Below are 288,358 nucleotides of genomic sequence, written 5' to 3'. Positions count from 1 at the left end.
CCCTAACCTGCTCCTCTAATGTTAAAATAGTGATATCATGTAGAAATTTTTCTAGATATATGCTTGGAGGATGGGTGAAAAGGAAATCAAAACTTCTCGACAGCCCAAAGAAAAATATCTTCCCACCAGAGCAGCTGTTGCTAAGTTTAGTTAATGTGTGTCCTGTCAGTGAGAAAATAGGAGCTTTCCTTTAAATGTCTTTTTGTTGTTGTTTGATTGCTTGCCCATTCGAGTACTGATTAGCTTGTTTTATAAGTGCATAATTTGCAAGGTGTGTGTATGTGTGTGTCCATGTGTGTGTCCAGGTGTGTGTGCATGTGTGTGTGCACATGTGCTTGGGAGGGGGGAATGGGGAAAGACATTGTTATTCTCATAGTTGTGACTCTAGCTAAGCTCCTTCAGTGTCCTTACTGCATTTCTCCACTGGTATTGAAATCATGTTACGGATAGTAATAAAATAGATTGTAGAGAGAATCTAGCCTCTTGTCTGTCCTGTCTTTTGCCCTGTCTTTTAAGAATCAAGTGTCTTTTTGTGATTCCCCGAGAGAAGAAAATGTAAATCCTGAGACCACTCCATGACAGTCTCTCAAAGGTCAAACTCAGGTTCAGTAAAGACATCCTAGAGAGGGGCACTAACTTCAAAATGAAGGATCCAGGTACATAGCTGCATTTCTCTCTTCAGGGAGCAAGGAACATATTTTATTTATTTTTGTATTTCCAAGGTACCCACTGCAGTGATTTTCACACAAAAAAATTGGTAAACAAATTCGAATAATGATAGAGAACTAGACAGATTGTCATCTGCCTTGGATGGTTGGGATTTGACCCTGGCCAGAAGGAGGGGAAGGTATCATGTGAGCTCTCTGGACACTTTTCAGCCCTGGAAGAGATAAGTGAGACACCCAAATTCCCTTTCAGACTTCATCTATCTTTCCCCTACTTAATTCTGTATATTTCCAGTTCTCTGTAGATTGACACCAACAACCATATTCCAGACTAATGATTACCAATGATTGCAACTATAAGGCTCATTTTTCATGACAAAAATATTCCTCTTGGGCATACACGTTGTTAGCTGGACTCTTAAAATCCACAGATTGAGAAAACACATGACAAAATCAACTATGAATCTAGTATCACATTTTTAAGATATATAAACCAAAGTTTCATCTGCACATATTTAAAAATTAGCATAAATATCTGTTTGTGACATTATATATTAAGTCTACAGACAATATTTGATGTATAAATGGATTTTCAGATCCCTTGAAATAACTCCCATCTTTTGTTCCTTATTCTCTCCCTCCATCCCCTTTGCTCACACTTCCTTTGTCCTGTGGCACTCTTCCTCAAGGACTTCATCTCCCTTGCGTTTGAACCTCATTCTCTTCTGCCTCTAAAAAATATCAGGCCTCTTCTCGCTTTTTTGCCTGGCCTGCCCTTCCTGCTCCTTTCCAATAGCCATTGCTTAGCCATCTCTCCCTTTGAAATCAGATTGTTCCCTGTGTCCTTTCAGAGGCCTCTCAGACTTCCTTAGCCTTGTGCAACCTTTGTCTGACACCTGGCTATGAGCATCTCTCACTCACCTTGAGTCCACCGAGCATAAGAAGAGGTTTTCTTAAACTATCCTTGTTTGATTGCCTGTTCTGGCCCCAATTAGTTCTGTTTTACAAGTTCTAATTTTGTAGGAATTCATCAGTGAATACATGGACACCTCTAGTTATAACTACGTGTGTCCTTTGTGAGCAACTCAGGTCCAGGCCCTGCATCTTGAGAGGTTTCCATAAATATTTACTGGGAGGGATAACATTATGAAGTGAGTGACATTTGTATTCTCAGATAACCACTATTTACAGAACCTAATGAATCTATGCAAATTAGATGAGCATGAGAGCATTTTGTGGCCTTCCAGGGAAACTGCACTGGTTTTATTGTCTAGGCCAACCCCAGACCAAGCCAGACCACGAGTGTGATAGCAAAGGGCTGAACTTTGCCATCCTGTAACTTTCACTCCTATAGGTTTTATTTTGCCTTATGGACCCCACAGAACTAGCCTGTCTCCTCTTAACTTACCTTAAGATCTTACCTTACAGAACTTACCTTACCTCTTAGAAGATAGCCCTCCACAAATTAAACAACAATTTTTCCCCTTTGACTTCTCCCACTTCTGAGGTTGGCGATCAGATGGTCAGACCTTAGTGGTCTGACTGCTGACCTGATCGTTTCCTTGTGAACATCCCCTTGCTCACCCACATCCCTCTTAAAGTGCAGGGCCCAGAATGGAAAAGTACTGCTCAAGTTGCAAAGAGGTGATGCAGAGTGTGAAGAGCAATTGCCTCCCCAACACTGATCATTATGGCCTAAACCCACACCTCAGTTTACAAAAGCAATTTTGGCATAGCGTGTCATAAGAACCGCCATTTATAATTACCTACTGGTTGTACGTCTTTGGAGAGAACTTCAGCTTTTCTGAGCCACAAACTTCCAAGAAAAAAATATGCCCAACTCTATTGGTGACCAAGGAAATATTAATTTAAATCCATAGTGCAGGATACTAGAACTACTAGAAAGATTAAAACAACAGAGGCAACATCAAGTGATGGGGAAGATGTAGAGCAACTGGAATTCACAAACATCACTGGGAGAGTAAACTGGCCATCACTTTTGAAAAACTGACAGCATCTTCCATAGCTGACCCAGCAATGCCATTCTTAGGGATATGCTCAAGAGAAAAAACTTCACAGTTCCATGAAGGGACATATCCACGAATGTTCACAGAAGCACTATTCACATCATCCCTAAATGGGAAACAATCTGAATATCCTCCAACAATGAACATAGTGATGTAGTCACATGAGGAAATACTATAGGAAGTGAGAGTGAATGAACTCCATGTACACGACTTAGTATGAATGAACCTCATAAACAAATGCTGATTGAAAGAAGCCAGACGCAAAGGAGCATGTGGTACATGGTTATATTTACATACAGCCCAAAAACAAACAAATGTAATCTCTGCTGCTAGAAGTCAGAATAGTGGCTACTCGTAGGGTAGGAATTTTGATTATAAGAGAGCATTACTTCATTGTATCTTCCCTATAACTCTATAAGATGCATAATCTCCACTACCAATGAAGAAAGTAATACATAGAAAGATTAAGCTATTTGTGCAAAGGTTGAGATACTGAATTAGAACTTGTATTAGAGGAAGGACTGACTCATGCTCTTACCCACTAGACTCTTTGTCTTGAATCTGGTCCCAGAAGTGTTTGGATTGATGAAGTCTGACCCAACTTGCATACCTTGCAGGACTCCTGAACTTTGGTTTGCTTTTTTGCCCACATGTCTGCCCGTATACTGCCCATCTAATACTGATGCTCTGCCCTTTCCTGATCTCCAATGACAGCACAACTCTCGACTCCTGGCTGGAAACCCAGGTTGACTGTGTGCTGAATATTCTGCTCCTGTCATTCATCTAGTGGGCCCTGTTCGTGGGTCTGGCATTGACAAGATGCCAAGAAGAAAATGGATAAAAAGAAAAGGTCATCCCCTGAAAGGAAGCCTTTGTAAACTACAGGAAGCTCCAACTTTAAACTTGCAAATCTCTGTGGAGTTTTCAACCTTCATGGCTTAGTCCAGAGAAGAAATCTGGCTGAGAGCTTGAGACCACTCCTCGAAAAAAAAAAAATTAAATCAACTTCTCAAGTGTTCCTGAAGGTTTTGGCTTTCAGCTGTATGGTATTTCAGAGATTTCTGGCTCTTCTTAAAATCTGTTAGCAATCCCCAAATCTACAAACAGGCTTTAGAAGACAGGGATGGGGAGGGCAGTGACAAAGATTGTTTCAGGAGCCATCCGTCTGTGAGGAAAAGCTGAAACTTAAATTAGATGCAGCTGAAAATATCTCAATCCTACAAGACGAGTCTTGATACAAGTCCTGCAGTAGAAGCATTCTGTGTGCTGAAGCAATTAGTCTAAAATGCTTTTCCTTTCTTATTGCCTGCTTACTTGCTTGAAAAGCCCTTTTGAAACTCTGTGTTTTGTATCAGTGCAACACCTTTTTGGATTACCATCCTCGATGGATTCCAACAGGAGACTTCTTTTTTTCAGTTGGTTGGGGGGGGGCGTCCCTGGAATTTTGGCTGACTCGAGCCAGTGTGAATCACCAACACTCTGAGAAGACCCAGCCCCAGCCAAGGAGACCAGGGTGACCACAACAAGACTAAAAATCATCCAAATTAAAATTGAACAGGACCATTGAAGTCATTGGTTTTTCCCTCCAATAAACAGTCCAGATTTTCTGTTTTACCTCTCTGGGCTCATAATGATCAAATACTCGACTTCTCACCACCTCCTCTTTGAAGTTCCTACAAATTTCAGAGTTTTGCAGACAGGGATAATGTTTTCTGGGTACTGATCCACGTCAGTGAAATAACACATCCACTCTTATTCTCAAGAATCCCTGTTCTCATCTTTGGATTTCAGTTTTCCAGATTTGTAAAATGGCAGCTAACTAAAATGGGTTTGAGTTAAAAATGAAAGAAATGAAACTTCAGTTTATCGGGATGTTTTCTCTTATTTCAAAGAAGGTCTGGGTGATACCAGATGACTTAAAACCAAGTAGACCACAGGATATCAAGAAATTAAGGGACAGTGTTTGGGGATCCAGTCAAACTCCAACCCTCCCACACAGTTTAGTCACCCAAAATGCTGGTTCACTTCTTCCATATGCAAAAAAAATTTTAAAAATTCCATTCGCAAAATCAGCCAAATCTAATCTGAACTCTCCTGTTTGTCGCAGCTATCTAGAGTTATTGTGCTCCACCAACAGACTACTTCCTCAGACACATTCTCCAGGAAAATCATATAATTTATTGGCATAATGGTCCTTTTTCAAAAGAAGTATTTCATTTTAATAAAAATGTGCATCACCATATTTAATCAATCAGCCTGATTGACAACAGCAATAGTTGAGTCTTGCAGCAGATGCTGCTGCTACCTCATTCTTATTCTAGTTTCATTTCTCAATCAAATCCATGTGTAAAAAACATAATGTGCTGCCAACACAATGTAATAAAACCTCAACTGAAATGCACACCAGCACGTCAGAAACTGATAACTCAAAGTATGGGAAAAATTAACTTCAGAAAAATCACTTATGACACCCGGGTATTCAAGTTTTATGGACAAGAGATGCATCATCTCACTATAGCTAACATGAATAGGCCAAATTCATGGATTTGTCCTGAATCAGAAAATAATAATCTCTAAAGCAACATTTTCCAAAAGCTGGCAGTAGAAGCCTTTTTAAGCAGCCCAGAAATCATCCTTAAAATTGGCTGAGTTTGTAAGAGATGCACCATTTGTGTCGTGGAACAATAAATTAGGACTTAAGCAACATTTTTTTTTTATGGTGGTACAGACTGGTTAAAGATGATGTATCACTGGTTGTCACAGATAGAACCAGCAGTTTTCAAAGTTAATGATTCATAAAGGAATAAAGGTAACCTAATTATAGCAATACAAGGGACAGACCCAGTTACTCAAATTCTGAACTCCTCCAGATTTCAGGCTGGGGGACGTACTTCTGTAAGACTTTATTCTTGCAAAACCTGAGTTAGGGAGCAGAGATATGAGTCCCTACAAAAAGTAATAGATCCATAGTCCAGAGACCTGTAAGTGCACTCATTTGAATGATGCCCCTCCAAAATTCATGTCCACCCAGAACCTCAGCATGTGACCTTATTTCAAAATAGGATCATCACAAATGTAATTAGTTAAGACGAAGTCATCTGGAGTAGAGTGAGCCCTATATACAGTGACTGGTGCCCTTATAAGAAATCCACATGAACACATAAACATACATGAAGACAGACATGTGAAGACAGAAGCAGAAATTGCAGTGATGCAGCTTCAAGCCAAGGATTGCCAAGAATTGCCAGCCAGCAACCAGAAACTAGGAAGAGGCAAAAAAGGAATCCTAGAGGCTTAAGAGGGAACATGGCCCTTCAGACACCTTGACTTTGTACTTATGGCCTCCAGAACTGTGAAAGAATACTTTCCTGTTGTGTTAGGCAATCCAGTTTGTGATTGTTTGTTACAGCAGCCCTAGGCAACTAATACAGTAATAAGCAAAAACTAAGACCAACTATCTAGGACCAAGGCAGGGAGCAAAAGTCAGCCACAGGGATCAGAATGCCTTTTAAGGATAAGAAATGTAGGAAGCTGGATTCCAAGGATGGCTTTCCTCATGCTGTTTCCTCACTCAAAAACATGTCATGGCCCACATGACCTATGGAGAAACTCTTAATTCTTCATTTAAAAATTCAGACCTTTCACAAGGAAGGTTCTCAAACCACATGCCTCAGCATGATAAACAGATCATAACACAACATAATAATGTCAGCATTTGAACAATATCCACAGCTCAGCTAAGCAAACCGTCAGTTGGTTTGTTTGTTTTTCTTGTTTTTCTTTTTTTTTTTTTCATAAAGAACAGAATTTTATTTTCTCACAGTTCTAGGGACTGGGAAGTCCAAGATCAAGGCAACAAGGTCAAGGCGCCAGCATTTGGTGTCTGGCAAGGACTTTTTTGCTGTGTCCTTATATGGGGGACATCAGATGGTCAAGAGAGACTAACTCCCTTCATCAAGTCCTAGTTTGATGGCATTAATCTATTTATAAGGGCAGAGCCCTCATGACCTAAACACCTCCCAAAGGGACTCACCTTTCAGCACTGTTGCACTGGGGATTAAATTTTTAATACATGAATTTGGGGGAACAGATTCAGACCATAGCAGATAGTTACATTTGACATTGAGGATATTAAAGTTCAAAGAAGCTCACTTATTTACCCAAGGCCATAGGCTATGGGGCAAAGGTGTGATTTAAAGTTATCTGACAACTAAATCACATCCTCTTCCTTCCAAAGTACAGCTGCCTTTAACTTGCTAGTATATGAAACACCTCTGGGTTTAAAAAGAAAGAATGACTCTGACAAAAAAAAAAAAAATCTCATTGCCTACTTGACCCTTTTGCTTAAGATTCACTCCACTCTGTTACTTACCTATAGGGCAATTTCTTTATGTTTACATTTCTGCCATGAATAGGTTACAAAGTTAAGTCTTACCTAGAGAGGGTATCTGAGTTTCATGGAATGGATATTCAGAAGATTTGCTCTCAAATAAAGGGGATCTTTATCTTCTTTCCACTTGTGTTTCAATGATTGTGAAGAAGTGTAATCAGAAAGTAAGGTGGCATGCAGATCTAACTTGCCCATAACAAACTCTCAAGGACTGTCAGGCATATCATTCATTATGCCAGTCACACCCTAGCAAAAAGAAGCTGTCCACCCACTCCCCTCACTGAAGGGCAGTCTTCTTAATGAGCATCTTTAATTGGATTAGGAGTAAAGACCTGTCTGTTCCATCACCAGCCAATCCATAAACTAGAGATTGGGCTAAAATGTGACTTGGCCAATAAGTCTGTGCTCAAACAGGCCAGAATGCCGGTTTCAAGAGCCTGAATTGTGAAATACAGAAAACACAAGCCCTTTGGTGGACAGGGGAGCACAGAGAAGACAACAGATGCATAGTATCTTCACATTAACACTGGGTGCTTGGAGTGAAATTAATGGACTTCTACTTCTGAGGATCCCAAACTTGTCTTGGGTTCCAAATCACTTCCCCCAGAAATTGTTTGTTTTTCAAGATGGAGTCTCGCTCTGTCACCCAGGCTGGAGTGCAATGGCAACACCTCGGCTCACTGTAACCTCCACCTCCAATTCTCCTGCCTCAGCCTCCTGAGTATCTGGTATTACAGGCATGCACCATCACACCTGGCTAATTTTTGTATTTTCAATAGAGACAGGGTTTCACCATGTTGGTCAGGCTGGTCTTGAACTCCTGACTTCGTGATCCATCCGCCTCGGCCTCCCAAAGTGCTGGGATAAGCAAACCTTTTATAGAAAAATGAAGCCTGAGACCTTTCGCTGTGTTAGAAAACAGGGATGTGAGTGGATCCACAGTCCATCAGGGGAAACCACACATCTATGGCTGATCGTAGTCCCTTTATGCACGATCTGATCACACAGGAAGACATAGATATATTTCAATATTTATGCAGATGTATAATCTCCTGCCACAACTAGTTTCTGTGTGCAACAAACTCTTACTGAACACCTAGTCAGGCACTGCCTGGGACTTTCACAGACATTTGACAGTGCCGACTGGCTTTACCCCCTTTCTGTGACACCACTGGTGTTCACAATAAGCATCTATCTGAGGGCTGCCTACGCTCTCTTCTGGAACCAATGGGAATCAACTAGGGCAGTCTATAAAGAGCCTCAAGTTCACAAACTAGCTGTGTTTTGCAGTACGTTTTGGTTGACCTATGCCCAAGGGCTGAGGTTCCAGCATGCCCCTGCAGTAATATCAGGGGTAGCCAGGTCCTCCTGCTGTCATTTTCTTGGGTCGTCCAGACCTGTTATCCAGGGCACTGGCTACCCGTGGAAATCGGCATGACTTTTACACAACTAAGGACTTTGGTCAGCATTTATTTGCCAGTCTTAGTCCTCAGGTTCTGTAATTATTAAAGCTACCAGCACCCCTGATGCATGCACACACCCACACACAAAACATTCATATGTGCCTGGAATCATTTTTTTCTGGACCTTTGTCCCCTTCCTTATCAGATGTATCCCCTTGGGTGTCATCTTATGCCCAACTTTTCAGGAACCAGACTGGTCGAACCACAGTCCTTGGTGGGAGAAAGCTCTGCCTCCACATTCCACTTGTTTAAAGCTTTGACAGCCCCAACAGGATGAACAACCCTGGAAAAAAATATATATATATATATATATTTTTTTTTTTTTTTTTTTGAGACACGATCTTTCTTTGTCACCTGGGCTGCAGCACAGTGGCACAATCTCGGCTCACTGCAGCCTCAACCTCTCAGGCCCAAGCAATTCTCTTACTTCAGCCTCTTAAGTAACTAGGACCACAGGCATGCACCACTATGTCCAGGTGATTTTCTTACTTTTTTGTAGAGACGGAGGTCTCACTATATTGCCCAGGCTGGTCTTGAACCCTTGGGCTCAAGTGATTGTCCCATCTTGGCCCTCCAAGGTGCTGGGATTATAGGTGTGAGCTATCATGCCCAGTCCAGGTAAATTCTTTAGAAAATGTATGGGTGAGGTAAATATTTTGAACCCTTGATTGTCTGAAAATTATGTGTTTTTTCTTATTTTCTTTTTTTCTTTCTTTCTTTCTCTCTTTCTTTCTTTCTTTCTTTCTTTCTTTCTTTCTCTTTCTTTCTTTTCCTTCCTTCCTTCCTTCCTTCCTTTCCCTCCCTCTCTCCATCCCTCCCTCCCTCCTTCTCTCTCTCCTCTCTCTCTCTCTCTCTCTTTCTTTCGAGAACTCAGGACTAAGAAACTCAGTCATACTCCAAAAAGAGGAAAAGCCCAAGAGACTTTGTCCCATCTGGGCTTCAGTAGGAAGAAAGAAAGTCTAACTCAGAAGTGAAAGAGAAAATCTAGAGTCAGAGGCTTAAATGGAAAACTCATGTTAGAATAGGACCAAGAATTATAAGAACAAGGTAAAAGCCAGGACACAAGGACACCAAGGGCTCCCTGCACAAGCACAGCCCTGGTGCTCCTACTTCTTACCTTCCTGCCAGAGGCTGCATTGAGCAAGGGACGGGCACAGAGATGACTATGTATCCTCATCCAAGAACATGCATGAGAGCTGTGTCTGCCACACGTACAGACAGATAGGCATCATCTGTGGAGACCACCATGGCCTAGGAAGATTTTGTCAGACAAGAGGAAGGAGGAGAAAGTTTGGAGTAACAGTTGGGGACCAGAAAGCAGATCACTGAGTTTATCACCTTGGTCGATGACTTACCTTGCTGGAGCTCAGTTACCTCACAAATGAAAGGAAGTAGTACTTGTCCACAAAGGACTGTGCAGTGGAAAGAGCTCAGCATTGGGGTTTGATAGACCTGCTATTGCACCTAAGCTCTGCCAGTTCCTAGCTTAGTATCTTAGACATTTTACATACTTTCTGAGCTACAGTTTCTTCATCTAAAAGTGGAGGTTATAAGAAAACACAATAAATCATATATGTAAAGCTACTGGCTTTACAAAGTAGGTACTGTTAATGACAATTTTCATTATCTACCTCACAGTGATAATTTTTATAAACAGCAAAACAGGTAATGCCTGCTGGGTGATTATAAAACAGTGAGGCTCATTTTGTACATTAACTTGGAATGTCATCCCTTTTGTAATGCACACTTTGGGAAAGCAGACACTTCAAATGATGCTGCCATTATTAACCAGAAAAAAAAAAAGGAGATCCTTCACAAGAACAGAAAACCAAACATCACATGTTCCCACTCATAAGTGGGAGTTGAACAATGAGAACACTTGGATACAGGGAGGGAAACATCACACACCAGGGTCTGTCATGGGGTGGGGGCAAGGGGAGGGAGAGTATTAGGACAAATACCTAATGTATGCAGGGCTTAAAACCTAGATGACGGGTTGATAGGTGCAGCAAACCACCGTGGCACATGTATACCTATGTAACAAACCTGCACGTTCTGCACATGTATCCCAGAACTTAAAGTAAAACTTAAAAATAAAAAAAGAAGATCCTCTCTTGTGGTTTTTTTTTCACAGCCTACAACTTTTTGTGAGAGTTTCAATAGCTATTTCAGAGACATTCAGAAAGCAGTAAGAGAGAACTTAGGGAAGGAATTTAGCAAAGTAACAATTAACATAATTCCAGGGCCTGAAAAGAAACACAAATATTGATCAGAATTAATTAAAAGAAGACTAAGACCATAGCAAATCACCCAAGATAGCACCCCTGAGATACTGGGTGGCCATGGGGAAATAAACAGGTAACTGTAAAGAAATTTGAATCTAACTGGACCAGACTTTTCATCAGCAATGAAGGATGCTAGAAGTCACTAGAATACAGGCTTCAAAATATGAAAGTAAAATTATTGTGGACCTAGAGTTCTATGTCCAGCTTAAGAATGAGAAAAATACATCTTCAACATCTTATGGCTGCCAAAAAGAAAGAAAGAAAGAAGAAAGAAAGAAAGAAAGAAAGAAAGAAAGAAAGAAAGAAAGAAAGAAAGAAAGAAAGAAAGAAAGAAAGAAAGAGAGAGAGAGAGAGAGAGAGGGAGGGAGGGAGGGAGGGAGGGAGGGAGGGAGGGAGGGAAGGACAGAGGAAGGGAGGGTGGGAGGGAGGGAGGAAGGAAGGAAGGAAAGAAGGAAGGAAGGAAGGAAGGAAGAAAGAAAGAAGGAAGGAAAGGAAGGAAGGAAGGAAAGAAAGAAAGAAAGAAAGAAAGAAAGAAAGAAAGAAAGAAAGAAAGAAAGAAAGAAAGAAAGAAAGAAAGAAAGAAAGAAAGAAAGAAAGAAAATAAGGCACTTTGGGAGGCCGAGACAGGCGGATCAGGAGGTCAGGAGATAGAGACCATCCTGGCTAACACAGTGAAACCCTGTCTCTACTAAAAAAAAAAAAAAAAAAAAAAAAAGAAAATAAGAAAAAAACACAGAAATTTTCAGACAATCAAGGGTTCAGAATATTTACCTCACCCATACATTTTCTAAAGAATTTACCTGGGCTGCACATGATAGCTCACACCTATAATCCCAGCACCTTGGAGGGCCAAGATGAACAATCACTTGAGCCCAAGGGTTCAAGAGCAGCCTGGGCAATATAGTGAGACCCCCATCGCTACAAAAAAGTAAGAAAATCACCTGGACATAGTGGTGCATGCCTGTGGTCCTAGTTACTTAAGAGGCTGAAGTAGAAGGAATGCTTGGGCCTGAGAGATTGAGGCTGCAGTGAGCCGAGATTGTGCCACTGCACTGCAGCCCAGGTGACAAAGAAAGATCCTGTCTCAAAAAAAAAATATATATATATATATATGTGTGTGTGTGTGTGTATATATATGTGTGTGTATATATATATATATGTAAATTTACCTGAGGATATACTCCCTCAAAAGGAGGTAGGAGGGAAAAATGGGCAAAAACCAAGAAAGAGAGACCTATGAACTATAGAAAACTGTACAGTCGAAGATGGCCAAATAGGAACAGCTCCAGCCTCCAGCTCCCAGTGTGAGCGACACAGAAGACAGGTGATTTCTGCATTTTCAACTGAGGTACTGGGTTCATCTCACTGGGGTGTGTCAGTTGATGCCGGTCCACTGGTGCAGCCCGATGAGCGAGAGCTGAAGCAGGGCGAGGCATCGTCTCACCTGGGAAGCCAAGGGGGAAGGGAATTCCTTTTCCTAGCCAAGGGAAATTGAGACACACAACGCCTAGAAAATCGGGTAACTCCCACCCTAATACTGCACTTTACCAAGGGTCATAGCAAACAGCACACCATGAGATTATATCCCACACCTGACCCGGAGGGTCCCACGCCCAGGGAGCCTCCCTCATTGTTAGTACAGCAGTCTGAGATCTAACTGCAAGGTGGCAGTGAGGCTGGGGGAGGGGTGCCTGCCATTGCTGAGGCTTAAGTACATAAACAAAGCCACCAGGAAGCTCAAATTGGGTGGATCCCACTGCAGCTCAAGGAGGCCTGCCTGCCTCTGTAGACTCCACCTCTGGGAACAGGGCATAGCTAAACAAAAACCAACAGAAACCTCTGCAGATGTAAAAGTCCCTGTCTGACAGCTTTGAAGAGAGCAGTGGTTCTCCCAGCACGGAGGTTGAGATCTGAGAACGGACAGACTGCCTGCTCAAGTGGGTCCCTGACCCCTGAGTAGCCTAACCAGGAGACATCCCCCACTAGGAGCAGACCGACACATTACACCTCACACAGCTGGGTACACCCTGAGACAAAGCTTCCAGAGCAAGAATCAGACAGCAACACTCGCTGTTCAGCAATATTCTATCTTCTGCAACCTCCGCTGCTGATACCTAGGCAAGCAGGGTCTGGAGCGGACCTCAAGCAAACTCCAACAGACCTGCAGCTGAGGGTCCTGACTGTTAGAAGGAAAACTAACAAACAGAAAGGATACCACACCAAAACCCCATCAGTATATCACCATCATCAAAGACCAAAGGTAGATAAAACCACAAAGATGGGAAAAAGCAGTGCAGAAAAGTTGGAAATTCAAAAACTTAGAGTGCATCTCCCCCTCCAAAGGAATGCAGCTCATCACCAGCAACAGAACAAAGCTAGACAGAGAATGACTTTGACGAGTTGAGAGAAAAAGGCTTCAGTCGATCAAACTTCTCAGAGCTAAAGGAGGAACTATGTAACCAGCGCAAAGAAACTAAAAACCTTGAAAAAAGAATGGATGAATGGATAACTAGAATAATCAATGCAGAGAAGACCTTAAAAGAACTGCGATGAAAACCATGACACAAGAACTACATGACAAATGCACAAGCTTCAGTAACCGACTCGATCAACTGGAAGAAAGATTATCAGTGATTGAAGATCAAATGAATGAAATGAAGCGAGAAGAGAAATGTAGAGAAAAAGAGTAAAAAGAAATGAACAAAGCCTCCAAGAAATATGGGATTATGTGAAAAGACCAAATCTACATCTGATTGGTGTGCCTGAAAGTGAGGGGGAAAATGGAACCAAGTTGGAAAACACTCTGCAGGATATCATCCAGAACTTCCCCAACCTAGTAAGGTAGGACAACATTCAAATTCAGGAAATACAGAGAACGCCACAAAGATACTCCTCGAGAAGAGCAACTCCAAGACACATAATTATCAGATTCACCAAAGTTGAAATGAAGGAAAAAATGCTAAGAGTAGCCAGAGAGAAAGGTTGGCTTACACACAAAGGGAAGCCCATCAGACTAACAGCAGATCTCTCGGCAGAAACTCTACAAGCCAGAAGAGAGCGGGGGCCAATATTCAACATTCTTAAAGAAAAGAATTTTCAGTCCAGAATTTCATATCCAGCCAAACTAAGTTTCATAAGTGAAGGAGAAATAAAATCCTTTACAGACAAGCAAATGCTTAGAGATTTTGTCACCACCAGGCCTGCCCTACAAGAGATCCTGAAGGAAGCACTAAACATGGAAAGGAACAACCGGTACCAGCCATTGCAAAAACATGCCAAAATGTAAAGACCATCGGTGCTAGGAAGAAACTGCATCAACTAGCGAGCAAAATAACCAGCCAATATCATAATGACAGGATCAATTTCACACATAACAATATTAACCTTAGATATAAATGGACTAAATGGTCCAATTAAAAGACACAGACTGGCAAATTGGATAAAGAGTCAAGACCCATCAGTTTCCTGTATTCAGGAGAGCCATCTCACATGCAGAGACACACATAGGCTCAAAATAAAGGGATGGAGGAAGATCTACCAAGCAAATGGAAAACAAAAAAAAGCAGGGGTTGCAATCTTAGTCTCTGAAAAAACAGACTTTAAACCACCAAAGATCAAAAGAGACAAAGAAGGCCATTACATAATGGTAAAGGGATCAATTCAACAGGAAGGGCTAACTATCCTAAATATATATGCACCCAATACAGGAGCACCCAGATTCATAAAGCAAGTCCTTAGAGACCTACAAAGAGACTTAGACTCCCATACAATAATAACGGGAGACCTTAACACCCCACTGTCAACATTAGACAGATCAATGAGACAGAAAGTTAACAAGGATATCCATGAATTGAACTCAACTCTGCACCAAGCAGACCTAATAGACATCTACAGAACTCTCCAACCCAAATCAACAGAATCTACATTCTTCTCAGCACCACATCGCACTTATTTCAAAATTGACCACATAGTTGGAAGTAAAGCACACTTCAGCAAATGTAAGTAAGAGAAAAGAAATTATAACAAACTGTCTCTCAGACCACAGTGCAATCAAACTAGAACTCAGGACTAAGAAACTCAATCAAAACCGCTCAACTACATGGAAACTGAACAACCTGCGCCTGAATGACTACTGGGTACATAATGAAGGCAGAAATAAAGATGTTCTTTGAAACCAATGAGAACAAAGATACAACATACCAGAATCTCTGGGACACATTTAAAGCAGTGTGTAGAGGGAAATTTATAGCACTAAATGCCCACAAGAGAAAGCAGGAAAGATCTAAAATTGACACCCTAACATCACAATTAAAAGAACTAGAAAAGAAAGAGCAAACACATTCAAAAGCTACCAGAAGGCAAGAAATAACTAAGATCAGAGCAGAACTGAAGGAGATAGAGATACAAAAAACCCTCCAAAAAATCAATGAATCCAGGAGTTGGTTTTTTGAAAAGATCAACAAAATTGATAGACTGCTAGCAAGACTAATAAAGAAGAAAAGAGAGAAGAATCAAATAGACACAATAAAAATGATAAAGGGGATATCACCACTGACCCCAAAGAAATACAAACTACCATCAGAGAATACTATAAACACCTCTATGCAAATAAACTACAAAACCTACAAGAAATGGATAATTTTCTGGACACTTACACTGTCCCAAGTCTAAACCAGGAAGAAGTTGAATCCCTGAATAGACCAATAGCAGGCTCTGAAATTAAGGCAATAATTAATAGCCTACTAACCAAAAAAAGTCCAGGACCAGACGGATTCACAGCCAAATTCTACCAGAGGTACAAGGAAGAGCTGGTACCATTCCTTCTGAAACTATTCCAATCAATAGAAAAAGAGGGAATCCTCCCTAACTCATTTTATGAGGCCAACATCATCCTAATACCAAAGCCTGGCCGAGACACAACAAAAAAAGAGAATTTTAGACCAATATCCCTGAGGAACATCGATGCAAAAATCTTCAATAAAATACTGGCAAACCGAATCCAGCAGCACATTGAAAAGCTTTTTCACCATGATCAAGTGGGCTTCATCCCTGGGATGCAAGGCTGGTTCAACATACACAAATCAATAAATAAAATCCAGCATATAAACAGAACCAAAGACAAAAACCACATGATTATCTCAATAGATGCAGAAAAGGCCTTTGACAAAATTCAACAGCCCTTCATGCTAAAATCTCTCAATAAATTCGGTATTGATGGAACATATCTCAAAATAATAAGAGCTATTTATGACAAACCCACAGCCAATATCATACCGAATGGGCAAAAACTGGAAGCATTCCCTTTGAAAACTGGCACAAGACAGGGATGCCCTCTCTCACCACTCCTATTCAACATAGTGTTGGAAGTTCTGGCTAGGGCAATCAGGCAAGAGAAAGAAATAAAGGGTATTCAGTTAGGAAAAGAAGAAGTTAAATTGTCCCTGTTTGCAGATGACATGATTGTATATTTAGAAAACCCCATCATGTCAGCCCAAAATCTCCTTAAGCTGATAAGCAACTTCAGCAAAGTCTGAGGATACAAAATTAATGTGCAAAAACCACAAGCATTCTGATACACCAGTAACAGACAAACAGAGAGCCGAATCATGAATGAACTCCCATTCACAATAGCTTCAAAGAGAAAAATATACCTAGGAATCCAACTTACAAGGGATGTAAAGGACCTCTTCAAGGAGAACTACAAACCACTGCTCAGTGAAATCAAAGAGGACACAAACAAATGGAAGAACATACCATGCTCATGGATAGGAAGAATCAATATTGTGAAAATGACCATACTGCCCAAGGTAATTTATGGATTCAGTGCCATCCCCATTAAGCTACCAATGACTTTCTTCACAGAATTGGAAAAAACTGCTTTAAAGTTCATATGGAACCAAAAAAGAGCCCGCATTGCCAAGACAATCCTAAGCCAAAAGAACAAAGCTGGAGGCATCACGCTACCTGACTTCAAACTATACTACAAGGCTACAGTAACCAAAACAGCATGGTACTGGTACCAGAAGAGAGATATAGACCAATGGAACAGAACAGAGTCCTCAGAAATAATACCACACATCTATAGCCGTCTAATCTTTGACAACCCTGAGAAAAACAAGAAATGGGGAAAGGATTCCCTATTTAATAAATGGTGCTCAGAAAATTGGCTAGCCATAAGTAGAAAGCAGAAACTGGATCCTTTCCTTACTCCTTATATGAAAATTAATTCAAGATGGATTAGAGACTTAAATGTTAGACCTAAAACCATAAAAACTCTAGAAGAAAACCTAGGCAATACCATTCAGGACATAGGCATGGGCAAGGACTTCATGTCTAAAACACCAAAAGCAATGGCAACAAAAGCCAAAATTGTCAAATGGGATCTAATTAAACTAAAGAGCTTCTGCACAGAAAAAGAAACTACTATCAGAGTGAACAGGCAACCTACAGAATGGGAGAAAATTTTTGCAATCTACCCATCTGACAAAGGGCTAATATCTAGAACCTATAAAGAACTCAGTCAAATTTATAAGAAAAAAACAAACAACCCATCAAAAAGTGGACAAAGGATATGAACAGACACTTCTCAAAAGAAGACATTCATACAGCCAACAGACACATGAAAAAATCCTCATTATCACTGGCCATCAGAGAAATGCAAATCAAAACCACAATGAGATACCATCTCACACCAGTTAGAATGGCAATCATTCAAAAGTCAGGAAACAACAGGTGCTCGAGAGGATGTGGAGAAATAGGAACACTTTTACACTGTTGGTGGGATTGTAAACTAGTTCAACCATTGCGGAAAACAGTGTGGCGATTCCTCAAGGATCTAGAACAAGAAGTACCATTTGAACTAGCCATCCCATTACTGGGTATATACCCAAAGGATTATAAGTCATGCTGCTATCAAGACACATGCACACGTATGTTTATTGCGGCACTATTCACAATAGCAAAGACTTGGAATCAATCCAAATGTCCATCAGTGACAGACTGGATTAAGAAAATGTGGCATATATACACCATGGAATACTATGCAGCCATAAAAAAGGATGAGTTTGTGTCCTTTGTAGGGACATGGATGCAGCTGGAAACCATCATTCTCAGCAAACTATTGCAAAAACAGAAAACCAAACACCTCATGTTCTCACTCATAGGTGCGAATTGAACAATGAGATCACTTGGACACAGGAAGGGGAACATCACACACTGGGGCCTATTGTGGGGAGGGGGGAAGGGGGAGGGATTGCATTAGGAGATGTACCTAATGTAAATGCCAAGTTAATGGGTGCAGCACACCAACATGGCACATGTATACATATGTAACAAACCTGCACGTTGTGCACATGTACCCTAGAACTTAAAGTATAATAATAAAAAAAAAAAAAGGAAAAAAGAAAACTGTACAACCAACCAGAATGTGGATGAAAAGAATTCCCTGGATAGGAAGTATAGTAAAAGTCTTAGAATCAATTATAGAAAACTACTGAGTTTCAAGAAGATTATCTTAAGGAGAACAAGTCTAAGAAATTAAAATTTCTACAGAGCTGGATGATATTTGGAATATAGTCAGAAAGATGTATATTCTTTCTTCTACAAGAAAAAATGGAAAGAATCAAAATTCATGGAAATAAAATTTGTACAAGGGCATTATGATATAAATAGAATACCAAAGGAAGATAAATTGCTATATCAAAAAGACACCTGTACTCATGTTTATTGCAGCACTAGTCACAATAGCAAAACCATGGAATCAACCTAAGTGGCAACAGATAATTAAAGAAAATGTGGTGTATGTACACCATAGAATACTATGCAGCCACAAAAAGAATAAAATCATGACTTTTGCACCAATGTGGATGGAGCTGGGGGCCATTATTCTAAGTGAACAAACTCAGAAACAGAAAATCAGATACCGCATATTCTCATTTATAAGTGGGAGCTAAACAAAGGGTACACGAGGACATAAAGACTAAAATAATAGAGACTACCTGTAATACCGGCACTTTGCAAGGTTGAGGCAGGCACATCACTTGAGGTCAGGAGTTTGGGACCAGACTGGCCAACATGGTGAAACCCCATCTCTACTAAAAACATAAAAATTAGCCAGCCGTGGTGGTGGGTGCCTGTAATCCCAGCTACTCAGGAGGCTGAGGCAGGAGAATCACTTGAAGGTGGGAGGCGGAGGTTGCAGTGAGCTGAGATCGCACAACTGCATTACAGCCTCGCCAACAAAGCGAAACTCCATCTCAAAAAAAAAAAAAAAAAAAAAAAAAAATAGACACTGGGGACTCCAAAATGGAGGAGGGAGAGAGAGGGGTGATGGCTAAAAAATTACGTATTGGTTACAATGTTCACTGTTTGGGTGAAGTGTTCTTTAGAAGCCCAAATCTCACCATTACACAATATACTCATATAACAAACCTGCACATGTACCCTCATGAATCTAAAATTTAAAATAAATAAATAAATAGAAAGAACAAAAGAAAACTAAAATATGGTATAATTTTGAGCAATTAAAGGAGTGGGGGAAGTACATTTGACCCTGATGCTAGAAATGTTCTCTTTTACTAGCAAAGGGACTGTGATATTAGGCCTGGAGAAAAGAAAATGCATGCTTCTTAGTCCTGTACTAAACGATATCAACATAATATAGATGTTCATTTCTGGGACTCAATTTTCAGAAACTCTCACAAAGCATAGAAAACTCAGTGGCTACAAAACAAAATGTACATGTTCTCCACTCTCGCCATGTAAAAAATAAAGGTTTAGCTTGACAGAAACAGGAAAGTAAAAAGGGAAGAAAAAAAGGTTGGGAAGGAAATACCTTCGTTTTGCAAAACAGGGGATCAAGAGATGCAGTTGAAAGCAACAAAACAAGAAATAGTAGTTCCTATCTATTCTTTAAATGTATGTAGTAAGTAGTAGAGGAAGTTTAAAATACTAATAGAGCTATCAAAAATTGGGAGGAGAGAGGAAGGGAAGGTAGGGGTGGTGCAAATGAGGGAAATCCTCATCTAGCCCATCAGGAGAAATGGATAATGTCTCCAGTTGACATAGCACTAAACGTGGCCTTAGCCTATGTTTTTGAGGTATAGAGGTAACCATCAAAGGTAAAACTGAAGAGAATTAAAAGTTCTTGCCTCTAGGTATTGGGAGGAGGGACAGAGAGTGTTTAGGGAAAAAGATTGGTCATTCTCATCGTAAGTCCTTCCTGATGTTTTCACTATTACTAAATGGAAATATTTATTCAAAATTAAAAACAAGTTTTATTTCACTGCTTTAGACTAGGCAGGGTCCTGGTACGAGACAGATGATATTCTCAACCCAAGTAACTGAGCAACATTTTAACAGGACCATTCACAATTGTGTAAGTGGGATAGCGTAGGGAAACTCACAAAGCTGGCACAGTAGCCACCAGCATTAGGTTGCATTGACCATCCCTCAACCTCAAAGGCTAGGAGAAGGAAGTCTCTGCTGAACCTGGCAAGAGAGTGGTTGTATGGCGAGGGCTGTCTGACAAGAGCTGAGGCCTTTGCAGAGGACATGATGACCCAAGGTAACTACACAGGGAGAGGTCCCGGGGAAATAAATAACCTTCTTCACCCTCCTTCTCCTCCCCAGGCTTCTCTTGGTGCTTCTTACCGGCCAGACCCAACCAGAAACCAGAACTGTGCTGCCCAGTAAGAGAGCCACTAGCCCCATTTAGCTATTTAAGTTAATCAAAATTAAATAAGGTTAAAAATTTAGTTCCTCAGTGTTCAACAACTGGTGGCTAGTGGCTGCCATGCTGGACATGGTAGACAAAGGACATGTTCAACATCAGTAAAAGTTCTACTGGGCAAAGCTAATAAAGGGTAAAAGTGGGTTAAGACCTTGTTTATGAAGCTTATCCTCTGGGGCACAGAGGAAAAGGAGAAGGATGGTGAGTGGATCTGGAGAGAAAAACAGAAGACGCACAGCATGTACAGCACATTGAAATGCATCTTGCAAGATGTTCTTTAAAATATAATAAAAAGCTGGAGTTTGGGAGTGTGTGTCAATGGTCAAATAAATGTGACAAACTCTACATACTGTTTCATTCTCATGGAGACTCAAGATATACATCAGCCTAGAAACAGTTCTGGGAAATCCTGGAAATCTGTTTCACCTTTGTTTAAAAATAGGCGTTTCCCAAACATTTTTGGCTAAGAAACTTCTTTTCTTAATGGGAAGGGTTACAATATCAATTCACAAAGTTCTTTTGATAATGGACATTTATCATTTGTGGACTTCCAAGGTCCAGTCATTCTCCTTATTTGGGATGGGGGATCCCAAAGGAGACAGGAAGGTTGGATCTTCCTCCCCAGCACAGAAGCTGAATAGTAGCCAAGAAGCCTGCTACCAAGGGACCCGGGGTTGGGGGGGGGAGTGCATCAGATCCCCCTCAGCCATGCTGTGGTTATGAAAGGCACCACTCAGATCTCCTGCTCTGGGGGCATGATTGACAGCTCCAGCTGCTGCCTTCCTGATCCATCTTTGGGGTCACACCACCCTTGCCCTGCTGCTCCCAGCCAGCGACTGAGGGCAGCAGGAATATTAAGAGGCATGCCCCATCCCGCAGACATGGGCCCCTTTGAAGACATCTTTGACTTGAGGACTCCTCGATGGCCTGAGACCGTCTTGCAGCCTGAGATGCCCCTATGCACTCTCTCTTCCCCTGCCCCATTTCCCAGGTATTACACCTGTACCTCTATTTAAAAGTTCTCCCTGCCATTCTGGCTGCCTCTCCTTCTTCCTTCACAGGCATTTCCCCTAATAACTCTCCCACAAGTCTAATAATGTCTTAGGGTCTACTTTCTGGAAGTAACACAACTCAAGAACCAATGCAACTCAAGATCTGGATCTTAAGTACTGACTCCAATATGTGGGAACACACAGAAATAATCCAGGCCAGAGTCTAAGAACATGGAGTGGGGAGGTTCTTGGATGCAGCTTGTTTGGCGGGTCCAGTGCTTTCTTTTGGTTTGTTTTCACAGAATTTGAGTGTCTTTAAGTGTGGTATGTGTTCTGCCCCAACCCCCAGTACCCCCTATTACACCCATGCAAACTAGTTGTTCCTATTACCTGCCTGACACATGCAGGTATTTGAACTTGAAATCTCTAATTTAATGTGTACATCTGCCTAGGCAGTGAGGAAATCACACTAGAATGCTCACAGATTTTCTGAATCCTAGCCCAGTGACCCATGACTCCTACCTTCTGCTAAATCATTTTACCATGATTTACAGGCCATTATGTTTTAGGCAATGTCATTGCCCCAGTTATCTTTTGCCCTCTTCATTGGGCCTGGCTTCAGTTATTTTACTATGTTAGAGATTCTCTTTGAGATACCTCTAAGTACCCCCTTCCCCCTCAGAACCTAATTTCTGGTTTCCAAACCCTGGAGACATCATCCCTGAGTATCTCCTGTCTTCTTTTCTCATCAAGTCCATCCCTACTTCCTGCCTCATGTCTGCCCCCACGGTCTACCCCTTCAAGCAGCCCCTGCCAACGAATTTCACCTCACATGGGCAGCTCGTATGACTTTGGCCCTTAGCATGAATCCTAGCGGTCTGAGTACACTCTGATTACATGGTATGTGCCTTTATATAGGATGGATATAATTCACTTGCAGTGAAATTTAGGTAGAGCTTGGACATTATATTAAACATCATTGAATCCTATATTGAGAAAATAATTATTTTTTCAATTCTGATTATATCAAAGAGAAAGTCTTAGTTTGATGCTAGTTTGGTGGTTAAAAACACCACTCCAACTCTTTCTAATTTCTCTTTTCAATAAAGAATAAGCTGGCCTCAGACTCAGGGGCTTGGGCCAACAACATTGGTCAGAATTTGATCATTTTTATTGTACTTATTTTTGTCATTGTACTTATTTTGTCATTACCTCCTATGGCAGGGATATTTGTTTTCCTTTCGAGTATTGATTTAAAGTTTATTTTTAAAGTAAGTTTATTTAGGGAAACAGTAAATCACTTTAAGAAAACATTGCTAATAGCACTAGTGGTATTAAACTGTTGCAAAAATCCTGAAAGGGACAGATAGATAAATCAAACAGGAGGAATATCACCCTAATCAACCTGCATAGCCACAGTTCCACGCCTATGTGCCTTCCATCTGGGTGCCGCTGAGTAATCTTTATTGATCAAGCCTGTTTGAGTTGGGTTTCCTTTTCTTTCTTTCCTTTTTTTTTTTTTTTCCTCTTTTCTTTTTCTTTCTTTCTTTTTTTTTCCTTCAGTTTTTTTTGAGTTGGAGTCTCACTCTGTTGCTCAGACTGGACTGCAGTGGCACGATCTCAGCTCACTACAACCCCTGGGTTCAAGCAATTCTCCTGCCTCAGTCTCCCGAGTAGCTGGTATTACAGGTGTCTTCCACCATGCCCTGCTAATTTTTGTATTTTTAGTAGAGAAGGGGTTTTGCCATGTTGGCCAGGCTGGTCTAGAAAGCCTGACCTCAGGTGATCCACCCACCTCGGTCTCCCAAAGTGCTGGGATTACAGGCGTGAGCCACGGCACCCGGCTGAGGTTTTCTATAACTTATAACATAAACAGTCCTAATTAATTGAGGTTAAAGGAACATCAGTTAGAGTGCTTCTGGTCTCAGGGAGTAAGCAATCTAGCTGGGAAGCTCAGAGCAGAGACTGGGTCTATTTACTCTTCTAACCTTAATGCCTAGCACTAGGCATAGAACAGGTGCTCAACAAATATTGTCAAAAAATAAATGTAAATACAAGATGGAATGAATAATAGAAGACCTAATATCAGAACTGTTATGTGATAATACAGTCATCCCTCAGTATTCAGAGGAATTGGTTCCAGGACCCCCTGAGGCTACCCAAATAAAGAGATTCTCAAGTCCCTTATACAATATGATGTAATATTTGCATATAACATACACACAACCTCCCATATACTTTAAATCATTTCTAGAACACTTATAACACCTAATGCAATGCAAATGCTATGTAAAGATTTATTATATTGTATGTTTTATTATTGGGTTGTTATTTTCATTGTATTGTTTTCTCGAATATTTTTGATTCACAGTTGAAATCCTGGATGTGGAGTCTGAGATATGGAAGGCCAACTGGCTGCCACATAAATGGGAGAGACAACACGTGCAGTGGCTTCAAAGGAGGCGGGAGAGTTGAGTTTAAACTAATGAAATAAAGGCAGGAATACAACTTACAAGGGATGTAAAGGACCTCTTCAAGGAGAACTACAAACCACTGCTCAGTGAAATCAAAGAGGACACAAACAAATGGAAGAACATACCATGCTCATGGATAGGAAGAATCAATATTGTGAAAATGGCCATACTGCCCAAGGTAATTTGTAGATTCAATGCCATCCCCATCAGGCTACCAATGACTTTCTTCACAGAATTGGAAAAAACTGCTTTAAAGTTCATATGGAACCAAAAAAGAGCCTGCATTGCCAAGACAATCCTAAGTCAAAAGAACAAAGCTGGAGGCATCACGCTACCTGACTTCAAACTATACTACAAGGCCACAGTAACCAAAACAGCATGGTACTGGTACCAAAACAGAGATATAGACCAATGGAACAGAACAGACTCCTCAGAAATAATATCACACATCTACAACCATCTGATCTTTGACAACCCTGAGAAAAACAAGAAATGGGGAAAGGATTCCCTATTTAATAAATGGTGCTGGAAAAATTGGCTAGCCGTAAGTAGAAAGCTGAAACTGGATCCTTTCCTTACTCCTTGAAAATTAATTCAAGATGGATTAGAGACTTAAATGTTAGACCTAAAACCATAAAAACTCTAGAAGAAAACCTAGGCAATACCATTCAGGACATAGGCATGGGCAAGGACTTCATGTCTAAAACACCAAAAGCAATGGCAACAAAAGCCAAAATTGACAAATTGGATCTAATTAAACTAAAGAACTTCTGCACAGCAAAAGAAACTACTATCAGAGTGAACAGGCAACCTACAGAAAGGGAGAAAATTTTTGCAATCTACTCATCTGACAAAGGGCTAATATCCAGAACCTATAAAAAATTCAATCAAATTTACAAGAAAAAAACAAACAACCCTATCAAAAAGTGGGCAAAGGATATGAACAGACACTTCTCAAAAGAAGACATTCATACAGCCAACAGACACATGAAAAAATCCTCATCATCACTGGCCATCAGAGAAATGCAAATCAAAACCACAATGAGATACCATCTCACACCAGTTAGAATGGCAATCATTAAAAAGTCAGGAAACAACAGGTGCTCGAGAGGATGTGGAGAAATAGGAACACTTTTACACTGTTGGTGGGATTGTAAACTAGTTCAACCATTATGGAAAACAGTATGGCGATTCCTCAAGGATCTAGAACTAGAAGTACCATTTGAACTAGCCATCCCATTACTGGGTATATACCCAAAGGATTATAAATCATGCTGCTATCAAGACACATGCACACTTATGTTTATTATGGCACTATTCACAATAGCAAAGACTTGGAATCAATCCAAATGTCCATCAGTGACAGACTGGATTAAGAAAATGTGGCACATATACACCATGGAATACTATGCAGCCATAAAAAAGATGAGTTTGTGTCCTTTGTAGGGACATGGATGCAGCTGGAAACCATCATTCTCAGCAAACTATTGCAAGAACAGAAAACCAAACACCGCATGTTCTCACTCATAGGTGGGAACTGAACAATGAGATCACTTGGACTCGGGAAGGGGAACATCACACACTGGGGCCTATCATGGGGAGCGGGGAGGGATTGCATTGGGAGTTATACCTGATGTAAATGACGAGTTGATGGGTGCTGACGAGTTGATGGGTACAGCACAGCAACATGGCACAAGTATACATATGTAACAAACCTGCACGTTATGCACATGTATCCTAGAACTTAAAGTAAAATAATTAAATAAATAAATAAATCAAGGATGGGAGACCTAAAGGAAGGAAGACGCTAACACTTCTTCAGTGTGATTGTATGCCACACACTGTGCTGGGTGCTGTTAATACAACAACCCTTCTGGCTATGTGCTGTTTAACCCCATTAGAAATAAAGCAATAGGAGTTCAGAGAATTTAAGTTACTCGATTGAGGTCACTCAGCAACTAGCCAGGCCAGACATATACCTAGGCTGATGGATGGCCAAGCTCATTAAGTCAGGCAGCTAGAATTGAGATCAGTGGTGAAATAGAATGAGAGCATTGATATGAACATGGTTTATAAACTAAGGGCTACGAAGATCATTCCAGAGGAATGCAGGAACAAGGAAAGAATTGTGTCAACAAAGTCTGGCACATGGCAGGATTCCACTCACTCCCACAAACTTTGAAAGAAGAAGTAGCTAATTGAATCTGAAGTTTCATTGACTAGAAACTAATAGTCAGAGAATTTACAATAATTTCTCCTGGATGGAAAGTAAGATCCATTGTGTACATGTTAGACAAGAGAAGCATTTGATCCCTCATCTTCCTAGTTAACATTCTTCTTGAACACTGATTATGTGATAGTCTTCCTAATACAAATAGCAAGGGGGATGGGGTAGGGGAGCACACAGATAAGAAAAAAGTTCTGATGAGCTTTATGGAGACAGGAGATAATTTGTTGACATAAAAATACACCTGTAATCCCAGCACTTGGGGAGGCCGAGGCAGTGGATCACTTGAGGTCAGGAGTTTGAGACCAGCCTGGCCAACATGGTAAAACCCTGTCTCTACTAAAAACACAAAAATTAGCTGGGTTTGGTGGTGTGTGCTTGTAGTCCCAGCTACTCATGAGGTTGAAGCAGATAAATCTCTTGAACCTGGGAGGCAGAGGTTGCAGTGAGCTGAGATCATGACACTGCACTCCAGCCTGGGTGACAGAGCGAGATTCCGTCTCCAAAAAAAAAAAAAAAAAAAAGAAAGAAAAGAAAAAGAAAAAGAAAAGAAAAGAAACCCTTTTGCATGTACTTCCTTTCCACCACCATCTGTCACCTAGGAAAACCTTTACAGTCACAAAGCTTATCTGAAAATCTGACCATATTCAGGCAAGATTCAAGCCAAAAGAAGCCAAACCTACAGACACACAGTTATGAACTATAAACTGTTCATAAGGCCCTGGGGTTTTTTGGACCACTTGTGCCCTAACCAGCCTGTGGGCTCCCACGTTTATTATCCTCCCAAGTGTTAAGGCACATGGTATCAGACATCATGCAGTTTTTGTATTAGGAAGACTATCACATAATCAGTGTTAAAAATCAGTGTTAACTAGGAAGATAAGGGATCAAATGCTTCTCCTGTCTAACATGTATATGACGGATCTTACTTTCTATCCAGGAGAAGTTATTGTAAATTCTCTATTAGTTTCTAGTGAATGAAACTTCAGATTCAATTAGCTACTTCTTCCTTAGAAGTTTGTGAAGAGTGGAATCCTGCCATGTGCCAGACTTTGTTGACACAATTCTCTCCTTGTTCCTGCATTCCTTTGGAATGATCTTTATAGCCTTTAAAAGTTTGTAAACTGTGTTCATATCAATGCTCTCATTCTATTTCACCACTGATCTCAATTCAGGCAGTTTTTGTTGCACAAAACCTCAGAAGATAAACAATGTACATTATTTGGCATATGTCTGCAGGGCCCACCACTGCTCTATACTGGGTTTGACTGAACAGCTCTGCTGATCTCGGCTGGGAGCATTGAGGCATCTGGGGGTTGGCCATGTGTTAGCCAGTCTAGGCCAGCCTTGGCTGCAGTGACTCAGCTCTGCTCCGGGTGTCTCTCATCCACCTCTGGAATCAGCGGGCTACCTCAGACATGTCATTCTCACAACGATGAAAGCAGTGCAAGAGGAAAAGTGAAACATGCAGGAACTCTTGAGACCTAGTCTCCAGACTGGCACACCATCTTGTCTGCCTTATTCCACTGACCAACATAAGCCACGAACTTGAGTCCAGAGTCCGGGTAGGAAAGTACTGTACAGATGCATGGCAATGGACATGGATATAGTGAGGGTGAAGATGGGGACCATTACTGGCTCCAATCACACCTAGTCTGCAAAAGACTTGGCTCACTGGTTGGGCTACCAAGAGGTTCCCTGAGGACAATGACTATATCTATTTATATTATTTTATCTTTTCAATCACTCTGCAAAACAATATCATGGCCTCCAACTTATAAAAGAGGACATCAAGGCTACAAAACATTAAGAAATAAACTACTTAAAATCATCTGTCCTTTCACATTGGGTAGCCCTTGAAATTGAACTCTAGCACCATTATCAGTTGCTAAAGTTCCCTAACCATTCCGGGGAGGGACCTTAATTATGGTCCAAATCTCAGCCAGGCATTCTTCTTGTGATTTCAGGGAGTGTGCAGCTCTGGGCTGAGGCGACTAAGACTTGTATTCGATGGAGAACCAGGCTTTAAGGAGAAGGAAACAATATTTTGAATACAAGGCACTGCTCTTTCAATAGATAAAGTTTTGGGATATGCACCTTCCACTAAGGCTCACAAAGGATTGGCAGCATTTTGAAAGGGCATACTACGTTTTTCTTTCTTTTCCCTCTCTTTTAGGGTAAAGTAGTTGCATTGATGGCCACTCTTGGCTCCCTAAAGTGAAGACACCTCAGACCTTGAGGATTTTTCTACAGAGGTGGAGGTCAGAATGGGTCCTGGAAGATGAGAGGTGGGTGCTATGTCCAGCTCCCCAGCAGATGTACTGCTGTGACTGCCCTGGGGAAAGGCTGAGAACCTATGGGGAGAGTTGAGAAAAAATTTCCAGGAGCTTCATAGTGGCACCAGGCAGGAGGGAGTTCAGGGCCCCCCTCCACACACAGTGTGCTTCTGCCTACCATCCACATCATACTCTACCCTGTGTGCATATCACATACTGAAGGAACCAAGCTTCAGTTCAGTTTGGTTCCAGCACCTTCAGCTTCTAATGCCATGTTAGGCATGGGAGATACTGAGATGAACCATAAATGGTTCTTGCCTTTAAAGAGATTACAGGGTAGTGGGAACATCAGGAAAAGACAGAAAGGAAAAGAGAAATGCTGTTGGGTGAAACAGATTGAATAGCCGAGGCAGCATGTAAGAGGCAGCAAGACTCCTCTGGAATGATGACTTCAAAGCTGGGAATTGAAGTGCAAGTGGAAATTTACCAGACAGAATCTGGAAAAGAGACTTCCAGAGAAAGAGAAGATGCTAAGTCAGTCTTGGCTATTAAAACGTCCATATTCCAAAAGTATGAGTATTGAATTCAGATGGCTGTCTAGAATCCTCCAACATATTGGACTCATCCAGGGCTCTCTGAGTCTTAGTTGCTTCATCTGTGAAATGGGAATAACCTTAGGTACCTGACAGCAGTGTGCTGACAACTAAATGAAATACAGTATGTGAAAACATTTTATAGGCTATAAAGTGTAACCTCTGCAGATGTTCATTGCTCTTATCATCCTTAGTGCTATGACTATTAATCATTAATTTGATACCCGGGGCTTAGTTGGAAACTAAGGATTCAGAGATAGATAAAGCAGATCACCCTGCCTCAAGGTGATCACAGTCTAATAATAATATTACATTCTTATAGGGCTTATTGTGTGCACATCCTGTTCCCAGCACTCTATGGCTATTACCTCATTTCATCCTCATGCCCACCTGAGAAGCAGGTGCTATGACCATCTTCATTTTTCAGTTGGAGGAAACAGGAACACAGAGGGGTTAAGGAACTTGTAGAAGGCCACTCAGCTGATGGGTGGTAGTGTCCAGATGTGAACCCAGACAGGGTGGCTCCAGAGAATGCACCTTCACCACTACCCTACGCAAGTAGACAGTCAGCTAAGAGACAACCACAATATGATGTCATAAATGTTGTGAGCCTGTTACAATGCATTAAGTATGCCCGATGTCCTGGGAGAAAAGGGGGTATATGCTGAGTGAGGGGTTGGGGGAGTTATCTGCAAAGTCTTCTTAGAGGAGATGGTCCCTGAAATGAGTTCTGGCTAAGAGGTGGAGCAAATTGTGCCCTGCAAGAAGAGCAATATGAGCAAAGCTTCCCGGCTGCCCGCCCCAGGGCTGAGAACAGAACTGCTGTCCTCAGTGTGGGAGGGACAGAGAGAAGGGGCAGTGTATGGCTGAAGATGTGGCAGGAGCCAGGTCCTGAAGGGCTGGGGCACCATGCTGAGAAGCCCCAGCTGTCTTCTGAGGACAGCACAGTAGAGAGGCGCACTGTGTGTGGAGAGGAACCCTGGATGCCTCCCTCCTGCCTGGTACCACCATGAAGCTCCTGGGCATTTTTTGTCAAGCCTTCCCATAGGTTCTCAGCCTTTCCCCAGGGTGGCCCCATAGCACCTCTGCTGGGGAGCTAGACAAGTACCTACCTCCCACCTCCCAGTACTCATCCTGACCTCCACCTCTGTAGAAAAACCCTCTGAAGACAGTTGGGGTTCCTTAGCATGTGTTGGAAGCCTCACTCCAACTACAGTGTGGATGACGTATCAGGAGAGGGGTTATGGGCAACAGCTGGAAGCAGAGACAGTTCAAGGTCTGACACAAAAATCCAGCTGCTAGGACTGGGATCTGAAGGTGGAGTTGTGGCAGAGGGGAGAGAATGTTTGAGAACTGCTAAGATATAGCAATTGATGAAAGAGAAAGAGGAAGAGGAATCAAGAGTGACTACTGAAGCCCATAACGAGACTTTGTCTCTACTAAATATAAAAATAAATTAGCCAGGATTCACGGTGCATGCCTGTAGTCCCAGCTACTCAGGAGGCTAAGGTGGAAGGATCATTTGAGCCTGGGAAGAAGAGGCTGCAGTGAGCTATGATTGCACCACTGCATTCCAGCCTGGCTGACAGAGATCTTGTCTTTAAAAAAAAAAAAAAAAAAAAAAGAGGTCCCTATTCTGGGAGACTGGGTGGGTCAGGATGGCAGGCAGCAGGATCCAAAGGTGAAGACCTGAGAAATGCTGACATTCAAGGGAGGGCCAAGGAGGCAGAGTCCAGGGAAATCTGACACAAGCAAGCAGAAGAGAAGGAGGAAAACAAGCGAGGATCCTCCAAGAATTCAAAGGAAGTTGAAGGATGATGAATTTAGGTTAGACACCAAGACTTTACTTCCAACAAGAGTCCTGAGTCCTTAACCTAGAGGAGTGTTTTTCCTTGTGATAGAAAAAGTCCTTGTTTTTAGTCTTATTTTTTGTATTTGTCTTTGTCTTCCCAGACTTCACATTTCACTGCCTCACTCATTTAGTACTGATTAATTAATTTCTCAATATCTTTGTCTACTCATTACTGCTCTCTGCACACATAGACCTAATGGGATGGAGAAGGAGTTTCTGCTGATTGGTATTTGCAATGTGCTGAGACTGATGAATGAACCGCTAAACACACTGTCACCATCGCCAATAATAGTAGCAACTGACTCAGCCCCCATTTATTGAGCATCTATTACATACAAGGTGTTCTGTTATGAGTTGCAAAAACATGGCCAATAAACAAGGTGGACATGATGACATTTCTGTTTTGCAGAGGGAGAAACTAAGTCTTGGAGAAGTTAAGAGAGCAGCTGAATATCACACAGCAAATAATAAATAACAATGGAACGTATGCATATAGCCCTCAGGCAGCCCCCCAAAATTTTCACCAAAAGACTTCCTTGTCATCCTTGCTGATTTGTGAGCAGAGAATGAGTTATGTGTGGTACATGGAGAGAGGGGTGGGGGTGGAGCAAAGCAAAGAGGGATAAAAGGACCCAGGTTAGGGAATGACTCTTCTCGAGCCCAATATTCTAAGTCATTAGCTGTGCCTTCACACACTTAGCACAGGCTCTTTCAGAAAACTATAAGCACCTGAATGGCTTTTCATGCTTGCCACAAGAGAAACTGAACACACTGATGCAAAAATTCTGGCCAACTTTCCTTCAAGAACACAACTTATAAATCATTCATTCATGTAACAAATATTTACCAAGCACCTAGTAGATTCAAGCATTGAACTGGGCCCGGGGTACAAGGACAAACAACAAACCAACCAATCCCTGGGTTAGAAAAAAGAGGGTGTCTTCTTGGTTGTCTCTGAGGAGGGGACACTTGGAGAGTGACAATGGTTGGGAAGGGAGGTGCAGGCAGAGAGGTAGCTTGGCAAGGTCTCTCTTCTCACACTGGGTTTGCACCACTCCTCACCTCTTTATCTTACAAACTCCAACTTATCACTTAAAACTCTGGAAAGGTTTGCCTGACCTCCAGGGCTGGTTTTGCAGGTTTCCTGTGGGCTTCTTGTGCATCCTGTGTGCAGTTCTGTAGTAACAGGTATTTGCAGGTGACCCAGACTGTCTATCCCTAAGTCTGAGCTCTCTGGAGGAAGGGGGCATATCTTCTAGCTCTGTGTTGCCAGTACAGGCTCAGAGTAGATCCTCGATAAACACAGTGGAATTACTGCAGCATGCTGCAATACATGCCTAAGGATACATCAGGACCCTTTGGATGGTCTTGGGAAATACTGCCCAGTTAACCACTTTGCAGTTCCTTTTTGAGGAAAGCAATGGAAAGATTGGAGGTCCAGGCTCTGCCAGAAGGACTTGAGCAAATCACTTAAGGTTTTGTTTTCCTCTTTTATCCAATGCAAGCGTTAGACCAACAGTATGGGCTTGGGATGGCATATGGTTTATCAGAACCCATGCATAGGGCTGTTTGCACAAGAACGAGTCCAAGTTAGCCTGAAGTTATTGCTACTTTTTGACATTGTGATTTTCTTTGCAACGGTCTTTCTTTGCAAAGGATCAATTACCGTGGCTGTTCCATGGGCACTTGAAACTAAAATATATTGTCTGTAGTCCGCATGGAGCAAAGAGACCTTATAGAGGGAAATTAACAAGCACATTTGGTCTTTATTTAACTCTGATCTAAAATTCTGTGACATAATACTGCTCGTGTCTCTGATTCACTTGGAGTTTAATTTTGCAACAAGAACACAGCTCAGAGTGCCTGGTATGAGCTAAAATGGTAGCTAAAGTATTTAGCATTGGTTAGGAAATTTAATTTTTGAACAGATAAAATGATTACATGACTCAGAAAGGAAAATGTTATAAAAAGATGTACATTGAGAACCTTGACCCACTCATGCTTTTACCTGCCCCATTTCGTGCCCCCATGAATCACCAACATCATTAGTTTCTCATCTGTCCTTCCAGAGCTTCTTATGCAAATACAAGCTTGTGTGGGATTTTGTCAAATGCATCTTTAGTATCTATAGAGATTATTACACATTGCTGGGTTTTTTTTCTCTCCTTAGGTCTATTTTGATGAACTGTCTGCATTCTTAGAATAAGCTGACTTAGTTATGAAGTATTCTGCTTTAGCGACGCTGCTGAATTCTGATTGCTAATGTTTTAAGATTTATGAATCAATATTCATGTGTGAAATTCATTTATCATTTCCTTTTGTACAGCCTTTGTTATCAGTGTTATCCTTTCTTGATAAAAGAATCTGGAAGTCTTTTTTTCCTTTTGTCTAGGCTCAGAAATGGTTGAAATAAGGTTGGAGTCATGTCTTTATTTATTTATTATTATTATTATTATTATTTTATCATTTGAGATAGAGTCTTGCTCTGTCGCCCAAGCTGGAATGCAGTGGCGCGATCTCGGCTCACTGCAAGCTCCACCTCCCGGGTTCACGCCATTCTCCTGCTGCCTCAGCCTCCCGAGTAGCTGGGACTATAGGCGCCCGCCACCACGCCCCCCTAATTTTTTTGTATTTTTGGTGGAGACAAGGTTTCACTGTGTTAGCCAGGATGGTCTCGATCTCCTGACCTCGTGATCTGCCCACCTCGGCCTCCCAAAGTCCTGGGATTACAGGCGTGAGCCTCCCACCGTACCTGGCCCGGTCTTTAAAGATTTGGTTAAATTTGACTGAGAAACTTCTAGCCCTGGTGCTTTTGAATATTAGTTCCTTCTTAATTTTCTCCAACTTTTTCTATGAAAATCAGTCTATTTGCATGTTCTGGAGTTGGTTTCAGTGAATTATATTCACCTAGAAAAGTAGCCATATCTTTCAGATTCATAAGTTATGTACGTAAAATTGTGCAAAATAGTTTTATATTTCCTTGGTTTCTGCATTATCTTCTTCTTGTTACTTATTATGTTTGTGTTTGTTCTTTCGTTCTTGATTTTGGTAAGACTTACCTATTTTGCTGTTTTTATTTCCTCAATGACCCAGTTATTCACTTATCATTTAATTTGCTCTTTCCTCTGTTATTTAACTCATTTATCCTTTTATCTCTACTTTCTTCCTTCTAGTTTTCTTTGGTTTATTTTATTCCTCCTTTTTTCTAATTTTGAAGGTTCATTCTTAATTTCTTCAATTTCATTCCCCTTATAAAATTATTTTAGGCTATGGCATTTCCTATGAGTACTGCTTTAGTTCTATCCTTTTGATTCAGAACCTAATATGTAGTATTTTCAATATCATTGTCTTTTAGGAATCTGCAAATTGGATTTGTAGCCAACTTTGACCCAAAAGTTGTTTAAATAACAACTTTCATAAAATTCTCCAATTCTGAATTAATTTTAAATGTTACTGCATTGTGAACAGAAAATGATGTCTACATTATTGCTACTTTTTGACATCGTGATTTTCTTTGCAATGGTCAATGGTAGGATTAATTACTGTGGCTGTTCCATGGGCACCTGAAACTAAAATATATTCCCTACCTTCAGGGCACATAATATGACATCTATCCATCATATCTACATTTATGATTATGTCGCTTAGGTCTTTTTCTATCTTTATTTTCAGTCGAATCGATTTGAGAGGATGTGCTGCTTTTCCGAAACTGAGATGTGGAGAGGCTGAGGAGCCAGTTTCTGGAGGAAAGTCGAGTATGGAGAAATCACAGGGTCTGTAGATCATTTCCAATCAAACATCACTCTGGCCATAAAGAAAGGCCCCTGCCCCCAAATTCAACGAGGTCTCTATTTTCTCATTTTTATTGGTATTATTTGAAAGGAGGAGGAAGAATCAACTTTTTATTCAATCGGGTAATTTTTTATTGTTTTCTAACTTTCCTCTACTTAAATTTTGTTTCCCAAATCAAGTTGGAAAATTCAGTCCTCCTTTTATATCTCCATGGTGGGTAGGACAAGATCCTACTCATGGCTTGGTGGGGGGATTTTAAATGGTGATGTTGCTAATAATTACATGTAAGCACTTACTATGAGGCAAGTTCTCTTCTAGATATTTTGTATGTTTTAGATTATTTAATTCTTACATCAACTTATAATGCTGCCATTTTACCAGGAAAAAAAAAAAAAAAAAAAAAAAAAAAAGCAAGGCACGTGGATGTAAAATAACTTGCCCAGGTTCAAACTGCTAGTGAGCGGCAAAGCTAGGACCCCAGCCTGAGCCACCGTGCTCTGTTGCTGCTTTTAGAGACCAGCTCACCCACTGGCTTCACTACATGCGTGAAGAAACAGAGACTCAAGTCTGCTAGCAAGCTGCCGGCAGAGCTAAAAACTAGACCCCTGGTATTTGGACCTTTATCCAGAGCCTTCCTGCTGTGCATCACTGCCCCTCACGATGCACAGAAGCTGTATTTGTGGTAGCAAGAGGTTGTCATTTGCTGAATGACATGGGCTAATGGTTTAATAGCAACCCCTGCCCACCTCACTTCACAGGACTGCAGGGCCAGCACCATAGGAGAAATAAAGATGATGTAATCAAATGCTATCTAAGTAATGTATACTTTTTGAGTCCTGAATAAATCACTCAGCTGTGGAATACATTCACGTTTAATATTACTAGGAATTATAAAATGATTTAGGATTGGGGGGGATTGTAAGTAAAGAAAACTAAAATTCCACAGGGGCTAAATATTTCTAGGTGAGAAGACTTGTATTCTTTATAAGCACCTCCTCTCTCTCCAATTCCCATGCACATGACCTTCATTCTTTGTTTATAGACTGTGGGTGTCACCCTTGGAAACAGGCACTTTCCCAGAACAAGTAAGAACTAATGTTAGGCAATAGGAGAGAATACTAGTCAGCCCTCAGGGGAGAGGATGGCCATTAAAATACAGTACATAAAGGGATGAGCTGCTGGTATTTATCTCCAAGTCCAGCTCGCAGAGCCGTTCTCTGTTGCCAAAAGTGATCTAACGTCTCCCTGCATAGCTTGGCTTCAGATGGTGAGATTTTCTTTATTTTTTCGTTCCATTCCACATTCATTCCAGTAATTATGAAAAAAGAAAGGAGTTTATGACATGTTTGGGGAGACTGACCCAGTGTATCAACTTTACTAAGAAAGGACATAATGGTTTTGGCAAGATAAGAGAATTTCATTCGGAAATTCCAAAGACATCTTATCCCAATGGAATTACTTGACTTGCCAAAAATCAAAGTTGTTTGGCTGGCTGGGGCAGGGACCTAAGCCAGATGATTAAGGGTGACACTCCTGGACAATCCACACAAGAGGCTTTCAGAAAGGCATTCTGATGCTGCGGCTGGTGGTGTTCCACCTGCATTCAATCACGATGAGCCAGCAAGGTGAGATCAACAGCAAGCCCCAGAAAGCTGGCCCTCTAGTGACACAGAATCTCTGTGAGGTATGGAAACAGAAACAGTGGTCTTCATCTCAAATCATGACACTATAAAGTAGTCCCACTACCTGCCTACTTTGGGCCTTACAGCAGAAACTGAATAAAATGCATTCCTATTATCTTAAAGACCAAATTGACTCCCAAGCCCTCTAACCTAATATTAGTATGTGGTAAATACCAGATGAAGATGAAAGCAGCTAAAAATTTGGGATGAATTTCTTGGAGAGATTCTAGAATTTCCTTCCCTAGTTTTCCTAGTTTTCATTTCAAACAAGATTCGGAAATGGTTTCCTTGTGGTTCAGCTCAGATTCAAGAGAATTGCTTCAATGGTGTCTCCAACCCCCTTGGCCTAAATGTTCTCACTCACAAAGAAGATTCCACTTAAAAGGAAATCCAGCCAGTTTATGCTTAACCACAGCAACTCCTCCTTTACACCAAGTGAGAAAGTTGGGCTGGGTGGAAAAATGGCTGAAAAATGGTGAGTTTTGCATGAAACTGAGTGTAGGTATTGTTTGAAAACCAGAGAACCCCAGAACCTCAAATTTCATGGGCCTCCAAGATCATTTATTTCAAACCATATATCTAATTGCTCAAAAAAAAAAAAAAAAAAAAAAAAAAAAACCCTCTGATCTGTTTGGCAAGCAGGTTTCTCTTCCCACAGAGGGACACAGTTAACCGTAGGGCCTCTATAACTTACATGTCACATGGAATCCAGCCTTACTTGGTAAAGGGAACACTAACAAAACATCTTAGTCATGGTCATTTGGTTACAAAGAACAGAAAACCATTCAACTTTTAAATCATTTTTTGAAGAGCTTATGGAAGGAAAGCACAGGTTTCAGGGGAAGTACAGAGCGTCAGATGCTTTCTCCCTCCCTCCCTCCCGCTCTCCCCCATCCTCCCCTTTTCCTCATCTCCAGCTTCTGTTTCTCTTTGTAACTCACGCCTTTCTCTTGCTTTTGCAGCTTCCACTTCATTATGATTTTCTGGCTCTGATATAGGACAGTTTTTTTTTTTTGTTTGCTTGTTTTCTGTTTTTTACATTTACCCTCATTTTTGTCATCATATTTTATTCTTTTCTGTGGAGAACAAGCCATGGGAATTGGTTTTCAGCAATGGACACCTGACCTGACCAAAGCCAATAAATCATGAGACTTTTGCTGAGACTTCAGAGAGGTGGGATGTGGAGGGGAGAGGACACGAGGCTGGAGCTGCCAAAGCCATCCTGTCCCTGTGAAGTGCAAGACTAAGGCCAACACAGCAGAAAGGGCAAAGGGCTGGAAAGAAGCTAAGTCCTGATGGAGGCTTTCTGAAGTCTGAATCCCAGCTGTCCGTGAGAACAGTCCTGCTTTTCGTTTCATGAGCCAATCACTTTATTTCTTGCCTAAGTCATCCATTAACACAGCTGTCAGCCTTGGATTGCCATTGAGTCAACCCCATTCCTCCACCTGGCCTTGCGCTCCAGTTTCATGACTAGCCTAGTTAGGAAGGATGTGCTCAGTTAGAAGTGCAGTTTAATGTGGTTTCTAGGATATTCTTTCCAGGGTAAAAGGGGGCAGAGGAAAAAAAAAATCAACCTCTTCCATTTATATTCATTAATCAGAGTCCTTGAACTGACAATTAGCCTAATCATATTTTTACTATCCTGTCTTCACTAAGGTCATGAATGTCAAAATATAAAAGATCAAAGTATGCAGAAATCACTTCAGACTTCATAAATAATGCTTGTGATTTTTTTCATATGCAAGTCTAATGAAAATTGAGAAAATGATGTGTGCATTTCATAGTTATTTTCTTGTGGACATGCCAACTTCATCTTAAAATTGAAGACTATATTTAATGATTTAGAGGTTCAAATTTAAGTCATAAATGAAATTGCATCTGGTAAGGTGTACCTTACATTCTGCTTCAAAGACTATGTAACCCAAGTCTTTGATTTAGAAATATTTCCACTTTAATAAGTCATGACGCAAATCTTTCCCCACACCTCTTGTTTCAAGACATCCAACTTACTATACCACAAAATAGTAAATCTCAGGCTCAGAACTCCTTTCTTTGCCAAGAATTATACTAGTGAAGTTGTTCCTTGCCTCAATTAAAGCCTACATTTGTTTAGAAAGGGCGAGAGCATAACTTCTACATATATGTTTAAATTCCACATCTAACATTGTAGAGGAATAAACCAGATTCCACCAGCTTTCTGTGTTGACACCCACAGGCAGTGCAGATTGCATCCTGGGAAAAAGAACAAGGGCCTGGCTCTATCCCCAGCTGTACATACTAGCTGTGTGGCCTTAGCAGGTTGTGTGTAATCTAAGCCTCTGTTTCTTCACATATGAAGTACTGACCTTACACTCTATAGATAGTAATATCAACCTTATGGCTTTATTGGGGTCATGAAATGAGGTGGTATATGTAAAGCATATAATAGACATTCAGTGTTCGTTACCAGCTACTACTTAAGGTAATAATTGCCCTTCATAATAGAAACATTCATAATTCATAAATGCCCATTTTCTACCAGTTGTCAACATACATGCTACATTGCTGTAAACCTTGCATAGTTATAAAATTCAATTTCCATCTTTCATAAATTGAAATGTTAACATCCTGCTAAAGCTACTGAAATGTCTGATTCTGCCACTGACTGGTGGTATAACTTGGGACAAACATGTAATCAATCTGTGGCTTTACTTCTGCATTAGTAAAATGACAAGATTGGACTGTTCTAAATGAATTTTAGTGTCTCTTCCAACTTTACCATTCTTCTGAGTCTTATATGTCAGTTAAATGGCTGTTTAATATACACGAGTCATCATGGGATAATTGCATGTTTATCGTAAAGAAACCCATATTCCTCTCGGAGGAAGGCAAACTGTTGACATCTAAAATTAGTCTCTCAAATAATATTACCTCACAAAAGAAAAAGAGGTGATGGTAGTACAATTCATGCTCAGATTTTGTAATTTGGGAAATCTCTAAAAATTGAGAGATGTAAGAGGTGATGACAGAACAATTCATATGCTCACATTTCATAATTTTGGAAATCTCTAAAAATGATTCTCAAAGGTAGAAAGTGAAATAGAATTTAGGGACATAGAGATAGTCACAGAAAAGTATGTAGCAGAACACACCATTAGGCTTACAATCTGCAACTCCATATATAAATAAGCCTCCAAACCCAAGTTGCCTTAGTTATTGGAAACCCAAATGACTGACATATTTCTATTTTCCTGGAAATGCAAAACAGACTTGTGTAATTAACCATTCCTTTGGTATTTATTTTGAAACCAACTGTGCATTTCTTGGCCTCTTCACATACAAATAATGCCAATGCCTATGCAGTTCCACAGAATTCTTGTGCAGTTCTCACTCGCTCTACCCATTTTTTTTTTCTTGCCCTCCTCTCCATTACCTCATAAATGGTGAACATTTCAGAAATAACTATCCCATTAGAAGAAGGTCTCTACACGTCACCTATAAGGCATGAGAGGAAAAATTCAAAAGCTGCCTTTGCATAAAAGTGGGAAAAGGAGCAGAAATGAAATTTCTAATGGACATAGTAATGCAAGAAAGTGCTGTGCATGAAGAACCCAGCTTCTCTCTGACAGATGGTACGCTGTGCATGCAGCTAGACAAGCAGCGTTCAGGGGCTTGCTCCATTGCAAATACAGAAACAATAAAAATGCATATTGATTTTTAAAGAGATGTGTAATTAAGTATGACATTCTAACTGATAGAGATTTACCAAGGCAGAACAGCGAGATTTGAGGGGTCCTAATATGGGATACTGTTTAATTTATTTAAATGTTATTCCTAGGATGGCAAAACTTCAAGAACTTCAACTTGTCTGTGTATGTGTGCCTTTGTGTCTGTGGGTTTATGTCTGTGTGTGTGTGTGTGTGTGTGTGTGTGTGTGTGTGTGTGAGAATACAACTGGATCTATGGCTTAAGATGGTGCATACCCATTTGAAATTTTCTTGGAGGTTAGAAAAGCAAAGGTTGCAACCCTTATACTCAGTTGCCTTGGGCAAGCAAGAAAAATATCTGTCAAGACCCAGGTCTTGTTGTTAAGGCTGGAGTTGAGAAATGCCCTCCAAATGCCTTCAAGTCAACATTAGCTATGACAGAAGCAAGACTATTATTTAACAGTAGCAGCAAACGTCAAAAACAAACTGTGCCTGGCATTTTGACAAGACACTATTGAAAGAGAACCACTTTTTCAGCACTTGTGTAACCGTGGGAGAGAACTCGACAATTAATATCCTGAGGTCTGGTAAGAGGGTTTCCAGGCTGCTTGGTGGTTTCCTTCTGATACAAATGAAAGGAGCAGGCAAGTGGAGGACATGGGCAAAAATAATCTGAAACAATGAGGCCTGGAGAAAAGGACTGATACATCAGAAATCAGGTACCTTGTGGCTAATTAAAATGTAACTCCTCCCTCAGGAGACTGCACTCTCACCGTGGTGACACTATAAAGTCGGAGGACAAAGCCATCATCCCTAGGTGAAAATAAGATGCTGACAAAACCTATCTCTTCCCTCCCACCTCCTTTCCTTGCTCTCCAGCAGCCTCGTGCCATCCTGCGGCACCCTACCTGAGCTTCCCTCCATGGAAACAGCCCCTGCCTGAACTGGCCAAACCCTCAGCCCTGCAGTCAATCAATCAATTAATCAGTATAATAACAACCAGCCAGTTTCTGTCCTACGTCCTTAGGAACTTGCTCCCTGTTAACTAACCGACAAGTCGAGCTGTGGCAAGGTGTCAGCAGGCACAGTGATTCGTGTACTCTGCTTCCTCTTATTTTGACAGAAGCATTAGGGAAGCAACCTAATCCAAAGGAAATGCCAATGTCATGGCTCCATACTCATGCTTTGAAGTGAATGAGGAGAGAGGGAATGGAACTAATATTTCATTGGACGGCCCTTATGAGCTAAGCCTTTGAAACATTATCACATTTAATGTTAATAGCCCTCAAAGAAAGGTGGTATTGTGTCTCCATCTTACAGGTAGAAACCTGAAGTTTAGATAGCATGAGGAACATGCCCAGCGTCCCAGTCTGCAAGTAACCCAGAGTTAAAGCCTGCATTCTCTCTCTCCCACAGCTGACTCTTCCTTGGCTCTCTCTGCCACAGCCCAAGTTCACACCTTGATCAGACTCAGAATGTTCTTTTTATTTTTTCTTTTTATTTTTTTGAGACAGAGTTTCGCTCTTGTTACCCAGGCTGCAGTGCAATGGCATGATCTCGGCTCAATGCAACCTCTGCCTCCCAGGTTCAAGAGATTCTCCTGCCTCAGCCTCCCGAGTAGCTGGGATTACAGGCATGTGCCACCATGCCAGGCTAATTTTGTATTTTTAGTAGAGATGGGGTTTCTCCACGTTGGTCAGGCTGGTCTCAAACTCCCGACTCAGGGATCCGCCTGCCTTGGCCTCCCAAAGTGCTGGGATTACAGGCGTGAGCCACCGCACCCGGCCTTCGTTTTAAATAAGAGCCTGACAATGATGCTGCTTAATAAAGGGAACACCAGGAACTGTGGTGGGTGGGGCAGTCTTACTTGCAGGCCTCCTAAAAAGAACCCCCATGGGCAGATGTAGATCCTGCCTGAGCAGAAGCATGCCCTGCCTGAGAAGAAGCATGAGCGCAGTAGCCATTTAAATCCTCAAAGAGAAGCCAAGCCCTATGTTTTAAAAGCCCTCCCTTCTACCCACTTCCTCTACCTGCAACCTTTACTACCACCAGACCAGACTTTCTGTTCTTGAGAGTACATACACGTATCTGTGCACATGGGTTTCCTGTCCATACCATCCAAGGAGAAAGGCCTTGACCTCCTCCAGCTGGGTCTGCTCCTTCCTTCGAACCCCATTGGTACCTGTGCCCATACCTTTCAGAGCTTTCTTGACCAGTGTCAACACGCTGCTCTTCCTCTTAAAGAACGCACCATCAATACAGCCCAGGCACACGGCTCCCACAAAACTAGCCACTTATATAGTATGGGGTCACATAAAAAATGACACCATCCAACACAGTCATTCATACAGACTTCTCTCACACTAAACCTTTTTACAACGTGAGAAGTCAAAACCTGTGAAAACTGTTTCTTTTCAGCTGGGTGCAGTGGCTCACTCCTTAAATCTCAGCACTTTGGGAGGCTGAGGCAGGAGGATCATTTGATCCCAGGACTTTGAGACCAGCCTAGGCAACACAGTGAGACCCCGACTCTACAAAAAGTAAACAAAAGTACGCACCTCAGGTCCGCACCTCAGGTCCCAGCTACTAGGGAGGCCGAGGTGGGAGGACTGCTTGCCATGGCTGAAGGTTGAGGCTGTAGTGAGCCATAATCACACCACTGCACCACTGCACTCCAGCCTGGGTGTCAGAGGAAGACTCCATCTCTCAAAAATAAATAAATAAAAATTTAAAAACTCTCTCTTTCCTGTCTGTCAGATTTCCACATGGTTCTGGGTCTCTGGAAGCTGTGGCAGGGCAGAACAGCTGCTACGGAAAGGGGCTTGAGGTCCAAATCAAGGACATTCCCAGGCTTTCTAGAAATGCTTTTTATTAACTTTCTAACGAAACTTATGAATACGTCTACAAAGCCTTTCCCTTTTCTCCTAAAAAGCTAAGATTGCATTCCTATCAGCAATGCCTACAATGCCAAGTCACTTATTTCCGTGAGAAATGCATATGCAACATGAGGCAGGAGCAGCGAAGGGACTTTCAGGGACAGCAGACAGGTCTGTGGTGATGAGGAAAGTCTTTGGTCACCAGAGTGAAGTCAAACCAGGGTTTGAAACTGCTGTGCCACCCAGAAAAATGTGGGCGTTGGCAGCCGTAAAATGTGGTCAATTCCCACAGAAATGTGCTGGGGATATTCCCAGGAGGCACCAGAGAGACACCTGGTTCATTCCATCCCACACATTTCTCGTTTTAGGTGAGAGGAAAAGATGAAAGTGAACCCCTTCCTTCTTTCTCACCACTCCAAGACTTAGATACAAAGTTTACATTTTACGTTTTTTAAAGACCATAATTTTGTTTTAAACTTTGCCACCAAAAAATATTTTCTTATAGTCATGTTCACTATCAATCACTAAGGGAGAAAAGTATTCTGTTGTGAACAGAGTACCGCAAAACGTTTTACAACTGTGGCAGACATTGCCAGGGATCACCAACATTTGGTTCTCCTCTCCCTTTGGAGGACGGGTTACACATCCCAGCCCCCTTGCAGTTAGGGCCACAGGATTGGTTCTGGCCAATATGCAGAGCAGAAGTGCAGCACATTCCCTCTAGGCCCAAGCAGAGAAGAGTGAGTATGAGAACCCATGCCCATTCTTCCCCTGCCTTGGCAAGCGAGTGAGGCTGCCTGTCTGCAGTGGGGCACAGTCTCCCACAAACCGGAGTGTGTATGTCACGTAAGTGGGAAATAAACCTGGTTATGTAAAGCCAAGTTACGCATCAATGAAAACAAGCTGCCATTTCAAAATCAGATTATCCAACAATATTTAAGGATCACTCATTTATTCTTTCTGGGGAAAAAACTGAACCAAACTCAACTTTAGTATGAATTTTACACATATTCCGGTAAGATATGCTTCAACATGCCCTGACGTGCCTTGAGGACAGACATGATCTTGATATGTACTAGGATCTGGGACTTTGAAAATGCTACAAAGATTTGTCTTTATAAACATCTTTAAGTTTCATCTTAAATTTGTCAGTCTGCAAGCTTCCCAAGCCCAGGGTGTGAGACTACGCACCCCAGGTGCATCCAGCTGATCCTGAGGTGATGGGCCAGCGCTTTGCCTCTCTGTAATGTCCTGCTGGAAAATCTCAAGCTTCTTTATTAATATAAGCAGAAAGAATTGTTTCAAAACAGAACTGCCACTGTCATACTTTGGTGGAGCAGACATTCCCAAAAGATCTAGGAGTGACATGTGATGACTATAAAGGGAATAGAAATGAGTTTGATCCAATGGCAGAAATTCCCAGGGAATGCATTTTAGAAACTTTTCTTCTGAAACAGTTTCAGCACTTGAGTTATTTGCTTTGTCTACTCAACTGCTCATCACAATGAATTGGACCATGATCACATTCTGTGCAAGTTTCCCCAAAAAGTGTTTCTAAAAGAGAAGCAAATCTTGCAAATGAAACAGTCTCAGGGAAGCGCAGTAGCAGTAGGTGGATTTACGGTTTTCAGAATGGCAATCAAAAACGATTGTTTTTCAATGGCAATATGTTTCCCAAGTGCTTATTACTTTTAAAGCCAACCTTCGGGGAGGCCACAGAATGATTAGCAGTTACAAATGCTGCCATGTGAAAGCAGCAGAGGACACGGTCACTAGAGCACAATTTTGATTTGGAATCAAAACTGCCCTTGTTCATGAAAATCCTCACAGAAACTGAAACCAGGGAAACAGTGAAAAGGAAAAATCGCCCATATATGGCAATCAGTTTTGACACGAGGCTCATCAATAGCCCAGTCTTTCCAAGGCACATCATTATCTATCTGATCTGCCAAACCTGATACTTAACAACATTGTCTTCAGAACAGTTGACATAGCCTGGAAAAGTCTATCTTGTAAATCACAAAGAAAGATGACAGGTTTCACAGATCTCATCAGTGATAAAAAGAAGGGAGGCATAAAAGAGCAGATGCCAGTATACTTGCTGGCACAATGAACTGAATGAACTCTATGTATTTCAAGGAGGAAAAAACCCTTTACATCCCGATTTTTATTGAGGCCTAGTAAGAAACCACTGACTTAACCTATTTATCTCAGCTCCTAACTAAACCGAGTTTTTGAAAGGTAAAGACAGATGATCAGGGAGATGGCATGATTTTGTAGTATAAAAAAGTGGTGGGGAAAGCCAAATCAGGTGTCAGGTAGGCATGCTGCAGCTTCTTCCACCTATCCTAAATCCATAGAAATAACAAAAAGAAAGAGATTTTTAAAAAGAAAAGGAATCCACAACTATACTGCAAAATAAGTACATTCTGTGAACCAGAAACTACAAGGAATCCCTGAAAGCAACAGTGAGCAGCTGGATGGAGGGAAACCACAGCTTGAAATACTCAAGGAGAGGACTTGCTAAATATGAAACCAGAGGCATCCTAAGCTCAGAGGTAGCTGATGCTGGGAGCTGGAAATGCAGGGCAACTGACCTTATGGGTTCAACCAGGCTTCTGTGAAAGCAGCCAGTCTGGCCAACCCTTCTACACTTCTCCTACTTGCCAACCTTGGACCAGGCAGAGACAGCATGGTATCTACCCCATGATGTGAGTGGTTTAGTGCAGACAGTCTCAAGAAGCATGGCAATGTGCCCAAGGCAAACCAGGGGGCACTCACAACTGGAGATCGGCTGGTGGCAGGCTCATCCCACCCTTCCCTGCAATGGCTCTTTAGAAGTGCTTGGAACTTTAGAAGAGCAATTAATATTCTCAGAAAAAATACAAGAATGGCAATATACTTCCATTTCAAAGTACAGCAATCTTAGAAATTAAAATTGCTATCAATAAAATTAAAAACTCAACTGCTGGGCTGAATGGATGGATACAGCTGAAGAGCAACTTGCTGAGCTGGAACACCAGTTATGTAATTCTTCTAGAAGGTAGCACAACAGAGAAAAGCTAAGGGCTATATAAAAAACAGAAACAGAAGGTCAAATATATCTAGAATAGAGAACTTTTAGAAGAAAAGAATAGAGAAAGTGAAAAAAGGAACACTAACAGCAAATACAGAAGTAAATTTCCCAGAATTCAAAAGATGTATCTGACTGAAAGGACCAACAGGAAAAGACCCACTCCTAAACATATTGTAGTAAAATTTCAGAACACCTAGGGTGATAAATATCTAAAAAATAAATACTCAAGCCTGTAATCCCAACACTTTGGGAGGCCGAGGCAGGTGGATCACCTGAGGTCGGGAGTTCAAGACCAGCCTAGCCAACATGGTGAAACTCCGTCTTTACTAAAAATACAAAACTTAGCCGGGTGTGGTGGCGGGTGCCTGTAATCTCAGCTAGTAGGGAGGCTGAGGCAGGAGAATCACTTGGACCCGGGAGGCAGAGGTTGCAGTGAGCCGAGATCATGCCACTGCACTCCAGCCTGGGTGACAGAGTAAGACCTTGTCTCAAAAAAATAAGAAAATAAATAAAAATAATTAAATAAATAAAAGAGGGGGAAAGAGATTCTAATTAAAATCCCAATACAGTCAAGGCACTGAGATAAGTCCCTGCTCAAATCGTGAAAAAGAGTATAGATGACACCCTTCCTTCCCACCTGACCTTTGAGATCACTCCAGGTAACATCAATACCAACATTAACATCTGGTCACCCATGCATTGGACCTCCACTCCACGGCTGTTCATCTCTACCCACTTCAGTGAACTATGTAAATACAGTTGTTTAGATCACTCTTTGGACCTCATCAAGATCTGGAAATGTTCCACTATATTCCTCTTTGCTTACAAACTCCAAACTTACCACCCTTACCCTTAAACTGGATTTTTAATCTCAACACTTGCAGTCATTTGACTTCACCCCATTTCCTCACGCCATCAGGTCAGCACTGCTGATTCAACTTCCTTCTCCAATTTGCATGGATCCCATGATAACGTCTGTGGATATTTCACTGGGAGCCTCTATTAATTTTTCACATATCTTTGTGCCATGCCTACCAGTGAATTATCAGCTACAATCAATGTATTTCACATCACGATGGGTCTACACTCCTGGGCTGCTGAGCCCACTAAGACATTGCAGAACAATGTCAATTGGCTCTACTGCAAATATCTGACCTCTATCCTCACATGGATCCTTGATGGCCTCAAAACTGTCTGGCAATTCTTTCTTCATCTCTAGTCGGTTCCTATGTCCATTCTTCATAGATGTTGTCCAAACGTCCATCATTCTTTCAAAGTTCGCTAGTTGCCCCAGAACCCTTCACTCCCAATAAAAGATTCAGTATATAATCAGGCTTTTCTTTAAGATATTTTGTGAACTATTTTATTAGTATACAAGGAAGGATTTTATATGTTAAGATGCAGCAGGTTAGAAAAACATTTTCAATGTAAAACAACATCTTCTCCTTTATCATCAAGATTAATTCACCCTTCCAATTGTACTTCATTGTACCAGTTACTCTCTGCCTGAAACTTCCTCTTACCTTGGCTTCACCCCATCACTTTTCTGGTTTTCTTCCTACTTTTTTTTTTTTTTTTTTTTTTTTTTTTTTTTTTTTTTTTGAGACTAAGTCTCACTCTGTCTCCAGGTTGGAGTACAGTGGCACAATCTCGGCTCACTGAAACCTCCGCCTCCCAGGTTCAAGTGATTCTCCTGCCTCAGCCTCCCGAGTAGTTGGGACTACAGATGCCCACCACCACACCCAGCAATTTTTTGTATTTTTAGTAGAGACAAGGTTTCACCATGTTGGCCATGCTCTCGATCTCTTGACCTCGTGATCCGCCTGCCTCAGCCTCCCAAAGTGCTGCGATGACAGGTGTGAGCTTTCCTCCTACTCCTGATCGCTCTTCTCTTTTCACCATAGCATGCTCCCTATGTGATTTCATCCATTCCTAAGGCATCATTTATTACTCTCACATGCTGATGACTCCACATTTACATCCAACAGCCCAGACTCAAATATCTGAGTGCTTATGGCACCTTTATCAGATGTGCCCTACATAACTCAACCCCAACATATCAAACCAAACTTGTTAACTGTACCCATTCGCCTGCTTCTCTACATTCTCTTTTAGTTTATGGGAAACATCATCCACCTAGTTTCTCAAGATAAAAAAATGAACTTACCATTGACTCTTCCTTATCCTTAACCTTCACACCCAAGTCACCAAGTTCAGGTGATTTTATTCCAAAATGTGCCCCTCATTCTTCATTTCCAATGTCACTACCTATCTCATCTCTCTCACCTGGACTCTCCCCCTTATTTTATGCATAACTACACCAGTAAGTGGCAACCTGGGTGGCACATCAGAATCACCTGGGGAACTTTTAAAAATCCTAATGCTCAGGGCATACCCCAGACTAATTATATCAGAGTCTCTGGGGGTGGAACCCAGACACCAGCATTTTCTATAGGTCCCCATGTGATTCCAATATGCAGGCACATTTAAGAATTTTCCAGAATTGAAAACATGAGCTCACAGATTGAAAGTAAATACCAAGCAAAAACAAAAAACAAAAACAAAAACAAATCTACAACTAGTCAAATCATAATGAAGCTGAAAAATATTAGAGGATAGAGAGAAAGTCATGCAAATATCCTAGAGTGAAAAGACAGATTATCTACAAAGGAAAGAAAATTACGGTAATGGCAGACTTATCTGTAACATTAGGTGACAGAAGACAATGAGTTAAAAATCTTCAAAGTGCTGAGGGAGGGAAAAAAACTAAGAACCTATAATTCTACAGCCTGCCAAATTATTCTTCAAGAATGAAAAAGACCTTTTCAGACACACAAAGCTAAGACTCTACTATTCAGACCATCACTGGAAGAATTACAGAATATACCTCATTATAAAGGTAAGTGAGCCAATAGGAATACAGAAGTATTTATTGATATTAACCAAGTCTGGCTTCTGCCTGGAAAATACAAGATGTATAAAACATATGCATCATTGAGAGGTCCCAATGGTCTTAAAGAAGGTAAAACAGCTCAGTGCAAATAAATAAATTTTACATTAAAAGTTTTAGCAGGGCTCTGGCTAATTTGAATTGTTTTCTTGCACTTCTGTAGAATTTATCCCATTTTCAACTGTGCAAATTTCTATAACTTGAAATAATCAAAGAATGCACTACCAATCTAGCAATGTTTAAAAAATGTTTCCCACTTTCTTTCAATGAAAAAAATAGGTTTTATACATTTATATATTTATCAAAATATCAAAACAATTTTATTTTTTTGCTATAATTATCTTATTTTCTAGATGACCTGAAAATAATTTAAGAACACCAATGATAATCATTCAATCTCACCAATACTATATAGAGTTGACCCTTGAAAAACGTAGTCTTCAACTATGTGGGTCCACTAATAATGCAAATTTTCTTCCACCCCTGCAAAAGCAAGACCAACCCCTCCTCCGCCTCCTCCTCAGTCTACTACTCAAAGTGAAGACAGCATGAGTGAAGACCTTTATGATGGTCCACTTCCACTTAATGAAGAGTAAATACATTTTCTTTTCCTTAGCTTACATTATTGTAAGAATACAGTACATAATATATATACCATACACAATATGTTGTTAATCAACTGTTTCTTATTGGTAAGGCTTCCGATCAAGAGTAGGCTATTAGTAGTTAAGTTTCGGAGGAGTCAAAAGTTATACATGGGATTTTCAACTATCTTGGGGAGTGGTGCCCCTAACTCCTGTTGTTCCAGGGTCAACTGTATTTAGTTTCCTTTCATAATTTCTTGGTAACTTCAACCACACATGTTAATTTCATTAGATTAATCCACAGTACCATATTCTAAGACTTACCACAAAGAAGAAACAGACTCTTAACCCAGATGATAATTACGTATTTAATACATGTTGCTTTCAACAGCAATTTTTAAGGTAAACACATCATAGATCTTATAACTTATTAAAGATTTTATAGTGCTTACAAAGTTGATTCTAAAAAATATACCTTATTTGTTCTAAATGAATAACATTATCTGGAAGATATAATAATAAATTATAGTAGTATGTTTTCCACCACAATAGTTAAGATTGTGTACACATATTCAATATGAAATCCTCTTAGGATTTTCACACCTTCAGCCTGAAAACATAAAAGCAGATTAAAGTTTGGCATACAAGATCTCAGTCTGATAGCAATTGTTTTAAAACTCAAAATGTAAAAATATCTACTTGACATTCTAGGAAAGCATGGGCACATGCACAGACACATTCTCTCACTCACTCACTCCAACACACACATGCATGCACACATACACACACTCCAGAGTACTCAGAAGATCTTGCCCTTGTGGATCAGACAACTGCCATCAATTTCAAAAACTAATGGAAAAAATTTAGCTAAGAATATGTTTAAACCATACTTAAGAGGTGCTGGTTGCCATTAAGATCTTTAACATGCAGAGAATGCCATCTCAAAACATTCTTAAACAGACTTGAACTATTCACTAATGGACACACGAATACATAAGAAATTATGTACCCATCTACTCCCCAGACTGCATATAAGATGAAAAACTAGGCATTCCACTAACAGTGAGTCATATGACCGAACCCAGCTAAAGCTACAGTGGTTTGCTTCATAGAACCCAATAGATGACAGAATCCAACAGAATTGGAAACCTCATTTTGATCTGTTTGGAGTTTCCTATATGCTTCATGTGCAAAAGCAATGAGATTCTGTATTGCAGATGACAGCTAATACCACTCTGCACTTTTGTGGCACTGCAAGAGGTCATTGTATTTCCAAAACATGTATTTATTCTAATTAAATCCTCTAGTAGTCCTTACTTTTAATTATATATAGTGTTCCAAATTTAGAACCAAAACAATTTAATGCTGATAACCTCTTTTGCTTAGCATATTACTTCCAGTAAGATCTGTCAAAACAGAAAATTACTCTTTGGGCTGTCTCCAGTAATGCAGGTTTGAAACCAGAAGTCCATTCTCACCCTGTATCAAAACATTCCAAACTCTATGAAACAGCATTAAATTAGAAACTAACCACAAATTAGGGCACTCATAACTCATACTGCTGTGATTAGAAAAATAAAAAGGCACAACAGTAAGCTAAAGAGAAAATACCAGCTCCCCATATGCTTTTTGTTTGTTTGTTTTTGGCTTTCTTATTTTATTTCACTAAGTTTACAAATTGTTCAAAGCATTCTTAGACTCTGCATGACAGGAACAATATTTTGGCACGTTAACATTGTGAAACAATGTGTGGCATGTTTAAAAAATTAATTTAAAAATTTCATCTATTAATCAACACTTTTTAATGTAGTACATATATATCTTACAGTTATTTAAGTCAAATACATAAAGGTTTGCAACTGATTTACAGACGAAGCAATCACAGATTGCAGTAATATGTGTGTGTATATGTGTATATTTATCCATATATACACACATGCCAATCAAGGGAAAAACTGCATCCTGGCAATTTTACAGTCTGAAGTTTTGTTGGTATATCTACCACTTCACATCCTTTTCATCTTGTTTTTTTGTACAAAAGATATGTTTTGCCTTCTTCATTCCTGATGAGATTTTTCTGCGATAACTTTACATTCATACTGCAAAAATTAAAAGGTTAAAAGGTTAACAGATGAAAATTTCTTTTGAATAACAGCTTCCAAATAAACTGAAAAGCTCTAACAATGAACACTTTATTACTATGTGCCCATTTATTCCTCAAATAATCTGAGAGTTACATAATTACTATGATTAAATGACAAATGGGACAGGGAAAAAAATAATTCACCTTCTGGAAGTGAAAAAGCCACAGCCAAAAGCAGAAGAAAGATGAGATTTTTGCATTACAAGCAAATAGTGGCAGTATATAATTTAGAATTTAGATCAATCTTTTAATATGAAAGGAAGCAAAGTAGCTTTCTTTGAGTCCTCAATAAGGCAAGTTAGCAAAGAACAGTTCACGAACTTAAGGACAGGGCTGTTGTGGTGAACTCAGATCACTGTATTTTCAAATCATTATATGATATAAAAGAAAAAATCTATTACATTAACAAAAGCTTCTAGTCAAAACAATATTTTTAAAGTACAGCTATAAAAATGTACACCCACAATTCAAAATAAAGGAAACCAATAGGGTAAGATAATTGGTTGGCTATTTTACCAAAAATACAGCAAAGTAAATCACTCAATTCTCCTAACCTGGCTAAAAAGGTAAAAGTGACAGCATTTATTCATAAAACTGCTGTGGCCTCTGAATGTCACTCCCTAACCCTTGCCATCTATGACTGGAATCATCAACAATGTCCTTTTCCTTCATAACTAAAATGATCAAACGTCTTGATTTGTTAGAGATGGTCCTAATTTATACTTATTGTAGCAACATACTTATTAATAGTGACCTTTTTAACTTTCAAAACTGTCCCTTTTTGATATAGTGGAAACCTGTATATTAGTTTTTTAAAAACCACTAATATCCCCCATATGGTCAATAAATCATATTGCCCTATCCATAACACATTTTGAGCTTTTTTCTCCAGTGGCTTCTCAACTTTTAAAACACCTGTGATTAAATTCTTCCAAATGATTTATTTCAATGGAAGTGCAAAAAATCAATCAAAGAATGTTGTCTTCACAAATTGCTTTCCCTTAAAGGACTACCTTTTAGATAAAACTTGTCATACATCTCATTCAGAAAAGTGATTAATAAGCATCAGCTTACCATTGCCAGTTGTCGACCAATGTTTCCCATTGTTATGCCTCCAGCAAAAAATATACATGGTAACCAAGAACGAACATAGAGGAAATCTGGAGATGTATATCTAGAATAACAGACATGTCTTTAATACCCACAGAGGAACTGCAATGACACTTAAGATAATTACAATGAAAATAAACTACTCTGTAGATTAAACTGGCTAACCTCATTTCATAATCTCAATTCTGAAAGCAGTTAACATTTATTTATCTAGCAAACAAGCACCAAACTTTTAAGGATTAATACTTACTGATAAACACCATTATATACTAGTAATTGAGTGACCAGGGTTGCCAAGAAAGCGATTCCTACTCCAAGGCCAAAACCACTTCTAGATCTATCAAAAGTCCACCACAGTCCAATGGATAGTGCAGCCAGTGTGAGAGACAACTGTATGTTGTTATCAAAATCCACTTTCTGAGATCAGTGTTAAGAAGTCATCTTAAAACTTGTAACCAAATAATATCACCTGTTCATTTTCCTAAATAAGAGATGCATCTGTTGAGAAGGGAATTAATTGCTTCTACTCAAGTACTTCAGTCTCTTAGTACAATGTATGAAGCTAGGTGAGATTAAAACTATCTCCAGTATTTACCCAATACCAGATACATAAAAGACATTACCTACCAACCTGTAACCCCTCCAAAAAATAAAAAATAAACAGTCTACATACATTCCCAATTATAAGCCATTATTTAAGAAATGCTTTCTTTGCTAAAAATAATTAGAAGCCTCAGAACACAAGTATCACTAAAAGAACACACTTTTGCAAAAAAGGAAACCAATATTACTTCTCCAGTAGGTTTAGAATTACTTGAGAATCATACAGGAACTTGAAAATAGAAGAGTTGACAGCTATTTAACAGGGTACCACATTCTCTCTATGATTTACTGACAGACACATTTTATAATAATGCAGTTCAGAAACAAGAGTACCAAGGACACAGTATCCCTTTCTATTATGTCAACTGTTCTAGTTTTAATTTGTTGAGGATAAAGCCTTGAAGTGAACATTATCTTACAACCTGCCAAGCTATTTTGGTGCCTGAGACTTTCTGGTATAGGACAGTTTGTTCAAATGATATTTTATTTTCATCACCTACTTAAGCATCTATTCACAAAAGTATGGCCCTTTTCTACACCAAAATCTCTGGGTAAAATGAAGCTTTACAGATTCAGTTTTCTCATCTCTTTGCTAGAGGATTACACTAAAGGAATTAATTTCAAGTGCCATTAAAAGGGCATTATCTATGTCCCAAAGGCAATCTCTTGGCTCTATAACCAGCTACTGGGGAAGGCGGGGGAGGTTTTGGAGGAACACATATCACCAAACTGACCACGCTACAAGTACAGAGAAGTCAAAAAAAAAAAAAAAAAAAAAGCATACGAAGCCATTTCCCACTACCTTTAACACTCTGTTTTTCACCACTTCCCTACCCCTACCAAGCAACTATCCTAAACACCCAGTTTGCTTATTTCTCAGCATCTCAGGACTATTGTGGGCAACCCCTTCAAGGTCGTTTCTTGTTAAGGCTTGATTTAAAAAGAAACCTACAGTTCATATGGATATGCTTTCTGGAAAAGCTTTTCTTATTCTTTTGCTATCATTATACTTAAAGTTCAAAGAAAAGGTTTAGAGCTCTGATTTCCCTATGAAATAAACACTCATGTAAGGAGTGGAATTTGGTATTAAATGAGTTTCATGTTTGTTAACTAAACTCAATTAAAAGTCACAGCAAAGTAAGGAGGCTTCCAGAGTAAACAGATATATCAGTCTTAAAATAGTGCCATATGGGCCGGGCACGGTGGCTCACGTCTATAACCCCAGCACTTTGGGAGGCCGAGGCAGGCGGATCACGAGGTCAGGAGATCAAGACCATCCTGCTAACACGGTGAAACCCTGACTCTACTAAAAATACAAAAAAATTCGCCGGGTGTGGTGGCGGGCGCCTGTAGTCCCAGCTACTCGGGAGGCTGCCAGTTACTCGGGAGGATGAGGCAGGAGAATGGTGTGAACCCGGGAGGCAGAGCTTGCAGTGAGTCAAGATTGTGCCACTGCATTCCAGCCTGGGCGACAGAACAAGCCTCCAACTCAAAAAATAAAAAAATAGTGCCATATGAGTTTGAAAAGTCTAAGTAACCTAATATTAGAAGTGTATGCTATAAATTTGGTAAACATTTTGGACTTTACTTAAAGGACAACAGGATATCTAAGATTGCTATTTTTAAGTATTTCATTGCGAAAGAAAGAGTGAACAATGTAAAGATTTTAAACTTTTTTAAAATTTCAGAAAGGCTATTTAAATTTCTCTACATAAAAACAAAAATCAAAGTGGAAATGTCTGAGAGAGAAAGATCTAACCCACCAGATAGAGAGGAACTGACACAGTTTTGAGGCTTCTGTGTAGGCAAATGAGATGTTCCTAGACTTGAGTCAGGCTCTCTCAGGTCTGTTCTCAGCTCTGCTGCAATGTCGCAGAATAAATGACTTAGTAAATTACCTAACCTCTCTAGCTTCCATTTGTCTTATTTTTACAAAAAAAAAAAAAAAAATGTGCAACTAGGTGATTTCTAAGTTCTCTTCTAGATATCATGGTATATGATCTTATCTTTTTAAGCCCTCCTGACCACTAGATTTTTTGTAAAATCTTAAATCTCAAAAAGTTCACCAAAATAAACACATGGAAATGTCCTCAATACAAAAGGAAATTAAAAATAATAAAAGTCACTGAGGGACGTCCAAATTCACAGAACTGCAACAGCCAGCACAACTGTGCAGAGGAAGGCAGATAAGTTTTCGGAATCTACAACCCTTCTCTTTTCCGTGTTTTCTGCCCCCAAGCTTATCCACAACACCTCAATACTTTCTGTGAAAGACACAGGGATCTACTTGACACATGACCCACCCTCTCTCTCCAGCTAGCTAACTCTGCCAGCCCTGAGTCCAGTGCAGAGTTGTAAGAGCAAACTTTTGGCAGCCTGGGTCACACTTACTGCTTTTCCAAGTACCCAAGGTTCCTGCCACCTTCACTGTCTAAACCACATCTCCTAGAAAAGACAGGAACAGCATTTCCTAGTTCCTCTTCTACCAAGGAAAGTCAGAGCGAATGAGGAGGAAGTAGAAGAGAGGAAATGAGGAGGACGACAGGAGAAAAACCTTATGAGGGCAAACATTTTTTTCTGGGCACAGAAGGTAGAAAGGGCAAGAGAAATAGGAGCTGCCTGGGACACTGTAAAAACACTCATTAACCACTAAATAAAATGTCTGAATCTTCAAACAATAAAACTTTAAAAATATGTACTGGGAATGAAATTTATTTTTGACCAAGGTCTAAGTTGGTATTTCTACTTATGCCATTTACATGGTTTGTCAGTATTGATTAAAACCAATGCGTCTACCTTTTAAAAAAAAAAAAAAAAAAAAAGCTTCTTGGCCAGGTGCAGTGCGGTGGCTCAGGCCTGTAATCCCAGCACTTTGGGAGGCCGAGGCAGGCGGATCATGAGGTCAGGAGATCAAGACCATCCTGGCTAACATGGTGAAACCCCGTCTCTACTAAAAATACAAAAAATTAGCCGGGCGTGGTGGCGGGCACCTGTAGTCCCAGCTACTCGGGAGGCTGAGGCCTGAGAATGGCGTGAACCCAGGAGGCGGAGCTTGCAGTGAGCCAAGATCACGCTACTGCACTCCAGCCTGGGCGACAGAGGGAGGCTCCGTCTCAAAAAAAAAAAAAAAAAAAAAAAAAAAAAAAAAAGAAAAACAAAAGACAAAATAGCACCTGAAGCTACCACATGTCCTTATTAGCAATTATTAAAGAAAGAGAGGAAAAAACTCTTCTGAAAATGTACCTGTTCCATTTTTGGATTAACTACACAGAAGTAATTAAGTAACCAAATTTAAGAAAACAGGTAAATATTTTAAATTTGCAAAGTTTCTAAGTGATATTGAAAAATACGAATTGAAATGAAAGGCTATACCCCACTTTGTAATTGCACAGTTGCTACACTGATGTTTCAACAATATGGTTCACATTCTTCTTCTGACTAAGTGGGCATATCACAATTTGACAACAGTGAAGTTGTAAGGAGCTGTTTAACCTTTGGTTTGTTGGAAGCTTTGTTATCATGCATTTCATTACAGAGTAAAGGATACAGCACTGGCATGATTTATACCAACAAAGACTGCTACACACCGCATTACACTGGACCACTCTCTTTTAAATTTATGTGGTTCTCCTAGATGTCTGTCAATGCAGGGGTATAATAACCCAATCACAGCTGTGGGGAAAAAAGAAAAAAATTAAGTTATCTCCAATGTTGTACTGGCAACACTTAAGCTAAAAGAATCACTACAACCACCACAAGCATTTTAAAGATTCTTAAAAAACAAACAAACAATTTATTTCACATCAATCACTGATATTTTTTAACTTACCTTCCAAAAGAAATGAAATGAGGATAACACCAATGAAGAAAGTATTGCAAATGATTACAACAACATTCTAAATTATAATAAACAAAACACTCTTCAAATATATGATTCATAATTTAGCAGACTGGACTAGATGATTCATGCTACTTTTCTGCTACTGATACCTATGAGACCTGAAAAGTATCAAACCAGTTAGCAGTTAAGAAATGTTCTCTCTAAACTCCAAACCATAAAATAGGTATTACATGCCACAAATCTAAAGAAAATCTAGAAGCATAAAAGTATACAACAAGCTCATCATACACACAATGTTCTGATGGTTCTGGCTGGCCTCTTACATAGATCAGTCTCACCCCTACCAGCTTCCCGTCTTAGTCTTCCGCATCTAGCGCCTTTTACTGACACTCCTTTCCACTCTAGCCCTTTAATGAGGCTGTAGGTCATATCGTCAAAGCAGGAAAACTCACAACAGAAATCTACAGGTAGACTCATTCTGCACATAGAAACAATGGAGGAAACAAGGTGTACAGGTATTTAAAATTTTCAGTTAAATTTTAAATGCACTGTTAGAAGAAGAAATCATCTTAGCACTTCCCTTAGTTCTGGAAAGAACACCTTGAATGCTGTGTCATTAATTATATATAACTGTATATAAAATGTCAATGATTGGGTCCCAAAATATTCTCATCCCTTTCTTAAATATTTCTCAAACCTCAACATTTTATTCATTTAGTGGGAAAGAATTTTAAATGCTAAATTAGTTATTAAAAAGAATATTTAATGAAAACATTCTAATCTTCCTAAAAACAGGATGATTATGTTGTGCCATTCTGGCAATAAAGACACTACTGTCACATCAGTTGAAAAGCATGTTTAAAATATCCAGTACCACTCAAGAGGAATCATGAAATTACAATGCCAAAATCTAAGTGCCTGAGGGACAAGAGGCCCTCCCCTTACCCAATATTAGCCAGCTATATCTCACAGGCAATGCATTCACTCTTCGAAGAAAAACAGAAACCAATTAGTATCAAAAATCACAGGCTAGCAGATCAATGGTGCAGCATTTGAAAAAGGCTGTGTGACCAGCCTTCTATCTCAAGATGAGATGCTGCAATACTGTATGCATTTTCTAGTCCACAACTCTTTTAAGTTAGGCATTTGCTGAGTATAGATGGCTCATAGAACATCAAGAGATTAACAACTATCTCGGCAATGCAGAGCTCCAATAACGATTTGTAAGTCTAGAAGTTTCACACTATATTCCTATTTAAAAGACTGCTCCAAAATTCCGAGAAGATTTAACTGACAGGATTTTTAAATTTCTATACAAATAAAACGGCAACAAGCATCTCTAACAGTTCAAATGTAACTAAACAAATATCACCTTTTTTTCTCAAGCATTCATAAAACTAACAGCTCATTTGTCACCCCGGTCCCCCCATGATATATATCCTCCCTTTGCCTGTTGCTGAGTAAAGTCAACTAAAAGCAGACATTCCAAGTCAATTTTCCTGAGCAACTGATGCCACAGGTAAAGAATTATTACATAGAGAATACTGACATGTGTGTGCCAAGATATAAATAAGTAAAATTGACTATATTTTTATGCATGTGATGTCAGACTTGCAAGTGAGAGACAATTGAGGAGAGAAAGCAAAAACACAAAAAGAAATTTAAACTGCCACACTGCCAACCCTGGGATTTGCCAATAAAAATCAAATCCATTGAGTATGCATGGTTCTCAGCTGCTCACTGAGAGGGAGAATTCAAAGAAGCTTGTCACTTCCCATTAAACGTCTTCTTTCTTTCCCTTAAATAAAGGCATGGCAGAGTCTGATAGCAATACATGCAATACTGTGAGGTTCCACTGTTTGAGAGCTCGACAGAGTATGTCTGGGCCTCTTTTCCTCTTCCTGTACTTTTTTTTTCAAAAAAAAAAAAAAAAAAAAAACAACAAGAAAGACTGTTAAAATCATGGCTGTGTAAAATCATATGCAAGCACAGTCCTGCTTATAAATCAAATGGTTCTCCGATGCAAAAATCACATTACTTGTGATATCTTTAAGTTATTTCCCAGTAACTAGTTACAGTCGACCAAAGCCAAACACTAAAGAAGTTTGTAAAACCTCAGTAGTAAGTCATCACTTTTTTACGGGAGCGTGCTTAATGCAGGGAGGCGCTAAAAGGAACATAGTCAAAGCCAGACAGTTTGTAAGAAAACAGGAACTGAATAAACGAAAACACTCCATGAGGTATACTTCGATGGAAAACTACAAGATAATATTTTCCTTCAACAAATACTTAAGCCCTGACCATATGTCTGGTTCTTGGTATTTGCTGGAGATTTAAAAAGGCAAGGCCAGGTGTGGTGGCTCACACCTGTAATCCCAGCACTTTGGGAGGCCGAGGCAGGCGAATCACAAGGTCAGGAGTTTAGAGTCCAGCCTGGCCAACATGGTGAAACCCTGTTTCCACTAAAAATACAAAAAAAAAAAAAAAAATAGCTGGGCGTAGTGGCAGGCGCCTGTAATCCCAGCTACTTGGAAGGCTGAGGCAGGAGAATTGCTTGAAGCCAGGAGGTGGAGGTTGCAGTGAGCCAAGATGGTGCCACTGCACTCCAGTCCAGGTGACAGAGTGAGACTCTGTCTAAAAAAAAAAAAAAAAAAAAAAAAAAAAGGCAAAAGAGTAAGATATGATTCCAGTTGCAAAGTGACCATAGAAACAAAACAATTAAATGCAATCCTGCATTAAGTACAGCTGACAGGACAGAGGGGTCCCAGGCTTCTCTTTGCCTGTGCTGCGGGAAGGCAAGGTGCTGGGCTGTCAGAAAAGCTTCACAGAAAGAGATGACACTTTAGGCAGGAGCATTCAGCAGTAAATGGCGCAGAAACAGTGCTCTCATTAAAGGGAGGTGACTGAGGACAATCATGGACAACTGGAAACTGCTGGTGTTACAAGGAAGCTGTAAGCTTCAGACACAAAGGGAGCTGCAGAGTCCAGAAAGACTCTGAAGAAGATAAAAGCAGGCAAGGGCCATATTATAAAGCCTTTACCCTGCAGACAATGGGCAATCAGGAAAACAATGTCATCACTGTTGTACCAGACAGAGGCCATCTTCTTAGTAGTGAGGGTACCACACAAGGGGGCTGAGAAACGGGTGGGTGCAAAACTAGACGCAGGAAGAGAAAAGACTCAAGACTCCAAGCACAGCCATTGAGGGATGGATGGACGAAGAAAGAGACAGAGGAAAGATGTAAAACTTGGAAACTGGATGTAGAAAAGGAGACAAAGCAAGAAATCTTACAAGGTTCTATAGGAATGGGGCAATGGACTGTAAAACTAAACAGGAAAGATTTTTCTTTTCTTTTTACATTAGATATTATTTTCGTACGTTTGGACACAACCAGGCTACTTGTGATTTTTGAGGCAACTTCTCTACTTATTTTATCCACATGAGTTGTCTTTTTCTATGTATTCTTTAGAAAGATTTCTTTGTGGCCCTCAATAACGCTGAAAATATTTCTAATTCCAATTCTGGTACATGGCATACATAAGGAAGTTAACTTGTAACATCAGCATTATCAAACTAAAAATATGGAATTAAGGAAAAAAGTCATCAAAATTAGTTTACCAAAGTTCCCTATCAGTTGTCCCTCCAGAAGCACCACTAGCAAATTTTCCAGGATTGTGCTACAGAGAAAGGTGGCAAATAACCAGGAGTACTTTCTACACACAGAAGATGGTGATTCTGGAGCCCCTCCAAAAGGTAGCTGCTCGGACTATGAATGTTAGTTGAACAGGAAAATCAAAGGATTATCAGTTTTTCTGACTTAAGATGGTAAGACCCTAGAGAGGTCTTGAAAACCCACACAACACATACACACAAAAACATATGCATATTACATATACACACAAACGCAAACACACTATGTTTCTTAAATCATTTACTTCTTTTCCCGTGATACTTTCCCTAAAATAATGATGCAGAGGATAGCAGAGCAGAGGTTTTGCGAGAATCCATTTTCCATCTCTGGTTAACTTGCACAAATCTGGTATCTTTCACTCTCATCAACGAAACACCATGACTTAACGAACAAAATTGGTAGCAGAATTCGCTGGAATCTAGATTTCCTAATGCCTCTCTTTCTTTTGCCCAAGTACCTCGTGGTACAAACTGCTTTCAGAAGAGATACTTAAGCAAGAAATGTAAACGCAAATTCCCCAAATGAAAAGGTATGAGGTTAAGTTCGTAAGTGTGACAAACCTAGTGGCTGAAAATAGGAAGGAAAGTAGCAGCTGAACTGTGGTATTAGCATTAGAAATTTTCCTTTCTAAAATGTAAGTTTATGGCAAAAGTGCTGACATTACAGGGCAGAAGGACCAGAAGGACACTATGCAGCCCTGTTACTCGTCATAGTGGAGGTACAATGAAACCTCAGTTAAGTTCTCCTGTCCCAGCCCAAATGCACAACACATGCCAGGGAATTTCATCTAGGTCTGGCACCCAGTCTGGAGGCTTGAAAAGAGGCATCCCGAGTAGGGGAAAGTTTGAGTAGCTTCCTTTTCCCTTCCCTAACATGTGACATGTGGGCCCAGTCACACCACTCACTGGCTCTGGGACCCTGGGCTCACTGGTTTTCTTTCTTCATTTCAGTGAGTGTCCTCATCCCCCCCCAAACAGGCACAAAACCAAACATCTCTCTCCCAAAGTTGCTCTACAGAACCCTGGGATTACAGGATGTACCTAGCACATTAGCAGACATTCACTAAGCAACAGTTTCCCTTCTCTGACCTTCCCTTTGTTCTATCCTGAAAATACATGTATGTTCTTCCATGTCCCAAAAAGCTTCTACTGGCAGCCAGACTATACCATAGAAGAAAAGAAACAAAGAACTAGAAAAGTTGTTGAGAAAACGTTTTCTCTTCTGAATTTAAATGAAAGAAAAATGCATGAGGACCAGTACATACAGCAGAGTGATACAATTTGTTTTTTATTTGGACTATTTTGCCTTTTCACTTGGAGAATGACAACCCTGGGGAAATTAAGAATCACTGCCTTCATGACTTCACTTTTAATGTGAACCCTGTAATAGTGAGACATCAGTATATAAGCACTAAAGCCTCACTACAACAGTGCCCCTCTAACCGTGCAACCAGATTCTATAATTGTCCAGTAAGTTTCACAAGGCCATTCTAACACTTCTCGAAAGTGCAACCTCACCCTTCAAACTCACCCTTCAACCTCCAGCTTTTGGATGGAAGCCAAGAAGGATACATATTATGTTGCAAGATATTCATTCATATATGTTAAGTATGAGACACTAAATGGGTATTTAAAAAAGCAATTTTCTCCTTCAATCAGAATCATCTTCTACCACATGATTATGGTTTCCTTCTATTACTTTATTATTAAAAACAGTATTAATCTATTGGTCTTGGTCATTAGAAAACACCAAAGAGCTATCCACTGTGGATGTAGGGCTTCAATAAAGTATTGTGAAATGCTCTACTCTATGCATTACACATTGCCCACCACCAAAAAAAAAAAAAATCTAAAGTAACTAATAGGATAATAATTTTATGCAAAGAGTCTACCTTATAGATCTCTTTAAATATTTCTTATTCTTAAGGTACTTACAAAAATAAGATACCAAGGAAAAAGGCATTTACAAAAATCTAAAAAAATACAACATGAAGCTTTAAACTTGAATTATTCAGGTTTTCAAGTTTTTATTACTTCAAAAACAAGATCACAACACACGCATCAAACCCTTAAAACCAGATGGTGGTGCTCGTCCTCAAAATAACTTAAAATAACACTTAGATGAAATGGGTTGAAGAAAGAACAAAATTAAAGGGTTAAATGCTTCATCCCTAAGGGAAACAGGATTGTTTTTTAGAAGTAAATGTTAAAAGTTTACAGGACAGATAGAAATGAGACAGAAAGAAATACATACTTTATGAGTTCATTTATAGTGCATTCTAGAACAGAGAGAAATAATTTATGGCAACAGAAAGCAGATCAGTGGTAGCCTGAGGCTGGGTTGGGGAATGGACCGCAAGAGGACACGAGAGACTCTGGAGGGTGATGGAAATGTTCCACAGCTGGATTGGCAGTGGCCACGTGACTGTACGCATTTACCTAAACACATCAAGTTGTTCAATTCAAACAGGTCCAGTGTATTATATCTAAATTGTATCTCAATGAATATATTCTCTTTTTAAAAAAGGTTTATTGCTCAGACAACATCCATACTCATTTACCCTATTTCCTTTCTAAGCATTACAGAAACATCCTACACATACCTGAAGCCGTGCCACAGCATGGGGGTACCCACCATGCAGAAGAAAAGATGCTTGCAATCACATCAGGTGGAAAGAGCGTCACATTTCTCTGAATCTGAAGTAAGTTTAACACCAATGCAAGAAATACTCCAATAAAAAATAGCACTACTCCTCGAATCATCAAGTTCACACTCTGGCTAGTGACAGATGAGATATATGGGCCACATTTTTTGGGCCCAGGTGACTCTGTCTCTCCTTCCGCCATGGTTTCATAGGTTCAGTAAGCCGTTAAAAAAAAAAAAAAAAGGGAAAGGCTTCCCGGCTGAAAAGCTCAAGTGTCTGTGAATCAAAGACTGACGCTTCAACAGTACCACCACATCTTGTCCTAAAGTAGGACCTACCAGAAATCCTGAAAGAGATAAGAAAAAAGAAATTAATGAGCATCTAATACATGATTATTGTAATTTTACTGATTTCAATACTAGTTCATTTAAATGGACAAATGAGAAAATGACAAGCTTGTATACTAATTTATTCAAATTATTAACATTTATTGAATAAGAAAAAGTTTTAAAAGTATTTTTATATGCAAGATGTAATAAAAAATAAAGTACTACCGTTACATTTACTAGGACAGAAAAAGTGACCTAAGAGACCTAAAGGTTAGAATCATAGTAGAAACAGCTTGCTCTATCTCTGAGAAAAGCAGAACAGGTAATCTGACACTTCCACTAGAATCTGGAGGGTAAAACCCTGCTCTCTGTTTTCTTCTCCCTAAATCTCTAAGCCTATCAGTACAATAGTGTATTTTATATTTTACAGGTAAGCGTATTCTGACTGAAGACGCTGTATTTTTTGCAATAAAATAAGTCATGAGGACAACCTCCATAGAAGGACAAAATAACCTGTTTTAATGTTTATTGCTTATATATTTGGTTATCCGCACAAAAACATTCTACAAAACCAGACCACCATGCACACACCTACATATACACCAACCACAGAAACCAGACCTGATTCACTCTCCCCAGGGGCTCAACACTATCCCACCCCTGCCTCAACAGTCTGCCCTTGTTGCAATCACAGAAGGGACTGTAAGAAAGCTGGAGGACAAACAAAAGAAAGGAAGTGAAGAAAATGAAGAACAATCTAATGGCTAGATTCTAATGAGTTTTATCCACTTGGTTCCTGACTTCTAAAACCTAAAACTTTGCTACTACAATCAGTCTAGGTATTTGTTCATTCCTCTGACCAAAGTGATCTTTCCTTTTGGGGCATTCTATGTGCTGTTTTAAGCACCTGACATGTGCTAATTCATTTAATCCTCACAATAACCTTCAGAGGTTAAGTGCAATTATTATGTACATTTTATAGGTGACGCAAAAAAGCAAAGAAAGGTTAAGTCACTTGACCTAGTGCACACCTCCAGTAAGAGACCAAGCTGGGATTCAAAAGTATGCAGCCTGACTCGAAAGCCTTCATTCTTACCATAATGTTCAGTCTCCCAAACTGTCACATATTCGATGTGTTTTCTATGAATACTAACAGTTTTTAAATGGGAAAAAATACTACACAGGTAATTTACTTTTATTCCATCCAACAATGTATCTTCGGCACTTTCATAAGTCGGTACAGAAATAATATTTCCTTTAATCCAAAAGCAGTTTATTTTAAAAAGTGTAGCACTTAGAATGACTACTTTGTAATTATAGGTATAGTTGCTTTATGGATTGTAAACGTTTCATGAAGGTCTTATTTATGATTATATTAATATCACTGTGCCTATGCACCCAGAAAAGTTCCTGCTTAGCTCACAGTGGGAGCTCCACATAATCATATTTGCTTAAACTGGGTTAACTCTTTCTGAATCAAACCATATAGGGTAAAGTAGGCCTTTATGAGAGCAAACCTAGCTCCTAATCATCACTTAAAATATATACATTTCCTCTGAGTTTTCCAGTCTCAAACAACCTTTGAAAGAATTTTGGAACAAAGCCCTCGTGTAAACTGCAGAGAATGGGGCTGAATTACAAAAAAAAAAACTAGTATGAAAATGAGAATATTTGTAAGTATTAGTAACCTCCACAGCCTATCAGTTCCATGTGATAAACACTTAGACAACAGGCCTGGGGCTGTGCCACATCAAAGCTGTGTGTTCAACATTCAAGAGGAAATTCTGTTCCCAGGCTAGTAGTCCTCACTGACCTACTTAGACTATAAAGTAATTGAACTCCACTGCTTAAGGGACTGAAAAAACTAACCCACAGTATAGCTAATTCATGGGAAAACATACTCTAAATACCAACTGAAAATGCCCAGAAACATCTCCTCCTGACCTGGTCCTGCAGACCATTCCTTGCTGTGGAATCCAGGCATATGAGCATGCCATGCATGCTGGTTGCTTTTAGCAAGGTTCAGTAGCTGCAGAACTGTCCTTTATCATCATCATCATCATCATCTGGTTGCTTTTGGCAAGGTTCAGTAGCTACAGAACTCTCCATCATCATCATCACCTGGTTGCTTTTGGCAAGGTTCAGTAGCTACAGAACTCTCCTTCATCATCATCATCATCATCATCATCATCATCATCTGGTTGCTTCTGGCAAGGTTCAGTAGCTACAGAACTCTCCATCATCATCATCACCTGGTTGCTTTTGGCAAGGTTCAGTAGCTACAGAACTCTCCATCATCATCATCATCATCACCTGGTTGCTCTTGTCAAGGTTCAGTAGCTACAGAACTCCTTCATCATCATCATCATCAGCTGGTTGCTTTTGGCAAGGTTCAGTAGCTACAGAACTATCCATCATCATCATCATCATCATCATCATCATCACCTGGTTGCTTTTGGCAAGGTTCAGTAGCTACAGAACTCTCCTTCATCATCATCATCATCATCACCACCACCACCTGATTGCTTTTGGCAAGGTTCAGTAGCTACAGAACTATCCATCATCATCATCATCATCATCATCATCATCACCACCACCTGGTTGCTTTTGGCAAGGCTCAGTAGCTACAGAACTCTCCTTCATCATCATCATCATCATCATCATCATCATCTGGTTGCTTTTGGCAAGGTTCAGTAGCTACAGAACTCTCCTTCATCATCATCATCATCATCATCATCATCCGGTTGCTTTTGGCAAGGTTCAGTAGCCACAGAACTCTCCTTCATCATCATCATCATCATCTGGTTGCTTCTGGCAAGGTTCAGTAGCTACAGAACTCTCCATCTTCATTATCATCATCATCATTCTTTATAGGGCACCCATTTATGGAGGGCCTAGTCCATGCCAGACATATAGTAACTCTACTCTTCAAAACAATCACAAAGGTAGGAATTATCATCCTCATTTTACAGATGAGGCTACCAAGTCAAAGAGATTCAGCAATTTGCTTATGGTCATGTGACATGCAGTACCAAAACTGAAATTTTACTTCAGGTCTAATTGACCCCGAAGCTCATCCTCTTGCCTCTATACCTTGAATTCCATTCCATCTCAACTGCTCAGACTTCTTTTTCGGCACATGGTTCTATATAAAGGTGTTTGGTTACTGAAAAGATGGTTAGATGTTGAAATACCATCTCAACTATAATACACTCTAAGGTAGTAAGCCAAAATAAGTAAGTGACTATACAACTGCACGAAGACGATGCGAATAAATGCACAATCGCCTTGAAATTTTCTTTAAAAGTACTAGATCAAGGTGTAAAAATATGTTTTAAAGTAAAAAGAAAAAATAGCAAATACTCTGTATGAGAACAAGTTGACTCTTTACTTCCTCAAATCCCAGTAGACACAGCACACTGCCCTCATGTGCTGCTAACAGTAGCTAGAAGATGGGCATACTTTCTGAGTAACCCACATTGAGATAGTATATCATTTGTTTCTGTTTGTGATTTTTCCAAAAGGGAATTAATGGAAAGGGGTATTTTATGTGTAACAGTATTTTTAAAAAGGAAAACAACTTCAGTTTAAAAAAGCTATTTCACTCATGCTAGTCCCCATCTCACACTCACCAGCATTTGTCAAAGGGCACTGGCATTTTAGGCAGGACAATTCTTTGCTGTATGAGACTGTTCTAAGCATTGTAAAACATTTAGCATCCCTGGCTCCCACCCACTAAATGCCCCCTCCCCGATTTGTGATAACCAAAATTGTCACCACAATGAGAGCCACTGATTGCTAGATACTTCATTCTATTTCAAGACAGCTGGAGACTTTGTTTATTTACATTTTCTACCACAGCTGTTTATTTAACCTTTCCTGGCAGTGCTTGTTCAGTTTCCTACTTTGCCCCAAAAGTTCTCCTTAAAAATAACACATTTGTTTGATGTTTATTTGAATGAGATTCAAAAAGTTAATTTTGTAACTACATCATAATACAATAGTATATAATTACTGGTGACAAAAAGTAAAAGCTTTAAGAAATAGCAGGGAACTGGGAGATCATCTATTCCAATGGGTATGAGACCCCCATGCAAAACAAAGCAAAAAAGTTGTGTATATATGCATTTTTTTCTGGGACGAAAGTTCCATAATTATTATCAAGTACTCAAAAAAGTCCATGATCCAAAGTAAAGAATCAGTAATCTAACAGTTCTCTCACTCTACTAGCAAGGCCAATGACATGCAAAGTGGTCAACTGGAGTAACAAGATTAAGACAGTACCATCAGTTCTTATTACCACAAACATGCATAGTGAATGCCCGAAAATGACCAGACTCATCAAAGGGATAGAGGCTTCCACAAAACCATTTCACCCCCTACCATGCAACAATGAAATTCCTTTAAAAGGATGTTTATGATACCAGTTGCACACTAGAGGAGTGGGTTATTTTCAAGGGAAAGTAAGCTCCCTTCGTTTATTTTGAAGTTTGTTTTTCTGATTATGTACTGATACCATTTTCTTAAAACAAAGTGGTTCTATACCTTTAAATATTAGTCTTACATTAATGATAAACTTGAGGTTCCAAAATTTTTTTAAAAATCTATATTTGAAAACTTTAGATTACTTGACAAATAATTTGCTGACCAGGGAAGTCTCTGGTATAAAGGTACTGTTTAAAGGACAGTATCTCCATAGATTCTCGAAAACAATCCTGGTAAATGGGCAGGTGCTGTTAGTTCCCATATTACGAAATAAAATAGGTTAAGTAACTTTCTAAGATCACAGAACTGTTACCAGGTAGCACCAGGACTAGGCCCACCCACTCTGACCCCATGTCTAGAGTTCTTTCTGCTTCACCACATTGCTTCCATTCACAAACATGGTACAAAACAATTTAAGTGCCACACAAGAAACCGTTTTTAAAATCATGTTGGTAAACTACCAAATACCAAAATAATGTTTTCAACAATTCACAAAGAAAAACTTTCCACTAAACTTGAAAAATTCTACTTTGAGCCCTGGCCTAAAATTTCTGGAAAGTACAATACTAAACAGAAAGAAAAACAGTTCAAATAATTTGCATAGATCAGTGATGAATCATCAATACTGGAAAAACATTAATCCAGGTGTATGGCTGCCTACTAATGGATTGATATTATTACTTTTAGGTTAAAAAAAGAGTTATAAGTGATTATGAGCTTTGTGAATAAAAATCAAAGTTCATGTTGGCCACTGAAACAACTTAGAGGCAACAAGCGTTTGAAAACAAACACACATACAAAATATTCCAGTAACCTTAAGAACCTGTTGCATTGCAACAACTGCAACACCCCCTAAAACCAAATGACAAGACCATTCTTTTTCCAATGATTAGCAGTAAAAGAAATATTTTTACTCCCTCAGATAACCCTGTCTCTTCGGGTGCTTAGGTCACATAAGCTACTAAACAATAAAGTGGAATTACTACCTCAAATATTTTTCATCATATGCTCTCTTAATTAGAATAGCATTCTTGAAATAGGATAAGCACTAACATTAGAAAAAAACATACTTAAATCAATGAAACAGTTTAATTCTCCCTAAATAAAAACATATCTACATGTATCCTGGGCTAGAGACGTTAAAAATTTCTAAGAAGAAAAGAAATATTTGCCTTAGAAACACTGCAACTCTTTCCTCTCAACATTAAAACCCAAACACAGAAACCAGTAAGCTAGCTGCATTCACATTCCCTTACAGCTTTTAAATGTCATATCTCAGTGCCTAAAAATGTTACTCCATCGTTTTAAGTTTCTGAACTAAGAAAACTGTCTTTAAACTACTGAACTGCATTTTATCCTTTCCTTTCCCTGTGACCATCTGCAAAAGCAACAGTTGTCAGTTAAACAGAATCAACCTCTTTCCCAAAGGTACATGATTCACAGCCTGGTCACTGGATAGCAGACATGAACCGATAACTGTGACATAACACAATGATAAAACACAGTACTGAGCAAGAGAAAACAGGAAGGGTACACGTCTAATTTCCGTTTTCTTTGGGGTCCCCATTAGTAGCATTCCCTTCATCTATCTTCATTCAGTGGTTCACTATCAGGGCCAAACCCAAAAGTTACAAAACACCATCTAGCTACTGTTTGGCTGCTTTTATTTTTTCTGCACCAGGACTGGAGCACGCATTCCCCTGCAGTCCTCAGCTTCACCGCAATACTGATACCAAACAGTTTCAGCGGCCCAGCTGCCAAGCCTAACCATTCGTTTTTAAAGCAGTTCTTCATCAATCCTACAAAACAGCAAGTTCTTCATGGTATATTTTCCTAGAGTATCTAGCTAATATCATACTTTTAACAACTTTTTCCAACGTTAACTGGACACGGTGTTAGCACCATTGCTCGCGCCCACTCCCATAATCCACACTGCTTTCCTTCTCCATATTGCCAATCCCCACTAAACAACCGTAAAATCCAGTAACTATCATCAAATCCACTTCCAGGCCCTGGCAAGAATTCTTTGGCTTTACCGAAACACCTATTCCATAGGTAACCAATTCCAGTCCAAAATGCCAGAGTCCTACTCCTCAACCCAATGCCCTATCTTTTGAGTGGATTATAACCTGTCTTCTTTGGATCCAACCCCGGCCCAAACCTGAGTCTTCTCTCCCAGGTTACAAGCCCCCAAGTCCTGGCAGCTCTATGCTTGACAGCTCGCTGACCTCCACCTCATCAGACCTCTGGCTCGCCCTTCCCGCCGTCCTCCAGACTTCTTCCCGCTCAGACACTCATCCACTGCCCGAGGAGCCTGGACGCCTCCTATGACCCCTCCCCGATCCCGCAGTCCCCTTCTGGACCTCGCGGACCCCTCTCAGGTAAGCGGAGCCTCTTGCCCTGCAGGCCCATCAGTGGTCCTGGCTCCCCGCACCTGCCACCAGGGTTCCCAGGCTGCAACAACACAAGTAGTTCTTCTTCCCGAGGGCCACCCTCCTCCTCAGGCCGCTCTCCTCAGCACCACGTCACCCGCGCTTCGCCGGGAGACCCCCTACTCACCCCCGCCTCCGCCATCTTCTGGGACCAGCCCCCGTACCCCCCACCGCCTCTTCCTCCTCCACTCCCACAACTCCGCCCGAGCTCCACTGCGCCTGTGCGGCCAACGAGGCCGCGCGCAGGCGATCGGGGCAAAAGAGCTTCCGGTTCCTGCTGTCAATAAAGGGTGGACCTGCGAGCCGGGGCAAAAGGGCTTCCGGTCTGTGGGAGACTGGAGGCTAGCGGTGGGCGTGGACCGTCGAGGTGACTGGCGGCTGTCGGATCAGCTGTTGTTTGCTGACCAGGCAGCCGTGGGTAATGACGGATGCCCAGACCCTGTGGGCGGAGTAAAGGAATCATGCACTGATACACGCACACTCACCGAGAGGCGCGGCCGTCTGCGTGCCCCTCATCTCGTAGCCGAGAGGAGCGCGCTCCGGGGCAGGCCTCCGAGTACTTCCCGCAGAGGACCGGGCTTTATACTGCTCCTTTTCCTCCCCTAGTAAGTCATAACTTAATTTGGGAGAAGAGCATAGTAATTTGTCTCTCGTCTCCATGCTACAGCACTTTATGTGCTTTTCATTTAAAATCGTTCCTCGAGGACGACCAAGTAACGTGATTTGGGGGACAGTTTTCATAGGAAGGACTTCATAAGTTTACACCAACATAGAGAAAATTTAAAAACCTTATAATTATGTGTCAGAAGTATTATTTTTCACTTAATCTAAAACCTTACTTTTAGAACATGAAACCAAGCCAAACGGGTCTTTGGAGATTGTGCAAGCGAACTTCTTTTTTTTGAATGAAAGTGGTGCCGTCAGTGCAAAAGCAAGCCCATATAAGTGCCGAAAGGTACTCGTCATAAGGAGGAGTTGCTTCCCTATTCTGAATTTTTATTTATTTATTTATTTAAGACGGAGTCTCGCCCCATCACCCAGACTGGAGTGCCCTGGCATGATCTCGGCTCACTGCAACCTCTGCCTCCCGGGTTCAAGTGATTCTTCTGCCTTAGCCTCCCCAGTAGCTGGGACTACAGGTGCGTGCCTCCACGCCTGCCTACTTTTTGTATTTTTAGTAGAGATGGGGTTTCACCATATTGGCCAGGCTGGTCTCAAACTCCTGACCTCGTGATTTGCCCACCTCGTCCTCCCAAAGTGCTGGGATTACAGGCTTGAGCTGCCCCCAATTTTGTTTTTTTAAGCAACTCTTTTTAAAAAGAGAGAGAGAAAAAAAATCTCTCTTGAGTATATTAGTTATTGAACTATTCTATTTGGAGGTGGCTTAACCCAAAACATGTTATGGATTTGGTAAGATTACAATGGATTTGAATGTTCTAGATGAAATCTGGGCCGAGAATAATTGCATAATAGTTTTCCAAAGGACTGTCAGATGGTAAACTCCTTTTATTTACTTTGAACTGATAAACGATAAGATAGATTTTTGTTTTTCTGACCTTTTTATCTACATTTATTTCTGAAAACTGAAAAAGAATCTGAATTTCCAACAAAATGTTTCTAGGCAAGTATTTGCATGATGCTTCTCTAATATTTCCTATATCTCTTAGTGTTTTCTCTAATGTTTTCTGTAGCTCTCAAATTTCACTCCTGTAAGTTTTCACACTACCAGTAAGAAAGATCTGGGCCAATTATGCACAATGGATGATGATTTTTACAAGAAAAGAGAAAGCACTCAGAAAAGAGACAATAATTTGAAAATGTTCTCACATCATGTATTTCCTTAAAGCAATACAAGTCCTGTATGTCCAGTTCATGCCTACTCCAACCGAGCTTTTTTCGGACACTTAGAAATTGCGTTCAAGAAAATCCTTATGGAAAATTTTAACCTAGAGGGGCATTTATTTTAGTTTAAATATGTATTAGTTGCAAGTAGTGACAGAACCTAAAAGCAAAAACCATATAGCACCAGTTCCCAAGTTTCCTGCATCTAATGCAGTTATTCCTACGGCAGTACAAGGCAGAATATAAAATCCCTAGGAGAAATACAAAGGGCCATTCTCTTCTTTGACTGGGTTTGAGGGCAGTTTTCATGGAAGATGTGGTCTTTCAGTTGGCATTGAGGATAAATATGCAGATATGGTAAGCCTGTGCATTCTGGTGGAAGCTCAGAGTTGGAAAAACATGAAACAGATTGCAGAGTCTGGCATGTAGAAAGAGGTATGGTGAGACATATGAGTTCTAAACATCAAGCTCATGAATTTGGACTGAATTTTTGTTATGGAAACATTGAAATACTAAATTAATTGATACCAGAATATAAATTAGTTAAGAACATCAAGAAATCATAGTAACTCTGAGTTGTTTTGAAGTTCGTGTAATGTGGTCAGTGGAACGCTGGTGAATGATCCTTGAAACCTGGATTGTATTTCAGCACTAAGACAATATGTGTGTAATCACTTCCACTAAATTCATTTTTTTTAGGCTTTCTTCTTTTCATCTGTGAAATGAGAGATTGGTCTAGATGATTTCTGAGGTCTTTTTCATAGGTAGAAGTATCAACAATGTGATAATTATTGACTTCAAGAAAGGTTTTTTCCATTAGCTTTATAGGTTGTTTGGTCTCCCAACCAAACAGATCAAAAGATAAGTTAGAAAACAAAAAGCCCTTTACTTAGCTAGTACAAACACCCACAAAAGTTTATTGACTTTGTTGGAGTGAGATATTGTGGGAGTCACATTAATTATTGCCTACAGGTTGATGACTAAGCCATTCAGTAAGCCTCGAAGAACCTTGGACTTGGAAACATTACCCAAATTAAAAACATCCAAGATAATTTTTTTAATATTACAATTTTCCTAGTCAGTAGCTAGAACCCCACACACTAGAGATCATTCTACTTTTTTCGTTTTGGTTTTTGTTACGATGTTTTGATGTGAGATATGGTTGAAGGACATAGAGCGTCAAGAAATTTTGCTTTTTTTTTGAGAAATCAGAATGGATTATTTATTAATCCAACTATCACCTGAGCACCTGGCAGGTACCGGACACTTGGCACTGGACTTTAGGAGGAAATCAATACAGACAAGGCACATTCATTTGTGAAACTACAGTCCTGTGGGGGAAACACAGTAAATGGTGGAATTAATATGTAATTACAAACTGAGACAAGTGCCATGAAGATGTAACATCTCTATACTGTGATGGAGAATAAAGGGGAATACCTGGAGACTATGCGTGAGCTGAAGATTGAGAGGGATCTGCTAAGAGCAGGATGAAGAACAGGTGTGAGAGCACAAAAGCTGAAAAACTTGGTGCATTCTGGGAATTGAAAGAGAGGCAGAGCTGGGGGTAGCAAATGAAAAGAAAATTACAAATTGAAGTTGTATTTTAACATCATGATTGATGTTAATCACTTTCTGTGTGCCAGGCACTGTGCTAAGTTAAATCTCATTTCACATGCTCAAACCCATTTGAAATAGATACCAAATAGCAAATGAAAAATTAAGGGTAAAAGCAGTGATTCCTTGGCTGCATGTTAGGATCACCCATAGATATATTAAAAGTTCTAGTGCCTGAGCCCCACCTGATTGTTGAGAATCACTGACTTAATGTTAGTCTGTCCAAGGTCACTTCGTAGCTAAGTGGCAGAGAAGGCAGAAATTGAACCTAGATCTATTGGATTCTAAACCCTATGCTCTTAGCCACTCACTAGTGTCCTGTCAACATTCAAAAGCACATAGTAAGCAGCAGTTACATGTGGGAACTCTGTTAAACCTGAGACACAACGATGAATAAGACAGAGCTCTTGGCATCAATAAATTCACAGGCTGGTAATGCAGAAGTTAGGTCAGCCCACATGTACAGAAGCAAGTCAACTGAGAACTCTCAATGAGATCAGATATATTTTTCCTATTGTAAGCTAGATTGATGTAGGTAACTGATGACAGGGAATCTACGTAGGCAGCTAGTGCGATTGTCTGCTGAGAGATGGTGCAAACTGAACAAAGTCTATGGCAGAGGATACAAAGAATCATCAGGACTTGCTGACTGCTAATGTTGAGAGTGAAGAAAAGAAGGTGGAAGATGATTCAAATTTTTGAATCAAAAAAATTCAAATTTTTGAGTTTGAGAGACTGAGTGAAAGTAACATCACTGATCTAGAGTAAGAGTACAAGAATTGAATTTCAGGTTGAATAAGTTTGAAATACTTGTTGAACATTCAGGTAAAAATGTCTAGTAGAGCAGTGGAAATGTGCATCTGGAACTTGAATCAGCAAATTGGTCTAGAAATGAAGATCTGGAATTATTGACTTAATAGGAGGTAGTTGAAATCGTGACTTGCATAATGTGTATGCTGTGTGTGGGATTTTTAAAAAGACAATAGAGATAGGAGAAAGAAAAGAAAAACCCTGACATTGCCATACTTGAATATGTCAATAAAGCTATTATTTTTTATCTACAGTGATATTAAATACAATCAATTCATGATTATCCATGATGAGTTGTTAATACTTTCCAGGCTTTCCTTGGCCACATAGCAAATGTAATAGATGAGACATAGCCAGGGAATGCAAACCAATTTTAAACACTGGGTAAATATTTAAGAAGAATTCTATACGATGCATTCAGAAATGTAATAGGAATATCCTAGAACAGCATTTTCACACAAATAATTTTTATGTACCCCTCATACTGACTTAAATTATTTTGATCATAATATAACTTAAACCTTAAAAAGTTACAATGTTTTAAACATAAAACTGGAGAGAGAAGTCTTAGGCTTAAGCTCACATACATCATAAAAGCAAAACATTTGCAAAATAACTATGAAGAAAAGCATAAAGTAAATAAGCTTAAAAGTATAGTAATGTAAAGGACATCTTGAAATTGATGTATAATGTCATCAATATTAAGGTGGATGGTGGGGGCCAGGGGGAGGTTTGCACATCAAAAGCTCCAAAAAAGGAAAATGAGGACATTGATCTTTTAGTGGCATAGCACTTTGGGGGCATTTTTGAATGGGTCTGTACAGAAGCAGTGACAACTAAAGTCAATAAATTGAATGTATATAAAGTCAAATGGTCCCTGTAAGGCTTGGTATGTATCATCAGGCAACAAATAAACTAAACAAAGCCCAAGCGAGGTCACTATGGATGAGCAAGCAAATGCAAAATACACCTCTAAGACAAAGCTACTGAGGTGTAAAACATCAGAGAAGACAACTGGAAAGATTGCAGACTATAAACTCTTTGTCAGAGAGGCAATGATAGAGACCCAGAATATAAAAGCGACACTAGCTATTAATTATTACAAGGGCCCATACAATTTGAGGTCAAAAAACGTAACAAGGTATTTGCTAAGAGATTTTTGTCCTGCTAATTCACCGTACTGTTGTTTCAGCTCTGGAACACTCCGTTCAAACTAAACTCACACACAGTGGGGTTTATATAATGTTAGGACCCTCCCAAAGACAGTATATGTATTCTTATCTCTAACTGAACTTAAGCTAGACTCGCGGTTGTCTAAGAGTGTATATTATTTTTATAAGACACTGATGGAAGTAGCAGAGAATTTCCTCTGACTTGCTAATTATATGTATGTATATATTTATATGCATTTGTTCACAAAAGCAGAGGGTTTCATTTGATAGCAGATGAAGGACACGATGATCCAATAATTAAACTTACATGAAAGAAATATGTATAAAGCTAGCTCATGTAACAGACATAAAACACACTATAGAAACTCAAGGACTTGAGTTTAGATTTGTTCTGGAATTGAGACTTGCCAAAACCAGAAACTATCAAAAGAATTTCCCATCAAAGTAAAGAAATTATGTGAAATGATTTTAAATTGAATCCGCTTGGAATTTGAGAAGCATTACTTTTTATAAAGGCTAGGAATTAATACTTTGGTAATGATTGGAGAAAACTAAAAGAACTTAGACTTTAAGAAGCAGATCTTAGATTTATAAAATTAATTTTGGTATTGAGCTATGATAGAACCATCATCAGAAAAGACATTCCAAACTGAGAAACAGTATGTGTAGCTCGTAGATGGCCTGAAGACTCCTGGTGATGTTTAATATTCTCAGAGGATGTATTAGCTACTCTAGCTTCAGCAGATCCCATTTCTCCTTTTAGAGATTGATCCAGTGTCCTCTCCTGGAAATAAGAGCTCAGTTTTATTTGAGGAAGCCTGGGGCATATGCACTATTTAGAATAAGGCATATCTGCCTTGCAGGCTGTGCTCTCCACTACCAGCTGCATATTCTTCGACAAGTTATTTCTCTGTTCTTCCATTTCTTCATCATACAAGTGCCTCCTGTTGTAAGGAATAAGTGTGATAAAGTAGTGGTAAAAGGTCATAGTTTTGCAGATTTTTTCTTATTCACTTTGCTATTATCCTTGACAAATGACCTTCCTATGTCTGATGAATGCCTTCAGGTTTGGGAATTCCTCACCTCTTGAGGAAACTGCTTTTATCTTTGCATAGGTCCAGGTACAAGAGAGTTGTTCCTAGGATTCAAGTCTTCCCAACTTCTTTATGGCTCCCACCCATTGCCACTCAATTCTGTATGCCAGCCTTTAAATTGCTAAATCCACTTCCAGCTCCACGCTCCCCAAAGATCCTCGTCCTGTCTAAATATACCCAACTTCTTTAGTCATTTTCCATATGACTTGTTCTCCATCCTTTAACCATAATGGTTGCTTTCTTCTAGATATGCTTCAGTCTGTCGCTGTGCCTTCATAGGACCACGTCCAGAACAAACACCAGAGCTGCACCATCACATCTTTTGTTCTATAAACTTCTTTTAACATAACATCCCATCACAGTAGCATTTTTGGCAGCCACATCCCACTATTAAGTTGTACTGAGCTGTTAAATTTAGACAACTCTTAAAACCTTTCCATGTGCACAAACCACATTCTCTCTATCCTGTTATTTTATTGTTGGGGTAAAATTTTGGGGGCATTTGGATTTTTTTTCTATTGGGAGTGAGGGGTAGGTGCCTAAACAAAAGGGCTTCCCTGTTGAATTTCTCCTTATTAAACCATGTCCATAGTTACTGCCTATCAAGATCTTTTTGGTACAGATTCCAGCATTCATATAATGGTGCTCCCTGCAATCTGTGTCAGCACGCCATCCTGCCATCAGAACCTTATTCGTAATAAACATTTTTGATAATGCAACACCAAGGACAGGGGCCTGTGGTGGACTCTGGAGATGTGCCTTTTGGTTAACATAAATCCATTCATCAGAAATAATTATTTGCCTACAGTCATTCTCTATGTGCCCAGCTCATATTCAGAATCATGTCATTAGAGATTGGTAAATTCATATAGAAATTCAGGTTAACCACTTTGTCTTGACTAACTCATGCTGACTCCTTTGCTGGGGGCTTATAAATCATCTCTTTGAGGATCTGTTCTGAAAGATAAGCCAGATCTGAAGCCCACCTATCTAGGGTTCACAGGATTCACCTCTGTTTTTAGAAGAAGACATTTACCCATTTTAGGGATTCCCTAATTCTCAAGATTCTTCATGATGATTGACAGGAGTTCTGTTTTATCCTAAAGTTCTTTTAGTGTCTGAGAAACGTACCTCATCCAGGTTATGAGACTTACACACAGCTTCAGTAGCCGGTGCTTACTTGTAGATTCCTCATCTACCTTATTTTTTAAAAACCAATGTTAGTGCTGCCTTTCTCTATCTGACAATTGTTCATCTGGAGAGAAAGTAGGAATTAAAGAGGTTAGGGAGTTCTCCTTTCCTCCTGTTGTCTGTTAACATTGTGAGTGTCTAGGACTGCCAGGCTCCTTTGACCTTGGGAACATTTCTGTGTCATACATAAAAATGTACCTTGTATGGCTCATCACATCAGCGCTGACCCAGTTACACTGGTTGTTGTTCATAGCGTGCAGTCGTGAATGCTTGCACTCCACAGTCTGACCTGTTTCCAGCCTGACCTTAATACTTATTTTCATCTTTCACCCTTATGTCACTCCTTAGACCTGATACTTACTACACTTCGAATTTGTTCTTTGGTCTCCCAGGAGTAAATGCCTCACATCAGCGAATGTGTGCTTTTCTCTTGGTGGAAACTCTCTGCTATGACATTCTCACCAGGTGTTTCAGTGATGCATTGCTTTGTATCAATCCAGGTAGCAGCTGTATCACCTCTTAGGTTACACATGGGCACTTCTGCCATACTGTGTTGGCCAACCAGTCACTGAGATTATCCCAGAGAGGGAAAAAAAAGGAGATCTGGACTCCACCTTTCAATGAGAGGAGAGTGAGAACATTTGCAGACAAATTTTAAAGCCTCCACACTAGGATTAGCAGAGCCCAACAAACAGAACCTAGGCTCCATGCAGTAAAGATATTTGTTACTTGTTTTCCCTTCTCCATAGTGGTGTAGGCTTCCTTTTACTAACTTAGCATTTTTCATATAACTCACTTACATTCTGGACATTAGCATCTAATATTCTTACAGGCTTATATTGCTACTTTATCTTTAAATGTGATTACTTGTCTATTTTCTGTTTAAATTCATCAGAGAACATCCTCTGAGCCTATATTAGTTTCTTAGGAGCTCCTCCATTGCTTCCACCCCACTATATTGCCAAAAATTAAACTTTAAAAATATATCATTTCTTTTCTTAGCACCGCTTTAAATGGATTCTACCAATCCTTTTCTTATGCTTTCTGCACAACCCACTTTTACACACTAGGTATTTGCATCTTGTTAATGCTTGCCATCCCTTTCTTAGGCCGAAGACGGCATAATGGAGTGGTTAAAAGTCAGACAGACCTGGGCTTTTAATTCCTGCTCTCCCTTACCGTCTGTGTAATCTCGAGAACATTATTTTACGTATTAGAACTTCAATTAATTTTATGTGATAATTGGAAACTATGAGGGGGTTAAATGACAGTGGTATTAAGTGAGAAAATATAAATACATAGTAGGCACTCATTAAATGGTAGCTCTTAACAATATTCATCTCTTATCTTTTTAATTGACAACTGCAATAGTCTCCTGCATTCTGTGCTTCAGTTCTGCCTAAAGCATACCAAACACCCTGGCAGGTGATTTTGTAATGTCATGATTTCTTTGTGAGTTGTTGCAAATGTTTTTGCCTGGTTTTTGTTTTTCGTTTGTGTTTTAGATGGAGTCTGGCTCTGTCACCAGGCTGGAGTGCAGTGGCGTGATCTCAGCTCACTGCAACCTCCCACTCCTTGGTTCAAGCGATTCTCCTGCCCCGGCCTCCCGAGTAGCTAGAAGTAGCTACTGGCATGTGCTACCACTCCCAGATGATTTTTGTATTATTAGTAGAGACGGAGTTTCACCATGTTGTCCAGGATGGTCTCGATCTCCTGACTTCATGATCTGCCTGCCTCAGCCTCCCAAAGTGCTGGGATTAAAGGCGTGAGCCACCATGCCTGGCCTTGCCTGGTTTTATCAACAGTTTTAGTGAGGTCTACTAGGGTCAGATCAATCCACTCTTTCTCTTCTTTTGTAAACTTTCTAGCCCCTAGCTCAGGCCTGAGCTAAAATGTCTAGAGGTGCATCCTAGATTATATAACAACTGAGTGTCAGAGCCAAGACTGACTGTTGCCCCGAATTCTCTCTGCAAACAGCTCTAAGACACCTTCCTACAGGGAAGCTAATGTAGAGGAATGTTGCTTGTCTGGAGTGATTGCAGTGCTTGCAGGTGTATAATTAGTCACTAGTCAGTGTGTAAATATGCTGTAAATTGCTTTATTTGTTAATGTGAAAAGCGCCGCAGAAATACAAGGTATTATAGGAACCAAGGCTGAACATGGGAGATAAGGTATTGTGGGAGAAGAACAAGTGAGTGAGGCATCAGTGTGTGTCATGTATCCCTCTGCTGGGACGAAGCTTATAGGTTCTCCCCGCTTCGTTTTCTAAGAACACCGACTCCCCTGGGTGAATAATTTAAAGGACAAATTACCACTCTTCTGGGTACCAAAGCCAGCCATAAGCTGAAATTAAATTAAATCATAAAGCCCTACAAGAAACTGAGGGAAGAGTCAGAAATGTAAAACCAAGGGAATCCAGAGCTAAGGATGAAATATTAGAGTCAGTGCGATGTCCTTGCCTTCCTGTGCTGATGAAGTAAAAAACTAAAAACCACCCTGGTGCAGACTTAAAGGACCACCATCAAATATCCATTGTTAAGTACTTGGCAGTGGCTATTGCAATGATTTCAATTCCGATGGGGTATTGGAGGGAGGTAGGAGAGAGAACACTAGATCAACTTCAAGTCCTTGTACTTCAGCTAATTGCTAGGTGACCTTGAGCCAGTTACTACCCAACCTGGGCCTTTGTTTCCTTCATCTCTGGATTGAAATAAATGTAATCAGAGTTTATGTTTCTATTTTTTTCCCATATCAGCTCAGTGATCATAGTGAGCTAATAAAAACACATACACAATTTTCCAATTAAAATATAGCAAGCTCATTATCTCTTCTCAGAGCACAAGCCCTATTACCATAATGAAAAGTTCCCCTGTACTCCTTAGTCAGGGACCAAAAGATAGAACGGCAGCTGTGGAAATGGAAGACCGTAAAGTTTTGTTCTAAAACAGTGTCCTCACAGTTTCCTCCAGAGGGAAATGAATATATACCTGGTGGCTTAGAGGGGCGGGAATACCCTGTGTCCAGGAGAGGAGGCAAGCAGTACTTTGAATGCCCAAGACTGGCTTCTGAGAAAAAAACTTGGCATGCTTATACTGCAAATCTAATGATCTAGTCACTCTACATCAATGGAATGAGAGAGAATTATGAAATCGTTTCTTTATTTAATCTCTACAAAGCAAGGACTTTGGTAAACACTTTAGCAGCTGATCTGCTGCCAACGTGGAATATGGGTTGGAAACCAAGTAAAAGTTGAAAACGAAGCAGATGTTGTTTTCTAGGTGCTATGTCACCGAAAGGCCTGAAACACATCCTAGGTCTAGCATATTAAGCTTGACTCTATCAACATCACAGCTAAGCCTGATCAACGTTTACTACCATGACAGTATCACAAGAAGAGCAAAACAAAATTCTAAAATTAAGTGGTTCTTTCTCTTGCTAGAAAGCTGTGCTTGACTTCTTGGTGTACATGAATAAAGGCTACAATAAAGGAAACATTTTAGAAATACTCACCTACCTGGTAGTCCACAGATCTTTAGATTTCATTGGCCAGCAAAATCTCAAAGGAAGAGAAAGAACAAGAGAGACCATCATATGGAGGACAAATTTGATACCATCACTTCAAAATGAAAACATCTGGCCACGCCTGTACTCCCAGCACTTTAGGAGGCTGAGGCAGGCAGATCACTTGAGATCAGAGTTCAAGGCATCCTGGCTAACATGGTGAAACCCCATCTTTACTAAAAATACAAAAATTAGCTGGGCATGGTGGCAGGTGCCTGTAATCCCAGCTACTTGGGAGACTGAGGCAGGAGAATTGCTTGAACCCAGGAGGCAGAGGTTGCACTGAGCCAAGATCACTCCACTGTCCTCCAGCCTGAGCAACAGAGAGACTTCATCTGAAAAAATAATAAGAAGAAAACAACTATTATCTACTACCACTATCATTTATAAAAGGATGTTTTAACGCTAAAATGAGGAAGGACACTATCTCAGAATAAGGAGTAGCCCTTTAAATTACTTTGATTTAGTTATTGGACATACTGACTACATTGCCCTTTAGTTTTCTTAGTAGTCATGGAGCAGTGAAAACTTCATCCTCAAGCATTATAGTTCATCTGTGTGCATTGGAAAGCCCTGCTCTTTGGCAGATCCTCTTAAAACTAGAAAGCCCCCTTCTGCAAAAATTCCAGTCTTAAGTTCCTTCAGGGCCCAACTTTAAACCTCGTTTTTACTTTGAAGGTTTTCCTGGTTACCTAATGACCACAAAGATCTTTCTACTTTCTGAATTCCTGCAGTACCTGTAATTTTAATATATAATCTAGCATTTTTATTTCGTGAGAAAGGTTTTTGAAATGTAGAATGTTTTGGAGATAACAGTTTAATTTTTAAGTAAACATTTAAAAGCTTTATTTACCAACTGATAGAACCGCAAGTTAGACATTTCTTAAAAATATTCTAATTTAAGAAAGAAAAAAAGTATAGAATTCTAGAACAGAGATGAATCTTCCATTATTCAAAATGCATCTGAAGTTGGCTGAGGTCTTTTATGGTTGACAGTATAGAATCCAATATATTTTGATTGGTAGACTAGACTTACACTAAGAAAGGATTATTAGACTTTAGATTTTAATGTTGTCTCTTCTCTCCACCAAGATAAGTAAGCATCGGAACAACTCTTCTTCTACTTCCTGTTTCAAATGGTCCCGTATTCTCATATAGCTAGAATAACAGAATCCTCTGTAATAGAAATTGACCTTAGAGATTATCTAGTCTATATCCTTGTTTAACAGATGGAATATCTGTAGCCCAGGTATAGTGAAGTGACTTGCCCCAAATCCCAAATTGATCAGAATTAGAGTTGAGATTTCTAATCTCTATGCTTGCAGGTATTGTAAGTATACTAGTCTTGTATCCCCATATCTCTAGATATACAGTACATTGCACACCGTGGTCCCTAAACAAGATTAAAAAGAGTAGTTTTCCCCAACCCCTAGGCTTTCCTTTTCACTCTTGGCTATTCTTTCCTTCCTTGGCACCTATTACCTCTGACCTCTACCCACTCCACACTACTTCCAAACCCATTAAAATCTAGGTTCTCAGGAAAGGCTATGAGAAACTCATCTACACAGTTTAAATTTCTCATAATTTGTTCACGGAGTGATTGGCGTGTGCCAGACATTTTTCTTGGTTGACTGAATGTGGGACTCCTCCCAGAGTACTTGCAATTTTACAAGGTAGGAAGAAATAAGCCGACAAATTGAATCTTCATTCAAGGCACAAGGGAGACTTCTTATTTCTTTGAAATTACCACATATCAGCAATGATTTTACTTCTAAAATCAGCCAAATTCTTCAGAGTTGGAAGCCTGCCTTCCTTTTGTCCCTCCACTATAATTACCACAAGTCTTAGATATTTAGAAATATTTACAAATTCATATTGACAATGTAACAGACGCTTTTTCATTTTCCTATTTGGGAACTGGTCTTTTCTCCCTTAACAAAAACCAAAGTGTTAACACTTAAATGCAGGTTTGACATATTTTAAACATTTTTAGGTATTATTCTCAAAACTATGTAGACCCAGTCCTAGAAATAAGGGCTCCTGTCTCTGGAACAAATTTACTGCATGATCTTCTCCAATTCTCTAAACTTGTCTGGCCACAAGTTTTCACATTTGTGAAACAGAAAATTGTTCTTAATGGAGACTGAGGTATTGGAGGGTTGGGACCACACCTTTTAATCTTCCGTATGTTACCACATAGAGTCTCGTTTCGGGCTCTGCCCACGCAGATGCTCAGGAAATGCTTGCTAACTGAAGATTTTTATGATCACTGATAGAAAGACAGCATAAATGCAAAACACGATTTTTCCCTTGCCCCAAGTTACCCAGGAGCATCATTCTCATTCAGAGATGACCACATTTCAGAAAGTGGGTCTCATAAAACATACAATTTAATGAAGCCATCTGGGAAGATGATCATCATATAAATGCAAGATATTGATATTATCTGGCTACTTGGGGAAATACCATGTAAATGAAGGTGCAACCCAGCTCCATAATTCAAATCTAGTATTGATGTACAAGGTCTTTGGATAATGGACTTTACAGATTGACATTTCTCACAAATCTGGGGCTACTTTTCTCCCCTCCTTTGCAATTTTACTATATTTGCAGTAAGATTTTATTTTACTTTTTGGAAACATCTTTTTTTTTTTCAACAGGAATCTATCAGTATCAACTGGGAGTCTTGAAACAGAGATTTTACATCTGTCTTTATTGGTGTTTTTAAGCTTCTCTTTTTTTGAAGCAAGAAATGATGCAAATAACATAGGCATTTCTTTGCTGCTCCAATAATTATGTGGGATGTTGTTCAGTTATTCAGCTTCCCAATTGATTCAGCTGCTTTCTTTTCTTTTATATTCTAGCAAGAAGGTGTGCTCTACTTCTGATATTATCCGGAAGACTGTTCTAAATGAAGCCACCCAGTAATCTGTTCTCCTCTCTTAACAAATGTTGCCTCTTTCTCTGAGAGACAATTGCTAAAACACAATACCAAGGCCAGGCATGCCAGCAGTCATACAATGGTAACATCCAGCAGGCTTTGGCACTGTATCTTTTTTGTAGTCTGAGAAAGGGATGGAGAATTCCCTCTACAATTAGGACTCTGTCTCACTACCACCGCTGAAGAAATTACCATTGGCATTGAGGCAACAGCTGCTCCCACAGTGTAAACCAAAGTTCTTCTGTGGTCCTCACAGTCCCTTCAAGAAATGATGGGATCAAGTATTTGTGCTTGGCCCTCCTGAAACACTGAGCCTATTTCACCCTGGCTGTCCCCAGCCAGCCCCTCCCCACACACTCACCAAATAATATGTAAGTGCAATCCATCAGTACACTCTTCCTAGAGGTTGGTGGAGCTCATGGACATTGTCAGAGCATGTGCGTCCTGGGTTTGCTCGCCCCAGGAGCCACACATGGTGTTCAAACATGGTGTTCCTTTTCAGAATATGTATGGCAGGGGTTAGAAGTGTAGAGGCAGGGGGAGTGTTTCACATGCTGTGTCTGGCTGAGACTGAGGTGGGTGGGATAGACAGGGAGCTGGCAATATGTTCTTGACCTTTAATTCTTTTCATATTCGCTAAAGAAATTCCTTTTCCCACTGTTTATCTTCTTGCATCCCTAAATCACACGTTAGAGGTAAGTGTGTCCAGAGCTGAGGGACAAGACACTTGCATGCTTTATATCCCAAGGGGGAGTTTGCATGCTCAGAAGCAGGGTAAGAAGGAATTCCTGGCCCTCTTTCTCCTTGGCCTCAGCCAGAGACTGTCACTGCTCATCCCTGATGGGAAAGGAATATTCAGAATTTCAGTCTAATAAGGCTGATGAGAGGTCTAGCATCTTAGAAGTCACATTAGCGAGTACATTCAGTGAGTGCCATGGGCCAGATACAGTGCTAGGTACAGAGCAGTGACATCACCAAGATGGTTGAGTAGGACATATTAGCCTTCCTCTCCTCATACACAAAACAAACGCAGGTGACCATTGAACAATGCAGGGTTAAGGGCACCAGCCCCCCGCATAGTCGAAAATCCCTGCATAACTTTTGATCTCTCAAAACTTAACTACCATTACAATAGCTTACTGTTGACCAGAAGCCTTACTTATAACGTAAACAGTTGTTTAGCACATATTTTATATGTGTATTATGTATTTTATTCTTACAATAAAGTAAATAGAGAAAAAAGATACTAATTGCAAAGAAGAGAAAATATATTTACTATTCATTAAGTGGAAGGGGATCATTATAAAGGACTTCATCTTCCTCATCTTACATTGGTGAGGCTGAGGAAGAGGAGGAAGAAAAGGGGTTGGTCTTACTGTGTCAGGAGTGTCGGAGGCAGAGGAAAATTTGCATATAAGTGGACCGGGATAGTTCGAACCTGTGTCATTCCAGGGTCAACTGTGTAGAGGGTTCAAGGGCCTATTAAAAAATCTGCAGCAACGCAGTGGAGTAAACAATGGCAAGTATCTACACAGTAAGGTGCTACACGTGGGTTATAGTAAGGAAGGAAATCCAGTTTGTGCCTTCAAAGAGTTCTCAGCCTGGTAGGGGTTCATAGCAGATTTTATGTGTATATATATACATAAAATATATATACACATGTGTATACATGTGTATATATACACATATATACACACACATATATCGGTTAATATTCTCAACATTAATCTTAAGAGTCTCCAAAGTTTTTTTTTTTTCATATTACAAAACATGAAACTAAAATTGCAAAGGTAGTGACAAAAATAGTCTACACATTCCTAGGGATTGGAACTCTAACATAGAAATGGCAAGTAGAGAGAGAATTCCATCCAAATAGCTGACTGTATCATATCAGTGACTAAGATGTTGAGAAAAATAGATTTGCAGCAAATAGAAAACATATATACCAGGGAAAACCTTTCAGTTACTCATAAAATGTTAGATAATTATGGGAACCAAACATTATTTATTTAATTATTTATTTCTTGAGATGGAGTCTCACTCTATCACCCAGGCTGTTGTGCCACGGTGCAACCTCAGCCCACTGCAACCTCTGCCTCCCAGGTTCAAGTGATTCTCCTGCCTCAGCCTCCCGAGAAGCTGGGATTACAGGCATATGCCACCATGCCTGGCTAATTTTTGTATTTGTAGTAGAGATAGGGTTTCGCCATGTTGGTCAGGCTAGTCATGAACTCCTGACCTCAAGTGATCTGCCTGCCTCAGCCTCTCGAAGTGCTGGGATTACAGGCATGAGCCACCGCACCGGGCCCAAACATTTATTTTTAAAAGGTATCTTTATATAGAGAGATCAGTCATTCAGATAACCACTTTTTTTAGCTGAGTTCTATTCAGAGCTAGGTTGCCACAGTAGAAAGGCAAAGAAATGTAAGACAGTCTTTTCCTTGGGTCACAACGTTAGTGAGAAGATGAAGTTTTGCCTGTGGAAAAGAAAAATTAACATTAAATTAACACTGTAAAATACTTTTAAAACCTTTTGCCTGATATCTAAAGATTCTATTGAGGAAAAAGATGTACAACTGTAACCAAGAAGTTAAAAATTGGACTTAGGGGCTTTTTGTAGTTAATTGGGGGACAGAGGGATATACCTAGTGACAAAAGACACAGCTGATGAAGTGCTGTTCTTACAAGCATAAAGCAAAATCCTTTCTAAGCATTTTTTTCACCAAGCGATTTTCTGTAAGCATCAAAAGTATTGATGATACTAAGAATGATATAGGGCTTCATAATTCATCATTGCAATGTAGGGAAATGTTGAGTCAAAAATGGAGTTGTTTTTAAAAAAAAGGAATTAGAAATTTTTTAAAAAACTTTCTCTTTATAGCAGAACATTCAGGCTGTATGGCAAAGAATAGAGAGAAACACAGGTCACTCATAGTCCTGCCACACAGAGATAATCATTAGCATTTTGGTGTATGCTCTTCCAAACATTTTTCTATGTATGTATATACAAATATTAACATACACTTTTTAAATATAAAAATGGAACCACACAAGGCGTACTGCTATTTAATGTATTTTTAACTAAATATAGCATTTTGCATATCAATAATACAGATTCAGGGCTGGGTACAGTGGCTCACACTTGTAATCCCAGCACTTTGGGAAGCCAAGGTGGGAGGATCACTTGAGGTCAGGAGTTCGAGACTATCCTGAGCAAAATAGCGAGACCCCCACTTCTACTAAGAATTTAAAAATTAGTCATGGTGTTGTGTGCCTGTAGTCACAGCTACTTGAAGGCTGAGGAGTGAGGATCACTTAAGCCCTAGCATTTGAGGCCACAGTGAGCTATGATTGCACCACTTCACTCTGGCTTGAGTGACAGAGTAAGACCCAGTTTCTAAAATTATAATAATGATAATAACATATATTTAAATTGGTCTGAGCTGAAGAGTGTTCTCAAAACTCCATGTCCACCTAAAACTTCAGAATGTAATTACTTCATAGATGAATAATGAGTACTGATGGTCTACGAGTTTTTTGATCATGTGCTCCATTAGTAAAACAAACAAACAACACCATGCACCTTCAATAGCTATATTTATTTATAAATTATAAACATGTACTATTTCACTATATGCACATTATAAAACGGTCTCAAAAATAGACGTTTCAAAGAGATATGATAAAATTTTTTAAGTTTTGGCATTTTTTCCCCAGTCTAGTGGATCCCCTTGAACACCCCCCACTCTAGAGTTCACATAAACCTCTTTAAAGACCCCTGGTGCTACAGTATTCTCAATTACAAGATGTTATAGGAATGGAATGGGTTCAAGAATGTTCTGGTCATCCGAATATGCATGGAACCAACCCGCAAAATATTTCTGGAGGACGCAAAGATTGTTTGGTACAGATTGCTTGTTGTCTCCCACTTGCTCATTTTTCAAGATTCTGTTCTACAGAACAGAATCCTGCATGAAACTTCTCCTGGCATTTCAGGTAGAACTGACAACTGCCTTTTTTGGATTGTCCTATCCCTATGCAGATATCCACATAACATTTATAACACTTGATTACATTTATTGGTTCCAGTGTCTCTCTCCGCATCTGGATTATCAGCTTCTCCAAGGCAGGGATCATGTTGTATCCTTCATTAATTTGCCAGTGCTTGTTATCTAGTAGGTCCTTAATAAATACTAGGTGAATGAGTCGACAGAACTAGAGAACAATGCAGTGCATAAAAATTAGGATGTCCCGAAAGCATACAGAAGAAGAAAAAGAAAATGCTATGAGACGCTACCTAGAGCCTCTTCGACATACGATTATGGTTAATTAGATTATAATGTCTGACTTGTTTGCAGCAAATTTCACAGAATCTCCCAGTGAATTCTCCAGATGCTTCAATGAAATTCATGGTTGCTTCGCTCCTCTGCACACCTCTTTCTCCGCTCTACAGATGAGGGGAGTTAGCCTTGAATTGGGATGTTTATGTACTTGCTAATCATACGTTTGTTTTCCCTCTAAGCTTTGTCCTGCCTGCCAAGAATAGCTCAAGATGACAATCATGTTCATGGTTTCAGTCAAACAAAGGCTCCAGACAGATATGAAAAAAGGAAACAAAGCCAGAAGTTTAACATCAGCAAGAAGGAAAAACGAAGAAAATAAGTTTAAATACTCTGCTCCCCATTTTTTGCTCTCATATGTCAGCATTTTAGTACTCCCGTTCACCCACACTTGCTTGGCACATTGAGGATGAGGAGTGGGTAGACTTTTTAAGTAACTACAATAAATAAGAAGGCTCAATTCTACCCTTTGCTTATATCCCTCAAGAGTCACTGGAGTTTTTAAATCTCTCTCATTCCCACACCTTTAAGTAACTACAATAAATAAGAAGGCTCAATTCTACCCTTTGCTTATATCCCTCAAGAGTCACTGGAGTTTTTAAATCTCTCTCATTCCCACACCTCTGTGTGTGCCCCTGTGCATGTGTGTCTTTCATGTTAACTTGAAGCCATGACTAGTAACTGTTACCAATATTTACTTCCACATCTGCTTCCCTAAATTGTTGTTTTCCAAAATAAGTTCTATGAGATGTTCATAGATGCTCCATGGAAAAGGGTTCTGTGGTCAAATGTTGGGAAAAGTTATAGTTGTACAAGTTAAAAGGATGTCTTTGCAAAAGGATTTCTCATGCCCTTTAATTTACCAGTGTACTTTGTCAGTCTTCAAGAGGAAGCATGGTTTGCACCAAAGAACCCTCTTTCCTGGAATCATCTGGGCAAACTAGTATTCTATTGATATACTTTAAGAAATGCTGCCAATTTGACTTAAGGGTTTGGCTTAAACTGGGAGCTCCTGTCATCAGAGACACAGAGACATTCAGAATTACCTCGATAACTTGGATTGACGGCCAAGCTCTTGACAATATGGAGAAAACATCACAAAGAAACACTCCCAAATACTCATAAAACTCTAAAGTCATCCCTCCTGTGGGCTGGCATCTCTATATTCTGGAGCCGGAAATGCCAATGCTGCAGAAGGAGATAGGCTAGAAAAACAGCCAAGTGGAAAGGTAAAAGGACCTAACCAGGGCACCATGGTTTTAGGAAAATACAGCTCAGGACCTGACTTATGCGTATAATTTCTGGGCAGTTGTCTGACAGAAGTGGAATGCCCTTCGTTCTTGGGTGGCTTTCATGGAGAGGCCCACTTTTTCCATTTTTACTCCCACTAATCACTACATGGAGCCTTCCTAGAACATGTAGCTTTTGATTACACCGTGCTCCCAACAACAATGTCTCCTCTGTACGCTAATTCCTACATAGTCTTCAATCCCCTGCTACTGCATGAAGACTTCCCTTTCCACCCACTGTAACATTTCCTCATTTTTCTGAATACTCATAATATTTAACATGGATAGTAGAGGTCAGGAAGTGTGGTCCTCTGGCCAAATTCAGCCTACCACCTATTTTTATAAATACAATTTTACTGGAACACAGTCATGCCCATTCATGTACATACTATCTATGGCAGGTTTCTTGTGATAGTGGCAGAATTGAGTAACTAAGACAGAACATATAACATGCAAGCAAACATATTTACTATCTGTCATTTACAAAGAAAGCTTGCTGAACTCTGGTCTATACCATTTCTCTAATAATCACATGCAGCCTTGCTTCGTGTTGATACTTATACTTCGATGTTTCCACAGGTCTTCTCAATGAGTTTCAAGCCTCCTAAGAGCAGGGCTATGATTTGTACTTTTTGAATCCTTTGTAGTACCTAGCACAGAATAGGTTATCAATAAGCTAGCTAATTGAATTTTTTAAAGCACAATTAACCCAAAATTCCCTGTAAGAGAATGCTTTTTCCTGGTGTCAACAAGGAGAAAGTAAAATACATCATGTTGTTTTCATACCACTTCAGTCTAGTGGTTTGAGATAGGAAGTGGACACAGGCTGTTTACATTGGTTAGCTCCAAATTTTCTCTGAAAGTAAGATAAACCTCAAAAGGGTGGCAACTTACAACCACACATCACTTAACCGTAGGGATATGTTCTGAGAAACGCATCATTAGGCAATTTCATCATTGTGTGACCATCATAGAGTGTACATACACAAACCTAGATGGTACAGCCTCCTACACACCTAGGCTGTATGGGAGAGCCTATTGCTCCTAGGTTGTAAACCTGTATAGCATGTTACTATACTGAATACTGTAAGCAACTGCAGCACAATGGTAACTATTTGTGTACCTAAGCATATCTAAACATAGAAAAGGTACAGCAAGAATACAGTACAAAAGATTAAAAATGGTACACCTCTGTAGGGCACGTACCATGAATGGAGCTTGCAGGACTGGAAGTTGCTATGGGTGAGTAAGAGTCAGTGGTGAGTGGATGAGAATGCCTATAGCATTACCGTACATACTGTAGACTTCATAAACACTGTACACTGAAGCTTCATTAAATTTATGTTTTAATTCTTTGATAGTATGTTAACTTTAGTTTACTGTAACTTTTTCACTTTCTGAACTTCTTTTTAAGCTTTTTGACTCTTTTGTAATAACAGTTAGCTTTAAAGAGTATAGATGTACAAAAATTGCATATCCTTATTCTATAAGCTTTTTTCTATTCTTAAATATTTTTTAACTTTTAAAATTTGTTTGTTAAGATCTAAGACACAAACACACACACCAACCTAGGCTTACACAAGGTCAAGGTCCTAAATATCACTGTCTTCCACCTCCACGTCTTGTCCCACCAGAAGGTCTTTAGGGACAGTAACATGCATGGAGCTGTCATCTCCCAGGATAACAATGCCTTCTTCTGGAATAACCTACTGAGGCTGTTTTACAGTTAACTTTTAAAAATATAAGTTGAAGAGTACACTCTAAAATGATGATAAAAGTACAGTAAAGCTGTAACATGTTCATTTATTATCATTATGAAATATGTACAGAACATAATTGTATGTTATTTTATGTGCTATACTTGTATACAACTGGAAGTTCAGTAGGTTTGTTTATGCCAAGATCAACACAAATATGTGAGTAATTCATTGTGCCACAACATTAAGTCTGTGGCACCACTAAGCCATAGGAATTTTTCACCTCCATTGTGTTACGGGGCCACCGTTGTATGTATGTCCCATCATTGACCAAAATGTTGTTATGCGACACATGACTGTATTTCTCAGTGGTAGCTGGGGAAACATTATCCTTTTTTTACACAAGTTATATAACCTTAGTACTCTTTCCATAAACTATACAGTACACTGATTCCAACTGCCCCAAAGCATTTACAACCCCCTCTCTCACCACACACAAGACTGAAGCTCTCCATGTGTACTAGCGGACAGAATGTGGGCTGGCAAAAATTGATCAATACAGTTTTCTGATGGCCATCACGCCAATCTTCCTAGTGGCCACTTGGAATCCCGGTCCAACTCCGTGCATCTGGGTGGAACGAGTAGCCTGGCTGAGACCTGTCATCCCAGGCAGGACTGCTCTCCAACCGCCTGTCATCTTAATGCTGGTGGATGCTTACATAAATAAACCTCCAATGGATCAGACTGGAAGGGACAAGAAGCAAGGCCATATTATCTATTCTTAAGACCTCTCCCGTGAACATTTGTCAGGGCAAACGAAAATCCTAAGCTAAAAGTGCCGAAAGAAGTCTCTTTTCAAAAAGTCAACCAGGAAATCCCCCTCTTTATTAATGGCTTTTATATGCTCAGATGGGGTTAAATCCACCACTGAAAATGTGTATTTAGTTTGTTCAGTGCCGAGGAGCAGGACTGAAAGTTGTGTATGTGGTTGACACATGCATATATGCATTTTCATGGCTCCGAGCAGTTGTATGTGCTGGACTGGATTATTAATTGGTGTAAAGCCACCTAAAATTTGTTCTATCCACAAATACAATTGCCTCAAAAAAGGAAAGACAAGACTCACAGCTGTCCTGTAGCAGGTCACCAGCTCCATCACTTCCGTCAGAGTGACTCATCTTCGTTTCTGAACTAATGGGAGCATTGGCTTGGGGTTAGATGTGATGTGATCCTATCCTGGCCTGGCCCCTGTTCGTGGCCCAAGCAAAAAGATTATGATTTTATTTTCTCTTGTGAAATTGCAGAAATAGATATATGTAGATCTCTAGAAAGTAGCCTTTTATAGTACTAACAATTTTCTGTAGTTACAATTTTCATGGTGTCTACTGGTTGAGAGATGATAGGACTTATTCATGGAATTTACACTCTGGTGGTTTGATAAATATATAACATGTTGAAAAGGAGTTTCGTGGAAAAGTAAACGTTATTCATCAGGGTTTTAGTTTCTCTTATATTTGCTTTCAGCTGAGAATATTGTAAGTTGTTTGTTTGATTTTTATTTATTTTTTCATTTATTTGGCCTTCTAGATTCTTTACCTGATCTAATCCAAATAAAAACAGCACTTAACAACTTTAAATATGGCATCGGGGGAAATGTGTATATCCTTTTCTTTATATTATCTTTTGTTCACATACTGAGGGCTGTGGAAGGCAAAATGTGGTGAGGTGCTATTTTATAGCATGGTTAATGCTTATCAGTAATTTTTTCCCTCTGACCTTCTGCCTCAGACAATTAATTTTCTTGAACTGCTCACACACTGGCAGAACATGGAGGGGGTATAATGTTAGTACTAGTGAATATAATCTTGGAAGAAAAGCTGTGCAATTATTCAAAGACCTAATCTTATCTCTTGTTTCATTTTTATATCACAAGTCTACATTTAAAAGTATTAGATATCCTGTTCTGCTGTCCCACACCTTCAAACCTCAGTAAATAAATGCTGCTAAGTGCCACCAGGAGTGAAAGAGCTTGTAATGAGAAGTGTGAGGAGATATGTGCTCCATTCATCATTCTGTTCAGGCCAATATTGAGGCTCTTGTTATCAGCAGGATTCGTGGCGATGTCATCACGGCTGGCATAAATCTTCTGTCAGTGTGGGTCGGACTGATGCCCTATTAAAACCCTGCTTTCACCTAATCACAGAATGACCTTTCGATGTCTTTAATTAACCTCTGACCTGAACCATGCCAATGTCTTGTTGGTAGGTAAATCTATGGCATGACATTTGCTTATGACACTACATTTGTCTTGCTTTTAATCATCATACCTTTCAGATTATGGCTTGAATGAAATACAGTTGGGATCCCTCTTAATAGTTGGATTAATTTTTAAAAGGTTAGAACATAATATTTTCCTCTGAGCTCCCAGTGATATCTTTGCAGACATTTGCCCCTAGGGAGTTAGGGTTTTCCATTAAAGTAAATTCAGGTGAGCCTTCAGTTTCACCAATAACAAAATCTTTTCTACCCAAGTTATTTTTTTTTAATGACCTGGGAGTGGGAAGCATTCTAGGTCCTATGGATGACCAAAGGACAAAAGTTTTAAAATGTAATGTAGCCTCACTTGTCCGAGACAATAGAATGCAGCAGTGGCACGGAAATAAAAGAAATAGAAATAGTGAGGAGGGGAAGGGAGAGAGAAAGAGAAGACTTCTATTTTACTTAGGGAATGTGCTTTTCTACTCTGGAATATGTGTGCCTCAGGTCCTGAGAGTTCTTTGGATAATAAAATATCATTCATATCTCATTTTTCCACTAAGAGGAACCTTGTTTGTAAACTCCTATCTGAATTAGTAAATATTACAAATGTAAAATATTTATGATGAAAAATACTTTTCCTACATACAAACGTAGTTATAAATTGAAATGGCTACTAATTCACTCAAATTGAGTAGGTTGTTCAAAATAGCAAGTTGTGATTGGCCTATAAATCATAACATATGAGTAAAATAAAAGTTTTGAGCTACCTAAGATTTATCCAATTTTATACTCAATCAGAAGCCCCATGAAGAGCTTAGACTAGATAATCCCTCAGGTCTTCTTCAGTTGTAAAAGTCTATGATTCAGTGTCTCAATATTACAAATTCTGGGTTTATTGAGTCTGAATTCAGAAAGTTTTCCTGTCTAAAATATAATTCAAAAGTTATACTGTAAAGACTTCAAGAGCTGGGAAGTTTTCAAGCATCTCACCTGACTTTGCCCTGTTCCCTGCCTCTTTCTCCTACCTGAGCCTTTGGTGACTCACCTGTAAAATGAGGATAATAATACCTACCACTAGAATCGCTGTGAAGATTAGAGAAAACATATATTCCACACCTTAAACAGTGTCTGGTGTGTCATAATGCCCAGTCCATTGAGGATGCTGGTGCATCTATTAGTATCTGCGGCACTTGCCGACAGATGTTACCTTTTAGGCCTAACTTAATCTCTTTTCTTCTAAAATTATACAATGTAATGGTTAATAACTTTGGAGTCACTCCTGGGTTCAAATAACTGCTATATCACACCAATTTATGGGCTGTATGATCATGAGCAATTTAGTTAAGCTTCCAATGTCACAATTTCTCATCTACAAAATGGGAAAATAATTGTGCCTAATTAATAGACCTATTAAATAAGATAATGCATGAAAAATACCATGTCTGATTTTGCTCAAGAGCTTATCCCCATTGCCTAGTATAGTATCTTGCACAGGGCAAGCACTCAACAAATATTAATGAAGATTTAACTGTTTTACATAATTATTTTATTATTTAATTGTATATTAGTATTACATAGCTATTACCATCATCATCATTATCATCATCATCAGTAAACTTGTACTGTTTATATCTCACACCTTCCTTGGTGTAGAAGTGGTAGTCACATATTTAGAGAAACGTAGATTTTAACATTAAATATACACGGACCCAAAGAGGGGAACTACAATAGACACAGGGGTTTACTTAAGGGTGAAGAGTGGGAGGAGGGAGAGGATGGAAAAACAACCTATAAGGTACTATGTTCACTAGCTGGGTGATGAAATCATTTGTAGACCAAACCCCAGTGGCATGCAGTTTACTTATGTAACAAGCCTGCACCATGTAGCCCCCAAACCTAAAATAAAAGTTAGAAGAAAAAAAAGTGGGTTTTGGTTAGGTCCTTGGCTGAAGTAGGAAAGTAATGTTTACTAATGATATCATCTATTCTGTTTAAATATTCATTTATTTAGGAAGCCTTGACTGAACCAGGCTCGGGGGATATGCCAGGCTCTGGGGATACTATGAAAGCTAAAAGATACACAATCCCAGCTGTCATGGAGCAAAGAGTTTATGAGAGAGAGACTGATGCTAATCAAAGAAGGACACTAACAAATGAACCATTGTATAGCTTTGCCAAGGACCATGAAGGAGAGAGACATAGCTCTATGAAGGGGCTTTGATGTAGGGAGGTGAGTTGAAGTCTGAAGCAAAGGATGGAAAGGCCTGATCACATGGGGGCTTGTATGACACATTTTGAAATTTATTTAATAGGAAGTAGGGGATTGTATCATGATAAAGTGTGTATTTCCAAAAGCTTACCTTGATTACAATATGGAAGGTGAATCAGAACAAGACAACGAGATATAGGGAGATGTTAATGTCAATGATTTTGTACTATATAAAATCCCAAGGAGGTGGTCTCCATGGTAATTCTGTCTTTGAATCTCAGCAGAAAGTTAGGTTGATGCCTTGTTCATAGGCACCAAAAAGGTAAAGGGGAAGAGACCACTCCCCATGCCCAAATATACAAACTTTTCTTTTCATAATTAGTGTCAATATTGAGGGCAAGAGATACCACATAGGTCTCTGAATTTATTATTCTTCTCTGCCACTTTTGCTGTGTCCACAAGAGAACAAAGCTATCCATATTTCCTGTTTTATATTATGGGCAGTCACATGCCCTCTAATTGGAGGATTGCATGCCAAGCCAATGGCCTAGCCTCATAAAACCTCACTAGCTATTATACCGATGGGGCCAGACTATGAGGCAGAGTTGTGAAACTTATCTTTAAACCTTAGGTCCAAAAAGGACAGAAAAAAAATAAATCATTTCTAGCTCGAGAGCTCTCATGGCAACCAACCTCTTAAGGAGTAAGGCAATGAGTTTATTCGTATTTCATCCTGCAAATATTTATTCAACTCTTATTCTGTGCCAGCCACCTCTTGCTATATCATGACATCTGCTATATCATGTGACTTAAGGGGGAGGACTACCACTTATGAACTTACTGTATACTTTATATAGGTTATCTGATTTGTTCATCAAGACAACTCCACAAAATAGAAATTATGACTTCCACTTTAGGAAAGTTAGGATTTAAACCTAGATCTATTGACCACAAACCCCTTCCCCTTCCATTACACCATGCTGTTTACCAGAAAGGAGTCCCTTTTCAGAGATAACTCCCCAAGGAGGCCAGAAACTCTGCCATTAGTGAGTTTCCTTTGTGCCAAGATTCATCCTGTCTCCAGCACCCTCTTTTTAAAACCAGAGCAGGATTTCTCAACCTCAGCACTACTGGCATTTAGGACCGGATAATTTTTTTGTTGTGGGGGCCATCCTGTACCTTATTGGATATTTAACAATAACACTGACCTTTACCCACTAGATGTCAGTAGCACCCCGGTTGTGATGACTGAAAATGTCTCTGGACATTGCCAGATCTCCCTGGGGGAAGACAAAGCAGAGGAGAAGGTAGTGTGAACGGCCAAGAAAGCAGAGTTGCAAGAAAGAAATGATTGGCAAAGTCAGCTGTTGCTGAGAAATTGTGTAAGATATGGACAGGAACAAAATGATATTTGAGTTTAGTGACGAAGAGATCCTTGGTGACCCTCAAGGAGGGCAGTGTCAGAGGGCTGGTGGGGGCAGGAGCCTCAGGGTGGGGCACATGTGGAAAGCGTGGGAGTAGGGACAGCGCGGAGTGACTCTCCTTTCAGTAAGCTTGAGAATACTACAGAAGTGAGGCTGCGCCAGCTCTGGGCCCAGGACTCAAGCTTCTCATTTCTGAATCTTGGAATACTCTTTCTAGGATCCTGAGCAGCCATATAAGACATTCAACCAGCCTGAGACCACCATACATTGATCACAGTCTCAAATGAACCCAACATTTCACCTGTGCCCGCCAGGCAGCAGACATGCAGCTGAAGCTGTCTTGGAGCCTCTAGACCAGCCCATCCACCTGCTGAATACCAGTGAGTGACCTATGTCAAAGCTACCAGAAGTGGAATTGCCAGCTGAGTCTTGCCTAAATTTCTGAGCCACACAATCGTGAGATACTATAAAGTGGTAAGTTTTATAGCAGTGTGTTACCCAGCAGTATGGACCTGGAACAGACTACAGCACTAGTCCTGGTTTCCCTCTCCCAGTCAATACAAAGACAGGGATGACCTGTGCTCTGAGAATAGCTCCTAAGCATGTGTTTTGTGTCATGGTGATTGTCAAGCCCGCAGACTCTAGAGTCATACAGACCCAGGGTCAATGCTTAACTTCTCTCCTTCATGGCTTTGTAAAATAGGGATTTTTACAGGTTCAATTCATAGAAATGTTGAGAAAGATTGAGTGAGATGCATTTATGTAAAGCACTTATGCAGTGCCTGCCACAATAAATGCTTGCAAAACATTAGCTTTCATTTAAACCATGAGTTTTTCTCTCAATGGACAGCACATCATCACATTCTGTGTAAAATGAGTCTGACTTCACAAAAGTTTGCGCTAACTTCATCTCTCCCCACTAGAGGGACTAATGAGGCCTTCTCCCCTCACCTGCTTCTTCACAACCACAAGTCCGTTCCTCTTGTTCTTTCTGTGGTTTCCAACCTCCAGTTCTGACTATTCGACCTACAAACCTTTAACCACACACAGACACACACACACACACACACACACACACACACACACAACAAGAGAATGCCTCTAAACCACAAGTTCTCCTGTGGGAAATGTGTGTATTAAAGGATTGACTTCTGAATGCCCTCTTAGCAACCACAAGCATTTCGATTCTAGTCTGCCTAACTTGTGAATCACTCCTGTCTGAAATAACTAGAAAAATAAAGAAATTAGGCGTTGGGAGCAGAAATAAAGACTAAAGTATAAGGCAAAGGAGGAGGAGATCTTTTGCAATGAAGCATGAGACACTCTGAAGGAAGTTGAAAAAAGAACAAGATGCCTGATTCTTCCAGGAAGCAAAGGGCTAAGCTGTGTATTAATAGGGCCACAGGCAGAGCTGAAGCTATAATTCTGGCTCCTAGACAGATATTTCAAATACACAAAATTAGCCATGAAAGCAGCCCAAGTCCTTTCCCAACTCACACGCCTTAACTAGTCTGCGTTTCTAGACCACAGGGGACCCAGGGTATTGGTTGTGGGAGTTAATACTTCTGAGTTCAAACACGAACAAACACTGAACATTTAGGAGGAGGAAAGAGACAGAGAGAAAATGCCTCCTTCTATCCCTATTATCTGAAAACAAAAGTTTGTAAACATTACACTGATCTTCTCTGGGAGAGAATTCCTGCTAAGTTGCTAATAAGCAATGGGTATTGAGATAAAAATAATTATACAGCACCCATCATAACTGAGTGGGTGAAATGTCACCAGAAATTTATTTAGCATGCTCTCTTTATGGTTTTATGTTCAGAAACAAAAATATAAGATGAGTAGCAACCTCTGAGCCTTAACTCCAATTTTCACATTGTCAGAAGTTTCTTATCTTCCATGGGCTTTTCAATAAGAGGGCTAAGGATAAATACTGGTGTGTGTGGAGGTGGCAGTGAAGAAGATGGTGATACTCAGAAGGGATGAGCTTAACAGAGTGGTAGCTGTTAGCCAGGCACTCTGCTAGGGTCCTTTTAATGCTATGGGAAAGGGAGAACTTTGTAGAAACAAATTGATTTGATGCCTCTTGAGTAAAGAGCTTAAGATGTGTCTGCCTCGCTGAGAACTATTCCCTGTGACCACAAGGCACAGAGCCATGGACCAACTGTGCTTCATGTCTGTAGAGGTTCCTTTGAGCATTAAAATGACTCCCCATTCAGTCCCATTTAGACCTCCTTCCCCACAGTCAGGGCTTTTCTTGGCAGGGGTTGAGCATGAGTGAGGAATGGGAAAGAGAGGAGCTACATCTCACATTCATAAAGGGCTTGGAATTTAGACTTTTGACATTTTATCCAAATGCAGTTATATGATCACTAGAATTTTGGAGTATCAAAATATTAATTGATTAAATGTAAACATTTAAAATCTACCACACATTTGCACCCCTGTTTTGGCCTCTCTTCTATTTTTAATATATCTGGACCCTCAAAAATGAAAGTGGCCTGGGTTCTTCCCATCTCTGGGAAACACTGCGCAACCCAGCAATCATCTACAGCACTTTCCCCAAAATATTGAAACTCCTGACACAAAAGGAGTTAGATGAGGAGCCGAAAATGGGAAGAAGTGAATATGCAGTGGGTCTGTGCAGGTCCGGAGGAAAATACTAAAATCTATTCCATTAAGCCCCACTAGAAGGTACATCCCCTGAGAGCTAGGGCTCCATCTTTCATCTCGGTAGCTCTAATTTATCGTGCAGTCCTAGAACACAGTAGGAGCTCAATGCATGTGTGTCAAACGGGTGAATGAATGAATGAATTAACAACACTAGCCTGGACAGATGATTCTTTATGCAATATATGATACTGTCAAATTCAACTGCCTGCAAGGGAATCATTTGTCTATAGAGTAGGCAAATTTTCAATATGAAGCTGACTTCAAGCCATTGCTCAGACCAAGTGCCCAACTAAAGGAACATAAATGATTCTTAATATCCAACAAGGAAAGCGTAAGTGGGAGCAGGGATCTGCAGCTAGAAAAAGCAAAGCATATTCCAAAACCAAAGAGAAATTCCTTTTGGATTGTCAATTATTTGGGATTACCTGGGCCTGGGTCACAGACCATTGGTGTGGATAATCAAGAATTGACTGCACGTGTGGATGTCAAGCCTGCTTGGACTCGGGTATTCCCCAGTGACCTGATCACAGCCTCCACTACTCCCCATCTCACGGAGCCCAGGGTAGGAATTGGAGGCATACACCCACAACAAGACTGCAGGGCAGAAGCCTTCCAATACCTTCCAAGATTAGAGTTTCCCGCATGGCTGCAGGAATGAACTGGGGTTTGTCATGAACTTGGCAAGCAGAACAAAGGTTAGCCCAAATAGGGGGGTCATGAAAAAGAGAATCAGGAGTTGTCTGTGCCAGTTGCATTTCCCTTGTTACTACAACCTCAGAATTGTCTGTCTTAATACATTACATATATTAAAAGTAGGGACCACTACGAACAAAGTTGAAGAGTAGGAATTCCTGTTGTGGGCACTGCTGCCCTTGTCTTCGCCTCTCTGTCCCCGTCACTTGGCCTCCACCCTTGGCCCATTTGCTTCAGGCCTTCCCTGGACAGCGTTTTCTGAGGATGATCCACATTCTCAGCCTCTCGTCCTGCTCCATAACCAATTTCGTGTTCCACACTCTGTTCTGACGCAGGCCTGCCCTCAGCTCTCAAAGGTCAAATCTAGGATAATTTGACAAATTAATCTGGTCTTTCAGATGAATGTGTTAATGGGTATTCTTTCTGACAAGAATTTTCAAAAGAATTGCCCTATTTGTGTCAACCCCCCTAATGGAGTGGCTCGGAAGGAAGCCATCACAGGGCCGGGTCAGGTGTGGTCAGCCAGAGGGAGAATACTTTGGGGTCTGTGATCTGAGGCTCTCAAGACACTGTTGGCTTCCTACGATGGGATCTGTCTGGGAAAAGTGTATGAGAATAGGAATTTTCTGCACTGAGGGACAAATCTAGATTGTCACTTGATAGATTTTCACCCCAGTGGGCTCCTGGGGAGCATTTTATAGATTATTCTAGTTTCCTGAGAGTATGTAAGCAAACACAAAGGGAGTCAATTTAAGAAAATATAAATACAGACAAAGGAATCCACCAGAAATGGGAGATTCTGCAGCCCATTCTAGTGAGGGAGGGCAGGGAATGCACATAAACTGAAATTCTGCCCCACAGTTGAGCTTTCTAAAGGAGTCCTTAGCCTCACCAGAAATAGTGGGATAATTTATAGGTTAACATTTCCTTTTAATGTGGATAGCATTTTCCTCATTTATAGTTAATTAGGTTAAGCATGCATGGGGAGCAAGGGAAAAAGGCTTTTAGTGATGCTCTAAATGATTAGTAATTTGAATAAAGTAAAGAACCTCTAGAAGACGGAGCACTGGCACGCATTAAACAGGCTTCTCTCTTCTAAGTGCTGGAGTCGGCCCACTAATTTTGAAGATACTGTGGCAATTAAAGCACTAAAGATAAAAAGACACAGAATGTGCTAAATATTTAGAACAGGTTTTAAGCCATATGTATGTGTGATATTAAGTGATAACAAAACAAATGTCTGAAGATTGCAGATGTTGTATATTTGGCATTCTGGGAACCCTAGTGTTGAGCTTTAGTCCTGAATCACACCAACTTGCTAGGGCCCAGGGTTAAACTAGTGATAATGGACAAGAGACTTCATGTTTTGAGCTCAGCTCCCACTTCTCTGGCCAACGTCTCACTCGGCACTTCTCCTTTATCAGCCTCCTGGTGAGGGATACTGGGAGATTTTGAGTAGAAAGAGCATAGGCTTTGGGCTTTGGAGCCAAGCAAACTGAAATTTGGATCTCTGCTTCCATTTACTGGCCATGTGAGCTTCAGCAAATAGCTTAGCAGACTGAGACCTCAGTTCATTCCCCTTTAAAGTGACTGAACTAGCACAGAGCCCACTCCCAGTGTCAGCATGAGGTTGCAATAAGGACAAACAGGGCCTGGCACATAGTTGTCAAGGAACAAGTTTCAGTTCCCTTCCTTCTAACGACCAAACCGGAAACGTGGTGAATTTGCAAGATCTGCTTGCCCTATGCACACTCGCTAAAAGTAGTCAATAAAAAGATGCTTTCTATCTCTTGCACGCATGTGTGCATGTGCACACACACACACACACCCCGCTTCCTCACCACCTTGACTGCCTTTAACCTTTGCCCACTTTCCCCGGAAAGGATGCTTCCATGTGAAGACAGCATGGTTTAAAAACAGTGTGTAGATCCCAGTGGGGAGGGGTCATTGCCTTCCAGATTCCTAGCTACCCCACCCCCTCCAGGCAGCTGGCCTGATGAGGAGCAGGTGATTTCTTTTTTCCATTGTTTTAATTTAATTCTAATTGAATGTAAGGCTGGAGATGCCTTCAATGGGCTCTTTTTTCTGGTTAAATTTCCTTGGGGAGTGTACCCTAAGACCTCTCTCTTTGTGATAACTTATTCTGGCCAGCAGAGCCAGGCTCTATTTATTACATCTCCCGACCACCCCCCTCCACAACCCTAGCAGGAGGGGCCCCTCTGCAGTTGCTGATGACTAGAGAATTACTCAAGTGTGAACTGTTTCACTGTCTGTCACTTTGCTCATTAGGCAAGTGAGAAAATGTATCTATGGCTCTGTCTCAGGGTCCTCATTAGCTTAGAGGCACATTTTTACTTCCCTTATTTGTTTTTAAGATGAATGCATAGGAAACAGTATTCAGTTTGTGTTCCTCAGTATAATTTTAAGAAGCAAAAGCCTGGATAATCTTATTATCTTCCCAATAATTGTGTTGTTCAGACGGTAGGGAAAGGGTAATTGCCTCTACTGCATTTCCAGCCAGGGTGGAGGGGTGTAACTGTTTCAGCTGTAGTAAGGATTCAAGTCCTCTGCACTGGGGGAAGATCGTGGTGTTTTCAGAAAGGTAGTAAACAGGTACCCCCAATAAGAACAACTAACGAGCCTGTACCCTGAGAGTGTCATTTTGTTTTCTTCTAATACTCTAGTCTCTGTGGGTATAAAATATAGTATTATTATTACTACCTTTGTGTTAAATGTAATTCTATTTCTACCTAGAGGTTTGGTCAAAGGTTAGTCATTTTTTTTGGTGGCGGCTAGGGTGGAGGATGGGGATTGGAGAGGGATGTGTGGAATATATTTAAGATTTGGTTTTTATGGAGCTTTTGTTACAGGTATTTATGGTTGTTTATCATCTCTAGATTTATTTACTGAGATGATAAAACAGAGCTGAGATCACCCAATATCATTCAAGAGTTTGACATTCTGGTTGCCTTCCTGATAGAAATGTGTCAGCCTATTTCTTGTTTGCTGCGCTTGATTTGGGGTGTTTAGGATCCATTTTTGTTCAGCCACTTAAATGTTGTTCCAAATTCATTAGCATCTGTGTGGAGTCCCAGCCACGGATGCCCTGTGGCTGATAATTTAAGTGGAGAATGTCTGTCTCACAGGGCTAAAGGAAGAAAAAGGCCAGTTATTTTCTTCACCTTAAAAGTTCTAAAACATATGGAGCATGTTAGGCTCAGCATTAGCTGCTTGCATTAGTTCACACATAGGTCTGCAAAACAGAGCAAACAGATGAACTAGACTGGTAAACAGAAAGGGTACATTTCTGTTTATTTGCATTTTCAGATTTGAATCTTAAATCTAAGAAGTGCAGAGAAAGCAGCATTCTATTTGTTTTAAAAGCTTGATTCTTTCAGTAATAATGCCAGTCAAAGTGACTGAATTTTCATCTCCCTCAACCATTTTCTTCATTCAGAGAAATGAGAATGCACATCACCCATTCAAGGGAAATATAATGCATTATTATAATATGCCTTGGCCTAAGTAGCTAATCACTTTTTATTAACACTTTTTGGCCCAGGGAGTTGGGATTTCTCCAAGCTGACTGTCAGGGTAGGGATTCTGGGAGTCTATATTAGTAATTAGCATTGCAAGATCTTGACTCCTGGGGTGATTCAAATTAATACAAAATAAAAGTGCAAATTTCCAAATAGCTTTGAAAGCCATATCTATTATTAAATTTATGTTATTAAAGCCCTTCCCAGCCAGTATGACAGGAGTCCAAAGCAAAAGGTTTCCTTAAATATCTGCACAACTCGTCTTGGATTCTTTAAAATTAAATAAAAGAGCATACAATGAAAGATCAAAAGAAATTTCTGTACAATTGAGTTACGCCTTGGCAGTAAAGTTTTCCACCAAACCAAATCCATACAAAGCAATATTAGTTTCATGGTCACAGTTGCTTTTGGAGTTTCCTTGATACGTTTGGCAGCTATCTTGAGAGCATCCAAAGAACCGCTGGCAACATCAATCACTCATTTCATAAGCAGGCGTTAAGAGGCGACAGGAGGGCGCTTGGCACAAAACCATCTCTCCACCATGGAGCCCCTCCCAGTCAGGGAAAAAGAGAAACGGTGCAGCATAGAGACATTATGGAGCACTCGGCCTCGAATAAGGTTCTGCTAATGTGTAAATAACCTGCTTTCTCTAACCATGTCTTTAGCAGACTAAGTGGTTAATTGTTATTGATCAGCTCTGCCCACTGTTCCAATATCAGTCATTATTGAAAATAATCTCAGTATCCTTCATTAAGCATGCATCTGTTTCCATGGGAATGCATTTTAAACACAGAGAGCTACTTGAGTGTTCTTGGTTTCACTGGTAGCGCCGGCACCGAGGGCTGTGGTTGCCCAATCTGTCATAGTTAATCAACTCTCATCTCTTAACACTGGCTGCAGTTATCAATGAGGTAAGGATTAATATTCTGGGCGAAGCAGATGATAAATCATTTGTATATAATTAGTGTACAGCAAGGTTACAGCTGACATGAATTTTTATCTTAATTATGAGAGAAATTTGTTCCATTAATTTAATTTAGTTTGCATGAGTGGCTAGACACCTAACAAAGTTAATCTTACACCTGTCATTACAACATTAAGTAGAAAGCCTCGTGTTGAGGCGCTAGTCTCAGATCCTCCCGCAGATGAGGATAATGTTGTTCATCTCAATGTGAAAATAGATGATTGTAGACAGAAGATGTAAAGTCGACTCTTTTTAAAGTTGTCCCAGGGAATTTATGGGAAAATATTGAAGTGACTCAACTCAAGTTGCTGTGCTTTGGATGCCACAGTCCCCTTGTGAAATTACCTCTCTCCTGCCTTGCAAATCAGATGGAAGACACTAGATACAAGAAGAGATAGGTTGTTTTTTAAATGTATATATACTAACTTCGGAGCTTTTGGCCAAATAAAGCTTTGCCTCATGACAAGCTGTTGCATTTGTATCAAATGCAATGAATTAAGAAACATGCACTAGTTCGAGTTGTCTCTTCTAAGTGCTTCATGCTTACAATTGAATAGCAGAATTCCTATAACTCGATCTACTGTACAAATGGTAATTATGCAGACATCCCAAAGGCTTCAGAGTACAGCATAAACCTAAACCCTGTACTAATTATCCAAGTAATCACTGTGTCTGATCAATCGTGTTTAATTGATAGATTAGGTGGGGCTGTTTATGCAGTAGAATGTGATGTTCTTTATTTTCCTAAAGATTAGCTACATATTTGAGATTTTAAAAAGGCAGAAAAGATTTGCTGACTTGGCTTATTTAAAATGGTTTCCTTATAGACTTACCTTTGTGATAATTATTTTCCTTTGATGTCTGACCTGGTGTAGGCAGAAATCTTTAAATGAGAAAGGGCAGGAAGTCACAAAGTTACAATACAAAATCCCTGAAAACAGGATGACCAAGGAACAACTCCAGAATGTGGAAACAGAACTCGAAATGGCATCATGGAAGAGGCCCTTTCTGAAACTGCACATTTGAAATATAAGCTGTGGCTTCCAAAGGAATGGGCCTTTGCATTTAGGAGACCCCAAATAAGCCTGCAGCTGAAATGCTAATTGCACAGTAACTCAGATTAATGTATTGTAATATTAGTCCACAATTATCACTTGGAGATAGGGTCAAGAAGTGTATAGTTGGTTATTCACAAGAAATGACTGATTTAAAAACAAAGAGCTCTAATGGAATTCAATAGTGCTTTTCAGTCATTCTGCTTGGCATCTCTATTACCTGAGATGATTCACAGTCCATTATGGGAGCTTCCATGCTAATAGAATGTCTATCTTCTGTAATACAGACACATCAGAGCACTAACTGGGAATCTGTCACAATGAATTTCATCTAGATTTTACTTCATCTCTTCATGGACTGTAAAATTTGCTCTTGTACAATGCCTAAATTTACTGTGGGTAATTGAGAGAGATCTATAGATGCAGCAGCACTCGGTTAAAAGCAGTTTTCCAAAGATCTATTGTAAATTGTGCAGCTTTGCCCCAGCTGGGGAAAGATTATGGTGAGCTGAATCTTGCCTTTACTAATGAGATGTTGTGGTGAGTTCAAAAGAGAGATGGGGGAGATGCCTTAGTGAATTCTGCCACGTGGAAAAAGGAAAACAAGGGACCCATCTTTCATTCCGAAGAAAGCTTTGCAAAAGGGACAAAAATAAGTTTGGACCCAGGCTTCATTACCTTCCGTGGGAAGTATAAATCGGGGCTACGAGAGACATAATATTTTCCAAATCTGCCTGCATTTACTTGGCAGAAAAAGAATGTCTCATGCATGACCCAGTCTTCCAGTAGCTTACATTTGGCTCCTCGTGCGACTGCAGGTAGAACAAATTCCATCTCTCATTTGCTACACCTTCTGTTTCACAGATTGTTAATCCTAACTAAAATATTTGGTATTAAGCTATCTGCATGAATTGTTGATAAAGAATTAAGATAACATTTGAGCTATTAAATATAATGTGTGCTCATATTTTTTCAATGGATACTTGGGTTACTGCTCATAAAGTATACACGCTAACCTTTTTTTTTTCCCCCTTCAAACCGTTCCCCTTTCTTTATTTTACTTATTCCCATCAAAAGCTAAACAGAATCACTGGGTGCCCTTAACAATTGTAGGGCTTAATATTTGTTAGCCAATTAGAATTGTGATATATTCTACAGCTTTTTTCCTAAGCCAGGAACTGAATAATAGCATCATGCTTCACTGGCGGTGAAGTGAGCTGAGCCTTTACATTAGGAGAAAATCAGAATGGTATGACTGCAGTTCATTACTGAAATAGGTAACTGATGAACTGAAAAGACAAAGGGCATTGTTAAATGAAATGTCATTATTAGAGGTGCTCATGTTTAACAAATGTACTGTAAGTTAATTCAGTAGTGTTTTCTATAAAGTTCCCCACTGAATGTTCACTGCTCATTTTTACTGTCTCTGCATACCTAACATCTCCTTAAAAATATCTTCAAGGAAACAATGTCAACTCCCAATCATAGGGAATATTTAAACCGAGGTCAGAACCATCTTCTAGGCTCAGGTGTTTGCGTAACTTTCACTGAAGACCCTAGCCAGATGCAGTTGTGTTTATGTTACTAGATTTACATGCAATACACCAGGACGTTAACAATGCTGCGGTGGGGGGGGGGGGGGGCGGTTGCACGGAGGATAAACACAATCACTTTGCAGAAGACTTGGGAAAATGTTTTCAGCTTAAAGAGGAGAAAAGGCAATGAAACCCCTTTGGCATCTGTGCAAAACTGTTTGCTTGACTCTGGAGGTGATAAAAATAATTTATGGAGCTCTACGTTTTTAGCAAGAGGAAATGACCTCAGCTTTTGGCAATCTGATGCAGTTAGTGAAGCCTCTCTCTACTACTTTTATGGATTTCCTTGAGCTACATATTCTGTGACCTGTATTTCAGATTTATTGGCAGATACGTAAGCCACATTAAGTAATATAAAATGCAGTGAATGCATCAAACGACTCACCAAGGACCCACTGACAGCCGGCGAGAGGCTGCCTCTTCGAAGAAGTCACTCTGAATCGGATACCTGTTTATGCATTTGTCGAACCAGGCTCTGAATTTTTGTTTTAAATGAAGACATTAGTTCAAAACAAAAACGTCTCCAGCCAAACCCATAACATATTGGGTGGCAGGAAGAGGGTGTACAGCCAACTTTAAAATCTAATCAAACGCTCAGGATTTTGAGTGTGAACATGCTTTGCTTCCCGTTTGGGGGGAAACGCAACTTCTCGGGAGGAGAGAAGGGGCCCCCAGCATATTGTGTTTGATTCTCCACAAGACAGTAGAGTAGCATTTTGTTTTTTTTTTTTTTTTTTTTTTTTTTTTTTTTTTTTGAGACGGAGTCTCGCTCTGTCGCCCAGGCTGGAGTGCAGTGGCCGGATCTCAGCTCACTGCAAGCTCCGCCTCCCGGGTTTACGCCATTCTCCTGCCTCAGCCTCCCGAGTAGCTGGGACAACAGGCGCCCGCCACCTCGCCCGGCTAGTTTTTTGTATTTTTTTTTTTTAGTAGAGACGGGGTTTCACCGTGTTAGCCAGGATGGTCTCGATCTCCTGACCTCGTGATCTGCCCGTCTCGGCCTCCCAAAGTGCTGGGATTACAGGCTTGAGCCACCGCGCCCGGCCGTAGAGTAGCATTTTGATGAGGGAGATGCAGACTGACCAATAACGTCTTTTGGGAAATTCTTACTGCCTTGATAAAGAGAAAGGAAGTACCAATGAGGAAATGAGTATTGCACAGTGCTATGTGCTATAACCACTTGAAACAGAACTGGGAGAATTTGTGTAAGACCTATACCCCCATCCTTGATGCCATCAAAGGCAAGGTCCCAATGTGTCAAAGCAGAAAGAGAATGAGTCTGGCAGTCAAGAGACCCAGTTCCTAGCTGGGGCAGCTGTGTCACCTTGGGCAACTGCCACCCTCTCCCTCGAGGTCATGACGGGATGCCTGGCATCCCTTCCTGCACAAAAATCCCTTGATTCCTTAAACAATGATGTCCAAATGATTGATGTAAGAGAAATGAGATCACAGGATACTGGGGACACCTGAACCAGCCGTGAATTACTTGAGAAGATTCAGGCCCTGGCATTAAGCCAAGCAGAAAAATGATGGACATGTGGTTTCATGGGGAACTTCTAATTCACCTTCTTGTGACTGTTATATTTTACTGTTAACCATTCCCTTTTAAAGAAAGCCTCGTGGGACTCAGATGAAGGTACACTCCCTCCAAAAAATGTTCTGGGTAAATTCCACCCTACTATGGTCTGTCCAGCCTCTGAAAATTGACAGCCCTTTGTTTGCATCACTTCATACTGTCCATGTGAACAATTAAACAGTGTGGTTAAGGGCTCAGTTTCCAGAGTCAGATGGCCCAAGTTTAAGTCCTGATTCTGCCACTATTAGCTGTGTGACCTTGGGCAAGACTCTTAACCTCTCTGAGGTTTTTCTATTCTGTAAAATTGGGATGACAACAATACTTTTGTTGACTGGATGATTGTGATGATGATATGAGATCCAATTTGTAAAGCATTAACACAAATGTGTCACAGAGTAAAATTCTCAATCTATATTAGATATTGTTGTGTTTCATGCATATCCATTTTGTCTTTTCTTCATAAGAGTGTAATTGATTAAAGACAGAGTCACAGCACCACATGCTATTTGTGTTCCCTACAGTGTTGGGCTCACAATATGTTTTTGGAAAATAAGTAACTGAGGGGTAAAGTCCTGCTATGGTAGAGAAAGGGGAATGAGGCATAATAGCAAAAGAATAGAAATATCTTCTCTCCTGTTGCATAAAGAGCAGTTTTAACAATGTTTACCATTATTAAGCATTCACCTTTTGCTGGGCACTTTGCACAAGTTATTTTTTTATTTATTATTTATTTATTATTATTATTATTATTTGAGATGGAGCTCGCCCAGGCTGTAGTGCAGTGGCCCCATCTTGGCTCACTGCAAGCTCCGCCTCCCGGGTTCACACCATTCTCCTGCCTTAGCCTCCCGAGTAGCTGGGACTACAGGCGCCCACCACCACCCCGGCTAATTTTTTGTATTTTTAGTAGAGACGGGGTTTCACCATGTTAGCCAGAATGGTCTCGATCTCCTGACCTTGTGATCCCCCCGCCTCGGCCTCCTGAAGTGCTGGGATTACAGGCATGAGCCACCACGCCCGGCCTACACAAGTTATTTCTAATCACTATTCTGCCAGATATATATTATTATCCCTGTTTTACAGAAATAAAATTTGAAGTTCAGGGAAGGTAAGAAATATTGCACATGACTGAAGTGAAAGAATAGGATTCAAACCCAGGTCTGTCAACTGCCAGCGTCCACTTCTACCGACATTTAGCCTTTCCACCCACAGCATGCTGTCCAATCAGACAGATGCTCCTCCTCTGAACAGGCAACATGGCTATCTCCTGCTGGCAAATGATAAGAAATTAGAGATAGGATTGTCAGACGAGCCTTTCATGCTGAGTCACATAGAGCAAGACATATTACAGGCAGTGGCAAAAGCTGAAAATTGAGAGTCAGTCTTCGAAAATGCACAGTATGAAAAGAAATGCAGATCATAGTCATTCTGGGCTCACACCTTAGCAACTACCATCACCCAGGTCCTATTTGAAGCCAAACAATTGTGGCTTAAAGGTGCTGAGTAATTAAGACATTGAAACTAGGTATTAAAGAACAACAACATGACGCTTTAGGACCCGGAACTGTCAGCCATGACTTACACTTGCAAAGCTCCTCTGTCTCCCTAGAACGTTCACTTGCAATAAGTAAGGGGTAATAAGATGGAGGAATTCATATTGGCAAGGTTGGGACATGGTCTGAGAAGAAAGATGGGATTAAGAGAGGTGGCCAGGATCAGCCGTAAACTCCCAGTTGGAAGTTTCGGTGCAGGTTGTGTCTTGGACTGGGGCCAGCCAAGAAACATGTGATCCACACAAAACGTGTTGGGGTCCATATTGTCCGGAAGGATGTGGTATTATGAATGTCTTTGTCTGGTTGGAAATATCTAGGCTCTCCAAACAACCATTTCCAGATCTCAATATTGTCTGCCTTCCAGAAATGTTTCATCCTGGACTTGAGTTATTCACATTGTTTCCCCAAACGCCAAGTAGAAATGCTTGGGATGATAAAATAGAAAGCACAGAATACATTTGCCTTGGGTGCACATTCTTAAAGTACTTCACCGCGAAGCAGTCCAGAGCTCTGCTAGCTAATAAGAAGGTTGAGACAAGAACCACCTCTAATAATTCAAAACTAAAATTAGACATTCACTTGAAAAATTCAGGTAGCTGAAACAAAAATGAGGGAAGCTTTGTTTATTTAAATTATGAGATAATTGCCGCAATTCTCCAATTCCCCTCACTAGGGTAGACTTGGCTTGAGTGTATCAGTATCCATGGTGACTCATCTAATAAGTAAACTGCATTAGCTCTGCTACCAGCAGAAAGGAAAGGGAAAGGTCTTGAAATATATCTGTTGTGGCTTCCTTCCAGAGCAAGGGATTTCATTATATCCTGAAGACATGAGACAGTTCAAAGAGATTTGAAATATGGAATGAGAAGGCGGAGGAGGAGAAGTTTGGGATTATATAGTTGCTTTTTAGTTTTGATTTTATATATGAGAATCAGATGCTACAGACAGAGACTCTAGGGGGAGACTTTATTCTTCTGGTCCAGGGTTTTGTTTTGGTTCGTTCTGTGGTTAATATCTTTCCAAAAAGTTCCCCCCACACCGGTAGGCCTTCATGTGTACTCCCATGTATGTAATTTCAAATAAGTATGACAGAAAATCCTTTAAAAACAACACATACATGATTTTCTATTCCATGGCTGAAATGAAACTTGCTGGAAAAAAAATGCATGATGGTGCCTGCTTATTAAATCCAGACAATGCAGAATGATAATAGGAAGCATCCCGAAAGAGGCACCGCAGTATTTCTGTAACAACAGAATAATAACTTGCTTTGCATCTGTCTACTTTTAAAACCATTTTACGATTACAAGCATGTAAGCTATTCTAATTATTACTGTAAATAATTAATCATTTCCTTTACAATCACTTATTAATTAGCTGTCATAACATTGTTGTGAGTTAGGTGGAAGACAAGGATTCAATATTCAGTTATTAACACCTAATTAAAATGTTCATTGTTTTCCATATGTTGTTTATAGCTTTGCTTCCTCACACTTGAAGACAGAATTTTCTCCGAGAACAATGTCCTCTATTTGCTTAGCTACGTCGCCATCTGTTGTTGAGAAGTAGAAAGTGTCCTTTTCTGCTTTTTCACATAAACAATAGCTTAATCCTTACCTCAGTTTTTATTTGGAATTAAAAAAAATAGCTCCACAATAGTCTCCTCCTAAAAGATTTTTATTGACTTTATTTATTCTACTGCTGACTACATAAAGTATTCTGCTAATACCAGTGGCATCATTTAAGTAGTAAATTAAGTGAGCCTATTAATGAAGCTACTGTGAAAAATTCAAGTTACTCCAACATAGGAAAAGTATAGGAGAGGGGAATTCGCTATCAAGTTTGGCTTACAGAAAGTCACCATCGAGGGAAATTTAAGATTTAATAATTCACCAGCCTAGGCAATGTGGCAAAAGCCTGTCTCTACTAAAAATACAAAAATAAATTAATTAATTAAACAAATAAATAACCAGGCATAGTGGTGCATGCCCGTAGTCCCAGCTACTCAGGAGGCTGAGTTGGGAGAATCACCTGAGCCCCGAGGCTGAGGCTTCAGTGAGCCATGATCATGCCATTGCTCTCCAATCTGGGAAACAGGAGTGAGACCCACCCTGCCCCATCTCAAAAACAAACCAACAAACAAAAAAGATTGACTATTCTACATCATAAAGATATGTTTTATACTAGCTCATTTTTATAATAAAAGGTTATGTTTATTGAGCAACTACTGAATGCTAAGCACTGTTCATTCTTTCAATAGTCCAATAGTAGAGACACTGCTGTGGTTGTGCCCACTTTACAAATAGGGAAACAGAATCACCAAGAGGTAAAGTCATTTGCTGATTCAGGGGGAGGCTAAATAATTTGTGGGGCTTAGTGCAAAATCAAAATGTGAGGCTTTTTGTTCCAAAAGCAGGGAAAGAAGTGCCATTAAAGGTAGGAAAATATAAAGCTTTTTTCCTTTCTTTCTAAGTCTCTCTCTCAACTTGTTATGATGTTTAATTTGCCATTTAATGTTATTTTAATAAAAAATTTAATTTTGTCATTGTATGAATTGTACCATTCATTTTTATGTTGTGCAGTGTGTTTTCAGTGCAAATAGAAGAGCATGTAACTCACATGCAGAATAATCAAAATTTCACAATTCATTATTTTGTTGCTCATGTGTGTGTATTTCACTCTCTCCAGAATGATAGAAATGCTGCGCAAAACCAACTCAACTGTTTTCATCTCACTTGATGTGTGCACAGTCTACCAACACTGCTCACCTTGGGCTTCTTAGTGAGTGAGGAATTACAATTTTCTTTCCTTCTATGTCATCATTTTCAGTACGAGTAGTTGGCCAACACAGAGAAGTAACATGAGAGAGTGTATGGTAGGCTTTCCTGTCATTCACGTTTCTTGGAATGCTTTGGCCTTCTTTCTGCATTCAAAGCAAGTTCTGGCCCAAGCAAAAAGTCAGTGGTAGATATGCAGATATGCCAATATGCCACGCTCACCTTTTACTCTTTAAGTCTCACTGAACTCCCACGTATTGTGGGTCCGCCAGAATTCTGTGTTCACAAGGTGTTGTGAACTCTGTAAGGAAATAAGGTAGCAAGGAACAGCAGATACCCCATTATTCTTATTGAGCTTAACATATTGTGCTTATCTTCCCTACTCACGTTCATGCTCCAATGTCTGTCAGAATTCACTTGCAAAACATAAGTTCAAACATAAAATTGTCGAGAATTTCAAGACAGTGACAGCAGAGCATTAAAATAAGTGTGAGGCTCTCTGAGCCTGGGGCTCTGTGAGACTACACCCACTGAGCAGACTCCGAGATGATGAACACACACAGAATGACACATCTGTTTCCAGAGTTCACGCTCCTAACCACTGTGCTCTGCTGCCCCTCAGACTATGCCCAGAGGCACCTTCAAAAGCTTCTGCTTTATGTGTCCATTATTCATAGAATTAAAGAAAGATGATGGTGGACAGAGGGCCTTAGAATTCCAACCTTCCTATTATACAGACAAAAGACAAGAAACCCAAAGAACCAGGATGACAGCCCTGATGTCCTAAATCTAGACCTCCTCAAATTGTCAAAATAAATGTAATATCTCCTTCCCCTTTCCATCCCTTCCACAACCCACCCTTCCTTTGGTACCCCACTTCTTTGCTGCTCTGTAGTAATCCTGTTCAGTCCCCATGGTTCTGGGGAGGTGGACTCACCCCCAGAGGAGGACACAGAAGGCAGGCAGGCTTAGCAAAGCCGTGTCCTCCACAGGAACCTGGTTACATCTGTGGGGAAAGAGACACCCTTTTCCTCTGGGATGATGAGACATGAGGACCATGACATCATAGAGCATTTTGGACTTATAACCAGGTAGAGAGGGACTGCCTGAGAACGAGGCCAATGTGGAGAAAAGCAGAGCTGAGAGACACGGACAAAAACAAACCCCTCAAGGAGTAGAGATTATGAGCGTCTCAGTTGAGTCCTGAGTTACATAAATGAGTTAATAACCTCTCCCTTTGTTTCTTAACCAAATTTGAATTAGGTTTCTGTTACTCGACTGTTTTCATCTTAATCGATATGTGCACATTCTACCAACATTGCTCACCTTATTGATGAGTAAGGAATTACAATTCTCTTTCCTTCTGTGTCATCATTTTCAGTATAAGTAGTTGGTCAACACAGAGAAGTAATATAAGACAGCATATGGTAGGCTTTCCTGTCATTCATGTTTCTTAGGATGCCTCGGTCTTCTTTCTGCATGCAAAGCAAATTTATGTTTCTGTTTCTGAAATCAGGTTTCTATTACTTGAGACAAAGAGTCCTGATTGATATAGGTTTGTGAATCATTCTGTAAACATGATCATTAAAACCATGGTGAGAATGCAAATAGATACAAAGATTAAGCTATAGGGAATATCATTTAAGGAGAGTGAAAAGGAAGAGAAGCCAGCAAAGGAAACTGAGGGAGTGATCAGGGGGTTCCAGGAGACCCGGCACAGGAGACAGCGTCCACCAGGTAGGAGCAGAAAACAGGGGTGTGGGTGTGGGCAAGGCCAGATATACAGAAAGTTCAAGCAGAGTGATGGTTAGAAAGAGTCTAGTGACCTGGAAATTAGGAGGTGGAGAATTATACCAGGAGTTTTTTGGGAACAAAGCCAAGGGGCTCTGGGTTAAAGAATGAGTGGAAAAAAAGTTTACGTTTAACACTGCTGAAAGAAATCAGAAATGACACAAACAAATGGTAACACATCCTATGCTCATGGATGGGTAGAATCAATATTGTGAAAATAACCACACTGCTAAAAGCAATCTACAAATTCAAGGCAATCCCCATCAAAATACCATCATCATTCTTTATAGGTTTAGAAAAAACAGTTCTAAAACTTCATGTGGAAGCAAAACAAAAACAAAAACAAAAACCCGCATAGCCAAAGCCAGACTAAGCAAAAAGAACAAATCTGGGGGCATCACACTACCTGATTTCAAACTATAGTATAACTCTATAGTCAATAAAACATCATGGTACTGGTATAAAACTAGGCACATCAGCCAAGGAAACAGAATAAAGAACCCAGAGAAGAACCCAAATACTTACAGCCAACTGATCTTCAACAAAGCAAACAAAAACATAAAGTGGAGAAAGGACACATTTTTCAACAAATGGTGCTGGGATAATTGACTAGCTATATGTAGGAGAATGAATCTGGATACTCTTCTCTCGCCATATACAAAAATCCAAGATGCCGTATCCAAGACCTAAAACTATAAAAATTCTAGAAGATCACATTGGAAAACCTTCTAGACATTGGCTTGGGCAGAGATTTCGTGACCAAGAACCCAAAGGCAAATGCGATAAAAACAAAAATAAATAGCTAGAACTTAAACTAAAGAGCTTTTACACAGCAAAAGGAACAGTCAGCAGAGTAAACAGACAACCCACAGAGTGGGAGAAAATCTTCACAATCTATACATCTGATAAAAGACTAATATCCAAAATCTACAACAAACTCAAACAAATCAGTAAGAAAAGAAAAAAAAAAAATCCCATCAAAAAGTGGGGTAAGGACATGAACAGACAATTCTCAAAAGAAGATATACAAATGGCCAACAAACATATGAAACAATGCTCGACATCATTAATGATCAGGGAAATGCAAATCAAAACCACAATGGGATACCACCTTATCCCTGCAAGAATGGCCATAATCAAAATATCAAAAAACAGTAGATGTTGGCGTGGATGCAGTGATCAGGGAACACTTCTACACTGCTGGTAGGAATGTAAACTAGTAGAGCCGCTATGGAAAATAGTGTGGAACTTCCTTAAAGAACTAAAAGAAGAACTGCCATTTGATCAAACTGCCATTTGATCAAAAGTGCCATTTGATCCAGCAATCCCACTACTGGGTATCTACCCAGAGGGAAAGAAAATCGTTATACGAAAAAGATACTTGCACACACATTTATAGCAGCACAATTCGCAATTGCAAAATTGTGGAACCAATACAAATGCCCATCAATCAACAAGTGGATAAGTAAACTGTGGTATATATATACAATGCAATACTACTCAGCCACAAAAAGGAATGAATTAATGGCATTTGCAGTGACCTGGATTGGAAACTATCATTTTAAGTGAAGTAACTCAGGAATGGAAAACCACACATTGTTCTCGCTGATATGTTGGAGCTAAGCTATGAGGATGCAAAGGCATAACAATGATACAATGGACTTTGGGGACTTGCGGGGGAGGTTGAGGAGGGGAGGGATAAAAGACTACAAATAGGGTGAGTGTATACTGCTCAGGTGATGCGTGCACCAAAATCTCACAAATCACCACTAAAGAACTTAACTCATGTAGTCAAACACCACCTATACCCCAAAAACATATAGAAAAAAATGTTTTAAGTCTTGTGTTTAAAATGGTAGGTTGGGTGTATGTATTGACTGCTACTTCCTTCTGAGACACAACCGAAGTGTGAGGAAAATTATTAAATATATATATATATATATTTATATATATATATCCTGCAAGGACAATGAGAACAAGCGAAAAGACCACAGTGGATAAAAATTCGCACCAGCAAGTGAAAAATGTCAACAAATTTTTGGAAGTGGAATAAAAAGTGGAGAACAGGTATCTGGCATTGCAGAGGAGAGAATGCAGGGACACCTTGGAGCCCAGTGGGGTTAATGGCAGAGGGGGATTCACTGCTTAGAACTCTGACAACTTCAAGGCTGAGGCACAGGTAGCTTGGAGAGCAGGAGTAAGGCTCAGGCAGGGCTGAAAACAGGGAGGTAGTGTGAAAGCCTCTGTTAGAGCCACTGGACCCACCCCTGATCATTCCCGTCCTTTGCAGTTGCATCACCAAACCCCTGATTCTCACAAGTAACCGGAGAATTGTTCTCTAGAGACCCTGAGAAGGCCAGAATCCCAACTCTGGAACATGTGTCAGAGTTGAGGCCATGGATGAGGTTATGTGCCCCAAACTGAAGGATTAGTAGAGGTCCACATACTCTTGACCAGAGCCCCATCCTGTCTCCCATCTTTGACCAGGGTACCAGGAGCCTCGTGTATGCTCCCCACGCAAGACATTGAAAGAGCTTCTCTGCAGAAACGATGCCCCTGTGGTGGTTGGTACAGTGGCGACTTAGCTAAATGGAAACTGTGTTTAGCAGAATCCCCTTCTCTGGGTGGTTCTGCTTGGGCTGACAAGAGGATCTGTGTGAAGTTTGGCCAGCAGAAAAGGGAAGCAGCCTCCACCATGTTCTGAATGTGAGTTTAGCATGCTAGGTGCCACCACAGCCCCCAAACATTGTCACTGGTGGCTAACTCACTCTGGTGTTATAGCGGGGCTGCCAGACCCACAGCTCTGTGGCCCCCACAGACCTCCTTCCAGGCATGGCACAGCTTTGCTGAGAAATGCTCTGGCTTCCTTGGCAGGTCACCTGCATCATTGAGGTGGAGGTGGTGGTGGCGAGAACACCTCTAACTACCAACTAGGTGTCTGAGTACCACAAACTTAGTGGTTTAAACAGCAGGAACAGAGTCTTCTGGGGTGCTGGAAACGTTCCACGGCTTGATCAGGGTGGTAGCTCCTCAGATTTATCCACATGTACAAGTTTTTCAAGATTAGACACTTTGTAGGGTATATCTTATACTTCAATACAATGTTAACCAATGTTCCACATAGCATTAATCATTTGCAGTGAGTACTATCAAGAAAAGTTATAGCGTTCCATAAGAGGGCCTGGTCTGAGATGTGGGATCTGAGAGAACACCAGAGAGGATGGGCACAGGAGGTGACCCGGGGGCTGTGGTGTGAAACAGGCATGGGCTGGAGAGGGCACCCACTGTAGCCCATGATAAAGACATTGCACTCATCTCCAAACCCTATGGGCTTCCAAGCAGGAGACATGTCATAGATTACTTTGAAAAGAGTGAATGTTCAAGTACTTTTTTACTAGCTGAGTTAGCAACTGAGTATGTCTCTGTAGCACTACTTTATTTTCCAATTTACATTTAGGGTATGCACCCATTTCATATAGACCACGATATGCTTTGGATTTGTGTCCCCACCCAAACCGCATGTCAAATTGTAATCCCCAGTGTTGGAGGTGGGGCCCGGTGGGAGGTGATTAGTTCATGGGGGCAGATTTCCCCCTTTGGTTCTGTTCACCTGATACAGTCCTCATGAAATCTGGTTGTTTAAAAGTGTGTGGCACCTCCCCACTCTCTCTCTTCCTCCTGCTCTGGCCATGTGAAGATGTGCCTGCCTCCCCTTTGCCTTCTGCCATGATTGTAAATTTCCTGAAGCCTAACCAGCCATGCTTCCTCTACAGCCTGCAGAACCATGAGCCAATGAAACCTGTTTTATTTATAAATTACCCAGTTTCAGGTATTTCTTTATAGCAGTGCAAGAATAAACTTAAACAAACCATGACTTCTCTCTTCGCTTTTCCTGTCTCTTCTGTTCAAGACAACAGTACCACTGAGTCAGTGTCTGACATACACAAAGGATAGTGCCCATATACCTCTCCCAGACATAACTCTAAGAATGAACAACATCTAGACCAAGACTCTTTTGCAGAACCAGCCAGCTCGATCTTCCAGTGGACCATTGCTCAGACAGTGCTCCATGTGGCATTGATTAGTAACTGCAGTAAAATATGCTTGGAAAATATTTGGTCAGACAAAGTTACACAGTTTTCCTATTGCAGGACTTCTCATAGAGTTTCCCATGTTAATGTGCATTATGATTCTCTAAGAGGAGGAGATTATATGCAACATTCCCAAATTTATTTGAACCACGGGACCCTTTTGTGAGGTGAACGGTATTAGCAAGTCAAGATACTATGTTAATCTGACGACATACAACACAGTGCATAGGTAATCCCTACTAGTGAGTGATTTGTGGCATTATGTCATACAGTAACCTCCTTTATCTTAATTCATTTTTAGAATAAATATAAAGAAATGACAGAAAGCTGAGGTTGTTGTTTTATTTTTGTCTTTCATGAAGACTGATTTCTTCCACTACCATTACCTGCTCACTTTCTTCATCTGTCTTTGGAGCCTCATTCATCTTCATTGGCTATTGATTACTTTCTTCTCTGGTGATTTTAAGTAGCTAAAAAACCTCCCAGTGACTCCTCATATTATGTGAAAGAAATTGTATTTTTTTAACCCCTTTCAGAAATTACCATAAAACTAATGGGAGTTAGATCCCCATTCTGACTATCACTGTTGACACGTAAAATCTTGTTTTTCATATCTTAAGTCCAAAACCATGTTATCTGTTGTAGATAATTTTAGTGGAATAGACTGCAAAGAATCCTAGGAATGTTAATTCTACTACATCTGACATATGGAGAATTTTTGGTATTCAACTCAAGTTTTGCATTTTCTTTGCAATTTTCAACATGCACAGCCTCACACTCTCTTTCAAAGACTCTGGTATTATCCAGAAGCAATTACGAAAAAAAACGAAATTACCTTTCGTCATTCTATCTATTCAACGCCTTGGAAATGCAGACTGACAATGAACTGACAATTATTTGCAATCCACTTTCAGTTAATTTCACCATAAATTGAGCCTGAGGACTGCTGACAAATAAAATATATTATTCATCTGAAAACATTCTCTTTGGGTCTCCAGATCTCCAATCTATTTCATTAGTGATCATGATCAAACTAAGTTGGGAATTGATTTATGCAATAGTTATCCTTCCACAATAATTAATTAGGAAAATAATGCTTTGGTAGAGCTTTGAAAAGGAGTGATTTCTAAGGCTCTTTGATAAAATAGAAAACTTTAAAAATAATTATGAGGCTGGGTTCCTAAGGGAGTAGATATGCATTGCCTTTCCTATTTCCAGAATACACTAGACTTAACTCACAGTCAGGGATAGCTCCTTGAATCTCAATTCAGTTCATCTAACAGTTTTTTGATAGTGTACTACATGCCCAGCACTGTGTGCTAGGTCTGTGAAGGTAACAGAAAGGGAGCTTTTTCAGTGAGTGTATATGGGCAGGTAGCCATATATGGTATTAACTATTCTAATAAATGCTATAATAGACATACTTGCAAAGTATTTTTGCAGTCATAACAGCTCCAGGGATTAATTCTGCTTAAACCATTGGGGAATGCTTTGTGGGAGAAAGTGACATTAGAGTTGGTCTTTCAGTTGGGAGAGATGAATGGGCTTCAGAGAATCCAAGTGCAATTCTAGGTGGAGAAAATACACGAACAATTGCAAAGAGCTGGGAAAGGTCCAAGTGGGTTTGAGGAGATGTGAGAAGCCTGGGTTGGCTGTGAGAGGTTAGGAGAGGAATGTATGTTGGGATCAGACTGTGAAGGAGAGATGTAAAGTGGACAGACAATTTTTAATAAATATGATTTTAAGCCAGAAAGCTGTGTTGTTCAGGTGACAAATCAGGTTACAGTGCCATAGAGTGAGGGAATTACTGGAAGATATTGCAATTGCCCTGGTGAGAGGCAACAAAAAATCATGGGAGAGGAAAATAGGGATGCAAGGAGAAACAGAATTTGGGAATCATTTAGTTTATCCCCTTAATAGAAGCCACGGCACATTGAAGTCAAGGAGTTATAAGGATCTCGTGGGCGTTGAAATCATGGAAGTAGTGAGCAAATGATGGTGAGGAAAACACACAATGAATCAAGTGCTAAAGCCTTGAAAGAAGTTGGAGGTGTCTAGGAAGCTGATAGATGGGGATAATGTTTGTTCACTCTTTGGTTCATGTACTCATTCAAAGTCCTATAATTCAGAACCTACTCCACTGGGCACTGGGGATGTAAACACCAATAAGACACATTAAGTCAACAGCATTGATCAAAGAGGGAATGTATTATCTTCAGGCAGGGAAAGGTTTCAGGGTTAGTTAACAGACCTCAAAAGTGGAAATTCATGAAATTCAGGATAATACATACAGGTCAACAAGAACTTATAAAGAAATGGGAAAAGATGCTGCTCCAAGTCAAGCTTCATGTCACTTTTCCAGGCAGGAAGACAAGAATGGAAAATGGCAAACAATATATATGTTAATCTTACCCCCTTTGAGGGATTTCTCCTAGAAGTCATCCACTTTCATTTTGTTTTTCGGAATGGGTCACATGTCTATTCCTAGTCTGCATGAAAGCGTGGGAAATGTAGAATTTAACTGAGCACATTTTTGTGCCCAACAAGTTCTTCTAGAAAAGAGGCAAGAAAGAATGGACATGGCCTAGACAACTAGCAACTACACTTTTATGGTAAAGGGTTCAATTCACCAAAAAGAGCTAATTGTCCTAAACATATATGCACCCAATACAGGAGCACCCAGATTCATAAAGCAAGTTCTTAGAGACCCACAAAGAGACTTAGATTCCCATTCAATAATAGTGGGGGATTTCAACATCCTACTGATAACATTAGACAGATGATCGAGACAGAAAATTAACAAAGTTGTTCAGGATGAACTCAGCTCTGGATCAAGAGGACCTGATATATATCTACAGAACTCTCCACCCCAAAACAACAGAATATACATTCTTCTTATTGCCACATGACACTTACCCTAAAATTGATCATGTAATTATGTAAAAAGCTCCTCAGCAAATTCAAAAGCAAATTCAAAAGAAAGGAAATCATAACAGTCTCCCAGATCACAGAGCAATCAAATTAGAACTCAAGATAAAGAAACTTATTCAAAACCACACAACTACGTGGAAATCGAACAACCTGTTCCTGAATGACTCCTGGCAAATAATAAAATTAAGACAGAAATCAAGAAGTTCTAATGAGAATACATGGAGACAGGAGGGGAACAACACACACTGGGGCCTGTTGGAGGGGTGCAGGAAGGGAGAATATCAGGATAAACAGCTAATGCATGATGGGCTTAATACCTAGGTGAAGTGAAGTGTAGCAAACCACCATGGCACACATTTACCTATGGAACAAACGTGCACATCCTACACATGTATCCTAGAACTTTAAATTAGATTAAATTAAATTAAGAAATCAAGAAGATATTTGAAACTAATAAGAATGAAGAGACAACACACCAGGATCTCTGGGATGCAGCTAAAGCAGTGTTAAGAGGAAAATTTATAGCACTAAAATGTCTACATCACAAAGCTAGAAAGATCTCAAGTCAACAACCTAACATCACAAGAACTAGAGAACCAAGAGCAAACAAATCTCAAAGCTAGCAGAAGACAAGAAATAACCAAGATCAGACAGGAACCAAAGGAAATAGAGATGTGAAAAAACCCTTCAGAAAATCAACAAATCCAGGAGCTTGTTTTTTTGGCAAAAATTAATAAAAGAGCTAGACTGCTAGCTAGACTAATAAAGAAGAAAAGAGAGAAGAATCAAACAGATGCAATCAGAAATGATAAGGGGAATATCACCAGTGACCCCACAGAAATGCATATTTAAATATATTTTTGGCCAGGCATGGTGGCTTATGCCTATAATCCCAGCATCCTGGGAGGCCAAAACAGGAGGATCACTTCAGACCAGGGGTTCAAGACTGGCCCAGGAAACATAGTGAGACCCTGGCTGTACGAAAAATAAAATAAAAATTTGACAATCATGGTTGTGCACACCTGTAGTCCTAGATATTCAGGAGGCAGAGGCAGGAGGATCACTTGAACCTAGAAGTTCGAGGTTACAGTGACCTGTGATTGCACCACTGCACTTCAGCCTGGGCAACAAGAGTGAGAACCTGTCTCAAAAATAAATAAAAATAAATAAATACATTTTTACTGTATCGTTCTCATTGATTAAAGGCTTCCTAGAGCATAAGTTCTAGTTTAAAAGTAATTTTTCTAGAATTTTGAAGCATTGCTCCATTTTGTTCCAACTTCCAGTGTTACTCTTGAGAAATCATGCCACTCTGATTCTCATTTCTTTGTTATGTGATGTGATCATTCTCTCTGTAAAATCTTAGTTTCCTCTCTTTATCTCTAATGTTCTGAAATGTCATAATAATGTGCCTTTGTGTACATCATTTTCCATGTCTTACACATGGCATTGGGAAGATCTTTTCAATCATGACACTGCTTTATTGTTTCTGTGAAAATCCTCTCCCCTACTGTTTTATACTAGGATATCTGACCTCCTGGACATTTTCTTCATTCTATTTCCAACTCTTCTATTGAATTTTTAAATTTCAGCTATCGTTTTTTAATTTCAAGAGCCCCTTCTTTTTTCTCTAATTATTACTGATGTGGTTTGGCTGTGTCCCCACCCAAATCTCATCTTGAATTGTAGTTCCTATAATCCCCATATGTTGTGAGAGGGACCCTGTGGGAGGTAGTTGAATTATGTGAGTGGTTACCTCCGCGCTGTTCTCATGATAGTGAGTGAGTTCTTGCAAGATGGTTTTATAAGGAGCTTTTCCCCCACTTCACTCTGCAATTCTCCTTGCTGCTGCCATATGAAGAAGAATGTGTTTGCTTTCCCTTCTGCCATGATTGTAAGATTCCTGAGGCCTTCCCAGCCCTGTGGAACTGTGAGTCAATTAAACTTCTTTCCTTTATGAATTACCCAGTCTTGGGTATTTATTCATAGCAGCATGAGAATGAACTAATACAGTTACTAACTATAATTAATAATTATCTTTAATTGTAGTATAGCAAGCTTCTAAGTGAGGTTTTTAATAAATTTGGAGTTGTGTCTGAGGCTGAAAGCCTAGAATGCCATCTATGCCCGTATTCCAAAAGAAGATGTTAGACATTCATGAAGGACTAACATACCATGCATTTACAGTAACATGAGTCTTGTGCCCATAGCCCACCTCTCAACTTTAGTCCCTGTGTGAAGAAAGAAAACTCCATAAAAAAGCTAGAGACTCTTTAGAGTGAGTTAGAATTTTTTTTTTTTTTTTTGAAGAGCGTCATATATGGGCACATGAACATTTAAAGTAGAAGTTTCTCTCCACCTCTTGGGTCAAGCAATGGGAGGCTTCATGTGCACACTGTAGACACTGAGTTACTTGCCAGGAGTGGAGACGAACATCTCAGTCCCCAGTCAGCTGCTGCTGAGCTGCAGAAATGTGTAGACTTGTTCTGTGCTTCTACTTGAGTGGAGAGTGGGGAAACAGTATTCTTGGGAGAACTAGACCCATGTCCTCTGGATTTAGGGGGTTAGGTGGGTGGTGGGGCAGAAGGATTAGTGACTTCCACTCACCTAAGGCTGCCTGGAGATGCTTGTGTGGAAAAAAGAAGGGACTGCGGTGGGAATGGTCTAAACTTTCGTCATTGAATTAGACAGAGATTCATGAGTTTTTCCAAGAACTAAATGAGAAACCAGGAAAGTAATAGTGAGCTTGAGTTTCCACCCAAGAGTTCTGGCTCAACAGAATGAGCTTGCATCAAGAGTACTTGGGAAGAGAATTAGGGGAAATCATGAAAGGTCAGCTGCATGGGGTTTCACCAAGTAAAGTGTGGGGAGAACAGTGTGAAGTCAAAAGTCCCACAGGAGCGTGAGAAAAAAAAAAAAAAACTGTGCAAAAGCACCACCAGCAGAAAGGGTCAGCATTGGGGCACCTGCCACACAGAGGTACCAATGTCAGGTACGACCGCCCAATAATATAGGACTGTCTTTTCCTCTTCTAACCCCTGCTCCCCTTGGGCATAATACTAAGGGGGGCAGAGAAGCATCAGCTGGTGAAGAGAGAAAGAAGGGTTTTGATGGAGACAAAAAGAATAGACCATGAACCCCCACTTCCATCTGGCAGAATTCAGAATCAGACCCAAGCTAGAAAGTGGGAGAAGATATAGATTAGATAAAAGATGGAAGATTAGATTAGAGCGTACTTTTCAATACCCCAAAATGAGACGGTTCTAATCTCCAAAAGTGCCCGGAAAAGCCTTTGACTTTGCACAAGATATTATCCTGGTGTGGGAGAAAGAAAATCTGACAGAGAAAATTTAAAGATGACCAGGTTGTTTCCTGCCTGTTATTTGTCAAGTACAATTCATTTAAGAAAGTGGTTATAATAGCATTTTTGTTTCCTTTTCCATTCTCTGTGTCCTTGTAGAATCACACTTTTGCCATCATTTCAGTGGGATTTCAGGTGAGAGAAAAGATGGACACATGTGCTCAGTCCCTTTTTAAACTACAAGTCAATGTAACTGCCTTATTTATTTTATTATTTTATTATTATTATTATTATTTTGGACCAAAAGCTCCTTTTCCAGGAAAGACTAAGTTGACCTACTGATATTTGAGTGAGTAATCAATAGATAACAGGAAAATCCAAATTTCCACTTCAAATATTGGGCATATTCCACTTACGTAAGTTCATTTAAGAGAGAAGTTTTAGCCCAGCATGGTAGTGCACACCTGTGGTCCCAGCTACTCAGGAGCCTGGGAGATCGAGGCTGCAGTGAGCCATGATTGAGCCACTGAATTCCCACGTGACTGACAGAGTGAGATCCTATCTCAATATAAAAAAAGAAAGTAAATTAAAAAGAAAACAAAAAAGAAAAACTATAACTGTCGTCCATTATCTTGTAGCTAACCATCTGAACTAATTTCTCAGAAAGAGCAGTCATTGACTGTCACATCTGCCACCTAGTGGCCACTCTGATGCACACATTATGCTAATTCTTAGCCTACATCTTTTCATCCTTCACCCCTGCATCCATCGTTCATTCATTCACCCATCCATCTATCCATCCATTCATCCACCCATCCACTCATTATCCCTTCATCCATCCATCCACCCATCATTCATATTCATTTACCCATCCATCCGTCTGTCTACACATATGTGCATGGTGCACTTATTTGGGTAAGGCTCTAGGTATACAGATAAACAGAATACATGAGCCCTTGACCTTCCTCGAGGAAGTGACAATCTAATGGGGGAGAAAAACATGTATTTTTCTTTCTTTGAGGGAGGATTCTAAAAGCTAAGTCTCCAATGTCCAAGTCTGTGTTTCAAGATTTTTTTTTAAATCTCAACTGGCTTCTTCCCTGTAATTTAATGAAATACTTAAGCCTTTGCCATATTAAAGGGGAAAAAATCCAAAAAACAAACAAACTTTTCATAAATCATACTACCTCTAACCATTTTCTTATTTCTTTCCTTTCATTCATAGCCAAGTTACAGGACACACATGGCCTTTTGGTCTACAGTGACTGACAAGTCATTGGCAAAAAATTGCCAGTTTTTAAGGTAACTGGTGGCAGTAAGTGGTTTTTACTGAAGGGCCTCTTTATTTCTTCTCTTCATGCAGGCCAAGATGTCAGGGTCAAAGCCATCTCAACTTTAAGAGACCCAAGATCCAGTGTAAAAATGGGATCCTAATTTCTAAAGTTCCAAGTACTCTGCCTTTCAGCTATACCTTCCTTTTTATGTATGGAAATTATGGCTCTGGAAGCTGCAAATTTTACAACAGTGGCAAAATAACACTAAAAAAATTTCAGAATTCTAGTGGCTATTGCATAGAATGTTCCCGATGAATAACACCACACTTTTTAAAAAATTAATGATTTATTTATTTACTTATTTATTTTTATCCTTTATTTTTTTGATACAAAGTCTTGCTATGTTGCGCAGGTTGATTTCAAACTCCTGGGCTGAAGCCATCCTCCCACCTTGGCCTCTCGAGTAGCTGGGACTACAGACAAGAACCACTGCACCTGGCTCAACATTGTGTTAGCAGCAGTGACGCTGTTTGTACAGATTCACTATCTGCAGTAACTCAGTTCTTGCCTCCTTAAAAGAAAGAATTCATCTGAGGAGCATAACACACAGTGTGAAAGTATATTTTAAAAGTTTTAGAGCAGAAATGAAAGGAAGTAAAGTATATTTGGAAAAGGGCCAAGCAAGGAACTTTGGAGTTTCAAGTGCCTCCCCTTGACTTGGGGTTTATATGTTGGTATGATTCCAGGGTTTGTGTTCTCCCCTGATTCTTCCCTTGGGGTAGGCTGCCCACGTGCGCAGTGGTCTGCCAGGACTTGGGAGGGGCCACATATAGTGTGTTTACTGAAATTGTGCACATGCTCATTTGAGGCATTTTTCCCTTACCCGTCACATATTCCCAGAAGAAGGTCATATACCAATTAAACTGCCATCTTGCCTCTTAGTGTGCATGCCTGGGCCCACTAGCCCAAGTCCTGAGATCTTACCGGGAAGCTGCTGCTCATCAGCTTCAGGTGTTTTCTGTCTATTGGGAGCGGGCCGTTCCCTGGCACCAGCTGTGACCAATTACAACGTTAGCTAGACAGTTTAACAACTGCCTGACCATCACTTGATAGTCGCCTGACATTCCGGGTGGAAGGGGGCCTCTTCTGCCCTGCTCATATCTGCCTAACTACCTACTCTAACAATTACACTTTAAGATTGATCCTTTCCCTTTCATGGGCAGTGATTGCTTTCCTGATCATCTCATTTCTTGTCCTGAGAACTTGGCTTGACTTTCCATCTGTCAGGGGTACATGGGTTGTTGGGTCTGTGTATATAGGTGGCCAATCAAAAGGCTAGGAGCCTCAAGAATATGGCTAGACAGAAATGGAGCTGCACCCCATTTGCAGCTAGCAAAATATGGCCAGACAGAGATGTGGGTTGCACCTTATTTGCAGCTAGACTGATTGTGATACAGGAGAGAGAAAGAAATTATTTAGGCAGATAGTGACGGCAAAGAGTCCTTGGCAGAACTTCCCTTCTAACAAAAAAGCATAACTAGAAATCATGTCTTTTCTAACAAAGAGCAACCTGAGAAATAGGGGTGCAAAACATAAAAAAGGAAGCTGGAAGCTTGCACAGGGGAATGCCAGCAACCGCACCAACAAAAAAGGGCTACCTGGGAGACAGGCGTGTCCGCCATGGAAGCTCCATCTTCCCTTTTTTGTTAGCACATGTACAGTAAGAAAGAAATGGGCAACATGAAGAAGCTCAGGCAGAGAACCCACCTGCATAATAAAAGATTGGGGTGGGGGCTGCCAGAGATTCGCACCCTGTGCAGATGGCACACCTGGTCCTAACTGATTTTTTGTGTCCTACGTAGATCAGACATCGCCTTCATCTTAACTCATCTATGAAAACCACTGCATTTCACCACAAATAGGCAACGCATTTTTCTGGGACACCTCTCTGTAGCAGAGAACTATTCTCTTTCTTTTGCCTGTTAATCCTCCACTCTTAACCTTACTCTTTGTGTGTCTGCATCCTTGCTCTCCATGGCCACGAGGCAACGAACCTCAGGTGTCACCCCAGACAATGATGCCACTTCAATCATTGCAGCTCTCAAGGCATTATTTAAGTCTCTGGGTTTTTTTGTTGTTGTTGCTTTTGTTGGTGGTGGTGGTGGTGGTGGTGGTGGTGGTGGTTCTGGCTGTTTTTTGGGAGTGACTCTGGAAGAGCTGATCTACAGGGCTCTCAAATTAGGTCTACCCAGGGATGCCTTCAATAGGTATAAGCTTCTAATAGTGCCTTCAATGGTGCAGCTTCTAAAAGTATTTCAAAAAATGTTTATTGCATATTTTGAACGGCTTTTCACAAAATGCCTAATAAAAAGTTTAAGTGATTTATAAGAAAATTAAATCTACTGACCTTTTTGTTTAGCCCAGTTCATTGAAGAACTCCATCCTAAAGTCAGTAATCTAATTAAGAAACAAGCTCAATTGAAAAGACTGCCCATTGAACTAACTTGGTCTCCAAAATACAACTTTCCGTATTTAGCTAGCTATTTTGAAATTCCTTGTAAAAATAAATTTACATTTATAAATGAAATCTCCATTTCTAAGGGTGTCTTCCTCTCAGTACCTAAATCACAATAGGAAAGACATTGGCTTAAAGCTTACGTAACAAATTTTACTCTTGTTTAAGGTAATTTTCCCAGCCCTCTTGTCTTAACTGAGTCTTTTACCTACGCCCTTCTTTATCTCAGCAAATAGTGGCATTTAGACCTAAGTTCTATAAATTTTCCACCTAGTTTCACACAAATGTCATGACTTTGGAAATGCAAATTTAAGGCCACCTACCTAACAATTGTTTAGAGCAAGGAATAATCAATCATAAGATTGATAGTCTAAAGTGGAGAGAGATTTTGAAAACTGGAAAATGCAGAATATTTATTTATTTATTTATTTTTGAAACAGGGTCTCACTCTGTTACCCAGGCTAGAGTACAGTGGCACAATCATAGCTCACTGTAACCTTGAACTTTCAGGCTCAAGCAATTCTCTCACTTCAGCCTCTGGAGTAGCTGGGACTACAGGAACACACCAGGAACACACCACCATGTTCAACTAATTTTTTTTTTGTAGAGACTGGGCCTCGCTATGTTGCCCAGGCTGGCTTTGAATTCCTGGCCTCAAGTGATCCTCCCACCTGAGACTCCAAAAGGGCTGAGATTATAGGTATGAAAAAATAAATAAATCTCAGGACCCCAAAATCACTAAACCAAAGAGAAAAGTCAGGCTGGGAACTGTGAAGGGCAAACCTGCCTCCCATTCTATTCCTAAATAAGATGGCTACAAAGATTAAAAAAGCTACATGCCTCCCTCACAATTTGTCCACAAAATAATTCCTGGTGGACAAAGGACAGACAGAACTCAAAGTCATCCCTCTGCTCCCAGGAGACAAATGCACAGCTGATTGCTTCCTTTGATTCATTGGAAGGCTAATCAGAAACCCAAAATAATGCAACCATTTGTTCTTTATCTACCTATGACCTGGAAGCCCCCTCCCGACTTTGAGTTGTCCCACCTTTCCAGGCCGAACCAATGTACATCTTACATATATTGATCAATGCCTCATGTCGCCCTAAAATGTATAAAACCAAGCTGTGCTCCGACCACCTTGGGCACATGTTGTTAGGACCTTCTGAGGCTGTATCACGGGTGCACCCTTAACCTTGGCAAAATAAACTTCCTAAATTGATTGAGACTTGTCTTAGATACTCTGGTTTACACAGGCATGAGTCACCATGCCTGGCTAGCAGAATCGTTAAAAAGTTGTAAGATCTGCTTCTCTCTGTGTGTCTGTGTGTCTATATGTATTACGTGTATGTGATATTTCTCTACCAAAATATCTGAAAAAAAAGCTCTAATTTGCTTGAAGAAAACCTAAACACTTAGATCAAATATTTTAATGCCTTTTAGTTCATGTGATTTGAGTAAATCTTTGGTAAATAGGACGAGTTTATTACTATTGTTGTTTTAATAAAAACGACTGTGTCTTGTGATCAGGAAAATACCCATGCATTTAACTTTAGAGTTCATGCTTAGCATTTGCATCCTTTAAAAATGGGTTACATGGAAATAACTTAAATGATGGCTAGCCTTGTTTAATGGGCAATTCAAGAATTATTGTTAAAAATGACTAGACTAGGAAAATGTAGACAGGATAAAAGTTTATAAATAAAATTTTCATGGTTTCAAAAATCTTTGTAAGTAACTTAAAGTTGTGTTATAAATAAGTAATAGATTCTCATGAAATATCTGAATCATTTCTAAGTACGATAAAATGCTGAAACATTAATTGTTACACATAAGTTTAAGTTTGTTTTTGGCTTCTTAAATTGTACAAAAAGACAAAATGCATTTAGGTCTGTTAGTAAATATGTTCTATTCCACATTAAAAAAGTTGTACTTTAACCAGATACAACGAATGGCACATGCATGTAGTCCCAACTACTTAGGAGGCTGAGGCAGGAGGATCGCTTGAGACCAGGAATGTGAGCCCAGCTTGTGTAACAGAGACCCCATCTCTAAAAGAAAAAGAAAAAAAGAAAATTTGTACCTTCAGGAAGCACATATTTCTAGAAATTATGAAATGGTGCTAGTCTACAGAATTGGTTTGCAACTGCTAAGAATTAACAACTATAATTAGTATAAATAACTAAAACTACTAGAAATAAGGGGAACAATTCAATATGCTAAGTAGGAAAGTGAGAGTGTTTTGTTGAGAAAAATTATAAGGAAGGCATAAAGGTGTGCTTTTTTCTCTTTGGGAGAAAAGTAATTTTGTCTAATTTTGATATTATTTAAAGGTTGTTTCAAAATATGGATTTGGGAAGTAAAGAGAAGCAAGGAAAGAGGGAACCAGTAAGCAGGAGAAAGAGATTTTGTGTTTTATCAAGATAATTTCCTATGCTTCATACTGTCTTTATTAGATCTCTGATTACTTAAGAAAATTGAGTTAAAGCATTAAGTTTTTTTCCTACAAATATGCTTTTTTTTTTTTTTTTTTTTTTTTTTCCATACAGGGTCTGGTTCTGTTGCCCGGGCTGGAGTGTGGTGGCATGATCTCAGCTCACTGCAACTTCTGCCTCCTGGGCTCAAGCCATCCTCTCACCTCAGCCTTCCAAGTAGCTGGGTCTACAGGAGCATACCGCTGTGCCTGGCTAATTTTTTGTCGTTGTTGTATTTTTCATAGAGACAGGGCGTATTAGTCCATTTCCACGCTGCTGATAAAGACATACCCGAGACTGGGCAATTTACAGAAGAAAGAGGTTTATTGGACTTACAATTCCATGTGGCTGGGAAGGCCTCACAATCATGGCTGAAGGTGAAAGGCATGTCTCACATGGTAGGAGACAAGAGAAGAGAGCTTGTGCAGGGAAAGTCCCCTTTTTAAAACCATCAGATCTCATGAGACTTATTCACTATCACGAGAACAGCACAGGAAAGACCTGCCCCATGATTCAATTACCTCCCACCGTGTCCCTCTCATAAACACATGGGAATTCAAGATGAGATTTGGGTGAGGATACAGCCAAACCATATCACGGGGTTTGCCACATTGCCCAGGCTGATCTCGAACTCCTAGACTTGAGCAATCATCCTGCCTAGGCCTCCCAAATTGCTGGGATTACAGGTGTGAGCCACTTCCCCCAGCCTTGCAACTTCTTTCAATTAAAACTCTGGTTAAAGGAATAATTATTGTTTCATAGTGGCCTGTGATCCTACTCTTGATCAAGTGTTTTGAAAGTTTATTTTCGACAAACTTCTTAAAACCAAATTATAAAATGAAGTCTTTTTGACCTTGAGCCAGCTGTTGGACAGCCCAGAGGACCCCTGGAAATGCAAAAGAGAGGTAGTAAACAGATTAAGCAGCTTATTTGATTCATTAAATTACATGAGAAACTTTGTCAAATAAGAAATGGAATTTAACCTTCTTCAAGTCATATTTTTATATCTTCAAGAAGGTTCATAATAGGGATAGAAAGAACTCTGGCAAGTACAGGTTTCTGATAAATTTGAGTTTGTGGGTTTCTTTCTTTTTTTTTTTTTTTTTTTTTAGGTACCATTGGACTGGGTAAGAATTTCTAGAACTCTAATGAAGAAACTAATGGGTTTGTGAAACTGCTAACCAAGATTAAACAGAACAAAAATGTATTACATGACACTGAATGAACTGACAAGAAGGAATAATGGGGCTTAATGGCGTTTTAAAAGAGAAATATTTCTGATTCCTTTAATGTTTCATTATCCAGATTTAAGGGAACTTTTTTTTCCTTTTAAACTAACTATAACTTATAGCAATTTGCTAATGCATACTTTCGTAAACAAAAATTGAAACAGTTGCTTTTGTTCCTTACCTGATCCCTCCAAAACTCAGGAATTAATTCATGGGTATTCTTATTTTTGTTTATGATAATATGGTTATTTGCATAAATTCAACAAAAGTCTGTTCTCTTTAACATGATACAACTGAAAACATTGACTATATTATCAAGGCTTTGACTGGAATGTCATATTTGAACACATGCATACAATATCTGGCTTTAAGGGCAAAGTCTGATGTCTGCATTTGTTTGACTTCCTAGCATTGAGAGGTTTTAAAAAATCCAGTCTGAGGTTTCTTGTCAAAATTATCAGCAAAGCAAATTTAAAAGGAACCTATATGGTTATTCTTGCTGTACTTACACAGATAATTAGGCCAAGTTTGAGACTAAACTTATTTTACAAACAAATTGGTGTTACTGTGATTATTTTTAGTAGAAGTGGAGGTGACAATAGAGAGAAATTATGTTTCAGAAGAAAACCATAGTACACATGTTGTTAGATCGTAGCCCTGTTCATTGTTTTCAAGTTTTTATTATTTATTTAGGATTAGATCTCAAATTCCTCTAGTTTACTTCAATATCTGGCTACAACTCTCCAACCAAGAACAAAAACTGCTAAGCTGGACAATTTGACATAAGTTTCAGGGATAAAATCTCATGCCTGCTGTGTTGATCACATGGAGAGCTCACCAGAATGCCCAATGCCACAATCCAAGGAGGGAATCATGGGAACCCTGGTTTATAGTCAGTGGGCCGGAAGCTGAGGTCAAAATCTGAGTTTGTAATTGGCATGGGAAATGGGGTCAGTTTCCTAGGACTGAGCCCTCACCTTTCGTGAACTCTCAACCCAACTTTACCTGGCTGTCTCCAGGTAAGTAGGATCAGAATAGCAGGACACTTAGCTGGTGTTTGCTGCAGAGTTGCTTGGTTGGCATGCGGAGAAAACCCCCCATACATCTGGTGCCAGAAGTACTGTGTGATCGTGAGTAGGGAGTGGGGAAACATACTTAGGTTTTTCCCATATGTACATCCACGCAAATATATGTGTGAATCTTAGTATAATTCTTTTCATCTTATTTGATTTCAAGATAATGAAAGTTGTATTCTTATTGCTATTTATTAATAGGAAGTCTGATTAATCCAGAAAACAGTATTTTTTGGTCTCTCTTCTAAAGTAATTTTCATTTTCTCTCATCTAGTTTTCACATGAAAGCTTGATGGAACTATAATACGAAGGATAATGTTATGTAAATGCGGTCTATTTAGAAGTGAAATTCCTGAGTCAATGGTTTCCTTTCGTTTCTAGACAGTGTAAGGGTAGTACTTGAGTTGGTGTTGTTAACCCCCTCCCCAAAACATGAAAGGTAATAGGGATCCTAGGTGGACAGTCCTGCCACTGGAGACATTTGAAACTCAAATTCCATTTCTATACATCAAAGGCTAAATCATGCTAAAACTAACATGTTTACAAAACAAATTTTGATGTAAACAAACCAACAAAACTCCCTCTGATTGCTCTCATTGCACTTAGGTAAAATCCAGTCCCCTCCTGGTGGTCCCCAAGGTCCTGACTGGGCCAGGCCATCCAGTGGCACCTAGCGCTCCTGCTCCAACCCCTCAGGTGCAAGCTCCTCCCTATTCATGGACCCCTCTCTGTTGGAAGCCCTTATCCCACTTCAGGTCTAACCCTCTTTCATCTCAAGTCTTACATGTTGTGTCCCTGGAGAAACTTTCATTAACTCCCCACTCAAAACTGTTCCTCCTGTTCCTCTTTTTCATCCCACTTTTCAACTCATTATTAAAGGCACTTATTTCAATGTGCATCGTGTCATTTGTGCTGTGATGATTGGTTGACTGTGTATGTTCATCCCAGAGCTCTATTTTGTTTCTTTTCTGTATCCAGTGTTTTTCAGAAAGAGGGTTGGGCGTGCTTATGGCATCTGGGGGAACAATTCTTCATGCAGTTTATTAGGTTATGCATGATAATGATGCTTAACAAACAACCCCCAAGCCTCATTGGTCACAGCAAGCACTGATATCTCACTCATGGGCTTGGTGCTCAGCTGGGCTTGGGGCTCAGGTCTGCTCTGCTCTCTCACTGGTGTTTCCTGTTTGAGGGCCCAGGCGGATGGAGGTATGGTTGCCTGAGTATGCGTTCTGCTGGTGAATGACATGAGCATAGGAGAGTGAGGGAACACAGAATGGTTCTTAACACCTCACCCAGAACTGGCACAATCGCCTATCTGCCCACATTTCTCTGGTCAAAGAAATTTTTATGACCTAAAATCAATGCAGGAAGTTTGATGTCTTTAACAACTGGACGCTAAATGTTGGTAATACTTCTGCTGTAGTCTGAATGTTTGGGTTACCCCAAAATCTGTATGTGGAAATTCTGACTTCCACAAGGTGGTATTATTAGAAGATGGGGGGTGATTAGGGCTCTACCATAATGAATGGGATCGTGCTCTTATAAAAGAGGCCTTACAGAGGCTCCTCACCCTTCTACCATGTGAGGTGACAATGAGAAGCTGTACATCCATGAGAAATGGGACCTCACCGGACATTACATTTGGTAGTGCCTTGACCTTGGACTTCCCAGCCCCCAGAAGTGAGGAAAATAAATTTCTGTAGTTTACAAGCCACTCTACAGTATTTTGTTATAGCAGCCTGAAGAGACTGAGACAATCTCCCATGCTCTGTGAAAACTCCAAACTGCTCCTTGGTCCTGAATCTCTACCCTCACCCACATTGAGAGCCCTTCTCTGTGCCTGGCACACAAGAGGCATAGAATGAATATTTGGTGAAAAATTAACTTTGCCAAATTGCCCTCCAAGAAATGTTGTAAAACCTTACTGACTAGGGAATGCTACAGGCATTTGTTTAATGTCCTTTAAACATAATTATTTTTTCCATACAAAACGATACCATATTTTAACCTTGTAGAATAAGGCTGTTATTTATTTCAGACAATTAGTGACAATTTCTTTTAGAAATTCTCTATTCAAGTCTTATGCTCATTTTTCTATTACATTTTTCTTCCTCATTTGGAAGAATTCTTGTCATAGGTAACAAATATTTTTCCAGTTTGCCTTTTAAATGTTGTAATAATTTTTTGGCAGGCAGACATTGTTAACATTTATATAGCCTCATCTCTCACTGTTTTTGTTCATGGCCTGCTGAAGCACACATTTTCACTGCATCAAATGGACAGACTATAATGTACTTAACCAATCCCTTATTATGGGCTATTTACTAAGTTTATAGGTTTTTTTTTCTTATCAGTAACATTGTGATGAAGATCTTATATAAGCCCTGAAAGTAGAAGTATCGTATCAAAGGATATTTTTTAAGTTCTTAATATTACTATTGAAATTTTGCTTCCTAGACCCTATACCTCAGTTCCCCCAAACCCCAGGACTCACATCCCAGACACCCCTTCATCCCAAGACCCACATCCCAGATCCTCACACCCCAGGCCCTGCTGCTGAAATCCTTACTGGTCAGCCTTGTGCTGAAACGAGCAAGGAGAGGACTGACGGCAGGACTGAAAGGGCAATGGGAAACTGTCCAGAATACCTCAGATGCTCCTTCTGCCAGCAATGCTTTCCCCTGAGGTCATCCTATGGCACTCTTCTGGGATTTAGGTCTCCTCTCAAATGGCACTGCAAAGCCTAATCCTGGCCCCTTCATCTAAAAGTGACTCTGACTCTAGCTATTCTTTACTGCATGACACTGTTTGTTGTGGTTGTTGTTGTTGTTGTCGTCATTGTTGTTTGTTTGTTTGTTTTAATTGTAGAGACAGGTTTTTGCCATGTTTCCCAGGCTGGTCTCGAACTTCCTGGGTTCGAGCAATCTGCCTGCCTCAGCCTCCCTAATTGCTGGGATTACAGGTGTGAGCCACCACACCCAAACTACACTGGTTTTGCCCCCTTTAGTAGCACCTATTTCTACCTGATGTTCTCTTATTAGTTACATGTTTAATTTCTGTCCGTAATTATCTTGTTTGGTGTGTTGACTGCAGTATCTCCAGCACCAGGAACAGTTTCTGGCACAGAGAAACTCTTCTCAAATTGACTGCTCATTGGAATCACCTGTGAAGGTTTGACAGTCCCATTACCCACCCCCCACCATAGGAAAGAATTGTTTAGTTATTAACTTTACCAAAAAATGGAAAGATTATTTTTCTCCAGGATATAGAGAATGTAGCAGATATTCTCAAGCATGTTTATTTACTACTGTGTAGTTGGGCCCTTGTTGAATCCTTTTAAATGTAGCTAATAGAGTGTGGTTGTACAAACTATGGAAGTTATTGAAAATCTTTGATAAAACTCTCATTTTGGGGGGAAAAATGTATTGGAAGAACTCATCCAAGTGTGTGTGTGCACATGCTGTGTTTTTCTAACTTTCAGTCCAGAAGTAGAAGGGGTTTAAATCTGCTTGCACTGCCTGTGCCTCCATTATTTTACTGTAGAAATGTGAAATGCTAAATATAGGATGGTGCATTATACAATTGTACTGCCTGAGAATAGACCAGCATGCCATTAAGAATTTTTAGGAAGAACTCATTTAACCTAAGAGCTCTTTGTTTATGGATTTCGAATTTTGTATACCACTGTGATCTGTAAAGAAACAAACCCATAATGAAGTCACTATTCACTACTGTGTTGTATATAAAACAATATGTTCCAAGGCAAAAAATTCAATATTCATGCCTCTCCCTAGCCCAATTAAATCAGAATTGCTAAGGGTGGAATCCAGGTGATTCCAATGTGCAGCCAAGTTTGAGACCTACTGACGTAGAAGAAACTCAGCAATATTTGTTGGATGGATGGATGGATGGATGGATGGATGGATGGATGGATGGATGGATGGATAAGCAAAAGAACATGGGGAATGAGAAATTTGGGGCTCTGGTTCCAGCACTCCCTCTATTGTGCTGTGTGACCCACTTTACTGAACACCCATTGTTGCACTACATGTAGAAGGAATGAGAGAAGCCTGGAGACAGAATAATTGAGGTTTTATAGAAGACTTCCTCCAGAACAAAGCTAAGCCTAACAGGAAGCTCTTTACTATGTGTATTAGGCCATTCTCACATTGCTATAAAGAAATACCTGAGACTGGGTAATTTATAAAGAAGAGGTTTAATTAACTCGCAGTTCTACAGACTTTACAGAAAGCATGGCACCAGCATCTGCTTGGCCTCTGGGGAGGCTTTAGGAAGCTTAAACGGGCTTTAGGAAGGTGAAAGGAGAGCAGGCACGTCACATGGTGAAAGCAGGAGCTAGAGAGAGGGGGTAAAGTGCCACACTTTTAAACAGCCAGATCTCATGATGAGTGGCTCAGTATCACGAAGACAGCACCAAGGGGTTGGTGCTAAACCGTTCATGAGAAATGCACCCCAATGATCCAGTCACCTGCCACCAGGCCCCACCTCCAACACTGGGGATTACATTTTGACATGAGATCTGGGTGGGGCAAATATCCAAACTATATCACTATGGTACCTCTTTACCCAGGAAGTGGAAAGTATTTGTGAGGCTCCAAAGAATCTTGCAATTAGAAGAACATCACACGACTCTGTACTCGGTGTACAGAAGAGAGACAGAATAACTGATTTCTAGTCCTCAGATATCACACTAGGGAGACACAATCTGTGAGGCTACCTGGAGTGAAGGGAAAGGGAGAGAGATGGATTTATCTGAGAGATTCCTCACAAGCCTCCTTCTCTGCATTGGCTGTTAAAGGTCTTCAAGACTGTGAAGGGTTTCTGCCCTCAAATATGGGCTACTCAAACTTTCTTTTTCTTTTTGCTTAAGAGACAGTGTCTTTCTATATTGCCCAGGCTGAAGTGCAGTGGTTATTCATGGTCATGATCCCACTACTGATCAGCACAGAAGTTTTAACCTGCTCTGTTTCTGACCTGGGCCAGTTCACCACTCCTTAGGCAACCTCGCTCCCTGGAGGTCACTGTATTGATGCCAGACTTAGTGCAGATATCTGACTGGCATAGCTTACTAAAGCCCAGAACTCTGGAACTCAAGCGATTTTCCTGCGTCAGCCTCCCAAGTTGCTGGGGCTACAAGCAGGTGCCACCTAGCCCTGTTCAAACTTTCTTGACTGATATCATGGCTGTTTTGCTGAGACCTTTTTTTTTTTATTTTTATTTATTTATTTTTTTTAAGCATGCCCCATGCCCCTCAACTCTGTTGCTGTCACCCTATACCTGTCGTAACAACATAGGACAGTTTCTTTTCTTTCTTTTTTTTGAGACGGAGTTTCGCTCTTGTTGCCCAGGCTGGAGTGCAGTGGCACAATCTCAGCTCACCGCAACCTCCGCCCCCCAGGTTCAAGTGATTCTCTTGCCTCAGCCTCCCGAGTAGCTGGGATTACAGGCACGTACCACCACGCCCAGCTAATTTTGTATTTTTAGTAGAGACAGCATTTCTCCATGTTGGTCAGGCTGGTCTCGAACTCCCAACTTCAGGTGATCCGCCCGCCTCGGCCTTTCAAAGTGCTGGGATTACAGGCATGAGCCACCACACTTGGGAAGGACAGTTTTTTACTGAGGAAATTAGCTACTCGTCCTTATTTAAAACATTGCAGAAGTATTATAACGGGAAACTCAGGGTGTGGCCTGAGTTCTGTTATTCTCCAGGTCTTAGTCTCCAGGCTGCTATTATATACAGCTGTTTAGGCTTGCCTGCTATATGAGATCTTACTACCTGTTCCTAGGCATCAGTACCTGTCTGGTCACTCAACAGTGGCCACAAATGATTGTCACTCTCCATGCCCCATCAACCTATACCATTTCAGTGAAGGACAGTTTTAAAACTACAAAAACAACACATTTGGGAAGTTATGAGAGTAGAAATTGAGGTTTATTGGCTTTACAAAGCATAAGAGCAAGATATACCACACAGGAGGGTTCCCATCTCAATACCTTAACTTGCATATTCACATTATTCAAATTATTGGGGACCAGGGGTTGGGGATGGTGCACAGTTTTGAGTAATATTTGCTGGTTATATTTAAGAACAAAATGGCGTCCTTAGGGCACTTCCAACTACTTGTGAGCTCTGGCTCCAGACAAACCACTGTCTATCAGGATAAACTCCAGGAGGAGTCCAAAAGGTGCAAAAATAAAATAAAAATAAAATAGAAAACATCACTTCATATATATATACACACATATATATACACACACACATATATATACACATATATACATATACACACATACATATATATAATTTTTAGACAGGGTCTTGCTCTGTCACCCAGGCTGGAGTGTAGTGGTGTTATCATAGCTCATTGCAACCTCAACCTTCCCGGCTCAAGCAATTCTCCCACCTCAGCTTACCGGCTAGCTAGGACCACTAGCACCCGGCTAATTTTCTTATTTTTTTGTAGAGATGGAGGTCTCACTATGTTGCCCAGGTTGGTCTCCAACTCCTGGGTTCAAGCGATCCTCCTGCCTCGACCGCCAAAGTGCTGGGATTACACGCATGTGTCACCGCGCCTGCCTACTCTTTTAAAGATGCTAGGGATGCAAAGAAGGGAGGAAAGCAAACACAAAACCTTTTTGATCTCAAGGAGCTAAGTGTCTGACACTTCCCATCCCACACACATATACAGAGGGAAGGATCTCTTCTACAGCAAAAGTTTTCACGGAAGTCATCTCTTTCCTCATCGCTTAAAAGAAACAAAAAGCCAAGAGCCGTTTTGGAGCGGGTGTGGGGGCCTGCGACCTCTTGTCTAGTTGCCATCCTCCGGGACCGACAAGGGATACACCAAATAAGGGACGCGGCGGCTAAAATGACGTGAACACAGGAGTCCGCAGTCTCTGAGATGTCATTCCTCCAGGAAGACCCAGAAACCGTGAATGGGGCGGGTTGGTGGGCAATATCTAAAGCGAGGTTTCCTGGGATCGCGATGCCACTGGCCAGGACGCTGGAGAGGGCAGCCGGCATGAAGAATTCCTTCTCAAGGGGTCCGTTCCTGGGATGTATATGGAGAAATCTGTCCAAGCGTGCGTTTCTAAGGGCTAGAGCTGGGCATACATTCAGAATCCTCAAGCTCATGTGTACTTGGACTCTGACCCTGAAGCGAGGGAGTTTCCGAAGTCTGATTCACGGAGGAGACAGGACCCACTTGAGGTATCCGATGCCAGCGAGATGGGAAGGGAGCTGAAATGCAAAATGTCCTCAAGATGCAGGAGGAGCACCTCTCAAGCAGCGCCTGGGAGAAAACTTCAGAGAATCGGCGCGAAGATCCAGCACAACCCCAGAACCCGCAGCCCAGCCCACTGCTCCCCGGGCTGTTGTGGCGCAGGCGCAGTGGCGCCGCGCTCAGGCCCCAGCGCGCATGCTCTGCCCGGCCGCGGCGCTCCCGGCCAGCGGCAGCAGCGGCGGCGGCGGCGGTGGCGGAGGAAGTTTCCGCTTTGCACTTACCCCGGTAGCAGCTCCGCGACAGGGACAGCTTCCTCCGGACGCTTGGCGGGCTTCGCTCTCGCCTTACGACAGCCCGGTCGGATCATGGGGTTGCCCAAGGGGCCGGAGGGCCAGGGTCTCCCGGAGGTAAGAACGCCGCCTCCTTCCCTGACACGTCGGGGTTCCTGCTAAGAGAGGGCCAAGCCGCGGGGCGGCTGACTGAGCGGGCCCTGGGTACGATAGGGGCGCCCCGCCCCCTTCCTCAGGTGTATCCACCTCGGGGAAGCGCCGACCCTCTTCTTGGAGGCGGGGAGCGGGTGCCTCTGCATGGGCAGGGAGCAGCGGGCGGGTAGGGACAAACTTAAGCCGCTCCCCGGGTCTCTTGGGGCGGAGGTGGCCTTCCCAGCCCGACACCTGCCCTGACGCAGCCCCACGCGCCGGGGGTCCCTGGGCTCCCACCTTTCCCCCTGCCCGGGACAGGCTCCCCAACCACAAACTGCAGGGCTAGCCCAGGCTGCTGGGCGCTGGAGTCACGAGACCGCTGTCCGAGGCGGTCCGGGCTCGGGTGGTGCGAAGGGCGGTGACCTTGGGACGCCTACCGCCACCCCGCAGGGTCCCGGCGGCCAGCCCCACCCGCCTTGCTGTCGGGAGGGAATGCTACCCTCCTTGAATTGACCCGGACCGGGGCGGCGGGAGGAAGTTTGGGAGACTTGCGCGCACCAGGGAGGTGTCCCGCTGGGTCAGCGCGCCTGGGCGTTCGGGGTGGGACGCATGCCTGGGGTGCTGTGTTGGTGGGGACCGAGCTCTGGGCGGAAACATTGCAGCTTCTCCAGAAGAGGGCGGGGTTCTTTTCCAGAGGTGTTTGTTGAGTACTCACTTAGTGCTAGGGAGAGTCAGGAGTGGTTTGCGGATTTCCACGTTTGCTGGGAATACAGGGAAAGTGTATTCATTTTCTTTTGGCTACAAATATCACTTAGCATCTCATAGGTAGTTTGCATCTGTCGTCCCTTTCAGTTGATTTTACTCAAAGGCTAGTCTAGTTTACTGGATTCTGGAGAGAAATGGAATCCACGCCGCACCTCTGCCTTTTTCCTAAGGTTCTGGAGCAGGCATTGGGCAGTGACTGTTTGCTTGACCTGGTGAGTCTGGTCCCTTCACGCTTACCTGCCTGTGACCAATCTTTCTCCTCTGCACTCCTCCCAAATCCTCAATTCTTTCTTATCACAAGTATCCACTAATTGAGGGATCACTGTGTTCTGTGTCCAGAAGCTGGGAATATAGTGATGAGAGGACAGATTTGTCTGTCAGTGTGTGCTCCCAGAATGCAAGTCCATTTTGTTGTCTTAAGAAAACCTAACAAGCATAATGTTGTCAGAACTGCTGTATTAGGTAAAACCTTACATGCACGTTGCTTTGATGGGACCCAGGATAGTGAACAATAGGATTTGTACTGTGACATTTGCAGTTTTCTTTTTTGCCACTTCTTTATTGTAGGGTCTCATCAAGTTTTTGCCTGGCCTTTTGTTGTTGACTCCTATGTGGTCTCCCACGTTCTAGTTTAAATCCCTCCAGCCCAATGTTCCGCAGTACTATCAGTGGAGGTCTTTCTAGGGAAAAATGAATAAATAAATAAAAAGCAACCTGCCGCTGTATGTCCTTCGTTTAAACTTTCACTGACTGCTAGGAGGCCAGGTCTGATTCATCATTGTTTTCCAAGACCCTGATACAGTTCCGGGCAATTAAGAGGTCAGGGTGAATATAATCAAATTATTATCATACAGTTCAGAAGCTAGTAAATATAAATATGGATAGTCTGTGTTATTAGGCTGTCACTAGACCAGTTAATTCATTAACTTCGTTCTTTTTTTATTTTTAGACAGAGCCTCACTCTGTCACTGAGGCTGGAGTGCAATGGCGTGAGCTCGGTTCATTGCAACCTCTGTCTCCCAGGTTCAAGCAATTCTTGTGCCTCAGCCTCCCCAGTAGCTGGGATTACAGATGTGAGCCACTGCCCGGCTCAAATTCATTCTTTTTAACCCTTTGCAAAGATAGCTAGACTGGGCCCTGCCTTCCAGCTTACAACAACTATAGGGGACGGAAATTGAAAATTTATTGGGCTTGGTGTAAGAGCTCATTGTTGTTCATCTTTGTCAGAAATTTAGTTTTAACAACTGGATGTATTAACCAGCCTGGTGGATTTTCATTGCTTCAAGAGAGGGTCTTTCATTCCCTGTGGATCAGGCAATGGCTCTTTTCCATTTCATTTCAGTGTTAATCTGTTAAGTGAATTTGGAGTCATACATTCCCATTTAGTGTCTCGTGCCACAATTACTTCACAAATTGTATTGCAAAAGTAAACTTCTCCATTCTAGGGGTGAGTGGATGGAAGCATGGGCCCTGCATCTGTAGTGGGGTGGCCAGTGGGTGCCCATTAGATAGGTGTTGAGGCAGTGATGATCCTATTTTTTCATTTGTTATTTTTTTGTCTTCTTCTTGTAAGTGTTTTCACAATAAATGATTGAACAAATGCAGTGTTCCTATTTTACACCCCAGAAATTTTAAGAAACTACTTATATTATCTCATTTTCTTTTTCTGCTCTGTCTTCTTGAACTACAACTACTATTTAGCTTCTCTTTTCTTAGAGTGTTTTCACTTGTAGATGTTTCTCAACCATCCCAGATTTTTTGCAGAAGGGAGAGAAGGTGTGAATAATTTATATTACTTAAAATTTTTATGTCCACTAGGAACTAGTGAATGCTGATCTTCAGGATCCTTAATGGACTGGACCAGGGTCATTTCAGAGACGGATGTAGCTCAGTGATGTCACCTCCCCCACACCACTCCTGCTCTATTGCAGGGGATTATCAGTCACTTTAATAATTCTGTATTAACTGTATTTTAATATGTATACTCCCTTTCCTGGCAGTGTATACATTAAAATAAACTTGTTTCCATTGTCAGGGATGTGACCACCGAAACATTTTATTAATGCATGACTAGTTTAGGTTCATTTACTTTTTGTAAGCATTAGTAGATCATTCTTTATTTAATAAGTGTGTCCTTTGAACTTAATGCTGTTTTGATAGAGTAGTAAACCCAAGTATATAATATATACTCCTGTCCTTAACCCATCAATAGTCCAGTTGGAAAGACAAGCATGTACATAACACTAGATATCTCACTTAGAAGATGTTGATACTTAGTTATATGTACAGCATAGACTATAAGTAAAGTAGAAATGCAGAAGGGAGTGGCCATTTCAAGACAGACTTGTGAGGGATGGCGTTGAATGGGAGCTAGAATTTGAAAGTGATTTCTCAATGGTTAGAGAATATCAGCCATGGCCATGTCTTGATTGTTTTCGGGGTAAAGGATGAACCTGAAAAGATAGGTTGGTGGCCAAAGATCTGAATGTGAAACCAGACATCTGGAGTTTATCTTACAGGCAGTGTGTGTGGCGCATTGTTGATAAGGGCTGGGAGGGTGAGCTAAAGAGGGATAACATGAAAGCTGTGATTTAGGAAGGGGTGAACAAAACAAAGGAAGAAAGATGAAGAAGCATTTGCAGGAGTCCTGGAATGAAGTATGAATAAAAGGGAAGGGAAGATAAATGTGAGATGCATAGTAAAGGAAGACTTAACAGGCATTGTTGGGTAAGGGAGGACTCAGAGATGAGTATGAGCATGTGAACCAGGGTATCTTATTCGTGTTTTATATAGAGAGATGGTTTTTTATTTTCTGCAGCAATAGAAGAGAGGAAAGGTAGTTCATGATAATAAATAGATGAAGGAGTATTAGAATATTTAGATGGATTTCAGTATTAAATAAAGATCTGGGGTAAAAGGAGGATATAAATTTAAAATTTTCAATCAAAATACTGATATAGGGCCAGACGCGATGGCTCATGCCTATAATCCCAGCACTTTGGGAGGCCGAGGCGGGCTGATCATGAGGTCAGAAGATCAAGACCAGCCTGGCTAACACAGTGAAGCCCCATCTCTACTAAAAATACAAAAATAGGAAAAAAAAAAATTAACCAGGTGTGATGGCACATGCTTGTAGTTCCAGCTACTCAGGAGGCTGAGGCAGGAGAATCGCTTGAACCCTGGAGGTGGAGGTTCCCTCCCGGAACTGAGTGCAGTGAGCCGAGATCATGCCACTGCACTCCAACCAGGGCGAAAGAGTGAGACTCTGTCTTAAAAAACAAAAAACAAAAACAAAAAACAAAAACAAAATACTGATATACGTATATTAGATGAATTTATTATTTTTAAGGCAATCCTATTATGTGGCAATAATCACCCTTTAATATATCTCGGTTGGAAGACTTTCATATATTTGTTTTCGAGTTCAAAAAGGGAAGTACAGAGAGGGATACACGTTTGAATTCTCTTCTTCGTTTCTATGCCTCTTGTCAGTAACTTCTGGATGAATATAACGTTTTTTTTGTTTGTTTGTTTGTTTTTTGGAGACAGAGTCTTGCTCTGTTGCCAAGGCTGGAGTGCAAGGGCACAGTCTTGCCTTACTGCAACCCACGCCTCCTGGGTTCAAGTGATTCTCGTGCCTCAGCCTCCCGAGTAGCTGGGGTTACAGGTGTGTACCACCATGCTCAGCTAATTTTTTGTATTTTTAGTAGAGGTGGGGTTTTGCTATGTTGGCCAGGCTGGTCTCAAACTCCTGACCTCAAGTGATTGGCCCCCCCTTGGCCTCCTAAATTGGTAGGATTAGAAGCATTAGCCACCGTGCCCCGCTAAGTATAAAGTTTTTGAGATAGAGTCTTGCTTTGTCGCCCAGGCTGGAGTGCGGTGGTGCAATCTTGGCACACTGCAACCTCTGACTCTTGGGTTCAAGCAATTCTTGTGCCTCAGCCTCCTGAGTAGCTGGGACTGCAGGCATGGGCCACTAAACCTGGCTAAGTTTTGTATTTTTAGTAGAGATGGCGTTTTACCATGTTGGCCAGGCTGGTCTTGAACTCCTGACCTCAAGTGATCCACCCGCCTCAGCCTCCCAAACAACTGGGATTACAGGTATGAGCCACCACGCCGGCCCTGAGTCCTAAGTGTAAAGTTTTTTTTAGAAAACACCATAAAACCTTGTTCCTGTGTGTGAGGAGTCATAATCTATTTGAGAAGACTGTCAAAGTAAACCATGGGTTAGAGAAAAAGGAAGTATTGTGTTCTAACCTTCCTTTTTCCTGGATTCCTTCAGCATGTGATGAGTAGTGTATACTACTGCTAGTAGTGTATACTAGTGTATACCTGGCATGTGTCTCCCTCAGCTATGAAGATTAACAGCCCGTTGAGGACTGGGGCCCATTTGTGACTCCGGCAACACTGTCCACATGCTTCTGTGTGACACTTGCTGAATTTTCAGAGAATCCATTGCGGTGATGTAGCCAATGTAATCTGCTCCTTGGCAATGAGATTGTGGCATCAGGGGATATACCTAGTGTTCCTTTATTCAGGATAGCTTTTACCAGCCACACTTTTACCTTTTGTTTTAGGTGGAAACAAGAGAAGATGAAGAACAAAATGTCAAGTTGACTGAAATTCTGGAGCTCTTGGTTGCAGCTGGGTATTTCAGGGCAAGAATTAAAGGCTTGTCACCCTTTGACAAGGTAAGGGGAAATCTTTCTAACCATTAGACTATCTTTTGTCAGAATGACATGGTTAATCATGGCAAAGAAAGGAGGAAGAGATGATGTTTTAACTTCCTCCATGTCTGTGTTTCCATTTCTTCCTAATTCAGATTCATTATGGAAGTGTTCAGACTTCTTTTCAAAGACAGAAATGATGCATCAGTGAATATGTCAGTTCCTTTTCTGTGCACAAAGCTTTAGGAAATGCAGAGAAGCAAAATTAATAGTTCCTTCTTTCAAGGAATTTAAAGTTCGTGTGGGGATTATCAAACTTATGGAAAATAAAATAATCAGAGTTAATAATGAGCTATCCCAAGTCAGTGTGCTCACAGACAGTTGCCAGATATTCTGTGGATGGTGAATGCTCTGATTTAGGACGAGAGAGAGATCACTGTGTGAAGAAACCTTTTAATTCAGCAGAACCTTGAATGATGATGCACAAATCATAGTAATAGGTGTTGAAGACACAAAGAAAAAACAAAGGCACAGTTCTCAAAGAGCCCAATTTCTGTAGAGTAGGGATGAGAGACAAGTAAATCAACATGCACAGAATAAATGGCATGATGCAGAAAAGTGCCACAGTGGACTGTGCACAGAAAGGACGCATTCAAATCAGACAGGGCAGGCTGTGGAAGACAGTGCTGAGTGCTCCATAGGGTCACAGTCCCGGCTGTGCATAGCAGAATCACTCTGGGTTATTTTATAATACAGAACCCATGATTCACTCATGGAAATTCTGGTTAGCTAGGTCTGGGCTTGGGTCCTGGAATCTGCATTTTTATTGGGCAACTCATAGGTGTCTTAAACAGCCAGGGGTAAGATTTACTATTGTTTTTTTCTAATATCAGACTGTGTCTGAAAAGGATTTTGTTTCACAATGGGTTTTTAGTCTTACTCTCATTTGCATCTCAGAGAATTCCTAAGGGAAAAGTAGGTAGATAATCATCTCAGGTAGATAAGAAAAGTAAGATGTATGGAAACAAAATGTCAGCCTTGCTGCCCATGTGTCTGGTCTATAAAACACAGAATGAATGTCTGTCCTTTTGACTATAAAGAGGATCTATGTACAGTATGTTCATTTAATAATAAAAGTCAGCTCCTCAGTCATGCAAGCCACATTTCAACTGCTCAGCAGCCACATGTGGCTAGTAGCTACCGTACTGGTCCTTGCAGATAACAGAATATTTCTGTCACTGCAGGAAGTTTTCCGTAACAGTGCCATTTTAGATTAATTATAGTTGATGGGGTAAGGAGGACACATTCTCTCTCTCTCAAGATACATAATTTTGTATGTTTACTGAGTCTGTTAGAGCTATTTATAATTCACCTACCTTTCACTTCTTCCATTCTCCCCAAACGAGAAAGAGAAAACAAATATTTTCTTTATGTCTTGCAGGTAGTAGGAGGAATGACTTGGTGTATCACCACTTGCAACTTTGATGTAGATGTTGATTTGCTCTTTCAAGAAAACTCTACGATAGGTCAAAAAATGTAAGTTTTTCTATGGAAAACGTAAAGGTGGGGAGAAGGGAACTAACTTTTGAGTGTCCACTGTGTGCCAGAAGTTGGTTGGACACTTTGCATAGTTTAGCTTTTGTTACAATAGGTATTATCCCTGCTTTACAAAAGAAACTGAGACTGAAAGACGCCAAGGTCATACAGCTAGATCAAAGTTTGTAGTGACTACTTAGTTTATCTTTCCAAAGACAGCTAATACGGGTGGCAGCTGGTTAGTCAGAGGAAAGGAGATGCTTTCCTTCCCCATTGCCTCTGTGTAAGGCAGAGCCTCACTTTGCCTTGTCTTCGAGAGAAAGCAGCATGGGCTCCTTGCTAGAGATCTCACCTGAGCATACCCTGCCCAGTCTTTTGTAGTGCACCAGCTCACCAGGGGCTTGGCCATTTCATTAGACCATTTGGGATACCTGGTTCTTCTCCCAGCCCTCCAGTGGGCCTCTGTGTGACCTTCGGACAGCCACTCCTTCTGTGGGCCTCAGTTCTCTGACCCGCCAGGAGAGATTCCTGACCTCAGATATGCATGATTCTGTGACAGTCTGTTTATTCATTTCTCTGAAGTATTACCCTCTTCCAAGAGAAAACACTTCCAAAAGGAACAAAGATGTCTTATAAATAACATATGAAGCAATAATGGTGAGAAAATGAAGCAAAAGGGGGAAAAAAATGGGGACAAAAGGCAGAGTTGGGGACAAGACAACCACAGTGATGGATCACAAAATGCTTTGTTTTCCTACAATTGGCCAAAGATTTGCTCCTGTGTTTCTGGCAGCCAAGTGGAGGTGGTATCTGTGAGTTACTGAGCATCAGGAATGTTGTAATTTACTTTATACAGCATTTTCCCCTTAAGTTTCTAATTGCCTTTTTTTTTTCCTGGTTGACAAAAGAAGCATATGCCTTTAGCTGTAGCTCAGATCAGCCAGCTTTTTTTTTTTTTTTTTTTTTTTTTTTTGGAGACAGGGTCTTGCTCTATCACCCATGCTGGAGTGCAGTGCTGTGAACAGCACTCACTGCAGCCTCGACTTCCTGGGCTCCAGTGATCCTCTTATCTCAGCCTCCTGTGTAGCTAGAGCCCAGGCATACACCACCATGCCCAGCTAATTTTTAAATTTTTTGTAGGGATGGGGTCTCACCATCTTGTCCAGGCTGGTCTTAAAACTCCTGGGCTCAAACGATCCTCTCGCCTTGGCCTCCTGGGATTAGAGGTGTGAGCCACCATGCCTGGTCTATGCTTCTTAATCAGGCTGTTTACTAGCATGAATTCATTGTCTTCTTGAGGATGCTCTTCTTGGAAGCTTCTATCTTTGACCTCATTGCTTCCTATACCTGTGGCACCCTTGATGTGCTGGTATTTCTTTTCATTGCATTGTCTAGTTTTGCCATTTCTTTGATTCCACATGTGCTTTCTTCCTAAATTCCCCTTGAGTTTTCCAGTGGTTGTTAGGCCCCATTTTCATTTCGATATCCTTAGGGGATATGATAGACTCCAGTGGCAGCATTCCATTATACTTTTAATAGATAGGGGAACACAGTATTTTTCTATGTCATCTCAATTCCTTGTCTATATTTCTGAAATCTAAAAGACACTGAGAACTGTTTTCTCTTCTTTTAGAGTTTGGATACAAAGCTTATTTGGAAGCAAAACATGACCTGAATTGACTGAATTTATAGCTTTATTGATCCACTTATGTGACTATTCATAAGTTTTGCTGAATAAATTTTTTTTTATTATAGAGTGTGACTCTAGATTTTCCTGGGTTCTTACGTAATATATAATATATACCCCTTAGGTATTCTAAGGAGCTAAATCTAAAAATTTCAGAATTCTGAAACACATCTGACTCAAAGGGTTTGGATAAGGGATTGAGGATGTGTTATATTCTCTGGTAAGTGCTTGATGTGTGTCTCTTAAGTGCAGAGCCATGAACTGTAACTGTGGGCAAAGCTGGAGACGGGTTTACGTGACTAAGGACCCACCAGACTCAGCAGTGCATCAGGTAGCTCATTCTTTATTATCTGTAGAAGACATTATAGCCACAGGGTACTGAGTCATCTAAAAATCATGTCTGTTTGGTTTTGGAATGTGTTCTGTTTGGAGTTCTCCCAGCACCATAGAGTTTCTGGTTAGGTACAGTTTAGACTAAAACCGTCCTATGTTTGCAGTTTTCCAGTATATCTAGTCAATTTAATGGGTGGGCTGGACATATGTCCAAGGAGCACACTTGCCTGTTGAGGGCATGGTTGCCTCTCAAGCTGTCTTCTTTATGTGCCCAATTGAAGTCCTTGTTCCCTGTCATCCTTCTTTGCTGAGAGTTCCATAAGCTTCTATCCTCTACTTCTATCCTCTTCTGAAGCCCCATTAACAGAGAGTCCTATGGCCAGAGGCCCGTAAATGAGATTTTACATTTATAACTGAGTTCATTTCAACAACAGACATTGTATTGGGCATCTGTGTTCCAAGCACTTGGATGTGTATTTTATTATTTTACCTTCACTGCCGCCTTTGGGTAGGGGTTATCCCTAGTTTTATGATAGGAGTATTGGACCTGGACCGAGTTACTTGACAAAAGTTTCAGAGTTGGTGGTGGAGCTTGAATTTACACCCAGGCTTAATTCATTCTCTTTCAGACTGTTTGCAGGGGTGAAGAAAACAGTGCACTGAACACTCTTAAAAACTAAAGGAGTCAAACTAATCACAGCTGGGCGTGTTAAAGTCTTAGTCTAGGAAACCTGCCTGGTGACCTCTGTAATTGTCACTTTCTATGATTTTTAGGAAATCTGAGGGCTCCACCTTGAGCCACAGGGAGAAGCTGAAAAGGGATTGTTAGATTTCTGGACGTCTTTCTTACTTTCTTTCCCTGCCCCCAGCCTGCCTGCATTTTCCTCCATGTCCTCACCTTGGCTGCCAGGACTGCCCAGACTTGGCAGTAATTTCTGAGAGGTGGGTTTAAGAGGGTTGTAAATCCTAGGATGACCCGTGATAACCTTCTCTCTGGGCCTTTATGAACTGGGTGAGTAGGCTGGCTCTGAAGAGTGGCCAGGAAGAGCCGTGTCTGAAGGCAGGGGGTTAGGCTGGATGGTGGTGTGGATCCCAGCCTCTTGTTTTTAAGCTACTGTGGTGCTAGGCAATTGGTAACTCTATGCAAACCAATGTATCTGAAACCACAAGAGGGAGCTCTCCTCCTGCTGAACCAAAATGTAACTAAGGAAAGGCTGTATTGATCACATGCCCCTGTATAGATAGTTAGGACCTGCATTGAGCAAAACCAGGACTGATACTCATTTACATGTGCTAAGCTTGGAGTTTAGGCAGCAGAACCAGTTGAACACTCATCTCTTCTTACAAGTTTCAAGGAAATTAAATAAGCTATAAAAATCTGATGGAGATCAAAATTTAAAAAAAGTTTATCAGAGAGAGAGCCTCAGATATGTTGCCAAATGGATTTGTTAGTGTTTCACTACCAAGCTATCCCATGCGAGTCCCAAGCAGACCTGGACAACCACAGGCTAGGGCAGGCAGCACATCTTATGGCACAAAAGATGCATGTGTCCCAAAGACAGGCTGCCTAGAAGGGAAGGGCACCAGGAGTGGCTAAGAGCTGCATGATAATTTTCTTCATCCTCTCAGGACTTTTGTTTTAAGAGACAGAGTTTCACTCTGTTGCCCAGGCTAGAGTGCTGTGGCATGATCATAGCTCTCTGCACCCTCAAACTCCTAAGCTCAAGTGATCTTCCTTCCTCAGCCTTTTGAGTAGCTGGGACTGTAGGAATGCACCATTATGCCTAGCTAATTTTTAAATTTTTTTATGCAGACAAGGTCTCACTATGTTGCCCAGGCTGGTCTCAAACTCCTGGCCTCAAGTGACCTTCTGCCTTGGCCTTCCAAAGCACTAGGATTACATGCGTGAGCTACCATGCCCCGCCCCTCTGAGGACTTTTGAATAAATCACTCCTCACCTCTGCTTCTGTTGGGGAGGAAGGATGAGGGGGCAGCAAATATTCTCCTATGTGCTTCCCTCCTAGGAGGTAGATACTCCCTTTCTTCTATGAATGTGTGCAGTGAGGGATTAATCCCCCTTCCATATTTTTTTCTGTTAACAAATTGGACCTGACATTTGGTCTTATGATCAGTGGGGTGTTACCGTTGTCCTCAGCAGTTTTAACCTTGGTCCCAACTTGTGAAGCTATTTTCCAGATACCGGACACTGTTTTTTATGTGTTCTTAGTGATCATTCCCTGGGGGACTGCTTAACTTTAGCTCCTAGGTCACCTAGTTACTGTTAATACTAGGACTGAGGGATGAAACTTACTAAGTGAATCACAGATAAGACAGTAATAACTCTCACCCAGCCCTGAGTCGGATGTTCATCTTGAGGGTATCTGTCTCCTGGGAAGGATTATTGAACTGTAGAAAGATAAAGGTGGACAAGACTTCTTTGAACAAGAAACACTTTTGGGAGACCCAAAACTTGTTGGATTTGAAGCACCTAATACTAAGTGATCCTTGTTTACCTGGACCTTTGTCTATTAGAGCATAGTACTATATTTGTTTATAAGGCCCCAGTAGCTGCTGTGACTGGCTAAGATTTTTTTCAAGGGTCTTGTGTGGCAATATAACCTATTCATGTAGGCTGATCCAGAAGCTCCTATTTCTCCAAATGGCCACAAGACCATGCCTGGTGACTGCTTCTCAGTGTTCCCAGGCTACATACCATGGCTTTGGGGTCAGGCCCACCACTGAATAGTATCTTTTCTCTCCCCTTGAGTCTGATTCAATTAAGATAGTGTAAGAAACAGGAATCACATAGCTAGAGATGAAATGCCTACTGATTCAAGAAGGAGGTTTCAAACTGCAATAAAACAGACTTGCATACAAATCCCTCCGCCACTGCTGCCATAAACTGTCCTGCCCCAGCTCAGACTGAGCTGAGAAACCTCCCTAGCAGGAGAGGATGCTTACCTCCTGACCTACAGAGAAGAAAACTCTGAGGCCCCAGGAAGCCTGGTTCCTCTCTTCTCAGTCCCAGCTCGTGGTCTCCTATAGGAGGAAGACTGAGGCGAGGTGCTGGAGAGAGGTCAGTGTCCCTCATGAGACGCGGAAAATCTCTCTTCTGTATGGAAATAAGAGTGAGGAGAGACAGTTCCCTCAACGCTAGGATTTATTTTAGAGTATCAAAAGATTAAAGGCTACTGTTTATTTTAAAAATATTTTGGAGAGGACTCCAAATCTCTTTTGGAAATGGGGCTCCATGTTTCATGTTAATATTCTGGGTACCTGGTGTAAGATCTGGTAATTGTTGCCTGAATGATATTTAGAATATTATTTTTAAACTTTTAGAAAGAGTAGATCAGTAAAATGAAATGTAAAAAGAATACGGGGCACTAATAACTTTTTATCTTACTACATAAGGATGTTAAAAAATAGCAACTACTACCTCTAACATCACCATCATTTAGTAAAATATTTTGCATCGAAATAGTAGGAAGAAAAACATGATAGAATAAAGGATGAAGGCAGTTTTGTGGCCACACACACACACGCGCACATACACACCACTAAATTGTGCTTATTTTTCTCATTTTGCAGTCATCTAGGAGAAACTTGTCATGGTCTGGACTAGCCTGGCATGGAGAAGTCCCAGATCCTTCTGTGATGCTGCCCAGACTTTAGAGATGCTATAAAGGCTACTTAGTGTGCCTCACTCTTTGCTTGCTGCTTTTTCTGAACAGAGCTCTATCAGAAAAAATTGTCTCGGTCCTGCCAAGGATGAAATGCCCACACCAGTTGGAGCCCCACCAGATCCAGGGGATGGATTTTATTCACATATTTCCGGTTGTTCAGGTGAGAGCTTCTGAGTGGTTTCTTGTCCTCTTAACATCAGAATTCCTGTAATGGGCCTGGCTTGTCCTGTAATTGGTCTGTCTGTCCTGGATCCTGAATGTAATGGGTGTGGTAATGATTTGGTACAGCAGAACATGGTGGTGTTCCTTGTCATCTTCAGAAGATTGCCGGTCCCGCATGTACCCTAGTTTCATGCTGTCACCTGATAAGATCTTTGAATGTTCTCATCTGACTTTGCATTGCCTGTTTGGTAAAGACAGAACTCTATAGCCTGGTATGCTCTGTTCCCTTTTGACCTATTCAGCTTGATTTCATTCCTTGCTTTTTGTTCTTTTTGTTCTGTCACTCTCTGATATTCATTCCAATTTCCCCAGGTTTATTATGCTTCCGCCTGCCACAGTGCGTTTGCATTGCTGGTTCCTTGGGCTGGAATGCTCTTCCATTCTCTCCTTACCTGTTTAATTCATATGGCTTGCTTCAACCCTTCAGATCTCAGCTCCACCAAACCTCTTCAAGAAAGCTTTCCCTCATCCCCTAATCCACAGCATGTTCCTTCGTGGTATGCACTCCTATGGCCACATTCCCTTCCTTCACCAGAATCTTTCTTACTACAGTTTGTAATCATGTATATCCGTGTGTGTGATTGTTTATCTGCTTCTCCCATTAGACTCTAAGCTGCATGAGAGCAAGTCTGTGTGGCTGTCTTGCTTATTGTTTTGTTTCCAGTACCTACCAGAATGTCTTACAGTTTATAGATATTCAGTTCGTGTGGGTAAATGCCTAAAGGGAGACTTCTCTTTGCCTCCAGCTATTTCCCAAACCCCTATGATTAAGTGGCTCATGCCATACAGCTCCCAACAGCTGGCCCTCCATATTCACAGTTCCACATTTATAAATTCAATGAACCATGCATCAAAAAAGTTTGGGGGTGTTGGGGGGAAACAATAAAAATAACAATACAACAATAGAAAGTAATACAAATTTAGCAAGCTGGAAAAATAATACAAATTTAAAAATACAGTATAACAACTATTTACATAACATTTACATTGTATTAGGTATTATAAACTAGAGATGATTTAAACTATGGGGGGGGAATGTGTTTAGTTTGTATGCAAATACTGTGCCATTTTATATCAGGGACTTGAGCACCTGTGGATTAGTATCTAGAGCGTCCTGGAACCCATCTGCCACAGATTCCTTGGATCAACTGCGTTCTATGCAGTTCTTCTCTATGGGTTTCCCCTAGGCATCTTAGAAAGAGGAGGAGCAAAGGGACTCAGGTGTGTTGCCCGCTGTGTGAACACTACTTCCCATCTGACCCTAATAGAGTTGTTTGAAGCATTTATTTTAATCCCTTACATTTGAGGAAAGTGAGAAATGTAATTTCCTTACATTTGGGAAAAATGAGACTGAGAGAAGGTGATTGATTTGCTTAAGGGCCGAGAGCTAGTGAGTGGTTAAGCAAAGGTTCCAGTCTAAACTGTGTCTCCAAGCCTGTGCTTTTCCCACTCCAACCTTCATGCAGCCTCCGAGAAGGAAGCTACACAGCCCTAGAAGCTACAAGTTTGCTAGTTCTGTGTTAAGATTATGAAATATAGGGGTCAAGACCCTGGAGACCTCCTGAGTTCAAATCTGCCACTTTCTAGCTGTGTGACCTTGGGTAAATAACTTTCTCTCTGTTAAATTGAAATAAGTAATAGCACCTACCTAATAGGATGAGAATTAAGTTAGTTGTATGTCTAAAGCACTTAGATGAAAGACTGAACATTTTGGCAAGTGCTCTGTGTTATGTAGTTTCTGTTATTGTTAAGTGTTGAATCTTCCCCTCCGCTAGACTTCAAGTTGAATGCCATGAAATTTGTAAATTTGAAGCCAAGACTTTACCTTAAAATTGATTAGTATGTTTGTTAGCCCTTCTGTCTTTCTGATACAAGGGGACACTACCTGATCATTTTTATGAAAATAGGAAGTTGGGGCCCTGTGTTGATTGTTATTGAAACCTCCAACATCGTCAAACTGTGAAGTTGTTATCTTTCCCCCAAAATATGGATCTCTAGAGATTAGACCTTTTTGAACCCTACGCTAGGACTTTGGAGGCAAAAAATCTAGTCAGGCTGTGAGAAGAATGGGAAGTGATCTGCAGTCAGCTGGGTGTTTTGAAGGTCTAAATGTTCTCCATTGTGAGTGGAATGCTAGAGGGTTTGTCTGGATGGGAGGGCCCAGGCTAGTGGTTACGATTTCTTAATTTCATGGACCTGTAAAATTTTAAAGCAAAAATGGAGGTTGGCCTAGGGTTGCCACCTGTAGTTTGCCAGGCAAGGACACTTTAAAAAATGACTACAATCTTGCTTTATCATTTCATAAAATAATGGCCATTTAATTCTCAAACTCAGAAAAAAGCAATCCTTCAAATTAAATGCATTTAACAATGATGAAACCTACCATATGCCTGTAGCTTTTGCCTGTTTTTGTTTGTTTGTTTGTTTGTTTGTCCCCCGTGGGCACCAGTGAAAGAATAATCACAGACCAGCAGTTGTAAGCCGTTGACCTACTTCTCTTATGTGATTCTAGAAGCCCATCACCTGTGTTCACACCATTTTAGCAAAGCTGTAGTAACACTGTCTGGATGCCAGCCAAGAAAAAACAGATCTAATTTCTGGCCCCTGGTGGTTCTAGATCATATCTTTTTCTCCTGTGTCGGACATGTGACTCCTGTGAAGGTCGATATTTTTCTTGAGTGCGAGGGAACCTGTGGCAGAGATAGGCTGTCCAAGAGTTTCCCTCTATAGCCTTTCATGCTAGAAACTCCAAAACGTCTGTCAGGACTCAACAAGCTTTCCCTTCCTAATGGGATCGTGCTCTCCAGGATCCAGCCAGGCGGTAACTCAGGGTAGGTCTGGGATTAGTGGAAGCAGCTCTGAAAGGGAAGCAGATTGAAAAGCCAGAAACTGTGTCTCCCAATTCAAAAGAAAGCAGAGCTAAATTGAGTTGAGCAATGAGTCAACTGCCTTAGTTGGCTCTTAGTTGTCCTGGGCCACTTAGTTGTACTGGGATGGGTACAGGTGAGGGGCTACAATCATTCTGAGTGCTCTCTGATCTTCTCTCTCTGCTTCTGGATTTTAGTCTTTGTCTGAGGTCACTGTTTGGGGGTGAAGTGGTAGAAATATGTGGATGATACTAACAGCAAGGAATATTCCTCATAGAGTTTTTTGCTCTGTTCTGAGCAGCTGTTTCCTAAACATGTGCTTACTTGAGTTGGCTGCGCTTTTTGAACAAGCATCTCTTCCCATCCCTGCAGGCGCATCGTGCAGCACCATGTTATGTGCCATGTGCCTGCTTTCCTAGGTAGCTGACCCTCACCAAGTGTGATACGCTGTTGGCGAAACACAGCTGCTATCCAAAAACTGCTTTTGAGATGTAGTAGCTCTCTCTGGAGGGGGAGTGGCACCCCCTCTGTGATGTTCATCAGTAATTAAGGGAATGAATGAAGAACCGGGGAGGAGAAGCAAAGGCTCTTTTTACACTTTACACCTTTACCCTCAGAGTGGCTGGATCTTCTGCAGGTTTTAGTGGGGTGGTGTTTTAATGATAATAACTGGAGTTTTCAGTTGGGAGAAGTGAAGAGCAGCTGTTTCTGGATATCAGCCTAACAAAGCTGGGAAACATTTCATAAAACCATTTGTCCAGCCTTCGCTGTAGAATAGTCTCTTGAGTTGTGACTCCCAGCTTTGCAGCTTGCTAGCTATGGATCCATGAGTAAGTTATATAGCCTCCCGGCACTTCAGGTTCTGTGAAACTCAGCCAGTACTATCCAAAGTTGTGAGGGTTAAGAGAGAATATTGTGAATGTCAGGATAAACCAGTGCCTTCAGCTGTGTACTCAGTATGCACCACTCTCGAATCTTGAGTATGTTGGACAATTTTTCATCTGTCAAATGGGGAGTTACACCAGCATTCTCTGTGGCTCTCTCCCTTTCCCTGGTCTGTGGGGTAAGGAGCATAAGAAAAAGATTTATATGAAGATCTGCCAGTAGGACCAGGAAGTTGGGAGATAGCTCTGTTCGTTTTGTGCTTCAGGTATTTACAAATCACTCTACTACTTGTGATTTCATTTACTCCTATGTTAGCTCTGTGAGGTGAAGGGAACTGATATACTTTTACAGAAAGGAAAACTGAGGCTCGATGATATGAAGTAAGGCTTTAAAGCTCCTGTATGGCTACTCAGTACTAGGTCCCATTGGATCTTAACATGTCAGATGCCCAGCTGGTTGCTTTTCCTATAGGACAGCATGTGTTGATAGCTTCTTATCACCTGGTCAGTTCAGCTATGCTGGTTTGAGTTCATGAGTTGTGCCATGTCTGAACTGGCCTTCATGCAGTGGGATTTTGTCCTTAGCAACTCATGTGTTTTCACTTTCTTCCCCAGTGGCTGGTGAAACGAGCTATAGAAACGAAAGAAGAGATGGGTGACTATATCCGCTCCTACTCTGTATCCCAGTTCCAGAAGACTTACAGTCTCCCTGAGGTCAGTATTGGGATTTTCTTGTCCCGCTGAGAACCAGAGTGCACACTTAGAGACTCCCCACCAAGGAGCAAAGTAAGCTTAGGCTCTCCTACATTCCCACCCCCTACTTGGCATCATTAGTGCCTCTTTACATAGCCACTGAGTGCAAAGCTCTGTAATTTTGTCATTTTCTCTGAATTTTAGTGTTTGATCTAGGGCTTTTATTAATTTATAAGAGCAATCGTTGATTTTTGTATAAAGTTTTTTAAGACGCTGCTTGCCCAGAACATCCCTATATTAACAATTTAATAATAATAATAATAACAACAATCATAGCTAATAGCCATCATGTATTTACTACATGCCAGTCTCAGCACATCTTATGGCTTTTATTCTTTAATCCCTACTGCCCCCTGAGATAGGTGTTTTTATCCGTTTTACAGACAGAGAAACTGAGGCTTAGAGGTTAAGTAACTTACCTGAGGTTTCGATGCTTAAGAGGATATGAAATGAGAACTCTTGTCTTAAGCACTACTCCTTATGACCCCCTTTTTCTTACTGGCTGTGTAGGGATTTATGTTGGAGCTATCTGCAGGGTTCCTAGCCTTTTCCCATGGAGAATATATTTCAATTTGTTAGAAAATTGGGACTTCTTCAGGCAAAGTAATGATGAGAAATCAATTTATAAGGCAGATTTCTGAGTGGTCCACTTGAGTTTTAATTTTCCCATGGGATTTGTTTAATCTCTCTGTTTTGTCTTGTAGGATGATGACTTCATAAAGAGAAAAGAAAAGGCCATCAAGACAGTTGTGGACCTCTCAGTAAGTTCCCTGGCCGTGTTCTTCTGTCAGAGCCCTGCGTAGCCTCAGATAGTCCTTTGATTTAAATCACAAAAGTGCTTCTCCTGAGGTTTCCCTCTGCAGGGATCGCTTAGGAGCTAGACTCAGATGACTGTGTGAGGGAAGCCCTGCCTGCTTCACTGCTCAGGGCCAGGGCAGCAGTATGCACAGGTAGAACCTGCCACACTACTGCTCTCTCTCCTCACTTCCAGTTTTAGGGAAGAAATAGCCAAACACAGAGCCCTTCCTAGTTTGTCCCAGTGGCAGGTGTAAACTTTGAGTAGCTCTGAAGAGCAGATGATGAATGGGGATGATAACTTGAGGTTTCTGTCCCCCACACCCATGGTGACTTTGCATAGACAGACTAGCCTCTGAGCTGTGTGCGGGAAGCTCTGGGATGGCCTTTGTCCCCATTCATAGTACATCTTAATCACAGTGAGTCTGCACATGTGTCCCCACTTCGCCAGCATGAGGGTTAGTGGAGCCTTTGACCCTTTACAAAACACTCTGGGCCAGAGCTGTGGAACCTTGTCAACTGCACCCTCCACCCCCAATCTTCCGACCTGAGCTGAGGGGAACGAAGCCTAGGTGCCTGTGTGCACAGTCTCTCTCTTCTGAAAATAATGTATCCTGTTGTTTTGCGTGCTTTTTACTTCATCTAAATTATATCATACATCTAGTTGGTTTTCATAGTTGCATAGATTCTTATATTAATATGCCACCCAAATGAAATAGCAGATATACTTCTTGTGCAGATGGCATGGGTTACATACCTTGTGTCATTGTGAAGATTGACATTGTCTGGTGTTTGTGGCTTTGTGAACTGGCTACAGAGTCTTTCCAGAAAAAGAATTCCAAGCTGGCTTATCTTAAAAATAAATGTGTGGTCTACCAGGGTGATTACTCTGAAAAGAACAATTGTTTGGTAATGAAAGACATGAAAATCTCCTATGAAACAATTAATCTTGATCACTTTATGATTGTAATTTCTTTTTTTCTCAATTCCATTTTGGAAATGGAAGGGTTGGAAAATTTTTAAGAAGGTGACACTCAAAAGCCAGATACTGTTTTCAGATTTGGTGGCAGTATTAAACAATAATAAGAAAAAATGATGTGACCTCAGAGTAATTTTCTTTCCTGGTTGTGAAATAGGTGTTCAGTTTACAGCATCCTCAGAAGTTTTTAAAAAGATTGATAGATGTAGGGGAATTAAATTAAGGTTGGTTTTCACCTTAATTTCACAACACAGAAGCAACCACTTTTAATTTTTGGACATATTTCTTTTTTTAAACTGAACTGGAATCATACTTTAAAGATAATTTTGTGTTTTTTTCACTTACCAATGTAGGGCCTTTTGTATGCTGTTAAAAGATTCCTGCTGGCCGGGCACAGTGGCTCATGCCTGTAATCCTAGCACTTTGGAAGGCTGAGATGGGTGAATCACGAGGTCAGGAGTTCAAGACTAGCCTGGCCAACGTGGTGAAACCCCATCTCTACTAAAAGTACAAAAATTAGCCGGGTGTGGTGGTGCACACCTGTAATCCCAGCTACTTGGGAGGCTGAGGCAGGAGAATCGCTCGACCCCAGAAGGCAGAGGTTGGAGTGAATCAAGATCATGCCGTTGCACTCCAGACTGGGCGACAGAGCAAAACTCCATCTCCAAAAAAAAAAAAAGATTCCTGCTAATGACATTTCTCATGACAAATGGTAACCAAGTAGTTCGATATGATAATTGCTTTCCCCTGTTTTAAATGTTACTTCGTCTCAGGAACGATATGAAAACCAGGTGATAATCATGTTACCTCTGAGGCAGGAAATTGCTAGGCTAGCAGTAGGAGAGAAGGGGAAATTTTCTTTTCCCTATAAACTCTGTACTATTTGAATTTTATTCTAAGTGTGCATTACTTATTCAAAACAGTACATATTAAGGGTTTTTGTTTTTTTTTAATTTTTTTGTAACAAAAGCTACATACAAACGTTAAAAAGTTTTAATGCTTAATTGAATATCTTCATGTGTAAATCTCGCTCTGAGCCCTGGGTAGAGAATGAGACAATAGTAGTTTTCGGCCACAGAGCAAAGGCCAGCATAGCTGTTAATCATCCTAGTAATGAAACTGGGCCTGGCATCTCTATGCCCATAGATTAGTTAAAGCCCCTAGAGGCACATTATTTTTTCTTCTCATTTTTAATGGAGTTTTTTGTTTGTTTGTTTTTAATCCACTTCTGCTTGGCAATGTGATTGCAGAGAATTAGGGAATATGTGATAATGACAAATATTTACATAGTGCCCAAACATTGTTCTGAGTCCTCATAACAATCCCATGAAGCAGTAGTTTGTTGTTGTTGCTTTTTAACAAATGAGGAAACTGAAACACAGGTAGGTTATATATGTTGCCCAATGTCACAATGGTGATGGTAGAGGCAGGACTCAAACCCAGTCTTGTAACTGTGCTGCTGTGAGCCTCTAGATAAAATGCTGTTTGCAGCTGATGAGAAAATAGTATCAGAATAAAGGAAAATGAGCCCAGCCTGGTGGCTCATGCCCGTAATCCTAGCACTTTGGGAGGCCGAGGTGGGCAGATTGCTTGAGCCCAGGAGTTCGAGACCAGCCTGGCCAACATGATGAAACCCCATCTCTACAAAAAATACTAAAATTAGCCAGGCATGGTGGCATGTACCTGTAGTCTCAGCTCCTCAGGAGGCTGAGGTGGGAGGATCACCTGAGCCTGGGGAGGTTGAGGCTGCAGTGAGCTGTGATTGTGCCACTGTACTCCACCCTGGGTGGCAGAGTGAGACCCTGTCTCAAAAAAATAAATAAAAATAAAGGGAAATAGAAAAAAACTGTGATTCCCTGGTTATAATTTGTATTGTTTCGTTTATTTCCTTTTTTTGTGAGTGAACTTGATCTTCAGTTGTTCGGCAGTTTTCAGCAGGAATGATAAAGAGTCTTCATGGATGGCTAAAGCTCAAGCTCGCCTTTGGGTTTTCCTTTTCTCATCTACTGAGAACAGCCCTGACTTCCAGGAGCTGTCTGCGTAGGTTTCTTAGCTGAGCTCCGTCACCGTTCACTTTCCTCCCTCTCTTCGGCCACTTCTGCAAGCCCTTCCTCAACTGACTTGAAATGAGAGCCCCAAAAGCTCGCAGAGACTCTAGGGCTGTGGTGCATATCCCTAACCTATTCTTGTGAGTCAGTACAAAAAATTAAATAGCTCAAAATTGTATTTATTGTCATGCTCCTCAAGGAAAATCCCTCCTTTAATAAAGGACAGGAAATCCTTAATTTTAAGTCACAAATGGAAAATTAAGGAATGAAATAAGGTCAGACACATAGATGGCTAATTTTTAGACCCAGCCTTTTGTAAAATAGGTGTGGAGCTGCTGTGTATTTATTAAGTTCCTACCACGTGCCTGGCATCTCAATAGGCATTTAACAAACATTAGCTCCTTTATCCCTCATTAACACTCAAGGAGTTATATATTATTATTTCCTTTTTACAAATCAGGAAATTGAAGCTCAGCAAGGTTAATAAGTTCCCTCTGTAGCTTCAAAGCTAGGAAGAGGGAGCCAGATTTTGATATGACACCTGACTCTAGCAAAGCAGGTGTCGGCACTCCTCCACTTTTCTGGCTTTTCACCTGGTCTCTGCTTTCCCACATATTCCTGGCACCAATTTTGCAGTACTATTGCTGACTTACTTCAGGGCTCTGGGATATTACTTACGTGGGTCTGAGAGACTCAAATGCATGCAGAGTGGTTGGGTCCTCTCCCACCATCTCTTCATTCCCTTATAGGAACATTTACTGTGACTTCTCATTTGAAGACCCTTTGCCCAGCCAAAGAATAGATGTCAGGTCGGGGCTGTCCTGTTGTTATCTTTTTGGTCAGCATGATGCCTTTATGTCTTAACTAACAGGCTTTTACTTATTCTTGCTTAGACATAACATAAAAGTATTTAAATATTAAATCTTTAGCTTATTGTCTTTAGCCATCCTTAGGAGACTGTTTGAATTTTTTGCATTCATCCTTGGTTATATAGCCCATTCATTTTTTTGGTGCATGTTTTTTTTTCGAAGTTATTTTTCTTTTGTACTAATACTGTTGTAATAAGAATGAAAAATTAGGAAATGGAGAAAAGCAAAAACTAAATCACTCATGATATCACCAGCCAGGGATAGCCACTGATATTGCAAGCAGGAGATTCAGAGTTGTGAATATCTGTATGAAGAATTAGAGATAGAAAAAAAAAAAAAAAGGCACTGTACTATGTATTCTATTTTGTTGCTTGCTCATTTTGCTCAGTGATATATTGATGATATCTTTCCGTGCCAATGAAGGTACCTGCATAGCATTTTTAGTGGCTGTAGATTATTCATTGTGTGGAACTAGTTCAGCTACATACAGTTTGTTTCTTTTTCTTTTTCTTTTTTTTCACTTGACCATTACGTAGGACATCCTTGTAGCTAAATTTATTCTTTTATCTCTAATTATTAACTTAGGACTTATTCCACGAAGTGGAATTGGTCAAGATTATACCTAAGGCTTTTAGTACTTCTTGCCAGATTGCCAGGCAGAAAGGCTGCTGTGAACTTTATCATCCGAACTTATGATGGGCGCGTTCTTTTTTTGTCTTGGCTTCATTCTTCTTCCTTTGGGAGATTATTGCCAGTACCTGCTTTCTTCTTTGAAGTATATGACTTTCTTCTCCCTATCTCCTTTGCACAGAATAGCTGGCTGCTTTGTAGAAAGCCTGCCCAATAGGAGGTGGTATTTTTCAAAGGACATAAGGAATGGAAACTACCACCTTCCACTTTCACATCATAATCATAATCAGCTCCTCTGTCTCACGCAGTGTGCTGTGACACAGCTTCCTCCTCTGAGCTGTCAGCCCTCCACAGCCGTGAAGTGTCTGTCCTGTGCAGTGAGGTCTTTTACTCCCTCTTAACCTTGAATAACGGTGCCCACACTGTTTTACCCAGACCCAAAAGATATATTCGTTTACTATTTGGGAGCATTTTTTTTTGGTAGTGTAGACTTTTGTATGAGAATAGAGGGAACAGAGAAAAGGCTTCTTAGAGCTTCCAGACTAGTTGGAAGGAAGTGCTCTGTGGAACTTACTGGATCATCTAAGAGACTGCCATTTAAAGTTACCAGTCCAGTGTGTTCTTCCATAGGGAATGCTGTGAGGAAGTCCTTTTCATTCAGCTTGTAAAATATAAATGTAGTGACCTAAGTAAAGCAATCTTAGTAATAATACACATCCATATGTATGTGAATATGTATATATCTTAGCCCTTACTGTGTGTCAGGTACTATTAAATATACTGATTAGTTTCTTTTCATAACAACTCTACTTATACCTAATATACAGATGGAAAACCACAGAGGTTAAAGTAACTTGCCTCAAGTCAGAGAGGTATAGTAAGCAATGGAGCAAGCATTAAAACTCTAGCTTGTTTGACTCCATGTATTCATTCAGTAATATTAATTGAACACTTACTGCATGCCAGACCATGTTCTAGGAGCTGAGGCAACAGTAGTGACATTCCAGCTAGTGAAGAGTTTGAGGGCTGATCAAGAACAACTACCTGACTGCGAGGTGGCAGTAGCATATGTAAGCTTTCTTTGGGTGATGCTTTGACAGGTTTGCTTGCAGGGTAGAGGAGTCCCTTACACCATGAGACCATCCAGAAGCTTGGATGCAAGGGCCACATCCAGAGTGGGAGGTGAGGAAAGGAACTCCCCAAGATCACAGAGGAGGCTCATGTGTCTTGGCGATGTTGCTCAGCATCACACAGTGAGTCTGTGGTCAGAGACCTATGAAGAGCCCCAGTGGCTTGAGGTCTACCTAGCCACAGGGTTTATCCTATCTATGGTGAGAAAATGCCAACACTTTTGAAGGGTTTGCCAAGTAGGCAGGCTCTAAATGACAAAAAGTCTGATTATTTAGGCTGTGTATAAAACATTTTGATATGTAAAAATTTGAGTTTGTGCTGGTCAGCTTTTGAGCCAATGGGTATCAGTCTTCTGTGAAGAAGTAAACAACGCAGGAACCATCTTTAGCTCATTTATATAATATAGCAATCTTATTCTTACCCACCAAGTCATACTGTTCAGTGCAGACTCAAGGAGACCTGAGTTGGGGCTGGTGCTGTACCTCAGAGAGCAGAAGATAAATACTTACATAGCAGAGCTCAGGTAAAAGAGAATGGAAGAACAAGGGTGAGGGGTGTCACTGGAGAAGATTCTACAGAAATGATTGCCATCCCTCTGTCTTTCATTGTTTCTTTCAGTCAATACCCAAGCACTTCATTTTTTTTGTTGTTTTATTAATGTGAGAATTTTGGAGAAACATTTATTTGTCCCATTTATAGTAACTTTTTCTTATGAAATCTTTCAGGACATTGCACTTGGCAGTGAAAACATCTATGGGATCCCTTTAGGTGAAAGGCAGAATTACTGACAGGACACATAGGCTAAGTAAGATGGATCTGTTAGAATTGGGTTTGGGCTGCGTGGATGAGCTGTTAAGGTCAGTGGAAGGTATTGCTTCCTGTTGAGTTGGGCGTGGGCTGGCCCACTGGAGGTTTTGAGTGTAGAATGCCACATTGGTGGTGGCTGTTTCGCTGCCTGTTCCATTATTTCAGTAAAAAAGTTGTCTGTGGTAATCGTGAGGGAAGCAATCAGGGATTTGCTGCAGACACTGCCATGGTGCTGTGCCGTTCTACCTCCCTTCCCTGTCTTGAGGACTGTGAACTCAGAGTAATTACTCTGACAGCTGAACCTGACTTGTAAGCAGACCTGCAAAGTAGAGCTCTGACTCTCACAGTGCAAGAGTTCTCTGCTTTACAAAAGGGTCACCTTAATTTTTTTTAACCCTGTGTGTGTGCCTTTTACCATCTGCAAATATCTATATATGTTATATATATATGTATATATAAATTATATATATGTTATGTATGTACATATAAATTATTTATATGTTATATATATAAATTTTATATATATATCAGAACCTAGATAAAGGGTGATGAAAGTAGAGGTATGAGACATTTTGCAAAGTGCTTAAGTGTCTCAGTTCTGGAGTCATCCTGTTTTTATCACTTACTGCCTTTTTCACCATCAGCAAGTTTTTTAACCTCTGTATGCCTAAGTTCGTCTACAGAAGATAACAAGGATAACTACACTCATAGATGTGGGGATCAAATGGGCAGCACAGATATAGCAGAACGTGCCCGGCACGTACCTACTATTCAATAAATGGTAACTATTACTGTTGCTACCACTATTAATGACAGAAGGATAAATTGATTTTATATTCCTTTTTAAGAGCACATCATGTAAAGCATGTTATACTTTTTATTAATCTCAGACTTTAAATTTTTTATGGAATTATGTTGCCAAGTCAGTATCTTTACAGGATTAAAAGCACACAAAGGAAGAGACCCTGGGAGCATCCTTCAAGATCTGTTAGCTTCATTTTGCAGATGCAGAAACTGAGGCCCATTGAGGGGAATTGCCTTTCTCAAGGTCATGCAGCTGATTAGTGGCAGAGATAGGACTGGACATCAACATTCCTGACCCCTGTTGCTTTAAAGGATGACTTAGCAATAGCTCTTTATAGTTGGCCTGTGAGGCCCTGACATTTAGGTTGTATTACTTCAGCAGACCATTGTTGTGATCCATGTGGCAGCTTCATATTGTGGAATGAGTCTTGTGAGAGGGCTAGCTGAAATGACTGGTGGGTGGCTAGAGTGGCAGTCTGGGGCAAGTTAGTGTCAGGGACAAGCCTTGAAATGAGAAACCAGGTTACCTAGGGCCAGGCCTCATTGTGTCCCAGGGATCTTGGACAAATTTTTCAATGTCTGCTTCCTCAATAGTAAAGTGAAGTTAGTGGTATGTGCCCTGTCTCTGCTTCACAGTGTGGTTTATAAAGTGTAAAAGAAAGGTGAGATGTATATGAAGTTTTATACTTTAACATGTAAGGAATAATTCACAAAGCCAACATTGTCATTGTTTGGCAGAATAAAAGGTCCTTTTAGCTGTTGGTGTCAGTATGCTCTTGTTTTGGAGTCAATCCTTTTTTTTTTTTTCAGAAGAATCCAATTTCTTGCCTTTAGTTATTGACTCTTTCAGTTGTAACTAAGGATAATAGCAGTTAAGCTCAAGCTGTAATAGTAGAGCTCAGTGGAAGCCAAACCAGGCACAGTAACTGACACCATGTAAGTTGATTCTATTTTGCATCTCCCTGTAAGTCTGTTTTATGTTATTTATAGCTTCCTATTCATGTAGGCACCGGCAGTAAACTGGGGAATATTTGTGGCAGGAATTTTTAAGAACAACCTTAGATGGATCTCAGGCCCTGATCCATTTCCTTTTCCACAAAATTGTTTGAGATTATATAGTATGTGTTACAGAAAGAATGTTTTTCTGTATGCTCGAAACTGTATACTAAAGTAAATAATAAAGTTAACTAGAATTATCCGTGGGGAACAATTCCAGTTAACATAAAATGCAGTGTCTGGAAAAACCTGATAGTAGTGCTTTTTGTGGTGATGTCCAGGTAATGATTAGATGCAAGAAACCTGGGTAGTAGGGAAGAAGAGAGATGTGGGGGTGAGCAGCCTGAATACCTTGCTGGCATAGCAGCTGCCTACCTGCACCCAGAGCCCTGAGCAGATATTACTAGCATATTATTTGACAGCCAGCTTAGTGGTCAAGAAGTACATTCATTTGGGGTAGAATGGCAAACCACGTCATCTGGGGCTGAAGACCGGCATTTATTGATCATTTACTACATGCCACGTATTTTGTTTAGGATATATATGTGTGCATATATATAATTTTAGAATATACCCCATGGTAGAGGAAGAGCTTACAGTGAGCCGAGATCGTGCCACTGCACTCCAGCCTGAGCGACAGAGCGAGACTCTGTCTCAAAAAAAAAAAAAAAAAAAAGAATATACCCCATGGCTGGAGGCATCCGGCAACCAATTCAGGAGGAGAGCCTTCTCACACTCAGTAACTTGGCTGTCTCATCCACTTAGGAAGTGTACAAGCCCCGTCGGAAATACAAACGCCACCAGGGAGCAGAGGAGCTGCTTGATGAAGAATCTCGAATCCATGCTACGCTTTTGGAATATGGCAGGTAATGAGTGGGACCCAGTCTAGGTGTCTCTTTTAAAAGAAAAACTCATTTAAGTTGCTTCATTTGGGTTAACTTGACTGGCTTCTACCTGATTAAGTTTCTGCTTTCAGTCGTGAGATTTCCAACATCAGGGACTTTTCTCTGGTAATGAATTACCTGTTTCTGTGGGCATCCTTTGTAATTCCTCTCTGGAAACGTGCACCTGGCTCTGCCCTCCTTTGGGCGTTAGGGTGTTCCAGGAATTTACAGAGGCTGAGGTACTCTGTCCTTCATGCCGCTGCTATTTGTTAAAATCTTCAGGTAAATGAAAGCAATGAAAGCAGTTTCAGTGATTTCACTTTAAGTATTAGAATAATAATTTCAATTTCCTGCGAATATTGTCCTAACTAGGAAAATGAAGAATTTAGAAGTAGTTTTGTCACTTCTTAAAAACATCTCTAGTTAAAAAAAAAAAAAAAAAAATCTTATTTTGTGTCCTTAGTTTTTACTTAAAAAAAATGCAAGGACATGCTTCTCCGCATTGAATTTTTTGGTTGTCACTGGGTGTTAACCTTATTTTATGTCATGCATTCTCTTCTTAGGGTAACTGATTCCTTGATGTGAGTAAGTCTCCTTGTGCTTCCTTTGTGTTGCGAGACGCTCCTGTGTGCTGCTCTGCCTCACAGCCCAGCCCTTGTGGGGTGGCTGGAACTAACTGCACTGCCACTGGCATTTCCCTAAGAGCATCTGATGGCTTCGCCTGCCCTCTAGGGTACTGGAGAGAACCAGTGGGAAATTAGGCTTAATTATTCTAGTTTCCGAATGGAAGTGTATGCAATTGCTTGTGGGTTTTTTTTTTTTTTTCCTTAGAATAAAAACTAGTCTGTTTCAAAGGAAATTGAAGTAGTTCTGGCCCTAGGCTGCGTGTGATGGCTGCCCCCACAGTTCACTAGTTGCTGCTGTGAATTGAATGCCTCCTCCAAGTCAGGCATCACCCGGCCTAGCTATGTAGTAAAAATGCCAAGTAACTTGTTAGCAATTATTAATGATGATTAATTATTAAGAATTTAAAGATAACAACAACAGCCAAGTGAGGACCCTTCTAAGCATGGGGCACTATGCTAATGGACGGGTTGTGTGCTCAGGAAGCCAGCCCTGGGAATCATGACAGAGTCTCTCTAGCCATGCCCACCTGCAACTGAGCAGGTGAGGCTGCACAGCTCTGGGAGAGCCAAAGCTGGAGAGACAATCTCTGTCGGTGTCACGTGTCCCAGAATGAAGAAGTTCTTGGGAGAATGTAGTGGATTTTGTGAGTTTGTATTATTATGTGTCCATTTTTTCCATCATCATGGAAAATTGGATTTTCCATGAGGATGAAAAGGAGATAGAAATTCAGTAAATTGTCCTCCTCGCTGAGACCATGTTGACAAAATTTCAGAACATATTCTTGTTCTGAAATTCTCAGGTTCAAATGGGATCTTTTGCATATACGTTGTAGATGGTAGCTAGTATCACCATCTGAAGGCTGGGAAAGTTCAGAACCTCCCTGCCTGTCCTCAGGAGTGATTGATGCAGTTTGAGGTGAGAATCTGGCTTGGCTCTCTTTAGAAAAGGAAGCAAGACAGGTTTTGCTTGACTCTTCTCAAACCCTGAGAGTGAGAAAGAGCAGTGTCTTGATACCAATCCTGGTTCCTGTTGGTATGGTCATGCTGACTTCTGCTAATTTCTAAGGCTAGGGTGGGCATTTCCTGAAGGTTTTAGGTTTTTGGGGTTTTCTTGGGTGGGAGAGAGATGTTACTTTGTTTTTTTTAGCTTTTTTGGCAAGGAGAAGGTAAGTTTGTGGCAGGTAGAGTAGTGGGTACTTAGTACATTCTGATAGTATATTTAGCTCATTCTCCTCTTTGAGACTAATAATGAGAATATTCAGAAAGGTTAAAAAATGACTTGCTTAAGGTCATAAACTAGTAAGAGGCTCAGACTGGTACTTCAGCTAAAGTTCCTTGAACTCCAAAAGCATGTCATTTTCATTGTCTGCAAATACTGTTTGAGCCTTCAGTGAGAGTGTATTTTTAGGCTCTGAGTTTTAGAAAGACTGGCCATGTCTGTTCTTTGGTCTGAAACTAAATAAGAAGAGAACAGTTATTAAACCTCACAGAGCAAATCAGATAAAATGTACAGGCCCCAGCAAGTGTGTGTTCTATTCCACCTCCCTGGGAAGGCTTCTCCCTTCGTTTCTGGCAGTCTGTTTCCTCTAGGTTCTGTTCAGCACTCCACTGCATGGAGCTCTTTCCCGTTAAATGAGGATTGTATGACTATATATATATATATATATATAATTTTGAGCAGTTTGTTCAATGTAGAAAACACTTAGTAAATGTTAACCACTAGCCGCTGTCATCATTCTCCTTATTGTAATCATCATTATTAGCAGCAACAGTTTTCAGTTTTCAAATGCCCTCAGATATGACCATTTCCCCTTCCAATTCTCCTTGTGTTTGTGTGTTTGTGTATGAGTGAAGAGGGAGCGTCCCCTTGACCCTCTGAAGGTTCACCGAAAATGAACTGACAAAAGGCAGATTAACAGGAGAAAATGGCACACATAATTTATTATTGTATGGAAGAAAACCACAGAAGTGTGACTACCCAGTAACCCAGTGATGTCCAGATGCATATATATCCTTCTTCACAGGGGAAAGGCAGGTGGGGAAATATGCCAATTTGGGGGGTAGTAAATGATGTTTTGGGGAAATGAATCAGACGATGGTTAATAAATGACTGTCTAGAAATTGAATGGGATGGGAAACAGACCATGGTTTGGGTTCTAGGTATGGTATTTAATTTTCAGTCTCTTGCTCTGTGGTAGATAATGAGATTTCAGGGAGTGGATGGAAGACACTTGTGTTTTCTTTAATGGGTCCAGTCTTTATATAGATGAGAGAAAAAACCGTGTTCTAACATTTGACCTTCAAGTGCCTTTAATTCAAATTATTCAGCATATTAGGGTGCCATATTTGGGGGCAACAGCCCTTGGACTCCTTCACCTATTACCCCTCACACTAGCCCTCCCTCTAGCACATGTATGGGAAGTCTCACCCTCTGGTCCTTTTCTCCCCAGTCCCTGTCAAACAAGGCTGGCCCCCTGCTGGCCCCAGGACTCAATTTGCTCCATTTTCCCTTTTCCTTTAACACTGCGGCATTCCTGACTTCCTCACCCACCCCCCATTACAGTGTGGCATCACTGCTTTAGGAGTCCAGATCCCCCTGCCAGTGTTTCTGTTTTCTACCTTATCTTACATCTTGTCAGAGGGCAAGTATTTTGACTTCCAGAGCAAGAAGGTCTGAAATCAGTGTTTCTTCCTTGGGGTTGAAGGTCACTCATCAGCCTTACACATGTACCACAGTGCCTTTTGGCTTTTAGATCCGCATTCCATCTCGTTCCCCCTATTTTGACTCTCAGTTGCCTAAATAAAAGTGAATTATGAGCCTCCTCAACTATGCTGAAAGCCTTAAGGACTGTTTATATGTTAAAAAGCATGTTTGGATATATTTTTCTAAGTGTTAATGGTGTTAGGAAAACAAGACTCATAGTTTTGATTTTGAATCTAAACAAAATTGCATACCTGTAATATTTCAATTTTATTATGGATTCAGTCAATTTTGAGAGGCTAACTTAAGCACCTAACCGTGCTATGAAACTGCTACTCTGGGGAAATGCATTTTATGTGCTGTATATTTGACTTGGAAGAGGAGGTTTGGAGCACAGCCTCCAGAATGCTGGAGTTAGCCTGTTCCTCGGTATTCAAGGCCTAACTTTGAGTTGCCTAGAAGGCAACTCATTCTGTAGTTAGTAAATAAAATATGTTGTATCTCTCCCAACCTGTTTGTATCTCCCATGACGATAAGGCCTATGACATGCTCATAAAAGGTATTTAGTAAGTTGTCAAATGAATAAAGAACAGAATTCACAGTCCTTAGTATTTAGGACTTTTTATGTCCCTATTTTGTTTTGTATTCCAAACAGATAATGTCTTTGTTTGGCCTGAGGTAATTGTTCTTAAAAGTTAGTTTGTTTTCTAGAATTGTGGTGTCCCATATGGTAGCCACTAACTATATGTGGCTATTGAGCAATCGAAATTCAACAAGTGTGGCTCAGAAACAGAATTTTGATTTTAATTAAGTTAAATTTAAATTTTAAGATTCGTGCTTGATTTCGTTAATGGAAAATGTTTATCTTTGGAATAACTTGGGCATGTGAACCTACTAACCTACTAATTTAAAAATTGTATGCATATCCCTCTTTGTATTTCTTTTGTACTGTGCTGTTCTAAATGTACATCCTTGATTTAAAGACCAGGTCCTATGTCTAAGGTATGAAGAAGTGAACTGGATGATGGGAGGGGCTCTTTGGTGCCACCAACAGTGTAGGTAGCAAGAATCGATGAGTCAGAGCCAAAGAAGAGGAATGCAGGAGCAAATTGAAGCATGTGGGACTGCAGATCAGAGCTGGCACTTGGGGGAAATGGGCAGGGCTGACAGGAAAAGAGGAAAGGGAGGCAGTAGTTAATAGGCAGTTAAGGACAGAGCTCTGTCATGGAAACCTCACTACTTTGTGACATAGATGAGGCCTTTAGAAAAATCACATGGACTCTTCATTCATGCAGCAACTATTGATTGAGCGCCTACTATGTGGCAGACACTGAACTGCCGGGCAATGGGGATACTGAAGTGAATGAAACTGTACATGAATATTTATAGTAGCACTATAAATATATTGCATAATATATTGCACAATTATGAATTTAGCAATTCATAATTGCTAAAAAGTAGAAACAACCCAGATATCTATCAGCTAATGAAACAAAATGCGGCTTACCCATATAATGGGATATTATTCAGCCATAAAATGGAATTAAGTAGTGATTCATGCTTCAACCTGGATGAACTTTGAAAATATTCTCATGAGTCAAAGAAGCCAGACACAAAAGGCCACATACTATGTGATTTCATTTCTATGAAATCTCCCGAATTGGTAAATCCATAGGTAGGTAAATCTACCTATGGTAAATCTACAGAAGGTAGATCAGTGGTAGACAAGGGCTGGGAATAGGGAATATTTGGGATTAACTGCCAATAGTAACAGAGTTTCTTTTTGAGGTGATGGAACTTCTCTTGATTTCCATAATGGCGATGATTGCACAACATAGTGAATACACTAAAATCCAGTGAGCAATACACTTTAAAATGGTGAATTTTATATTATATGAATTATAAGTCAGTTTTTAAAATATTTTTAAAAAGTGAATGAAGCAGATTTCTTCCTCTCCAGGAGCTCAACAGAAAGGCTTAGAGGATTACTCATGACCGATAATTATGTTCACCATACAATGAGCGCACTCACAGAAGCTCACATCTGTGGAGCTAACGTAGTTTTGATTACTTAGAAGAGTCTTCCCAGAGAATCTGTCTTTAAGAAGGAGTAGATTTGTCCTGGGAATCAAGTCACTCAGATTTGGTTGTTTACTGCCTTATTTGGAAAATCTGTGAAGTCCCTGGGCCTTAGATAAGGACCTTATGTCTTCTGCCCTAAAAGTTTCCACAGACCAAAGGCATAAAACAGGAAGGATGAACACTCAAGATGCAAGGACACTTCTATAGGAGTGGGAAACTTGGGCAAGACCTTGTATTATTCAGGGTTCCCTGGTTGAGAAAACAGTACTCTCCCACTAGTTTCAGCAGAAGGGATTGGTTACAGGGCCGGATGAGAACTAGGCTGATCCAGGGTCAGCTCTCAAGCTTCACATTAGAACTGGAACTCCAGGACGCTGCTTCTGCCTCCAAAATCGGGAAGCTAGCTCGCACTCTGTAGGATTAGGAAGCTGGTGCTATAGCGGTTTGACAAGGAAGGAAACCATGCTGCTTCTGTCAAATTAGGGGGTTCTGAAAAACCAAGAAGCCACTGTGATAGCTGCTAGCCCCAGAACCTGGTTGTTTCTACTGTGATCCACACCAACACAATGGATCCCTTATGCTTCCCTCTTTCCTCCTTTAACTGTTCCATATTCAAAACTCTAGCAGATGCATCTGATTGGTGGAACCTTAATAGTATTCAGAACTCTAGGTGCAAGGGAGTATGGAAAATAGTCTCTTTTCCAGCCTCTGCAGTACTGGAAGATGCACTGGATATTAAGCCAGTCCACGGAATCTGCCATAAGGTCCTTTACAGAATTTGTGTGGATAGCCAGAATTTAACCTTGGTCTGCTACACTTTGGACCTATAGGTTTATTTCTAAAGGGTGGGCACACTGCCCAGCAGTGAGTTTTTGGTCTCCCCAGTTATATGACAATCTGTTGCAAGGCTAGATGATACTTTTGGCTTCTTGATTTTCACATTTTTTTCATTTATGTTTAGTTTGTTCAGCGAATATTGGAAAAACCAAATGTGAAGGTAGAATCTTTGCCCTCAAGAGAATGATACAGATATGTAGCAGTTGCACGTAATCACCATCTGGGAAGTGAGAGGAGCATGAACAGATGCAGGGATGGGCAGGCCAGGCTGAGCACATGTGCATGGGGGATGCTTCACAGGGGAGGAGGCTTTAGAACTGAGGGGTGAAGGCTGAACAGGGAAGCGGGGGAGAGAAGGGAGCAGCTTAGTGTGTGCAGAGCTCTCTGTTCAGGTAGTAAGTGTGATAGGAACACAGAAGGTGCTGCTGGTGGTGAGGTGAAACAGTTGTTAGGCAGAGCCATGGAAGAGAGGCTTTATGAGGCTCCTGAGGAGGTTCTGTTTTCTCCTGAGGGAAGAGGCCTGCCATTGATAAATGTACATCAGGCCAATGCAGAAGTTGGACAAGGAATGGGCAGGAATAGTGTGGAGAGTGAAGCTGGAGGACCAAGACCAGGTGAGCACACACCCCAGAAGTGAGGCATGCAGAAGCGAGGCAGAGAGCAGCCTTTAGTTTGTTCTTTATTTTTATTTATTTGTTTTTGAGACAGAGTCTTGCTTTGTCACCCAGGCTGGAGTCCGGTGGTGTGATCTCGGCTCACTGCAACCTCCACCTCGTGGGTTTGAGCAATTCTGGTGCTTCAGCCTCCCGAGTAGCTGAGATGACAGGCATGTGCCACTATGCCTGGCTAGTTTTTGTATTTTCAGTAGAGATAGGGTTTTACCATGTTGGTCAGTCTGGTCTCGAATTCCTGAGGTCAGGTGATAGGCTGGCCTCAGCTTCCCAAAGTGCTGGGATTACCGGTGTGAGCAACCACGCCCAGCTCAATTTGTTCTCCTTAAATGTTTGTATTAACTTTATTTTCTTACAAATCACTTAAAGGTTTCTGAGGCTGGGTGGTTTGCATTTTGCTTTTGTTGGGGGTTGAATGGTTTTTGCATTGTTATTCTTGCATTTAAAAAAAATATAGATTAATTAGAGCCAGAAAATAAACTACTTGAAACTGAATTGGGTTTGTGTGTTTCTTTGAATTTAAGGTTGTGTGAAGTGAGTATACATTATTGGCATCATGCTTGGATTATGTTTGAGAATAAAAAGTGTGCTAGACTCTAAGTTACAGAAGTAGCCATTAAAGCGCATGTTTGGCTTAAGGAAACACATTTACATTTGTTTATATAGATATTTTTAAGGCTTTTAGCTTAAACTATGGCTCTGAAATGCAGTTCCTGATTCAAAAAGTCATGATTGCACTTAAGGAAAATGTTGCACTCTATACTGTCTGAGAGTTCCAATTTACATTATAGTATTTGCATAGCAAGTAGGGTGGCTGGCCTTGTATTCAAAAGACAGTGGAATATGTTTGTAATTTAGGCACTTGTAACATTTTCTCTAGTCACCAAATGGCATAAATTCTCTTGATGCTTTTCATGTAAAAAGTCAACCAAAATGCATTTGACTGGATTTATTGTAATGTTTTGAGTAGTAATTAAACTCCTTTTTTGTGGTCTTCAGGAGATACGGATTTAGCCGCCAGAGCAAAACGGAGAAGGTAAGAAAAACATTGATAATAGGAGAGAATATTTGAGAGATGGAAGTGACTCCCTTCACCTCTAACACTCACAGGATGGGCAGCTTCCTGGGAAGCCCAGGAAGGGGATGTGGCAGGGCTGCTGCTGCCCAGGCTCTGATCCCCGGACAGGCTGGGATAGCAGGGATGTGTGAGCTGCCTTGGGCCCCTGCATCTCCGTCGTGGCTTTTCTAGCTTGCCACCTCTGCAGATTGGGGAGCAAAGCAGCAGTCTCATCCTGGGGCTGGAAATGAGGGGTGATTGAAAGTTGTGGCCCAGGGTCAGTCACCTGGGGTCTAGTAGCTTTACACTATGAAGATGAAGTCCACTGCCAGGGCTCCCAGAGCACTCCTCATCTGAGGTGAGAGACTCTGGACAGATGTGAACAGGATGTTAGGTAGAGCACAGCTGTGAATTACAGGCCTGCCCTCTGTGGAAGCAGCTAGTCATGGAAGAGCCAGGTAAGTCAGGATGGCTTTTCTAACTTCACAAAGGTTGCCCGAAGATTTCTGTTAATTTATGTGTTTATTAATGATGCTTCATTGTCAGCAGCAGGGCAGGTACATAGATGTTATGTTGCTAAACCCTTTCTGTGTTCCAGGCTCTATGTTAAGGACTCTGTATGTTTTCACTTACTCCATTGAACAGGTGTATGAGGAGAATACTTATTTCTGCTTTTTAGGTCAGAAAGCTAATGCTCAGAGAGGCTCGGTGATTTGTCCAAGATCACATAACTCTAAAGTGAATAAATAAGAATCCGAACCCAGAGATCTGACATCAAACCTGAGCTCATAGCCACTGCTTTCTAAATAAGAAAGTGTCAGCTAAAGTGGTCAGTGGCCTCTTAAAAAGATCTGTTATTAACCTCTTTTCATTCTCCACCTGATCCCCAGATTTCTTGAACAGGACACACTCCCCCTGCTATTCCCCTGTCACCCACTCCACTGTACAGCTCCCCCAGGTTCCCCCTCTGCTTCCTGTGGTGACTGTTGTCTCAGTCACTGCAGGCACCAGCAGTGGCTAAGAGCACTGTTCTAAAGCCAGACTGGCTGACTTAGGACCCCAGCTCCTCCATTCACGGAGTGACTTTGGATAATAATCATTGTACCTATCTCACAGCATTACTGTGAAGATTGAAATGTAAAGGACTTAGAATGAGCCAACACATAGTAAACATTTAATAAACATTAACTATTATTATTATCAGTGTTAGTTATTGGTACTTAGTCATGTACTGATAATGATGTCTTCTTTTTTCGTTTTCTCATTATTTATTTTGTCCCCATTTGTGTTTTTTTTACTCAACTGAGTAATGATTTCCTGGAAAGCAGCGTGTTTTCTGGATTTCAGTATATCATGTTTTATCTGGTGTATAATAAGGGTTTGATGTGTATATTTAATTTGATATGTAATTTAAGTCTGAAAAGATTGTATATGACTGGGCGATTTGGTTATGATTGGAAAAATCATGAAATGTCCCTGAAATAGGATTCAAATTGTGCTTGTCCTGTCATTTTTATGTCAGACGGCACATTTGAATTAGAAGTCTCATCCCCTGTAGATGTGTCCAAGCAGTTAGGAGCTCAGAGTGTTCTCGTGGGCAGTGATAGACTCGTTATAGAAAAGCATCCTAGAGTTGGGATGGTCCAAGAAGGGCATTTGAGACCACACCTCTCTTTTGACCCTAGAAGTCCTTAACATGCAGAGATCAGAGGTAAGCCTGAGGTCACCCAGCTGGTGAATGGCAGAGATAGAATTAAAACCTATAGCCTGTGATTGAGGAGGCAGCACTTAATCCAGCCTTGAGTTTGATGTGCTTCATTTAAGACCTGGGGCTGAGTCCAGAGCATGCTGCTTGATCATTAGATAAGGCAGTTTTCATCCTTCAGACCAGTGATATTCAAACTGTTTTGATTACTCTGAGCAGTAAACGTGTAATTTTTCGTCATGATTCAGTACACACACACTAATACCACCAAAACAAAAATTTCACTAAGCAGTACTTAACCCCTCACTACAAAGCACTCTGGCATGTTCCATTATGTTAATTTATACAGATGCTAGTCGTACCTGCCAGATTACTTTTATGTCCCACTAATTGGTCTTAACAGGCAGTTTGAAGAAACACTCCTTTAGTAGTGATCTGTGCTTGAAAGTGTTAAAGGATGGGGAAGGCCAAGTCAAAGTGGAAGGGCAGGTCAGGCAAATGTGTGTGGCCTGAATTTAATCGGTGAGCAGTTGGGACATGGAAACAGGCATTTACCAGTTCCTGAAGCTTAACCTGCACGCCCTGTACTTGAGTGGAGGTTCAGGCCTTTGGAGTATCCACTCTATCAGGGTGGTGCTGCTCTGCAAGTTTGTTTCTCTCACAGACTCATGCCTCTTGGCAGTATTGTCCTTTCTCTGCTAAGTCTCCAACTCCCATGCTCAGCTGTTTTCACATCTTCCCTTGCAGGCTGAGGACAAGAAAACGGCGCTTGCAGCAGGGCTGTCAGCTACAGAAAAAGCTGATGCCCACGAGGAAGATGAGCTTCGAGCAGCTGAAGAGGTGTGTGGTCCATGTAGGCCCTCTGAGGTTTCTGTGTAAGTCATTTTGGGAGAAATTGTACTCTTATCCCTAGCGTTCCCAAATGGCCAGCACCTCCCACAGCCAGCTGCTGCGAGCAGGCCTTTCACACCTTCCAGTTTCCTTTTATCACCTGCCTTTGAGGCTCACATAAGACGAGATCAAGGAAGACACCCTTGGATATCACCACAAAGATCCGTGTAGGCATATTGCTTCTGTCTTACATGTTCAGAACCGCTCACTGCTGCTCCCATCCATTCTTCTTTCAGCAGCGTATTCAGTCGCTGATGACCAAGATGACCGCCATGGCAAATGAGGAGGTGAGTGGGAGTCGGGGAGGTGTGGGGATGGGGACTTGGCACCAGCCTGCTCTGCTGGGGTCTTCTCCCAGAGAGACCACCTTCTCCAGAACCCCCTGTCACCATCACACAGTACCTCCTCCCCGGGGAGTTCCTTTTGGTAATCTGTTTTTAATGTCTTGTGTGTCATCCATGGGAACCTCTAGGAGGGAGACTTGAAGGACCCTTGTGAAAGCAGAATATTCCTGCTGGGAGGTTCACAGGGCCCCTGTGGAAGAGCTGGAGCTGGCCCGCGAGTTATGCCTCGTGCTGAGGCAGCTCTTGTCTTCTGCTTTCTTCCTCCACTGTCTAGGTAGGAAGCAGGATTTTGAGATTATAGTTGGTCTTTCCAGAGCCTGTCCAGAAGGTATAGCCAAGTGTGAAAGAACCATTCTTTTTTTTTTTTTTTTTTTTTTTTGAGACGGAGTCTTGCTCTGTTGGCCAGGCTGGGGTGCACTGGCGCGATCTCGGCCTACTGCCAGCTCTGCCTCCCAGGTTCATGCCATTCTCCTGCCTCAGCCTCCCGAGTAGCTGGGACTACAGGCGCCCGCCACCACGCCCGGCTAATTTTTTGTATTTGTATGCGAAACATGGGGTTTCACCGTGTTAGCCAGGATGGTCTCAATCTCCTGACCTCGTGATCCACCCACTTCGGCCTCCCAAAGTGCTGGGATTACAGGCATGAGCCGCCGCGCCTTGCCTGAAAGGATCATTATTTTTGTGGCCTGGGAAGACCTGTGGTAATAAAGAGATATTTTAAAGTTCTGAGATTCTTTGTCCTTTCCCATGCTCTTCTCTATTCCCTATGTCCTAAGCCTGCCAAATCCCCTGCAGGCTGTTTGGTGGCCCTCAGGGGGTGAGACCTTGGGGTGAGACATAGAAGGGAAGAACCATTTTCCAGGGTTGCCCAGGGTCAGAGGAGGATCTAGCACCGTCTGCTCAGTGATTCAGGAGGTAGCTGCGTGTTTGTCCCGAGGCTGCTTTCCTCCCTTCCTGGTGGTAATATGTGGCAAAGCCGAATTGTTTTTTCCCCTGGGAATATTATCCTTTTTACCATAATAGAGTGTTCAGATTTTCCACTGCTGTGGAAGACAAGGCTTGGCCTTGAGAACATCCCCTCCATGTGCTTGCAGAGCCGTCTCACCGCAAGCTCCGTGGGCCAGATCGTGGGACTCTGCTCTGCCGAGATCAAGCAGATTGTGTCCGAGTATGCAGAGAAGGTAGGTTGGGGCCCAGCTGCAGTCTGTGCCCCAGATAGTGCTCCATGGCTTTGTTCTCCCACTTCCCTACCCCACTGTCCAGCAGTGCCCTGTGTTCTCTTGTAACTCACCAGCCACGTTTGTCAGAAACGCACTGGGCTTTACCATGCACAACCGGTTATCAGCACTTACCCGTTAGTTCAATTAATTTTGTTCTGCAGTGCCCACTTTTCTGTAAATTTAAAGAGAAAACCTGTCTCACAGAGCAGTTATCACATGTGATAAATTCATGCCTGAGGGTATGGGATGAACATTTTTTCTTTTCTATCAGGCCTCTTATAACTTGGGCTCAGTTTGATGATTTGGCTGAGGAATGAAGCTTTGCCTCTTAGGAGATAAACCCCATAACTCAGCCAAATCCAAGGCAAAATTTTTTCTTCTACTTTTATTAAAAGAGTATAGAATGAAGAAAAGCCTGAAATCATATTTCAGAGTTTGCTTTTTTTTTTCCATCCTAAGAAAAGGCAGGAGGACCTTGAATATTTCAGGGAGACGGTGATTAATCATTTTGCACATAACTGATTCTGGTCTGGCTGAGATGTAGTATCAGTAAAATCAGATTTACAGGACACTGTTGCACATCCCTCCTTCCCCAGCCCTGTCCTAAAATGTTGATGGCTGTTGAAGCATCCAGCTTTGCTTTCCTTTTCTCAGAATCTTTTACTACAAATTAGCTCTGCCCTGACTCTCTGCGACATATTCTTCTGAAGTGATTGCACAGGTAATATATAGCCAGAACTATAGGTGCACACCACCACACCCGGCTAATTTTTGTATTTTTTTGTAGAGACAGGGTTTCAACGTATTGCCCAGGCTGATCTTGAACTCCTGGGCTCAAATGATCCACTCTCCTTGGTCTCCCAAAGTGCTGGGATTAGAGGCGAGAGTCACCACGCCCAGACCATTTTCCTTTTCCTGTCCATAAATTCCTCTCTGACCACATGACAGCACCAGAATCCCTCTGGTTCCAGGAGTTACCGGATTCATGAATCATTCTTTGCTCAGTTAAACTCTGTTAACTTTAATATGTCTAAAATCTTTCTGGCTGGACATGGTGGCTCATGCCTATAATCCTAGGCGGGTGGATCACCTGAGGTCAGGAGTTCAAGACCAGCCTGCCCAACATAGTGAAACCCCGTCTCTACTAAAAATACAAAAATTAGCTGGGCATGGTGGTGGGTGCCTGTAATTCCAGCTGCTTAGGAGGCTGAGGCAAGAGAATCGCTTGAACCCAGGAGGCAGAGGTTGCAGTGAGCCGAGATCGTGCCACTGCACTCCAGCCTGGGTGACAGAGGGAGACTCTGTCTCAAAAAAAATAAATAAAATTTTTATAGTCAGGGAAAAAGTGTCCCCCAGTAATCTGGAGGTGTTATCGGCTATAACACCCCCAAGACTTCTGGAAAACTGTTTTAAATGCCTAGTGCTGCCATCCATAGGAACCTCTGGGAAGGAGACTTGAAGGAGCCTCGTGCAAGCAGAATATGAGTGAGTAAAACAGCTTGGAATGTCTCGGGGTGAGATTCCTTTGTTTTCCCCACTCCCCCATGTAAGTCCTTCTTAACATGGGCTTTCTAGTCCAATCTCATAGAATCCAGTGTCCTGTCTTTCCATTTACCATCTAGGAAGGATGACACTGCTCAAAATGTCATCTGAAATTTGACCAGAAAAGGGTATTTGTTATCCAAAAAGTACAAATGAAGATGTAATTGTGGAAAGAGTATTAATTCACTGTCTGAGAAGAAAATGTCTTGGTTTCCTGTCAGCACACACACTTGAATGGCAAGAGTGTGCATTTTTACACGCCCTCATGTTGCCACATAGCATTGCTGAACCCAGTTTTTCAGGAAAAAAAAAAAAAAGGCAACTGGATAGAGCACCCACTGCTGTTTCTACAGGGAGCACGTAGGGGCTCTGATGATTGTAAGAGCAAAAGCAGGCAGGCGGAGCCCCCTGTGGTTGGCAGTGCATCTCTCTTTCCACCCACTCCCCTGCCTAGGACTCCTGAAGCTCACCTGACTTTCCCAGTTACTCTGCATTTTGCACATCTCCTTCTGGATCTCTCTGTGTCTTTATCTCCTAAGCTTTTTCTTCCTCACCCTTGACCAGTGATCTCTGTCCAACTCTGATGGATACATTCTGGTTTATCTGTTTATCTTGGACCATTCTCTACCTCCATTCCATTCTTCTAGAAAAGAGTGAAATTAGGAGTAATTTGGACAGGAAGCAATGCCAAGATTTTTTCCGAGGACATATATGCAGTTGATTCCTGATCAACACAGGTTTGGACTGTGTGGGTTCACTTACATGTGGATTTTTTCCCAACCAGATATGTATGGAAACTACAATATTCATGGGATGCAAAACTGGCGTATATGGAGGGCCAACTTTTCATATATGTGGGTTCTGTAGAGCCGACTGCTGAGTATGCACAGATTTTGGCCTATGCAGGTGGTTTTTGAACCAATCCCCCACGTATACTGAGAGATGACTGTAGTTAAACTTCTGATGGAGAAGTGGAGGTGTCAAACATTAGTTAATTGCGTTTTCTTTGGGTAGGTAATATAGCATTAAAGCTGATGGTTTTTAAAAATTACGTTGCCTTTTATCCTATTCCCATATTGCAGTTATTTTACATTTGCATATTATTTTACAGTGTTTGTTCCCAGATCTTCATAGTTGTGCTTGGTTGCAGTCATCATATATGTCTAAAAGAAGTAGGACAGTGAGTGAGTGCAGTGATTAAAAACACACCATTTGAAGTCATATCTTGGTTCGTATCTGCCTTTTCCATTTCCCAGCTCTGTGACCTTGGCCATATATTTAACCTGTCTTTGCCCTAGTATCTGCTTTATAAAATGAAAATAATATTTTTCTGACAGGTGTCGGGAAGATTAAATGAAACATGACCAAAATGCCTCAAACAGTGCCTGGCACATTATAACTCTTCAGCTATCGATAGCTTTATTTTCATTTTTGTAGTCTTCATTCTTTTTTTTGGGTCACATCACATCCTAAATATTTTCTAGCCTTCCCGTTTATTTTTATTTTTTTAAGTGTGTGTGTGGGGGGGGGTGGGTGTGTGTGTTTCCTGAGATAGGATCTCACTCTGTTGCCCAGGCAGAGTGCAGTAGTACGATCACTTTAGCCTTGGCCTCCCAGGCTCAGGTGATCCTTCCACCTCAGCCTCCCAAGTAGCTGGGACTACAGGCGCACACCACCATGCCTGGCTAAGTCTTATATTTTTTGTAGAGATGGTGTTTTGTCATGTTGCCCAGGCTAGTGTTGAACTCCTAGACTCAAGCCATCCTCCCACCTCAGCCTCCCAAAGTGCTGGGATTACAGGTCTCAGCTGCTGCAGCTGGCAGTTCCCATTTATTTTAATAATTACATAATTTATGTGTTAATACAGCACAATTCATTAAACTTTTTTTTGTTAGACACAATTTTAAGCTGTTTCTGTTTGCCATTGTGGATAATAGTGTGAAATGTGAGCAGATAGTTTCTGCTGAGAGAGTTTCTAGGTGTTGGATAATCGGGTTATGACTCCCTCTATGTGTTATAACTACATAGAATACTATCAGTGGTGAAGGAACTTCCCAGCATATGCCTCCAATATTTCCAGCTTTGATTTTGGGTTTGTCTAAATTGTTACTGTAGTTAAGTATAAAGTGGCATCTCCGTAGATCCCTGAGAGGATTGAAGATGCGTCTGTGTAAGTACAGGTCACAGAGAACTCATCCAGTCCCATCTAACTAATAAGTTCTAGGTTTAAATACAGGACTGTTTACTCTGTTTTCTTCTCTCAATTGTCTGTTATAGACTATACTCGAGTAATGTGTTCCTTGTGAACTTAAATAAAGTCTATATTTCAGATTTAAATATATTGTCACTGTGATACAAGTATTCCTCAGGCACTTTATTTTACTTTTGTATTGTTTTTCATTATATACAAGGAATTTGTGCCTAAGTTGGTCAGTCTTTTTGTTGTTGTTGTTGTTCTTGTTTCCAAATGAGAGGTTCATTGTTTTTCCATGGATCTGGTAAAATAGTTAATGCATGTCAGCTGATCTTTTATTAATTATGTTTAATTCTTTAACCTATGTAGAATTTATTCTTCTTTAGCCTAAAGTGGGGATCTGTCCTAGTTTTCCTATTCATATCCACTTATCCTACTACTGTTTGTCAGATAGTTTCTTTCTACTTATTTTGAGATACTCAGTTCTATTTTTATGTCTTATAGCTAAACTGAGTATAGCCTCTTTCTTGTTTTATTGGTTTATACTTCTATTTTGTGCAAGTTCTGTGGTAAAGTCATGCATGGTGTTTTTGTTATTTGCTTGTTTTGTTTTTGTTTTGTCAGTACTGTCCAGTCAAAGACCTAGTTGTGTTCAACAGGAACATATCTGGTTGAACAAGTTGGGTGTATTGCTGCTTGTAGTGAGGGAGAACACATACCAATGGGAATCATGGGGCCTTTCAGTAAGAATGTGTCGGAAAGGACTTAGTATAGGATTTGGACTTACATAAGGTGACTTGAAGGAGGGTTCAAGGAAGTGGGCTTTGCTTTGTGTTCAATGCTGTAAGGAGGGGTGAGTCTGTCAATGAGCATCTTAATAAATCTTATCTCTAAGACATGGGGAAAATGAATCAAGGTTAAAGCTATGTATGCATGATAGCCAGTATAGGGAATATTTGGTCATTTTTGTGATTCGGACAATGTTTATGTTTTCATCCATCATCAGACATACTCATAGTCATAGGGTGACCTTGTCTGGTATTGGTGTTCTTTGAAATTGTTCATGTTTTGTAACGAGGCCTGGTTATGAGTGCAAGCCAGCCTCCCAGCAACATCAATGCCTTGCTAATAGTACAAGGCTAGCTTTCAGATGTCAGGGGCTGCTTTTCTCATTCTCACGTTGTTTGTGTGGTTATCTGCTATTGTGTGGCAATACTGCCACAAATGTAGACACTTAAAATAACACATATTTATTATCTCACTGTTTCTGTGGGGCAGCAGTTGGGCACAGCTTAGCAACACCCTCTGTGACTCTTACAATGCTGCAGTCTCATCTGAGGCTCTACTGGGGAAGGATTTGCTTCCAGGCTTACATGATTGTTGGCAGCTTTCAGTTCCCTGCAACCGGCTCACTGAGGTCACCAGTTTTGTTGGCCGTTAGCTAGAGGCTACCTATAGTTCTTTGTTACATGAGCCTCCCCTACATTGCCACTTACTTCATCAAAGCTAGCAAGGGAGGGCTTCTCCCTGAGGGCAGGCATTATAGACTTATTTAACATAATTATATATATGTAATCAAAAGACTGCCCCTTCTCTGTGGCATATTCTTTTTTTTTTTTTTTTTTTGGACGGAGTCTCGCTCTGTCGCCCAGGCTGGAGTGCAATGGCCGGATCTCAGCTCACTGCAAGCTCCGCCTCCTGGGTTCACGCCATTCTCCTGCCTCAGCCTCCTGAGTAGCTGGGATTACAGGCGCCTGCCACCTCGCCTGGCTAGTTTTTTGTATTTTTTAGTAGAGACGGGGTTTCACCGGGTTAGCCAGGATGGTCTTGATCTCCTGACCTCGTGATCCGCCCGTCTCGGCCTCCCAAAGTGCTGGGATTACAGGCTTGAGCCACCGCGCCTGGCCCCTCTGTGGCATATTCTAAGGCACAGCTTTCATCCATACCCAAGGGAAAGGGGTTACACAAAGGCAGGAGTGTACATCAGCAGATGGGAATCATGGGGCCGTTCTAGAGTTGTCCACCATGGTTTGCTTATTGGTCTTTTAATCATACTGCCACAGATTGGGCTGAAACTGGACACTGGCAATGCTGCCACCTTCAGGGTCTCAGTAATATACTTTGGAAGTAGAGATGGGATTGAGGAATGCCCAGGAGGGAAGCTGTTGGTAGTATCTGAGAAAAACTCACTTAGGCTGAGATCAGGATTTTTTTTTTTTTTTTTTTTTTTTTTGCTTTGTGAAGAAAGGGGACAGGATAATTTGTGGGGAGGAGCAAGCGCAAAAATGATTTTGTGACCAAGGAATAAATCGAATAGCCTGCCTTGTATGAGTGCTTGGAAACTTGACAGGCACTGGGATATAAAAACGAGGTTAAAAAAAACATGTGCAGACTTCTCTTTCACTGGTAAAGTTCACAAGTTTCTTATAAGAGTGTAACATAACATGTGTCTCAGAGTTCCTGAGGTATGTAACTCAATTTAATATGGTTCTTGTAAAGCAGCAGAAAGAGGAATGTGAAGAAGCTTCCAGATACATAATTCATGAGTGTCCATAGACTCTAGGCTGAGTACCTCCATCTGCCATTGTTTCCAAAGGGTAACACCCTTCCCTGAATGTGCTGGAAGAAGTACCACTGTGATTTTGGTGTTGATGTCTAATATTCTCACTGCATCATAGCATTTATTTTTACAGGGAAGAAGAATCTATTACTGTGACTTACAGAAAACTAAAATGCCTGACTGTCCAAAAAATGCTTCCACCCTACAACCCCCTAAGCTTCTGTAGGAGCCAGAAGAAAGAAAAGGAAGCTGGGCCAGGGAAGGTGCAATGTCCCTGGAAGGGCAGGAAGGGACTTTCCCTAATGCTGCACACTAACTAACCATACACCATTTTGACCACTGTAATATTTAGTCTGCCAACTAAATCATTCATTGGTCAACTTCTCCCTAAGACAGAATCTTGGGACGTTTTGTAGCTCTAGAGGATCTGAATATTTTATAGCTCTAGAGGCACAGATCGGTCTTGGGGAATCAGAATCTACCCTGAGTGCCTTCTCTATGCAGATTCTTTGTGTACCATTATCTCATTTAGTTCTCAAATTTTTATTATTTTTTAATTCTACAAAATTATCTCATTGAATTCGTATAGACTGCCTTCTTGCTTATAATCCTCTGCCTTCCTCCATCATTATACTTATATGCAGTTGAAACTATCTGTTTATATGGCTGTGGGCCACCTTTGTTCTTGTTTGTAATCTGAGAGTCTCGCCAAGGGCCTGCCAGTGTTGGTGCTCAGTAAATGAGTACGTGATATTATATCCATTTTTCAGGCAAAGTAACGAGATTATGTGACTTGTCCAGTGCCATACAGCTAGTAAGTTCCAGGTTTGAGTACAGGACTGTTTGACTTTGCAACCTTTCTCCTTGGCTAGGTGGAGCATCCTTAGGGAAAAGCAGGGACAGCCTCCTTTACCATCCTTAGTGTCTGCCTTCCAGGCGTGGCTGTGACTGTGCTTCCTTAGACTGTCCCATTATTCAACTGCCTACTGGGAAGGCATATTCAACTGGCATACTGGGAACTAACCACGGAAACAAGAAAAAGTGAAAATGGTACAGCTCAGCCCATTCACTCACACACCATAAATCTAAGTTGCTGAAAACTGTGGAAGTTTCTGTTTGGAGTATCTAAGTGACTCTTCATGTTTCTGGAGAATGCCACATTAATATGTTCTCATCCAGTTCTTTGAAGGGTAATATCCAGCTAGGCATGGTGGCTTATGCCTGTAATCCCAGAACTTTGGAAGGCTCAGGTGGGCAGATCACTTGAGGTCAGGAGTTTGAGACCAGCCTGGCCAACATGGTGAAACCCCATCTCTACTGAAATAAAAAAATTAGCTGGGTGTGGTGGCACGTGCTTGTAATCCCAGGTACTTGGGAGGCTGAGGTGGGATTGGTAGCTTGAACCTGGGAGGCGGAGGTTGCAGTGAGCAGAGATCGCGCCACTGCACTCCAGCCTGGGCAACAGAGAGAGACTTTGTTTCAGAAAAACAAGGCAGGGGGAGGTAATATCCTAACCCAAAGAATGTCAACATCTTGATCTCATTTCCATAGCAAGGTGTATTTTAGATCATCAAGGGACTTACTTGGAAAAAAGGAATTTTTTTTCCTTAATGGGTTTTGGAAATTTTCCTGTCCAGCAATTAAGAAATTCTGGCACCATTGCCTCTGACCTTTTGATTCTGAGGATCATTCTCTGGCAGTTAGTCAGAAGCCTTTGTTCTGTCTTGAAGTCATATCTTTCCAGAGCAGCTGGGGAATCTCGCCAGATAATTAGAGCTTGGGTATGGTCAAGGATGTACTTATGAAAAAACACAAGGAAAGGGTCTCTTCTAGAAAAAGCAGACAGCCACATTTGATTAGAGCAGATCTTGTCCCCATCTATCATGATGATTCTTATTCCACTTTATGATGCAGTCAGCAGAGAAGACTGCCTCTTTAGTTCTGTCATTCACTCACTTGGACCCTGTGCCTTGTAAGCCTTTTGGGTGCAAGTAATAGGAATTCTACCCAGCATGCTGCTGTAAGTAAAAGGGAACCTTTATCAGCTCTCAGAACTGGAAGTCTTTAGAGGAACTCAAGTGGCCCTGCCATATCCCTTTACCTTTGCTTCACTTTGTCTCTCTCTCGGCCTCATCACCTTGGAGGCCTGGCTATAGACAGTTTCTGTCTTACTGCCCCCTCCCTCCATCAGTATATAAAATCCTAAGGAAGGACTCTCCTCTGTTGGTCATGGCTTAGGTCACAGATTTCTCCCCAGGCCCATTATTGCCAGGAGTTGGGTGTGATTGGCAGCCCCTCTGAACTAGAGAGAGTAGGAGACAGGGATTGCTTTTCTACCAACAGATGGGGGGCTACACACAGTGGCTAGCATCCCCATAAGGCCTTCGTTTCCACTAGTCCCTTAGGAAATATATTTAACAAAGTTGGAAGGAATTGCCCCTAAAGTATCTGTTGTTAATATATCCTCTGTCCTCTTAGTAGTTGCCTTCCTTCATGTTGTTATTTATCTACCCTGGGTTTGTAACCCTTACACTTTTTCCAAATGTATGAAGTCTTACGAAAATATATTTTTAAATTAGCACAGTTTTTTTATATTTTAAGTCTTCAGCTTGTTTTTTTTTCTGCCAGAGAACTGATGGAATTGACCTCATAATCACTGTCATGTGAAAGAGTGATTAGATATATTTCTTCTTTCAGCAAACAACTATTGAGTAGATCCTACATCCAGGCAGTGTCAGGTGTAGGGGGCAGGGATTGCGTTACGCGTGAGTCGGGGTTGCAGCCCTGAGGGGCTTCCAGTAAGGAGTCAGTCAACCTGTGAAAACATAAATTACAGAATGATACAATTCGTGTGCCTATAAAGAGGCTGCCAGATGCTACTTAGTTTGTGTTATCATTTGAAGTGACAGTATCTGCCCAAAGAAAAGTGGTTGGCATAGTTGATATTGAACTGTTTTTGCCTGATAATAACCAGGGAGAATGGGTGACTTTTAAAATCATACCACGGGGTGAGAAATGGAAAAGGGAAGGGCTTAGGACTGAGTGAAGATACCACAGCCCAGGGACATTGCCTGGGCCAGAAAGTCACAGTAAGCTCAGCAGCCAGGGGACCCTGACTGCTTTGTTAGAAAATCACACCTGATCTGGCACCTGTGTGATTTCTGATACCCTTAGATATGAGTGTTTCCAATCCTATCATCCTGCCCCAACTCAAAAAATGTTACCACTTGCCAGCGCCATTGGTTTGTGGAGTTGGGGAGAAGTGTAGTATGGGGCAGGAAAGGGGTGAGGGTGTTGCTCTCTTGGAAACCTCCTATTGTGGCCACAGATATAAAAACCCAGGTTGGAATCAGGAGGGGTAGGGGCCTAGGTAGATTTTTAAACCCCTTCATTCTGGATACTCTTTCTTCACATAACATAATAGGTGTTGCATAAATCATATTCCTAACCTCTAAAGTATTAGAGGGCCAATATTTCATTTTTTATCTTTGTATTCCTGTTACCTCATTCATAATAAATACTCAGTAGAAGATAATGAATCACTTGAAGACTTTGGGGAGGCTCACCTCATAGCCATTAGCCATGATTCTGGGTCAGGCACAGAGGCTCACGCCTGTAATCCAGGCATTTTAGGAACCTGACGTGAGAGGATAGCTTGAGGCCAGGAGTTTGAGACCAGACTGGGCAACATAGTGAGACCCCTATCTCTACAAAATATTTTTTTAAAATTACCTGGGTGTAGTGGCATGTACCTCCAGTCCCAGCTCCTTGGGAAGCAGAGGCAGGAGGATTGCTTGAGCTCAGGAGTTTGAGGTTGCAGTGAGCTATGATCATGCTACTGCATTCGAGCCTGGGCAACAGAGTGAGATCCTGTCTCTAAAAAAAAAAAAAAAAAAAAAAAAAAAAAAAATCAGATTCTACTTATTAAAAGAGGCTCTTCTGTGATGTTGTAGAGATCAACTCTTTATCTCCTTCATAGCACTTCCCTCAAGCACTGTTTCATTTGTCTGTTTGCCCATCTCCCAGGCCTAGAATGTTTGCTTTCCAGGAGGGCTGGGATTGTAGTGTACTCTCAGTGCCCAACACAGTTGGGTTTTCACAGACATTTGCCAAAGGAAGGAAGAAAGGAAGAGAGGGAGAGGAAGGAACAACAGCAGCTTTCAAAACTCTTTTCCTCTGTGACACAAGTTAGGCATTGAGGAGAATGCAGAGGATGCAACACCTTTACTTATGAATTAGCCAGTTTTGTCTGGCTAGATTATGAAGGGCCAGAGGTACGGTCTTTGTCTTTTCCCCCTTCCCCAGAGCATAGCACCGTGCCCCCACACGGTAAGATCTGAGTAAAGATTAGCTGAAATAAGCCAAGGAAGGTGGGGAGAGAGATGTAAAATTTTAATCAGAGTTAAGAGAGTAAGGAACCCTGTAAATCTGGAGAGAACAATGCTAAATATGTTTGTGTTTACGAACAGCTCTAAGATTTCCTGAATTCGGAGTGACTGTTGCATAGTTAGTATACAATACCTAACTGCAAAGAGAATGGTATCAACTAATGAATTGTCAACCAGGTAAAATGGTCTCAAGCCACACAGCACAACTTGTACATTTCAGAGTCCTTATTAATTTGCATAAGGACTTGGGCTTTAGCCTTGCCAGATTTGAGCATCACTTGCAAAGATAACTGGAACATCACTTAAGAAAAATGTAAACTGTTGAATTTCAGAAAAGTGAGTTGTACCAATTCACAATTTGGTGAGGATGCCATCTGACCTGACAGTAGTGTACGGGGATTAAAGGGGAGGTTTTGGATTTTTGTTCACACCTCCTAAATGTTAAGTGCATTCTGAGCAGGCACACTGCATTACTCACCGTGGGACCCAAAGCAAAACCTTAGACTCAGCAAGGTTACATAACTATGGGTTTTTGAAATTCATGGAATTTCATTAGTGGGTTTTAAAAATATTGAAAAGAGCCTTCATGTATTGAGTTTCATTTTTGGAAGCTGAATGTAGATCAAGGAAAGTGGATGATCCCCTCCTATCTGCAGTGGTCACACGTCATCAGGAGTGCTTCAGAAGTTCACTTACAAACTAGGATAACAGCCAATGTGGTGAGAGGTGTCAGCATCTTGTTATAGAAAGGACAGGTGGAAGAGCTGTGGATACTTAGTTGAACTGTTACCTGAAAGAGTGATTAGATTTAATCTGTAGCTTTAGTGGGGAATGGCCATGCTTTTATGTATATGTTGTGTGTGCATTGGAAGGGGGTATTTGAATAAGTCTTTACAGATACAGTTGTGCTGTCTGTTTTTGCTGGCATTTGTTTATGGTAGTTTGACTTCTTGTGTGCTTTTGATATTTGACTGTGAGCCCCATATTCCGTGGAAATTTATCTGTAGGAACTATTTGAGGCCTAGGATTGAAGCTCTGTTCTTTCAGGGAAGATCTGCTTTTGCTTCTGCCAACCACCTGGGGATACGTCAGCCCAAGTCCATTTTATACCTTGTCTTTACTTGTGGGATTTTTGGACCAAAGTATTGTGTGAATTAGGATTACAGAACTGCAGGAGATCCAATCTGTTGTTACAGAATCTCATTGTGGATTTTTTCCCTCTTATAGCTGTATCAAGATTTATGTGGTAAAAAGTTGTTACTGAATTGTAAAAATCAAAGCTTGTGATCATCAGGTTTGGGCACATACCCTTAGGAAAAAAAGCCAACTTCAGTAGGTACACATACATTCCTGGATTCCCACTTTCAGTTACTTTTTGGCCTTCTGAAATTTAACATTCTTGCTAGTTCTTAGATTTAAAAACATTTTAAAATAAATATTTCACATAGTCTGTTTACTTGTCTTTATTTATTTATTTGAGACAGAGTCTCACTTTGCCGCCCAGGCTGGAGTGTAGTGGTGTGACCTCGGCTCACTGCAACCTCCCCTTCCTGGGTTCAAGCAATTCTCATGTCTCAGCCTCCCAAGTAGCTGGGATTACAGGTGCATGCCACTATGCCCGGCATGTATTTTTAGTAGAGATGGGGTTTCCCCATGTTGGCTAGGCTGGTCTTGAACTCCTGACCCAAGTGATCCACTCACCTTGGCCTCCAGAGGTGCTGGGATTACAGGTGTGAGCCATTGCACCCAGCCTACTTGTCTTTAATTGGTCAGTCAGGGTGCCAAAAACTGAATTCCATCTATTTAGTGTAGAGAACTCCTGGTACCTTGTAAGATAGGAATACTTTATTGTTGTCAGCTTAGTGACCATCTTTTGGTGGGGTAGGGAGATGATATAGGAGAGAACCCTGTATTAGAAGGTTGATGTGTAAATAACCTTTTGGGTCTCTTTCAATTATAAAAGTATATAGTTTTAGCTAAAGTAATCATTTTTTGCTTCTCTTGGGAATTTACCATTTTGAACTAGACTAATATTATTCAGTGACATTTAAATCTGTTTCCTCTAAAAACAGAAGTTGTGAATATCTGTCAGTTATTAGAAAACACTGAATTTACACTAGAAGTCATCTTAATCCACCATGTGGCTTTGAAAGCACGTTCTTAATCTGAACATGTTGAACAAATTAGATTGGCACTTTAGCCCTCACTGCAATGTAAACACAAATGGAATATTTGTAGATGGTTGATGTTCTTTGACAGATGTTGCATTTTGGAAGCAGAAATCTGTTAAGATGCTCTAGGATTTAAATTTTTTCTGTCAAGGACTTAGTATAAAGCCTGTTTTCCTCTTCTTCTATCTGACTTTGTCTCATCATTCAAAATCCACCTTGGTCATCTAGTTTTCTTCCTCATCGTGTCTCTCAGTGAATGAACCATTAGATGAGACCTGCTGGTTTGTGGACCTTTTCCTGTCTTCATCAGTCTGAGTTCTCTTGGCTTTGAGAAACAAAAAATTTAGATTGCTTGATAAAAAGTGTGTTTGAAAAACAGAGCAGTCAGCTTTCTATTTACTAGGTCAGGAACTCTTATTCCAGCTCAATAATAACTGTTTTATCTGACTAAAAATAACTTCCCATTAAACATTAAGCAGCTTCCCATAGCACTGTCTCTAGACTCAAAGGCAAACACAGGAACTTACAAGTTTATATGTACTGTGCACCAGTAAATGCACATTTACAGGACTCCACACAGCACTAAGAATTATTACCTACCAATAAGGGAGAGCATTTTTGAAAGCCCATGTTTCCTTGGAACATGTACTATTATAACATGATAGAGGTACATGTAGAGACTTCAAGATTTTTTTCTGTGCATTACCAGCATTTTCTCTCTGTTTGTATGCTTGTCTGAATCACGGGTCTAGTAAAAGAGTAGAATCAGAAAGAACTTTTCCCTCTCAGTGTTGTATAAATGATGGCTGGCCACTTGGTGAGCCCACTCCATTGACTGTCCCAGTCCATGGTTGGATTCCAAGTGAACCAGGCTCCTTAGATTAAGGTAGCAGCTCTCAACATTTTATAATACTTTCAGGACCCAGTTAAAGACTCTTAAAAACAACTAAGGACTCAATAGCTTATGTATTTTAATTCATTTACAGTAGCTTATATATTCATTTATAATAATTGATGTATTCATATCCAATAGCTTATGTATTCACTTACAAATAATAATGAGCACATTACATATTAGCATCAGAGCAATGATATCACATGTCATATAACATCTGGAAGATTTCACTGTATAATCATGAGAATGAGAGTGAAAAGGCAAATAACATCTTAGCATTATTATGAAAAGGTATTTAGCCTCTGAGACCTTCTGACAGGGTTTTGAGAGAGCATATAGCTCAAAATTGAGACTTAGATAATAGCTATCTTGGAAATAATCTTTCCACATATCAAGATAGCTGCTGGTTTTCCTGCAAGAAGAACTCTTGTGAGTGAAGTTTGAAGGTCATAGTTTTAAAACAAAGCTGTATGTGTGCCCCATACACGAATACGAGAGCATGGAAGCTGGGTGGGGGAATGCAATTTTTATTTTCTTAGGACTTTGGCCATAAAAGCAGTTTATGAGCAAGAAAGCTTGCTAAGAGTCAGGCATTACCCAATCCATGTCAAAGCTGCAGAACAGAATTGAATGAGTTTACTCAGCCCCCTCACACCGGAGGAAGTCTGGAAGGTGAGTGCTACGTGAGTCCACTGGAGCCTGCCTGCCCAAGTCTGTCTCGAAGCCTGACAGGCATCTGGAGGAGGTCAGGATACTCAAGCATAATCCTGACATCACACCTAGAGACATACTGTATGGGAAATTAGTTCTGTTTCCGATATCAGAAAAGCACGAACAGAAGGCTTATGTAATTTGGCTAGTAAAGCACAATGCTCTGAGAATATGCTTATAACACTTTGGAAGTTACAGTCAAGGAATCTAACCTGGATATTAAAACTCAAAGCTAAAATTAGCTATATAAAAAGCTATTAAATACATAACATACAAAAGTGGCCAAATTAATAGCATAGTTCAGGTCATCCAGTCAAAGTAGAGGAGATACAGTTTATTGTAATTCTGTTTCTGGTAAGTGATTTAGAGTAGGGGTGGTCTCTTCTGCCACGCTTTTTTAATACTCTCAAATGATTTTCAGAAATAGTTTGTCCTTGTCTGTACTACAAGTTGTGAATATCTTGTTGTGTCCAAAATTAATTTTAAAAAGTTAATTCCAATTCCCAGAAATCCTGAAAGCTAAAATAATATTGACATTTTACATAGTCCCAGGTTTCAAGGCTAAATGTGTTGTAATACTAAATGCTCAGTTTTTCTGTTTCCTTAATGGCCTACCAGCCCATGAGATAGAAAATGATGTTTCTTACCATTTTATGCAGCTATATCCTGCTGGTTGTTTTGTAACTCCAAAGTTGTTAAGTAGCAGAAGAGCTCATCTTCCATTAATAATACTGCTGAATTATTCAGAGAAATCCTTAACCAGAATAAATGGTTATGGCCATCCAATTTCTCCTCCTTTTCACTTTCCCATTTCTTTTTCCTGTGGGTAAATATCTCAAACTTTCAAGCCTAGAATCACTGTTAAAACATGCAGGGAAAGTTGAATATCCAGATAGTTTTGTTGCTCCCTCAAAACCCTGTCAGAAGGTCTCAGAGGCCAAATACCTTTTCATAATAATACTAAGATGTTATTTGCCTTTTCACTCTCATTCTCATGATTATACAGTGAAATCTTCCAGATGTTATATGACTTGTGATATCATTGCTCTGATGCTAATATGTAATCAATGATTAGCTTGGAATTGGGGTGCTTACTATAAGAAAGGAGATGTTTTATCGTTGGTGCTTGACTGTTTAATAAAACTATCTATAATCACCCAAGAAGTATTATAATTGCACTTTTCGCAAAAAGGTCTACCTTTTAATTTCTTTTTCCTAGGGCTGCTCGCAGGAGTCTTGAGGCAGGTGTTTCTATTCAGTATCTATACTAAGCTGCTTGCTTCTTTGTGTGGTTTTTGAGGAATGGCCATTTGCCCTCCTGGAAAATGTTGTCACATTCACCTCATCATCTTGTTTAGAGATCTCTCTCCACTCACTCCTGGTCCTGAGGATCCTTCTCCACCCGCCTCCTCCCTTATATAGTTGCAGAACTTTTCCTACATGACCTCTGTCAGCACCTTTAATCCCTTTCCAGTCAATCCCCTGTCAACTCCAGAACATCAGAAATAGGAAATGATTAAATTGGGGTGGGCCAACTGATGGAAAATGTGTTGGGAGACTCTTCATTATAAGTGCTGCTGAATGACTAGACTTTTTAACCATATGCTTATAATGCTTCACTCACAGTGAATCAATTCATTATTCTTAATAACTCCAGAATGGTCCTGTGAAGATATTACCTTGGCCGTGTTATTCCCCTATTTAAGACTTTTTGATAATACCTATTGCCTGTATGATATTGATATAACCACAGTTACGTCCCTGTACTTTTTTACACATGCTGTTCCCTTGGCCCAGAATGCAGGTTCTGTTGATAGGGATTTTGGTCATTGTGTCAGAATCTCTTCTCTACGCCAGATTTTGAACAGGCCCCTGTAAATGCCCTGGCTTTGTGTGACTGGCTGCCCAACAGTGCTTTGCCCACATTCAACAGAGCTTGATTACGTGAACCAAGGTGAACTAATTAAATCCTTTGGATTTGCCATCCCTTTTTTTCCACAGCAGTCTGAGCTATCAACTGAAGAAAGTCCAGAAAAATTAGGAACCTCCCAGCTACATCGTCGGAAAGTCATTTCCTTGAACAAGCAGATTGTACAAAAGACCAAACATCTTGAAGAGGTCAGTGTTTTCTTTTCATAAGTTTATTCAAGATCTTCATAGTAGATTGCTTAAAGGAGATTCCAGAATGGGGGTTGGCATACTGTGGTGCTTGGGCCAATCCAGTTGCCACCTGTTTTTGTAAATAAAGCTTTATTACAACATATGCACATCCATTTGTTTTCATATTTTCTGTGGCTGCTTTCAGGCTACGGTGGCAGAGTTGAGTAGTTGCAGAAGACCATAAGACCTACAAAACCTAAAATATTTACTACCAGCCCTTTGCAGAAAAAATTTGCTAACTTCTATCATAGGAAAAGATCACAGGGCAAGAATAAATAGCATTAGTTCACAAATATTTCCCGAGCACTACTATGTGCTAGGCACTGAACTAAGCTATTGGGATGAATGAAGACCAAGTTATGATCCTTGCTGTCAAGGATCTTAAGGTCTAATGAGAAGTCATCACACTCATCGTCATTTAATTACAGGTGTGTTAAGTGCTTGAAGGAGAAATCTAGGAAGCTGGGAGAGTGACTGATAGGGAGACCTGACCTAGCCTCAGGTCACAGAGTTCTGAGACTGGAAAGATGAGCGGGCATTTCCAGGCAGGAAGTCTGTATGGGCTTATATCGACGTATAGAACAACATGAACAACGACCAGAGGAGGAAGGGTCTTGGCCAGTCTGTTTTGTGGCCAGAGAGTCATGAATGAGACAGTTGGTTGGCAGTGTCTGATCAAGAGGACCATCCAGGCCATGTTAAGGACAACGGAAGCCATCGAAGGGTTTAAATAGGGGAGTGGCATGATCAGAATTGCATATTGTAAAGACCATTCTGTTTGCTGCAGGAGCATGAATTAACTGGACTTGGGTGAGAAGGAATTCAGGGAGAACAGATAGGAGGCTGATGCAGTAGTCCAGACATGGACTGCTACTATTGATGGCAGGGAAATGGAGGAAACTTGATCATTTTTAAAAGAACTGTAGGAGATGGTGTGCTGTAATACCTGGTGATATGAGACTGTTTTGGAAAGACCTTCATATATTTGCCCTGAAAAGTAGACCTAAGAGGAAGCTGGGAAGTTTGACTCAGGAACAGTCATTGGACAATAAAAAGTTATGTACTTCAGTTGCATTAGCAATAGATTAGATTAGAAGAATATACGTAGTAGAAGATTAAGAGAATGAATATGAGCCGGGCGCGGTGGCTCACACTTGTAATCCCAGCACTTTGGAAGGCTGAGGAAGGGAAGTTCACCTGAGGTCGGGAGTTCAAGACCAGCCTAACCAACATGGAGAATACCTGTCTCTACTAAAATACAAAATTAGCTCGGCATGGTGGGCCTGCTTATAATCCCAGCTACTCAGAAGGCTGAGGCAGGAGAATCGCTTGAAACCGAGAGGTGAAGGTTGTGGTGAGCTGAGATCATGCCGTTGCACTCCAGCCTGGACAACAAGAGCAAAACTCCATCTCAAAAAAAAAAAAAAAACTGGGTACAAGTTGCATTTTGAGCTTGTTTTTATTCTTTCAAGTCCCACATATTTAAAAGGTATGAACTTATCAAATGGTCCTGCTCAATCATTTCTTTGTTTGAATCTGTTCTGTTAGAATTTGTTCTCCCATAGCTGAACAAACAATAGGTTGGTTTTGCTAGATGCTCTGGATCAAAGAAGGATGAAAAGAGAGCCTACGATTTGGTTTCTGTTCAGTTATTTGTTTAGACATCTTAATGAGTTCTCAACTCAGTATATCATTTCTACTCCTGACCCCTGCTAGTGATAAGAATAGTTCAAAAAGAACTCATCACAGAATCAGAAGGAGTCAAGGATGAGGCTTCCTTATTATAGTATATCTCTGAGAGAAGATAGTTGTCAGGTTACTGTGAACTCCAGGAGCCAGAGTATCCCAGCAGGAATGCATATTTGCTTCTACCTTCTGTCTAAACCTGGGGAGAAGCAATGCTAAGCCTCAACACAAAGGGCAGTCTTGGCACATTCTTGGTCCAGCTGACAGGGCAATCCTCCCTGACTCTTGAGTCTGTTTTGCAGTTGATTCAAAACACTTTTACCCAGAGCCTGTTACTTTCCATGCATACTGCTTAACATATAGCAGGCTGTCATTAAAAGACAACAATCATTATTGCTACGTTTAATGTAATTAAAGATGACGACCAGCACATGCAATAATCCCTGGCCATGTAGCTATCCCAACTGGATGAGGAAAATGAGGTAGGAAGGGAAGAGACTTGCTCAGTTTGTGTTCCATGTTTTTGTGTGTGTGCAGATATACTAAACACATTTTCCTTTTGTTTCTGTCAGTTTTCAAATGTTTCAAGTGCTTTTTTTAAATTACAGGGATAAGCTCAATATAAATTAAATAGTATAGAAGTATATAAAGATAAGAATAAATACAGCAAGCTACTATTTGTGTCTGCTGTGTTGCCTTTGCAAACATGTATGCCCCTTCACCTGGGGAGAGTGAGTTGTATGGTTACAGAATGGGGGATTTTATTTCACTTATTCTATCACAGACATCTCTCTGTCAGTAATAGTAATTGCTAATAAGTGCTTTGTTATTGCTTAGTAATTATTATGTGCTTTACAAAATTAACTCACTCAGTTCTCACAGCATCCTTATGAAGGGGAGGTACTGTTTTTTCCTCACTTTACAAATAAGGATACTGAGACACAGAGAAATTAAGCAGGCTGTCTGTAGTCACATAGCTTGTTAGTGGTAGAACCAAAATGTAAGCATATGAATCTACCTCATTCTTTTTACTGACTGGATAGTGTGACATAGTATATATATAACATTATTTAACTTGTCCCCTAAGTTGTCAAAAAATGCATTTTTTATTTTGCTAGAAACTATCAAGTTATTCATCAATTATTTTATCAATTTATACTTCTACCTGTGGTATGTGAGGGATTCCAAACTCTAAACCCCACAACCTCTTTTACAAAGTCATACAGGCAGAAAGCATCTGAGATGCATCCTTTTTTAGGCTTTTACAAACATGTATGCCCTCACCTTGAGAGTGAGTTGTATGGTTACAAAATTGAGTTTTTATTTCATGTATTCTATCACAGACATCTCTCTGTCAGTAACAGTAATGCCTAATAAGTGCTTTGTTATTGCTTACTAATTACTAAGCGCTTTGCAAAATTAACTCAGTTCACACAACATCCTTATGAAGGGGAGGTACTGTTATTATCCTCACTTTACAAATAAGGAAATATTAGTCTATTCTCACCTTGCTAATAAAGACATACCTGAGACTGGGTAATTTATAAAGGAAAGAGGTTTAATTGACTCACAGTTCTGCATGGGTGGGGAGACCTCAGGAGACTTACGATCATGGCGGAAGGGGAAATAAACATGTCCTTCTTCACATGATGGCTTGAAGGAGAAGTACAAGCAGGGGAAATGCCAGATGCTTACAAAACCATCAGTTCTCATGAGAACTCACTGTCACGAGAACACCATGGGGTAAACCGTCCCCATCATCCAGTTATCTCCACCTTATCCGTCCCGTGACATGTGGGGATTATGGGAACTACAATTCAAGATGAGATTTGGGTGGGGACTCAGCCAAACTGTATCATGGTCCAATAAGGGAATATGCTACAAAGGAATTAAAATGGAGTGAAGCTGGTAGGTAGCTAAGAAGAAACCTGAGAGTGATGAAAGAAAGAGAAATCCAGAGAGGTGGTGGTAACCAGCAGCTGAATTTTTAGGGTAAGTGTAGGGATTAGTGATGAAGAAGAAAATAGAGGTAAGAGAATCCTGGAGGACTTCAGCAAGATAAAAACCAAGCTAAGCTACTGGGACACTTCCTATGTAAGAAAGGATGGTCAGATGAAGAATTAAAGAGAGCTCTTGTTAGTTAAATTAATTAAAGAAAAGAGATGAGCCTTTTCTTCTTAGAAAGCTCTTACTTCCCTGCCATGATCCATCTAAGGTAAGTCTTTGTCAGTGAAGGTTTCCTGAACCCCCTGGTGAGGGAGCTGACTCTTTCCTTGGGCCTATCTCTGCCCCATCTCTTCTCATATTTTGATCTCACAGTTACAATGTCATGTTCTTTTCTTTCTCCCATACACCTCATTTGAGCAGAGCATTGGGTAACTGTCAGATGAGTAGGTGGGTGCAGGGGTGAGAGGCTACACAAGAAGGTGGGTGAAGCAGGTGAGAAGATCCCGGGGACCTTTCCTAGAGCCTTGTCTTAGTCCATTTGGGCTGCTCTATCAAAATACCTTAGACATGATAATTTATAAACCACAGAAATTTGTTGCTTATAGTTGTGAAGGTTGGGAAGTCCAAGATCGAGGCACCAACAGATCTGATGTCTGATGTCCATAGATGATCCCTTGTTGCTGCTTCCTCACATGGTGGAAGGAGGCAAGGGAGCCCACTCAAGCCTCTTATATTTTCATTTTTTTGAGACAGGGTCTCACTCCATCATCCAAGCTAGAGTCCAGTGGCATGATCATAACTCACTGCAGCCTCAACCTCCTGGGATGAAGCAATCCTTCTGCCTCAATCTCCCACATAGTCGGGACCACAGGAACACCACCATGCCTGACTAATTTCTTTTATTTTTTTTGTTGAGTCAGCAGAGTCTGACTCTGTTGCCCAGGCTGAGCCTCTTTTGTAAGGGCACTCTTCTCATTCACAAGGCTGGAGCCCTCATGACTTAATCACTTCCCAAAGATCCCACCTCTTGAAACAGTCATATTGGGTATTAGGTTCTAAGATGCAAATTTGGGGCAGACACTGACATTTAGACCATAGAAAGCATCAACAGTTAAAACGCTGGGATTTCAAGAGACAACTAAACTTTTTCCCAAAGTACCCTTATCTACCAGTTACACAAACAGGTTAATAAAAGTTGTTGTTGCACAGATGGCTGTCTTTGAAAAGGGAGGCACCAGAACCCACCTGCTTCTCTCTCCTTTATCACTTTGCTCTCGGCTTGAGTTGGCTTCTTGATAGGCCTTATTGGAATTATAACCATATATCAGTCATGAAGACTAGTAACTAGATGGGAGTAATGATTTCTGATGGTGACATAATTCTTAATAAGCTGCTTACAGGCCCAAGGATGGGGCATGTTACTTTGAAATAAGCATTGAGATATAGGTTAAAATTTCTCATTGTTAACTTGAACCCAGTTAGTAACTAGTTTGAAGGTGGTTTTCTGCCTCTTATCCTTCTTTTTTTTTTCTTTTTTATTATTATTATTATTATTATTATTATATTTTAAGTTCTAGGGTACATGTGCATAACGTGCAGGTTTGTTACATATGTATACTTGTGCTATGTTGGTGTGCTGCATCCATCAACTCGTCCTTTACATCAGGTATAACTCCCAATGCAATCCCTCCCCCTTCCCCCTCCCCCCCCCATAATAGGCCCTGGTGTGTGACGTTCCCCTTCCCGAGTCCAAGTGATCTCATTGTTCAGTTCCCACCTATAAGTGAGAACATGCGGTGTTTGGTTTTCTGTTCTTGCGATAGTTTGCTGAGAATGATGGTTTCCAGCTGCATCCGTGTCCCTACAAAGGACACAAACTCATCCTTTTTTATGGCTGCATAGTATTCCATGGTGTATATGTGCCACATTTTCTTAATCCAGTCTGTCACTGATGGACATTTGGATTGATTCCAAGTCTTTGCTATTGTGAATAGTGCCGCAATGAACATACGTGTGCATGTGTCTTTATAGCAGCATGATTTATAATCCTTTGGGTATATACCCAGTAATGAGATGGCTGGGTCATATGGTACCTCTTATCCTTCTTAAAAGTGAAAATACACAATCCTTTTGAGCATTTAAAGGAATGTTTTCAAATTTCTGAAAGTTGATAGACACTAGGATATATTGTTTTAGCAAGAGAAAGGGAATCGACTTTTTCAAGATGTGAGTTCACAGTTATGTAAGTTGGAACGGTAAAGTAATTTATTTTCATTCTCTTAGTGTTGAAGTCCTGAATCCTATCTTTTATGTGTCATCATTTGCCAACCAGTCTTATGCTAGAATCTCAAGTGCTGAAATGCTGTTTGTATTCTGCTAACAGGCAAGTTGGTAAACTGCATTGATTGTAGCCCCACTGAAAAGTCAGAGGGACTTGAATTTGGATCTGGGCCTCATCAGTTATCAGCTATGGGACTTTAGTCAAATAACTTAACCCCTATGAGTATTTATTTCCTCGTCTGTAAAGTAAGAAAAATGCCTTTTTTCACTAAATGTAAAGATTCAGTGATATAATTTATGCAAAATTCGTAGTACATTGGCTGACGTGTACTTGGTGGTAATTAAATATGAGGCTTTTTTCTTGATTTGTTGTTGGCAACCCTTCTAAAATTTTCACATTTGCTCAGTTTAAATCTTTCTGAGCTTTCATTTTCTCATCTGTGAAATTGACATCTGTGTTGTCATGAGGATCAAATGAGAGCATATGTCTTTTATCTTTCATTTACAGCTGCGAGCAAATCACACCAGCCTACAAGCCAGATATAATGAAGCCAAGAAAACGCTGACAGAGGTGAGCAGATAGATTTTCCTTCTTCCGTGGGCCCTTGTCAAGAATCGTTTTTGACCTGCACCACTAATGGAATGCCGTGTTTCATCATTCTGTGTATGGGAGACACAATCCTGTTCTCAGAGACGGCAGTCAGTTTGAGACATGGGACAGTTACGTGGTAGTGTGTGACCCATGCCATCAGTTTGCTCACACTGCCACATTCTAGACCCTTAGCGGTCCTGGTGGGAGAGGTCTCTGTGGGCTGTGAGGGTCAGTAAAGGCTTCCTAGGAAGGCGAGCCTGATAGGCTGGGTGGGGCACAGGCGGGAACTCAGAATGTCACTCACAGTAAATAGCCCTTGCCTCTCAAACAGCAGCTGTAAGATCCTGAATTCCTTGAGAGTGAGATGTCTTTTGAGAGATGAGAGAACCTCAGAGTGATATAATTGTTGTTCAGAATTTCCAGTAATCTCCTAGGCAGAATGGAGCAGGGGCTGCAGGAGGAGAAGGAGGACTGGGAGTGCGTTTGAACCCTGCGATTCAGTCTGTAGTCTAGGTTGCAAGTGTGCTGCTACTTCACATCAGCATTGTCGCTGCTCACTTCCCACTTCTGATTGCTGAACAGACACCTCTGGGGCCACCTCTATCATGAGCAGTGTGTAGATATTTCTGTCGCTTGGTTTCCACAGAGAACTATCCTCATCCAGACTTGAAAAGCTCTCTTCCTTCTGAGTTTGGTGCTTGGACTATAGCTGTGCTATGGAAGGACCTCGCTGCAAGGTCCCTACCTAGTACTTCCTGGACGATTTGGAAGCTAGGATCTTCAAAGAGGTCTCTGAAACCAACCCAGTCTCCCTACTTTTCTACAATTCACATGACATTTACCAATTTAAAATTCTTATTTCTGTAGCAATATGTAGCACTTAATTTTCCACCTTGATGTCAACCTGACAAAGCTTTTCAATTCTGGTCTGGACTAACCTCTTCAGTTATTGTCAAAATGTTTCAAAAGAGCAGGCACATGAATGGCAATTAGAATAATTTTTTTCTCATTGTTCATAAAGACGCCTGCCTTGCCTTTGGACAGATCAGCTTCCTTTACACTGCTCTGTGACTGCGTTCCTTATGGATTCGATGGCAAGCTCTGCGGGTTGGGAACCCTCTGTGATACTACTTTTAATGCTGCAGAGCCCCTGGCATGAAGTTTGCTAGTTCTTGGATCTGTCTTTGTATAACAATCTGGAAGAGATTAAAGGGAAAATATCTTGATATCAATTTTCTAAGACATTTATATGCCTTAGGATATCAACTATCAGTGACTTACAAAGGGGCTTTTTATACTAAACACTAAATCAAGTATTTGTTGAGCCCTTTTCATGTTATAGAAAGGTGGAGGGTGTGATTTAAGTCAGTAATAAGACTGTCCTCAAATGAAAACAGCAGCCAGCATTGCTCTGGGCCTATCATTCCTGCAGTCATCATTCTTTTTTGCAGATGGGAAAGCTAAGGCAGAGAGGCTAAATAACTTGCCAAAGGCCATGCAGCGGGGGTCAAGATTCAAATACAGGCAGCCTGGCATCAGAGCGCTCTTTGGTAGTTTACTGTCTAATAGGACAATCAGACTAATTCCCATCTGGAAAAATGGGAAAGCTATATAAAACCTAGTACTGAGCAACTTCTGAAGAAGCTTGATTTGGTCAGCCTGTAAGTAATGTCTTTCGCCTCTGGGCCTGGTTCTCCTTACCTATCAAGGTGAGTAGTGAGCAGAATGAACGCTCTGAACCCTTTCACTCCAGGCTTCCCAGATTTTACCTCTTTAGCAAAACCTGCGCTTCCAGGATAACCTGGTGGCACTGAAAAGCAGGGAGGACTTGTGTCTCTCCAGTGAGTCTGGGGACAGCAGAGCAGGGCATGGAAGGTCGCAGACAGCAGTGGTGCCTGACACCCGTGGGGGAGGCTTCATGACTGCTTCAGGAAGGCCAGGAGACTGGCTGTCCCCTCCGCTCTGTAATTTCAGCCATCACAGTTCTAATTTCCTGTGTGTGATTGTTTTCATGCAGTATTCTTTTATGTCTAAGTACATTAATTGTATCTGGTTTTGCGTGCTCTATAACTATTACTTAAGATCCGAATTGGCTTGTTGAATTGATACATCTTTTTTAAGGTTATGTCTCTCTGCAGCTGTTTGATGATCCTTGGTTATATGCTCATCTTTAATTTTAAAATTTCGGATTACCACCTCTGCAGATCCATCCATTTTATGCAGCCCACTTCCTGTGTTTATTCTGGAAGGGATCTACCTACTGTTGGCTGGGGTCAGCGGGTAGTGACTGATGTTCTGGGTCAGGGAACTCCCCATTTTTGCTGGGTATCACCAACTATGCAGGACCCCGCCCTGCCTCTGAGAGTTAAGCACCAGCTCTTGGGTTTAAGATAGTCAGGTTTCATTGCCTAGCCTATGTGGCTGTTCCTAATGCAGATCCCCAACACTGCACGCCAGTCCTTCCTACATCTGCTAACTCCACATAGCTTCCTCCTCAGGCCATTCCTGTCTGTTAACCATCTTTTTTGACCTGTGAGGTTAAACTCTTGTGTTCTAATGTAATAGTCTGGATGGTTGGGAGTCTTAGGGCAAGAAGGGGTGGCTGCGGCCGGGCGCTGTGGCTCATGCCTGTAATCCCAGCACTTTGGGAGGCTGAGGCAGGTGGATCACGAGGTCAGGAGATCAAGACCATCCTGGCTAACATGGTGAAACCCCATCTCTACTAAAAATACAAAGAATGAGCCGGGTGTGGTGGCGGGCGCCTGTAATCCCAGCTACTCAGGAGGCTGAGGCAGGAGAATGGCGTGAACCCAGGAGGCGGAGCTTGCAGTGAGCCGATATCGCACCACCGCACTGCAGCCTGGGTGACAGCGAGACTCCGTCTCAAAAATAAATAAATAAATAAAATAAAAAAGAAGGAGTGGCTGCAAGTTGTGCTTAGTCTACTATTTTCAACTAGAAATCTTGGAACTTTTTTTAAACTTCTTTTTTTTTAAATTTTTGAATAAGTAACACATTCACATGGTACAAAATTCAAAAAGTACAAAGGGTGTAGGTTTGGAGAAACAGTCGGTATTTTCTTCACCAAACAGTAGATACTAGAGATCATTGTAAAAGAGCTACTTCATTTTTTAAAAAATATTGGCTTAGTATTCTGTTGTATGATGTAATTACCTACTTTATGCATTAAAATCCGAGTTTAAGTTTCTTGTTTAAAAAATGTCATTATCTGCCTCACAAAAAGAAGGTGAAGTTGTTCACCTATACTACCAAGGCTCCAGCAACCACGTCTCCATTCTCTCTTGCAGCTTAAGACTTACAGTGAGAAACTGGACAAAGAGCAAGCAGCCCTCGAGAAGATAGAATCCAAAGCTGATCCAAGGTAAGAGGTTTCAGCATGCACTTATTTTTGCTTTGATGAAAGTGACTTTGCTGATACTTGTTGGCTGGATTTGTTTAAACACAGAACAAAGCAGCCAAAGGCTATTGGTCTGGCCGCTGCAGGTCAGATCATTTTACTGTTCATCCAGAAAGTGGTGACTGTGTCATGCTGAGATGTGCTTGGGCTGCCCTGTGTTAGTCACCTTTCTCCCAATACCCCTTGTGTGCAGAAGCAGCATAGTTTTTTGTTTTTCTGTTTTTCAAAATAGTCATACCTTCCTAGTACAAAAAAGGGCATGTGGTGAAAAATCACACTCCTGTCCCCAGCCACCCAATTCTCTTCCCTAGAGTTCACTGTCGTTACAAGTTTTTAAACAGCTCATGCCTCCTTGGTAGAAAAGGTGCAGTCTTTTCTGTCAAGACGCAGCTGCTGTAGTTGTTTGTTCTTCCATGTAGAATGAATTGTCATTAGAGCATTAGAGGAGAGAAAGCACTTAACATTTGACCTTTTTAGCTTCAGACTGTTTGGGTGGTATAAGGTCTCCCAGGAGCTGGTTATTTGAATGAGACTGAAATCAAAAAGTTTCAGGCACAGAATGAGCAGTTCTTGTTTGATGAACATTTTTACCAAAAAGTCCCCACAGGTAATTTGACTCTATAATTATAAACCTTTGTTTCATGAAATGGAGCAAAGCAGTGTCAGATATTTGATATTTTTATTGTCAAATTTGTGCTTTTAATGACCTTAAGTAACTTGTTATCCTCTTCAGAATGGATTTTAAAAATAGTTTTCAGTACTGTATGTGCCCTGAATACAGTTGAATAATTGGTATCATTAAATATATCTGGTGCTGTTGAAACTCATTGATGTTTCTATAGTTGGCATTTTAATTCTGGAATCTGTAATGTTTTCTTGGATCCGGCATGATGGTCTTGGGTTTATAAATGAAAAATAATGTCAGTTAAATGGAAGTCGTTATCATTTGTGCAGAATCCGTGAGACACTCTTAGAGCTGAGAAAGGAAATTGAAAAGAGTCCTTTTTTAGCTGCGGACCTGCTTTTAGCTGTGATTCATAAAATCATAATGGCCTGCCATATGTCATTTTCTTGTCTTTTCTCTTCAGTATCCTACAGAACCTGAGAGCACTTGTAGCCATGAATGAAAATCTGAAAAGTCAAGAACAGGAATTTAAAGCACATTGTCGAGTAAGTGTTGTTTGGTGTCAGCAAATAAACCAGGACTCTTACCGAATCTCTTGGTTTACCTCCATTGTCCTGTTGTGATATCCTATCCAGTGCAGTTTAAAAAGCAGATTCATAAAAAAAAAAAAAAAAAAAAAAAAAAAACCAGATTCATCCAGCAGTTGTCAGTTGTACAAGCCAAATAGAGCACCATGGTTGCTACCCTACAATGACACCAGAAGTAAGTCAAATAAGTAACTTTGTGCCAAACCCCAAAACAAACAATGCCACCTAACTTTGGTATTTGAAAGAAAAGCTGTATGAAGTTTTTGAAAAAATGTATTTTGTTGACAGATGGCCTTTGTGAAAAGAGTAACATCATACAAAACCAGGGCTGTCCTGAAAACCTGGGATGTCTATGTCCTATGTATAAGTCCTGGCTGCCACCATCTGGAAATCTGTAGTCTGGTCGTGGGGGTGATGCGTGCTCAGCTGACTCTAGTGTGAGATAGGAAATGAGGCCCGGCAAGTTCTGTGTGAGCTCCGGGGAGGAAAAGACACTTCAGCACAGGAGCCATTAAAAGCTAGATCTTACTTAAGGGCCAGGGGGGACGGCAAGTGGAAGAGGTACTTGATGAGGCAGAGCACCAGGCTGGAAGATGGACAGGTGAATAAGGTTGAGGCCTGCTGGAGACAGGAAACAGACAAGACTAATTGGAACTAGGCTCTAGCTCACTTGTTCATTTCAATGCTCAGTGATTACTACATACTCACCAGCCCTTCAGAAAGAAAGGCCTCTTTTGATGGAGGAAGAGCTGCCTGTAGCCTCCTGAAAAGAACTTTCCCAGGCTGATAATTGGAGATGGGGGCAGCTACCCCATTAGCTTTTCGTCACAGAATAAACTCATGAAATGTGAAAATAAGACTTGTGGACCAAATAGTTGAATAATTGCATCTAATTACTGGCCTGTCTGAATTTTTTAAACGTTCATGTCGCTTTTAAAGGAGGAGATGACACGGCTACAGCAAGAAATTGAAAACCTGAAAGCTGAGAGAGCACCACATGGAGATGAAAAGGTAAAGGCTCTGAATTAGTCCTTGAGACTGTCAGGTGTTATTATGACTTACACAGGGAAAAGATAGTTCTAGAGGACCAACGAGCAGACAGCTGGTGCTAACTCATCCTGTAAATACACATTTCTCAACTGTTTTCCTTCTGTGACCTTCTAAGATTTGCATCCATCTCTTCTCTCTTTCCTCTGGGAGTAAAAGGCAGCAGAGGATGTAGAAGGCAGCAACCCAGACATGAATTACCAGATTACACACTTCTGGCCTCCCTCTGTTTAGGGAGATGTTTCTGGGAAAAGTCTGAGCTCTATTTCCTGCTCACCCATTCTTTACATTTTCTGCCAGTTTACTCATTTCACCTTCCTCCTTTCCTGCTCAAGGATAATGCCCCATTCCCAAAAGGCAGCAGCAAACATGAAGAAGGAGAGGGCAGTGTTGGATTTCACGGAAGAACCCTAAGCTTGCAGGAGCAGTCTAGGTTTAGGGAACACACCTGCACAGCTGGTTCTTGGAACAGAGGACTTGATCTTCCAAGGAGCTCACATGAATTTTCATTAAACCTTAAATTGTAAGGAACAGGGAACTTGAAGCTTAGGGAGGACGAGAGTGTCCAGCCACCCAGCGCCAGACTGCATGCCCTGCTGCCTGGCCCAGCACTCTGCACTGGACCATGCCCATGGCTGTACAGGACACTGCCATGCCCAGCGGGCAGACAAAGGTCTTGCAGGGCCCTTTTCACTCTCCTGAGTGGTTGCATTATTTCATCCAAGCCATACAACTCTTCACATCTGTGAGGGGACCGGCATGGGTGAATGGGAGAGCCTAGGAGGCGGTGGTGTCCCAGGCTCATTGTCACACAGCCAGCCTCTCCTATTGTTTCTAAAACTTTAAACCTTTAAAGTTCAAATCATCAGCTTGAGTTTTGAGCCTCTGAGTTTGCACGAATTAGACTCTTAGGATCTCATTTCTCTTCTCAGCACATCTTGTTAGCGAGATTCTTACATTCAAAAAGAGCTGTACAGTTTACCGTGTTAGTGTGTAACTGACAGACACCTAAGGACAATTTAAAATCTGGGGCTCATCTAAGGGCAGTTCCCTTTCTGCTCTCTTCAGACATGCTCGGGGGACATCAACGCATTTCTCGGCTGCACCCTTATGCCCCTGCCTGGCCCCTTCCTACATCTAGATCCTTGGCTTCTGTCCTATTCCCAAATGCTCAGGAGAGGTGTTTATTATGTTTTCATTGTTTCAGACCCTCTCCAGTGGAGAGCCGCCTGGTACCTTGACCTCTGCAATGACTCATGACGTAAGTACCTGCCTGCTCGGGATTGGCATTGTCTCCTGAGGGCAGGCGGCCAGCTTTCCACTGTCCTGTGATGGCTTCTCATGCCTACTTTAATGTGCTCTATGGCAAGCTCTGCATCTAGGCTTTCCAGGGCATTGTCCTGTTTGATACAGCTGGCCCTCAGATGGAGGCAGCGTCTCCCCAGCAGTGGCCCTGAAGGTGACCCTTCTGGTGGGTTTTCTCCCAGTCCTGTGTACAAGCATCTTGTTTTCATGCTGGCATCTCAGCTGGGAAGGGGAGAGGCCTGCGTTGGCCGCATATACTGGTCACCACTCCGGCTCTGAGGGGTTGGGTGGCACAGAGGGGAAAACCTTCTCTCTCTCTGTTGTACTGTATACCAGACTCAGCGAACTGTTTCTGTAAAGGTCCACGTAGTAACTCTTTTCGGCTTTGTGAGCCAGCTCTGCTGTAGTGACCATAGTTTATCTGTAAATGACATGGCTGTGTTCCAATAAAACTTTGTTTACAAAAATGGGCCACAAGGCATATTTGGCCCAAAGGTTGTAGGATTTAGCTCACAGGCTGTAGTTTGCCACCCTCTTCTGAGTTAAGCCAGTGCTACCCGCATTCCAAAACCCTCCAGAAGAAAGAGATAGGAAAGGAAGTGGACGAAAGGAAAAGCATGAAAACTGTAAGCATCTGTCTTCTTTAAGGGTTCCTCTTCCCTTTGTACCCTCATAATCTCCCAGGAGAATGAGCTTCAGCACTCTTCCAGTGAAGTCTGTTGGATTTTGCCTGCAGCTGAGTCCCTTGGGTGGGTGGGTGCGGGTGTGTGTGTATGTGTGTGTTTATATTCCCTATGCTGAGGAAGGAGGGGCTCCTTTGACCCCTTTTGTAACTTTCTCTGAGACGACAAACCAGCCATGTGTCTTACCTTGCTGGGTTCAATGAGGGACTAGTTTCTTTCTGTTTTCTATATCAATGCTGTCCAAGATAATTTTTCGCAGTGATGGAAATGTTCCATTCTGCACTGTCCACTGTGGCTAGGGGCTATCACATTGGATAACACAGCTCTAAGTAGAAACATAGAAAACTAGCGTCATCTCCAAACACAGGCATAGAAAACACATTCTTTAACTAATGGTTTGTCTCTACATCATCATAGGTTTTTGCAGGGGAAGGGCATATACGTTTGCAGGTTACTTCACTTACTTCACTTAAGAATACTGGATTCGTCCTGGGTCCCAGAAGGAGGAGTTGTTATAACATGATATGAGAGAGTATCAAGGGTCTCATATGAGATAGGACCCAGACAGTAAATTTAGGCATTTAAGAAGAGAAATTTAAGGCCTTGGGATGGGGGAGAGATGATAAAAACATATTCAATTTTCAAAGACTCCATTAAAGAGTGAAAGTTTTCTATTCTCAGATAATTACAGCCTTTTCCGATTTTTAGGACGACCTAGACAGACGGTATAATATGGAGAAAGAGAAACTTTACAAGATACGTTTACTACAGGTGAGTAAAAGGACAAAAATATGCATAAATTCTTCTAACTACGTTTAGATGTCCTATGACATAACTAGAAAGTCTCAATATCTAAGAATTAGAAAAGATGAGTAATGAGGCTGCGTTCACCAGTCTTCTTTCTATCTGGAGTGTAACTCAGTGATTTAAGATGTTGGTATTAACATCTCACATTGGTATGTTACTTTCATAACCACTCCTTTGAGTTAATCCTTACCCCAGGTGGAGAGTGGATATTACGTCCCATTTTCTTTATGAAGAAATTGACTTTCCCAGAGTCAAGCAGCTGGTAGGTGCCAGAGTCTGGATTCCAGTTCCCCGGTACTCATCAAGTACTAAACAAGAATTGTGCTACTGTTCCTCTGAAATTAAGTGCCATTTCAGCTGTTTTTTTGTTTGTTCGTTTGTTTGGATAACCGGTGGTTTGTGAGAGTGACATCAAATATGGGGGAGATAGGTTTCAAAATTAGCTCTAAAGTTTAATTCATGCAGAGTGAAAATTACATTTAAAATTCCCTACATTACTGGGATCTGGCTCATGGAAAATCAAAAGCCAGAAGTTCCTTCTGTCACACTTTGGTTCAAGCCAACCTTCTGTTCTCTGGGAGGGAAAGGCCGAGCTCTGGTAGGAATGGCCAAAGGGCTGCAGAGGCCAGTGAGATCCCCTTTCCCCTATCTCTGGCACCTGCTTACTTTGCTGAGCTGAGATGGCTAAATTTGGGTGAGTCAAATTTGTCCTTGTTACAGTCTCTATTAATCTTTAAAGAGGCATAGAATTAAATAAAATCGGGACAGTACAGCTGCATATTTGGAAACTTTTTGACTGAGTGCTTTGTATGTATTCAGCATTGCATCAGGTCCCAGAACTAATAGGATGACCCATCTCCTGGAAATGCTGGCTATTTGAGAACCAAGACACGTCTATATATACATCAAGTTCAAGGGAGTTTATGTGCAAATTGCTTACTAAGGGCAGCTTCAGACTGACCAGAGGAAACCTTCAGTAAAGCCAGTGGCTTGCTGAGGGCAAGGGCCTGAGTTAGGCAGTGGCTGTAGAATGCATGGAAATGAACTGATTGGACAGATTGCAGGGCTGTAGCTGATGGAACTTAGTATCAATTGAGATAAAAAGAGGAGTCAAGGATGATGCTGGAATTTCTAACACAAGGGTGGATAATATTTGTGTTATTCATAGAGAAGAAGCATAAAAGAGAAGCAATAGACTAGGGTTAAGGGTGAGAGGAGGAGTATAAATAGGAGTGTTAATGAGATCTGTTTGGAGCTTTTCAAAGTTGGGGTACGCAACCACATTGAAATGTCCAAGGAGTACTTGGTTGTCAGATCTGACTCCCAGAATAGTATGGGCTGGAGATTTGGGTGTCTGCAGTGTTGATGAGGACTGGGGCTGTGGAATGTGGAAGAGGCCCTGAGACTACACCCTGGTGAGCGCATGTGAGGATAGGCAGAGCAAAAGGGGGGATCTCCAGTGAGGATGCGCCCGAGCAGCCAGAAGGGGAAACAAGTGTATGAGGTTCTTGGGAGCCAAGCAGAGCGCTCAGCTGAGAGGAGGGGAAGTGCCACTAGAAATCAAGGCTAGGAGCTGAGAATTGTCCATTAAGTGTGTCCCTGAGAAGGTGTGCAGTGACTTTGGCAAAAGCAGTTCAGTGGGGCACTGGGGAGAGCCCAGTCGCAGTGGGTTGAAGGAGGACTGGCGTGGACAGAGGCTCCCATATGTGTGGCTCTCAGTACATTTCTCTTCCCTATAAAAGGGAAGAGAGAGACTGGTAGCTGAAAGGTGATGGCGATTAAAGAAGGGCTTTTTAAGAAGTGAGGACATAGGAAAGTATTTAATGCTGATGAGAAGGGTCAGTAGCTAGAGAAAAGTTACAGATGCAGTAACAGACTGAAGAGTTGTATCTTAAGACTCCTGAAAGGAAACCAGGAGTGAGCGCCTGAGCACCCATGGGTAGCATAGCCTTGGCCTAAGGGAGAAATACATCCTTCCGTCTCCCTAGAGCTGCAGAGACCCAGTTTTGGATTAGGTCACCAGACATGAATATGGGTTTCCCACCAGGAGTCTCCTATTTACCAGTGAATTAGAGATTCACATCTGCTGCTGCAGGTGAAGCAGGCAGGAGAGTGGGAGGATGTGGTGGACAGAGGGATGCAGGCACAGAAGAAAGGCAGCACTCAGAGCCTATGTGGTCCAGAGTCTACACATGTTCAGTGGGAGCCATGCACAAATGAGCGGCTTGTTCCCCCTGCAGCTGCCCTTGCACCATGCTACACCACACAGCAGTGCCATGCCTCCCAGACCCGGTCAGTAGGGCAGTTTCCTGAGTCCGTGGAAGGGAGAAAATGCTGGAAAGTATTTGAGGAGTAGGTTGTAGGAGCTTTTCAACCAGGATGAGCAATTTGGGATGTATGTGGAGGCAGCAAGGTGGCGTAGCTTCCCATCATCTGAAGCATTCCTGTTGTTGCCTGTCGCCACCTGGCAGTGGTGCAGCTGGCTACTCTGGACTCCTTGGGGGCCTGGGGGGCTAGCTGCGGGCTCTGTCCATAGCAGCCCTTCCCATTCAGCGTCTTCCCTCCTGGTCCATTTATTTGGCGCCTTCTGTGGTTCAGTTCACAGTCGCCTCCTCCCACACCTAGGAAAGTGGGAAAGTCAATCCGAATCTGAGATGGGGACCTTTATGCCGATGGCAGAAGTTTGTGCCTACACCGTAGGGCTTGTGGTTGGGCTCAGGTCAGGGTGCAGGCAGTATTTTGGCTCCCTAGAGAACATGTAAGGCCTTTTACCAAATAGTACTGTCTCTGCCTTCCTTTTGCATTTAGGCTCGAAGAAATCGAGAAATAGCAATTTTGCACCGCAAGATTGATGAAGTCCCTAGCCGTGCCGAGCTAATACAGTATCAGAAGAGATTTATTGAACTCTACCGCCAGAGTAGGTGCATCGACCACAGACAAGCTCTCCAGGCTGGGGAGGGACAGGCGAGGGGTCTGTTCCACTTTAGCATGGGGGAACATGCACCAGAGCGCAGTCCACAAAGGCCACCACCAGAAAGCTCCGTTTCATCAACAGGTCCGCTTGGCGGTCCCGGGAGCAGCACTAGTGCTCTCACTGCCCTCTCCATGGACAGATGGTTGAACCAGTTGAGCTCTTAGAGTAAAGCTTCAAAGCAGCCCTCATCCTGATCAGCCACATAGCCTTCCCCTGAGCTCCTGCACCACTTTCCAACTTCACACGGAACATCGTGATCCTGGTGTCTAGAGATCAGCCCTCACTCATTGTTCTCTACAGACTTTCTTGCTGATGTGGTCCTTAACCCTTAACAGAATCATATTCACCCAGTAACCCAGGACCATGTCCCTCAGCCTGAATAAGAGACCATGTCTCATCAGGCTCAGAATGGCCCTCAAGGCTACCATTGCCTTTCTCTTCCTAACACTCCTGCCACATCTGCTCTTGCATCATATCTCAGCTAAATGACCATTAGCTGCAGTTCTCCCAAGTCCCCTAGCCACACATCTGATTCTGTCACTTCTCTCTCTGCTAACAAATCTTCAGGAACTCCTCAGGCCTTACTGAACAGAGCCTCTTTCTTTACCATGTCTGGGTTCCTCCCCAGTCTGAGTGGCCTGCCTGGAGGCCCCTTTCCTGATCTGAACCCTCACTCTGGCCTTGCCAGTCCACACACTGCCTCTGAGCAAACCATAAGCTTTGACGTCTTAGCCTTGACTCCTCCTGTTCCTGGTGCCTGGATCCCTTCTCTTCTGTCAGGCTGAATTCTTCAGTACCCAACTCAGATCCTGTAAACCTATATTCTAGGGCCCTCACCCCAGGCAAGAACTGATCACCTCTTCTCCATGCTCCTACTCTGGTATGTCCCCATGATACCTCCAACTCAACAGGTACAAAACTGAATTCAGCCCCCCTACCCCGCATTCCTCTTAGGCAAACTGGACCCGTCTTACTTCTCTGACTCAAGCTGCTTGCCAGTTCTGTCTGTTTCATCTGGACTGCTGCTGTAGCCACTTTCCTTTGCTGCCCAGAGTCTACTTCGATCTTTTTCAATATATATTTGATCATTTTACTCTAAAAGCTTTAATACTTAGTAGCTCCCTGCAACTTCTTAGGTAATCTTTAGAATCCTAAATACACTGTACTAAGTCCTGCATCGTCTTGGCCCACTTCACCCAGCTTCACCCATTTTGCACATCTGCATCTTGGCCTGTGAGCTGGTGCCGGAGTCCAGAGTGCCATTATCCTACAATTCCCACTTGGTCTTTCAAACTCCACCTAAGATTTTGCCTTGAGGCCTTCGTCTTTCCGGCATCCTTCCTGGTAGAGCACTGGCTCTATTGGAGGAGTTCAGAACATGCTTCCTTCACGCCCTGGCCCCACCAGGCTGGGGTTTCATCCAGTCCTCACACTGGACTCAGATGATCAGAGGCGGGGATCAGCAGTGACAGTTTTCAGCAGAAAGTAGTTTCTGCTTTAAGTTAAATCTTTCCCTTTACTTTTCTATTCCTGCTTGTTTCAAAGCTTTTAGTAATAATAATACCTGCATCTATTTATTTCACAGAACAAATTTCACATAGGTTAAAATCATCTGATAAAGACATGTTTACACTAAGGACATTTTCAAGCAGTTACATCAAAATACCTGTATCATGTATTATTATCAAATATCTACAACCCCCACCCAGTTCTTTAGCTGGATGAGGTAAAGGTGGCTGGTTCATTTGTGGGAGTAATTTTCAACTTTGGGTACTCACTGTCACCACCCGGGTCCCACCTCTAGACGTTCTCCTTTCATTGGTCCTGAGATTTGTTAAAAGCTTCCCAGGAGATTCTGTTTGCGCACTGTGGGATTTCTGCAGAGTGAGCTCCCAGGCCTGACAAAGCTGTCCTGGCAGTGCATACATGGGGGAGAGGGGCAGGTAGGGTGTTCTGATACCTGTTCTTTATTCATGTGCTGATTGCTTTACCTTTACAGTTTCAGCAGTGCACAAAGAAACCAAGCAGTTCTTCACTTTATATAATACCCTGGACGATAAAAAGGTTTATTTGGAAAAAGAGGTAAGAACATTTATGAAAAGAAAATGGCTAAGCAGCTAACAGTGCAGTTGACTCCAGGAAGTCAAATGAACTTGATATCTGGGACGGATATGTTCAGCATTAGCAGAAAGAGTGCCTGTTTTATGTGCTAAGTGCTGGCATACCCAGTCAGAAAGTACAAGATTCCTTGGGAGCCCAGACTGTCTGCTGTGAAGTGAGACTGGTGGACAGCCATTCTAGAGTGCTGTGGGGGAAATGCCATTGTTAAAAGGAACACAGTGGAAGCTCTGGAGTTGGTGAGACTAGTTTGAGTTTTAAAGGAAGGGAGGAACCAGCTGAATGGGGGTGGTGGGCTTGTTATAGTTTACAGGGAGAAAATACCTGTTTAATAATCAGTGGCTGACATAGGCGTGAACTAAAAGGTTTGTAAAATTCAAAGCAGGGGTGAAAGGGTCACTGTCACTTCCTTCATCTTTCTAACACTTAAAAACTCAGGTTAAATTAATGGCTCAGGGCTTTCCCAAGTTGATGGCAAACGGTTCGGGCACAGTATGCAGATATGTCTTAATTTAAAAAAGAACAGTCCTGGTCTTCACCATGGCAGCAGGTGTCCTGAAGAGAACACGGGCTTTGGCGTCAGTCAGATTTGAGTTTATTTGGGTTTTAGTGTGGCCTCATTTTTCTCACCTGTAAAATGGGGATGACACCTAATTGCATTGATGATGATTATAATGAGGACAGAATGAGAAAATGTAAAGTTCCTTACACATGATGGATTCTCAGTACATACTTGTTCCTACCCTCCCCCTCACCTTGAGGTTAACAGAATGTGTTTTCATTTTATCACCTTGTAGCCTACACTAATTACCACTTTAATAAGGATAATATTACAAATATATCTTTTACCTGAACCCAAATGGAAGCATCTGTAATTACTGTCACCTTTACTGCCTGCTGTCAGACAAACCAGGTAGATCTCTGTCATCCTAGAGGGCCCTCCTTGAGAAGTTGTTTTTTATTTTTTTCTGTATTCGAGGCCTTACACAGTGGTAGGCGTATAACAGACATTTGATAAACGTTTGAATAGATGAATGCATTTTATGGGATTTGCATCAGACCTGGGGAATAGCTGTGCCCCACATCCTGGCCTTGAGGCCCTCCTACCTGGCAAAGGAAAGATTTGCCAACCCTGACTTAGGGATAGGCCAGCCCCTTCCCAAAGGCCTTAAATCCCATTGACCTTCCTTCATCAGCAGTGTTTAAAGTTGTTCCACTGTTTAAAAACTAGGAATTTTGTGAGGCAGAGTGGGGAGCTGGGCTTTTTAATTCCAAGGCATGTTACCAGTTTAGAATGTTACATTTGAATAAAGGTGGTATTTTATCTTAAATGGATTTATGCCTGTGATATTTTAACTTTAAAACCTTCCTGTGGAGGCCGGGCGCGGTGGCTCAAGCCTGTAATCCCAGCACTTTGGGAGGCCGAGACGGGCGGATCACGAGGTCAGGAGATCGAGACCATCCTGGCTAACACGGTGAAACCCCGTCTCTACTAAAAACTACAAAAAAAACTAGCCGGGCGAGGTGACGGGCGCCTGTAGTCCCAGCTATTCGGGAGGCTGAGGCAGGAGAATGGTGTGAACCCGGGAGGCGGAGCTTGTGAGCTGCGATCCAGCCACTGCACTCCAGCCTGGGCGACAGAGCGAGACTCCATCTCAAAAAAAAAAACCTTCCTGTGGAGTAGTAAGGACAAGAAATAGTCTACATTGCAGACTGTGAACCTAAAGTTCACACGTGGTATTTACTTAGTTCTGAGCTCCCAAGTTGAGTCGTTTTATGGCCAGAAAGATGATCCAGGTTTCCTTACTCCTGCCTCAGAGCCCTTCCAAGGACCGTATCACTGGGGCAGATAAGAGGATTTGCTGTGAGGCTAAGGCAGTGTCCACCGGGCCTTGAACAGTGCGTCCCCTCGGAGGCACTCAGCCACCCAGCAGCTTAGCTTGCTGCATTGGCAAGAAGATTCTGTGGGAAGGAATAGAGTGTAAATGACTCTCACCCTCCACACTGTCTGACTCCCTTAAGCTGTTATCCTTGAAAATAAAGTGCGGTGTTTGGCAAGATATAAAGGACTGTGGTGGCAGCTTGCCTAGAGAGCCCTAATGTTAGCTTAGTGTCCTCTCAGCTGGGATCCAGGTCCCTTCAAAGCACCCTCTCCCTACATTCCTGTGGGAATGCCCTGTAGGAAGAGGGAATTTTCTGTGAGAAGAAGGTGGATTCCCTGAGGAAAACTGTGAGACAGAACATGTGGCTCATTTTTTTTTTTCCATATGTTACTTTAATCTTCATAAACAAGGCTTGTGTTCCTTGCAGAAGCAGTATGTGGAGACAGGCAAGCTTGCAGCAGTTGCAGTAGTGTGGAAATCTTTTTGCCTGTCTTATAATTTCGTTTGTTTTTTTACTTCCCCAGATTAGTCTGCTGAACTCAATTCATGAGAACTTCTCACAGTAAGTACTGTCAGTCCTCCTTCCCACTAATACCCTGTCACCCTGCACACTTTGAATTCAGCCCACCTTACACTGCTATCCTGTGCTTCACAAAGGCACATGCAAGACTTAACGCTGGGTATGTGATTCTTACTCTTTTAGCCCTTCTGCTAGGTATCTTGTTTACACTCTCCTTGAGTACCTGCAAAACTATAATGATAGTCGAGTGAAGGAAGAGCTTAGGAAAAAAGTTAACTTTCCAATAATTTGGCTGTGCCTACCTACTAAAATCTCTCTATATATTATCAAATTAATATTTGTTAATGAACACACAGAGATGCTTTAAAATTTACATAATGGAATTTATATAATTTTTTAGATTTTTAAAATCTCACGGTAGTTTTTTTGGTTAATGTGTACATTGTTCTCTATAAATTAGATGTCAAGGCCCACCTGTTCCCAAATCAAGCAGCCCTCAAGCATGTCCATTTGCCCACCCACCATCCAGCAGCCCCAGGACTTGCTCCTTGGAGAGCATGCTTCCCTTCTCTCTGGTATAAATCTCTGCTGTCCTCTGGCAGGTGACAGGGGACACATTGAGACTGAGATCTTAATGAGTTACAGGTTCTAGGTTTTAAGCTTCTTTTCTAAAAAAAAAAAAAAAAAAAAAAGAAGAAGCCCACAGCCTTCTAATAAGATTCAGATTCACTGTGTAAAATACCTTGTGACATTTGTAAAAATGCCATTTTCATCTTTCCCAATGATTGAGAGAGCCTGTGGTTTGAGTGTCTTGTGAAGAATTCTGCTCCGTCAGCCCATCCTTCAGGATAATTCTCAGTGCGTGCATGCGGTGGGGTGTGCGTGTTTGTGTGTTTATGTTCTGATCCTCCTGGTGTCCTTCCCTCTGCAGAGTTGGAGGTGAAGAAGAATGTTTTAGGACATCAGGGAATCTACTTGTTTAGCTGCTGCTTCTAGAAATAGGACCAGATTTCTCAGACCTGGTTTTAGGAAATCTCAGAATATGTCTACCAATTTCAAGTATCTGCCAATCCTCAAATTTTTTTATAAACCAAGTGAAATCCATTACTTAAGCAGTACATGTCATATTTCAAATAAATACTGTTTTTGTTAATTTTAGTCACGTTTTACTTTAAGGAAATACGTATTAGTTATGAAAGTTACAGGGAAAGTATGACAAAAAGATTAATATGCAATTATAAGACCAGGCTAATTTCCATGCCTTCTCAGAGGTTTAGCATCCTTAATTGCCTGGGATCGCAGGGGCCCCCATGGCTCCACTGTGCATTGCAAAGGCCTGATTGCCTCTCTCAAGAGGTATAATCTGGATACAGAGCTGACTGCTTGGCATTTCCCCCCACCTCAGAGTCCTGTGTGCTGGTCATAACTCTGCTGGTTTTTCTTTCAGAGCCATGGCCTCCCCTGCTGCCCGGGACCAGTTTTTACGTCAGATGGAACAGATTGTGGAAGGAATTAAGCAAAGTAGAATGAAGGTCAGATGGCTTCTTTTCTGTAATGTAGCCCAGGTTTTATAGTGGTGACAGGGAAAGTCCTGGGAAGAACAGGTCTCTTCTGGTAGCTGGGGAGTGTGCCCTCAGTCCTGAAAAGACACATTTCTACAGAGGGATTCCCACCATGCGTCTCACTCTGTAGTGGGCTGGGCCTGTCCCATGAGCTGCCTACACCCAGGGGTTCAGAAGTTGCTGTTAGCAGCAGCTCCCATGTATTGAACACCTATTGTGTACCAGGCATTGTGCTGACATTCCTGAAAGACCTCGGAAGCGAACAGTATCACACCCATTTTACAGATGAGGAGACCACCTTTCACCAGCAGGCTTCCGCTCTTGACTGGATTCGCTTCCTCGGGGGATCTGCGGTACCTGACATTCTGCCACAAGAGATTCATTCCTTAGGAATCTTAAGATCTTGAGAGCATTTTAGTTTTCAGGAACCCCCCTCTAAAAAAGAGAAATCATTGCTGAACTGAGTTCTGCCAAAGTGAGAGGCAATGGAGCCTCAGAAGTCTGAAGAGAACAGAGAGGCACCACTCAGTCAGGGTACAGCATGGGGTTTTCCTACAGAGACAGCTGCAGTTTCCTACCGCCATTCTCAGATGAATCCTGACTCGTACTTCCAAATATCTCTTGCTTATGGTCCTGTTTTAAAAATGTATCACACCAGAGTGGTTCTCCGACATGGCGGTAAAATCTTCCAGGGACGTCGGGTTTCTCCTCTGATGATCTTGGGGCAAAGGGCTCCAGTGAGTGATGCCAGAATATAAACACAAGAAAAAGAATTGTCCATAGGTCCTGTCATCCTAAAAAAAACCCTGTTACAGAAGACAAACGTTCAGGTTGCCTGTAATCTCATCTCACAAGAGATGAGCTAAGGGCAGAAGTGTTCCATGTCCCTTTCCCTGTAGAAAAATACCATGAATCTCTCTGTGAATGACTTCAATAAAACAATGTCAAAGGAGGAGAAAAAAAGTATCACTAGTAACAAGCACAATTTCTTGGACTATTCAGCCGTCAAAATTAGAACGACATAAGTCAGTGCTTGCCTGTATATGCGCATTCACCCAAGCCAGGATAGGCTGTCTTGCAGAGAGCGAATGCAGTCCCCTCTCAGTGACCTGGGATGTGAGTAGGTGGAAGGCAGAGAACCTGACTGACCAAAAGCCTGTGACAGCCCAGATGTCAGTGCGTTAGACGCTTCCTCCATTCTATTGCTCCTCAGGAAGCTGCTGTGGTTCATAGTCAAGAAGAACAGGAATTCGTGGGTTCTTTCCTTTGACTTCTGCTTCCTGTTTACAGAGAGCAGTGTAAACAGGAAGTGGAAACCAAAGGAAAGAACCCCATGAATTCCTGTTGTTGACTATGAGCCAGAGCAGAAGAAGAAATGGGCCTCACCCCTTCACTCTCTTCACTTTCCCCCAGGCTTCATGCTCTTGGCCCCTCAGGGCTGACCAGTGTGGAAACCAGGTGCTGCTGTAGCTGTCTCTCCCCTCCATGGTGGGTGCCAAATGGGTCAATGGCACCCAGGGCAGAGTGGGCTCTCTTTCTCTGGTCTGCATCCCCAGTGGCTGATGTAGCACCTAACCCATGGTTAGGCCCTCAAGGACTATTTGTTGAATGGGTGAATTCTTTCAATAGAGTCAAAGAGCAGTTGTCAAAGAGGGTTCCAGATACACTTTGAATGTTGAATGTTGATTGACACTCTGGATAGAACAGCACTCACTTGCATGGATGTGTTTTATTGTGTGTGTTTGTTTGTTTTAAATGTAGCTTTCCCTGTAACAGTGCCATAATGGGTCCTGCTCTCATAGATGTGGCGGAGGAGTCTGTGTCCTCTCAAGCACAAGTTTCTCAGAACCAGCAGGTTCAGAGTGTTACATAGCAGACCAGCATTGGGTAACAATGATTGAATAGGTGTTTATGCCCCGTCTGAGGGTTTCTGAGTAAAGAAGAGGTCACATATCAGTCAGCATTTTGACCTCACTCAGAGGAGGTAAGGTCTCTGGATCTCTGGAATACTGTGAGCAAGTGCTTGGCACAAGCACTTCACAGACCTAGGGTGTGAATAGGTGATAAGTAGGGAATAACAAAGTTACGTTTGGGTAAGGGGACACTGAGATGAGTGTGCAAATGAAGCTTAGATCAAAGATTCAACTCCTGCTTCACAGAGTGAGTTGGCATCCTAGGATGTGAAATGTTAAGAAGAAAAACTGTCTTTGTTGAGCAGCTACTATGGACCAGATGATGGATCATTCACTTAACATTTAATGTCACAAGCTTCTCATAACAAAACTGGTGATCTAGGTGATATTCTTATTTTAGCTAAAGGACCTGGCATTCAAAAAAGTTAAATTAGCTGTCCAAGGATACACAGTGAGTGGCAGAACTAGGATTTGAACCCAGCCTTTCTGGCCTCATGCTTATATTATTTCTAGGTTGCCACAGTAACTCCCACAGTGGATCCTAGATAAATTCATAATTCAAACGGATTGCTACCTCACTAGGACATAATCAGTTATGTTGAAGTGTTTTGCTAAAGCACAGAGCAGAGAGGAAAGTCCTGAGATAAGAGCTGCTGGCTGTCCTAATAAGAGAGAGGGACCTAGCTGTGAGGTCCTATCCAGCACAGCGGAAAAGGTGTCTGCTGCTTTGAGAGTTGGAGCCCACGAAGGAACAGTAGTGGGAGCTGTGGTGGGCTGGTGTGTCACTGTGACAGGATCGTGAGTGGGTGTGAGAGACCCATGGAGGCAGCATTAGGGGTTCCGTCGGCAGGGATCAGGACTTGCTGCTGAGCCAGGGCTCCAAGTGTAGTAGGACACCAGCCAAGGACCCCAGAGGGGACTGCCCACTCTGGGAGACCTGGGCACAAGAGGGCACCAAACTGGAGACCTAGTATGGGTGTGCACCAGGCATCCGTATGCAAACCTGTGGAAAGAGCAGGGCACAGGGTCTTGGGACTCAGGAACTGGATGCAAGGTCAGGATTTGACCAGGCAAATCAGTCCCCATATGTGATGGGTCTTTCTCTGAACAGCATTGGGGTAGGCCTTGGGGACACCAAGTTGCATTTGTCCTATGCAGTCAACAGAGGCCTACAGTGTGGAGGGAACTACTGAATAAAATGCAGCCAGTTTACCTGTAGCTTGTGTTTACCAAATCCCTTCCAAAGTGTAACACAGAAATCACGGTCAGGCATCAGCAAAGCCATGGCAAAGCATCTCTCAGAATTTGATTCAACAAGCTTTTGAGCACCAGCCATGAGTCAGGCACCCGGTCTGTACCGTAACTCTTTCTGCCCTCATTTCCTGGCTGATGCTCTGGGTTTACCTTCTGGACATATAGCACATAGCATTGCCAGCCTTGCTCTAGTGTCCTCAGCCTCCCTGAGCTTCCAGGCTGAGGAGGCCATGCACCCACCGTCCTCTCCATCACCTCCTCCCATGTCATTTTCCTCACACGACTGATCAGTGTTGGGAATATTTCATGTGTCTATTTGTCAGGGTGCTTGCTTAATGTGAATCTCTACAATGTACGCTCTGTGGGAGCAGTGACTTTGCCATGTTCACCCTACGTGTAGCTACTCAGTAGATTCTAAGTCAATATTTGTTGAATGAATAAGCTTTTGGGTACCTTAGAAAAGTCTCTTTAAATCAAAGCCTAGCATCTATTTATGAGATCTAAATCCTGAAAATATCCTAAATTGTCTACCAGTAGAAAGATGGGTAAGTTAGCAATCAGCAGGAACATTGTGTTGTTTTTAAAATGATAATTTGTAGAAAGTTTGTAATGACATGGAAATACATTAAATCAAAAGAGGATACACAGTTTTATTATATGAGCACAGTTATTTAAATCAAGGTTTTTCAGCCTCAGCACAGTTAACATTTTGGGCCAGATAATTCTTTGCTGTGGGGTGTCCTGTGCACTGTAGGATGTTTAGCAGCGTTGCTGGCTTCTACTCAGTGATACCAGTAGCACCCACTCCTCACAGTTGTGACAATCAAAACTGTCTCCAGACACTGCCAGGTGGGGAGTGGGGGGTCAAAATAGCTCCCAGTTGAGAATCACCAACCTGTCCATTGTGAAATTGTAGTGAGAAAAAAAAAAAAAAGGAAACAGTTAATACTCAGTGATAGAAAAATTGCTGAATAAATTGTAGGGCCTCCATGTAATATCATGCAAATAAATTAACCAACCTCAAAAATTATATATTGAAGCTTCCTTTGCTGGGAGGAAATCCACGAAACTGTTAACAACTGTTGCCTTTCGGATGTTGCCAGCAGCCCTTGGGCAGAACGTGTCTTTTCATCACCATTTCCCACAATGTTTCAACAGATGGAAAAGAAAAAGCAAGAGAACAAAATGAGAAGAGACCAGTTGAATGACCAGTACTTGGAGCTGTTAGAAAAGCAGAGGCTATACTTTAAGACTGTGAAAGAGTTCAAGGAGGTAAGAGGAAGGCTGGGCAGCACATTAAGGCTAACATGAGATATATGTTCACCTCAAAAGTAGCCACTAAAAAAACAGCAGTGTTTTGGTTTTCCTTTGGTCTGTGAAGGGAAATAATAAGACAGAGTGTGATCTGGCAGTGAAGTGTGGCGTTAGGTAGCTGAAGATTGCATTTTTCTATGGCCCATCTTGAGGTCTAATTAAATGTTTCAAGACATCACATCATTTTAGTTTTCCTAACAGTAAGCACATTAAACTCACAAAATGACTCCATCAGTCCATATCAAGGGCCACCTGGAAACAGCATTTGTTGTGGATTCAGATACAGCATCTCCTCTCCTGCCAATCTTAGGGTAGGGAGGGACCTCAAGAAACTGTGGGAAGAGAGAACTTTGAAGTGTCACAGGTTTGGATTCGATTCGAATCCTACATTTACCACTTTCCAGCTGTGTACTTTGGTAATGACCTAATTCCCCACAGCCTCAGTTTCCTCATTTGGTGGGTTCTTTTGGGTCAGATGAGAAATTTGAAACATCCAGCACCAGGTCTGGCATCTCCTAACACCCAACACTCAAGTCAATTTTGGTTTTCCCTGTTTTTTCTTCCTGCATTTGGGCAGTTACTCTTCATTGTTCCAGAAAGAAAAGTGCCTGCCCTTAAGAGATTTTCCAAAAAGACTTCATTTTGTCCCTTGCTAGGGTCTCAGCAGCTTTATTTTAAGGAATTCCTTCTCCCTAACCTAAATCCATGTGGTTTCAGTGAGTTTAGAGACTGCTGAAAATACAGCAGAGTTAAAGGTAGGTTGTATCCTGGTGTTTGGTCTGCAGAATAAAAAATGTAGTCTTCCCATGCTCATAATTTTGTTCTTATTTTAAGACTTTTCTTTCTTTCTTCCTCATCTTTCCCTTCTCTTCTACATCTTTTTTTGTGATTTAACTTCTGGAAGCCACATCCCATAGGCATTTCAAAATGTCATCTTTTCCAGTGTTCCAGCTCCTACTATATCCCTGGACAGATGCCAGGTTGTAACGCAGACCTCCCCCTCCTTAAGGAGCATACGCTGTGGTGGGAGAGACGGATAACAAGCTAAGAACAAGTCATAACAAATAAGTAGTAACAATTCCAGACTTTGCCGTGTGAGGAGACTGGTTTAGGTGGTGTGGTCCGGGAGGGCCCTGTAGGTTGAGCAGGACATAGCCATGGGAAGAAAGAGTTCTTCAGCCATAGCAGTGCAGGAATGGGGAGCGGAGGGTCTGCGGCTCAGTCTGGGACTCCTTTGAGGCTAGCACAGACGGAAGCTGAGGTCCCAGAAGGGCCAGCGAGCAAACTGGCAGGGAACAATTAGGAATTTGCTGCCCTACTCAGAGCTCCTCCTTCCCTTTAATCAAAACTCACAAAAGGAGAACTGCATCTCAAATTTTGCTTGGAGACACCCTTTTGACAGTGTAGAAACAAAAAGCAAGTAAGTTGAGGAGGATAAGTATAAGCTGTCAAAGCAATTGACAATGAAGTGGAAAAGCTCATTCTCGCCCAGCAGGCTCTCAGGTGAGAGCTTAGGATGACCTCCGAAGCACCAGTTCCTTCAGAGGTGTTAAGTGGCTTGGGTCTGAGTTCCCACCTGTGCTGGCAGTCATTGTCACACCAGACACAGAGGGTGGTTCCTCCAGAGCCAGCTAAGACACCTAGACCAGATTCTTGCCGGGCCTCTTTCCCTGAGTCCAAAGCAAGTCAGAAGAGGGGGAGGGGATGAAATATGTTCTTACATATTTCATTTAAATATATTTCACCGCACATTTAGCATGTCCTTTTATTTTTTGGTGTTAAAATTGTCTTAGAAAATAATTGTGATGGTGGGTAGTCCTTTTTTTTTTTTTTTTTTAACATTTTACTTGGCAAAAATTTAAAATTGGCAACCACATGTCAGTGTTCCAGCATCTTAAACTTTCTCCCACAAGCTCCTGCGAGGTAATTTGGGGCCACCACAGGTGTTGAGGAGGAGGTGATGATAGGGACTTGCTTGCTACTCCACAGCCTCTACCCCATATCTTCAGCCAGACTAGTTCTGCTGCTTTTCTGTTTTATACATTACAGTTTAATTTGGACTTTCATCCAGGGTGGAGCCTTCTCCCAGCACCCTCTATTTTGCCTTCTCACCATCCTCTCACTGGTTTTTACATTCTAAATTCTCACTGCATCCTGGGCCCAAGCACTTGTAGTGTGCCATAATTATTCTTCATGGAAAACACAACATTATTGTCTACGAGATGGTTTTTTGCCAGCTTTTTTGCCAGCTTAGTCGTTGCCTTCGTTGGGTTTGGTTTACCCCACGTTAAATGAGTCACAGTGATGTGCCATGGGCACCATTTAGGTACCAAGTCATGCCTGCATCCTGACTCCCAGCCTTCTCTGGTTTCAGAAGCTTCTTCATTAGAGACATTGGGTTTTCTCTAAAATCCCGTTGACTTGCCCTGAGAAAGCTGATTAATTGTAAGTCTGCCAGGAAACATGTACTCTGACATCACCTTAATCACAGTATTAAGTGAATAGTGTCTCTAAGCCACAGTTTCATCAGGTCATGAAACTAAGATTTAAATTCAATAGCACTGATGAATTCAAACCCTACATTTTTGTGAAGCTGGCTTTGGGTACATAACCTTGAGTGAACTTAGCTCTCTGTCTGGCACCTAGTGGGCCTGGATAGAGTTTTCAGCAGGAAGGAGACTGAGGTGATGAGACATTCCCTTTTCTTCTAGAAACAAACAGCCAAAGCGCCTCTTTTATATTTGCTTTGAAGAGACGGAGACTATGATTCTGTAGGCTCACATACTAGGTGACATCGTAGGCTGTCTCTACCGAAAAGTATAAGCATCACCTAGTGTGCTGTGACACACACCGTTCCCCACGGTAGAGTTCGGATGCTTCTGGGTGGTTTTTGCCTCATTTAAATGGTGAGGTGGGTGACAGTTTAAACTTATTTACCGTTTTATATTTTTGTTATGGAAATCTTCAAAAATACACAAGTAGAGAGTGTAGTATAACAACATAATAGTGTAGCTCTCTCTTCTTCTTCCATCTCTTCCCCTCCATTTGTTTTAAGCTGGAGTCTTTTTTCCCTCAAGTACATCTCAATCCATTTTAAAAAGGAAAACTTTCTAAAAGAAAATAACATGTGACCCAGCATCACCTTATTTCTGTCACCCCCACCGCCCTCCCCGTGAACTGCCTCTCTCCCCAAAAAGGTGCTGAAAAGTGTCAGAGCGCCTCGCTTCTGACAGCCTCACAGTCTTCAGCCTTACCACCAAGGCAAGCACCCACCTGTTTCCTTGTTCCCTGAGTGAAAGATATGTCTGAATCCTGTAGATGAGCCAGCACTAGCCTTAGCTAAACCAAGGTCGTTGTGGTCATGCTACCATCACACCGCCAAAAGATCAGGACCTCCAGAGAGCTGAGAGCACCTGACCCTGGCCCAGGGAGGTGGAAAAATTGACCATGGGGGTTTTGAGTGCAGAAGGTTCAAGAGTGAAAGTTTTTCTCCCACAATAAATGCACCTCCAGGAAAACACGGACCCTGGAGGCCTGACCACTGTCAAGCCTGTGAGCTCTACCTCTCCGGGCCCTTTCTGCTACCACTTTTATCTCCCAGTTTAAAAGCAGGACTTCTTGTGACCCTGCCCAGAGAATGGGGTTGGAGTTATTGGAGGTTTGCTAGCAGATGGAGGCATCCTGAGCTACTAAGGCCAGTGGAACGAGGGCAGGAGGCGCAGTTAGAAGCTTTTGAAGATGACCCCAGAAGGGAACATGAAATGATGCAGAGGTGACTTATGCCACTGGATGTCAGATTCTACAGGCAGAGGTTGGGGCAGTGACCTCCCTCAATGATAACCTGTAGCACACGCCATTGATTTCATACAGCTTGGTTTTAAGGAAGGGCGGGTTATCTTTTTTTTTTTTTTTTTTTTTTTTTTTTTTTTTTTTTTTTTGACGAAGTCTCGCTCTGGCGTCCAGGCTGGAGTGCGGTGGCACGATCTTGGCTCACTGCAAGCTCCGCCTCCCGGGTTCACGCCATTCTCCTGCCTCAGCCTCCAGAGTAGTTGGGACTGCAGACGCCCGCCACCACGCCCGGCTAATTTTTTGTATTTTTAGTAGAGACGGGGTTTCACCGTGTTAGCCAGGATGGTCTCAATCTGCTGACCTCGTGATCCACCCGCCTTGGCCTCCCAAAGTGCTGGGATTACAGGCGTGAGCCACCGCGCCCGGCCCCGTTATCTCTTGATGAATATCTTTTATCCTATTTTCTGAGTTTCTTAAAGACAAGAATATTCTTAACCTTCACTGTTGTTAGAACTCTACGTGTTTTGCCTGCTGTGTAAACTAGGGCTCCCTTTTCTCTCTTTTTACGCTGCTGTCTCCAAAGCCTTTCCCCACTCACTCACCATAGTATGCCAAGACTGGGAGATAAGTGTGCTTTCTGCTTCCATCCTCTTGATGTTTCATAGACTTCATGAAGTCTTTAGGAATGACAGTGCCTATCCTCTCATCCTGTTTTCAGTCTGACAGCCCAGAAATGGAGCATCATTATAGTTATTTTGGTGTTGATGTCATAGGTCATCAGGAAGCTTCACCATGCTGGCGGCAGCATGCCAAGAGACTGGGTTGGCCAGGATATGTCTCCCATAGGGATATGGGAAGGGCACTGAGACCATCTTGGCCTCACATGGGCGCTAATGTAGTCACCACTCTCTCTCTACTCTGCTTCTCCTCCAGGAGGGCCGCAAGAATGAGATGCTGCTGTCCAAGGTGAAAGCGAAGGCCTCCTGAACATCCCCAGCCATGGTTGTATGTCATTGATTTTACTTTTAAGCACCGTGTATCAACTACAAGATCATGAAATGGTTCTGAAAGCGACAGTAGAGAGATGCAGGTGTAATGGTTTCAACAACCTGGATGTTTTCTTTCTCCTCTTTGCTTCCATTCATCTCTGTTGGCTGCTGTTGATGGAATCAGACCGTAAACATGTGGCTTGGATAACACCCGTCATCCTGTGAAGAATGTCGGCAGTACTTTTCTCTGTTGATCAACTTTTATGTCTCCAGTAACATTGCACTTACAAAGGTACCTGTATTTGTGTGGACTCTGAATAAAGAAGAATTCATTTGTTTAGCAAGTATTAATTGAGCACCCACTGAGAAATAAGCACTGAGGAAGATTCAGAGACATGTAAAACAGAGTTCCTACTGCACAGGCACCCAGCAGGTGGCCCAGGGAGGCAGATACACAGCACACTTGACCACAGAACTGGACCATCTGAGATGTTTTTCAGCAAAGAGAAGGCATGTAGCTGAAATGATCAGCCCATGTAGTGTTGGTCACTTGGGCCTTTCACCTGCCATGGTACCTTTTGTTCCCAGCTCCTCCAGGTGCCAACCAGCAGGCTTGGTGACAGCAACTGGAATGAAAATTCAGTATCATTTTCATTTTTATACGTTACTCAGGTTTATTTCTCAGAAAATTGAAAACAGACCTTGTGCTGAGGACACTTCAATAAAAATTACACCTTCCCCTGCCCCAATGTTCATTTGAGTCACAGCATGCAGAGGGGCTGTGCATCCCCCTCATTGAAGGCACATTCGATGAGGCTACACTGCAGATGGGTCATGATCTGAGCCAGGAGAGAGAGAGAGACACTGTTCCCTGCACTCAAGGCAAGTAGGGTGTCAGGAGGAAGAGCAGTGGGGTTTGCAGAGATCCAGGGAAACTTCCTGGAGGAGGCAGCATTTGGGCCCAATCTAAAGGGAGAATTGGATGTTGACAGGCAGGAAGATTGTTTTAAATGAAAATACGCTATGATTAAAAACCCAAGAGGATGCAGAGGAGTGCAAGGCATGCGTATTGGGAAAGGAGGGGATAAAGTGGTCTCTTCAGGAGGCTTCAGAGACCCATCTAGGAAGTAGGGCTGAGACTAGACTTTGGAGGGCCTTGGAAGGGCAGCTGATGGTTGACTTTAATCCTTGGAAATAACCAGTGCAGATCAGACACGGAGCTCCTGCTGCCCTGGTCCTCAGGAGTCTGGTAACTCAGTCATGTTCAGTAGGTTTCTGCTCCATTCTGCATAAATCTTGCAAACATACTAGGTGGCAGGTTTGGACAGTAAGCTTGACACAAAAGCTTAAACATGTCAAGCAACTGGAGCATTCAGCAGCCACAGAAATGTGTTCATTTTTAGTTCCCTAATGGATGTGATTAAGCAGGGCCGACATGTACAGATTCAAAAACACACACACGTGCTGGATTAAAAACAGCCACTGGTTTCAGTGCCAGGGCCAGCAAGGCCTGCCTGAGCCAGGGGGAAGCAGCAGCTTGCAAATAGAAACTGCCACGTGAGGGCGCTGCTTGGGCCATGTGCAGCTCCGCCTCAGCTGGGCCCTGAGCCGCGGTCATGTGGGGGTTTTGAAGGGCTGGGTGAAGTTGAAGCAGTAATTGCAAAAGAACAGGTGGCACTTTGAGGGCAGGGGAAGGAGACAGAATTTTGACTGCGTTTGAAATTATTTCAGTCAGGGAAACATCTGCGTTATCTTGTTAAGCAGCTTGTAGGCCCACCCCTGGCTAACTGAACTTTGTGAGCAGTTGGGGCAGTTATTCGAATATTTGTCCACAGATGGTAGGGAGGCAGATGACATTTTGGGGTTACTGGAGTCCACCTCTGTGCTCATGGGGAGAGTACGGCATGATTAATCCAAAGCAGCCAGTAATTCTGTTTGAAAGTGCAGGCATTTATTTTGAGCTGTGTTTCACAGGAGTTTCATTTGGTTTGGTTTTGGTATAGAGAGGTGTCCATAGATCTCTATTCCCTTTTTTTTTATCCACAGGGCCTACTACGGATGAATCAGTTTCTGTTGCCTGAATACACTTTGAATTAGGCTACAGAAGCCAGTTTGAGCTCAGATTTCACACTTGCTGCAGGCAACCCTCAGTGTGGACAGTGTCTTCTGAGTAATTAGGATATGACTTTATAGTGAAGCCATACAGGCTAAGGAGATGCCTCAAGGCCCCTGATCATTTCAGAAACCACCTGGAGAGCCAGCAGGGGTCTTCCCAGGGCTATGGCTCTCTGTATGCCTAGACATAGTGTGGCATTATGCTCTAAGCCCACAGGCTTCTCCAGAGTTAAAAGGAAGCAAGAACATCCTTAAGTTACTTTTGTAAAATGTGCGCTTCAGGAGGAACCAGGTTTCCCCAGGAGGGACAGGCGCCCTGCTCAGTCAGCACAGGGAGTTGCTAGCGGGCAGGCTGCACAGTGCTGTGGAGTCTCCGCCAGCCTCTGGGTTGGGGGCTCCTTCCCACTACGTGCTTCTTAAGGAGTGCCTGGGACTGCTCTGCTTAAGCCGCAATCAGAGCTGTTGTGAGCAGGACAAGATTGGGTGATCGCAAGGTGCGTGGGGAGATGCTATTTTGATATCTTTGACCTGTGCTCTGTCTCTACTGGATGACTGGGGTTAGCTAACACCACTGGAGGGAGATGCAGAGTGTTAAACAGTCGTCAGAGTCACGCTGAGGGGTTTTTTAACAGAGGACAAATTCCCAGTTTGTCAAGCGTATCTCTGTTAGAGTCTGAAGTTCATCGTTTTAATGGTTCTAGCTCGTAGCCCTTACATATTTTCAGGATAGCTGGGTCCTGCCAGTGTCCGCTGAGTCTGTCAGCACAACCAGAAGGCCCGGGCATGGGAAGCATTCTCTGACAACACCGAGCCCTTGGGACCTCCTGAAACCTTGAGCAGAGGCTGGAGAAGCCTTCAGACCGTCCTTTCACTACCTCACCAAGTGTCATGCCTGGGACCTCAGACATCAGGGTTGTGATGTCGATGTCAGGCCCAAGTCACGTCTCTAGTGACCGAAGCAGACCTGCCTGAAAGGGTACTCTGAACAGTGAGCCCTGGCCATAACCTGTGCCCTCATATTTCTGCTGCCTCAGATGGTCTTGTTCGCCCACTCTGTAGGTGACTGATGATCACCCTAAAGGGGAGGTAGGCATCTAACAGTAGCACAGTTACTTTGAGCCTGACCCCTTGCTCTGAAGTGCAGATGCTGAGTTGACACATGCACTGAGGAAGAACACTTTAAGGAAGCACTTTATGATTTACTCATGGCTGGTGTTGGCCTCAAGGTAAAAGAACATCTTAATGCAGAACAGTACAACAAAGTGCCCCATAGGATGGGTGCCATCGTCTGTCCCCGTGGTTGGGATTCCCAAGGAAAGTGCCTTGTTCCGTGCATCTTCAGAATCCCCCACGCCCTCTCTTGATCCTTTTCATGAAGTCCACGGCATTCCTTCTATGACAGGCTGAAGATGCATTGTAAAAGGTAGTGCTATAGTAGTATTCCCACTTCTCACAATAAATGTGCAAAACTCCTGGAGGATTTGGTGCCCGATCTACAGCATACTTGACAACACGGGGAATACCGTGGATGCTCCACACCAGCCTTACATCCGTCCCCCAAATGTGCGGAACTCATGCCTGCCCAGGGCCACCGGGCCTGGCCCTGGGCAACAAAAGGAAGGGCCTGTCTTACCACAGTCTCCCCAGCATCTAGCTCAGGGTAGATGACTGACTGGGAAATTCCGGTTGGATAAAATGGCTTTTCCACATGGCAACTTTGCATCTCTATTAGCAAAATTTAGATTGAACCTCTCCTCTACTTGATGCTTAGTTTGAGGACAGGTAAACAGTTTTCACAACTTTAGAGGGTCTTAGAGTGTGTTATACAGTAACCTTGAAGTTTGAGATGAAACAAGGTGTCAGAGCTTTTGAATCTTTCAAAGGAATTGCCTTTTACAGATTTTTTTTTTTTTAATTCCCCAAGAAGGGAAAAAGAGAGGGAAGAACTACAGTAATGTTAGAGATAAGGTATGTTTCGGCTCAAAATGTGTCATGAATCTAAAGGTAACTTGATGGGTAGAAAGGTCTCAGCCATGTGAACCAGGAAGTGGGAGCACAGTGCAAGGCTGTGGGTGGCAGCACTAGATACAGTGGTGGCAGGAGTGTGACACGTAGGCACTCCACGGGGGACAGCCAGACAGTGTCTGTCAGAAGTGCAAATGCATCAGCTTTTTGAACTAAGAATTGTACCTGTGTACAAGGGTTTTTGTTGAAACACTGTAATAGCAAAAAGTTGGAGAGTGCCACCAGTATAGGGGAATGCTTAAATACATTATGACCAGCTTAAACAATGGAATAGTTTGCAGAAACTTAAAACAGTGGATCCTGTGTGTGTGTACTACCATAGAATGGTCCCCAAGATGCATGATTAAGTGGGGGAAAAAAGAAGCCCATGGTATCTTAATGTTTGGAATGGAGAAAAATGTGTAGATGTATGTGTGTGCGTATGTTTTCACACAGACATATACACATGTATATCATATGTCTGCCTGCATACGCCTAGGATTTCTCTGGGAGGATACCCAGCAATCCAGCAGCCTGATTGCCTCTGGGAAGAGGGGTGGGAATGACTTTTCAATGTACACCTTTTGTACCTTTTGAATTTTGTACCATGTACATGTATTATCTATTAAAAAAATAGTTTTTAATTTTTAATTTGGTTTACTTTTCTTAAAACAATAGAACCAAAATGGAAGAAAATTCTGATTCACTAAATCTGCTTTCTTAAAGATAAAGCCTTTGATTCAAAAGTAGTGAGACTCTTTCTTGGGTCTTGCGGCAGTGGGCCATACAAAGGGGGGTGTCCTTTTCCGGTAGAACAGAATGGGGCAGCGAAGCAGGGGCTGGCTCTCCTCACACTCTGGGAGCATGTTGGGTCAGCAGCGGGAGGGATGGGGACGGGGAAATGGATGGTGACATGACTAATCCCTGGGACAGATGGGCTGCTGCAGGGTTCCCTCCATCTCACAAACATCACAGTGCAACCCTGGTCCTCTGACTTTTGGAGCACAAAAGATAGGCATACCTCTGAGTCATGATTCCAGGGGGGCTGTTAACATCCTCCCGAAGCCGTGCCCGTCTTGTGTGGAAACCTGCTGTGGGTGATCCTTCTCCACCCCTGCCTTCTTTTAAAAACCAACACAACTCTGGTTTTGTCCAGCTCCGAGGTGGCTGTGTGTCAGCCCCAGGAGAGGAACATGACAGCCGTTCCAGTCGGGAATCTTACTTCTGTTGGCCAACTGCTGGTTTGCAGATGGTTTGCGGACGGTTTGCGGATGGATGTCTAAGCCAGTTATGGCCAGTTTAGGGGAGACTGCTGAACTTCTTGGAAAGATTTCACCCATCTTGAGACCATGAAAAGAGACATCCCAACGCACTGAGGTTGGCAGAGGGAAAAGGTGGAAAGAGCCTGGCTCTCCGAACACATGACAAGCCTCTCAGCCACGCTGCGGCCCACCTGCTTCCATATTCTTGTTCCATGAGAAAAATGAACCTCTGTTAGCTTGTGCATTCGACCAACAAATACTTGAGTTTCTTCTATGTGTCAGGCCCTGAGAATACAGCAGTAAAAAAAGCAGACAAAAGAACCTGCCTTCTTGGAGCTACCCTCCAGCGGAAAAAACATACGAACCAGATAACTATGTAAATATTGGCATGTGGTGCTTCAATGTGCTGATTAAAGCAAGGAAGAGTATCAGGAGTGTCTGGCTTGGTGGCGGTTGCAATTTTATATTGAGAAGTGAAGGAAGGCCTCACTCACTGACTAGTGAGGGACTGAGTATATAGATACCTGTGTAAAGAACATTCCAGGCACAGGGGATAGCAAGTGTAAAGGCCCTCAGGTAGGAGCATACCCAGCAGGTGAGTTTGAGGAACATGAAGGGGAACTGTGTGGGGAGCCACTGGAGGGTTTTGGAGAAGGAAATCAATGCGATCTGGGTTCATTTTTTTGTTTGTTCTGAGATGGTGTTTCACTCTCGTTGCCCAGGCTGGAGTGCAATGGCACAATCTTGGCTCACCACAACCTCCACCTCCTGGGTTCAAGCAGTTCTCCTGCCTCAGCCTCCCGAGTAGCTGGGATTACAGGCATGTGCCACCACACCTGGCTACTTTTATATTTTTAGTAGAGATGGGGTTTCTCCACATTGGTCAGGCTGGTCTCGAACTCCTGACCTCAGCTGATCCATCCGCCTCAGCCTCCCAAAGTGCTGGGAGTATAGGCGTGAGCCACCGTGCCCAACCAATCTCTTCATTTTAATAGGCATCCCTACACTGAGTGCGGTGGCTCATGCCTGTAATCCCAGTACTTTGGGAGGCCGAGAAGGGGAGATCGCTTGAGCCCAGGAGTTCAAGACTAGCCTGGGCAATATGGCAAAACCCCATCTTTACTAAAAATACAAAAAATTAGCCAGGCGTGGTGGAGCACAACTGTAGTCCAAGCTACTCAGGAGGCAGAGGTGGGAGGATGGGTTGAGCCTGGGAAGTCAAGGCTGCAGAGAGGCATGATCACGCCACTACACTCCGGCCTGGGCGACAGAGTAAGACTGTCAAAAAAAAAAAAAAAAGGATCCCTCTGGAGGCTGTGTTGACTATGGGGAGGGCAGGGCATACAGGGCATACTCCAGATTTAAATATAACTAAAATGAAAGTTTTATGAGATAATACTTCCCCTTTTAATACAACACTCTGATTTTTTTTTTCCTGTTTTGAAAATGCTGAGCATTGAAGTGCTGCTTTCCATCATCCCGTCGTAGCAGATGCCTTTTTATGGCAGGTGAAATGTACTTTCCCTTGACTTTGGGCTTTTGCTTGTCCTATGGGTTGTTAGCTGACTTGATACAAGTTTTGAAAGTATGCTTGCACAGATGGGTTTACCTTCTTGCCCTTCTCTCTTGAGAAGTACCCTGTTGGCCCAAGGACAGGATGAAGGACAAATAGAGCAGGCCTAGACACAACCTGCAGCTTGAAACCAAGCCCAGAAGAGCCCTGCCTTAGATCAGTGAAATCCCAGCCAACTCAGGCATATAAGCAAGAAATAAAGATTTGCTGTGTACCACCGAGACTTCATAGTAATTGCACACGACTATTGAGAATGCAGCTGATTGAGCAAACCCCAAACTGGTTTTATGATAGGTTGTGACCTGGAGTTGAAAAGATACCTCTCCACACCACTCAGGTGAGGGGCCAGAAGAGCAGCCTTCTGGGAATGGGACCTACATGTGGAATAGACGCTCACAGAGCACAGCCATTGTAAGAATCCAAGTTCGCTCAGACAAGGCCAGGCACGGTAGCTCATGCCTATAATCCCAGCACTTTGGGAAGCCAAAGTGTGAGGACTGCGTGAGGCCAGGAGTTCAAGACCAGCCTGGGCAACATAGGAAGATCCTGTTTCTACACCAAAAAAGTTAAAAAAAAAAAAAAAAAAATCCCTCAGATATGCCTGAAGAAACATGGAGGCCATATTCAAAGGGAGAAAAGTAGCATACTTCATGTGTTATAGATGACCAAATTAATAAAGCTCTTCCATTAGCCACATCCATCCTATAGACCTGGAACTTTGTGCAATTAAATTGTGACACCTTAGTGATAACTTAGAAAATAAATCCACACATGGCCGGGCGCAGTGGCTCAAACCTGTAATCTCAGCACTTTGGGAGGGCGAGGAGGGCGGATCACGAGGTCAGGAGATCAGGACCATCCTGGCAAACACGGTGTAAACGCTGCCTCTACTAAAAACAAAAAAAAATTAGCCAGACATGGAGGTGGGTGCCTGTAGTCCCAGCTACTGGGGAGGCTGAGGCAGGAGAATGGCGTGAACCCAGGAGGCGGAGCTTGCAGTGAGCCCAGATCGCGCCACTGCACTGCAGCCTGGGCGACAGAGCGAGACTCCATTTCAAAAAAATAAATAAATAAATAAAGGAAAGAAAGAAAATAAATCCACACAGGGGAGAGATGAATTCCTCTAACAGCCTCCCAACTCCATCTTAGTTATGTTCTATAGGCAAAGGGGATGGAGGGAGAACAGAGACATTACACTTACCAAGGATGTTCCTAGAATGTTAATTGGAAATCAGATGTGTTTTTGTCACTAGAATTCCATTTCATATACTCTGAATTAAAAGGAATCATAAGTCAATCATAAGTCATCATAAGTCAATTTATGATGATTGCATAAAGTCAATCATCAACTAATCCGTTTCAGGAATTCAACATTTTATAATTATTGTGAGCAGTTGAAGAAGGCTTACTAACTGAAGAAAAGTTTGAAGTCTAAAATGTCCAGCAGAAGTTGCCACCAAATTGGCAAGCAAATAGTTTTCTGTTAAGGAAATCTAAACATAAATGTGATTCCTTCTGCCCGGGATGCTTCCATAATGAGAGTACGTTAAGTCAAAGCCCCTGCCAAATAAACAATAAACGCACACTATCCAATAGCAAGAGTAAACCAAAAAATTCTACAGGTGCCTACCCAACCACACCCAGACTCTCCTTGAAACCTTATTCCTGGAATCCAACTAGAATAATGCAAGAGGATTCACTATATCAGGTGTAGTCTGCAAAGGCTCATGTGGATCTCATGCTGCAAAATGCAAGCCACAGTTGAAACATGGAGTCTAGTCAGGTTTCTGTTAGGTTCCTTTCATCTTTCTCATGTTTGGAAACAGGCAGACTTGAGTCCAAATACCTGTCTGCTATGTATTCACTCTGTGACCATGGGCAAGCTACTCACCCTTTTAGAATATAGTTAGTGAGGACTATATTTACCTTATAGAGTGAATGGAGGAGTGAGTGATCATTTATATTTAAAACCCAGTACAACAGCTATGCATGATGGGTGCTCAATAAACAGTACTTTTAAAATTTATTCCCGAATGTGCATTTTATGAAGGGAGAGATGGGGAGATTATTAATACCCCCTATTATCCTTCAGTCAATGAGGGAAGATTCTCAGTAGACCCAAGATTGAGCTCTGACTCTTAAAAGACAACAATGATGGATGACTAAGTGTATCATTTGGTAACTACATACCTGTTCCACCTCCTCCAGGTTGTCAGTCACCTGCTTATTAATTTCTTCCCTGCCTTAATTCACGAGATATGAGGTGGCTTGTAGGAAACAAGCAGAACAACAGTAAACTATAAACTGAACATAAAACACTAGGATAGGGAAATCTAAAATTGGAATTATAGACTGGCTGGAAACATTATACACAAATAAGTAGGCTACTGGGTTTTATATAAATTCCAGAGTTAAGCCAACAATTTGGTTCTGGGCTTCTTCCTCATCAAAATGAAAATGGAAACACAGTCAATTAATAATCCTCATTGTCATGAAAAGAAAACATGACTTCACAAAGAATGTAATAGGATGATTAACTGCATCCTTATATGAAATGCACTGATGAGTTTTATAAAAATATTTCCTGTATCTTCCAATGAAAAAGAACAGAATTCCAAAACACAACTCCAAGAAGGCTGTCCAGGGTACCACACTAATTACCTTCCTGATGCCCAGTCTCTAGCAACAATGGAATGGTTGGACCATGTATTCTTCCCAGACTCTTCAGAATTCCCTCATTTAACAGGGTTGGTACCTATGAGAACTGGAACTGTATATGGCTTGAGGTTATACTGGTGCACGATCCACAATTGCAAAAATACAAATTGTTGAGAAAACAAGTGTTTGTAACTCATTTTACAACACAACTGATCTGACTCAAATGACCTGCACTAATATGAGGCTATTTCTAGTCCTTTTCTCACAATGTATATATTCATACATCTTACTGCAGAAATACTCAATTATTGATTACATGCTGCTGTCCTAGACCCAGTCAGGGGTGTTTTCTAATGTATGGACTATACCATAAATGTTTATATACTATATATGCCTTTCTAAAACCCCCAAAAAAATAATTCTGGATTCTGAAACACATCTGGTCCCAAAGACTTTGGAAAAGGAACTATGGACCTGTATTCTCTAATAAACCTTAAAATACTGGTACGATTTAGCGTAAGGGTGAAGAATATCTGTATAACTCAGATATGAAATGAACCACTGGTGGAGCAGATCCTTTGTACAAATTAAAAAGCCTAATCAATAGGCAGCTATTCTGCCTCCAAAATGAGGTAAACTGGGACCAAGATGATGTAGTCCATGCCTTGGATTCCTATACATCTGGGCCACATTTAACATTTTCTGGAAGGCCATGAGTCACTATGGCAGTTTTGGGTGGGGGTGAGGGGTTGTTGGTTTTGAATCCTACAATAGGCATCATTTTTCCTATCTCGGTGTCATATGCAGGTATGTGTCCACCATAAGAATGATTCTGAGTCTAGGAATGAATTACCTGGCAAGCTTTAAAAAACACTGTTGCCTGGGCTTTCACCTCCCAGAAATACCAATTTAGTTGGCCTAAAGAGCAACCTGAATATCCAGAAGTATCTCTCACTGATGATAAGAAAGTCATCTAGACAACTGAAGAGATGGATTACCAGACCTCTTCTTTGAGAGCCTGATGCAGTAGGTATGGTTTGCACTGAACATCTTTTTTTTAAAGCAAAACTTCAGGGATCCTCATCTTCTCACAAATTGGCATACACTATCCTGTTGGGGAAGCGTAAGAGCCTGGGGAAGATAAGCTAAGTAACGTGAATAAAAGAGGTAGAGAGGGCTCTTCCACAAAGGAGAAAGTCTTCTGAGTGAGCCACCAAACACACCACTGGGGCCATGTGCTGAGAATAGCCCTCTGAGGAATATACTATTGACAAAAGAAAAGCAAATCAGCTTCAACTCTTGCGTTAATTTTAAATAATCAACAGTAGCTGCCTAGAGTGCTGTCCTGGAAAGGATTCTGAGACCAGGTTCCTGCTCAGTGGGGAGCCAAGCCATGACCAATTGGCAATGTCTGCCATGCACATGGGAAGAAGGCATAGTTACAACATCTGCCAGACCTATGCTGTCTTTCTTGAGAGCCTTGGCGCTGCTGCTTCTACAGTCCAAGTCCAATGGTATAACTCTCAAGACAGCATTAGCACTCAGCTGTGGAGAGAAGGATCTCAGATCACTGATGAAAAAGTCCAAGTTTCCTTCCTCCTTACAATCTACCCACGTCTCTCTAATCCCTGTGTTCATCTCTGCTTAGTAAAGAGGCTCTTGAAGGCATTGTTGTAGTTCCTGTTAAAAGCTGTGTAAATCAGGGGGTTGAAGAAAGAATTGGAGTAGCCAAGCCACAGAAATATGCTTTTCCAAATGGAGGGCAGGCTGCAGGCACAGAGTGGACTGATGAGCTCCGTCAGGAAGAAGGGGATCCAGCACAGCACAAACACGCCAATCAGAATTCCCACCATCATGGTTGCTCGCTTCTCCTTCTGCTCCCGCCAGGAGTCTCCCTCGCCTGGAAGGCCACCGTTGCTCTGCAATGTGCCGTGAACACCATTTCGGCCTCATCAGGTGCTTCCTTTACCTTGCAACAAAGAAAATCCCAGCACTTTGGGAGGCCGAGACGGGCGGATCACGAGGTCAGGAGATCGAGACCATCCTGGCTAACACGGTGAAACCCCCTCTCTACTAAAAAATACAAAAAACTAGCCGGGCGAGGTGGCGGGCGCCTGTAGTCCCAGCTACTCGGGAGGCTGAGGCAGGAGAATGGCGTGAACCCGGGAGGCGGAGCTTGCAGTGAGCTGAGATCCGGCCACTGCACTCCAGCCTGGGCGACAGAGCGAGACTCCGTCTCAAAAAAAAAAAAAAAAAAGAAAAGAAAAGAAAAAAAAAGAAAATAATGGAATTAAAAAATAAAACAGAAAAACAAGGAAGAAGCTGAACAAACCAGAAAGACAACAACTCCTCTTAGACTTGTCAGAGAAGTGAGATCACAGGGCTAAATGCTGCTCCAAAAATGGTCAGGTGAATATAGAGCATCACCACTTACCAGAGCAAAAACCCACAACCAGAAACTTCTGCAGGAACCAGTGCTGGGGTAAGAAAATGTAAGCTCTAAATTGACAAATTGCCGGAGGCTCAGTGTGGAAAAAATCTGACAGTTAAAAAATCCAGGAAGACTTAGTCATGGAGTGGGGTAGAGGGTAGAGGTGTACATTTTTATGTTTTATTGTTTCCAGGGTCTCTATCAAGTCCTCACAGTAAATACTGGAGAAAAATCACCTTGTGCTTTTGGCAAGGGGAAGGGAAAGGAATCCATTTTGAAATATGCCAAACTATTCTGTTCTTTTTTTCTTTTTTTTTTTTTTTTTTTTTTTTAGAGGCGGAGTCTTCACTCTGTCCCCCAGGCTGGAGTGCAGTGGCACCATCTTGGCTCACTGCAAGCTCCGCCTCCCGGGTTCGCGCCATTCTCCTGCCTCAGCCTCCCGAGTAGCTGGGACTACAGGCGCCCGCCACCGCGCCCGGCTAATTTTTTGTATTTTAGTAGAGACGGGGTTTCACCATGTTAGCCAGGATGGTCTCCATCTCCTGACCATCTCCTGACCTCGTGATCCGCTCGCCTCAGCCTCCCAAAGTGCAGGGATTACAGGCGTGAGCCACCGCGCCCGGCCAACCATTCTGTTCTTAATAGGGCCTATCCTCATGAGATTAACTTACCAGAGCCTAACCTGAGGGCTTTTATCAGAGCCCAGTCTACCTGGAGGAAGGGAAATACCCACCTCCAGTCCCCTGTAGCCATCCTGCCCCACCTAAGGGGGAAGTAGGACTGAGAAGCACTAGTGAAGTTTACAGTCCAGGCACACAGGCTAAAAAACAACTGAGACCTAATCACAGGACTACAGAACACTTCCCCTTCTCCCATACCTCACCACCATATTAACTAAAGGTCCATCTACCACAGTTCCTTTTACCCAGTGCATCATGTCTACCTTTCAACAAAAAAAATTACAAAGCACACTAAAAGGCAAACAACACAGTTTGAAAAGACTGAACAAGCATGAAACCAGTCATAGATGGCTATGATGTGAGAATTATCAGACAAGGAATTTTTTTAAAACTATGATTAATAACAGCTTTAAAATAAAAAGAAGACAACATGCAAGAAAGATGAGTAATGTAAAGCAAAGAAATTGAAATTCTAAAAAAAGAATTTTTTAAATGTTAGATATCAAAACACCAACAGAAATGAAGTTTCCCTTTCATAGGTTCATTAGTAGACTGGGCACAGATGAGGAAGGAATCTCTGAACTTCAGGATATGGCATTAGAAACTTTTGAAACCAAAACACAAATAGAAAAAAAAGATGTATAAAAATAGAATAGTCCAGAGTGGTGAGACAACTATAAAAGTTGTAAATACACTTAATGAGAATACCAGAAGGAGAACAAAAGGAATATAAGCAGTATTTGAAGCAATGATGACTGAGAATGTCCCCTAGTTAATATCAGACACCAAGCCACAGACCCAAGGAGGTTAAAGAAGAATAAATACCGGATATAAAATACAGACACCTAGGCATGTCATATTTAAACTTGAGAAAAGCAAAAATAAAGACAAAAATCTTGGAAGAAGCCAAAGGGAAAACCTATAGATAGCAAAGATATCCATTACATCCAGCTTCTCTTCAGAAACCATACAAGCAAGAAGAGTGTGAAGTAAAATGTTTAAAGCATTGAGAGAAAAAAAAATCCACCAACCTAGAATTCTATATCTTGGAAAATTATCCTTTAAAAATGAAGGAGAAAAAAAAAAACATTTATCAGACAAAAATCGAGGGAATTTGTTGCCAGTAGACCTGCCTTGGAAGAAGTGTTAAAGGAAGTTCTTCAGAAAAGGAAAATTATATATCAGAAACTCAGATTTGTGTAAAGAAAGGAAGAGCATCAGATAATTAATAAGTAAAGATAGAATAAAGACTTTTATTTTTCTTATTTGATCTAACAAGTTCAAAAAATAATAGCAACAATGTATTTGAAGATATATATATACATACACACACAAACACACTTATGTAAGCTATATGTAAGTGAAATGAATGATAGCAAGATACAAGAAATGGGAGTGAGGGATTAGAATTATTGTGTTATTATGAGGTATGTGTTCTACCCATGAAATAATATAGTGTTATTTGAAAATGGACCTGGATTAGTTGTAAATGTGTATTGCAAACTCAAGGGTCAACCACTAAAAAAAAAGTGAAGAAGTGTAACTAATATGCTAAAAAAGGAGAGAGAAATGAAATAATATTCTCAATTAAAACTATAAAGGGCAGAGCTGTACACAGTGGCACAGACCTATAATCCCAGCTACTCAGGAGGCTGAGGCAGGAGGATTGCTTCAGGCTCAAGAGTTTGAGAACAGCCTGGGCAACATAACAAAATAAACAAACAAACAAGAAACCTACAAGGGGCAGAAAAAGAGTGCAAGAGAAAAATAGGAACAAAGAAAAAAGACAACAAATAGGAAACAGTAACAAAAATGGTAAATATTTATTTATGTCAGTAATCACCCCAAACATCATTGGTCTGAAGGCACCAACTAAAAGAGATTGTCACAGTGAGTCATAAAACAAGATAACTATATGTTGTCTACAAGAAACCCACTTTAAACATAAAGACACATATAGATTAAATGTAAAGGGATGGAAAAAGATATACCATGCTAACACTAATCAAAAGAAAGAGGGAGTAGCTAATTTCATTTCAGGCAGAGCAAACTTCAAAGCAAAGAAAGTTATCAGAGACAGAGGGGAACATTACACAATGATAAAGTCAGTACTCCAAGAAGACATAACAATTTTTAATGTGTACGTGCTTAAAAACAGAACCAAAACATATGAGGCAAAAACTGATAGAACTGCAAGAAGGAACAGATGACTTCATTATTATAGTTGGAGACTTCAACACTTCTGTATGATAAATGGACAAATAGAGCAGGTAGAAAATCATTAAAGACATAGTTGAACTCAACAACACCATCAGTCACGTAATATAATTGACATCTATAGACTACACAGCCTACAACAGTAGATTATACATTCCTCTCAAGCTCACCTAGAACATTCACCAAGGCAGACCACATTTGGCCATAAAACACACTTTAACAAATTTAAAAGAAGAGAAAGCATACAAAGTCTGGCTTTTTTTCTTTCTTTCTTTCACAAAAAGAATAGAAAATCCTCAAATACTTGGAAACTTAAAAAACACTTTGAAATAGCACATGGGTCAAAGAAAAAAATTGATGAAAATTTTAAAATATTTTCAAGTAAATGAAAATGAAAACAAACATCAAAATTTGTGTGATGCTGCAAAATAGTACTTAGATGAAAATTTATAACACTTTATATATTTATATATATATTAGAATAAACATCTAAAATCATTAATCTAAGCTTTCACCTGAGGAAACTGATGAAAAAAAGGGCAAATTAAATCCAAAATAAGCAGAAGAAAAATAAAAATTAGAGCAGAAATCAACGTGTGAAAACAGGAAATCCATAGAGAAGACCAATGAAACCAAAAGCAGGTTCTTTGAATAAATAAATAAAATTAATAAACTCTAGCCAGGCTAAGAAAAAATCTACCAAATTATAATACCAGAAATGAAAGAGGAGATAACACTATAGATCCCATGGACATTAAATGGACAAAGGAGGCTGGGCATGGTGGCTCAAGCCTGTAATCCCAACACTTTGGGAGGCCAAGGCAGGTGGATCACAAGGTCAGGAGTTCGAGACCAGTCTGGCCAACATGGTGAAGCCCCATCTCTACTAAAAATACAAAAATTAGCTGGCTGTGGTGGCGTGTGCCTGTAATCCCAGCTACTCAGGAGGCTGAGACAGGAGAATCATTTGAACCCAGGAGGTAGAGGTTGCAGTGAGCTGAGATCATGCCACTGCACTCCAGCCTGGGTGACAGAGCAAGACTCCATCTCAGGATTAAAAAAAAAAAAAAAAAAAAAAAAAAAAGACAATGGATTGCTGTGAACAACTCTATGCTCACAAATTTGATAACGTAGATTAAATGGACCAATCCCTTCAAAGACACAAGCTTGAGAGACATAAGCCGCCAAAACTCACACAAGAAGAAATAGAAAATCTGAATAGGCCCATAGCTACTAAATATAGTGAATTAATAATTAATAACCTTTCAAAACAGAGAACACCAAGCCCAGATTGATTCACTGGAAAACTCCGTTAAACATTTTAAGGAAGAAATTATACCAATTCTCAACAATCTCTTTCAGGAAATACAAACTGAAGGGAATACTTTCTAACACATTCTGTGGGGCAACATTATCCTAATACCCAAATCAGCCAAGGACAGTAAAACTACAGATCAGTATCTCATGAACATGGATACAAAAATTCTCAACAAATATTACCAAATTAATCCAACAATGTACAAAAGAAAATTATACACCACAATCAAGTGGAATTTATCCTAGGTATGCAATTCTTGTTCAACATTCAAAAATCAATTAATATAATCTGGCACATCAATAGGCTAAAAAAGAAAAAAATGTATAATAGTAATAGATACAAAAACAACATTTTTACAAAATCCAACACCTACTCATGATTTAAAAAAAAAAAAAAAAAAAAAAACTCTTAAGTAGGAATAGAGGTAGGGGGACTTCATCAACTTGATACGGAATATCTACCAAAAAATCTACAGCTGCCATCACACTTAATGATGAGAAACTCAAAGCTTCTCACTGAGGTCAGGGATAGGCAGGGATGTCCCTCCTCACCACTGCTTTTCAGGATCATATTCAAAAGTCCTAACTAATGCAATAAGACAAGAAAAGGAAATAAAAAGTGTACAGATTGGGAAGGAAGAAATAAAACTGCCTTTTTCTCACAGATCACATGATTATCTATGTAGAAAATCTGAAAGAATCAACCAAAAAAAAACACCCTTGGAACTATTATAATAAGTGATTATAGCAGGATTGCCGGATACAGAGTTAATACAAAAAAAAAATTGAACATTTTCTTGTATACTAACAATGCACAAGTAAAAATGATGCCATTTACATTAGCATCTGAAAAATGAAATAGGCATAAATCTAACAAAATATGTAGAAGATCTTTATAGCAGCATGATTTATCATCCTTTGGGTATATACCCAGTAATGGGATGGCTGGGTCATATGGTACATCTAGTTCTAGATCCTTGAGGAATCGCCATACTGTTTTCCATAATGGTTGAACTAGTTTAAAATCCCACCAACAGTGTAAAAGTGTTCCTATTTCTCCACATCCTCTCCAGCACCTGTTGTTTCCTGACTTTTTAATGATCGCCATTCTAACTGGTGTGAGATGGTATCTCATTGTGGTTTTGATTTGCATTTCTCTGATGGCCAGTGATGATGAGCATTTTTTCATGTGTCTGTTGGCTGTATGAATGTCTTCTTTTGAGAAATGTCTGTTCATATCTTTTGCCCACTTTTTGATGGGGTTGTTTGTTTTTTTTCTTGTAAATTTGTTTGAGTTCTTTGTAGGTTCTGGATACTAGCCCTTTGTCAGATGAGTAGATTGCAAAAATTTTCTCCCATTCTGTAGGTTGCCTGTTCACTCTGATGGTAGTTTCTTTTGCTGTGCAGAAGCTCTTTAGTTTAATGAGATCCCATTTGTCAATTTTGGCTTTTGCTGCCGTTGCTTTTGGTGTTTTAGACATGAAGTCTTTGCCCATGCCTATGTCCTGAATGGTACTACCTAGGTTTTCCTCTAGGAATTTTATGGTATTAGGTCTAACATTTAAGTCTCTAATCCATCCTGAATTAATTTTTGCATAAGGAGTAAGGAAAGGATCCAGTTTCAGCTTTCTACTTATGGCTAGCCAATTTTCCCAGCACCATTGATTAAATAGGGAATCCTTTCCCCATTTCTTGTTTCTCTCAGGTTTGTCAAAGATCAGATGGCTGTAGATGTGTGGTATTATTTCTGAGGACTCTGTTCTGTTCCATTGGTCTATATCTCTGTTTTGGTACCAGTGTCATGCTGTTTTGGTGACTGTAGCCTTGTAGTATAGTTTGAAGTCAGGTAGCGTGATGCCTCCAGCTTTGTTCTTTTGACTTAGGATTGTCTTGGCAATGCAGGCTCTTTTTTGGTTCCATATGAACCTTAAAGCACTTTTTTCCAATTCTGTGAAGAAACTCGTTGGTAGCTTGATGGGGATGGCATTGAATCTATAAATAACCTTGGGCAGTATGGCCATTTTCACAATATTGATTCTTCCTATCCATGAGCATGGTATGTTCTTCCATTTGTTTGTGTCCTCTTTGATTTCACTGAGCAGTGGTTTGTAGTTCTCCTTGAAGAGGTCCTTAACATCCCTTGTCAGTTGGATTCCTAGGTATTTTATTCTCTTTTGAGCAATTGTGAATGGAAGTTCATTCATGATTTGGCTCTCTGTTTGTCTGTTACTGGTGTATAGGAATGCTTGTGATTTTTGCACATTAATTTTGTATCCTGAGACTTTGCTGAACTTGCTTATCAGCTTAAGGAGATTTTGGGCTGAGACAATGGGGTTTTCTAAATATACAATCATGTCATCTGCAAAGAGGGACAATTTGACTTCTTCTTTTCCTAACTGAATACCCTTGATTTCTTTCTCTTGCCTGATTGCCCTAGCCAGAACTTCCAACACTATGTTGAATAGGAGTGGTGACAGAGGGCATCCCTGTCTTGTGCCAGTTTTCAAAGGGAATTTTTCCAGTTTTTGCCCATTCAGTATGATATTGGCTGTGGGTTTGTCATAAATAGCTCTTATTATTTTGAGGTACGTTCCATCAATACCGAATTTATTGAGCGTTTTTAGCATGAAGGCTGTTGAATTTTGTCAAAAGCCTTTTCTGCATCTATTGAGATAATCATGTGGTTTTTGTCTTTGGTTCTGTTTATATGCTGGATTATGTTTATTGATTTGCGAATGTTGAACCAGCCTTGCATCCCAGGGATGAAGCCCACTTGATCATGGTGGATAAGCTTTTTGATGTGCTGCTGAATCTGGTTTGCCAGTATTTTATTAAGGATTTTTGCATCGATGTTCATCAGGGATATTGGTCTAAAATTCTCTTTTTTTGTTGTGTCTCTGCCAGGCTTTGGTATCAGGATGATGTTGGCCTGATAAAATGAGTTAGGGAGGATTCCCTCTTTTTCTATTGATTGGAATAGTTTCAGAAGGAATGGTACCAGCTCCTCCTTGTACCTCTGGTAGAATTCAGCTGTGAATCCATCTGGTCCTGGACTTTTTTTGGTTGGTAGGCTATTAATTATTGCCTCAATTTCAGAGCCTGCTATTTGTCTATTCCGGGATTCAACTTCTTCCTGGTTTAGTCTTGGAAGAGTGTAAGTGTCCAGGAAATTATCCATTTCTTCTAGATTTTCTAGTTTATTTGCGTAGAGGTGTTTATAGTATTCTCTGATGGTAGTTTGTATTTCTGTGGGGTTGGTGGTGATATCCCCTTTATCATTTTTTATTGCGTCTATTTGATTCTTCTCTCTTTTCAAGAAAATGTGGCACATATACACCATGGAATACTATGCAGCCATAAAAAAGGATGAGTTTGTGTCCTTTGTAGGGACATGGATGCAGCTGGAAACCATCATTCTTAGCAAACTATCACAAGAACAGAAAACCAAACACCGCATGTTCTCACTCATAGGTGGGAACTGAACAATGAGATCACTTGGACTCGGGAAGGGGAACATCACACACCGGGGCCTATAATGGGGAGGGGGGAGGGGGGAGGGATTGCATTGGGAGTTATACCTGATGTAAATGACGAGTTGATGGGTGCTCACGAGTTGATGGGTACAGCACAGCAACATGGCACAAGTATACATATGTAACAAACCTGCACGTTATGCACATGTACCCTAGAACTTAAAGTATAATAATAATAAAAAATAAATTAAAAAAAAAAGAAAAAAAATATGTAGAAGATCTGTATGAAGAAAACTGTAAGACTCTAATGAAATAAATCAAAGAACCACATAAATTGAGATATTCTTGTTCATGGATGGGAAGACTCAGTCATGTCAAGATGTGAGTTCTTTCCAATTTGATTCAATGCAGTTCTGATCAAAACTTCAGGAAGTTATTTTGTGGATATTGACAAACTAATTCTAAAGTTTATGTGGAGAAGCAAAAGACCTAGAATAGCCAACACAATATTGAAGGAAAAGAATTTTGGAGGATTAATACTACTTGACTTGAGGACATACTATAAAGCTTCAGCAAGTAAGACGGTGGCATTGGTGAAAAAATAGTGACAATAGATCAATAGAACAGAAATGAGAGCCCAGAAATAGACCCACATAAATACAGTCAACTGACCTTTGATGAAGGAGGAAAGGCAATAAACAATAGAGAAAAGATCGTCTGCTCAACAAATAGTGCTTTAACAACTAGATATTCATAGGAAAAGAAAAATTAATCTAGAACTAGACCTTACACCCTTCACAAAAATTAACTGCAAATGGATCATAGGCTAAATGTAAAATGTGAATCTATGAAACTCCTAAAAGATAGCATAGGAAAAAAAAATTAGATGACCTTGGGTTTGGTGATGACTTCTCAGATGCAATACTAAAGGCGCAATCCAGTAAAGAAAGAATTGACATGCTAGACTTCATCAAAAACAACAACAAAAATCTGCTCTGTAAAAGACACTGACAAGAGGATCGAAAGATAAGCCGCAGTCTAGGAGAAAATATTTGCAAAAGACTTATCAGATAAAATACTGTTATCCAAAATACACAAAGAACTCTTAAAATTCAATGAGTATGAACAACCCATTTAAAAAATGGGCCAGAAACCTTAATAGACACCTCAAAGAAGATATACAGATGGCATAAAAACATTTGAAAAGGTGTTCCACGGCATATGTCATCAGGGAAACAGCAAACTAAAACAGTGAGATACCACTACACACCTACTAGAATAGTCAAAATCCAGAATGCTGACGGCACCAAACACTGGTGAGGATGTGGAGCAACAGGAACCCTCATTTATTGCTGGTGGGAATGGAAAATGGTACAGCCACCTTGGAAGACTCTTTTGTGACTTCTTACAAAACTCAGCATACTCTTACCATACAATGCAGCAATCATGATCCTTGGTATTGACCCAAAGGAGTTGAAAACAATATCCACACAAAAACCTGCACACAGAGGTTTATGGCAGTGCAGCTTTATTTGTAATTGCCAAAACATATGGAAGCAACCAAGATGCCCTTCAGTAAGTGGATGGATAAACTGTGGTACATCCAGACAGTGAAATATTATTCAGTGTCAAACAGAAAAGAGCTATCAAGCCATGGGAAGGCAATGAGAAAACTACATATTACTCAGTAAAAAGAAAAGCAAATCTGAAAAGGGTACATACTGTATTATTCCAATTATATGGCATTCTGGAAAAGGCAAAACGACTGAGACAATAAAGAGTCAGTGGTTGCTAGAGGTTGGGATGAGTAAGCAAAGCATAAAGGATTTTTAGGGCAGAAAAACTACTCTGTAGGATACTACAGTGGTGGATACATATCGTTATACATTTGTCCAAACCTACAGAATGTGAACACAAAGAGTGAACACTCATGTAAACTATGGACTTTTCATGATAATTATTGTCACTGTCAATGTGGGTTTGTCAATTTTAACAAATGCGCTGCTATGGTGTGGGATGTTGATGGTGGGGGAGGTTGTATGTGTGTGGAGGTGGGGAGTATATGGCAATTCTCTTTTTACTTTCCATTCAATTTTGCTGGGAACCTAAAACTTCTATAAAAAATTAACTTTATTAATTTAAGTAAATAAGTAAAATATAGTACTTATCATGAGCTCAGATGCATTCAGGGTGGTATGGCCATAGACAAACTATAATACTGTATGAATAAAGTAATGGGAGGTTACTCCAGTCTTGTCCAGAACCTCTCCTCCAACTTCATTCAAAAGGCATTTATACCATAACCCATCAAACAATGTTAAGTGAAAAGGTTACTGAAACTGTAGGTTAAAATAATATCCAAAGATTCGTCAAGGAGAGAGAATGATGGTCCCCATGACCTCAAATAATATGATATAAACAGGAAGGGGGGCGAGTAAGAGCGGGAGCCTTGGTGTCAGACCCAGGCTGGAGTCCCAGCACCACAGGGAAAGCTCGTCTCCCTTTCTGAGCCCGTTTCTCCAGCTGCAATGCTGGGTGATGAAAATCCTCTCCCCAGCTAAGGATGTCCTGCCAATGAATTGAGAATGCCTGACTGGGCCCAGCACTACTGCCTGGCATATGTATTCACCTATTCTGTACATATGGAGTGGGCTTGAGGCTGGGACTAGGACCACTAATAGAACAAACCTCATCTTGCCCCTCAAAAAGGTTACAGCTAGACAGACAGTCTGTAAACATGAATATTGCAAGAGATTGTATAATCACTGTGGTAAACAGATTCAGTTTAAATTAGGTGATAATTCTACACTGTCCAGCTTTATAAAAAGAAAACTGACTGTAAATGCCTTTGTGATCATAACTACCTTCCAATTAAGGAGCCTCAGGCATTACTCTCCACACCTTTCACCTCCACTTGTTGGTTAACTCCTGTTTACCTTTTCGGTCTCAGGTTAAAGACCACCAGTCCTCCCAGAGCCATCTTCCCTGATCCTCCAAAGTCAACCATGGCTCCCTGTTTGGTGCCATGTTTGCCTTTTTTTTTTTTTTGAGGCGGAGTCTAGCTCTGTCGCCCAGGCTGGAGTGCGGTCGCCTGATCTCCACTCACTGCAAGCTCCGTCCCCCGGGTTCACACCATTCTCCTGCCTCAGCCCCCCCGAGTAGCTGGGACTACAGGCACCCACCACCACGCCCGGCTAATTGTTTTTGTATTTTTAGTAGAGACGGGGTTTCACAGTGTTTGCCAGGATGGTCTCAATCTCCTGACCTCGTGATCCACCCGCCTTGGCCTCCCAAAGTACTGGAATTACAGGTGTGAGCCACCGTGCCCGGCTTTTTTCTTCTTTTGCAGTGATTTGTGTGACTATTTGCCTGATGTCTGGCTCTCCCATCCCAGGTCAAGCTGAAAAAAGGCAGTGTCTTCCTAGTATATTACCTACCTGGCAACAGCACTGGCACCCAGTGGGTGCCCAGCAAATATCTATCACTAATGATGTATTGTTGCAGCAGAGTGACCTGCATCTGTGTTTCTCTTCCTCCTCGGAATGCTGCCAGGGATGGCCTCAGGTACTCTGCCCGTACAAACACAGAGCCTCCCAGCAATGACTGTGTCTAGCTTTTCTGAGGCACAACTGGAAGCAACTATCAGGAAGACCACTCAGCTGTGGGCACTTGACCTTGTTCATGGCTGACACACTTGCCTCCTCTCACCTGCATCAGGGTGGCCAAAGCTAAGTGAGTGCAAGGGGCTCTGGTGTCCTGGCTTTCACAAGCTCAAGACTCCTCGTTCTCAATGCTACCTTCAGATTCTGCATCTTCTGCTACTCCCCCCAGCACTCCCTGGATCTATTTGTGTTGTGCTGAACCCTTATTAACTTCAGCTGGGAAGGCACGAGGTTCAAGAGACTGAAGAAGAGACCAACAGCCAGCAAACGAGACATGGGGTTTTATCAAGGGCTTACATACAGGGGAGAGAGTCCGGTGGTGGTGGGCTGGGCAGGAGAACTATCTTGCCTTCAGAGGCGAGCTGGACAAGAAAACTGCAACCTCTTGCAAACAGCATGTAGTTTATATTGCATTTTCACTTAACACCCTCCTCTTAACAACCTCCACCTGGAAACCTTCATGTAACCCAAAACTCAGGGCCTGAATCCCCTGTATGGCCCATGTCCCACAGGATGCGATGGGACAGGGGTTCAGCTGTCCCTCAGAGACAAGGAACAAATCTGCAGGTTGGCTACTGCTGGACTCCCTAGCTCAAAACACATTCAGGTGCATCTGCCATACAGGGTCATTCTATGGGCATGCTTAAGTTACTGTATCAGATGCGTTTACCCTACAATTTGGAAAATCATTCAGCCAGTTCGAAAACAGATCATGGAGATGAGGACAGAAAGTCCTTTCTTTTGCCACTATACATCCAGCATCCTTCCCACCTGCCACTTGGAGGGAAAGAGAACAAACAGTATCCCCCTCATCTGGGATGGCAAACACATACTCTCTGAAGAGGCAGCTGAGAACTGGCCTGCCCGCCAGAGACCCCCTTTAATGACCCATTCCAAGGTTTCCCAGTCCCCAGGCAGTGGGAGCTGCACGTCACCTTTTCCATTTACAAGAGGTAATACTGACACATCCACATTCTTGTAGACTCTCATCTAGTCACCAGAGGAAGTCTGAATGACAAAACGTGGCATCCTGAAATCAGCCCATGAATATTTAGCAGTCCCTTGTTAGGAGAGAAAAAACATCATCAGAGCATGAGAGGAAGTGGAAGGTAATTTTGTTGTTATTTTTCTCCCACTAAGCTCATTAATGGGCACTTTTCCAGCCGTTTTTCTGCTGACTTAAATGACCTTCCAGGCACTTGAGTTCCTCCACTGTGTAATGAAATTCCAAATCCTGGTTAAGCTATTAGAGTAAGGAAATTGATGGGGTAAGTTCAGTTCAAAGAAATCCTGGGGGAAGAGAAACAGAAAAGGCAAGTCTGATTAAAGTTCATTTAAAACACACTGGGCTCCCTGTAATCCCAGCACTTTGGGAGGCCGAGGCGGGCGGATCACAAGGTCAGGAGATCGAGACCACAGTGAAACCCCGTCTCTACTAAAAATACAAAAAATTAGCCGGGCGCGGTGGCGGGCGCCTGTAGTCCCAGCTACTCAGGAGGCTGAGGCAGGAGAATGGCGGGAACCCGGGAGGCGGAGCTTGCAGTGAGCCGAGATCGCGCCACTGCACTCCAGCCTGGGCAACAGCGTGAGACTCCGTCTCAAAAAAAAAAAAAAAAAAAAAAAACACACTGGGCTCTACCACTGTAGCACTGAGCAGGGTCCACCTGTGGTCCGTCAAGATGTCTGTTTGCTAGAAGACCTGTGTTCACAGCTTTTCAGCCTGAGCCTGGTACAATCTGGGCAGAGTGATGCTGGAAGGCAATGGAATCTTTCCAGAAACAGCTTCAAAGAAAACAAGCCAACTGTGGGTGATTATTATTTTTGTGTGTTTGTTTTTTTTTGTTTTTTGGTTTTTTTTTTTTTGCTAGGTGACGACTAACTTGGTTTTTTTCAGTTCAATGGGTAATGTCTCTTAGGAAACCCAACAGAAATGAACAAGAAGCAGTATAACTCCTGGGAAACTGCTATGAAACAGACACTGTGCTACATCCCTGCAATGGATGACTTTCATTCTTCCTCACACCAGCCCCTTAAGGGATTATATTATCATCCCCACTTCACAGCTGAGAAACCACTATGAAAGGTTAGATACCATTGTCCGAAGTCACACAGTTGCTTATTGTTAGAGCTGAAAGTGAAACTTGTGTCATTTGAAGGAGAGTCCACACTCTTAACCCCTACATGTTACTCTGCATCTTTGAGTAAAAGTGATTGATCTGAATGGGTCCCTATGGAATCTATTTTAAGGGTCATATTTATGTTGGGGAGCTTGCAGAATGAGCATCTGTGGCTCCTCAGGCAATTTCTGGGGCTTCTAGCAACCAGCTCTGGGGGCACCCAGAGTGTCCCTCTTTCCTCTTGTCTCTCCTCAGCCTTTGGCCCTCAATGCCCCTCTGCACACCTGTCTGATGACCACTCATGCTCAAGAGGCCTCTGACCCTGGAGTTAGAATCCGCTCATTGGGAAGGTGAGAATACAAATGGTTGAATCCACACAACCAGTACTACCTGGCACTTTCTGGTCCTGTTGTACAAGCAGGGATGCTCTGAATACAGAGGCTGGAGAGAGGGAACGCTATAAACAATGCCACACATGCAGGGAAAGGTAGAACCAAGGTACCTGTCCAGTCTCTGTGATTCCAGGACCACAGGGTTTCTTTCTGCCATGCTAAAACATGACCTAAAAGATAAGCTCACCTAAATGTCTTTATAGAGTCTAGGGCTTTTCCATTCAAAATTAACTAGGAATCAAATCTGTCAGACAACAAATGCTCAGACCTGGATTGATCACCTACTGTATGCATAGGGACAATGTACTGAAATTTCTCATGAGGTCTCAATTTTAAATATTCTGTCCCACTATTCCCATAAGTACTCTGATAGCAGGGCATGAATTTGAAGAAGTCATTCAGAATATTGTGTCATGACCAACACTCTACAAGGGTAGGGACCTTGAGTGTTCTGTCCACTGAAGAATCCCTAGCACCTAGTGTGATATACGGTATACAGTAAATACTCAATAAACATCTATTGAATAAAGAAATGCTAGGGGAGACAATTGTCTTGCGAGTTTCTTGCATTCCTGCACATTTTGCTAGCAAAGATTCTAGCAGCCTTTGTTATAAACCAGTTTTTCAAGGATGTTTGTAGAGCAAACAGCTCTGGAAGATAGAGACACTATCTCCCAGTGGAAGAGAGGCTAAACTTGCTTGCAACCCATTATAAAAGATTCAGGCTTCTTTTATAATGTAAGAAATATGTAATATAATAATACAAAAAATAAGAACAGAAGGAAGGCTTGTTTACTGTCCAACAGCAGGCAAAAGAGATTCGGGTTCCCTAATCTAGGAGTTCTCTTCTGTGATGCAAATCCGTCAGAACCATCCACATCACTCCTGTGGGACTTTGAATGAAAGGGGAACTGATCCATAGCTGAGGCTCACACTGTGTAATAAAGTCTTTCAATTCCAACCCAAGAGCCTCATGTCTTCTGCCACCATCCAGCAATGGAAGGCTCACCTGTTAGCCTGCAGGCAGGGTAAAATCTCAGACCCTTCATAGTACTTGACATATGTCTAGCACTTGGCTAGGTGGCTCCATACATGGTCCTACTCAGTTATAACAGCAACCACGTAAGGAAGGAAGGAGGAAACCAAGGCTCAGAGCACATTAAAGATTAGCTCCACCTCCAAGCTGGGTCCCCATCTCTAATCTCCTACCAGGAAGAACCTTACCTCTATCACAGGCTCATTGTAAGGACTGAAGGAGACAGTGGTACAGAGTAGGCCCTCAGTAAAGGTCAACTTCATGGCGCCCATCTCTTCTCACCCCTCTAAAAAATGCCAGCTGCCACAGGAAAAAATCTACAAATCTTCAATCCTCTGATGTTGTCAGATAAATGTCTTAGGAAGAAGAAATAGAAATAGAAAAAAATCAGAAAGAAGGAGGACAGTTCCTTAATCATTTGTGGAACTTACCACTTTGTGTTGTGACCACAAGGATCACACACTGACTATAGCAAGATGCTTTACAAAGTTGGTGTCAGGGGACCACATTAATCCTAACAGTGACTCAAGCCCTACCACATCTGAGGAGAGAGCATTAAGAACTTTCCAATTAAGCTTGAAGGCAATCTGGATTATAACTGGAAAGTACAGTTTCTCACCAGAGCTTGTGGATCAGGGCTCAGAACACCTGAGGCTTCATTCTCTCTGTCCAAGGTTTAGTGAGATAACTAAGCCCAAGTCTTATTTCTCGCCAAGGCACTTTAAAGAGATAACTAATCAAAATAGCCCCCAAAGTAAACAAATGTGACTGGCTTATTTTAGAACCCAAAACAGAAAATTTTCTCAGCTGTTTCTTAAGGAGATTTTCTTGTAAAAACAAAAGGAGAACACTGATAGGCTTGAAGAAAATAAATTTTCCCCTTAGTGTAATCATAGGCACTACAGAATGTAGTCTTGCTAAACTCTTGGGTATGATCATAACATAAGGCACAATTGCTATTGCTATTTGGAAAACATGGATTTTTGTTGTTGTTGTTGTTGTTGTTGTTGTTGGGAGTTTAGTCACCCTGGCATGGCTAAAGACCTACTGGAGTTAATGCTGAGGAGGGGAAGGTATAATCAAATGTGTTAATTAAGTTTAAGTACATTTGTGTTTTCAGCTCTGGTATCATCTGATCTAAAATCATCCCCCTTTACTAGTGGAAGCTGATTCCTTGTACAGGGGGCGGATGCAATGGGGAGAGCGGAAGTTGTGTCTTTTTCACATGCATTATTTAGCTTCAGTGTTCTTATATGTGCCTTACAGGGCCAGGGTTCCAGGACAGAAGACTACACCTGCCTCCAAGAGTGCTAGTTAATACCCTCTGTGGGTTCCTTCTCACAGGCGAGACAGCACTACAGAAGGCTGAGCTTCATCCTCCAGGGAAGGGCTTCAGGAATTGTTCTATGCAAATTGGACAAGCTAGCAGCTGCATAGCTTTCTGGGTAGCAAGTTCAAAGCTTCCTTTAATTTTTCAAGGGAATTTTGTGACCTACTCCGAAAAGTTAAGAAGCATGGAGTTTAGGTCTTATTTTTCTACTGAGAAGTCCAAAGTTCTCCCAAAACTACACAGATATAAGAAATAGCTTTTTGCAAGGTCATATGTGGAGACACGATCCCTATACCTTACTTGTTATATCTCTTTTGTTTCTCTCCCTCCTCCTCCATTATTCTCTAACAATCCGATAAGAGAGAAAATAGACAGGGAAACAGAGGTAAAGAGGCAGGATGAACATAATGATGTAGGGGGAACAAGGAAGAACTTTATAGAGACTGAGAGAATCAGGAATATTTCTGAAGGTGTAGGGAAAATACTTGATGCATCCAAGTATTTCTGAAAATTTTCAGACAATTAGGTGCCAGTCTTAAACGAATCCAACCATAAGCCAGATGTTTTGTTATCACTGATACAATTTGATTCATAACATTTAATTTTCTAGAGTTAAAATGACCTTGCAGTCTGGCATGAGAATATGATTGAGCCCACAGTTCTTAAAATAGAATCAGAAGAAGGGTGGTGATTTTCTACCGCCCTCTTTTCATATCTGAGTTCAGGCTGAACCCAGCTCTCATTTGTGGTTTTATCTGCAAGCCCACCAGCCATTCAGTCTTTCAGGTGATCCAGATTACAAGTAAGCATTGGAAAAGCAGTAAAAACACAAAAGGTTTAGACAAGGACTCTACAAGAAAGTTACAGGCCAATATCTCTGATAAACATAGATGCAAAACTCCTACACAAAATACTAGCAAACTGAATTCAATAGCACATTAAAAGGAACATTCACCATGATCAAGTGGGATTTATCTCTGGGATGCAAGAATGGTTCATCATACACAAGTCAATAAATGCGCTATACCACATTAACGGAATGAAGGACAAAAATCATATGATCATCTCAATAGATGTAGAAAAAATTCTGGACAAAATTCAACATCTTTTCATGATAAAAATTCTCAACAAATTAGGCATAGAAGTAATGTACCTCAACTCAACACAATAAAGGCCATATATGACAAGCCCACAGCTAACATCATACTCAGTGGTGAAAAGTTGAAAGCTTTTTCTCTAATATCAGGAATAAGACATGGATGCCCAGTCTCATTTCTTTTCAACATATAATACTGGTGAAGTTCTAGCCACAGCAATTAGGGAAAGAAAGAAAGAAAGAAAGAAAGAAAGAAAAGAAAAGAAAAGAAAAGAAAAGAAAAGAAAAGAAAAGAAAAGAAAAAAGAAAGAAAGAAAGAAAGAAAGAAAGAAAGAAAGAAAGAAAGAAAGAAAGAAAGAAGAAAAGAAAGGAAGAAAGGAAGAAAGGAAGAAAGGAAGAAAGGAAGGAAGGAAGAAAGGAAGGAAGGAAGGAAGGAAGGAAGGAAGGAAGGAAGGAAGGAGAGAAAGAGAGAGAGAGAGAGAGAGAGAAAGAGAAAGAGAGAGAGAAAGAGAGAAAGAGAGAGAGAGAGAAACAGAGAAAGAGAGAAAGAGAGAAGGAAGGAAGGAAGGAAGGAAGGAAGGAAGGAAGGAAGGAAGGAAGGAAGGAAGGAAGGAAGGAAGGGAAAAGAAAGAAAAAGAAAGAAAGGTAGGTAAACAAAAGAAAGAGAGAGAGAGACAGGAGTAAAAGGCATCAAAATATAGAAGGAAGAAGTGAAAATCGTGTTTTTTTAATAACATATCTTCTTTTTTTCAGACAGAGTCTTGCTCTGTCACCCAGGCTGGAGTGCAGTGGCATGATCTTGGCTCACTGCAACCTGTCTCCTGGGTTCAAGCAATTCTTCTGCCTCAGCTTCCCAAGTAGCTGGGACTACAGGCATGCACCACCACACCCAGCTAATTTTTGTATTTTTAGTAGAGACAGGGTTTCACCATGTTGGCCAGGATGGTCTAGATCTCCTGACCTCGTGATCTGCCTGCCTCGGCCTCCAAAAGTGCTGGGATTACAGGCATAAGCCATTGTGCGCAGAAGACAACATAACCTTATATATAGAAAACTATAATACTCCACCAAAAACCCTGGAACTAGTAAACAAATTCAGCAAAGTTGCAAACTGTCCCTCAGACCACAGTGCAATCAAACTAGAACTCAGGACTAAGAAACTCACTCAAAACAGCTCAACTATATGGAAACCGAACAACCTGCTCCTGAATGACTACTGAGTACATAACAAAATGAATGCACAAATAAAGATGTTCTTTGAAACCAATGAGAACAAAGATACAACATACCATAATATTTGGGACACATTTAAAGCAGTGTGTAGAGGGAAATTTATAGCACTAAGTGCCCACAAGAGAAAGCAGGAAAGATCTAAAATTGACACCCTAACATCACAATTAAAAGAACTAGAGAAGCAAGAGCAAACACATTCAAAAGCTAGCAGAAGGCAAGAAATAACTAAGATCAGAGCAGAACTGAAGAAGATAGAGACACGAAAAAACCCTCCAAAAAATCAATGAATCCAAGAGTTGGTTTTTTGAAAAGATCAACAAAATTGATAGACCGCTAGCAAGACTAATAAAGAAGAAAAGAGAATAATCAAATAGATGCAATAAAAAATGAGAAAGGGAATATCACCACCGACCCCAGAGAAATGCAAATTACCATAAAAGAATACTATGAACACTTCTACACAAATAAACTAGAAAACCTAGAAGAAATGGATAAATTCCTGGACACATACACTTTCCCATGACTAAATCAGGTAGAAGTTGAATCCCTGAATAGACCAATAACAGACTCTGAAATTGAGGCAATAATTAATAGCCTACCAACCAAAAAAAAGTCCAGGACCAGACGGATTCACAGCTGAATTCTACCAGAGGTACAAGGAGGAGTTGGTACCATTCCTTCTGAAACCATTCCAATCAATAGAAGAAGAGGGAATCCTCCCAAACTCATTTTATGAGACCAACAGCATCCTGATAACAAAACCTGGCAGAGACACGACAAAAAAAGAGAATTTTAGACCAATATCCCTGATGAACATCGATGCAAAAATCCTCAATAAAATACTGGCAAACCGAATCCAGCAGCACATCAAGAAGCTTATCCACCATGATCAAATGGGCTTCATGCCTGGGATGCAAGGCTGGTTCAACATACACAAATCAATAAAGGTAATCCAGCATATAAACAGAACCAAAGACAAAAAACACATGATTATCTCAATAGACACAGAAAAGGCCTTTGACAAAATTCAACAGCCCTTCATGCTAAAAACTCTCAATAAATTCGGTATTGATGGAATGTATCTCAAAATAATAAGAGCTATTTATGACAAACCCACAGCCAATATCACACTGAATGGGCAAAAACTGGAAGCATTCCCCTTGAAAACTAGCACAAGACAGGGATGCCCTCTCTCACCACTCCTATTCAACATAGTGTTGGAAGTTCTGGCCAGGGCAATCAGGCAAAAGAAAGAAATAAACGGTATTCGATTAGGAAAAGAGGAAGTCAAATTGTCCCTGTTTGCAGATGACATGATTGTATATTTAGAAAACCCCATCATCTCAGCCAGAAATCTCCTTAAAGTGATAAACAACTTCAGCAAAGTCTCAGGATACAAAATAAGTGTGCAAAAATCACAAGCATTCCTATACACCAATAACAGACAAACAGAGAGGCAAATCATGAATGAACTCCCATTCACAATTGCTTCAAAGAGAATAAAATACCGAGGAATCAAACTTACAAGGGATGTAAAGGACCTCTTCAAGGAGAACAACAAACCACTGCTCAATGAAATAAAAGAGGACACAAACAAATGGAAGAACATTCCATGCTCATGGATAGGAAGAATCAATATTGTGAAAACTGCCAAGGTTATTTATAGATTCAATGCCATCCCCATCAAGCTACCAATGAGTTTCTTCACAGAATTGGAAAAAACTACTTTAAAGTTCATATGGAACCAAAAAAGAGCCCACATTGCCAAGACAATCCTAAGCCAAAAGAACAAAGCTGGAGGCATCACACTACCTTACTTCAAACTGTACTACAAGGCTACAGTAACCAAAACAGCATGGTACTGGTACCAAAACAGAGATATAGACCAATGGAACAGAACAGAGCCCTCAGAAATAATACCACACATCTACAACCATCTAATCTTTGACAAATCTGACAAAAAGAAGAAATGGGGAAAAGATTCCCTATTTAATGAATGGTGCCTGGAAAACTGGCTAGCCATAAGTAGAAAGCTGAAACTGGATCCCTTCCTTACACCTTATACAAAAATTAATTCAAGACGGATTAGAGACTTAAATGTTAGACCTAAAACCATAAAACCCCTAGAAGGAAACCTAGGCAATACCACTCAGGACATAGGCATGGGCAAGGACTTCATGTCTAAAACACCAAAAGCAATGGCAACAAAAGCCAAAATTGACAAATGGGATCCAATTAAACTAAAGAGCTTCTGCACAGCAAAAGAAACTACCATCAGAGTGAACAGGCAACCTACAGAATGGGAGAAAATTTTTGCAATCTACTCATCTGACAAAGGGCTAGTATCCAGAACCTACAAAGAACTCAAACAAATTTACAAGAAAAAACAAACAACCCCACTAAAAAGTGGGCACAGGATATGAACAGACACTTCTCAAAAGAAGACGTTTATGCAGCCAACAGACACATGAATAAATGCTCATCATCACTAGCCATCACAGAAATGCAAAGCAAAACCACAATGAGATACCATCTCACACCAGTTAGAATGGCAATCATTAAAAAGTCAGGAAACAACAGGTGCTGGAGAGGATGTGGAGAAATAGGAACACTTTTACACTGTTGGTGGGACTGTAAACTAGTTCAACCATTATGGAAGACAGTGTGGCAATTCCTCAAGGATCTAGAACTAGAAATACCATTTGACCTAGCCATCCCATTACTGGGTATATACCCAAAGGATTATAAATCATGCTGCCATAAAAACACATGCACATATATGTTTATTGTGGCACTATTCACAATAGCAAAGACTTGGAACCAATCCAAATGCCCATCAATGACAGACTGGATTAAGAAAATGTGGCACATTTACACCATGGAATACTATACAGCCATAAAAAAGGATGAGTTCGTGTCCTTTGTAGCAACATGGATACAGCTGGAAACCATCATTCTCAGCAAACTATTGCAAGAACAGAAAACCAAACACCGCATGTTCTCACTCATAGGTGGGAACTGAACAATGAGATCACTTGGACTCAGAAAGGGTAACATCACACACCGGGGCCTGTTGTGGGGTGGGTGGAGGCGGGGAGGGATAGCATTAGGAGATATACCTAATGTAAATGCCAAGTTAATGGGTGCAGCACACCAACATGGCACATGTATACATATGTAACAAACATGCATGTTGTGTGCATGTACCCTAGAACATAAAGTATAATCTAAAAAAAGAAAAAATAAATAAAATAAAATACATATGGAACTTGAAAAACTCAACAGCAAGAAAACAAATAACCTGATTAAAAATGGACAAAAGACTTCAATTGCTATTTCTCAATAGAAGATATACAAATGGCCAAGAGGTTTATGGAAAAAAAAATCAACATCACTAATCAGAGAATGCAAATTAAAATCACAATGAGATATCACATCATATCTGTTAGAATGGCAGTTATCAAAAGATGAAAGAGAAGTGTTGGTAGGATGTGGAACAGAATGCTTGCACATTGTTGGTGAGAATTTACATTAGCACATCCATTATGGAGAACAGTATGGAGGTTACTCAAAAAACTGAAAAGAGAATTATCATATGATCCAATAATCCTACTTCTGGGTATTTCAATTCCAAAAGAATTGAAATCAGTATACTGAAGAGGTATTTTCACCCCTATGTTCATTGCAGAATTATTCGCCATAGCCGAGATATTAAATCAACCTAAGTGTCCATCAAGAGATGAATAGGAAAAATATGGTGTATATATATGATATATATGGTGTGTGTGTGTGTATATATATAAAATACTATTTAGCTTCAAAAAGGAGGAAATTCTGTTACTTTTGGCAATAGAGTTGAAGCTGGAGAACATGATGCCAATCGAAATAAACCAGGCACAGAAAGATAAATACTCCATGATCTCATTTTTATGTGGAATCTAAAAAAAATCAAACTTATAGAGGTAGAAAATCGAGTGGCGGCTACAGAGGCTGGAGGGTAGAGGGTAGGGGGACTGGAAAATGGAGAGACTTTGACTATATGCTACAAAGTTCCAGTTAGACAAAGGGAAAAACTTTCAAAATCTGTTGCATAGCAAGGTGACTATAGTTAATAATAATGTGATGAATATTTAAAAATTGCTAAAACAATATATTTTAAATTTTGTCACTACAAAAAATAAAACATGTGAAGTGATAAATATGTTAATTTTCTTGATATCCATATGTGTTTGTGTGTGTGTGTGTATGTGTATATATACGTGTGTATACATATATATCCCAAAACATTGCATTGCTCATTCAGAGGCAGAGCAAAGATGGCCAAATAGAAGTCTTCATTTATTGTCCCCCCTGTAGGAACAACATATTGAACAACTATCCACACAAAGCAGCACCTTCATAAGAACCAAAAATTTGGTGAGTGTACTAGTCAGGGTTCTCTAGAGGGACAGAGCTAACAGGATAGATGTATATATGAAGGGGAGTTTATTAAGGAGTATTGACTCACATGATCACAAGGCGACATCCTACAGTAGGCCACCTGCAAGCTGAGAAGCAAGGAAGCCCGCCCATGTCCCCAAAGCTCAAAAGTAGGGAAGCTGATAGTGCAGCCTTCAGGATGTGTCCGAAGGCCCAAGAGCCCCTGGCAAATCACTGGTGTAAGTCTAAGAGTCTGAAAACTGAAGAATTTGGAGTCAGATGTTTGAGGGCTGGAAACATCCAGCACAGAAAGAAAGATGAAGGCCAGAAGATTCATTGAGTCAAGTCCTCCCATGTTCTTCTGCCTGCTTTTATTCTAGCCACATTGGCAGCTGATTAGATGGTGCCCACCCAGACTGAGGGTGGGTCTGCCTCTCCCAGTTCACGGACTCAGATGTTGATCTCCTTTGGCAACACCCTCACACACATACCCAGGGACAATATTTTGCATCCTTCGATCCAATCGAATGGACACTCAGTATTAGCCATCACAGTGAGTGATCACAGTTTCTGGTTTTAACTTCATATCACTGAAAGAGGCACTGAAGAGGATAGGAAAGACAGTCTGGAATTGCTGATACCACCCCTTCGGTGTCCCCTGGCAGTGGCTATGTGGTGTGGAGAGAGAATCTGTGTGCTTGTTGGAGGGAAAGTGCAGTGATTGTGAGACTTTGCATTAAAACTCAGTGTTGCCTTGTCACAGCAGAAAGCAATGCCACGCAGAACTCAGCTGATGCCTACAGAGGAAGCATTTAGACCAACCCTAGCCTAGCCATAGGGGAACTGCCCATACCGGTGGTCAGAACCTGAATTCTGGCAAGTCCCACCACTGCAGGCCTGAAGTGCTCTGGGGATCTAAACAAACTTAAAAGGCAATCTAGGCCACAAGGACTCTAATTCCTGGGCAAGTCCTGGTGCTTTGCTGGACTTGGAGCCAGTGGGCTTTGGGGGCAAGTAACCCAGTGAGACACCAGCCAGGGCAGCCAAGGGACTGCTTGTGTCACCCCTCAGCAAACCCTAGGCAGCACAGCTTACAGTTTCAGGAGAAACTCCCCTTTGCTTGAGGAGAGGAGAGGGAAGAGTAAAGATGACATTGTCTTGTAATTTTGATACCAACTCAGCCACAGTAGGATATGGCATCAGGCAGAGTCTTGAGGCCCCCATTCCAGACTCTAGCTCCTGGACAACATTTCTTGACACATCTGGGCCAGAAGGGGGCTTCTGCCTTGAAGGGAAGAACCCAATCCTGGCAGGATTCATCACCTGCTGACTAAAGAGCCCTTGGGCCATGAATAATCAAGAGTGATACCCAGACAGTACAAGCCATAGGCCTTGGATGAGACTCAGGGATGTGTTGGCTTCAGGTGTGACCCAGCACATTCCCAGCTATGGCAGCTATGAGGAGAGACTCCTTCTGATCGAGAAAAGGAAAGAGTAAAGGAGTTTTTGTATTGCAGCTGAGGTACTAGCTTGGCCGAAGTAGGGTGGAGCACCAAGCAGACTCTTAAGGTCCCCAATTCCAGACCTTGGCTCCTGAACAACATTATTAGACCTGTCCTGGGTCAGAGGAGAGCCCACTGCCCTGAAGAGAGAGTCACAGGTATCACAGCATTGACCACAAGCTGACTGAAGAGCCCTTGGCACTTAGTGAATATTAATAGTAGCTAGGCAGTACTCGCCACAGGTGTGAAGTGGTGGTAGCCATGGAGAGAGACTCCTCTTGTGGAAAGGGGAGGGGAGAGTGGGAAGAACATGGTCTTGTGGCTTGGGTGCAAGCTTGGCTGCAGTAGATTAAAGCACCAGGTAGATTTCTAAGGTTTCCGACTCTAGGCCCTGGCTCCTGGACAGAATCTCTGGATGTGCCCAGGGCCTAGGAGAACTTGCCGCCCTGAAGGGAAGGACTCAAGCCTTGTTGGCCTCACCACCTGCTGATTGCAGAGCCCTGGGGCCTTGACTGAACCTAGGCAGTAGCCAAGGTCATAGTTATTGCAGGCCTTGGGCAAGACCTGGTGCTGTGCTGGCTTCAAGTCTGACCCAGCACAATGCCAGTGCTGGTGGCCACAGGGATACTTGTGTTACCTCCACGTAGTTCAGCACAGAGCGATTTTGTTTGTTTGAAAGAAAGGGAAGAGAATAAGAGGTTCTTCCCGGTAATTCAGAGAATTCCTCCAGATCTTAACCAAGACCACCAAGATGATACCTCTCTACAAGCCTACAAGAGCCACAGCGTTACTGGGATTGCATTGCCCCCTAATTCAGATATGGCTGTAGTGACTGAAAAGTTAGATTACAACACTGAAGTCTCTTTGGATACCTGGAAAGCCTTCCCAAGAAGGATGGGTACAAACAAGCCCAGACTGTGAAGAATACAATAAATGAATAATTCTTCAATGTCTAGATACTAACAAACATTTACTAGCATCAAGACCATGCAGGGAAATATGATTTCACCAAATCAATTAAGGAAGGCCCCAGGAACCAACCCTGTTGAGACAGATATGTGATCTTTCAGATAGATGATTCAAAATAGCTCTTTTGAAGAAACTCGATGAAATCAAGATAACACAAAGAAAGAATTTGGAATCTCATCAGATAAATTTAACAAAGAGATTGAAATAATTAAAAAGAATCTAGCAGAATTCTGGAGTTGTAAAATGCAACTGACATACTAAAGAATGTAAGGGTATGTTAGCAGCAGAATTGATCAAGTAGAAGAAAGAATAAGTAAGCTTAAACACAGGCTATTTGAAAATACACAGTCAAAAGAGACAAACAAATAAAAAAGAATGAAGCATACCTACAAGGTCTAGAAAATAGCCTCAAAAGGGCAAATCTAAGAGTTATTCACCTTCAAAAGGAGGCACAGAGAGAGAGAGAGGGGAGAGAGAAGAGAGAGAGAGAGAAGTATAAAGTTTATTCAAAGAGGTAACAGAGAACTTCCCAATCCTAGAGAAAGATATCAATACCCAGTACAAGAAGGTTATAGATTACCAAGCAGACTTAGCTCAAATAAGACTACCTCAAGACATTTAATAATGAAACTATCAAAAGTCAAGGATAAAGAAAAGATCTTAAAAGCATTAAGAGAAAAGAAATAACCTACAAGGAGCTCCAATACGTTTGGCAGCAGACTTTTCAGTGTAAAACTTACAGTTCAGGAGACAGTGTCATGGCATATTTATCATGCTGAAGGAAAATAAGTTTTATCCTATGATAGCACATCCAGCAAAAATATCCTTCAAACATGATGAAGAAATAAAAACTTTACCACACAGAAGCTGAGAAATTTCAACACCAGACCTGTCCTATAAGAAATGCTAAAGGGAGTTCTTCAATCAGAAAGAAAAGGATAGGCTGGGAATGGTGGCAAACACCTGTAATCCCAGCACTTTGGGAGGCTAAGGTGAGCAGATCACTTGAGGCCAAGAGTTTGAGACTAGCTTGTCCAACATAGCAAAACTCCATCTCTACTAAAAAAAAAAAAAAAAAAAAAAAATAGCCTGGAGTGGCAGTGCATGCCTGTAATCCTAGTGTGAACCCAGAAAATCTGAGACAGATCTCAGTTAATTTAGAAAGTTTATTTTGCCAAGGTTGAGAATGTGCACCCATGATAGCCTCAGGAGGTCCCGACAACATGTGCCCAAGGTGGTCAGAGCACAGTTTGGTTTTATACATTTCAGGGAGACATGAGACATCAATCAACATATGTAAGATGAACATTGGGTGGGTCTGGGAAGGGGGAACAGCTTGAAGTGGAGAGAATTCTTCCAGGTTATAAGTAGATAAGAGACAAATGGTTGCATTCTTTTGAGTTTCTGATTAGCCTCTGCAAAGGAGGCAATCAGATATGAATTTATCTCAGTGAGCAGAGGGGTGACTTTGAATAGAATGGGAGGCAGGTTTGCCCTAAGCAGTTTCCAGCTTGACTTTTCTCTTTAGTTTAGTGATTTGGGGGCCCCAAGATACCCTTTCACACTAGCTGCTTGGAAGACTGAGGTGAGAGGATCGCTTAGGCCGGGCGCGGTGGCTCAAGCCTGTAATCCCAGCACTTTGGGAGGCCGAGACGGGTGGATCACGAGGTCAGGAGATCGAGACCATCCTGGCTAACACAGTGAAACCCCGTTTCTACTAAAAAATACAAAAAAACTAGCCGGGCGAGGTGGCGGGCGCCTGTAGTCCCAGCTACTCGGGAGGCTGAGGCAGGAGAATGGCCTGAACCCGGGAGGCGGAGCTTGCAGTGAGCTGAGATCCGGCCACTGCACTCCAGCAAGGTGGACAGAGTGAGACTCCGTCTCAAAAAAAAAAAAAAAAAAAAAAGAGGATCGCTTAAACCCAGGAGTGGGGGGTTGCAGAGAGTCAAGATACTGCACTCCATCCTGGTGACACAACAAGACTCCACCTCAAAAAAAAAAAAAAAAAAAAAAGAGAGAGAGAGAGAAAAGAAAGGCAGGGAGGCAGGAAGGAAGGTAGGTTAATAAGCAATAAGAAATCACCCAAAGGCACAAAATTCACTGGTAATTGTAAGTACATAGAAAAGCACCGAATATTATAACATTGTAATTGTGGTGTATAAACGACTCAATCTTGAGCAGAAAGACTAAAAGATAAACCAAAAAAAAAAAAAAACTATGACAACTTTATAAGACATAGTACCATACAATATAAATAGAAACACCAAAAGTTAAAAAGCAGGGGAACAAAGTTAAAGTGTAAAGTTTTTATTCATTTTCTTTTTGCTTATTTGTTTGCTTATGCAATCAGTGTTAAGTTGCCATCAGTTTAAAATATTGGGTTATAAGATATTATTTGCAAGCCTCATGGTAACCTCAAGTAAAAGAACACATAACACAAACACAAAAAATAAAAAGCAAGAAATTAAAACATATCACCAAAGAAAATCACCTTCACTAAAAGGAAGACCAGAAGGAAGGAAAAGAGACCACAAAACAACCAGAAAACAAGTAACAAAATGACAGAAGTAAGTCTTCACTTATCAATAATAAGTGAATGTAAATAAACTAAACTTTACAATCAAAAGAGATTGAGTGGCTGAATGATTTTTTAAAAACCACGGGAGCCAACAATCTATTTCCCACAAGAAATACACTTCACCTATAAAGACGCACATAGACATAAAGAAATGGAAAAAGATATCCCATGCAAATGGAAACCAAAAAAAAAAAAAAAAAGAAGAAGAAGGAGGAGGAGGAGGAGGAGGAGGCCGGTCACAGTGACTCATGCCTGTAATCCCAGCACTTTGGGAAACCGAGGTGGGAGGATCATGAGGTAAGGAGTTCGAGACCAGCCTGGCCACTATGGTGAAACCACGTCTCTACTAAAGATACAGAAAATTAGCCAGGCGGGGTGGCAATGCCTGTAATCCCAGTTACTCAGGAGTCTGAGGCAGGAGAATCAATTGAATCCAAGAGGTGAAGGTTGCAGTGAGCCGAGACTGCACCATTGCATTGCAGCCTGGGTGACAGGGTGAGACTCCATCTCAAATAAATAAATAAATAAATAAATAAATAAATAAAGGAACACAAATAAAAAGGAGTAGCTATACTTATATGCAACTAAATAGATTTCAAGACAAAAACTATAAGAGACAAAAAGGTCATTATATAAAATAAAGGGTTCAATTCAGCAAGAAGATATAACAATTATAAATCTATGTGCTCCCAACATTGGACCACTCAGATCCATAAAGCAGATATTAGTAGAGCTAAAAAGAGAGACAGACCACAAAACAATATTAGTTGGAGATTTCAACATTCTACTTTCATTATTGGACAAATTATCCAGACAGAAAATCAACAAACCAACTTTGGACTTAACCTGTGCTATAGACCAAATGAACCTAACAGATATTTACAGAACATTTCATCCAACAGTTGCAGAATATACATTTTTCTCCTTAGTACATGGATCATTCTCATGGATAAACAGTATGTTAGGCCACAAAGCAAGTGTTAATTAATTTTTTAAAAAATGAAATTATGTTACGTATCCTCTCTGACCATAATGGAATAAAACTAGAAATCAATAACAGAAATTTTGGAAACTATGCAAACACATGGAAATTAAACAATATGCTCCCAAATGACCAGTGGGTCAATGAAGAAATTACGAAGGAATTTAAAAATTTATACCCTGGGTGCGGTGGCTCATGCCTGTAATCCCAGCACTTTGGGAGGCTGAAGCAGGCAGATCACGAGGTCAAAAGATCGAGACAATCCTGGCCAACATGGTGATACCCTGTCTCTACTAAAAGTACAAAAATTAGCTGGGCATGGTGGTGCATGCCTGTAATCCCAGCTACTCAGGAGGCTGAAGCAGGGAAATCTCTTGAACCTGGGAGGTGGAGTTGCAGTGAGCCGAGATCCCGCCATTGCGCTCCAGCCTAGTGAAAGAGTGAGACTCTGTCTGAAAAAAAAAAAAAAAAAATTTAACAAATGATAATGGAAACACAATATACCAAAACCTATGAAACACAGTGAAAGCAGTATTAAGAGGAAAATTTATAGGTGTAATTGCCTACATCAAAAAAGAAAAAAAAAAAAAAAACTTTCACAAAAAGCCCTAATGATGCATTTTAAAGAACCAGAAAAGCAAGAGCAAACCCCACTCAAAATTAGAAGAAAATAAACAATAAAGATCTAGCCAGAAATAAATGAAATTGAAATGAAGAAAACAATAAAAACATCAAGAAAATGAAGACTTAGTCTTTTGAAAAGATAAACAAAGCCAACAAACCTTTACCAGATAAAGGAAAAAGAGAGGAGACCCAAATAAATAAGATCAGAGATGAAAAAGGGGGCATTACAACCGAGAGCACAGAAATTCAAAGGATTATTAGAGGCTACTATAAGCAACTATATGCCAATAAATTGGAAAGCCTAGAAGAAATGGATAGCCTTCTACCATGGTTGAACCATAAAGAATCCAAAACTTGAACAGATCAATAACAAGTAATAAGAACAAAGCCATAATAAAAAGTCTCCCAGCAAAGAAAAGCCCAGGACCCAATGGTTTCATTGCTGGATTTTAGCAAACATTAAAAGAAGAACTAATACCAAACCGACTTTTTAACTATTCTGAAAAAAAAGGAGGAAGGAATACTTCCAAACTCATTCTGTGGTGGGCAGTATCATCTTGATACCAAAACCAGACAAACACACATTAAAACAAACAAACAAAAAACTATAGACCAATATCCCTGATAAATGTTGATGCAAAAGTCCTCAACAAAATACTAGCAAATCAAATTCAATAACACATTAAAGATATCATTCATCATGACCAAGCAGAATTTATCCCAGGATGCGAGAATGGCTCAACATCTGCAAATCAGTCAATGTGACACATCATATCAACAGAATGAAGGACAAAAGCCATACGATCATTTCAATTGATATTTAAAAAGCATTTGATAAAATTCAACATCTTTTCATGATAAAAACCCTTTAAAAATTAGGTATAGAAAATAACATATCTCAACACAATAAAAGCCATAAAAGACAGAAACACTGCTGGTATCATATTGAATGGGAAAAAACTAAAAGTCTTTCCTCTAAGATCTGGAACATGACAAGGACATTGTCCATGATAAGGACACTGGATCATGACAAGGACAGTGTCCATGACAAGGACACTGTCACCGCTGTTATTCAACATAGTATGGGAAGACCTAGCTAGAGCAATCAGACAAGAGGAAGAAATAAAGAGCATCCAAATTGGAAAGGAAGAAGTCCAATTACATTGTCGTTGTTTGCAGATTTGGAAAAACTTGAAGATTCCACTGAAAAACCATTGGAACTAAAAAGCAAATTCAGTAAAGTTGCAAGATACAAAATCAACATACAAAAATCAGTAGCATTTCTATATTTCAATAGCAAATAATCTGAAAAAATAAATTTAAAAAGTTATTCCACTTACAATAGTTGCATATAAATTAAATACCTAGGAATTAAAGAAGTAAAGGATCTCTAGAATAAAAACTATAAAAGGCTAATGAAAGAAATTGAAGATGACATGTAGTCCCAGCTACCTGAGAGGCTGAGGCAGGAGAATCACTTGAACCCAGGAGGCAGAGGTTGCAGTGAGCCGAGATCATGCCACTGTACTCCAGCCTGGGCAACAGGGTGAGACTCCTTCTCAAAAAAAGAAAAAAAAAAGAAAAAGAAATTTCCACAATATAATGGAAAGGTATTCCATGTTCATTGATTGGAAGAATAAATATTGTTAAAATGTTCATACTACCTAAAGCAATCTACAGGTTCAATGCAAGCCTTATGAAAATACCAACAACATTCTTTACAGAAATAGAAAAAACAATCCTAAAATTTATATAAAAACACAAAACAACAAAACTGGAGGAATTACATTACTGGACTTTAAACTGTACTACAAAGCTATAGTAACCCAAAGCATGGTACTGGCATAAAACAGACACAAAGACCAATGGAACAAAATAGAGAATCCAGAAAAAAATCCATGTATCTACAGCAAACTCATTTTTGACAAAGGTTCAAAGAACATACACTGGGGAAAGGACAGTCTCTTCAATAAATGGTGCTAGGAAAACTGAATATCCGTATGCAGAAGAATGAAACTAGACCCTTACTTCTTGTCATATGTAAAAATCAATTCAAAATGGATTAAAGACTTAAATCTAAGACCTCAAACTATGAAACTACTGCAAGAAAACATTGGGGAAGCTCTCCAGAACATTTGATATGGCAAAGGTTTCTTGAGTAATACCCCACAAGTACAGGCAACCAAAGCAAAAATGGACAAGTGGGATCACATCAAGTTAAAAAGATTCTGTAGAGCAAAGGAAACAATCAACAAACAGACAACCCATAGAATGGTAGAAAATATCTGCAACCTATCCATGTGTCAAGGGATTAATAACCAGAATATATAACGGGTTCAAATAACTCTATAGAGAAAAATCAAATAATTTGATTAAAAAGTGAGTAAAATATTTGAATAGACATTTCTCAAAAAAAGACATACAAATAGCAAACAGGTGTACTAAAAGGTGCTCAACATCATTGCTCATCAGAGAAATGCAAATCAAAACTACAATAAGATATCATTTCACCCTAGTTAGGATGGTTTGTATCCAAAAGATAGGCAATAACAAATGCTGGTGAGGAAGTGGAGAAAAGGGTACCCTTGTACACTGTTGGTGAGAATGTAAATGAGTATAGACACTCTGGAGAACTGTTTGAAGGGTCTTCAAAACACTAAAAATAGAGCTACCATATCATTCAGCAATCTCACTGCCAGGCATATATTGAAAAGAGAAGAAATCAGTACATAGAAGAGGTATCTGCACTCCCATGTTTATTTCAGTGCTATTCACAATAGCCAAGATTTGAAAACAACCTAAGTGGTCATTCATAGATGAAGGATAAAAAAAATGTGGTATATACATACAAACAATGATATCCCATCATAACAGCATGGATGGGACAGGAAGTCATCATGTTAAGTGAAATAAACCAGGCACAGAAAGACACACTTCACATGTTCTCACTTATTTGTGGGAGCTAAAAATTTAAACAGTTGAACTCATGGAGATAGAGAGTTGAATGATAGCTACTAGAGGCTAGGAAGGGTAGTGGGAGGTGGTAAGAGAGAAGGGTTCATGGGTACAAAAATACAGTTAGATAGAATGAATATGATCTAGCATTTGATAGTACAACAGGGTGAATATAGTAAAAAATAATTTATTGTACATTTAAAAATAACTAAAATAGTATAATTGGATTTTTTTTTTTTTTGAGACAGAGTCTCACTCTGTTGCCAGGCTGGAGTGCAGTGGCATGATCTCAGCTCACTGCAACCTCCGCCTTCCCATGTTCAAGCAATTCTCCTGCCTCAGCCTCCCAAATAGCTGAAACTACAGGCACGCACCACCACACCCAGCTAACTTTTGCATTTTTAGTAGAGATGGGGTTTTACCATGTTGGCCAGGATTGTCTCGATCTCTTGACCTCGTGATCTGGCCGCCCTGGCCTCCCAAAGTGCTGGGATTACAGGCATGAGCCACCGCACCTGGTCTGGATTGTTTGTAACACAAAAAAGGATAAATGTTTGAGGTGATGGATAACCCATATACCTTGATGTGATTATTGCACATTGCATGCCTGTATCAAAATATCTCACGTGCCCTATAAAAATATAAATCTACTGTATACTCACAAAAATTAAAAATACAAAATTTTTAAAAATTACATTGTATCCCATAAATATATACAATTATTATTTGTCAGTTTAAAATAAATATATAAACATAAATGGCTCTGTACAGATTTTGGGTCACTCGGGGCCTACTGCACGTAACCTTTACGTCAGTGTGTCATTGTTCAAACAAAATGTCAACAAAAATATTTGACTTAGAGAGTCAAATTTTTGTAATACAGCATTATCTAAAATCTATGCTCCAAGTTGACATAAACCCTAAAGCTCAATACCTCACATTTACTTTGCTCTTCACAATTTACATAGTGCTTTCCCATACACTATTAAATCTTTCAAATACCATTGTACTTTGGACAGCTTTCTAGCAGAGCACTTATAAGACTTTATTGCATTCATAATTCTATAATTATAATCTACTAAAAATCCACTGGGATCAGGAAACTGCTTATTCATTCTTAGAAACCTCAGAGGACATTGCCTGATACATAAGATCAGTAAGTCAATCAAGTAATTTTGAACACTACATTCAACACTTTTTGGAAAACACTTCTCCCAAAGATGAAGCCTAATTCCTCTTTTCTTGAGTGTGAGCTGGACTTAGTGACTCACTGCTAATGAGTAGAAAATAATCATATGTGACTTCTGAGACTGTCATAAAAGGCACTGCAATTTCCTCCTTGTTTCACTCTCTTGGATGGCTTGCTCTGGGGAAAGTCAGCTATCATGTGGTACCACCCAAATAGCCCTTTGGAGATGTCCTTTTCTCAAGGATCTGAAGCCTCTTGTCAACAAGCATGTGAGTGCTCCATCTTGGAAGCAAAGTTTCCAGCCCCAGTCAAGCTTTCGAATGACTGCAGCCCCATGCAACATCTTGCCTACAGCCAAAAGAGATGTCAGGTCAGAACCACCCAGCTAAGCCATTCCCAATGCCCAACCCACAGAAACTGTGAGTTAACACATGTTTGTTCTTTTAAGCCACTAAACTGTGGGATAATTTTCTACACAAGCAATAAATAATCTACCTATGATTATAAGGAATAGCAATAAGAGAAATAAAATCATACTTTTCTTATTATTTATAAGAGAAATAGAAAAATAACGAAAGTAATGCGGTAGCTATTATTTATGGTTTACTATTTGAGGGACTCCACATATGCTAGAATCTCATTTGCTCTTCACAAGATTATTATAAGACACGTGGTAATATTTCCATTTTACATATGCAGAATTGTAGGTGTAGATTAAGTCACTTGGCTGAAGTGCTAATCAGTGGCAGTCGAAAAAATGGAAACCCACGTCTCTTTGTTTCCAAGTCCCATGCTCTTAACCACTGTGTACATTATCTCCCAATATGTATGTATGGATTAAGAATGAGTGCAGGAGCCCAATTCACAATTGCAAAGATATGGAACCAACCTAAGTGCCCATCGACGAATGAGGAGATAAAGAAAATGTGATACACATCATGGAATACTATTTGGCCATAAAAAGGAATGAAATAATGTCTTCACAGCAACTTGGACGAAGCAAGAGGCCATTATTCTAAGAGAAGTAACTCAGGAATGGAAAACCAAGCACCATATGTTCTCACTTATAAGTGGGAGCTAAGCTATGAATATATGCAAAGGCATACAGAGTGATATAATGGGCTTTGGAGACTTAGAAGGGGATACTAGTCTGGTGACAACTGCACTAAAATCTCAGAATTAACCACGATATAATTCATCCATGTAAGCAGAAACCACTTGTAGCCCAAAAGCTATTAAAAAATATATTTAAAAACTTTTAAAAGAAGGCAATAGTACAATTAAAAAAAAGAATGAGGGCAAGATATTAACCAAGGTTTCATTATAATTTGTGTGGTCCCTAGACATCTTTGCCTTCATGTATCCCTTCCTTCATTAAGAAATACTTAAAATTATGTTAATTTAAAGACTAGTATAAGCAAGTATAAGCAAGACTGGATTCATTATAATATATTCATTAGTGTTATATTCATTTTTCCTCTAATTTTAAAAGAAATTAAAACATTTCTATGGGTCCCTAAAAGAATTCTGGTTCTCAATAGTATGACTACGCCTGATGGATAACTAGGTCCCAGCATCAAATTGCACACAGAAGTCAAACAAGCAATAGCAAAGAAAAGAGAGACAGAAAAAAAAAAAAAAAACAAAAAAAAAAAAAAACCCTTTTGATGTCACATTTTAAAAGCCAAAGAAATAATGTTTCTTCTTTTCTAAACAGTAAAGGGCAAAGGGCAGTAGGAAGTAATTGTAACCCATGAGGGTTGCTTTGGGGTGGGGAGCAGATTATACTGTACATGGGATGCTCAGAGTCTCAATTTAACATGTTGAAAGAAAAGACACCAGGGCAGGAATTAAACTTGTCCCCTGACAGAAGCAGGCAAGGCTTTTGTGCTCAATTGTGTTCAGCTCTCCTGGAAAGGAGAGTTCACATGAAGAGTTTTGAGATCCTGCTTCATGGGACCCACCTTGACTGGGCTATGACTGCCTCATTCCTCTCAAACTGAGACACCCATGAGCAGAGGGGCAGGCCTCAGAAGTCAAGTCCCTGGAGACAGCATAGAGTAATGAAAACAGTGATTTTTTTTCTTTTTTGAGTTGGAGCCTTGCTCTGTCGTCAGGCTAGAGTGCAGTGGCACGATCTCAGCTCACTGTAACCTCTGCCTCCCAGGTTCAAGGGATTCTCCAGCCTCAGCCTCCCGAGTAGCTGGGACTACAGGTGTGCGCCACCATGCCCAGTTAATTTTTGTATTTTTAGTAGAGATGGGGTTTCACCATGTTGGCCAAGATGGTCTCGATCTCTTGACCTCGTGATCTGCCTGCCTTGGCCACTCAAAGCGTGGGATTACAGGCGTGAGCCACCGTGCCTGGCTGAAAACAGTGATTCTTAGATCTGGTACAACCTTCAGCCTCTCTACCCAGTAACTGTGTGGTTTTGGATGAACTAGGTTTGTGGTGCCTTACCACAGTTTTCTCTTGCAGTTTTCTCATCTGTAAAATGAGGGCCTTTTGGCAAAGACAGTGCTCACCAGATAGCCACATGTTCTGCTCCAATTCACTGCCAATGGCTGGCCAATGGGCTGCAAATAGTGGTGACATGTTTCCAGTTCAGGGTAAGGCAGTGAAAAGCTGGTATATCTCCATATGTAGATCTTCTCCCACAGTATATCGGGAAGGCAAATGTGCAAGACAGCATAGCTAAAAATGATAAATGGCCCAAATTCATGAGAGACTGCCTGGAAGAGAGCTATGCAGGTAGGCCACCAGACCCACATTGAACTTTAAGTCAGAGTGAAATAAACTTCTGGTTTGGGGTTACATGTTACCACAGCATGCCTTAGCTTATCCTGACTAATACAGACTTAATACCAATTTTACTGAATTGTGGGAATGAAATGAAAGGGTGAATGTAAAGCATCAGAAATGTGTCTGGAAGAGACAATTCACTCAGTAAACATTTTTTTTTCCCTCTCAACTTTCAAAAACTGCATTTTGCCCCAAAGGATTAATCATTGCCCAAAAAGTACATTCTGATAAGACCCCCCCTTTTTTTTTTTTTTTTTTTTTTTGAGACAGAGTCTTGCTTTGTTGCCTAGGTTGGAATGCAGTGGCGTGATGTCTCGGCTCACTGCAAGCTCTGCCTCTGGGGTTCACGCCATCCTCCTGCCTCAGCCTCTGGAGTAGCTGGGACTACAGGCGCCCACCACCGCCCCCGGCTAATTTTTTGTATTTTTAGTAGAGAGGGGGTTTCACCATGTTAGCCAGGATGGTCTCGATCTCCTGACCTCGTGATCCACCCCCCTCGGTCTCCCAAAGTGCTGGGATTACAGGCGTGAGCCACCATGCCCGGCCAAGACCCCTTTCTTATAATACTTTAGTGTTGGGACCTAGACACAGAATTCTGAAAAAGATGAAGGTTTTACACAGCCTCATCAACAGAGGCCTTCAAGCTTCATATAGACTCCTGTTCCCTACAGCAAACAGTACAGACACTTTGCAGAGCCTAAACTCAATCCAACTCATTTCCCCTGGAGTGTAGAAAGATGCAGGTGGGGGAAAGTAGAGAGAAAGTATTCCTGGCACAGTGTTTTACACTTTTGTTTAGGTGTCTTGTTGCCAGAAGGCTTGCCAATGTGGACTCAGGAACATTACCCAGAAGCTTGAGTGAGGGCTTGCTGCGACCCAAAGAAGCAGCATGCAACTGAATACTACTCCATCTACAATCTCAGCATCCTGTGATTCGAGGCCCTTAGACATGACTTAGAACAATACGGCATGCTAGAGTAGTTGAGGCCCAAAGTGGGGAAGGGCTTACCCCAGGTCCTCCTGCTGGGAGTGGCTACATTTTAGTACTTCCTCTGCCTCTCCGTGCTCTCTCTATCCACCAACGGACACTCCAGATTGTCCAGCCTCTCATCCAGTCACCTCTTCCTTATGTCACCTGCCTGAATGGGAGCTGTCAAAAATGAACACTAAAATAAAATAAGGCTTGGCAAGCTTTTCCGGCGTCCATTTCACTGTAATTTCTCTAACTGCACATTGGATTGATGCAGCTATTAAAAGTCAGCCCTACCTTGGCAATCAGACAGAAAAGCTATAATCACCCCAGGCATTTCCAAGGGACCTTTCAAAGAACATCATTAATTCTGAATAAAGCTCTCCCTCACCAACACTTTCCAATTATAGTCTTGACATTCCTATTTTATGCTGCAAAATTCCTCTGCCATTTAATGAAGAAGAAAAAAGGCCTACTTTTAAAATCGCATATATTTGTCTGGTAGCCTAAGTACCTGAGTTAATTTTCCAAAATTAAAACAAAACTAGCAACAAAAAACTTTCCTTGTTTTTTTTCCTCTTCTATGCACCGCTTCCCTCCCCCATGTATTGTATCTGCAAAGGGCAACAAATCCTGTTAATCTAAAGGACTGGGAGCATGTTAATTCAAATACCTGAGACCCTCAAAAGAGAAAGTTGAGGCTTCCAGAGTGAGAAGGATGCTGAGCACCTATTAGATCCTGGCCAAAAGGCAGAAAGCTTCAGACAGAATAATAAATACGGTGAGAGAAGATCTGCCGATTGCAATTTTGCTCATCTCATTACATTTCTAGCATTGTCTTCCTGCTCCTTATGGATTGCCGGGCAATATCCTATTGAACCCCTTCTTTCTCCAGCCAGTCTGCCACCCAGTGTATGCCAGCCACTATGCAAGGGGCTCTACATTCTTCATCTCACGTAATCCTCACTAAGAGCCCTATGAATGAGGAATGAACATGTTTAAAGATGAAGAAATGAGACCCACAGATATTAAGCAACTGTCCCAATGTCCCAAGCTGGGATTTGAATCCATGGTTCTCTTTCCTAAATCACTAGAGGATAGCTCTGGGGTTGAGATAAGAAAAGTAAAGTGACACCGATTATTATATTTTAAAATCCTCACTGTTCCCCTTGGCAGGGTGCTGGCTAATAGAGTTGGGGAATAGTCTCTGAACTGCAGGGGATAGACTGGGGTACCGTAGAGACAGAAAATAAGGCGTGATTGGCCACAGGAATTTCTGCAAGACGAATTCCCAGTCCACTGCATCCCCTCTAGGTCTAGTTGGGACCAGGAAGTCGCGGCTCCAGGACTCACATGGACGGGGGCGTTTCAGGGGGAAAACAACAGATAGTGCAGGTAACAGGGTGTGCCCTCATCGCTACTGAGACAGGCTGAACCTACAAGCCCCACCGGCCATATCGTGCGCCGTGGGTCGGTGTCACATCGAGCTCCCTAATGTGCAGATGGTGAAACCTTTTCCTCTGCGCGCACCAAGTACGCAGCTGGCGAAGCCCCCGATTGCGTGCCAGATGCGCCGGTGACTAGCCCCTCGGTGTACACTTCAGAAGAACTGATGGCAAACTTTTCCTCGTGCGCCCCAGGTAGGCGCGCGCTCCAATCGTACAAGCTTCCGCCCACTCTCCCATTCGTCAAGCTGCCTCCTTCTCTAGCAAACCCTTCCCCAAGCAACATTGCGCAGCCCACCCCTCACCTGCATGGTGGCCGGCAACGGCAGCACAGCTCTCCCGCGGCGGCCGAAACGAAACTTGGCTGCCTTGTAGATCTTCCAGTAGACGAATAGCACCACGCCAAGCGGCAGGTAGAAGGCGCCGCAGGTGGAGAAGACGGCATAGGAGAGTTCCTGGCTCACCTGGAAGCGCTGGAGCCGAGCGTCGTACACCTCGCCCCAACCAAAGAGCAGCGGCGCGAGGGCGATGAGCGCAGACAGCGCCCAGGTGAGCGCGATCATGAGCGCCGAGGCGCGGCGGCGGGTGCGCAGCGTGTACTGCAGATGGCGCGTGATGGTCCAGTAGCGGTCCAGGGCGATGGCCGCCACGTTCCAGATGCTGGCCGTGCAGCACAGCACGTCGAAGGAGATCCACACGTGGCACAGGCTCCGGCCCAGTAGCCAACGTCGCCCGGTAGACAGCTCACTCACCAGGCTCAGTGGCATCACCAACGCTGCCACTAGTACGTCCGAGACGGCCGTCGAGGCCACCAAGTTATGCGGCACGCGATGGAAGGCACGGACCCGCAGGATGGTGACCAGAACCAGCAGGTTCCACAGGAAAGTGGCTGCGATCAGCAGCACTAGTAGCGTCACCACCAGCACCGTGAAGACAGAGAAGGGCGGCTCCCGACCCGGCAGGACGGCATTACCCGGGGTCGAACTGAGTATCCCGCTCGGGCTTGGGCTACTGCTGCAAGTCTTGGGTCCCAGGGCAAGGGCAACGCTGGCGGTGGCCACTGAAAGATTAGCGGCTTCCATGGCGCTGGGGGTCGAAGCTCCAGGGCAGGGAGCGCACGAGTTGTCAGTGAGCTCGGCGTGGACCGGGCAGGTGGGGGCGTGGAGGGGGTACTGCCTGCTGGGGGAGGGTAGGAGAGGGGTCCAGGTCGTCCTACCCTGGTCCCTCCTGCGGGCAACAGCCCACCTCTGGCACTTATGCCTGCAGTCCCCGTAGACCCTCTTTTCCAGTAGAAAGAGTAAAAGAGAGCAGGACCCCTCAGTCTAGCTCCCCCTCACCAGTCCCTCCCACCACCTCTCTTAGCGGTCCCGGGTGCCACCGACTGTCAGGGGGCTGGGAATCAGCGCGGCCGAGTGACCCAGCGCAGCTTGTGCTTGGAGAGTTGCCCCCTCCCCCACCCAGCGGCGGCGGGAGATGAGCTGCACCTGGAGTGGGCGGGGGTGGGCGGAAGCCGGGGGTGGCTGGAGAACCCACCAATAGGAGCCGGGCCTTCAACTCTGTCCCAGCTGGTTTCCCTGCCTCTGCGAAGCAGAGAGAATCCTGAGGTAGTCTCCGCGAAAGGTTTACAACTGGGGAGAAAGTTCCTTGCCGTCACCTCCGCGGACCCCTCGCACCTGCTGGTGGCGCGGTTTTGACACTGGGAAACAAGGGTACCGCCCTGCCCCAGCCAGGGGCTTCTGGTTTCCTGTCATCTCGATTCTACCTATACCTGAAATAGGAAACCCAGGTATTGGAGTTTACAAAACAGAAGGCTCCTAAGCCCAGCCCGATCCTGCCGCTTCGTTTCCAGCAGTCCGCCCGGCGAGGGCTTGGTAGCGCCTTGAGAAGTTCACTCGCTGGCTCTGTGCGGAAAGAACGCGGCTCCTGAGCAATCTGGCGGAGATGTGGAAGAGGGACCCTTTATACCATCATCTTCGCCAACTCTAACCTCCCCCATCATGTCCCCCTACCTCCAACATACGCGCACTCTCCACCCAGCCCTGTCCTTTCAGTTTCTAACATTCCTGACTATATGTCTTCACATCCAGGTTCAAACTGGAGTTATTTTTGTTGAGCCTTGGGCAAAAGCAGGAACCAATTAGAAAAGCGACACTCCCCCAGCCTCTCACACTTAAAAAATACTTCAATCATTATTAACTCAATCTCAATCTGTGTTCCCGGGAGTAGAATAGAAACATAACACAGAGCCCAAACCGCCCCTTCTCTTGTCAAGGTGAGAAGGGTTAGACTTCAAGCAGGCTGACTTGGCTGGTGCCTGAATGACCTGGGAATGGGGGAGAAAGGGGCTATGAAACATACAAGGTGCAAACTCCAAGAAGCAGGTTTGGACTTGATCATGGAGAAAGCTGGAATTGAGAACATTTTGAGAAAATTGACCTGATGAAGAGAATGTGTTAGAAGAAAAGGAAGACTAGCCTTTGAAATATTTTATATCTCTCCATTTTATTGAACAAACATTATAGTAAGAGCAAAGAATATTAGAAATGTAAAAACATGCATATTGCACTAGCCAGATGTATCAGTGCTTTTACTTTCATCTTTTGTCCCTATCCACATACTTTTTTTTTTTTTTTTTTTTTTTTTTTTTTTTTTTTTTGGTGACGGATTCTCGCTCTGTCACCCAGGCTGGAGTGCAGTGGCTCACTGCAAGCTCCATCTCCCAGGGTCACGCCATTCTCCTGCCTCAGCCTCCCGAGTAGCTGGGACTACAGGCGCCCGCCACCTCGCCCGGCTAGTTTTTTGTATTTTTTTTTTTAGTAGAGACGGGGTTTCACCGTGTTAGCCAGGATGGTCTCGATCTCCTGACCTCGTGATCCGCCCGTCTCGGCCTCCCAGTTTACTGATTTTTAAAAATTACAATTCGCGATTTTTTTCTCTTTTGGGTTTCTTTTCTTTTTTTGTATTATTATTATTTTTTTCTGAGATGGATTCTCCCTCTTTCACCCAGGCTGAAGTGCAGTGGCTTCTTCTTGGCTCACTGCAACCTCTACCTCCTGGGTTCAAGTGATTCTCCTGCCTCAGTTACCCAAATAGCTGGGATTACAGCCATGCACCACCACGCTGGGCTAATAGTTGTATTTTTAGTGGAGATGGGTTTCACCATGTTGTCCTGGCTGCTCTCAAACTCCTGACCTCAAGTGATCCGCCTACGTGGTCCCCCCAAAGTGCTGGGATTACAGGTGCGCTGCCTGGGTTTGTTTTCTTGATACGTTTTCTCCCGAATTTAATTATGTAGTTAAAATATAGGAATGGTGTAACTGTTCTTTTTATGCATTTTCAAATTGTACCTCAGAAAAATTTAATGGTGTCAGCTTTCTTAGCCCTGGCTTTAGAGAAATAAAAAAGAAATGAACAGCCTTGCTAAAGCAAATTTTTATCACTAAAAACAGTGTTTAATTGGTGTATAATGATGTATTTTGATTGTTTTGATTTGCTTTTTTTTTTTTTTTTTGAGATAGAGTTTCACTCTTGTTGCCCAAACTGAAGTGCAATGGCGCGATCTTGGCTCACTGCAACCTCTGCCCCCCGAGTTCAAGCGATTCTCCTGCCTCAGCCTCCCAAGTAGCTGGGATTACAGGCGCACACAAACACGTCCAGCTGATTTTTGTATTTTTAGTAGAGACGGGGTTTCACCACATTGGCCAGGTTGGTCTCAAACTCCTGACCTCAAGTGATCGATCTGCCTTGGCCTCCTGAAGTGCTAGGATTACAGGCATGAGCCACTCTGTCTGGTTTGATTTGCATTTTTAATTGCTAAAAATGCTACATATTTCCATATGGTGTTTATTATCTATGTATTCTTGCGTAAAAGCTGTTTATTCACTTTAAACTACTTTATAAAGGAATATGGGTGTTGATTTAATGACTATTTATCAACTTTAATGCATTTAGATAACATATTTTAATAAGTTTTTTGTCACATAATTTCTCTTTATTACTCTTCGTGTTTATTACATTTTGTTGAATAAGTTTTTACATAACAAAACACATTAATTCTTGTCTCCATTAATGTCTTCAACTTAGTAATCATAAATCACTTTCCTATCCTCCATTTGTGTTATTAAAGTTTATGACTAGATTAAAAGTGTAATTATTTGATCCACCTGAGGTGGTTGTTGAATGTAGCAGGAGATGGTGGCTTGGCCCTCTCACCTGCATGTTGTGTATAATCGTTTTTGTTTTGTTTTGTTTTTGTTTTTGAGACAGAGTCTTGCTCTGTCGCCTAGGCTGGAGTGCAGTGGTGGGATCTCGGCTCACTGCAAGCTCCGCCTCCCAGGTTCAAGCCATTCTCCTGCCTCAGCCTCCCACGTAGCTGGGACTACAGGAACCCGCCACCATAGCCTGCTAATTTTTTGTATTTTTGGTAGACACAGGGTTTCACCGTGTTAGCCAGGATGGTTTCAATCTCTTGACCTCGTGATCTGCCCGTCTCAGCCTCCCAAAGTGCTGGGATTACAGGCGTGAGCCACCGTGCCCGGCCATGTTGTGTATAATCTTATCCAGGGAAGGGACTGGTTACTGAGGGCTAGACATCTTGGTCATACAAAGACAAGTGTGATGCTATCCTGATCCCAGAGGTTCTTTCATCTATCACAGAATAAAATCTATTTACTGAATATTCACAATGCAGCAAAGTGTGCTAACCATTGATTAGCGTACCAACAAGGGTTTCTGGCCTTGCTGGGGATAGAAATCACCTCCAATGAGGAGGATCAGAGAAGGCCTCCGAGGGAGGCAACTTTTGATCTGAACCTTAAATA

General features: G+C 41.4%; 3 protein-coding genes and 1 long non-coding RNA gene across 10 annotated transcripts; 2 read left to right on the top strand and 2 right to left on the bottom strand.

Moving 5' to 3' along the window:
* Positions 1-49,968: 49,968 nt before the first annotated feature.
* On the bottom strand, positions 49,969-71,110 carry INSIG2 (insulin induced gene 2). Of its 2 annotated transcripts, none has more exons than XM_050751717.1 (6): positions 71,027-71,110; positions 63,612-63,999; positions 57,024-57,148; positions 53,124-53,290; positions 52,838-52,937; positions 49,969-51,719 (listed from the first exon to the last, which is right to left on the bottom strand). In XM_050751717.1, exons 2-6 carry the CDS (start codon positions 63,853-63,855, stop codon positions 51,678-51,680), a joined length of 678 nt encoding a protein of 225 aa, XP_050607674.1. In that variant the 5' UTR covers positions 63,856-63,999; positions 71,027-71,110; the 3' UTR covers positions 49,969-51,677. The 2 variants fall into 2 exon arrangements, with proteins under 2 accessions (XP_050607674.1, XP_050607675.1); XM_050751718.1 differs by lacking the exon at positions 71,027-71,110 and adding an exon at positions 70,902-71,018.
* Positions 71,111-71,219: 109 nt separating this feature from the next.
* LOC126932646 (uncharacterized) lies at positions 71,220-132,355 on the top strand. Of its 4 annotated transcripts, XR_007718263.1 has the most exons (5): positions 71,220-71,504; positions 71,917-72,038; positions 98,563-98,819; positions 114,682-114,774; positions 128,571-132,355. It is a non-coding gene; the product is annotated as an uncharacterized LOC126932646 (long non-coding RNA). The 4 variants fall into 4 exon arrangements; XR_007718264.1 differs by lacking the exon at positions 114,682-114,774; XR_007718262.1 differs by lacking the exon at positions 128,571-132,355 and having other exon boundaries at positions 114,682-118,547.
* Positions 132,356-142,898: 10,543 nt separating this feature from the next.
* CCDC93 (coiled-coil domain containing 93) lies at positions 142,899-237,277 on the top strand. 3 transcript variants are annotated; one of them, XM_050751713.1, is made up of 24 exons: positions 142,899-143,104; positions 148,462-148,575; positions 149,993-150,087; positions 155,839-155,950; positions 160,379-160,477; positions 161,221-161,277; positions 170,341-170,441; positions 178,376-178,412; positions 180,886-180,978; positions 181,266-181,316; positions 182,468-182,554; positions 199,056-199,172; positions 205,636-205,698; positions 209,028-209,101; positions 210,226-210,307; positions 211,289-211,360; positions 212,604-212,657; positions 214,093-214,155; positions 217,000-217,108; positions 219,165-219,247; positions 221,691-221,728; positions 223,134-223,218; positions 227,574-227,687; positions 232,452-237,277. In XM_050751713.1, exons 1-24 carry the CDS (start codon positions 143,063-143,065, stop codon positions 232,503-232,505), a joined length of 1,896 nt encoding a protein of 631 aa, XP_050607670.1. In that variant the 5' UTR covers positions 142,899-143,062; the 3' UTR covers positions 232,506-237,277. The 3 variants fall into 3 exon arrangements, with proteins under 3 accessions (XP_050607670.1, XP_050607672.1, XP_050607671.1); XM_050751715.1 differs by having other exon boundaries at positions 142,922-143,104; positions 181,269-181,316; XM_050751714.1 differs by having other exon boundaries at positions 142,922-143,104; positions 199,059-199,172.
* A 6,476-nt stretch (positions 237,278-243,753) lies between these two features.
* LOC126932644 (5-hydroxytryptamine receptor 5B-like) lies at positions 243,754-284,620 on the bottom strand. The gene is given in 3 exon segments (XM_050751716.1): positions 243,754-244,019; positions 244,022-244,088; positions 283,844-284,620. Coding segments are annotated over 3 exon segments (1,110 nt in total).
* Between the last annotated feature and the right edge of the window lie 3,738 nt (positions 284,621-288,358).

The sequence above is a fragment of the Macaca thibetana genome, chromosome 12 (assembly GCF_024542745.1).
Source record: "Macaca thibetana thibetana isolate TM-01 chromosome 12, ASM2454274v1, whole genome shotgun sequence".
Taxonomy (NCBI): domain Eukaryota; kingdom Metazoa; phylum Chordata; class Mammalia; order Primates; family Cercopithecidae; genus Macaca; species Macaca thibetana.
This window is presented reverse-complemented; position numbering and strand designations above follow the sequence as displayed.

Excerpts from the sequence above, each read along its gene's own strand:
- INSIG2 (XM_050751717.1), bottom strand. The coding sequence starts at position 63,855 with ATGGCGGAAGGAGAGACAGAGTCACCTGGGCCCAAAAAATGTGGCCCA. Across the intron at positions 57,149-63,611 it reads ATGCTGTGGCACGGCTTCAG|CTGTGATTGGGTTATTATAC; the intron begins GTATGTGTAGGA and ends TTTTCCCCACAG. Across the intron at positions 52,938-53,123 it reads GTATATAATGGTGTTTATCA|ATATACATCTCCAGATTTCC; the intron begins GTAAGTATTAAT and ends CTGTTATTCTAG.
- CCDC93 (XM_050751713.1), top strand. The coding sequence starts at position 143,063 with ATGGGGTTGCCCAAGGGGCCGGAGGGCCAGGGTCTCCCGGAG. Across the intron at positions 178,413-180,885 it reads GCCAGAGCAAAACGGAGAAG|GCTGAGGACAAGAAAACGGC; the intron begins GTAAGAAAAACA and ends CTTCCCTTGCAG. Across the intron at positions 221,729-223,133 it reads ATTCATGAGAACTTCTCACA|AGCCATGGCCTCCCCTGCTG; the intron begins GTAAGTACTGTC and ends TTTTTCTTTCAG.